A 282,813-nucleotide genomic window follows, 5' to 3' on the forward strand; every position below is an offset into this window, starting at 1 on the left:
GGTGAGCCGAGATCATACCATTGCACTCCAGACTAGGCAACAGAGTCAGACTGTGTCTCAAAAAAAAAAAAAAAAAAAAAAAAAAAAAAAAAGCAAGGTCACAACCTGGATATATATATATATATGATTTATTTTAAAGAATTGGCTCATGTGATTATGGGAGCTGGCAAGTCTAAAATCTGTAGGGCAGGCCAGCAGGCTGAAAACAAGCAGAAGTAATGCTACAGTTTTGGTTTTTTTTTTCCAACTTTCATTTTAGGCTCAGGGGGTACATGTGCAAGTTTATTACATGAGTAAACTGTGTCACTGAGGTTTAGTGTATGAATGATCCGTCACCCAGTTAGTGAGCATAGTACCTGATAGGTAGTTTTTCACCTGTTGCCCCCCTCCCTCCCTTCCCCTTCTAGCAGTCCCCAGTGTCTATTTCCATCTTTATGTCCATGTGTACTCAGTGTTTAGCTCTCACTTATAAGTGAGAACTAGTGGTATTTTGTTTTCTATTCTCGCATTAATTTCTTTTTCTTTTTTTTCTTTTGAGACGGAGTCTTGTTCTGTCACCTAGGCTGGAGTACACTGGCATGATCTCGGCTCACTGCAACCTCCACCCACTGGGTTCAAGTGATTCTCCTGCCTCAGCCTCCCGAGTAGCTGGGATTACAGGCACCTGCCACCACGTCCGGCTAATTTTTTTGTATTTTCAGTAGAGACAGGGTTTCACCATGTTGGTCAGGTTGGTCTCGAACTCCTGACCTCGTGATCCGCCTGTCTTGGCCTCCCAAAGTGCTGGGATTACAGACATGAGCCACCACACCCAGCCCAGCCATGACTTTTTAATAATAGCCATTCTGACTGGTATGAGATGGTATCTTATTGTGGTTTTGATTTGCCTTTCTCTAATGATTAGTGATATTGAACATTTTTTCATATATTTGTTGTCAACATCTATGTCTTCTTTTGAGAAGTGTCTGTTCATGTCCTTTGCCCAGATTTTTTGTTTGTTTGTTTTCTTTTTCCGGGAGACAGGGTCTTACTCTGTCAACCAGGCTGGAGTGCAGCTGCAGCCTCAACCTCCTGGGCTCAAAGGATCCTCCCACCACAGCCTCCCTAGTAGCTAGGACTACAGGCATGTACCACCATGCTGGGTTTTTGTTTTGTTTTGTTTTGTAGAGATGTGGTCTCACTCTGTTGCTCAGGTTAGTCTGGAACTCCTGGGCTCAAGCAGTCCTCCCCACTCTGCCTCCCAAAAGTGTTAGGATCACGGGGTGAGCCACTCCAACAGGCTGAGAAAATTTTAAAATATTTGTTTCTTTTTTTTTTTTTTTTGAGAAGGAGTTTTGCTTGTTGCCCAGGCTGGAGTGCAATGGCGCTATCTCAGCTCACCGCAACCTCTGCCTCCTGGGTTCAAGTGATTCTCCTGCCTCAGCCTCCCAAGTAACTAGGATTATAAGTGCACCACCAGGCTCAGCTAATTTTTTTGTGTTTTTAGTAGAGATGGGGTTTTACTATGTTGGTCAAGCTGTTCTTGAACTCCTGACATCAAGTGATCTGCTGACCTTGGCCTCCCAAAGTGCTGGGATTAGGGGTATGACCGACCACGCCTAGCCTTTTGAGATAATATATTTAAAGTGCCTGGCATGTGGTAGAGCTTAATTAATATTAGCCCGGGCCGGGTATGATGGCTGATGCCTATAATCCCAGCACTTTGGGAGGCTGAGGTAGGTGGACCACGAGGTCAGGAGTTCAAGACCAGCCTGGCCAAGATGGTGAAATCCCATCTCTACTAAAAATACAAAAATTAGCCAGGCTTGGTGGCGGGCACCTGTAATCCCAGCTACTTGGGAGGCTGAGGCAGAGAATTGCTTGAACCTGGGAGGCAGAGGTTGCAGTGAGCTGAGATTGTGCTACTGCACTCCAGCCTCGGTGACAGAGCAAGACTCTGTCTCTCTCTCTGTCACACACACACACACACACACACACACACACACACACACACACAAAACAAACAAAAAGAAACAAATATTAGCCTGGCTAGGACTATCATGTTACTGTTATGAGGCAAGAATGATTGCTGAAGACTAGATAGCTACACAAGCCTACAGAGAAGGAGGGGGGCCTTGGCTAGACCTTCAAAAGAAAGGACATAAGCACAAAGATCAGGGAGAGGTAACAAGTTTGTTTATTTTTATTTATTTATTTATTTTTTTGAGACGGAGTTTCGCTCTTGTTGCCCAGGCTGGAGTGCAATAGCACTATCTCGGCTCACTGCAACCTCTGCCTCCTGGGTTCAAGTGATTCTCCTGCATCAGCCTCCCAAGTAGCTGGGATTACAGGCACACACCACCATGCCTGGCTAATTTTTTGTATTTTTAGTAGAGATGGGGTTTCACTATGGCCAGGCTGGTCTTGAACTCCTGACCTCAGGTGATCTGCCTGCCTCGGCCTCCCAAAGTGCTGGGATTACAAGCGTGAGCCACTGCGCCCGGCCAAGGTAACAGGTTTTATACATATTTTTAAAAATATTTTACATGTAATATAAACATGCTTGTACAGAACATTTGGAAAATACATAGTTGAGGTCATTCTGTGTGTAAAATTTGTAATGTGTGTCTCTTAATGGCATGTCATAAGCCTTTCTCCATGTTACTACATCTTCTTTGATAACACTGATTTTAATGGCTGCTGAAGATTTCATTGAGGCCGAGTGTGGTGACTCACGCCTGTAATCCCAGCACTTTGGGAGGCCGAGGCAGGCGGATCATTTGAGGTCAGGAGTTCAAGACCAACCTGGCCAACATGGTGAAACCCCATCTCTACTGAAAATACAAAGTTAGCCAGGTGGTAGTGGCGTGTGCCTGTAATCCCAGCTACTTGGGAGGCTGAGGCAGGAGAATCACTTGAGCCTGAGAGGCAGAGGTGTCTCAAAAAAAAAAAAGCCACCACTCCTGGCCCCTTTCTCCGTTCTTTTTGAGGTTTCTTTGCTTTTCTTGTCTGATTTTTATTGCAGACGAACAGTAGAATTATTTTATCAAGTAACAAAAGATTCCATTAGAATTGTGCTTGAATGGGCTGGGCGCAGTGGCTCACGTCTGTAGTCCCAGCAATTTGGCAGGCGGAGGCGGGCAGATCATGAGGTCAGGAGATCCAGACCATTGTGGCTAACACGGTGAAACCCCGTTTCTAATAAAAATACAAAAAGCCGGGCGTGGTGGCAGGCGCCTGTAGTCCCAGCTACTCGGGAGGCTGAGGCAGGAGAATGGCGTGAACCCGGGAGGCGGAGCTTGCAGTGAGCCAAGATCGTGCCACTGCACTCCAGCCTGGGTGGCAGAGCGAGGCTCTGTCTAAAAAAAAAAAAAAAAAAGAATTGTGATTGAACGTTGTGAAAGTGAGAAATTAATTTGGTAAGAATTTACATCTTTGTAAGATTCGTTATTTTCTAAGATTATGGCTTGTTTCTCCATTTTTTTTAGTCTTCTATTATATCTTTCAGCAAAATTTTTTTTTCTTTTTGATAGACAGGGTCTTGCTCTGTCACTCAGGCTAGAATGCAGTGGTTTGATCACAGCTCACTGCTGACTCAACCTCCTAGGCTCAAGCAATCCTCCCACCTCAGCCTCTTGGGTAGCTGGGACTACAGGTGTGTGGCACCACGCCCAGCTCTTTTTTTTTTTTGAGACGGAGTTTTGCTCTTGTTGCCCAGGCTGGAGAGCAATGGCCCGATCTTGGCGCACTGCAACCACTGCCTGCTGGGTTCAAGCAATTATCCTGCCTCAGCCTCCTGAGTGGCTGGGATTATAGTGCCTGCCACCACACCCAGCTAATTTTTTTATTTTCAGTAGAGACGGGCTTTCACCATGTTGGCCAGGCTGGTGTCAAACTCCTCACCTCAGGTGATCCACCCGCCTTGGCCTCCCAAAGTGCTGGGATTACAAGCATGAGCCACCGTGCCTGGCTGCTAATTTTTTTTTTTTGAGACAGGGTCTCACTCTATCGCCCAGACTGGAGTGCAGTGGCACGATCTCGGCTCAACGGTAATCTCTACCTAAAAGGCTCAAGGGATTCTCCCACCTTAGCCTCCTGAGTAGCTGGGATTATAGGCATGTGCCATCACACTCGGCTAATTTTTGTATTTTTAGTAGAGACGGGGTTTCACCATGTTGGCCAGGCTAACGCCCAGCTAATTTTTAAAAATTTTTTTGTAGAGATGGGGTATTGCTATGTTGCCTAGGCTGGCCTTGAACTCCTAGGCTCAAGCAATCCTCCTGCCTCGGCCTCCCAAAGTGTTGGGATTATAAGCATGAGCCACTGTAACCAGCCTATAATTTTCTTTATGTCAGTTTCTCACATTTTTCAGTAAAGATAAATATTTTATAGTAGTGTTACTGTTACCACTGTGAATGGAGAAAATAATAATCAAAATAGCTAATATGTATTGAAGGTTTACTATGTGCAGGGTAGCTTCTAAATGCTTTACTCTGTTAACTAATTTAATACTCATAATAACTTTATAGGAGCTATTATTTACATTCCCATTTTGTGGATGAGAAAACTGAGGCTAGAAGGGCTAGGTTCACAGTCCTAGTAAATGAATGAACAGGGCTTTAACCTCTTGCTATCTGGCTTAGCAGGCCATACTCTTAACTATCATATTATTGGGATTTTTTGAAATCAATTATGTCTTTTAACTGGTTATTCTTAGTACATGAGAAGCTACAGCTTTATTTTATACTTATCTTGCATCAAGTGACTTCTCTGCATTCTACTATTCTCATCATTTTAAAATGGATTCTTATGAATTTTCTATGTGTACAATCATATCATCTACAAATAATGATAAATTTACCTCTCCCTTCCTAAAAATTGTAACCCCCTTTTTTCTATTTCCAATCTTATTATATTGGATTTTTCAGAATAATATTAAATAACTCAGTGATGAGACTAGATATTCTTGTATCTTTTTTTTTTTTTTAAAGAAAAGGTCTCACTATGTTACCCAGGCTGACCTCGAGCTCCTGGACTCAAGGGATCCTCCCGTCTCAGCCTCCTGAGTAGCTGGGACTATGGGCACTTACAACCATGCAGGGTAGCTCATTTCATCTTTGTTGATCTTATATATACACATATATGATTAATATAAAAACTATTAATATTTATGGCCAAGTGCGGTGGCTCATGCCTCTAATCTCAGCATTTTGGGACGCCAAGGTGGGCAGATCATAAGGTCAGGATTTTGAGAGCAGTCTGGCCAAAATGATGAAACCCTGTCTGTAATAAAAATACAAAAAAAATTAGCCGGGCATGGTGGCACATGCCTGTAGTCCCAGCTACTCGGGAGGCTAAGGCAGGAGAATTGCTTGAACCCAGGAGGTGGAGGTTGCAGTAAGCCGAGATCGCGCCACCGCACTTCAGCCTGGGCGACAGAGCGAGACTCCGTCTCAAAAAAAAAAAGAATACTTATAGAAAATGCAGTTAACGTACTGTGTTCTCTTATTTGACAATTAACAACCGTCAAATATTTTTTGTTTGGTTTATTTTTGACCTATTCTATAAAGAAATTTCCTAATACCTTTGTGTTAATTATTGGTATAAACCCTAATTGGTTGTGTTATATAATTACTATATTAACATACTGTTAAGTTTTATTTATTAATTCTAAATATTTTAGGAATCTTACATTTATATCCATAAGTGAGGGTCTATAGCTTTTTGGGAGTGTTATTTCTGACAGGTTTTGATATTAGATGTGTTCTGTCTTCATAAATAAATTGGGTAGTTTTCCATCTTTTTCTATGTTCAGAAGTTACTGCTTTCTATTCATTTTGACAGATAAACACTGTATAATAGAGATGACAAAAAAGAGAATGCAAATCTGCACAGATTATTTTGCCTCAGTAACTCTGCCACTTTTATAGCTGGAAGACAGCCTTGATTGTGAAAAAGCAATTTGGAGCAGTAGGAGGGTCAAACAGGCCATTATTTTGGTGTTGAAGAGTGTGGCTGGCTGGGCAGGCACAGAGGTGACTGAAGGTGGGCCTGGGGAGGGAGGCAAGCACCGAGGGAGTAGGGGAGCACAACAGAAGATGAAAAGAGGTTTCCAATGGGCTAGAGGTGTTTAAACAAGGACAAAATAACAAGATAAGGTGGAAGAATTGGGCCTGAAAGTGAAGAAAGCCGGGAGATAAGTGGGAGCATTATCTGGGAATGGGGACCCCTTTCCTCCAGAAAGTCTCCAGTGCTCCGGCCTGTTGGTCATTGGCTCCTGTTGGAGACAGTAACATTATTTCTCACCCAAGGTATTTGCCCTTCTGTCCCACCATTTCCCTATCTTCATCTCAGCCAAGGCAAAAGTCCCATAGTATAACAGTGATTCACATGCTTCTGGGCCCAAAAGCTCAGCATGCAGGGCAGAGCAAAGCAGAGCATAATGTAGACTTCACCAACTTTGACTTAACACCTAGGGACAGGACTTGTTCAAGGTGCTCTATTTCTTTTCATTCCTTTCCTTCTTGTTCCTCTACAACTCATGTAGACAGACCCACGGTTACATGCTGTTTTTTATGGCATAGGAAAGTGCTATAGGAAAGGCTGAGAGCAACGTGGTATGGAGTTACTGAGAACTGTTCAGCATGATGCTAGCCACAATGCTAAGGCCGTTTGGAATGAAAAGACAAAGACAACACAGACCAAAGAAATTCAGCCCATGTAAACTTACTTTAGGGTCAGTCAGAAATTCTAGGCTCTTTTTACATGAATCCTTTAGAAAATTATTTTAACTGATGGCAAAACTGACATTATTGTTTTATAGATTATCCTCTCTCCCTCTCACCCATGATGGGTTAGTTAACAACCAACAGAGCAGCTACCAGTTTGACATCAGGAGCGAGGTGCCAGGAGCACAGATGGTCCACAATCTAGACAATTAGCTTCTAAAGAAGAAAAAACGTCTAACGAGTCTTCCGTGAATGTAGAGTTTGGTTGGGCACAGCTAGGGCAGAGAACAAGCAGACCTCCTCAACAACTCTTTCTTTTACCTCTTAAAATGCTGGTGAAGGCTGGGCGTCATGACTCACACCTGTAATCTCAGCACTTTGGGAGGCTGAGGTGGGTGAATCACCTGAGGTCAGGAGTTTGAAACCAGCCTGGCCAACATGGTGAAACCCCATCTCTACTAAAAATACAAAAATTAGTCAGGCGTGGTGGTACACACCTGTGGTCCCAACTACTTGGGAGATTGAGGCAGGAGAATTGCTTGAACCCGGAAGGTGGAGGTTGCAGTGAACTGAGATCATCGGCCTCCCGGGTAGCTGGGATTACAGGGGCCTGCTACCACGCCTTTGGTATTTTTAGTAGAGACGGGGGTTTTGCCATGTTGCCTAGGCTGGTCTCGAACTACTGACCTCAGGAGATGCACCTGCCTCCACCTCCCAAAGTGCTGGGATTACAGGCGTGAGCCACCGCGCCCGGCGGGTTTTCCAGCTTTCATTCTTCTGGGGCACTTGCATTGCACCCAGGGTTCCCCAGAATTTATCCTACCCCACACCCTTTTCGTATTTCCTATGGCTCTGTCCCCAACGAGCTATGGTGATCTCAGTCTCATGACCTCAGTTCTTTCTTCTGGCGACCTCCATCTCATCTGGTTCAGATCACTCTTCATCCAACTTTCTATTACACAGCGCCCCCTAGACGTTCAATTCAGCATGACTAAACCCAAACCCTGATTTCCCAAACCCTCTTCGCATTTCTGGCTCACTGCAGGGACAGAATCCTAGGCATCACCCCGACTGCTTTCTCAGGACTCCCTGCCAGTCGGTCCCTAAGTTCTGCCAGCAGCGCCTGCGTGGGGCCTCTTGTACCGTGTTCTCCTCTCCATCCTTGTTGCCGAGCTGCCTCAACACCAGTGGGCCCCCTGCCTTCAGAAGTTCCCATTTCCCTCCCCTATGTCTTTCCTTGCTTCCTTCCTTTCCATCTCTCTAGCAGCTATTGACATGGGAAAATGTAGATTCTCTCTGGCCTCCACGCCAGCCAGTTTCATGACTGCTGCCCACTGTAATTCATGAATTCCTTTTCTCTATCTTGAAGTGTGTGTGTGTGTGTGTGTGTGTGTGTTTAGGCGTTTATTCAAACCTTTTGTGTTTGAAACACAAAACACTACTTCCTAGAATCACTAGGAAGTAGCTGAGTTAGCAGTTTATTTTAATATGTAACATAATAAGGTGACAAAGCCCATTTTAATAGCACCAGCCATTAACCCAGTTTTCTCAATGTTCATATGGACGTAAATAATGACACAAGGAAAACACTTTTGAAGGTAGTTACGGGAAAAGCTGACATTAGATGGCTGCAGAACCCAACCAACTTAGGACCTGAAAATGAAAGCGTTAAGATAATAAAGAAGCTTCAAACGACGAAAGGTAAGGAAAATCAGAAAATGCTCATAAAGTAAAATTGCAAACAGCCCCACCGAGCCAGCCAGGAGTCGAACCTGGAATCTTCTGATCCGTAGTCAGACGCGTTATCCATTGCGCCACTGGCCCTGAGACGAAAGTGATTTTCTCCGTGATCCTCCTTCAAGGTTGTACTGCAGGGTTTCATGGGAGGTGTAGTCTCATAGCGGAGTTCTGCAGCTACACTAAGCATTCTGGGAGATTGAAGTTCGTCTGAAACCAGACTCTGAGATTGGTGGATCTTCAGGAGCCTCGCCGTACGCCACTGCGCAGCCCGCGGATTGGCGGGAAAAGCCACTCCCCATCCCTCCCGTTCGGGAGCTGTGGCAGACGCTCTGGTTGTTAAGGCGACTCGTCCCGCCTCCTGGGTCTCTAGTTTGGCTTTGTGATTGGCTACTAGTATCAAGGAATCCCGGCATGGACAGCGCGAGGAAAAAGATGGCGGCGATGGCGGTCGGGGGTGCTGGTGGGAGCCGCGTGTCCAGCGGGAGGGACCTGAATTGCGTCCCCGAAATAGCTGACACACTAGGGGCTGTGGCCAAGCAGGGGTGAGGGCCGGACCTCCACGAGCGGAATGCGGGATCTGAACTCGGGGACGGAGAAGGGCAGACTAGTCATCCCGGAGAAACTGGGGTGAGGGGGTCGGCTAAGATGAGAAGGGGAGAGACTATTACTCTTTGGAGGGGAGAAGCCTCGGACCCAGTAACGTGAGGAAGAGAACTTGTGGGGGGCCTGTGGTCACTGAGTCCCAAAGTTGGGAGAGTTGTTGAGTAAACTCTAAAGGGCTCTGGAGGTCGCGATTATTGTCTGGGAGTGGGAGGAGGTGTTAGGGGGCAAGGGAGAGAAGAGGCTAATCTTGACGGGGGAGGCACGGGCAGAACTGGGGCAAATCTGGATGTGATGGTCTTCGAAACATAGTGACACCTGAGGAGAAAAAAATTCTACTTGTGGATTTCCATCGTTTTCTCCTTACTCATATTTCCCATGGCTGTGTTTTGGGGAGAAACTGAGGCACAGTACAGCAGAGATATCCCCCAAGGTGGTCTGAACTCAGCAGCCTAGTAGGGTGAACTGATGGCAGCTGAAAGGGCTGTGCAAAATCAAAATAGCCTAAATCCAGTTGCTTGGCTTTCTGGCACTGCTGCTCTCTTTACATGATTCTGGGTCTGTCGCGGTTGTAGGTTTGATTTCCTCTGCATGCCTGTCTTCCATCCGCGTTTCAAGAGGGAGTTCATTCAGGAACCTGCTAAGAATCGGCCCGGCCCCCAGACACGATCAGACCTACTGCTGTCAGGAAGGGGTAGGGACCATCCCATATGCCCCTTAATTATTAGAGGCAATAACAACTTCTGCTTTATCGGGGCCCCGATTCTTCTCCTTTTCTGACTTGGATATATTTGTTAGTCCCTGGGATATAGATAACTTGTTTTCTCCTTGCTTCTCTATTCTGCATCAGGCTATCCCATGTCTATGTAGAAAAAACCTTTGTCTCTCATTTCTACTCTTGATTCCCAAAACTAAAAATTGAACAAGTAAAGTGCTGAACCTTATTCAGTATTTGTCTCTCTTGGGTGGGGGAGTGCAGACTGGAATACGCTAATTGTGGGAAAGCTTTCTCCATGGATTCGTCCAGACTCAAAAGTGGAGAAGATTCGCAGGAACTCCGAGGCGGTAAGACTCTTTGACTTCTATGCTGGATCTTTCTAACCAAGCTGGGTAGGGAGAGTGGTCCCCTCCCACCCCCAATAACTTGGTAAATCAACTGATACAATGAAATTAAAGCTATTAGGCTGGACCCCATGGTGCACACCTATGATCCTATCACTTTGGGAGGCTGAGGTTGTAGGATCACTGGAGCTCAGGAGTTTGAGACCAGCCTGGGCAGCATAGTGAAACCCCATCTCTATAAAATATACAAAAATTAGCCAGGCATGGTGGCACATTCCTGTGGTCCCAGCTACTCAGGAGGCTGAGGTGGGAGGATCAGTTGAGCTTGGGAAGGTTGAGGCTGCAGATGAGTGGAAATTGTGCCACTGTACTCCAGCCTGGGTGACAGAGTGAGACTTGGTCTCAAAAAAAAAAAAAAAAGAAAAGAAAAGAAAAGAAAGCTATTTGCTTGTTAGCTCAACCTTTTCCTCTTCATCTCCATTCCAGGCCATGTTACAGGAGCTGAATTTTGGTGCATATTTGGGTCTTCCAGCTTTCCTGCTGCCCCTTAATCAGGAAGATAACACCAACCTGGCCAGAGTTTTGACCAACCACATCCACACTGGCCATCACTCTTCTATGGTATAGCTGAGGGGCTCCTTTCCTGCTGCATATCATAGTAGTCAGATTGTGCTAAGTACCTTCTTGTGCCTAGCCATTCAGTGAAGGGTGTGTTTGGCAGAATTGAAGTATCAGTATTGCCGGGCACAGTGGCTCATGCCTGTAATCCCAGCACTTTGGAAGGCTGAGGTGGGCAGATCGCTGAGCTCAGAAGTTCGAGACCAGCTTGGGAAGCCTGGTGAAACCCTGTCTCTACAAAAACCAAAACCAAAACAAAAAAACACAGATTAGCTAGGTGTGGTGTCACACGCCTGTAGTCCCAGCTACTTGGGAAGCTGAGGTGGGAGAATGACTTGAACCTGTGAGACGGAGGTTGCAGTTAGCTGAGATTGCACCACTGCACTCCAGCCTGGGTGACAGAGCCAGACCTTGTCTCAAAAAAAAGGTCAATATTGTGCACCTCTCCATCTAAAAGTGGTATGAAGAGAGTTTCAAAACATGCAAATGTAATTATTTCGGAAACTTACGTAAGATAAGGCAGATATTTACATAAGGATCTATACATAAGGTACATGTTCACTTACAAAATCACAAATTGGGAAAAGCATATAAAGGGATTAGCGAGGTCTGGATGAAGTTTTTGATTGAGGGAAACTTTCTGGACCGAGTGAGTTCAAAAGGGTGTTCTAAAAGGGTGACTGTTCATGTGCAGTTCTGGATGCGGGTACCCTTGGTGGCACCAGAGGACCTGAGAGATGATATAATTGAGAATGCACCAACTACACACACAGAGGAGTACAGTGGGGAGGAGAAAACATGGATGTGGTATGTCTCCCTTTGCTGCTGTGATAGGGTGAGGGGAAGTACAGGGTGAAACCTATAGGGAGGTCTCCTTGAGCTATGGTGATTGGTCGGCCGTATCTAGTTGACTGTACTTTTCTGTATTTGACTCTGAACAGGTGGCACAACTTCCGGACTTTGTGTGACTATAGTAAGAGGATTGCAGTGGGTGAGTCCATGAGAATCCTGGGTTGGGTGTTGCTTCTCTGACCTCCTGTGAATAAGATTCAGGAATTTTGTATATAGTATACAATTTTACTACTTACCCTCTGTCTCAGACTGCCTTTCTCTTAAAGAGGTAAACAGATTTTTCACAAAGGAGCAAGGAAGGGTTTCTTGCCTGGCAGTGGTTGACAGTTTTTCTTTGTCTCATGTAGCTCTTGAAATTGGGGCTGACCTCCCATCTAATCATGTCATTGATCGCTGGCTTGGGGAGCCCATCAAAGCAGCCATTCTCCCCACTAGCATCTTCCTGACCAATAAGAAGGGATTTCCTGTTCTTTCTAAGATGCACCAGAGGCTCATCTTCCGGCTCCTCAAGGTGAGTGGTAGGAGGGTTCTAAAGGTGGTCCAGCTATACATCTTGCCTTATTTACCTGTGTATGATCATTTTTTCCTGTGAGGCTGACTCTTTTTCTTTGGTTTCTGGGGAGCAATTTCAGTGAAGTTGGGAGTCTTGAGAACAAAAAGATAAATGCCAGTAATAGCCCTAGAAACCTTTCAAAACAAACCAAACCTCATGAGAACTTTGCAGAAGGTTTCATTTAGGAAGTTACAGCAAGGATCCATGAGGCTCTTTGGGTGTTGATGATACTTTTATGGCATAAGAGGGCTTTTCTTTTCTTTTTTTTTTTTTTTGAGACAGAGTCTCACTCTGTCACCCATACTGGAGTGCAGCGGTGCAAACTCAGCTCACCAGAACCTCTGCCTCCCAGGCTTAAGCGATTCTCCTGAGTAGCTGGGATTATAGGTGTGCACCACTACTGCCCGACTAATTTTTGTATTTTTAGTAGAGACGGGTTTTACCATGTTGGCCAGGCTGGTCTTGAACTCCTGACCTCAAATGATCCACCTGCCTCAGTCTCCCAAAGTATTGGGATTACAGGCGTGGGCCACCACACCCGGCCAAGAGGGCTTTTTACAAGTTTACTGAGGCCTCATGCTGCCTTTGTTGGTATTGGAACAGATACTAGAGAACTGTTGGTCTGGGCCAGGCACAGTGGCTCACGCCTGGAATCCTAGGACTTCGGGAGGCTGAGGCGGATGGATCATCTGAGGTCAGGAGTTTGAGACCAGCCTGGCCAACATGGTGAAACCCCGTCTCTACTAAACATACAAAAATTAGCCAAGCCTGGTGGCACGCACCTGTAGTCCCAGCTACTTGGGAGGCTGAGGCAGAAGAATTGACCCTGGGAGGTGGAGGTTGCAAGTAAGCCAAGATCACGCCATTGCACTCCAGCCTGGGCAACAGAGCGAGACTCCATCTTTAAAAAAAAAAAAAGGAGAGCTGTTGATCTGGGCCATATTTTACACTGGGCCCAGAATCTTGGTTTGCGGGCTGTATCTGATAGTCTGACTTTTCTTACAGTTGGAGGTGCAGTTCATCATCACAGGCACCAACCACCACTCAGAGAAGGAGTTCTGCTCCTACCTTCAGTACTTGGAATACTTAAGCCAGAACCGTCCTCCACCTAATGCCTATGAACTCTTTGCCAAGGGCTATGAAGACTATCTGCAGTCCCCGCTTCAGGTGGGTCTGGAGTGCACTGAGAGTAGGAAGGTGGGGTGAAAATGTATCTTGAGAATATATGCCTCCAAATGTTACTAAAACTCAGAAAGCAGTGGAAAGTTTTTGATATTTTAGTGCATTGTCCTTTGCCAGAAACTGGCTAACTTTATCCTTTTCCTCATTCATCAGCCACTGATGGACAATCTGGAATCTCAGACATACGAAGTGTTTGAAAAGGACCCTATCAAATACTCTCAGTATCAGCAGGTACTGTGTGGTATGCAGGGTGAGGAAAGCACAGGGCTAGCATGACCTAGGGAGATTGGGATTACAACCATAGGATATTCTCTCCTCCAGGCCATCTATAAATGTCTGCTAGACCGAGTACCAGAAGAGGAGAAGGATACCAATGTCCAGTGAGTGCTTTCCCCTCAATCCCAGGGACTTGCATATCTACATCTGTATATGCCAAGTCTGCTTGACTCTTCCCTTTCTTTCTTAGGGTACTGATGGTGCTGGGAGCAGGACGGGGACCCCTGGTGAACGCTTCCCTGCGGGCAGCCAAGCAGGCTGACCGGCGGATAAAGCTGTATGCTGTGGAGAAAAACCCAAATGCCGTGGTGACGTGAGTAGCAGCCTGCTTGCTGGGAAGTTAGTCCCCATTGCCAAATTTCCTTAACATGTCTCCTCACCTTATTGTCTCTGTTTCAGGCTAGAGAACTGGCAGTTTGAAGAATGGGGAAGCCAAGTGACCGTAGTCTCATCAGACATGAGGGAATGGGTGGCTCCAGAGAAAGCAGACATCATTGTCAGCGAGCTTCTGGGCTCATTTGCTGACAATGAATTGTCGCCTGAGTGCCTGGATGGAGCCCAGCACTTCCTAAAAGGTGCCCCCAGGTTGGGGTGTAGGTGGAGGGTGATGATGGATGAGACATCTACCTGGGAGGAGGGTACAGGGTTTAGGGGAAAGTGAGTTGGACCTGGGTCACATCATATGAGTTTGAGAGCTATTGCTCCACTGCCTCTGTGCCCTTAGCAAATGAAGTCGTCTCTTCAAACCTCAGTGTTCATATTTGTAAAATGAAGGGAGTGGGCCAGGTGCTGTGGGAGGCCAAGGTGGGAGGTCAGGAGTTCGTGACCAACCTAGGCAACATGGCAAAACCCTGTCTCTACTAAAAATACAAAAATTAGCCAGGCGTGGTGGTGCACGCCTGTAATCCCAGCTACTCGGGAGGCCGAGGCACGAGAATCGTTTGAACCCGGGAGGAGAAGGTTACAGTGAGCCAAGATTGTGCCACTGCACTCCAGCCTGGGCAATAGAGCGAGACTCCGTCTCAAAAAAATAATAATAATGAAATAAAAAATAATGAGGGGAATGGACTCCTTGAACTGACGTATGTACCCTGAGCTTAGCTTTCATCAGGAACTTTTGTGGGACTTTGTGACCCCACAAAAGTTAAGAACTACCAGATTAGACTATCTTGGGTTCTTTCAGTTTTTATCTGTGTGACTCTGTAAATTAACCTAGAAGTGGAATCATCCGTGACAGTAGTTGGAAGGCTGGCTTAATAATGTGACAACATGCATTTGTCTCTTTCTTCCATGCCCATGCCAACGTTGGTTGGTTTTGACATGGGAGGTTTGATCCTTCTGATCCTTCAGTTAGTACAGACACACCATTTCCCTCCCTCTGGAACTAATTTGACTCTCCTGCTGTGCAGATGACGGTGTGAGCATCCCCGGAGAATATACTTCCTTCCTGGCTCCCATCTCCTCCTCCAAGCTGTACAATGAAGTCCGGGCCTGTAGGGAGAAGGACCGTGACCCTGAGGTAAAAAAACACTCTCTGGAAAGAAGTGGTACTCTTCAGTCCTCTTCTTTTTCTGTATTTGCATCAGCTATTTTCTTCTGCTGGGGATGAAGAGGCGAAGAAGTTAGGGATTGGGGAAGCACTAAAGTAAAACTTTTTTTAATCCTTGGGGAAGTAGGTATCTCCTGTCTGTCTTCCCCAACACTCTCTCTCTCTCCTTGTCTCTGACAGGCCCAGTTCGAGATGCCTTATGTGGTACGGCTGCACAACTTCCACCAGCTCTCTGCGCCCCAGCCCTGTTTCACCTTCAGCCATCCCAACAGAGGTAGATTCTTTTATGACTGTCCTCTGACTAGAGGGGTGTGGGCTTCTTCCTTCCTCCTGCTTTCTTCCCTTGCTGTCCCTAGTCTGCCTTATCTACTCTTCCCTTCCTGGGTCTTGCTCATGGTTTACCAGGTTGTCTAGAGCTTCTGGCCCCTTGTCATCCACATGATTATTTCCTGACAGATCCTATGATTGACAACAACCGCTATTGCACCTTGGAGTTTCCCGTGGAGGTGAACACAGTACTGCATGGCTTTGCAGGCTACTTTGAGACTGTGCTTTATCAGGACATCACTCTGAGTGAGTGTCTATGGCAGTGGATGGCAGAGTATGAGGGTGTGCTGCCTGGGCAGCTTATATGTACATGTGTCATTTAGATTTATGGGGGGCCCAGTACTCAATGAATGGAGATCTTTGTGTGATTAGAGACGAGACCCTCTTCAACATAGGCTAAAGGCACAGCCATGGAGACTTCTGTTTTTTCATTATTTTGTCCATACAGGTATCCGTCCAGAGACTCACTCTCCTGGGATGTTCTCATGGTTTCCCATCCTCTTCCCTATTAAGGTAGGAACTGCTTTTAAGACTCTGTAGGTTAAGGAGTAACTTTTGCCTTTGGTGTTGTGCCTCTTTCCTTCTCCCAGGAAGATAGTTGACTATATGACTCATATTCTCCTGATTTCATATGCTCTTGGATCCCAGTGGTAGGTGTTGGGAGTATTTGGAGTGGCCTTCTGCCTGGCTTTCCCGCATCTATTCTGGCTACCCTTCTGTCCTCTACTTTGAGCAAGAGCCATCTTTTAAACACTCAAATTTGATCTTATCTCTTTCTCTCTTTTTTTTTTTTAAAGAGACAGAGTCTCGCTCTGTCACCCAGGCTGGAGTGCAGTGGTGCAATTTCGGCTCACTGCAAGCTCCGCCTCTCCAGTTCATGCCATTCTCCTGCCTCAGGCTCCCTAGTACTTGGGACTACAGGTGCCAGCCACCATGCCTGGCTAATGTTTGTGTTTTTAGTAGAGATGGGGTTTTACCGTGTTAGCCAGGATGGTCTGGATCTCCCGACCTCATGATCCACCCGCCTCAGCCTCCCAAAGTGCTGGGATTACAGGCGTGAGCCACCGCGCCTGGCCTGATCTTACCTCTTTTTTGCTTAAAACCTTTCAATGCCTTCCCATTGTCTTTAGGATAAAAGTCAAAATCTGGAACATTGCTTGTAAGACTTGATGTGATCTAGTGTTTGCTTGCCTTTGCAGCTCCTGTCCCCTTGCTTACACTGCTTCAGCCTTATGGACCTTCTTTTGGTTCTAATTGTCGATCTTCTTTCCTACCTCAGGCTTTCATGCCTCTCTTTTGCCTGCAGAGCTCTTTGCTTGTCTCTTCACACCGTTAACCTATCTTCTAGGTCTCCTTTAAACATTTCTATTGTGAGATAAACTTTCTCTGACCTCCTAGACTAGGTTAGTGTTCCCTTTCATAGTTGTTTTTCTAGCAGTCTGTACATGTTCACAGCACTTACCACACTTTTGATTATTTGTTCAGTGTCTTATTGTTCAGCGTTCTGATAGGCTTCAAATAACTTTCATGACGGTTGGGACAGTCTTGTCATGTTTATCATTTTATCTCCACACCTACCTTAATACACTGCCATTTATAATTCATTAGCTCCACCCTGAACCTCCCTGTCTTTCTTCTTACAGCAGCCCATAACGGTACGTGAAGGCCAAACCATCTGTGTGCGTTTCTGGCGATGCAGCAATTCCAAGAAGGTGTGGTATGAGTGGGCTGTGACAGCACCAGTCTGTTCTGCTATTCACAACCCCACAGGCCGCTCATATACCATTGGCCTCTAGCCCTGCGTGCAAGTGTCCAGAGCCTTGGAAGCAGCTTCATGTTCTGCTCCTGTAGTACAGAAGGTGCAGTACATCTATGGGCTGTGATTCCCCTTGCCCATCAGAGAGGAGCATTTCAATCTGCTTTCCTGCCTTACATCAAGGTGGGCAAGGGATTATAATTAATTGCAGGGCTCAAGCCACCAATCTGTGAAGACCTCAGGCCAGGGGGTGAGGAATTAGTGCTGGATTCGAAGCTACGCACTCAGCCTCAAGAGCTCCCTGGAATATCCCTGAGAACATGGGGTTTGGACAGATGTTCAGCCCTTCTCTGTTCTTGTTTTGATGGTTTCGTGTAAGAGGAAATACAAATAAAGTTATAGCCCTTTCCTGCACTACCCTGCCGCCCCTGCCGCTGTTTTCCCACACCTCACTTAGACCCAGGCATGTTCAGATCTGTCCTCATACCTTATCCAAGACCTAAAGGGGCCTAGTTGTATTCCCTACTTAGGAAGCTGAGCAATGACTGTTGTACTCCTGGATATAGGCCTTTCTGACCAGTTACAGTGAGCTCTTGTCCATTAGAACCTGTAGTTAGGCTTTTCTCTGGGGAGGAGGCATAGAGTTTGCCACCTTGGGAAAAGATGGAATAGTGAGTGAAGCCAGTTTCTCTTCCTGTATTCTTGAGCTACTGCACTGGCAACTGGTTACCTCTCCTTTTTTACCTCTTGGGAAGGCTGGAATCCATCCAGGAATCTCCAGCAAGAAGCTACCTATTTTTTTGAATAAAACCACAGGTGTACAGTTTGAAGTCCCTAAGAGGTCATCTAGTCCAATTTTCCATTTTACAGAGGGGGAATTTGAAATGGGTGCAATGATGTGATATTAGTATCCAAGTCAGAATTGGAAGTCAGCCTCCGACTCTGGCTCTCCCCATGTTATAACCAGCTACATTTTTGGTAGCTACAGTAGACCACAGAAGTGTCTAGGGGCTCCTGGAGGCCCTTGGAAAGTGAGGGTGGACATCAGTTCCTTCTTTCCCGTTAGAGGACTCAGTACTGCTACATCCAAGGAGTCACCTGAGAAACTTTCAAATTTACCCTTGCAGTGGGAAATGTGGGGGCACTGATTTGAACGGAAGTTATGATCTGTGGGAGCAGGCCATGACGATAGGGCAGAGTGTGGACCAAGACAAGTCTGTGGCAAGATCTGCTTTTCCCAGGTCCCAAGCAGCGAGGTCAGGAGAGGTGGTGGGGGGGGGGGTTGTTTAAGTAGCCGGCTCAGAACGGGGATTTGGAGTTCAGCATCTCCGGACTTGAAACAAACGCCGCTGTTCTCTACAAAGCTTAACCGTAACGACTGACGTGACTCCTTCGGCAAATCCGAGTAGGGACGGCCAAGGATGTAAATTGTGCCTCGTTGGCTCCGCCCATCGCACTGGTCTAGTCAACTCGAGCACCGGGAGTGGGGTCGGTGGCTCCTTCACTCCCGTTCTCCGTCCCGTTTTCCCCGCCCTCCGCAAGTCATTTAACCAATGAGAGAATGATGGGCGGATACCAAAGGACGCTTCCATTTTCTGGAGTCTCTGAGGTTAGCCAATCAATGGGAACTCGTTGGTTGCTAAGACGCAGTTGAGTTTGCTCCACCCATACTTAGGACGTTAGCCAATGAGAACCTGTACTTTGGACGGTTGCCGCGAAACCAGCGAGGTTACTGCCAACGCTGGGGTGTCTTAGCGCATGCGCAGATTGGGGAAGGTTCTGGAAGACGGCGGAGGTGTCGCCATTTTGCGGGAAGAGGAGCAGCCGTACCTGCATTGCTGCTTTTCTTGCCTAGACTCTAGGAAATATCCGAGCTTCACTCCCCACAACATACCCAAAGGAACGGAGAGAACCGGGACCCCCCTGCGGGGAACCGGAACTGGTGAGAAACCCCAAAACCTGGTCCCCACCAGACGTCACCATGCGTGACGTTGCTGCACGGCGCCTCCCCCTGACGTCACGGGCAGAAAATAGCGTCACGAAGAGATTCAGGGGAACTTTTAACGTTAAAAAAACCTTTGTTTTGACCTGGAAGTGTTAGCTACTTACATGTAGCCCACTGGCACGACTTTAGAGGTGGGCACCCTCGTGGCTGTATCCTGCACCGATAAAGATGCGGTTTCTAGAATTCTGTGATTTTTTTTTCTGGGTCCCTGCAGCCGTGACACTTAGGGTCGCCCACACTGGAAAGGGAGCATCGACCCTCTGCGGCCTGAGAGGACACACATCATCAGTTTCAGCCACTCGCACCACTATTCAGAGAGAGAGAAGGGAATTGAGCTTTATTCCTCAATCTCTAGTCTGTCGAAGATTCATGTTCACTATGTTGAGCTTTATGGGCTTTTCCCTTTTAACTTTTTCAAGCACTCATTCCAGTAGGCGTATGATGAGGCCACATATGAAGATTGAGCTCTGGGACACTGGCTCCCGCAGAGATTGTGCCAGTTGGTTGCCTATAGGAGCTTTTTTTTTTTTTTTTTGAGGCGGAGTCTCGCTCTGTCACCCAGGCTGGAGTGTGGAATGGGGCGATCTCGGCTCACTGCAGCCTCTGTCTCCCGGGTTCAAGCGATTCCCCTGCCTCAGCCTCCCGAGTAGATGGGATTACAGGCGCCCGCCACAATGCCCGGCTAATTTTTGTATTTTTAATAGAGATGGGGTTTCGCCATGTTAGCCAGGCTGACCTCGAACTCCTGACCTCAGGTGATCCGCCCGCCTCGGCCTTCCAAAGTGCTGAAATTACAGGCGTGAGCCACCGCGCCCGTTTTATAGGACCATTTTTTAAAGCTACACAACATGGGGTGGGCAGTCCTTCAAGTAGTTTTTGTCTCATTGTTCCTCTTTTTTATTAAACTGCCTTCAGTTTGTAGGTGTTTGTGCTCAGCTCAGTGATCAGACCCAAGAGATGGCGCTGCTGTCACCCTTGGGGCTCCAGCTTTTCGTGAATTCTTCCCGAATTGGTCTGACAGTGGTTCTCTCTGCTCCTTTAGCAGTGGGGTCTACCTGCTGGCTTGTGCTGTGACGAGGTCTAGGAACTGATGTGATTGTGAGTCTCTAATGCTGTTTTTGGAGCAGGATGGAAGAAAACACGATACTCTGTATGTGGATGAGATTGAGTGGACCTTGACCCATAAGTTGGGACATGAAGAGGGAGTTTGAAAACTACCAGCCTGGGCCGGGCGCGGTGGCTCATGCCTGTAATCCCAGCACTTTGGGAGGCCGAGACGGGCGGATCACGAGGTCAGGAGATTGAGACCATCCTGGCTAACACGGTGAAACCCCATCTCTACTAAAAATACAAAAAAAAAAAAAAAAAAAGGAAAAAACTGCCAGCCTGAAAATGCATAGTGTTTGCTACCTTATTGCTTTTAGGACTTCTAGAAAGACACTAAACCCAGTAAGATTGCAAGTTTCAAAATATTGTGTTGTATATGTCTGCTTAAATAGATGTATTTGTTTCTGAGTGAAAACTTTTTACATAGAGGTTTATTTGTAGAGGCTTGTAAACTTAAGTGAAAGTTTTAGTGTGTGTGTTAAGTTGTTCCTTAGGCTGCATTAGCACTCAACAATGAGCAGTTCTTGAAATCAAGCATTTCATTTGGCGGGGAAAAGGCAGATTGTAAAAAATAGTTTATAACAGAAAATTTGTGTAGACTTGGCAACCAAAATGACTGAAACAGCTTGAGTATCAAAAACTTTTCTTTTTAAGTCGGGCTCGGTGGCTCATGCCTGTAATCCCAGCACTCTGGGAGGCCGAGGCAGGTGGATAACCTGAGGTCAGGAGTTCGAGACTAGCCTGACCAACATGGAGAAACCCCGTCTCTACTAAAAATACATTAGCGGGGTGTGGTGGTGCATGCTTGTAATCCCAGCTACTCAGGAGGCTGGGACAGGAGAATTGCTTGAACCTGGGAGGTAGAGGTTGCAGTGAGCCGAGATTGCGCCATTGCACTCCAGCCTGGGCAACAAGAGTGAAACTCTGTTTAAAAAAAAAAAAAAAACTTTTCTTTTTAGAACCATTTTCCCATAGTGAACAAGGTAGTGTATATTAGCCTAATACTTTTAAGCATACACTGTACATGCCTCAGATATAGGAGACTCACAATGAGGTTTAGCTAATGGGACTGATTATTTTGAAAAACCTATCAGAAGAACATTCATGTTCAGTGAGTATATATTTAAAAGTAGATACCTTGGTATACTCCATGGTGTCTTTTTTTTTTTCCTTTAAAGTTAATTACAAACCATATGAGAAGTAACATGATATAATATAACGTTAGATTTGAAGTCAGAAAACCTTTGTGATCAGGAATTAGCTCCTCTGGCCGGATGTAATCCCAGCATTTTGGGAGGCTAAGGTGGGTGGATCTCTTGAGTCCAGGAGTTTGAGACCAGCCTGGGCAACATAGTGAGACCATGTCTCTACCCAAAAAATCCCCCAAAATATGAAAAGTTAGCCTGGTATGGTAGTGCCCACCTGTGGTCCCAGCAACTTGGGAGGCTGAGGTTAGAGGACTGCTTGAGCTAGAGAGGCAGAGGTTACGGTGAGCTGAGATGGCAACACTACACTCCAGCTTGGGCAACAGAGTGAAACCCTGTCTCAAAAAAAAAAAATTAGTTCCTCCATTTGAGCTGTGTGACCTTTTCTGTTTTGGAGATTGAGACAGAATCTCAATCTGCTGCATAGGTTGGATTGCAGTGGCATGATCACAGTTCACTGCAGCCTCAACTTCCTGGGTTCAAGCAATCCTTCCATTTCAGGCTCTCGAGTAGTTGGGACTACAGGCACGCACCACCGTGCCGAGCTAATTTTTATATTTTTTGTAAAAATGGGACCTCAGTGTGTTGCCGAGGCTGATTTTGACCTGGCCTCAAGCCATTCTCCATCCTTAGCCTCCCAAAGTGCAGAGATTGCGTGAGCCACCCCCTCTGCCCAGCCCTTGAGCTATGTATGACTTTTAGCAGTTCAAAAAACTTTAGTCTTAAAAAATTTGGGTATGAATCATATATTACCTGTCTGCAGCATTTGTTACCTTTGATTGCTAAATAAATATAAAGTGTTATTACAAAAAATAGAAGGCTGGGCACAGTGGCTCACGCCTGTAATCCCAGCACTGGGAGGCTGAGACAGGCAGATCACCTGAGGTCTGGAGTTTGAGACCAGCCTGGCCAACATGGTGAAACTCCGTCTCTACTAAAAATAAAAAAATTAGTGGGTGCATAGTGGCGGGCACCTGTAATCCCAGCTACTCAGGAGCCTGAGGCAGGAGAATCGCTTGAACCTGGGAGGCAGAGGTTGGCGTGAGCCGAGATCGTGCCATTGCACTCCAGTATGGGCAACAGAGTGAGACTCCCTCTCAAAAAAAAAAAAGCCCGGACGCGTTGACTCACGCCCGCCCGTAATTGGGACGCTTGAGGTGGGCGGATCACCTGAGCTCTGGAGTTCCAGACCAGCCCGGCCAACATGGAGAATCTGGACTCTACTAAAAATACAAAATTAGCCGGACGTGGTGGCACATACCTGTAATCCCAGCTACTTGGGAGGCTGAGACAGGAGAATCGCTTGAACCTGGGAGGCAGAGGTTGCAGTGAGCTGAGATCATGCCACTGCACTCCAGCCTGGGCAACAGAGTGAGACTCCCTCTCAAAAAAAAAAAAAAAAAAGGCCGAGCATGGGGCTCATGCCTGTAATTCCAGCACTTTGGGAGGGCAAGGTGGTCGGATCACCTGAGGTCGAGAGTTCGAGACCAGCCTGACCAACACGGAGAAACCTGGTCTGTACTAAAAATACAAAATTAGCTGGACATGGTGGCACATGCCTGTAATCCCAGCTACTCGGGAGGCTGAGGCAAGAGAGTTGCTTGAACCTGGGAGGCAGAGGTTGCAGTGAGCCGAGATTGTGCCATTGTACTCCAGCCTGGGCAAGAAGAGCAAAACTCCATCTCAAAAAAAAAAGAAGTTGAGTTCACTGGTTTTTATGTATACTGATTTGATTTGGGTTTGATTTCCATATTAAGCCTTAAATTTGACTCCAAGTAATTTTTTTCTTAAGTATCTTATCTCTCCATAACATGCTTAACACAGTGTCTAGCAGTTGTAGGTACTGTAAATCATAGAATCATAGTTGTAATGATTATACTTACTAAGTTGTCAAAATAGGATTTGGACTCTTAGGGCAGCCAGGGCAGCAGTGTTGCATAGTGCATTAGCTGCTTTAAAAAGGACGAAGTTCTTTTTTTTTTCTTTGAGATGGAGTCTTACTCTGTCAGCCCAGGCTGGAGTGCAGTGGTGTGATCTCAGCTCACTGCAACCTCCGCCTCCCAGGTTCAAGCGATTCTCCTGTTTTAGCCTCTTGAGTAGCTGGGACTACAGGTGCCTGCCACCATGCCTGGCTAATTTTTGTATCTTTAATAGGGATGGGGTTTCACCATATCGGTCAGGCTGGTATTGAACTCCTGACCTCAGGTGATCCACCCGCCTCCCAAAGTACTGGGATTACAGGGTGAGCCACCATGCCTGGCCAACAAAGTTCTTACAGTTATGAAAAGGTCTGATTATGTCTCCTTGCATACAAATTCCTCAGGTTTTGGTTTTTTTTTTTAAAGCATGATGTACATTTAATGGGCACACAATTAAACTGTATACATTAAAGTGTACACTTTCATACGTTTTGATATGTTAAACACCCATGAAACCGTCACTCCCAAAGATTTATTTGTTTTTTTGAGACAGTCTCGCTTGTCATCCAGGCTGGAGTACAATGGCATGATCTTGGCTCACTGCAACCTGTGCTCTCTGGGTTCAAGCAGTTCTTATGCTTCAGCCTCCTGAGTAGCTGGGATTACAGGCGCTTGCCACCACACCTGGCTAATTTGTTTTTGTTTTTGGTTTTGTTTTTGAGATGGAGTCTCGCTCTGTCGCCAGGCTGGAGCGCAGTGGCACCATCTTGGCTCACTGCAACCTCTGTCTCCTGGGTTCAAGCGATTCCCCTGCCTCAGCCTCCCCAGTAGCTGGGACTACAGGTGCGTGCCACCACACCCAGCTAATTTTTGTATTTTTAGTAGAGACAGGGTTTTACCACGTTGGCCAGGGTGGTGTTGATCTCTTGACCTCATGATGCGCCTGCCTTGGCCTCCCAGAGTGCTGGGATTGTAAGTGTGAGCATCCATGCCTGGCAATTTTTTTTTTTTTTTTTTTAGAGACAGAGTCATGGTCTGTCACGCAGCCTGAATTGCAATGGTGCGATCTTGGCTGCAACTTCCGCTTCCTGGGTTCAAGCAATTCTCCTTTCTTAGCCTCCCAGGTAGCTGGGATTACAGGCATGTGCTACCACGCTTGGCTAAGTTTTGTATTTTTGTGTTTTTTTTTTTTTTTTTTTTTTTTTGAGATAGAATCTCGTTCTGTCACCCAGGCTGGAGCACAGTGGTGCATTCTTGGCTCATTGCAACCTCCACCTTCGGAGTTCAAGCAGTTCTTATGCTTCAGCCTCCCAAGTGGCTGGGACTACAGGTGTGTGCCACCACGCCTGGCTAATTTTTTGTATTTTTAGTAGAGATGGGGTTTAACCATATTGGCCAGCTGCTCTCAAACTCATGACCGCACCCAGCCTTAATTTTTGTATTTTTAGTAAAGATGAGGTTTCACCATATTGGTCAGGTTGGTCTTGGACTCCTGAACTCAGATGATCCACGTGTCTTGGCCTCCCACAGTAGCTGGGATTACAGGTGTGAGCCACAACTCCTGGCCCCAAAGTTTTTCTTGTGCCCTTTTAAAATCCTTTTCTCCTAGTCCTTCCCCTCACTCCTATCCCTAGGCAACCCTTGTTCTGCTTTCTGCTTTTTTTGATATAGTTGATACAGTGATTAGTTTGCTTTTTATTTTGGAGACTGAGTCTTGCTTTGTCTCCAGGCTGGAGTGCAGTGGCATGATCTCGGCTAACTACAACCTCTGCCTCCTGGGTTCAAGCGATACTCCTGCCTCAGCCTCCTGAGTAGCTGGGTCTACAGGTGCACGCCACCATGCCCAGCTAATTTTTGTATTTTTAGTAGAGACGGGGTTTCACCATGTTGGCCAGGATGGTCTCGATCTCTTGACCTCGTGATCCGCCAGCCTCGGTCTCCCAAAGTGCTGGGATTACAGGTGTGAGCCACCGCGCCTGACCTAGTTTGCATTTTTTAGAATTTTATATAAATGGAATTGTTCATTGTGCACTTTTGGGGGGGGCTTGTGGGGGGTTGGTTTCTGTCACTCCGTGTAATTATTTTGAGATTCATCCATGTGTGGGTTGATAATTCCAGACCAATAACATTTGAATAATTTATCCTATTGGTTTTCTTTGGTATTTTCTGTTCTTCTTATTTGACAAACTGATGGTAGACAGCCTGGGGAAAGGCAGTTTCTAGATGTGAGAGCTTCGGGGAGGCACATTTTACCTTGCCTACCAGAGAAAGGTTTCAAAATGGGATTGGTCGAGCCTGTCTTTTTTTTTTTTTTTCCGAGACGGAGTCTCGCTCTGTCGCCCAGGCTGGAGTGCAGTGGCCGGATCTCAGCTCATTGCAAGCTCCGCCTCCTGGGTTTATGCCATTCTCCTGCCTCAGCCTCCCGAGTAGCTGGGACTACAGGCGCCCGCCACCTCGCCCGGCTAGTTTTTTGTATTTTTTTAGTAGAGACGGGGTTTCACCGTGTTAGCCAGGATGGTCTCGATCTCCTGACCTCGTGATCCGCCCGTCTCGGCCTCCCAAAGTGCTGGGATTACAGGCTTGAGCCACCGCGCCCGGCCGGTCGAGCCTGTCTTAATCATATTTCTGAGTTACCTAAGCTATAGTTGATATTAGATAGAAAATGCTTAGGGATAAGGCCCTAATTATTGGTGTTCGGGGTATGCAGAGAGGAAGACCTTAGGGCAAATCTGCATTTTGATGTTGCTTTGACTTGCTTCTAATTTTTAGTCTTGCCTCTTTACCTTTTTATTGGAAATAATGTGCCTATATTTTTTTATTATTTTTTCTTTTTGTATTTTTCTCACATCTGTAGCAGCCAGGCCTATTTTTATTATTTAAGTTTAAACCAGGTATTTGTTCAGAATTGTGAACAGTAGAGTGGAGACCAAATGTCCATTTTGTAAACAGTAGTTTTGACTACCATCATTTTCTCTTCATAGAACAGGATCGGTATTTTGTTTCTTCCTAGGTGTTGTTTCCCTCTATATCCTTGACTTTTTTTTTTTTTTTGTATTATTTTTGTGTTTTTGTTTGTTTTGTTTTTGAGACATGGTCATACACTGCTGCCCAGGCTGGAGTACAGTGGCACGATCTTGGCTCACTGCAACCTCCACCTTTTGGGTTCAAGTGATTCTCCTGCGTCAGCCTCCTGAGTAGCTGGGATTATAGGCATGTGCCACCACACCCAGCTAATTTTTATATTTTTGATAGAGACAGGTTTTCGCCATGTTGGCCAGGCTGGTCTCAAACTCCTGACCTCAGGTGATTTGCCCGCCTTGGCCTCCCAAAGTGCTGGGATTACAGGTGTGAGCCACCGCACCTGGCCTATCTTTGACTATTCCAAGCCACAAAGCAGAACTAGTTCAGATCTATAGGATGTAAAAATAAATCTAAGAGTAAGTGACAGCTGGTAAGGTTTCTCTGCAGTTCAAGAAACAGAACTGAAATCTGTATATCCTGAAGTCTTCTTCTTGGAGGGGGAAAGAAATGTGTGGTGCTGGAAAGGGAGGAAAAATATAAAACAGGTTCTTACATATTAATATCCTCTCCCCAGATCTGACAGGATGGCATCTGATGACTTTGATATAGTGATTGAGGCCATGCTGGAAGCTCCCTATAAAAAAGAAGAGGTAATATTTTCCACCTCACTCCTGGAATTGGGTTAATAAGAAAGAGTAGTTGTCGATCATGACTTTCAACTTTCTTTTTTTTTTTGTTGAGACGGAGTCTCGCTCTGTTGCCCAGGCTGGAGTGCAGTGGCCAGATCTCAGCTCACTGCAAGCTCCGCCTCCCGGGTTCCTGCCATTCTCCTGCCTCAGCCTCCCGAGTAGCTGGGACTACAGGCACCCGCCACCTCGCCCGGCTAGTTTTTTGTATTTTTTAGTGGAGACGGGGTTTCACCATATTAGCCAGGATGGTCTCGATCTCCTGACCTCGTGATCCGCCCGTCTCGGCCTCCCAAAGTGCTGGGATTACAGGCTTGAGCCACCGCGCCCGGCAACTTTCAACTTTCAGCATTTTATAAATCCTCTTTCCCTGCTTATTTATTATGTACAATAACTAATCATAAAAGGCATAGTCTTAGTAAGCTTTGCTGGAGACTCTGGTTAAGAGCCATACTTTTAGAGAGGACCAGAAACCGGGGTGGGCACATAATGTGGTGCTGGTATCTGTGCTTTGCTCAAAACTCGAAGTGACACAGTAGAAAGTCACTGTACCTCAGACCTAGCACCAATTTCTTTTTTTCTTATTTTTTCTTTTGAGACAGAGTCTTGCTCTGTCGCCAGGCTGGAGTGCAGTGGTGTGATCTTGGCTCACTGCAACCTCCACCTTCTGGGTTCAAGCGATTCTCATGCCTCAACCTCCCAAGTAGCTAGGATTATAGGCAAAAGCCACCATGCCCCGCTAATTTTTGTATTTTTAGTAGAGTTGGGGTTTCACCATGTTGGCCAGAATGGTCTCGATCTCCTGACCTCATGATCCACCCACCTTGGTCTTCCAAAGTGCTGGGATTACAGGTGTGAGCCACTGCGCCTGTCCCAGTTTCTTTTTTAATATACTTTTTATAGAGACAGTCTTGCTGTGTTGCCTGGGCTGGTCTCGAACTCCTGGGCTCAAGGGATCTGCCTGCCGTGGCCTCCCAAAGTGCTGGGATTACAGGAGTGAGCCACTGCACCTGGCCCACTTAACACCAATTTTCTTGCTTGCTTGCTTGCTTGCTTTTCCCTCCCTCTGCCCTCTCCTGCCATCCCTCCCTCCTTCTCCCTCCCCCACCTTTCTTTTTTTCTTTCCTTTTCTTTTTTTTTTTTTTTTCTTTTTTTTTTTTTTGGAGACGGAGTTTCACTCGTTGCCCAGGCTGGAGTGCAGTGGCGCGTTCTCAGCTTACCACAACATCGGCCTCCCGGGTTCAAGCGATTCTCCTGCCTCAGCCTCCCAAGTAGCTGGGATTACAGGCATTGCCATCACGCCTGACTAATTTTGTTTTTGTTTTTGTTTTTTTTTTTTTTGAGACGGAGTCTTGCTCTGTCACCCAGGCTGGAGTAAGTGGCGCGATCTCGGCTCACTGCAAGCTCCGCCTCCCGGGTTCACGCCATACTCCTGCCTCAGCCTCCTGAGTAGCTGGGACTACAGGCGCCCGCCACCACGTCTGGCTAATTTTTTGTATTTCTAGTAGAGATGGGGTTTCACTGTGTTAGCCAGGATGGTCTTGATCTCCTGACCTCGTGATCCACCCACCTCAGCCTCCCAAAGTGCTGGGATTACAGGCGTGAGCCACTGCACCTGGCCTAATTTTGTATTTTTAATAGAGATGGGGTTTCTCCATGTTGGTCAGGCTGGTCTGGAACTCCTGACCTCAGGTGATCCGCCTGCCTTGGCCTCCCAAAGTGCTGGGATTACAGATAGGTGCCACCGTGCCCAGCCTAGCACCAATTTGTAACTCTCTGGGAAATGTCAGTGGAGCAGATGTTGGGTAACCAAAGTTTGACATCAAAATCTGTCATGCTGATCTCTTCCTTTTAGGTAGTTTCTTGATTCCTCTCTTACTCCCTTTGTTAGGAAATAAGGGTGCTCAAAATCTGGCTAATCAAGTGCTTCGATTTCTTCCTTGTCCACCTTTGTTCCCTTTGCCCATTGGAATCCGTGTGTCTGCCACCTTATACCTTGTGACATTTTCCTGGTGAATGCCTCAGGATGAGCAACAAAGGAAAGAAGTTAAAAAGGATTATCCTAGCAATACCACCAGCAGCACCAGCAACAGTGGCAACAGTGGGACCAGTGGAAGCAGCACCATCGGGGAGACAAGCAAGTGAGTGTGGGAGGAAGAAATGGGTTGGCACCTTGGGGAAGGGAAACAGTTTTGTCCATTGGAAAAATAACCAGAATAGGGAGATCGTTTCTGTTAAGAGTGCTGATTTTTAGTAATGGCTCCACTTAGGTCATGAGAATAATGGTGACTTGGTTTATTTACCTAGTCTTCACTTTCCAGTGTAGATTTGTGGATTAGTCCTAGCATCAATATACTTCATTTGAATAAAATAACAAGAGGGGCCAGGCGTGGTGGCTCACACCTGTAATCCCAGCACTTTGGGAGGCCAAGGTGGGTGGATCACCTGAGGTCAGGAGTTCGAGACCAGATTGACCGACATGGTGAAACCCCGTCTCTACTAAAAATACAAAAATTAGCTGGGCGTGGTGGCAGGCGCCTGTAATCCCGGCTACTCAGGAGGCTGAGGTAGGAGAATTGTTTGAACCTAGGAGGCAGAGGTTGTAGAGAGCCGAGATTGCACCACTGCACTCCAGCCTGAGAAACAGAGTGAGACTCTGTCTCAAACAAACAAAAAATTCAAGAGGACCCCTGATTTGGAAACACCAGGTTTTGCTTGGCATTAGGGGGAAAATGGCCTCTTTAGATGCCTGACAGCTTTCAGGGCTGTAAGTTGGTATTGTGCAGTTGCTGTGAACTACTGCTGGATCATCTTTGGGGCTTTGGCCTTTCCATGCTTTCTGTTTCATTCTGGCCTTACTGTAATTCCTTTTCTTTGGCAGCAATAACGAAACCTTCTCTTTAAGAATTTACACTCCTGACCTGGCGTGGTGCTTACGCATGTAATCCCAGCACTTTGGGAGGCTGAGGCAGTGGATCACTTGAGGCCAGGAGTTCAAGATGAGCCTGGCCAACATAGCGAAACCTTGTCTCTACTAAAAATATAAAAAATTAGCTGGGCGTGATGGTACATGCCTGTAATCCCAGCTACTCAGGAGGCTAAGGCAGGAGGATCGCTCGAACCTGGAAGGCAGAGGTTGCAGTGAGCCGAGATTGCACCACTGCACGACAGAGCGAGACTCTTTCTCAAAATTAAAAAAAAAAAAAAGAATGTACTCTCTTTCACAGGAAGAAGAGGAGTCGGAGCCATAGTAAAAGCAGGGATAGAAAGCGCAGGTCAGTAATTCTGGGCCAGGCACAGTGGCTCATATCTTTAATCCTAGCACTTTGGAAGCCAAGGCGGGGAGGACCACTTGAGGCCAGGAGTTCCAAACCAGCCTGGGCAACATAGCAAAATCCTATCTCTACAAACAATTAAAAAATTACCCAGCTGTGGTGGTACATATTTGTACTCCCAGCTACTTGGCAGGCTAAGGCTGGAGGATTGCTTGAGCCCAGGAGTTTGAGGTTGCAGTGAGCCGAGATTGTAACACTAAACTCTAGCCTGGGCAACAGATTGAGGACCTGTCTCAAAAAAAAAAAAAAAAAAAAAAAAAATTAATAAAACATTTGGCTTAAAACACAAACACATTGTACAACTCGGCAAATTTTCTTTATGTCCTTATTCTATAAGCTTTTTTCTACTTTTAACTTTTTTTTGTCTTTTACTTTTTAAACATTATTGTTATTGTTGAAAACTACGACACAAAGACACATGAACCTAGGCCTGCAGAGGGTGTTTCACCTCTGCATCTTGTCCCACTGGAAGGTCTTCAAGGGCATTAATACACATAGAGTTGTACTCTGCTATAACAATGCTTTCTTTAGGAACACCTCCTGAAGGACCCGCCTCTGTTCTATAGTTAACATTTTTTTATAAGTAGAAGTAATATATTCTAGAATGATGATGATAAGTGTAGTAAATACACGAATCAGTAACATCTTTATTTTTTATCATGAAGTATATACTGTACATAATTGTTTTATTTTTAAACAATTTTAATGCATAATAGATGTGTGTAGTTTCTGATATGTGTGAAATTTAATACATATAATTTGTAAAGATCAAATCAGTGTACTTGAGATATCCTTGACTTAAATATTTATCTTTTCATTATGCTAGGAAACGTTCAAATTATTCTCTACTAGCTATTTTGAAATGTATAATAGATTGTTGTACATTGTAGTAATAACCCTACTGATCTGTTGAACACTGGGTCTTGTTTTTTCTTTTTCCTTTTTTTTTTTTTTTTTAAGACGGAGTTTTGCTCTTGTTGCTCAGGCTGGAGTGCAGTGGTGCGATCTTGGCTCACCGTAGCCTCCGCCTCCCGGGTTTAAGTGATTCTCCTGCCGTAGCCTGATGAGTAGCTGGGATTACAGGCATGTGCCACCATGCCTGGCTAATGTTTAATGTCTTTTTTTTTTTTTTTTAAGAGACAGAGTCTTACTCTGTTGCCCAGGATGGAGTGCAGTGGCACGATGTCGGCTCACTGCAACCTCCATCTCGCAGGTTTAAGCAGTTCTCCTGCTTCAGCCTCCCAAGTAGCTGGGATTACAGTCACGTGCCACCATGCCTGGCTAATTTTGTATTTCTGGTAGAGATGGAGTTTCACCATGTTGGCCAGACTGGTCTGGAACTCCTGACCTCAAGTGATCCACCCGCCTCGTTTTCCCATAGTGCTGGGATTACAGGCGTGAGCCACCACACCCGGCCTAATTTTGTATTTTTAGTAGAGACGGGGTTTCTCCATGTCGGTCAAGCTGGTCTTGAACTCTCGACCTCAGGTGATCTGCCCACCTTGGCCTCGCAAAGTTCTAGGATTACAGGCATGAGCCACCGCGCCCAGCCCTGGGTCTTATTTTTTCTAATTAATGATATATGTGTACCCATTAATCTACTTCTGTTCATTCCACCCACACCCCCTATCCCTCCATCCTTCCAGGCCTCTAGTAAACACTAGTCTACTTTCTGTTTTCATGAGATCCACTTTGTACGTAATCGGATGTGCTGTACTTTTATACAACTGGGAGTGCAATAGATAGTAGTTTGGTTTACACCAGCATCACCGCAAACATAAGTAATACGTTACGACATGACAGCGGCTGTAACATCTCTAGGTTATAGGAACTTTTCAGCACCATTATAATCGTATGGGACCACTGTTGTATATGCACTTGGTTGTTGGCCTAAACATGATGTGGGCCTGACTATAGTTGTTTCCATCTGTAGTCGTAGTCGAGATCGGGATCGGTATAGACGGAGAAACAGTCGGAGCCGAAGTCGAGATCGGCAGCGTCGTCACCGTAGCCGTAGCTGGGATCGTCGACATAGTAGTGAGTTGCGAAGTCGGGACCGTCGACATGAGGATCGTGTGAGCTACAGGAGTCCTCCACTTGCCGCTGGGTATCACTTTTTGCTAATAAGATTCACCTTGGTATAATAATATGGATAAAACAACAAATGCACTATGAACCCTGCTTGAGGGTGCTTATTATAACACATTGTGATTGGCAGGATACTTAGGTACATAAAGGGTCGGTATTCAAAATTCACTGTTGGGCATGGTGGCTCATGCCTGTAATCCCAGCACTTTGGGAGGCTGAGGCCAGAAGATCACTTGGCCCCAGGAGTTCGAGACCAGCCAGGGCAACATGGCGAAACCCTGCCTCTACGAAAAATGCAAAAATTAGCTAGATGTGGTCATGTGTGTCTGTAATCCTAGCTACACAAGGAGGCTGAGGTGGGAGGATAGCTTGAGCCTGGGAGGCAGAGGTTGCAGTGACCCAAGATGGCGCTACTGCACTCCAGCCTGGGTGACAGTGGAAACACTGTCTTAAAAAAAATAAAAATATGGCCAGGCGCGGTGGCTCAAGCCTGTAATCCCAGCACTTTGGGAGGCCGAGACGGGCAAATCACGAGGTCAGCAGATTGAGACCATCCTGGCTAACACGGTGAAACCCCGTCTCTACTAAAAAATTCAAAAAATTAGCCGGGCAAGGTGGCGGGCGCCTGTAGTCCCAGCTACTCGGGAGGCTGAGGCAGGAGAATGGCGTAAACCCGGGAGGTGGAGCTTGCAGTGAGCTGAGATCCGGCCACTGCACTCCAGCCTGGGCGACAAAGCGAGACTCCGTCTCAAAAATAAATAAATAGGCCGGGTGCGGTGGCTCAAGCCTGTAATCCCAGCACTTTGGGAGGCCGAGACGGGCGGATCACAAGGTCAGGAGATCGAGACCATCCTGGTTAACACGGTGAAACCCCGTCTCTACTAAAAAATACAAAAAACTAGCCGGGCGAGGTGGCAGGCGCCTGTAGTCCCAGCTACTCGGGAGGCTGAGCCAGGAGAATGGCGTAAACCCGGGAGGCGGAGCTTGCAGTGAGCTGAGATCTGGCCACTGCACTCCAGCCTGGGCAACATAGCTAGACACCGACTCAGAAAAAAAAAAAAATTAAAAATAAATAAATAAATAAATAAATAAATAAAAAATAAAAATAAAATGAGATGAAATACTGGAATCTGGTTTTCTCACCATGGAAGACCCAGCATTGGACCAATGAGAATAAGGTTTCACCTTTTGTTTTTCTCTATTCTTCAGTTATAGATACGGACACAGTAAGAGTCCTCATTTCAGAGAGAAGAGCCCAGTCAGGTGAGTTGATAACACTTTTTTAGGGATTGTGAGGTATGAGTAAAAGGTTATTTGAGCCAAATAACAGGAATGCGTGGTACTTGAGGGTTAGCTGGAGAACAATGACCAGGTATTCAAAGGGCTGGTCTCAATACATTTCACTCTTTAGGGAGCCAGTTGATAATCTGAGTCCTGAGGAGCGTGATGCCCGCACGGTTTTCTGTATGCAGTTAGCTGCCCGCATTCGGCCTCGAGATCTGGAGGACTTTTTCTCTGCTGTAGGCAAGGTAACCCTCCCACCTTAGTTTTCTTCTGAGTAGCTTAGCTTCTATCTCCCTTTATGCCCAATTCAGGATTTCTTTTGTGTCCTGGATAGGTTCGCGATGTACGTATCATCTCAGATCGGAACTCACGTCGTTCTAAGGGCATTGCCTATGTGGAATTCTGTGAAATCCAGTCTGTGCCACTGGCCATTGGGCTGACTGGGCAGCGGTTGCTGGGAGTGCCTATCATTGTACAGGCTTCACAGGTGAGCAGACTGAGAAACAGACATAAGATTTTAAGGGGAGAGGGAGTGTGGGACATGACGCATCATTTCCTCCTTCCCCAGGCAGAGAAAAACCGACTGGCAGCCATGGCCAACAACCTGCAAAAGGGCAGTGGTGGACCAATGCGCCTCTATGTGGGTTCCCTGCACTTCAATATCACTGAAGACATGCTCCGGGGCATCTTTGAGCCCTTTGGTAAAGTGAGTAGAAGTGAGAGAAACCTCTGAAGGGAACTGGAAGAAGTGGGGAGGGTGAGTGTTTGAGTGTACTTCTGTGTTCTGCCTGGCCATGATTAACCTGCTGCATACATCATAACGGGCGTATGAGTCTCGCTGTGAAAGTTTGGCTCCATCTGTATTCATGTGCTTGGTAGACAAATAAGTTAGACACAATGAAATCAAATCATAGGCCAGATTAGGGAAGATTAATAGGTAAGATTAAGATTACTAATTAAGAAACGGGGTGCAGTGGCTCATACCTGTAATTGCAACACTTTGGAAGGCCAAGGCAGGTGGATTGCTTGAACCCAGGAGCTTGAGAGCAGCCTGGGCAACATGGCAAAACCCTCTCTCTACAAGAAATACAAAAATTAGCTGGGCATGTTGGCACGTGCCTGTAGTCTCAGCTAGTTGGGAGGCTGAGGAGGGAGGATCACCTGAGCCCAGGGAGGTTGAGGCTGCAGTGAACTAAGACCATGCCACTGCACTCCAGCCTGGGTGACAGAGATCTTGTCTTGGGGAAAAAAAAACAAAAGTAGAAATATTTTGGTAAAAGGTGGCCTTTTTTTTTTTTTTTCAAGGCTCACTACAGCCTCGACCTCACAGGCTCAAGTGACCCACCCACCTCAGCCTCCTGTAGGTGTGCACCACCACACCCTGCTAATTTTTGTATTTTTTGTGGAGACGGGGTTTTGCCATGTTGCCTGCCCAGCTCAGCTTTCCAAAGTGCTAGGATTACAGGAGTGAGCCACTGCACCCTACTGTTTCTTTTTAAAAGAAGATTTGGGCCAGGCACTGTTGCTCAGTCTATAATCCCAACACTTTGGGAGGCTGAGGCAGGAGGATCACTTGAGCCTGAGAATTTGAGAGCAGCCTGGGCAACCTAGCAAAACCTCGTCTTTACAAAAAATAAAAAATTAGCTGGTTGTGGTGGCCTATGCCTGTAGTCCCAGCTACTTGGGAGGCTAAGGCGGGAAGATTGCTTGAACCTAGGAGATCAAGGCTACGGTAAGTCATGATTGTGCCACTGCCCTCCATTTTGGGCAGCAGAGTGAGACCCTATCGCCGAAAAAAAAATAATAAAAAGATATGAAATTTGTTGGGTAGAAAGCTAGAAGTATTGGCGGATCATCGTGGCTCACTCCTGTAATCCCAGAACTTTGGGAGGCTGAGGCTGGTGGATCATTTGAGCCCAGGAGTTCAAGACCAGCCTGGCCAACGTGGTGAGACCCCATCTCTGCTAAAAATACAAAAATTAGTGATTGCACCACTGCATTCCAGCCTGGGCAACAGAGTAAGACTCTGTCTTTAAAAAAAAAAAAAAAAATCTGTGTAGGAAAGATTGAAGATAGGGACTAGTCAAAAATTTACTAATAATTTCCACTATTCTACTACAGATTGATAATATTGTCCTGATGAAGGACTCAGATACAGGCCACTCTAAAGGTTATGGTTTCATCACGGTGAGTCTCTAGTCTTTTAATTTTTTTATTTTACTTTGTGTTTGTCCACTTGTCTGATTTTGCAGCTTAGCTTCATCCTCCTCCTTTAGGACCTGTCTAAATGACCCGTAAACCCTGGTGCCCGAAGCTTGGACTAGCCTTCTACCCCTTGAGATGAGTGCATTGCTTGAGATCTTGGCTTTGCTCCTACATTCTGTCAGTGGCCCTGGTATGGGGGTGTCCAGGAGTTCAGCCAGCTTCCCTGGTGCTGCAGCTTGGCTCTTTGGGTAATAGTAACCAGGCTGCAGCTAAAAGGTTGAGGGTATGAGGGAAGTTAGGTATGGGCTTTTAAAGACATGCTTTATAGAGCTGGTGTTTCTCATAATTATGCTTCCCTCTGGTGCTACCCCATTTGAAGCAATTTCTGCACTGAGAAGGATCAGTTATTAACGTAGCACTATGGAGAGAATAGTGAGGCCACCTAATTATGGGCAAGTTTCACCTTTTCCTAACGTTCCAACAAAATTGTTGCCAATTCCTGTAACTGGTTCTTCCAGCCCCATGTGACTCCAGGCTGAGAACTGGCTGCCAGCCACAAAGTCTGATAGAAGCTTGTATTTTCTGGGCTTAAACCAGGCAGCATACACCCCCACAGTTACCCACAGGGCACAGGGCAATAGGTTGTATTCTATCATTGGAATTACTCACCTCAAAAATACCCAGTAAAGGCAAGCCCTGTGTAAAACCTGCCTAGGAACTGTCAGTACCACATGCCAGGCCCTAAGGCAGGTAATACTGCTAGCTAGCTAAACAAAGCTAGCTGTGGTGTTGACAATTCTGTGGTGGCAAGTAACTTTTGTAACCTTTTCTAGCGCTCTATGTGACTGAGATATGGAAAGGCTTCTGTGGAGCATTTTTGCCCTTGTGTTGTTGCCTTTTAGGTCAACAACCTTGACACTTACACAAACAGCAGACTGGGAATCCTCTTTGTACCAGGGTGTTGCTGGGTGCTGCTGATAAAAGGGACTAGAGAGTAAAGGCCTTCTGGTCAGCAGGTCACTTAGTCAACAGCTCTGGTGTGTATGTTGGGGTGTGCTTGCTGCCTTCCTGTCAGCACTAGGGTGTGTTCCCTCCTAAGCCTGGAATTAGGAGTTCCAGATTCCTAGTACTTGACTAAGAACTAAAACTTGGCCGGGCACGGTGGCTCATGCCTGTAATCCCAGCAGTTTGGGAGGCCAAGGTGGGTAAATTGCCTGAGGTCAGGAGTTCAAGACCAGCCTGGCCAACATGGTGAAACCCCATCTCTACTAAAAAAACAAAAATAAAAAAACTAGCTGGGTGTGATGGTGCGAGCCTGTAATTCCAGCTACTCGGGAGGCTGAGGCAGGAGAATTGCTTGAACCCAGGAGACAGAAGTTGCAGTGAACTGACATGGTACCACTGCACTCTAGCCTCAGTGACAGAGTGGGACTCCATCTCAAAAAAAAAAAAAGAACTAGGCCGGGCGCGGTGGCTCAAGCCTGTAATCCCAGCACTTTGGGAGGCCAAGATGGGCAGATCACAAGGTCAGGAGATCGAGACCATCCTGGCGAACACAGTGAAACCCTGTCTCTACTAAAAAAATACAAAAAACTAGCCGGGCGAGGTGGCGGGCGCCTGTAGTCCCAGCTACTTGGGAGGCTGAGGCAGGAGAATGGCGTAAACCCGGGAGGCGGAGCTTGCAGTGAGCTGAGATCCAGCCACAGCACTCCAGCCTGGGTGACAGAGCAAGACTCCGTCTCAACAAAAAAAAAAAAAAAAAAAAAAAGAACTAAAACTTACTAGTACAGAGAACTGAATTAAAAGCTCAGGAGCCTTGGCTCTTAGCCTGTCTTCCATTTGATATACCCATTTGTGAAATAACTTGTCAGACTAGATTTCCTACAATAATAAACTTTTGCATTATTAGATTCTTAATGGAGCTGGAAGATTGAAAAGTGACTGCCATTGAGTTCGTTGGAAAAGGTCCTTTTCAGAGAACCATTTTGAGGTGATGGGCATAGGTCATATTTTCTGGGAAAGAAAAGTTTGTACCTCAGTGAGCATATAATTTTCCTGGGATAGTAGGACTAGGGAGTGTTACTGGGGCTTTGAGAGCATGTCTTTGGCAAGGAGGTGGCTAACATGGCCTGGGTTTCTTATAGTTCTCTGATTCTGAGTGTGCCCGGCGGGCCCTGGAACAGTTGAATGGCTTTGAGCTTGCTGGTCGACCTATGAGGGTTGGCCATGTGACTGAGCGACTGGATGGTGGCACAGACATCACTTTTCCTGATGGGGACCAGGAGCTGGATCCAGGATCAGCAGGTGGACGTTTGCAGCTCATGGCAAAACTGGCAGAAGGTAAAATATCTCCACAAGGTGAAGAATAGGGGGTTGAATTTTAGATCAAGGATTGGGGCTTAATCCCGCCTTTTCCTTTTAGGCTCTGGAATCCAACTGCCAACCACTGCTGCTGCTGCTGCCGCTGCTGCCCATGCTGCTGCCTTGCAACTGAATGGAGCAGTTCCCTTGGGGGCCCTGAATCCAGCAGCTCTGACTGGTAGTCTTGGACATGGGAAAGGAAGGGAAGGTTTGGGGGTCTGGAAAGAAGGAGTGCGCTGTGCTTGCTCACTCACTCAGCCTCTCTTTGTTCTAGCTCTGAGTCCAGCCCTGAACCTTGCCTCCCAGTGCTTCCAGCTGTCCAGCCTCTTTACCCCCCAGACCATGTGAGTCTCAGGGCCTCGCTCATTCTAGTCTTTGATTACTCTTTTTCCTTTGAATTCCCATTTACTTCTTTCCACAGGTAAATCAGTGGCACAGCATACTGCCTCCTTGTGCCTCTGGATCCTGCCACTTCACATCTACTCTTCCATGGCCCCATTTCTCCATTTTGTGGACCAAGCCATCCTGAGGGCATGGACATTGTCTCTGAGGAAATTGGGGCCACCCTTAAGATACCAAGAAGAGCTCCTGCCCATGGCCCCACTGGAAATGGACTCTGCTGAGCAAAGCCCCCAGTTGAAGAGAACAGAATCCACACCTGCATTGAATACCTGTTTCTCCATGTGTATCGTCTCTGAGATTACCTTCTTGCCCTTTCCAACACCTTAGTGATTCCTCAATTCCTCCCCTATTGGGAAGGCCATAGGGCATTAACTGAAGGAACTGGCCTCTCTCCTTTTCCTGTACCTTTACCCTTTAGTCTGTCAAGGAAAACCTTAGGACCTCTGAATCAAGAGGACTGAGTTTGTGGGTGAACCTTGAAGGTGCTCTTTCTGCTACAGGGGCCCTGGGAGATAGCATGGACATGTGCATTGAGAAGCCAGCCTCAGACCTTAGCTTGAAGCAGCTTGAGGTGAGACCTACTGTAGGCTCAGCATCTTGCTAGGAGGCATGGGAGTGATCCATTCTGCCAGGCATTTAGGGGCTTTCAGAAATTTAGTAAAAGGTGGAGTGTATCTTTCCAGTATCTTCCATCTTCATATGTATACTTGTCCTTCCTCCCATTTCCTCCCTTTGGCCCAGGGTGGGAGGGTGGAGGGAGGCTGCTACTCTCTACCACTTCCTGTGTGCCTCTACTGTGGCCTCAACCCTGCCAATTAAAGCTGCTCCCATCCCCTACCTGGGCATGTGTGAGCCCTTCTCACTGGATTTTATACCCTTGTGTCTGTGTACATAAATATATATACATATATATATATATATAAACTTTGTACAAAAGGCAAGCCGCCGCCTTGTGGCGGCTGTTGCCCATGTGTGTGTGGTCTTTGTTATGTATCTCTCTGACAACTTCTCATGAGCCCAACTCATGATGTTTCTAGGGATATAAAACATTAGTAACACCATTGTGTTTCTTTTATTTATTTAACCACCTTTAGAAAGAAAAGTGAGCCGGGCGCGGTGGCTCAAGCCTGTAATCCCAGCACTTTGGGAGGCCGAGACGGGCGGATCACGAGGTCAGGAGATCGAGACCATCCTGGTTAACACGGTGAAACCCCGTCTCTACTAAAAAATAACAAAAAACTAGCCGGGCGAGGCAGCGGGCGCCTGTAGTCCTAGCTACTCGGGAGGCTGAGGCAGGAGAATGGCGTAAACCCGGGGGGCGGAGCTTGCAGTGAGCTGAGATCCGGCCACTGCACTCTAGCCCGGGCGACAGAGCCAGACTCCGTCTCAAAAAAAAAAAAAAAAAAAAGAAAAGTGAAAACTCACACCTGGGTGGGGTTCCCATTCTGTATCTGCATTACACTCTTGATCCTATGGTTGTCTTCTCCATCTATTTTCATCTTAACTATCTCCATCCCAACTACCCACTGGACAGAATTACCCAAACAGCCAAGTTGCAGCACCGGGACAGACTTAAGACTTAACAGGCTCGGCCGGGCGCGGTGGCTCAAGCCTGTAATCCCAGCACTTTGGGAGGCCGAGACGGGCGGATCACGAGGTCAGGAGATCGAGACCATCCTGGCTAACACAGTGAAACCCCGTCTCTACTAAAAATACAAAAACTTAGCCGGGCGAGGTGGCAGGCGCTTGTAGTCCCAGCTACTTGGGAGGCTGAGGCAGGAGAATGGCGTGAACCCGGGAGGCGGAGCTTGCAGTGAGCTGAGATCCGGCCACTGCACTCCAGCCTGGGTGACAGAGCGAGACTCCGTCTCAAAAAAAAAAAAGACTTAACAGGCTCCTTTTCTGTGCCTAATGACAGATCTGATCTTTCCAGCAGATGGCACTATGACAGTACTACATTCTACACTTTTTTTTTTCTAGTGGGGGGGTTGTGATCTTGAAGAGTTAAGTACCAGAGCTAAGCTGAGCATTCTTAACTCTATTGGCCTTTCTACCTACCTTTGACCCTCTTTGTAGTAGCAGTCCCAGTCCAGTATCCAAAGGGGTTTGGGTCTTGTTTAACAGCAGGTTCCCCTGACCTGATGTCTACTATTGTTCCTCTGTCAGTCACTGCAACCCTTGCTTTCCATATGGCTCTGCCTGGGATAACACAGGCCTGGGACCAGTGAATTCTAGGGTCCCGAGTATTCCAGAAATACCTCTGTGAAAGGGGAGGTGCACCTACCACTGCCTTAATAATAAGGAGGTGGGAGGGGCTGTCTCACCCAGCTTAGGGACCAAATGAAAGGAGAAGGCCTGAATTCAGGGGCAGGGCTCTGTGGGGCTCCTTTTTTGATCTCTATGGCAACAAAATGCTAAGACTTTCTTATGCTAAAAATATGGATAATTGCTGTTAGGTTTTAATTTGTCAGCTCTCAGACTTCTAAGCCAGTGATGTTAGCCTCTGGGGTTGCTTTTAACACAAAATCACTTAAGTACTTGAAGCTTACTTGAGTCATAAACGGCCAGTGGGACTCTAGCTCCCAAGTCTGTTCACTGCTTCTATAACAATACCACAGACTGAGTAACTTACAAAGAAAAGAAGTGTAGGCTGGGTGCAGTGGCTCACGCCTGTAATCCCAACACTTTGGGAGGCCGAGGTGGGCGGATCACGAGGTCAGGAGTTCGAGACCAGCCTGGCCAACATGGTGAAACTCTGTCTCTACTAAAAATACAAAAATTAGCCGGGCCTGGTGGTGGGCGCCTGTAATCCCAGCTACTCGGAAGGGTGAGACAGGAGAATCACTTGAACCTAGGAGGCGGAGGTTGTAGTGAGCTGAGATTGCGCCACTGAACTCCAGCCTGGGCGAAAGAGCGAGATTCCATCTCAAAAAAAAAAAAAGGGGGGGGTATTTCTCACAGTTCTGGAGGCTGGGAATTTCAAGAGCATGGTTCCTGCATCTGGTGAGGGTCATCCCGTGGCAGAAGGGCACAAGGTAGAAACGAGTACATGAGACAAAGGGACCATGGGCCAAACTTGCTTTGTAACAGCCCTGTCTCGTGATAACCTGCTCTGTGATAGTAACATGAATCCATTCATGAGGGCTCTGTCCTTGTGACTCAGTCACCTCGTATTAAGCCCCATCTTCAACACTGTTGCATTGGGAGTCAAATTTCCAATGTGAACTTTTGGGGCACACATTCAAATCACAGCATTTCTGATTCTTCCAGGCCTAGATCTCAGCTGATGTTGCTGTTCTCCTGGTTACCATCCCCATCCCTTCCCCCATCTGATCCTAGTTTGCTTTCTGGACCTGGGGAAGGGAAGGAGGGTGCACTATTTTTAGATAAAAGCTGCTGGCTATGACCCAGCACCCCTACAGTTATTGATTTGGCTTCTAATGCATCTTGAGAAGTGCAGTGGGTACCATTTTTGTTAGTCATCCTGAGGCCATGAACTGGATCTTCTCAGGGCTGGCTTGGCTCCTTCAGACTATTATAAATATCCACAGGCCTTGCCTCCCTGCCTTCCTCTGCTTGGTTTCCTTATGTTTCCATCCCTAGCTACTTTGACCTTCCTACACCCGGATCCTTCCACCTCAGTTCTTTCTTATTCTTAGTTCCTCATGTAGCCTCTTGCTGGGAGAGAGACAATGTTGGAAATAAGGAAATATCTAAGACAATTTCCAGTCTTACTCCATATAAGGTGATGGCATCTAGTGAGTGATAGTTGGTGTCAGTATGTAACTCAGTGCCTTCTTGTTACTCATCCCTCCATACGTAGTGGTTAGAGTGGAGAGAAGTGGGCAGTGAACAGACTCTGGACCCAGCTTAAGGTAAAAGAAACTTCCCTCAACATCTACCTGCACATGATGGCTGGCAGGGTAGGGGTGACATTGTGACCCAGATCCTTTGCCCAGCATAGTTAGAATTTCCCTACCAGTCCTCAGTTCTACAAAAGATTCTCACCTGATTTTTGGCTTCCAGTCTATGCTTCTATATTCTCTAAGGTGGTGACATTTCTTCCCTGTTCTTTAAACTGCTGTGCTCTTGACACAGGAATTCTGCCTGCTTCCTCAGACTCCCAACAACCCCCCAGATAGGAGTTACCAGTAGAAGCAGAGGCTTGACCTGTGAACCTTTAGTCCTGGAGCATATGATGAAGGGAATTGAGTAAAAACTTGGAAGGATGGGGCCGGGCGCGGTGGCTCAAGCCTGTAATCCCAGCACTTTGGGAGGCCGAGACGGGCAGATCACGAGGTCAGGAGATCGAGACCATCCTGGCTAACATGGTGAAACACCGTCTCTACTAAAAAATACAAAAAAATAGCCAGGCGAGGTGGCGGGCACCTGTAGTCCCAGCTACTCGGGAGGCTAAGGCAGGAGAATGGCATAAACCTGGGAGGCAGAACTTGCAGTGAGCAGAGATCTGGCCACTGCACTCCAGCCTGAGTGACAGAGCGAGACTCCGTCTCAAAAAAAAAAAAAAAAAAAAAAAACCTGGAAGGATGGAATTATATCACAGTCCCTCTTTTCCCTGTAATGGAAAGGCTTTAGTGAAAATCAGGCAGCAACACTTGGACAGTGAAAAGAGACTCTGAAAGGTGAGGTGACAGGAGGTGGCATAATGGTCATTGTTAACATTTATGCAAGGTTGGTTGTAGGTTAGGTGTTCTAATCATTTTATGTGTATTAAGTCACCAAATCCTCACAACAATCCTCTAAAGTAGTTTATTATCTTTACTTTGTAAACAAGGAAGCATATCCAAATAGGTTAAATAATTTTCCCCATAAGCACAAAGTTAGCAAGTTAGGGATTCCAATCCAAGTACTCTGGCTTCAGATCCCTTGATCTTAACCTTACCTGCCTCTCAGCACCACCACAGAAGACAAGGCCTTAGAGTCAGTGAGGAAGTGTCACATTTCCTATCCCTGCACCCATAGCTCTCAGTAGACTCAGAATTTTTCCACTGCCATGTCTTTGCTTATCTTGAGTGACAGTGTTTGTGGGTGAACCTTGAAGGTGCTCTTTTTCTGCTACAAGGGCCCTGGGAGAGAGCATGGACATGTGCATTGTGAAGCCAGCCTCAGACCTTATCTTGAAGCAGCTTAAGGCCAGACCTACTGTAGGCTCAGTATCTTGCTAGAGGCATGGAAGTGATCCATCCTGCCAGGCATTTCTCTTCCTTTCCTCCTTCTGCTGATAAAAGTCCTGTCCTTGAAGACCTTGAAGCTTTCCTAGGTGGAGTTATCTCTCTTTTCAGTATTCTTTGTCCTCTTGTGGGTCATCTTACTCTACTCTTATTTAGTAAATAAAATAATTTCAGTAAAAATTATTTTATTGAAAATTGTATTACTCGATGGTTACAGCCTGGTGAGACCAGACTTAGATGTCTTTCTCATGCTTGCTTTGCCTTGCACATATTAAATGTCTGTAGAATTGAATGAATGTTCTCTGTGTTAAAGTCAGCACCAAGCTTTCCAAAGGCTGCCCCTTCTAGGCCGCTTTTCCCAGCAGCCTCATCCATTCCTTCCTCACTCCACAAGGAGAGAAGATGCAGCTTTACTCTTTTTGATGTTACCATGGTAGCCTGTGATACTTTCTTTCTAAAGTGCTGCTTGCCATCCACCAGAGACTGATGTTTCCATGGCAGCCAGGTGAAGGCAATAGTCACGAGCTGGATGCAGGAAAGGAATTCCGGTCTGAGAAGCTGCATATCTGAATCTTCTAGCTTCAGACATCCTTTCCCCTCTCTCCTAACTTTTGGGCTTTATATCCAGGACTGGTTTGCTCTCCGGTATGCCCTTGGTTGAGACAGGTCTGTGAAAGTGAGGTAAAGCAGACCAACCAACTTAGATTATGTGGGAAGGTGGGGGCAAGGAAAGAGCTGATCAAAGATCACTTCAAAAAGTTGGATGAAGTCTATTAGTTGTTCAGATGATCTGCTCTCAAGAGCCCGTAAGGAGTTGGCTGGAGTTGCTGGAGAGCCATTAAGCAGTTATTTTTGAGAGCAATGGGTAGATGGATGAGGTGCCTGAACACTGGAAAGGAGCCAGTCACTGCCAGATTGTAGAAAGGGGGAACAATGACCTTGACAATCGGAGACCTGTCAAACTTGCCAATGTTCCAGAAAGGATGAGAGTTTCAGTCGGCTTTCAGGCATCAGGAAGCCTATTTGCTTAGAATTAGTGGTGCTAAGAATTTGCCTCCTCTCAACTCCAGAGCATAAGCAAGCTAGGGGACCTCCACCCTGTAGCTGAGTGTCACACTCTGGAACCACACAGCATGGTTCAGATCCCTCTTCCCTTACAAACTAGCTGAATAAGCTTGGGTAAGTTACTTCACTTCTCTCACACTTCATCTGTAAAAAGGAAATGGTAACAACTATCTCATAGGGATGTTGTGAGAATTCATTGAGAAGGGTTTGGAACTTGGCTTATTACTGTCCTCAGTATTTTCATTCCTTTGGATGCTTACTCACTCGATTTTCTAGCTGACTTTCATTCTCCCCAACTTCAGAGCTCAAGGTTTATGGGGAAAAGCAAGGGCGGTGCAATGGTGAAAATAAATCTTCATTTTTAAATAAATAAATTGTTCCTGGGCTAAAGCCCCAAGCTCACAAGGTCTTGGGTCACCTATAACCTGCCTAGTTTTCAGGAAAACAAATCCCACTAGCCCAATCTCTTTATGCTGGAGACTCTGTCCATGTAGTTAGATTTTAACCAGATGGTTTTGAAAAATCAAAATGAGGCCGGGCGCAGTGGCTCAAGCCTGTAATCCCAGCACTTTGGGAGGCCAAGACGGGCGGATCACGAGGTCAGGAGATTGAGACCATCCTGGCTAACATGGTGAAACCCCGTCTCTACTAAAAAATACAGAAAACTAGTTGGGCGAGGTGGCGGGTGCCTGTAGTCCCAGCTACTTGGGAGGCTGGGGCAGGAGAATGGCGTAGACCCGGGAGGCAGAGCTTGCAGTGAGTGAGCTGAGATCCAGCCACTGCACTCCAGCCTGGGTGACAGAGCGAGACTCCGTCTCAAAAAAAAAAAAAAAAAAAAAAAAAAAAAATTCAAAACGAGCCCTCCTCACAGGTACCTTCAAGGTACCTAACACCATTAGCTTTGTCTGGCAGGAGAAAAATGCCAGGGCACTCTGTTTTGTTTTGTTTTGAGACCGGGTCTGGCTCTGTTGCCCATGCTGGAGTATAGTGGTGCCATCACAGCTCACTGCAGCCTCAACCTCCTGAGCTCAAATGATCCTCTTGATTAGCTGAGACTACAGGTATGTGCCACTATGCCCAGCTAAGTTTTGTATTTTTTGTAGAGATGGGGTCTTGCTATGTTGTCCAGCTGGTCTTGAACTACTGGGCTCAAGTGATCCTCCCTCCTTGGCCTCCCAAAGTGCTAGGATTATAGGTGTGAGCCACCACAACTGGCTGAGAGCACCCTCTGTTACCACCCTTTCCTTAGCATCTCTCCTAGCCTCCCCCAAGCACCCATCTTTGTTGGTCTCCAGAGCCTAGCCCTACACTGGCACTTTCCTTTCTGAATAAGTATTATATTTATTTATTTATTTTTTTGGAGACAGTGTTTCGCTCTTGTTGCTCAGACCGGGGTGCAATGGTGTGATCTCGGCTCACTGCAACCTCTGCTTCCTGGGTTCAAGTGATTCTCCTGCCTCAGCCTCCTGAGTAGCTCGGATTATAGGCATGTGCCACCACGCCCAGCTAATTTTGTATTTTTAGTAGAGACGGGTTTCTCCATGTTGGTCAGGCTGGTCTTGAACTCCTGACCTCAGGTGATCTGCCCGCCTTGGCCTCCCAAAGTGCTGGGATTACAGCTGTGAGCCACTGTGAGCCACTAAATAAGGCACTGGGCCTTATTTATTTATTTATTTATTTAATTTTTTTTGAGACGGAGTCTCGCTCTGTCGCCCAGGCTGGAGTGCAGTGGCCGGATCTCGGCTCACTGCAAGCTCTGCCTCCCGGGTTCACGCCATTCTCCTGCCTCAGCCTCTCGAGTAGCTGAGACTACAGGCGCCCACCACCTCGCCCGGCTAGTTTTTTTGTATTTTTTTGTAGTAGAGACGGGGTTTCACCGTGTTAGCCAGGATGGCCTCGATCTCCTGACCTCGTGATCCGCCTGTCTCGGCCTCCCAAAGTGCTGGGATTACAGGCTTGCGCCACCACGCCCGGCCTATTTATTTATTTTTTTGAGACAGAGTCTCATGCTATCACCCAGGCTGGAGTGCAGTGGCATGATCTCTGCTCACTGCAACCTCTGCCTCCCGGGTTCAAGTGATTCTCCCGCCTCAGCCTCCCAAGTAGCTGGAATTACAGGCGCCCACCACCATGCCTGGCTAATTTTTGTAATTTTTTTTTTTAGTAGAAACAGGGTTTCACCATGTTGGCCAGGCTGGTCTCAAACTCCTGACCTCGTGATCCACCCACCTCGGCCTCCCAAAGTGCTGGGATTACAGGTGTGAGCCATTTGCCTGACCTGAATAAATATTTTAAATCAGCACAGGTCCTCTGCTTAAAGTCAAGTTATAATTTGAACACAAAAATGGAAAATCATGCAGTAAAATACCATCACGGAGCTTCAGTTGCCAATCTTTCCCCCAACCTTCCACCAAACAACAAAACCCTATAAAGGGTTACCTGTGAGTCCTATGGGAGGCATGTTGGACTTTGTAGACTATAACTTAAATTTTTATCTCCAGATGGTGCTGTGCTTTGAGAGTTTAGCAAGTTGCTTTGATGCCTAAATAAGGGACATAGGTTGCAAAAGGCATTCCTACTTCCACTGCTCCTCTATATAATGCTTGAGAAATTACAAAGATCTTTGCTCTTTTATTTAGTCCTCATGACTTTGCTACAAGGTAGGTATTCTTCGTTTTAGAGTTGGGATAGCGTAGCTGAGTTCAGCAAACCAGACAGGTTAAGAGTGACTTCATCCACAGACCCCCATCCAGGAAACATCCTGAGCACTAACTGAAAAGCATTCAAGGGCTTACTGAATTTGCATTCACATCTGGAGTTTTCAAGGCCACTAAGCTATGGAAACTTGACATCAATATTCAAATAGATGAAAAGGGACCTTGAGCATATCCATCAGAGAGTCACCAAGATGATAAAGGCCTGAGAAGCAGTATGCTCTTGTCTGGTGTTTGTGTCCTTTGACGACTGCACCATCCACCCAAATTTTGCTGCCTTCTTTATAGGAAGGCCTTTTTCTCATGTGGTAGGCTGCCCACTGTTTCTCCTCTGTGCATTTGCTCATGTAGTTTGACCACAAGGAATGCTTTTCCTTCTTTCTCTCATCTATCTATAGCCTACGTATCCTTTAAGGCCCAGTTTCTAAAATATGTCTTCCAAATTTACTGTTTCTTCCATTCAGAATTCCTGGAGCACATGAGGTAGCCCCAAGTTAGATAGAATGTGGTATTGTTTGCTGCTGTTTTGCCTGTTTTGTGCTGTACCACCTCATCCATCTCCCCAGCTTAATTGTAAGCGATTTGAGGGGCAGAGATTGTGTCTTACTTGTATTTGTTTTCCCCATTGGGCCCAGCACAGTGATTGGCATATTGCAGATGTTTAGTACTTGAGAGAAACAAAATGTCTTCTAGCATTTGTGGATGAAAGATTAAAATGTCCAGGAAAAATGTACTCAGATTGATGTGGATTTAAACTATGTTAGATTAATAAAAAGATGTATGTGTGTGGACTTCCTGGGAGTGAGGGTTTAACCCAGAGGACTTCCACACATGACCCTGACTGTCCTTCAGAAGAGAGGAGCCCCTGTTCCATTTTCTCTAGAGGGGATCAGATGCAGCAGGGCCTAAAAGCTCATCTGTAGGCAGAGGCCCAGAGTGGAGAGATTTCCAGATGCAGGACTCCCCACTCCTCTGGCCCTCAGGGGAGAGCACACAAAGTCTATGCTCTGGGCCAATGAGGGGGTCTTGTGGGCAAAGGGGAGTGAGAGTAGTAAGGGCTGGGCAGGGGCTGGTAAGGGAACACGGACTCCAAGACAAAATTGCAGTGGTTAAGAGATGCATGAGGACAGAAGGGACCTTACCTGGCCTGGCAGCTCAGGCCCCAATGCCCTCTGCTGACCTCTCACCCCAGCCAAGATCAATGGCTCTACTGTGCCTTGATCAGAGAAAGAGAGAATGGCGTGGCTGTTGGAGAAGGCCTCACCTCTCCCAAGTCTGGCGGGAGCCTGGCTTCAGCTTCTGTCTGTTCTGAGCTATTCCCTGTAGGCGTCTGGAGGGAACACACAGATGGGTTGGGCTGATGGGACTAGCTGAGTTGGGGGAGGGAGGCTCGTGGTGCATGGCTCCCCTCATGGGGGAGGTCTTGCCGTCATCATCTTCCATACATGAAAGACGTTTTAAGCTTCTGCCACATAAAAGGCACTGGGCCTTTCTTGTTCCTCATCCTCCTCTCTGGCCATATCTGACCACTGGTGATACTCTCCTAGAAACCCCTCCTCTGGCAGTAGTCACAGCAGGCTCAATCCTAGTTCTCCCACTACCTCTTTGGTAGCTGCTTCTCCACCTTCTCCATCTATATATCCCCAGGAGCTCCTTTTTCCCTCTTTTTTCTCTGGACCCCTGAGGCTTTGTTTTAAATTATTCTGTTTCCTTCCTTCCTTCCTTCCTTCCTTCCTTCCTTCCTTCCTTCCTTCCTTCCTTCCTTCCTTCCTTCCCTCCCTCCCTCCCTCCCTCCCTCCCTTCCTTCCTCCTTACTTCCTCCCTTCCTTTTTTCTTTGACGACTCTCACTGTCACCAGGCTGGAGTGCAGTGGCATGATCTCGGCTCACTGCAACCCCTGCCGCCCAGGTTCAAGTGATTCTCCTGCCTCAGCCTCCCGAGTAGCTGGGATTACAGGTGCCTACCCCTGCACCTGACTAATTTTTGTAGTTTTTGGTAGTGACAGGGTTTCACTATCTTGGCCAGGCTGGTCTTGAACTCCTGAGCTCATGATCCACCCGCCTTGGCCTCCCAAAGTGCTGGGATTACAGGTGTGAACCACCGTGCCCAGCCTATTTTGTTTCATTTTTGAAGAGGTACTAAACGACATAGTTAAAAGTTCCAAAGGTAGGCCAGGCGCAGTGGCTCACATCTGTAATCCCAGCACCTTGGGAGGCCGAGGTTGGTGGATCACGAGGTCAGGAGTTCGAGACCGGCCTGGCTAAGATGGTGAAATCCCCATCTCTACTAAATACAAAAATTAGCTGGGCATGGTGACGGGCACCTGTAATCCCAGCTACTTGGAAGACTTAGGCAGGAGAATCGCTTGAACCCAGGAGGTGGAGGTTGCAGTGAGCTGAGATTGTGCCACTGCATTCCAGCCTTGGCGACAGAGCAAGACTCTGTCTCAAAAAAAAAAAAAAAAGTTCCAAAGGTAGAAAAAGGGCATACAGACTCGGCGCGGTGGCTCAGGCCTGTAATCTCAGCACTTTGAGAGGCTGAGGCAGGTGAATCACCTGAGGTCAGGAGTTTGAGACCAGACTGACCAACATGGAGAAACCCCATCTCTACCAAAAATACAAAATTAGCCAGGCATGGTGGCACACGCCTGTAATCCCAGCTACTCGGGAGGCTGAGACAGGAGAATCGCTGGAACCCAGGAGGCGGAGGTTGTGGTGAGATCGCGCCATTGCACTCCAGCCTGGGCAACAAGAGTGAAACTCTGTCTCAAAAAAAAAAAAAAAAAAAAAAAGAAAAGAAAAAGTAAAAAAGAAAAAGGGCATACAATGAAGAGTCAGCTCCCCATCCCATCCCGGTCTTCTACTCACCCAGTCCCCTTCCCAGAGGCAGCCAGTACCACCCTTTTTTTTTTTTAAAAAAAAAGACAATCTCACTCTGTTGCCCAGGCTGGAGTACAGTGGCAGGATCTCAGCTCACTGCAACCTCCACCTCCTGCGTTCAAACAATTCTGCCTCAGCCTCTTGAGTAGCTGGGATTACAGGCATGTGCCACCATGCCCAGCTAATTTTTGTATTTTTAGTAGAGACGAGATTTTGTCATGTTGGCCAGGCTGGTCTCGAACTCCTGACCTCAGGTGATCTATCCGCCTTGGCCTCTCAAAGTGCTGGGATTACAGGCATGAGCCACCCTGAGCCTGGCCTGTCACAAACCCTTTTGTGAATCTGATGAAATTCATGAACGCTATTCTCAGACACATGCATGACTACACAAATACATCAGATTGTATGTGCCATTTCACAAGACACAGACTCCATCAGTAGTCTGGGGTAAGGATCTCAGCCAGTACTGTACCTTCTCCCTTAGTATAATTATGGATCCCCTTGCAAAAAGAAAATCAGGGCTCCTTGTTCGAAGAATTTTAAGAACACAACAGCAGAACATTAAACTAAGCTTAGGGTCCTGTGTGACTGCACTGGTCACCTTTTCCCCTTGCTCTTCTATTACTATCTTTATGGTAATTATTCTCAAATCTGTTTCTCTTGTCCCAACTTGTTCTGAATTTCGGATTCAGCTCCAGAGAGCTGCTGAAACCCCATACAGATGTTCTTCTAGCATCTCAAATTCAGTTTCTCCAAAATGGAGCTCCTTACTCTCACTACCTCCTTTGCCCCCTAACTCCAAGTTCCTCACCATCCTCTCACCACTTACAACTTTTTCCTCTCTTTACACCATCCACTAAGTTGCCAAGTCCCATTAATTCTGACCCTCAAACCCATGCCTCCTTCCTTTCCCACTGCCGCCCTCCTCAGGGTGGCCTTTCATTATCCTCCATATGTATCACTCTTACTGGTCCCTAAACTCAGCTCCTCAGGACTTCCTCTGCAGCTCCAATCCATACACACCTCTCCCAGCCTCCTCTTCCCAAAGGACCATCCTAATCATGACTTCCACATTCAGAGACCTGCAGTGACTCTCCCTGCCTACAGAGTTGGGCACAAACTCTTTTTCCTGGCATTTAAGATCCTTTACAGTGGGACTCCAAACCTTCTTTTCCATGCTCATCTCTTACCCCTCCTCTTCATGTCCCTGAGGTTTCAACCCAACTGTACAGCCATCTGGTCCCTTAATGGGCCCAGTGTGTTTTCCTGCATTTTAAAATTTGAGCTGCCTCTGTTCATGGTCCTCAGAATTTAGAACTTGCTTACTCCACTACAGGCATGTAATTTCTCTGGACCTTTCACCACAGCCGCTGCACATGGCCCTGCCCATGGTGTCCCTGCATCTTGACTGCTGTCCCCTCTTTCTCTTCCTCCCATCCTTATTGGAAAGGGAGCCTCAGATGCAAAACTGGATAAAATCACCATTAAGTATCAAGCAGAGCCAGGTGCGGTGGCTCACACCTATAATCCCAGCACTTTGGAAGGCTGAGGCAGGTGGATCACCTGAAGTCAGCAGTTCAAGACCAGCCTTGTTAACACGGTGAAACTCCATCTCTACTAAAAATACAAAAAATTAGCCAACTGTGGTGGCAGGTGCCTGTAATCCCAGCTACTCAGGAGACTGAGGCAGAAGAATCACTTGAACCCAGGAGGTGGAGGTTGCAGTGAGTGGAGATCGCGCCATTGCACTCCAGCCTGGGCGATAAGAGCAAGACTCCATCACACACAAAAAAAAAAAAAAAGGTATCAAGCAGACATAGAATCCCAACTCTGCTGCTTACTGGGTAACCTCAGGCAAGTTACTTACACTCCGTTTCTTCTACTGTTAAACAGGTAGTAACACCTTATATAGTTTTTTTGTTTTGTTTTGTTTGTTTGTTTGAGATAGAGTCTCGCTCTGTTGCTCAGGTTGGAGTGCAATGGCACGATGTTGGCTCACTGCAACCTCCACCTCCTGGGTTCAAGCAATTCTCCTGCCTCAGCCTCCCGAGTGGCTGGGATTACAGGCACACACCATCATGCCCAGCTAATTTTCTTGTATTTTTAGTAGGGATGGGGTTTTGCCAGGTTGGGTGGGCTGGTCTTGAATTTCTGACCTCAGGCGATACTCCCGCCTCAGCCTCCCAAAATGCTGGGATTATAGGCGTGAGCCACCGCACCTGGGATTATCTTTTTGTTTGTTTGTTTAAAGAGACAAGTTCTGGCTCTATCACACAGGCTGGAATGCAGTGATTACAGCTCACGTCAGCCTCGAACTCCTAGGCTCAAGTAATCCTCCTGCTTCCCGACTAGTTAGGACTACAGGTGCACTGATTTTTTTTTTTTTTTTTTTTTTTTTTTTTTTGAGACGGAGTCTCGCTCTGTCACCCAGGCTGGAGTGCGGTGACCTGATCTCAGCTCACTGCAAGCTCCGCCTCCCGGGTTCACGCCATTCTCCCGCCTCAGCCTCCCGAGTAGCTGGGACTACAGGCACCCGCCACCTCGCCCGGCTAGTTTGTTTTTGTATTTTTTTAGTAGAGACGGGGTTTCACCGTGTTAGCCAGGATGGTCTCGATCTCCTGACCTCGTGATCCACCCGTCTCGGCCTCCCAAAGTGCTGGGATTACAGGCTTGAGCCACCGCGCCCGGCGGGTGCACTGATTTTTTAAATTTTTTTAAATTTTTGTTTGAGACAGGGTCTTGCTCTGTTGCCCACGCTGCCGTGCAGTGGTACAATCACAGCTCACTGCAGCCTTAATCTCCTGGCTCAAGCAATCCTCCCAGCTCAGCCTCCCAAGTAGCTAGGACTATCCGAATGACACCACGCCCAGCTAATTTTTTGTAAAGACAGAGTTTCGCCATGTTGCCCAGGTTGGTTTCAAACTCCTGAACTTGAATGATCCTCCTGCCTCAGCCTACCAAAGTGCTGGGATTACAGGTGTGAGCCACCATGCCTGTATATTTTTTATATTTTTTGTAGAAACTGGCTCTCACTATGTTTCCCAGGCTGGACCTTATATAGTCTTTAAGGAATTAACATATAAAGTGTATAAAGTCCTAAGGATAGTGCCATTATTCATCTTATTATAACTACCCATGCTGGGCTGGTCCCCTTGGCTCCTCCCCAGGTGCAGGGACTCAGGAAGCATTGCAACCCTCTTTCCATCAAGTTCTGGGAGGCTGTGTGGGGTGGAATGGAGGCTGGCCCTCAGGTGCTCAGGTAGCTGTATTGTGTCTAGGGGTGGTGAGGGGAGCTGCTGCCTCTGCTCCCTTTGTTCAAACTCATGGCTCAGGCAGCAGCAGGCGTGGGCGTCCCCAGGGGAGGCAGTGACAGTTTCAGTACTCACACGGGCTTTGCAGGTGACAGCTGGGGCTGTGGAGCCCTGCCAGAGGAGGCACAGAGAGACCCCATCACGCACGCGATATGGGCCCCACTTTGAACCAGCCCAAGTCAAAGCTGAGTACCTCTGGGAGCTAAATGTAGCCTCTAGCCTGTTCCCTGCAGGATAGAGTGGGGTAAGGAGATGAGGCTCAGAGTCTAGAGATTTGGTCCCACTGTGTCACTAATTTACAAATGACTTCTAGGAGGTCCTTGTTCCTCTCCAGGCCTGTTTCTCATCGGCAAAAGTGGGCCCGATTATCTGTAAGGGCCTGTGGCCCTTTGACACGGACTATCCCAGGTCAAGTCAGTTCCAGAGCCTCCTTAGAGAGTTAGGTTCCTTGCTCCTCTAGGCCTGAGTTTTCTGGTGGGTAATAGCAGTTTCCATCAACACCCATTTCCTCCCCCACAGACTCCAAGAACAAGTCAAACGTGAACAGATGCAGTACAAAAATTCTTTATTGAAAAGGGAAAGGGTGGCCTCTTGCTGGTGCCCCCTGGGCCCTGGCCCAAAGGGGTTGCCACTGCTCAGCTTCTGAATGCAGAAAGTCTGTCCACCCCTTACCTTTAATAATCTTAAAGGGGAAGTGCCGTGGTGGACTAGTAAGTCAAGTGAATCAAGCTCTTCCAGGCCCTTGCCTTTAAGAACTCCTTAAAGGCAAAGTGGACACATGCGGCAGCAGATGAGAGCCAGAACGTTTTCAGGAAGGTCCCTGGAGGAAGGGTCTCCGTGTCTTCACCTTTAAGACTCTCTTAAAGGTGAGGCATGTTCACGCAGCGTACAAAGGAGGCAAACTCCGTCAAGGAGTCTACAAAGCACTTTTCCAGATCTCGCTTTTAGAATCTCTTTACAGATGAGGTGGCCAAGCGCGAATTAATAAAAAACAAACTACCTTGCAGAATTATTTTTCTTCCCGACCCAGCAGAACCCGCCCCGCTCACCGGCCGCCTTCAGGTCTGCGTCCTTGCCTTCTAGGCGCCCTGAGGCCTGAAGGTCCGGAGAACGCGTGGGGGCGGGTGTGGAGGTACCGCCCAGCGGCCCCGGGCCGCCCCCCGCGGTCACACCGGGGCATCCTGGGAGTTTTTGGTTTCCTAGACGGCCTCCACCAGGGAAGCCGGACGGGGGCGGGGAGGGGCGGGGCGAGGGGGGGCGAGCGGAGGGCGCGGTGACCATGGCGACCGCAGTGGTCATGGCGACCGCGGCTCAGAGCACCGAGAGGTCGTGACACGACCTGGAGCGCTGCTTGAAGAACTTGGCGTTGCGCGGCACCAGGTTGGCGAGGAACCGCTTGGCCTTCTTGGTGAGGCTCTCGCGGCGTGCGGGCGGCGCAGGACCCTCGGGGCTGCCCGGCTCGGGCCTCTGGCCCCCGGCGCGGCTTCGGCCCCGCCGCAGCCGGATCTGGCGCACCGCGCCCTCGAAGAGCTCCCGCGTGTTGTGGTGCAGTGCGGCCGATGTCTCGATGTGCTTGCAGCTCAGCGTCCCGGCCAGGTGGCGGCCCTCTGCAGGAAGGGACCCGCTCAGGCGCCCGCTAGGCCGTACGGGACCTGGGGCGAGGGTGGGTCTAGGGAGGGCCTGGGCGTGCGGTGGCAAGGGATTGGTACTAGTGACTCTTGCAACCGAGAGAACTTGGCTGAGCTCATATGGTGGGGAGGTGGAGGTGCGAAGGAGAGGGAGAAGGAGGCCTAGGGGAGAGGTGAGGGGAAGTGACAAGAAGGGATTCTCAGGGTCCTCGAGTAGGGCATTGGGAGTGTGCCCTTAGCCTGGGTCTGATTGCAAGTGAGAGCGTCCGTAATGGTAAAAAGGCCTTAGGGAGAAGAGGTGACCTGGAAGGGACAGCGTTCCCCTGAGATCCCAAGTATGGAATCTGTTCAGGATACACACCCTCCAGTGATACCTCCCGGGAGCGGGCCAAGTCGCTCTTGTTTCCAACAAGGATAACGGGTAGGTCGTGGTGCGGCCTCCCAGCCCGGAGCCGAAGTAGGGTCTCTGGAACTTTGGAGAAGCTCCGTCGGTCAGTGACTGAGAAGACGATGAGAAAGGCGTCCCCGGTCTGAAGGCAGTGGTCCCGCAGCCACCCTCCTGCATCCCCCTGCAGACAGGCAGAGGAACGTTAGGGCTGGAGGCACAGGAGATCCTGTCCAGCACCTACACCTCAAAGAGGAGGAACAGGGCTGTGAGGGAGAAAGAAGCCACCTGCTTAGGATAGTAGAGCTAGTTAATGGCAGAATCTCCATACCCAGAGTGTTTGTGGAGGAGGAAGAAGTTAGTACTATGAGGATCCTAGACTAGGGTAGCCATCCTAATTTCTTAAGCTTAAGCTCTTGATTCAAAAATGAATATTATTCACACGTCTGTAATTTGGCCTCTTATTTCTACATAGTAACCTTTATGTCCAAATATTCAGAAGTCCTCACTTTTTTCCCCCTTCCCTGATATTCCAGATCCCTGAGCTCTTGTCCTGTCACATCAGATTCCTTCAGACTGAAACATTTATGGATGGAGTCAATTTCAGGGTGTCCAGCCTAGCTTGGAGCTGCAGGGTTTGTCAAATTCCCATTCTGAGTTTGCTCTGAGTCAGAAGATCCTGGAAAGACTGTGACTCTTAATGGCTATGGACTGTGGTGTGGGCCTTTGCTTTCTGAAGTGATATGAATGAAAGGTCAGGTTCCAGTACATGTTGAAACCAGGACCAGCAGTCCCACCTTCAGCCACTTTGCCCTTCCCCAGTTCTCCCAGCTTCATTACCTGCTGGCAGCCACATCTTAGTTCTCACCTGTTCCCAGATATCATAAACGACTAGAGTCACTTCCTCCTTATCCACCATGATGCGTCTTTCATAGGTATCCTCTGTTGGGAAATAGGGAGAGGGAATAAAGTCCATTAGGAGATTTCCCAACATTTGTGAGACCTGGTAACCAGGGACACCTCAGATATCAGCACCAGGGAACCCCACCCCTCTTCAGGGAGGCTGCCACATAAAGCATTGGAAAAGCTTCTGTTAAGCTTTGTCCTTCAGGGGCTGCTCAGGTCATGAGCACTTCCTTCCCTGACCAGGGCCCCAGAGCCCCCTCAGCCCCTGGAGGGCTTCCTCAAATACCTGGGTTCTCTGGTTCATGAGCACTGTCTCCCTGGAGACCACCAAAAGTGCCTGCTAGGGTGCTCTTGCCCACGCCACTCTCCCCCACTAGCATGACCTTGAAGATGCCATCCTTTTGAGCAGGGGCTGCCTCTCCTGAGCCCAAGGAGTCAGAGGAACCAGATGATGAGGCCTGAGGTGGCCAGTCAAGTTCATCTACAGCCTGGGCCCGCCGGAGCTGATGCTTGTAGGGGACAGGCATACTGCCTCTTCGTCTGGGGGCCCCAGGGACAGAGGGTAGCCCGCTGCGGTCCAACTCTGCCAACAGTTTCTCTGGCTTCTTTAGTAGTGTGGTATCTGCTTCTAAAATAAAATGGGAGGGCAAAGAAAAGGACACTGTGAGTGGGATATGCCCAACCATATGCAGAAGGGTCAATCCAGGCCGTTCCAGTACCAGAGGCCCAGCTACACCCACTTGACCATTACCCAGAAGGAACTGAGAATGTCTGGCCTGACCTCTTACACTAAAGTCTCCAGAAGCCTGAACTGGAATTGACATGATAGCTTCTCCAATGTGGTCCCAACCCCAACCTATTCAAAACGTGCCCCATGCAGGGAAGGGACCTGAATGCACACTCACACACCCACTCACACTTTACACTGATATACAGGCACATCCCCAGACTAGGCCTCTGGCCCTGTGGGGTGGAGTGGGAGGGGGGTTTGGGGAAGCTGCCTCTTTTTCCATCAAGAGGCCTTCCTCCTCCTGTTTCCGGCACTGGTCATCCCCAAACTGAGGAGCAGAGAGGATGAGAAGCTGAAGCTGCTGCCTAGTGTCTGGGGAGTAGGTACAGCAGAGTAAAAAACTTTGTAGTGAGCCTCTTCCTAGGAAAGGGCCTTTGCTTTTTGAGATGATGTGCGTGCTGGGGCTCTGTGGGCTCTCTCTGTGTGTGTGCGTGAGAGAGAGAGGGGCTGCCGCTGCTTCCCGTGGCCCTGTAGGTGAGCATCCCTCATTGCGTGGTTGGGTGTGAGAATCCTGCATCCCTGTCTGTCCCTGTGAGTGGGAGAGAATATTGTGTTCATAGAGCAGTAGAAGTAGAGAGAGAGAGAGAGTGTGTGTGTGTGTGTGTGAACGAAAGGGAGAGTGACAATGCGCGGGTCAGGGTAACTGGAGGAGGAACAACAGACACAACAAAGGGGGCTGGAGGGAGGCTGGAAATAGCCCAGGATCAATACTTGGCCAGCAGCCAGGACCTCCAGGAGCCAGAAGAACCCTTACAACAGTTCCCCAGGGTAGCCCCTGCCTGTGATTCCCAGGCTTGTGGGCTGCCCCTTTCCTCTCCCCTTCCTTCTTGCCCATCCTAGCCTCGGGAATGAGGCTGAGCTAGGGGCCATGTACCAGTTTCTCAAGCAAAGCCCTGGGAGTGATGGGGGAGGGGGCATTTAGGCAGCTCTTCCCCTCCACCCTAGCCCAACCCCAATCCCTTGTGTGAGCAGGGGTTTTCTCCACTTTCTCAATTGCTCTTCCCCTCTTGCTGACTGGGCTCGAGCTCCCTCAACCCCTAGTTCTGACCTCCCCATCAAAGCTTCAGCTCCCACCCCCATGGTTTCAGCTGGAACCTGCCCAGGTTAGCCCTCACCTGGCGTGGGCGTCCCTGGAGGGGAGGCCCGGCGGCTGCCAGAGGGGCAGAGTGCTGTGGTTTCTGTGTCCGTGTCCATGTCTGTGTCCGGGTCCGTGTGCATCAGTGTGCGTGTGCGTGTGCAGCCCAGCAGCTCGCAGCACCCTCTCCCTCACTCAGCAGCACTGTCAGCTTTTCCCTTTAAATACCACCCCCCCCCACACACACATGCCCTCCCCCCTAGACACCTGGGGAAATTGTCCCGCCCCCTGATGAGGTCACACATGCTAATGAGCAGTGATGTCAGCGGGATTCCCTCCTTTCTGCCCCCCCCTTTTCTTTGTGTCGCTTCCCTCTGGGAGCACACACACTGCAGAGCTTGGTTGAGTTACAACAGAACAGTCAAGGGGCAGAACAGACAAGGGTTGCAGGAGGTGTCAGTGGGTAAGGGAGCTGAGGGTGACAGAAGGCAGGGACCTGGGGAGGTGAAGGTCTTTCTCCAGCAGCCAGGACTATGCATCATTTGTCTCTGTATTTCCAGACACTGTCTAGCCCAGAGAGCGTGCTCAGTGGTTGCACAGGGGCAAGAGGCAGAAAGACTAAAAGCTGGTCTGAAAGACAAAGAGATACAGGCCAAAAGAGGTGTGGGGACTGAGGGTCAGCCACCTGCCACCTTTTCCTTCTCCACCCTGCCTCTTCTGGGCTAAGAGCCACAAAAGTACCCATTTCCTAGCCACTAGTCAGATGCGGGCTCTGAGGAAGGAAATTCAGCTGCTTCATTTGGGCAGCTTTATTTTGCCACTAAGTTCAGGTAGGGGCAAACCACCGTGGAGACTCCTCCACCTTCTCTCCCTGCCAGGCCCACCAAGCCAACGATAATCAGAGCAGGAAAAAAGGGTGAGACAAAGCTAGCTATCTCAAACACGAAGTTCCCAATCTTAAGTGGGTGGGGGAGGGGGGAGTGCCCACTACCCCCCAACTCCCCTATCCACTGTTAATGTTTTTTGGTGTAGCTGCCAGGCCTTCTGGGCTATGCAAGGCAGATACACAATGGGTGATGTGTGCCTGTTTGTAGGAAGCCCAGATAGCACATCTCTTTTACTGTTCTTTTTCTGCCCAGTTCCCTTTCCCTTCAGGTTCCTTCTCCTGCCCCTTTCCTCCTCGTCCTCTTTCCTGACACCCTGAAGCTCCCAGACACACATTTTGATTTCCTTTCCTTGCCCTGTTTTTGCCAGATGCTGTGCTAAGTACTTTCTTGCATTATCTCCTTTCTTTTTTTTTTTTTTGAGACGGAGTCTCGCTCTGTCACCCAGGCTGGAGTGCAGTGGCCGGATCTCAGCTCACTGCAAGCTCCGCCTCCCGGGTTTATGCCATTCTCCTGCCTCAGCCTCCCGAGTAGCTGGGACTACAGGCGCCTGCCACCTCGCCTGGCTAAGTTTTTGTATTTTTAGTAGAGACGGGGTTTCACTGTGTTAGCCAGGATGGTCTCGATCTCCTGACCTCGTGATCTGCCCGTGTCGGCCTCCCAAAGTGCTGGGATTACAGGCTTGAGCCACCGCGCCGGGCCGCATTATCTCCTTTCATCTTCTTCACCCCAAGGCCCACAATGGTAGGTGGGTGCCCTGTCCCTAAAGCGATCTTGTAGCTGGAAAATGGGAACACCAAGAATCCCACCCACATATTTCCAGTGCCAAGGATTTTTCATTTCTACACTGTGCTGCTTTCCTTCTCTTAAATATTCCAACTGTCTCCTATTATTGGGAAAAGTCTATATTGCAATCATCAGTGGACTTTTCGGGGAAGAGGCAAATAATCATCTTGGGAACAATGTGCAGTGACACTTCACTTATTTGGAGGTCAGCTATAGGGCAACAGTGCAGGGTTTGAGGGAGCAGAAAGGACCCCTCAGCAGCTAGAATACTCATGTGCTTTACTCACTGGGTAGATTCTCCAGTCCTCAGTCATGGCCTACTTACTTTTCACTTACTTTTATTCACAATTTTAATGTGTCCATGTGTGTTCCTGTACTAGCAGATTAGAAACACATTTAGAGTAGCAAGTGACCCCTTGTAGTCAGGGAGGCACCACCACACACACACACACACACACACACACACACACACACACACATTTAAAGCATTCATATGCATTTTATAAGTGGTCTAAGGTCGTTTAGCATAAAAGCAAATAGCTCCCCGTGCCCCTACTGTTACAACTTCAGAAGACACTGCTGGAGAAAAGCCATTGCTTTCTGTGAATGATCCTCAGTTATGCAGAAAATTTTTATTATATTGCAGATACGCTGAAGACAAGTGTAACATTTTAGAATGACTTCCTTCCAAAATGAGTATTTTTTTTTTTTTTCAGAGACAGGGTCTCGCCCTATTGCCCAGGCTGGACTGCAGTGGTGTGATCATGGCTCACTCTAACCTCAACCTCCTGGGCTGTGCACTTGCCCGTGTCCAGGCTCCGTCAGGAATGGGAGGTCCCGTGGAACAGTGGGATAAGGGTGAGATTTGGAACAGAGCCATACCGGGTCTAAATCCACCACTTGGTAGAGACTGGGCCAGTCTTCTGATTTCCCTGAAACTCCTCCTGAGCCTGAAAAATGGGGTTTATGATGCCCATGGCCCAGCTCTGTTGTGTGGGTTCACTTCAGGTGATGAAAAATCTGGCATCATCAGGCACTCACTTTTTTTTTTTGAGACAGGGTCTGGCTCTGTTGCCAGGCTGGAGTGCAGTGGCGCGAGCTCGGCTCACCGCAACCTTCGCCTCCCGGGTTCAAGTGATTCTCCTGCCTCAGCCTCCTGAGTAGATGGGAATACAGGCGCGCACCACCATGCCCAGCTTATTTTTGTATTTTTAGTAGAGACGGTGTCACCATGTTGGCCAGGATGGTCTTGATCTTTTGACCTCGTGATCTGCCTGCCTCGGCCTCTCAAAGTGCTGGGATTACAGGCATAAGCCACCGCGCCACATCCAGGTACTCACTCTCTAACCAAGGTGCTTCTGCAGCCTTGGGCTGTGTGGCTGGGGGGTCCTTCTCCCCTCTCAGTGAGGCCTGGAGCTTGGTTCAGGCCCAGGATTTTTTTTTTTTTTTAAATCTATTTATTTATTTTGAGACCAGGTTATGAGACTGGCTAGTTTTTAGTATTTTTGGTAGAGACAGGGTTTTGTCATGTTGTCCAGGCTGTTCTTGAACTCCTGGCCTCAAGCGATCCACCTGCCTTGGCCCCTCTAAAGTGCTGGGGTTACAGGCCTGAGCTACTGTGCCTGGCAGAATTTTGTTTCTTAAGGACTGAGTTCTGGTATCTTCTTTTTTTTTTTTTGGAGATGCAGTCTCTGTCACCCAGGCTGGAGTGCAGTGGTGCGATCTTGGCTTACTGCAACCTCGGCCTCCCGGGTTCAAGCAATTCTCCTGCCTCAGCCTCCCAAGTAGCTGGGACCACAGGTGCATGTCGCCACACCCAGCTAATTTTTTGTATTTTAGTAGAGACGGGGTTTCACCGTGTTGCCCAGGTTAGTCTCGAATTCCTGAGCTCAGGAAATCTGCCCGCCTTGGCCTCCCGAAGTGCTAGGATTACAGGCATGAGCCACCACACCCGGCCCTGGTATCTTCTTTTATCTTAGATTCTAGATTGTGATTCACAGCCTGAGCCTTATCTCATGCTGAAAACACCTCCCACCTTCCCACCAAGAACCTCGATGTGGATCCCACACCCCTCAGACCAAGCATCTTGGATATTGGTATCTATCTTGATGGAATTTTAAGTTGCTTCATTTCTTTTCTTGGGCCCTGGTGGAAATAAACCTGAGTGACTACTCCCCAGTGCCATCACTTGGGCAGGACCCTCTGTCTTAGTTTCTCCATGCTGCCTGTACAAGGTCAGTCCCCTATCCTGGCTAGCCTGGGGCTTCACTATGGCTGACAAGAGTAGTATTACTGCCTATGCCTCATACAGCACACAACCAGAACCTGGAGAAACTTCTTTCAGGCCCACTGATCTATAATCACAGGCCTCCTTGGTGAACTCTTTCCTAAAGTCCTTCCAGCATTTGGAAGCATTCCACCACGAGGAGCAGTTTTACCTTAAGTCTTTGTCCACTGTCTTTTTTTTTTTTTTTTTTTGAGACGGAGTCTCGCTCTGTGGCCAAGGCTGGAGTGCAGTGGCGCGATCTTGGCTCACTGCAAGCTCCGCCTCCCGGGTTCACGCCATTCTCCTGCCTCAGCCTCCCGAGTAGCTGGGACTACAGGCGCCCGCCACCTCACCCAGCTAGTTTTTTGTATTTTTTAGTAGAGACAGGGTTTCACCGGGTTAGCCAGGATGGTCTCGATCTCCTGACCGCGTGATCCGCCCACCTCGGCCTCCCAAAGTGCTAGGATTACAGGCTTGAGCCACCGCGCCTGGCGTCTTTGTCCACTTTCAATTTGCAATACCACTAGGAGAGAAAAGGTCTGGATGAAGGGGAATGAAGATATCAGGCTGCAAGTATTTGAGGTGGCTATGGGGGAAGAGAAGAGCAATGAAGAGGGCAAAGACCAGGCTATGGAGAGGCAGGGGAGGGATAATCACTGCTTCACTATTTCCATTGGGCCTGATGCTGAATGGACCAGGATTGTTTGCACTTGGGAAGGAGGGCCCAAAGGGAGAACAGTAAGCAAGAACCAGGTTCTCCGGAGCCCTCTCCCCAGTCCCTGGAGAGGGTCAGCAGTGAAAGGAGCTCAGGTCTTCCCTGAGCCAAGGTGCCAGGGTCCCAGAACTGCACATGGGCCCACATCCCTTTCTGCTACTTCCTCAGGCTCTTGCTCACTAGGAGAGAGGAAAATTGTGCAATTAGTGCTGGGTTTGAGGATGCTGACAGCGTGTAATCAACAGGGCCTCTCCACCAGGTGTGGGGCGAGGCTGGGTACTGGGCTCCACCAGGTGTGGGGCTAGACAAGAAGAGCCTTAGGGGAGCCTCTTTTCCCAGGGACTGGCTCCGTTAGGGAATTCCTCAGTTTTGCTCCTGAGGCATCACTCCCACCCCTACAGCTTCCTTCTACATCTTTTGCCTCTATCTTCCTCCCAAACTCTGGGGCAGCTTCTGTCACTTTGCTCACTAGGGGCTGGGTTCCAACACTGCTTACGAATCATTACCTCCATCACCCACCCCAGCTCTGCAACTCTGGCTGCTGCTTATGCTCTCAGGCCCAGGGGCTTGCCTATAATCCTTGCCCTCATCTCCTCAGTTTGCTTGTTCTGTGGACACTCCTCCTGTCTAGAATTCACAGCTCTATTCCAACTGCTGACAGCACTCTTTAGATTCCAGTTTGGGCTCTCTTCCAGGAAGACCTCTTGGATTTGGCCATGGTGATGCCAGCACCACACATCCTGAATGTTTGTGAGCTTTCCCTCCACTCACCTTTGCCTGCCTTGAGGTATCCTGGCTGAGAATCCATCTGTCTTGCATAGGACAGACTGCTAAATGCCTGGTAGGTGTGGAGGGTGGAGGGTAGGAGTCATGACTCCTGTGTCCCACCAGGGACAGTTGCTCCTATGTTCTGGGCTCGGGGAATGCTCCATAAATGAGAACCTTCCTGACCGCAAGGCCCAGCTGGCTCCCCTGACTTCTATCTTGGCAGTGAGGAAACAAGGCTTGGTGCACACCCCTGGAGTCAGTCACTGCAGAGCTGGGCGCCAGGCATTTGAGTGGAAATGGAGAGGGCTGATCCTTAGAGTTCCTAGAATGTTCTTACCTTCTGTGTGGTATAAAAATCAAGAGAATAGTGGTTGGGAGATGACCAGGAAGAGGGCAGGAGGTAGAGGGCCAAGCAAAGGGTTCCACAGGGAGGAGTGGGATGAGATGAGCATAGACTGAGATGGGCAGCGGCAGGGCTCAGGCTCGCAGCTAATTTGCAAAATTTTGAGATATATCATTCCTTTATTTTTTACCTCAACTTACTGAGCAACGCATAGCTATGGAACAGAAGCATTTGTTGCACTCTTTTTGTGAGCCAGGCCTTGTAGGAGAGATTGTGGATGGCAAAATCTCAGGTTCTGCCGAAATCCTCCCCTTGGGGGCTGGAGGATCTCTAGTTAATTGGCATTCAGGTGCTTAAGGCCACTTTTGGGTGGAGGTTTGGCAAAGATGGAGTGTCCAGACCTATGATCCTCTAATAACTTTACTTTTTAAAAACAGCCACCCAAATGATGGTGGCGTGGGGAGCAGGTGGTGGTGAAGGGACTGGGGTCTCTGGCCATGGCCATGTACAGAGGAGACTCTGTGAGCGCTCTCCCTGCCTGAGGGACACCTAACTTTATAGCATAGACTGAGGGTCAACAGGAGGCCCACCAAGTCTCTCAGATCCAGGGACAGGGAAGGAAGTGGTGGAGGGGAGGCTGACCCACCTCTAAAGGGTTGTGCCACTATGAGTAGAGCCCCCAGGGGAGAGGCCCCAGTAGAGCCCCCAGGTCCCCTCAGGTAAGCAGTGGCTCATCCTCTGCCTCAGCTACCCACACCCCCGGCTCAGCCAGTGGCACCAGTAGCACATCGTCCTCATCTTCTGGGGCCAGGACTGCTGTGTGGGGTCCAGCGGGGCTCCGGGTTGGTCCTGGGGGCCCCAGGCTGGGCAGGAGACGGCCTCGCAGGGCCTGCACCACTCCAGACAATAGTGATGGCTCTAGAGGCAGTGAGGGCAGTGGCCCTGGGGCTTCGGGGACAGTAGTGGGGGCTAGAGACGTGCTAGCAGATGGGAGGGGAGCTTTGATGGGCAGTGGAGGTGCCTGCTCCCCATCTTGCCCACCCACTGCCCCGCCCTCACAGGCTGGACCTGTGCCACCATCTAGGGCCTCAAGGGGAGCAGCAGAATGTGTGACCTGGGATCTGGCCTCAGAGGCCCGAGCTGGGGTGTTGGTTCGAGGGAGCAAGCCCCAGCGGCGGAGACGGCGTACCAGGCGGCGCATCAAGCGGCCCCGCTGACGACGGCGGGCACCTGAGCCACCTCCTGGAGTCATATCCTGGCGTAAGATCTGTAGCAGAGAACGCAGGTTGCCCAGCACTGAGTTCTGCAAGGAGATGAGAAGACCTCAGAGTCAGAGGGCCAAAGGTTGGATGAAGGAGAGTACAGGGGTGGGGCCACAGCAGAACTGGGACCAGGAGGTGCTAGGGTTGTGGGGAGTGACTTACATCATTAGGATTCTCTGTAGGAAAGTCTTCTACAGGCGGGATGGCACCCTGGGCAATGAGCTGCCCGTAGGAAGGGGGTGCCTGCTGCTGCACAATCTCAGCCTCCATCCGGGAGAGGGGGGCAAAGATGCTAGAAGGAATGATGCCTGCTCAGTTGCTGGTAGTTCTTGGCCAGCTTCCACACCTGGGCCAGGCCAGCTGGAGCTGTGCCATGGCTTTCCCAAAGGTCATCTGAGGTCCCTCCTCCCTTGAAACTGCTTTCAGGATCTGGACCTGTCCCTTACAGGACACAACTGATAAGCTGATCATGGGAGCCTCTCCCCCAAGGTGGGCGCTTTCATGGTCTCCTGTAGCTGCACGGCCCAGCCTCACCCTCAGGGTCTACTCCTCTACTGCCAGTCCCACTCCCACTGACCTGTACTCCTGGGTGCGAATGGCATAGAGCTTGCAGGTGCAGCCCAGGGCGATGACCAGGAGCAGACCACACACTAGGCTGCCAATGACTGCAGCGGTAATGACCTTGCGGGGCAGAACATAGGAGCAGTCCCACTCATCACTGCCGTCCGCACAGTCAGGCTGCCCGTCGCACACCCATGTCTCATACACGCACTTCTCATCCCGGCATCGGAAATTGCCAGGCTGGCAATGCCGACAGCGTCTCTCGTCTGCTCCATCAGCACAGAAAGTCTGGTAGTTGCAGCGGTCAGCAGGCAGGTAGCAGGCTGTGGCACCAGAGGTGCCAGCAGCCCCACAGGGGAAGTGTCCAGGTGGGCAGCCTGGGCAGTCCTCCTCATCTGTGCCGTCAGCACAGTCCCACGAGCCATCACAGCGCTGTGCCTCACTGTAGCAGCGCTCACCTAGGCCTTCGCCAGCCCCCAGGCCAGAGCCTAAGCCACAGGGTCTATCCCAAGGCAAGCAGTAGCCCCGCACATGGTAAGTGGCATTGAAGCCACGACCATTGCTCCAAGCAACTGTGTGGTAGGACACAACAGCCTGGCCAGATAGTGTCTCCACAGTGACAGCCTTGCCATTGCTGAAGTGGGTGAGACTACGCAGTAGTCGGGAGCTCTCAGGGGGCCCAGGGCCATCAAACACATGCACTGCATCTCCAAAGCCCAAGTCCAGGGCTGTGAAGCGCACGGCCAGCCGCCGGCCATCATGGGGGTCCAGCAGCCAATGGCAGGACTGGGGGTGGGAGACTGAGGCAAGGTGTGCATATCCAGGGGAGGAGAAGACCCCATAGAAGTCCTCCAAGGTGAGATTGCAAGGCAGGGAGGGGATGGGCCTTGGGGTCAGGCCAGGGAAGGGGTCTGAGCTGCAACCTGCTTCATCAGAGCCATCGCCACAGGCGTCAATCCCATCACAGCGCTGGACAGCAGATACACAGCGGTGGTTGAGGCACTGGAACTCTTCCTGCAGGCACATCAGCCAATCTGCAGAGGCACCATGGAGAGGGGCTGTGAAGCACCAGAGCCCTCAGGATCCTCCCCTCCTGCCTGGGGCTTTCACTGCCTACTCCTCAAACATCCCTGTCCAGCCTACCTTGGCTGTAGGAGAGCAGGAAGCCCTGGCCCATGGGTGCTCTGGCCCCAGCATAGCTGTAAGTGATGGTGACGTTGCCTCCGGGCAGCTGCAGAGGGCTGGGAGGTGCCTCACACAGGGAGATCGGTGGCTGGAGAGGGGAGCGTAGGGTTAAGTGCTCTGAGCCACAGGCCAGGTGTAGTTTCTGGAACCTATGGGAGTAGAGGAGAGCAGGACATGAGATGCTCTTGACTGCTGCTGGCTTTCTCCTCCCCCGGTGCCACCAGGCCCCTAGTATCCCAGGAAGCACAAACATCTGCTTCTCCGTGATCTAAATGGTCAAATAAAAACTCAGCCTATTTATTTATTTAGAGACAGAGTTTCGCTCTTGTCACCCAGGCCAGAGTGCAATGGCGTGATCTCGGGTCACTGCAACCTCCACCTCTTGGGTTCAAGCAAGTCTCTTGCCTCAACCTCCCAAGTAGCTGGGATTACAGGTGCCCGCCACCACACCTGGCTAATTTTGTATTTTTAATAGAGACGGGGTTTCACCGTGTTGGTCAGGCTGGTCTCGAACTCCTGGCTTCAGGTGATCTGCCTGCCTCAGTCTCCCAAAGTGCTGGGATTACTGGTGTGAGCCACTGCGCCTGGCAGCCAAATTATTTTTAAGTCAATGTAATCAATGGGGATCTTCCTAACATGGGCTGGTATCACCATAAGACCATAAGATATATCCTAGAGCCCTTTGGAAAAACTGACTTGTGTTCCGGGACTGAGTTAAGAAGAGGTGCACTGCATTCCAGTTGTTGTAGCACTGTCACCCAAGTATGGTACCAGCAGTAGCTGGTGATTACCATACAGTTCAATTAACCAGAACTCACCATCTTACCCTACCCCATTGTGCCAGATGTGAGACCTGGGTTGGTTTTCCACGGCATTCTGATCCCTTTGCCCTGCCAGCCTCTCCACAGTTTGCCTCTCTCTTTGTCTACCTCTTTCTGGGTGAATTTATGGAAAATGAACTATGTGAGGCAAATAGCCAGGTACTCAATATGATCCCCAAACAATGATCCAAGGTCAGGGGAGCCTGGGGAAACTTGGAATGTTTAAAAGATCCAGAGAGGCTGAGGAATGTTCTAGGCTGATTAAGGAGTAGTTCGGAATCTCACACAGGACATGCAATGAATGGAAGGACTCCTCAGAACAGTTCTATCTGAGCTGAGGACCATTTGTAGAGTGGCCTCTGTCCTTTGGAGATGCCCAGGACCCAAGCTAGATGTCCACTCCAGCCCAGCTCCACTTCAGTTCATTAAGTCTGGCCCAGAAAAAGTCAGGCTTTTAGGGCACACTAGGCCAAATCAAATTCTACTCTTTCCCTGTTGACAAGGATGGAAATTCCATAGAGAAGTGATCCCTGAATGGGCCAGGCCCAGTGGCTCACGCCTTTAATCCCAGCACTTTGGGAGGTCGAGGCAGGTGGATCACTTGAGGTCAGGAGTTCAAGACCAGCCTGGCCAATGTGGTGAAACCCTGTCTCTACTAAAAATACAAAAAAAATTAGCTGGGCGTGGTGGCAGGCACCTGCAATCCCAGCTGCTCAGGAGGCCAAGGCAGGAGAATCACTTGAACCCAGGAGGTGGAGGTTGCAGTGAGCTGAGATTGTGCCCTTGTACTCCAGCCTGGGTGACAAGAGTGAAACTCTGTCTCAAAAAAAAAAAAAAAAAAAAAAGGGAAAGAAATGTACCTGAAGACTTCCAATGGAGGGGAAGGGGCAAGGGAGAAGAATGGGTTCTTGTTCTTGCTCCGCTTCTCACCTGACGGTGACAGTCTGTTCCTTGCTGCCCAGGATGAGCCAGGTGCAGTTGGCAGGGGAGCTGCGGCTGTCCCGGACCAGGGGCCTCTGTAAGGTGCCTTGCACTTCTAAGAGCACTGCTGGGGGGTCCTCACAAGCTGGAGAGAGGAAGGTAGGACACTGGTAGTAGACAGCCCTTAGCATCTCACCCTTCCGCTTCCGCTTGGAGGCTTGAGGTTTCCAAAAGTCTGGGCTCTGCAAGGAGGAGCAAAGTATCTGCCCCTGCCCACACACATCCTAGAGTTACAGCCCTCTGGCTTCGCTCTTTCTCTCCACATTCTTCATAGCTTCACCAGTTAATACTAATACCACGAACAATTCTGAAGTCTGCCTTGTGCCAGTCACTGAACCAGGAGAAGCAGGAAATACTACCTCTACCCTCAGGGAGACTACATCCTGGTTAGGACGATCAAGCATAGATATTCCCAGAAAAAATAAAATAGTACATAGCAACTACCAGATGAAGGTCCACACCGAGCCTTATTTTCATCTATAAAATAAAGGCTAAATGATCTCCCCTCTAAAACTGTGGTAGGTCCCATGGAATTGAGGGAACAGAGCGTCCTTCTCGAGTGCCCCCACATTCCCAAGCCCACGGAGCCCCAGAGGTTCCCTCAACTCACCAAGATTTGGGAAAATAATCCGGTCTGGATGGGCCAGAGCGCCTCCTAGAGGAGGAACGAGAAAGGGCAGGAGAGTGAGACACCCCTTAGGAGTTTTCTTCACCTGAGCAACTCAAGGAAGCCATCCGGGACTTCCGGGCAGTTAATAGGAAGAGGGAGTCGGGGGTGGGAGAAGGCTGCGGCGTGGGACTTCCATGGAAGGAAGGTCCGACAGCAGGGCCTGTGGGGTTGGTGGGGTGATCTGGCGAAAGCCGGAGAGAGGACGAGGGCCCAGCGGAGCGGCTGAAGACTTCCTGGGGGTTGGGGCCGGCAGTGCTGGGGGTGGTGGCAGGGGCTGGAGGGAATGGGCAGGCAGGATGGAGTGCGGGGCCGCACTGGAGGGAGTTAGAGCTGCTGGCCCGGTGACAGAAGGTTGGGGGGTGGTCTCGTTTCGGCTCTTACCAAGGAGGAGGAGGAGGAGGAGGGTGACCAACAGCATCCTGGGCTGTCCAGAGGTGCCGGAAGGGTGCCGGAGCTTCTGTAGTCTACCCGATGGGGTCGCGGCGGAGCCCCGGCCGCCCAGGCTCCCCGGTGCCGCCTCCCCAAGGGGGCTCCATGGCCCGGGCTCGACTGGTGCTCTGGATGCCAGGGCTGGGGGCGGGGAAGCGGCGGCAGCCGGGGAGTAGGGGCGGTGCCTTTCGCCAACTTTGGAGTTGTTTTCTCCGGCGGCCGCCGCCGCACTCTTTCTCCCACGGCTGGCTCCCGAAGTCCCGGATCTCGGCACTGGGTCGCGCCCTCACCTACAGCCCGCCCGCAGGCCGCGAGCGCCCCTGGCCTGGCCTGGCCGCCACCTGCCGGGGTTTGAGACCACTTCCTCTTCGGGCCAAACTTTGCCGACTTTCAGCCCCTAGGGCCGTCCGGGTGCTGCTCCACTCCTCTAGCGCTTGCAGCCCGCGGAACGCGACAGGGAAGCGGGGGAGGGGGAGAGGTGGCTCGGCCCGGCGCTCCGGCCCTTGCCCAGGAGGTACCCCCGCCCGCCCAGGGGTTGGAGTAGCCTGGGCGGGTGACGAGCCCGGTCCCACCCCTGCCAATCAACGAGCGGGCCACACCCACTTGCTCGCCTTAACCCCTTTCCGGCTCTGCCGGACTTGTCAGACGGGCCCTTGACTGGCAGCTTCAGCTTCCGCATTTAACCCTGCTTTGTTTAATCCTTGGGGTGTAACACGTTTGTCAGACGTTTGTCAAAGGACGTCTGCTTATTCCATAACTGTGATGTCTTTCCTTTGGGCCCTAAGCTCTCAGTACTTTCCTTGTCCCGGGGTCTAAGATCCGGCAGCACTTTTTGGAGTGAGACTTTATCACAGCTATTACCACACGGTATGGTAACTATTTGTTCGTCATTCCCGCCCCCGTCCCGCCCCTTCTCTGCAAACAAACTTCCCGTAGGCTGGGGCCTAGACTGTTTACCTTTGCACCTACAGGGCTTCTCTCCTGCTGAGACACAGGAAGAACTCAATAAATGGTAAATAAACGAATAAGTACTCCTTCTCCATTTGCTGGCTGTGACCTCCAGAAACTTACTTAACCTCTCCGTTCTTCTCAGGTATAAAATGAGGTTTATGATAGTGCAACTTCCTCTTAGGGTTGTTGCTAACATTTAAGGAGAGCAAGTTGCCTGACATACGGGAAGTGCTCCATATCGGGTAGCAACTATTATTATCAGTCACAGAAGGTATTTCTAATTTGTGTGAGCTGGGGGTTACCGATTTCCTGTGGCACTGATAGATAACATTAATAAACAATATTGAAGCTCAGAATTTTCAGTGAAAAATAAACACAACAAATAGCAAACAATTTTAGATTTTTCCACTTTTCAGGCACAGATCTAAGTAAGCACTCTACTAAATACTTAGGAACTACTTTAGTATATACTAAATACGTTAAAACTTTACAAGTATTTGCGGGTTTAATTCTCTCAACAACAGTGTGAGGTAGATACTATTGTTACTTCCAACTTCCAAGGTATTCCAAGAAATGCAGGCACAGAAAAATTAAGTATTTTGCCCAAGATGTAATACAGTGGGCTCTCCATATCTTGGGTTCTGCATTCGCAGATTTAACTGATCGTAGACAGAAAATATTGTCAGGGGTGGGGTTGGGGGAATTGAGTGGAATTGTATCTGTTTTTTTGTTTGTTTGTTTGTTTGTTTGTTAGTTTTTTGAGACGGAGTCTTGCTCTGTCGCCCAGGCTGGAGCGCAGTGGCGCAATCTCCTCTCACTGCAACCACCACCTCCCGCCTCCCGCATTCAATCAGTTCTTCTGCCTCAGCCTCCCCAGTAGCTGGGATTACAGGTGCCCGCCGCCGCCATGCCCGGCTAATTTCTGTATTTTGAGTAGAGCCGGGTTTCACCATGTTGGCCAAGCTGGTCTCCAACACCTGACCTCAGGTGATCCATCCGCCTTGGCCTGCCAAAGTGCTGGGATTACAAGCATGAGCCACTGCGCCTGGCCATGAAGCTAGGGTTTGAACCCGGGCAGTCTGACTCTGGATAGAGTCCACATTCTGATCTTAACCACTTTCTCTCTTCTACAAATGATATAAAATAGTTTTGTTTTGTTTTGTTTGTTTGTTTGTTTGTTTTTGAGACAGAGTTTCACTCTTGTTGCCAGGCTGGAGTTTAGTGACTACCATCTAGGCTCACTGCAACCTTCACCTCCTGGGTTCAGGCGATTCTTATGCCTCAGCCTCCTGAGTAGCTGGGATTACAGGCATGGGCCACCATGCCCAGCTAATTTTTATATTTTTAATAGAGATGGGGTTTCACCATGTTGGCCAGGCTGGTCACAAACTCCTGACTTCAGGTGATCTACTCGCTTACAGGCGTTAGCCACTGCACCCAGCAATTTTAATTTTTAATTTTAATTATTTTTTGAGACAGGGTCTCACTCTACAAAATTGTGTAGTGGCACAATTTTGGCTTACTGCAACCTTAACTTCCTGGGCTCAGGTGATCCTCCCACCTCAGCCTCATGAGTATACACACCTGTGTCACCATGCCGGGCTAATTTTCATTTTTTTTTTTTTTTTTGAGATGGAGTCTTGCTCTGTTGCCCAGGCTAGAGTGCGGTGGCACGATCTCGGCTCACTACAACCTCAGTCTCCTGGGTTCAAGTGATTCTCCTGCCTCAGTCTCCCAAGTATCTGGGACTACAGGCATGTGCCACCATGCCGGCTAATTTTTTGTATTTTTAGTAGAGATGGGGTTTCACTGTGTTAGACAGGATGGTCTCAATCTCCTGACTTTGTGATCTGCCTGCCCCGGCCTCCCAAAGTGCTGGGATTCAGGCGTGAGCCACTGTCCCCAGCCTAATTTTTGTATCTTTTGTGGAGATGGGGTTTCACTATGTTACCCAGGCTGGTCTTCAACACCTGGGCCAAGTGATCCTCCTGCTTCGGCCTCCCAAAGTGCTGGGATTATAGGCATGAGACACTTCACTCAGCCTATTTATTTATTTATTTATATTTAATTTGATTTTTTTGAGACAGAGTCTCACTTCATTGCCCAGGCTAGAGTGCAGTGGCACAATGTTAGCTCACTGTAACCTCCACCTCCCCAGCTCAAGTGATTCTCATGCCTCAGCTTCCCAAGTAGCTGGGATTACAGGCGCCTGCCACCATGCCTGGAAAATTTTTGTATTTTTAGTAGAGACGGGGTTTTGCCATGTTGACCAGGCTGGTCTTGAACTCCTTACCTCAAGTGATCCACCTGCCTCGGCCTCCCAAAGTGCTGGGATTACAGGCATGAACCACTGCACTCAGCCCTATTATTTTTATTTTATTTTATTTGAGATGGAGTTTCGCTCTTGTTGCCCAGGCTAGAGTGCAATGGTGCGACCTCAGCTCACCACAGCCTCCCCCTCCTGGGTTCACGCAATTCTCCTGCCTCAGCCTCCCGAGTAGCTGGGATTACAGGCATGCGCCACCACGCCCAGCTAAATTTTTTTTTTGAGACAAGAGTCTGGCTCTGTCATCCAGGCTGGAGTGCAGTGGCGCGATCTCAGTTCACTGCAAGCTCCGCCTCCTGGGTTCATACCATTCGCCTGCCTCAGCCTCCCGAGTAGCTGGGACTACAGGCATCCGCCACCATGACCGGCTAATTTTTTGTATGTTTTTTAGTAGAGGCAGGGTTTCACCGCGTTGGCCAGGATGGTCTCGATCACCTGACCTCGTGATTCACTCGCCTTGGCCTCCCAAAAGTGCTGGGATTACAGGCGTGAGTCACCGTGCCTGGCCTAATTTTTATATTTTTAGTAGAGACAGGGTTTCTTCATGTTGGTCAGCCTGGTCTCGAACTCCTGACTTTAGGTGATCCGCGTCTCAGCCTCCCAAATTGCTGGGATTATAGCCGTGAGGCACTGTGCCCGGCCGGCCCTATTATATTTAAAGGCTAATCAAATAAGCAGTGGGAGTGGAAAAGGGATAAAGAAATCTGTAACTGATTGTGATCAACTAGTTGTAAACACCACTGTAACAGACCAGTCAGAACAGTTTTCTTTTTTGTTTGATTGTTTTTTGCTGTTTTTTGAGACAGGGTCTCACTCTGTCGCCCAGGCTGGGGTGCAGTGGCACGATCTCGGCTCACTGCAACCTCCACCTCCTGGGTTAAAGCGATTCTCCCACCTCAGCCTCCCAAGTAACTCGGATTACAGGCGCGTGCCACCATGCCCAGCTAATATTTGTATTTTTTGGTAGAGACGGAGTTTCACCATGTTGGCCAGGCTGGTCTCGAACTCCTGACCTCTGGTGATCCACCTGCATCGGCCTCCCAAAGTGCTGGAGTTACAGGTGTGAGCCACCGCACCCAGCCTCAGAAGGGTTTTCTAGTAATAACATTTATTGTTGTAGGGCTTCAGTGGGCCTGATACCATAGAGTTGACCATAAAAAGGCTCTTCTTCCACTTGGACCTTGGTCCCACGTCCTAACTCTCTCTGTGCTCCCAGGATTAATGAGAAGATTGAATAGAACCGTGAAGGTGGAAGCCAGGGATTTTTAATACCTTCAGGGATCCTTGATATCTTCAGGGATCCTGAAACTAATCTCTTGAATCTCCTGCAGATTCGGATTGGGATAACTATAAATGACAAGCCCAGGAGTTTGAGACAAGCCTGGAAAACACAGTAGGACCCCGTCTCTACAAAAAGTACAAAAATTAACTGGGTGTGATGGTGTGTACCTGTAGTCTCAGCTACTTGGGAAGCTGAGGTGGGAGGGTTGCTTGAACCCATGAGGTTGAGGCTGTGGTAAGCCGAGACTGCACCACTGCACTCCAGCCTGGTAAATAGAGCGAGACCCCATTAAAAAAAAAAAAACAAGAAGAAGAAGAAGAAAAGAAAAGAAAAAGAAAAAGAACCCTGAAGGTGAGAGGCAGATGCAAAAGGAAGCAGGACAAGGAGGTTGGGGAGTTTGAAAATATTTAGGTCCTAAAAGTGGACGGAAGTTTCACCTGAGCGCTGGCTGTATTCTTGTTGGATGCCTGGAATTCCTAAGACTTCACTTTAGCTTCAAGGAGCTTACAGTCTAGTTGGAAAGAGAGGTCAGATACATAAATTGATAATGCCAGACAGCCATGGGGAGTGTCCATGGGAATGAGCATCGCAGGGAGTAGGAGTCTGGAAAGGAAGCAGGAAAGGTGGTAGTGAGATGGGAAGAGTTATGGGGGTGAAGAAAGGGGGAAGAGAACCCATGGTCTGGAATGTTGAATAAACTAAAATTTGCAGAAAATAGTCAAGACCTATGCTGTTGGGGATAATCATCATCAGGAAGAAATGGCACCAGGGTAGAACAAACTTTCATTCTGTAAATATTTAAGTGCCTTCCAAGTACAAGACACTGTGGCAGACACTGGGAGTTAATATTCAAGAGTGAATGCAAACCAAAAAAAAAAAAAAAAAAGATGAGGGAAAAATTCAAGATGACCTAGGCCTTTATAATGAGTTTAAGCTTTTTTTTTTTTTTTTTTTTTTTTTTGAGACGGAGTCTCGCTCTGTCGCCCAGGCTGGAGTGCAGTGGCGCGATCTCAGCTCACTGCAAGCTCCGCCTCTAGGGTTCACGCCATTCTCTTGCCTCAGCCTCCCAAGTAGCTGGGACTACAGGTGCCCACCACCGCACCCGGCTAATTTTTTGCATTTTTAGTAGAGATGGGGTTTCACTGTGTTAGCCAGGATGGTCTCGATCTCCTGACCTCGTGATCCACCTGCCTCAGCCTCCCAAAGTGCTGGGATTACAGGCGTGAGCCACTGCGCCCGGCCCGAGTGTAAGCTTTAATTAGCTTAGTGAGTTTCAGTGTTCAGTCCCATAAAAATCATGTCCTAAATGATCAAGTACCTTTGGGAATGGGACTGTGGAAATATTCTTGGAAATCTTTGAGGAACTATGAAAAATAGTGAAAGTGATGGGAAATGGACAGATGTTAATTTTTTTTTTTTTTTTTTTTTTTGGAGACGGAGTCTCACTCTGTCGCCTGGGCTGGATGGAGTGCAGTGGCCGGATCTCAGCTCACTGCAAGCTCTGCCTCCCGGGTTTATGCCATTCTCCTGCCTCAGCCTCCCGAGTAGCTGGGACTACAGGCGCCCGCCACCTCGCCTGGCTAGCTTTTTTTTTGTATTTTTTAGTAGAGACGGGGTTTCATCGTGTTAGCCAGGATGGTCTCGATCTCCTGACCTCGTGATCCGTGCGTCTCAGCCTCCCAAAGTGCTGGGATTACAGGCTTGAGCCACCGCGCCCGGCCCAGATGTTTATTTTTAAATTTTTATTTATTTATTTGTAGATATGGGCTCTTGATATGTTACCCAAGCTGGTCTCAAACTGCTGGCCTCTAGCCATCCTCCTGCCTTGGCCTCCCAAAGGGCTGGGATTATAGGCGTGAGCCACCATGCCTGGCTGATGTTTAGTTTTTAAGATGATAATATCTAACTTTTATAGAGGACTCACCACATCAGGCACGGTTCTAAGCACTTCACATTACATCATCTCATTTAATCCTGACCACACTAGGAAGTAGGTGTTTTTTTTTTTTTTTTTTTTTGAGACGGAGTCTCGCTGTGTCTCCCAGGCTGGAGTGCAGTGGCGCGATCTCGGCTCACTGCAAGCTCCGCCCCCTGGGTTCACGCCATTCTCCCGACTCAGCCTCCCAAGTAGCTGGGACTACAGGCGCCCGCTACCACGCCCGGCTAATTTTTTTGTATTTTTAGTAGAGATGGGGTTTCACCGTGTTAGCCAGGATAGTCTCGATCTCCTGACCTCGTGATCCACCCGCCTCGGCCTCCCAAAGTGCTGGGATTACAGGCTTGAGCCACCGCGCCCGGCCGTAGGTGTTATTTTTTGTCCTCATTTTTTAATTGAGGAAATTGAGTCACAGACAGTTTGACACTTTGCTCAAGATCAAACTACTAGCATGTGCAAGAGCCAAGACCTAAGTCAAGTTGTCTGAATCAGAATCCTAGGTGTTAAACATGGTAGATTCTAGAATCTTCAGAGCAAGGAATTTAACACCTGACTAATTTCTAGAATGGATGCTAGTCATTTACTTGTCTGTGTTCAGATTAATCCTGCTGCCTCTTCCTGCAAACTACACTTTCCAGGCTCTCTGGCCAAGTGACTTTGGGCTAGGTTCAGCCAGCAGGAGGCACTAGTGGGAGACTGGAGGGGAGGCAGGGAAGGAGGACCCAGGGCGGGCCCCATCCCCTCTGCCTCAGCTTTGTCTTTAGCAGCAGCTGCGCTTCTTCCATGGTTCTAGTTCCCACTGGGTAGCCTGGCTTGTTAGGTGCTGGTGACACCACCTTCTCCCTTTGTTCCTCCAGCTTCCTGCTGTTGCTTATCTCTGGGCTACCTCACCATCTCCTTTCAGACTTTTAGCAATTTCATCATATTTTTCTAGTTCTTTGTTAAATTTCCTCTACTGAATTAACTGTTATGGACTGTTTACCTGACCAGATTCTGACCCATGGAGGTAATCATCAGTAGTACCTGGCATAGTTCACCGACTAGACACATCATTCTAAAATCATTCTTAGCTGAGGGTGGTGGCCCACGCCGGTAATCCCAATACTATAGGAGGCCAAGGTGGGAGGATTGTTTGAGCCCAGGAGTTTGAGACCAGCCTGGCAACATAAGGAGACCCCATCTTTACAAAAAACAAAAATAAATTAGCTGGGCATGGTGGCATATGCCTGTGATCTCAGCTACTTGGGAAGCTGAGGTGGGAGGATCACTTGAACCCAGGAGGTCGAGGTTACAGTGAGCTGTGATCCCAACACCTCACTCTAACCTGGGTGCATACCCTGTCTCAAAAAGAAAAAATTAATTAATTAAAAATAAAAATCGACTGGGTGCGGTGGCTCATGCCTGTAATCCCAACACTTTGGGAGGGCAAGGCAGGCAGATCATGAGGTCAGGAGTTCAAGACCAGCCTGGCCAAAATGGTGAAACCCTATCTCTACTAAAAATATAAAAATTAGCTGGCCAGGTGCGGTGGATCATGCCTGTAATCCCAGCACTTTGGGAGGCTGAGGTGGTCGGATCACTTGAGGTCAGGAGTTGGAGACCTGCTTGGCCAGCATGGTAAAACCCTGTCTCTACTAAAAATACAAAAAAATTAGCCAGGCATGGTGGCAGGTGCCTGTAATTCCAGCTACTCGGGAGACTGAGGCAGGAGAATTGCTTAAACCCAGGAGGCAGAATTTGCGGTGAGCCAAGATCGTGCCCTTGCACTCTAGCCTGGGCGACAAGAGTGAAACTCGTCTCAAAAAAAAAAACAACAGGCTGGGCATGGTGGCTCACAGCGGTAATCCCAGCACTTTGGGAGGCTGAGGTGGGTGGATCACCTGGGGTCAGGAGTTTGAGACCAGCCTGGCCAATATGGTGAAACCCCGTCTCTACTAAAACTACAAAAATTAGCTGGGTGTGGTGGTGGGCGCCTGTAATCCCAGCTACTCGGGAATCAGGCATGAGAATCGCTTGAACCTGGGAGGCGGAGGTTGCAGTGAGCCAAGATCGTGCCACTGCACTCCAGCCTGGCGACAGAGTGAGACTCTGTTTCAAAACAAACAAGCAGGCCGGGCGCGGTGGCTCAAGCCTGTAATCCCAGCACTTTGGGAGGCCGAGACGGGCGAATCACAAGGTCAGGAGATCGAGACCATCCTGGCTAACACGGCGAAACCCCGTCTCTACTAAAAACACAAAAAATTAGCCGGGCGAGGTGGCGGCGCCTGTGGTCCCAGCTACTTGGGAGGCTGAGGCAGGAGAATGGCGTGAACCCGGGAGGCGGAGCTTGCAGTGAGCTGAGATCTGGCCACTGCACTCCAGCCTGGGCGACAAAGCGAGACTCCGTCTCAAACAACAACAACAACAACAAAACAAAACAAACAAGCAAACAAACAACACCAAAAATCAGCTGGGCGTGGTGGCGGGCACCTGTAGTCCCACCTACTCGGGAGGCTGAGGCAGGAGAATTGCTTGAACCTGGGAGGCGGAGATTGCAGTGAGCCAAGATCGCGCCATTGCACGCCAACCTGGGCAACACAGCAAGACTCCATCTTAAAAAAATAAATAAATAAAAACTAAAAAAAAAAAATACAAATACAAATCAATCTCTTTTTTGGGAGTATTACTTAGTACCATAAACAGACTATCTAGGCCGGGCGCGGTGGCTCAAGCCTGTAATCCCAGCACTTTGGGAGGCCGAGGCGGGCGGATCACAAGGTCAGGAGATCGAGACCACAGTGAAACCCCGTCTCTACTAAAAATACAAAAAATTAGCCGGGCGTGGTGGCGGGCGCCTGTAGTCCCAGCTACTCAGGAGGCTGAGGCAGGAGAATGGCGGGAACCCGGGAGGCGGAGCTTGCAGTGAGCCGAGATCGCGCCACTGCACTCCAGCCTGGGCAACAGCGTGAGACTCCGTCTCAAAAAAAAAAAAAAAAAAAAAAACAGACTATCTAGATTTAAGCCAATAGGAAAATATGGACTGAATGATAATACGACTAGTACCCTCAAGTTGAAATAGGTATTCATAATGCACACATCAAAACTGATGTCAGCCTGGAGAGTCCCAGTCAACATATACGAAAATTAATTAAGGCCAGGCACAGTGGCTCACGCCTATAATCCCAACACTTTGGGAGGCTGAGGTGGGCAGATTGCTCGAGCTCAGGAATTTGAGACCAGCTTGTACAAAATGGTGAAACCCAATCTCTACAAAACATATAAAAATTTGCCACTGCTCTCCAGACTGGGTGACAGAGTGAGACCTTGTCTTAAAAAAAAAAAAAAATTATTTATATGAAGATGTAGAATAAGAGTTAATTAGATTCTAAGATGACATGAATTGGAATTGGGAGCTAGAAGACAAAATAAGGAATCTAAAGATTTTGACAACCTAGGATGATGAATCTGAGAGATCTACAATGACAGAGGAGATAAAAATGCAAAATCCTACAACTTAGGTAAAAAACATCAACTTACAGAAAGGACAGGTGGCTTAATTATTGTTTATGTAAAGTGGAATTAAGCCCAGATACTTGGGAGGCTGAGGTGGGAGAATTTCTTGAGCCCAGAAGTTTGAGTCCAGCCAGGGCAACATAACAAGACCCCTTCTTTAAAAATAAAAACTAGGAGCTGGGCGTGGTGGCTCACACTTGTAATCCCAACGCTTTGGGAGGCTGAGGCAGGCGGATCACTTAAGGTCAGGAGTTCAAGACCAGCCTGTCCAACATGGTGAAACCCCATTTCTACTAAAAATGCAAAAATGAACTGGGTGTGGTGGTGTGTGCCTGTAATCCCAGCTACTTGGGAGGCTGAGGCAGGAGAATTGCTTGAACCTGGGAGGTGGAGGTTGCAGTGAGCTGAGATTGCGCCATTGCGCTCTAGCCTGGGCAATAAGAGTGAAACTCCATCTCAAAAATAAATAAATAAAATAAAATAACAAAATAAAAAATAAAAATTAGGGACCAGGCACAGTGGTTCATGCCTGTAATCCCAGCACTTTGGGAGGCCAAGGTCAGAGCACTGCTTGAAGCCAGGAGTTTGAGACCAGCTTAGGCAATATAGCAAGACCCTGTCTTTACAAAAAATAAAAATACAAATAAATTTAATTGACGAATTAGAGATTTCTGCTGATGTTGAATGAATAGCATGGCATGGTTGCATAAAAGCTAACATACTAGAGAAGCAGAACTGGCCAGTACTGCCATTTATCAGCTGAATGAACTTGGCAAGTTTTCAGTTTTCTATGCCCAATTTTCTCCATGTATAAAATAAGGATGATGCTAATGTTAGTGTTTTAATTATCTATGGCTGCATAGCAAATTGCCCCAAAATTTAGGGCTTAAAACAGTGACCATTTATTTTCTCACAGGTTTTGTGTGTCAGTAATTGAGAAGTAACTTAGCTGGGTGATTCCAGCTTGGTGTTTCTCATGAAGGTGCAGTCATCTGAAGACTCAACTGGGGCTGAAGGATCCATTTCCAAGATGGCTGACTTACATGTCTGGCAAGTAGGTAGTGGCTGTTGGCAAGAGGCCTCAGTTCCTCCCCATATGGGCATCTCCATAAGCTGTTTGAGTGTCCTCATACCATGGCAGCTGGCTTCCCCCAGAATGGGCAGTGTAAGAGAGAGCAAGGCAGAAGTCACAATGCTTTTAACACTCAGTCTCAGAAAGCACACCCCATCATTTCTGCAATATCCCTTAGTAACACAGGTCCACCCTATGCATTGTAGGAGGAGATTACACAAGAGCACAGATATTGGCAGGTAAAGATCATTGACGTCCATCCTGAATGCTGGCTATGCTAGTCTACGCTAGTCTACACTGTGGCTCCCAAAGGTTCATGTCCTTCACAAATGCAAATCTGTTTAACCCTCCCAAGGGACTCAAAAGTCTCATCCCATTACAAAACCAGCTTGAAGTCCAGAATCTTGTCATCTAAAACAGGCCTCCAGGTGAAGTTCTTCTGGACTAATTCCTATGAACAGCTTGAGTAGCTCTTCTTGATCTGATGACCTATGAACTAAAAAGAGAACTTATATTTTCCGTCCTACTCCTCCATCACCAACATACAATGATGAGATGTGGGAAAAGCATAGGATTACCTCGACAGATATTTCTATTCACAAAAAGAGAGTGGTCCGCTGGGCATGGTGGCTTACACCTGTAATCCTAGAACTTTGGGAGGCTGAGGTGGGCAGATCACCTGAGGTCAGGAGATCGAAACCATCCTGGCTAACGTGGTGAAAACCCATCTCTACTAAAAACACACAAAAAATTAGCTGGGTGTGGAGGCAGGTGCCTATAGTCCCAGCTCCTTGGGAGGCTGAGGGAGGTGAATGGTGTGAACCTGGAAGGCAGAGCTTTCAGTAATCTGAGACTGCACCATTGCACTCCAGCCTGGGCAACAGAGCGAGACTCCGTCTCAAAAAAAAAAAAAAAAAAAAAAAAAAGAGGTCCCTGGTGGCAGGGGGAAAAAGGGATAAATAAATATAGGAAGTAGTCACTATTCTATAGAAATTCTAAAATACTGGAGGATACAGGTTGGCTGTTCCTTGAGTAGAGCTCAGAGCCTGAGCATAATTTCTCATAGCTCTTGGCTCCAGCTTTGGGCTCTTTGTGCTCTGCCCTCTGAGCCACCTTTCCTTTTCATAGAAAGGCTCATGCTTGCAGCTGTGTTGTTTTCTCAGCCTGCTTTTGCCGTAGAAGTGTGGGGGTCAAGACTGGGCATGGTGGCTCGTGCCTGTAATCCCAGCACTATGGGAGGCTGAGTCAGGTGGATTTCTTGAGGTCAGGAGTTTGAGACCAGCCTGAGCAACATGGTGAAACCCCGTCTCTACTAAAAATACAAAAATGAGCCAGGTGTGGTGGCACACGCCTGTAATCACAGCTACTGGGGAGTCTGAGGTGGCAGAGTCACTTGAACCCAGGAGGTGGAGGCTGCTGTGAGCTGAGATCATGCCACTGCACTCCAGCCTGGGTGACAAGGTGAGACTCCACCTCAAAAAAAAAAAAAAAGTTTGGGGGTCCAAAAACTTCTTCTTATATATTGCCTCTATCTGTTTCAATACAAGCTGGTAGCGTTTCTGCCAATACAATTTTCTTAAAACTTTTGTGACTCTCCAGTGAATCTTATTGGGGTTCACTCAATTAGATAAAAGTCATACTTACAAATCTCTTTGAGATAAACTCTTTTCTACCTCAGGCTTCAGTTTAGACTGGTGAGGGGCAACACTCATAAGCTTCTTTTTTTTTTTTTTTTTTTTTATGGAGTCTCGCTCTGTCACCCAGGCTGGAGTGCAGTGGTGTGATCTTGGCTCACTTCAACCTCTGCCTCCTGGGTTCAAGTGATTCTCCTGCCTCAGCCTCCTGAGTAGCTGGGACTACCAGCACATGCCACTACGCCTGGCTAATTTTTGTATTTTTAGTAGAGATGGGGTTTCATCATATTGGCCAGGCTGGTCTCGAACTCCTGACCTTGTGATCCACCTGCCTCGGCCTCCCGAAGTGCTGGGATTACAGGCATGACCCACTGCGCTCAGGCATAGCTTCTTTTTAAAATTTTTTAGAGACAGGATCTTGGTCTGTCACATAGGTTAGAGTACAATAATACAATCATACTCACTGCAGTGTAGAACTCCTGGGTTCAAGTTATTCTCCTGCCTCATCCTCCTGAGTAGCTATGACTACAGGTGCATACTTTCATGCCCACTATTTTATTTTATTTTATTTTTTTGAGATGGAGTCTCACTCTCTTACTCAGGCTGGAGTGCAGTGGTGTGATTTTGTCTCACTGCAACCTCTACCACCTGGGTTCAAGCAATTCTCCTGCCTCAGCCTTCCAAGTAGTTGGGATTACAGGCATGCGCCACCATGCCCAGCTAATTTTTTTGTATTTTTAGTAGAGACAGGGTTCGACTATATTGGCCAGGCTGGTCACAAATTCCTCACCTTGTGATCTGCCTGCCTTGGACTCCCAAAGTGCTGGGAACCACCGCACCCGGCCCACGCCCACTAATTTAAAAATTTTTTTTGTAGGATGGGACCATGCTATGTTGTCCAGGCTGGTCTTGAATTCCTGGCCTTAAGTAATCCTCTAACCTCGACCTTCTAGCGTTCTGGGATTACAGGTGTGACCCACCATGCCTGGCTCTTAAGTTTCTTAAAAACTATATTGTTAGGCTGGGTGCTGTGGCTCACACCTGTAATCCCAGCACTTTGGGAGGCTGAGGTGGGTAGATCACATGAGGTCAGGAGTTTGAAACCAGTCTGGCCACCAGCCTGGCCAACATGGTGAAATCCCATCTCTACTAAAAATACAAAAATTAGCCAGGCATAGTGATGCGTTCCTGTAGTCCCAGCTACTTGGGAGGCTGAGGCAGAAGAATCGTTTGGACCCAGGAGGCAGAGGTTGCAGTGAGCCGAGATCACGCCACTGCACTCCCGCCTGAGTGACAGAGTGAGACTCTGTCTCAAAAAAAAAACCAAAACCAAAACCAAAAACCAAAAACCCCAAAAACCATATTGTCAGACTAAATGGTTTCCTGAGTACCACCTTAGATCCTTCTGATATTAGCAAAGCATGTTACACTCAATCTTGGCTTTGTCTTTATACCATGTTTTCCTGAGAGTGCCCAGGATTTGATATTTGCCCAGAAGCTATTTTAAAAATTTAACATCATTTACTGTCTGCAAAGGCTGAGAATTTTAAAATCCAACAATTCCTAGCTCTTTTTTTTTTTTTTCCCCTTTTGAGACGGAGTCTCACTCTGTCGCCAGGCTGGAATGCAATAGCAAGATCTTGGCTCACGGCAACATCTGCCTCCTGGGTTCAAGCAATTCTCTTGCCTCAGCCTCCCAAGTAGTTGGGACTACAGGTGAGCGCCACCATGCCAGCTAATTTTTGTATTTTTAGTAGGACGGGGTTTTACCATGTTGGCCAGGATGGTCTTGATCTCTTGACCTTGTGATCTGCTCGCCTTGGCCTCCCAAAGTGCTGGGATTACAGGTGTGAGCCACTGTGCCTGGCCTCCTGGCTCTTTTTAAGTGTTTTTTTTTTTTTTTTTTTCCCTAGCTATCTCTCTCATACTTTACTATAAGCAGCAAAGAAGAAACCAGGTGTTAACTTCAACACTCTCCCTGAAAATCTCTTAGCTAGATTTCCCATTCATTAATTACATTTTTTACTTTCCTTGTTACTACACACTAACTACAGTTGCTAAACTTGCTGAATAACTAGAATCCTCTTTCTTACAGTTTCAAAACACATTTTCCTCAGTTTCCTTTAAGTCTTCATTGGCCACCACTTCAAAGGCCATCATGGCTGGGTATGGTGGCTTGTGCCTATAATCTCAGTGACTTAGGATCAGTTGAGGCCAGGAATTTGAATTCAGCCTGGGCAACATAGTGAGACCCTGTCTTAAAAAAAAAAAAAAAAGGCCACTATGGTTCTACTAACTGTCACTTCCAGGCATTTTAGACTTTCACTAACACTCATCTCAAAGTCTTTCCGGTTTCTGCCCTTTGCCTAATTTCAAAGTCATTCTTACATTTTAGGGGTTTGTCACAGCAGCACTCCACTTTTAGTGCCCAAACCTATTAGTTATCTATTGCTGAATGAGAAATCATCCCAAAATTTCACAGCTTAAAATATAAAATAAACATTTATTGTAATCATTTTATATTGGTCAGGAATTTGAAAGTGACTTACCTAGATGACCCTGGCTCAGGGACTCTCATTAGGTTGCAGTCAAGATGTTGGCCAGGGGCCGGGCACGGTGGCTCAATCCTGTAATCCTAGCACTTTGGGAGGCCGAGACGGGCGGATAACGAGGTCAGGAGATCGAGACTATCCTGGCTAACACGGTGAAACCCCGTCTCTACTAAAAAGTACAAAAAACTAGGCAGGCGAGGTGGCGAGCGCCTGTAGTCCCAGCTACTCGGGAGGCTGAGCCAGGAGAATGGCGTAAACCTGGGAGGCGGAGCTTGCAGTGAGCAGAGATCCGGCCACCGCACTCCAGCCTGGGTGACAGAGCGAGACTCCGTCTCAAAAAAAAAAAAAAAAAAAAAAAAAAAAAAATGTTGGCCAGGACAGCAATCATCTGAAGGTTTGACCATGGCTGGAGGATCTGCCTCCAAGATGGCTCACTCATATGCCTGGCAAGTTCATGCTGGCTGTTGGCAAGGAGGCCTCAGTTCCTTACCTGTGGACCTCTCTATAGGACTTCTTGAGTGTCCTGCAACATGGCAGCTAGCTTTCTTCAAAACGAGTGATCCAAAAGACAGCAAAATATATTTTTTATTTTAGAGTTCAGATTTTTATATAATGTCTTTTATTGCTTATTACTCTTGGAAGTCACACACTGTCACTGCTGCCAGACTGTATTAGATAAATAAGTCACTGGCCAGGCAGGGTGGCTCACGCCTGTTATCCCAGCACGTTGGGAGGCCGAGGCAGGTAGATCACCTGAGGTCAGGAGTTCAAGACCAGCCTGGTCAACATGGTCAAAAATTAGCCTGGTGTGGTGGCATGTGTCTATAGTTCCAGCTACTCTGGAGGCTGAGGCAGAACTGCTTGAACCTGGGGGTCAGAGATTGTAGTGAGTGGGGATCGCGCCACTGCACTCCAGCATGGGTGACAGAGCAAGACTCCATCTCAAAAGAAAAATAGGCTGGGCGCGGTGGCTCAAGCCTGTAATCCCAGCACTATGGGAGGCCGAGACGGGCGGATCACGAGGTCAGGAGATCGAGACCATCCTGGCTAACACGGTGAAACCCCGTCTCTATTAAGAAATACAAAAAACTAGCCGGGCGAGGTGGCGGGCGCCTATAGTCCCAGCTACTCGGGAGGCTGAGGCCGGAGAATGGCGTGAACCCGGGAGGCGGAGCTTGCAGTGAGCTGAGATCCGGCCACTGCACTCCAGCCTGGGCGACAGAGCGAGACCCCGTCTCAAAAAAAAAAAAAAAAAAAGAAAGAAAAATAAATAAATAACATATATTTATTTAATATATGCTAATAATGAGTATTTATAATAATATATAATAATAATGAGTATTTACACTGTACTAAAATATCACGTCCTTCCTCTACGCCGCTGCAGTCTTCCTTCCTTTCAGTTAGAGTAGGAGCCAAAGTCTTTACAATGACTTACATGGTTTTATGGGATGTCACCCCATGACCCGTCTGATCTCCTCTTCCATTGCTGTCTTCCTTGCTCATTCTGTTCCAGTCACACTACCTTGTTCAGTAAGGTGTGAATATGGGAGCCGTGTACTCACCTCAAAGTCTTGGCATTTGCTTTTGCTTTCGCTCGGAGTGCTCTTCTTCTTGAGAACCACTTGGTTTGTTTCCTCATATCCTCAGGTTCTTGGTGGGGCCTTCTCTGACCCCAGTGCCCAAAATTACACTCCCAACAATGTCTGTCTCCCTTCCTCAATTAATTTTTCTCCTTAGCACTTAGCACTATCTAATAAACTGTTTTATTAATTTATCACATGTATCCCTGCTCTTCTCACAAGAATGTACGTTCCATGAAGGTGGGGTCTGTTTGTTTACTGCCGTGTCCTCAGTGCCAAAAACAATGTCTAGCACATAGTAGGTATTCAATAAATGCTTTTTGAGTGAATGAATCAGTGACCACTAGTGACAGGCATCACATAGATGATGTCTTTTAATCTACTCAACTACCCTTTGTATTATTAGCTCCATGTTAAAGGTGAGGAAACTGAAGCTCCAGCAGGATATATAACTTGCTGAAGGTCCCAAACAATAAGTAGTAAAGACTAGATTCACACACGAATTGCACAAGTCCAGAGCCCTTGTTCCTAGCCACTCCATGTTACTGCCTCCCCATGTACTGGAAGCCACATTGTAAAAGATTAGTAAAGTGAAATAATGCAGAGGAAAGTGACAGGAATGTTGAGATGTCTCTAAGTCATGTCATATGATAAGCTGTTTATGAAACTAGAAAGGCTCTTCAACTAAAGGAAAGGAAAGCTTAACCTTTTTTTTTTTTTTTGAGACAGGTTCGTACTCTGTCTCCCAGGCTTAAGTGCAGTGGCACGATCATGGCTCACTGCAACATTTACCTCCTAGGCTTATGCAATCCTCCCACCCCAGCCTGCCAAATAGGTGGGACTACAGCCCCGCACTACTATGCCTGACTAATTCTTGTATTTTTTGGTAGAGATAGGTTTTCACCATGTTGCCCAGGTTTGAGCCTTAAGCTCGAACTCCTGAGCTTAAGCAGTCCTCCTACCTTGGCTTCCCAACGTGCTGGGATTACAGGAGTGAGCCACTGTGCCTGGCTGGAATGCTTAACTTTAGTGAGGGATAGAATACATGAAAACCAGATTCAAATATTTGACAAGCTGTAGTGTAGAACAAGAATTTGTTTATTCTGTGTACTCTGAAGGCCAGAAACTGGAATTAATGGACCAAATAAAGTCAGCCTACTTCCTGCTTGAGGTACAGAAGCTGAGGGGGAGTGTTGATATAGAGGGATACCTGTCTGGGGCCATCAGTACTCCTTGACAACTCTGTGACTCATGAGTTTCAGGATGGTTCACTTCACAGAAGACAAGGGCAAAGGGAGCTTATTGAAGTAAGTTGTCTTGCTTTGTCGCCAGGCTGGAGTGCAGTGGTACAATCTGGGCTCACTGCAACCTCGGCCTCCCAGGTTCAAGCGATTCTCCTGCCTCAGCCTCCCGAGTAGCTGGGACTAGAGGTGCACGCCCAGATAATTTTTGCATTTTTAGTAGAGATGGGGTTTCACCATGTTGGCCAGGATGGTCTCGATCTCTTGACCTCATGATAGGCCTCCCAAAGTGCTGGGATTACAGGTGTGAGCCACCGTGCCCAGCCAGGCTTTTTTTTTTTTTTTTCTTTTTTGGTGAGATGGAGTTTTGCTCTTGTTGCCCAGGCTGGAGTGCAATGGCGTGATCTCGGCTCACTGCAACCTCCGCCTCTTGGGTTCAAGAGATTCTCCTGTCTCAGCCTCCTGAGTAGCTGGTATTACAGGCACGCGCCATCATGCCCAGTTAATTTTTGTATTTTTAGTAGAGACAAGATGGGGTTTCACCGTGTTGACCAGGCTGGTCTCAAACTCCTGACCTCAGGTGATCCACCCACCTTGGCTTCCCAAAGTGCTGGGATTACAGGTGTGAGTCACCACGCCTGGTCCACAAAGTGCTTTTATGGAACAATTTTGGCAAATGTCTGGGTTGGAATACAGATGTAGAGGTTAGGTTAAAAAGAAATGATTGGCCAGTCGCGGTGGCTCATGCCTGTAATCCCAGCACTTTGGGAGGCCGAGGTGGGTGGATCACAGGTCAGGAGTTTGAGACCAGCCTGACCAACATGATGAAATCCCATCTCCACTAAAGATACGAAAAAATAGGCTGGGTGTGGTGGTGCGCGCCTGTAATCCCAGCTACTCAGAAGGCTAAGGCAGGAGAATCGCTTGAACCCAGGAAGTGGAGGTTGCAGTGAGCTGAGATCGCGCCACTGCACTCCAGCATATGTGACAGAGCAAGACTCCATCTCAAAAAAAAAAAAAAAAAAGAAATGACCAGTGAAGGAATATAGACAGCTAGATAGCTTTTAAAAACTTGCTTGCAGCCAGGCATAGTGGCTCATTCCTGTAATCTCAGCACTTTGGGAGACTGAGGTGGAAGGATCGGTTGAGTCCAGAAGTTCGAGACTAGCCTGGGAAACATAGTAAGACCCCCTTCTCTACAAATAATCAAAAATTGACCAGGCATGGTGGTAGATGTTTGTAGTTACAGCTACTCAGGAGGCTGAGGCAGCAGAATTGCTTGAGTTTAGGAAGTTCAGGCTGCAATGAGCCATGATTGTGCCACAGCACTCAGCTTGAGTAACAGAGTGAGACCCTGTCTTAAAAACAAAACAAAAACACCACCAACAAAATTTCTATGTTCGAAGGGAGAGAGGGAACTGAAGGCCTACATATGGTTTTGGGAGCTGGCTTCCTTGTGCTTTGAAAGAGAATAAGATGCAGTTCAATTTTTTTTTGTGCAGTGGTGCAATCGTGGCTTACTGCAACCTCCGCCTCCTGGGTTCAAGTGATTCTCCTGGCACAGCCTCCCAAGTAGCTGGCACTACAGGCATGCGCCACCACGCCCAGTCAATTTTTGTATTTTTAGTAGAGATGGGGTTTCACCATGTTGGCCAGGATGGTTTCAATCTCTTGACCTCAGGTGATCCATCCACCTTGGCCTCCCAAAGTGCTGGGATTACAGGTGGGAGCCACCATACCCAGCCGCAGTTCAATTTTTTATGTGGGGTGGGGACACCCCTCAGAAATTGGAGTGTAACCTCAAATCATGTCCATTTTTTAAGCCTCTGATATATTAAAAAATTAAGGCTGGGCCCAGTGGCTTATGCCTGTAATCCCAACACTTTGGGAGGCCGAGTCAGGCAGTCACTTGAGGTCAGGAGTTTGAGACCAGCCTAGCCAACATGGTGAAACCCCATCTTTACTAAAAATACAAAAATTAGCCAGGCATGGTGGCGGGTGCCTGTAATCCCAGCTACTCAGGAGGCTGAGGCGGGAGAATCGCTTGAACCCAGGAGGTGGAGGTTGCAAATGAGCTGACATTGTGCCACTGCACTCCAGCCTGCGTGATGGAGCCAGACTCGGTCTAAATAATAATAACAACAACAACAACAACAACAACTATGAAATGCTAAGATGGTTTTGAGAATACTTGGTATATTTAAACATTTAACAAATAAAAACTTGGTACAAACAACACAGCCATAAAGTACTATTTACAAGAACGGACAGCAATTTTTTTAACTACAAAATTAGAAATTTGAGGGCCTTTATAAATGTCAGGCTGAGACCAAAGGATTCTCATGGCCCCAGGGTGGCCCACAGGGGCATGGGTCCAGGTTAGAGTTCCCTCAAGAGGCGTGGGTGTTATATCCAAAGCCTCAGGGAATTGGCACAGAAATGTCCCACTCTTAGATAAAGGGGACACAGAGCCCTGCTTGTCTTGGTCAGAGGGAGTTCTGTGATAGCATTCTACAGTCCGGGAGTGCAGTCTCACCTGGACTCTTACCCTGGGACCCCGGAGACAGGCATCCTGGAGTGATTCGTGTCTGAGGCGACCACAGGGGGGCAGTGTGACAACTCGGAGGCGCTCCAAGGAGAGGGCACAGAAGTGCCAACCTTCCTCCCCCCGCGGATCATCTGTCCTGTACCACCCACCACCCCCCGACTCCCTCTCCTTTCCTGGAGTTGGTGAGGGCTGCCCACCAACCTCCACACAGGGACGGCAGACGGAAACTCTGACGTTTCCCTCCGCAGCTGGAAAGCTAAGAGCGGCTTGTCTGCCCGTCTCGCCCAGAGTCCCACCCCTTTAAGTACAGGTGTCCAGGATGGAGACATAGAAAGTGGAACAGGGGAAGGGACAGGCTAGTAGTACCCGCGGCCCTGGTGGGACTAGCTTTGCCTCCCCGTCTCAATTCCCTGGGTTCTGTTTGCAGTCCAAACACCCAGCACAAGGGGGCGCTACCACCCTGCAAACCCTGCCCCGCAGGTCTTGTACATGGAGTGGGCACAGCCATAAAGAGCGGGATGTGTTCCTCTAAGTCCCTTACCCAGCTTTCCTCCACTCAGATCCTACATGCAATCTTGTAGGGATGAGGTGGGGAGACCTCTGGAGCACAGGCCAGCAAAGCGGAGGAGAGTCTGGGGAATCTGACATAGAGCTTAGAGGGATATAGGGAAGAGAGGCCTCCTGGCTGGGCCCTCCAGGTCAGAGTCTAGGTGTGGGCTGGGCTGAGAGTGCAGCCCGAAGGCTGGGTATTTCCAGAAGAGTTGGGTCAACACAATCTGATACCAGCCACTCCCAGATTAAGGGCAGGCAGGAAGTGGAGAGTTGACACCTAAGCGGGAGGGAATGGGGCCGACAAGGACAAAGTAGGGAGTTCTGGGGGTATAAACCTCTTTACCTCAATGTATTTTTCTTTTTTAAAACCTTTTAAAGATTGAGGTAATGGTTGGTCTGAAGATAATGTGTTATCTCAACAGATTGCTCACAGTCAGTTACAGATCAAACTCCCTGTTCTGTTCTTATCCCCCTTCTCACTACTGCACTTGACTAATCTAAAAAAAATAAATAAGTAAGGTAAAATACACCATGAAAGGCCAGGCGTGGTGGCCCACGCCTGTAATCCCAGCACTTTGGGAGACTGAGGCAGGTGGATCACGAGATCAGGAGTTTGAGACCTGCCTGGCCAACGTGGTGAAAGCCCGTTTCTACTAAAAATACAAAAAAAAAAAAAAAAAAAAAAAAAAAAAATTAGCTGGGCGTGGTGGCAGGCGCCTGTAATCCCAGCTACATGGGAGGCTGAGACAGGAGAATCGTTTGAACCCGGGAGGCGGAGATTGCAGTGAGCTGAGATTGCACCATTGCACTCCAGCGTGGGCGACAGGGGGAGACTCTGTCTCACACACACACAAATATATGTGTGTGTGTGTGTGTATATATATATACCATGAAGTTCACAAAGTGCACTAAGTTTAAGTGTTCAGCTCAATGATTTGAGTTACATATTCACTACTTATGTGTTCATAATATGTACATATGTATACAATACTTATGTAATCACAACTACCACTGGTAATTCAACAAACTTTTATTGAGTGCCTCCTGTGTGTCTAGCACTATTTTACCCTTTTGAAAGAAAATTGAGGCTAGAACCTGTTTTCCAGTGGCTGTGATAGGGTTGGTATTATAAATTATAGTAATTCCTTGACAGAACTATACCATCACCTGGTATGAGAGATCAACATGGTGTGATCTACTCACAGTGGCCATCACCTTGGACTCCAGAATGGGAAGAGTTGTCTACCATGTCTGAATATACTAACTCACAGAACTCCAGGGGACATAACTGGATCCAGTAAATACAGTCAGGGCAGCCATACTCCTAGCACAGAGTGAGGTGCTGAGCAGGTGAGAGAGCGTTTTGGGGAATTGATCCTGCTCTCTGGCCTGGTGCTACATGTCTGGAAGCTGGGCAATGAGTGATGTCTTTGACAAACCAAAGTGAAATGGAGCCTGTTGCATGTGTATGAATTCACTAGGCTTTCTGACACGCCAGTGTTTTTTCTCAGCTTTGTGGTCAGCCTGGCCTTGCCTCACCCAGACCCCATCCTGCTCCAAGTCAGAGAAGTGGCCCTAGCAGGAAATTGAGTGAGTGAGCAGGATGTAACCCGTGATGAGGCAGCTCCCAGACCTGGCTGGTCCCTGAGTCAATGAGCTACTTCGGGCACTCAAAGGAAGCCCTTCCGCCCATTCACTACTTCCACTGCCTCTTCTGTCACCTCTAACATCCCTCCCTACCCAGGTGTGGGTCTTTGGAGGCAGGGAGCTGGTCTCCTTCTTCTCTAAGTCACAAAGGAATACGGGACTCTGGGGGCAAATGGCCTCAGCATGGAGGCAGAGGAAGCTGCTCCTTGGGGATGCCAGTGACTGCCCTGGCCAGAGGGCTACCAGTGATCTTGCTTTGGAGCCCCTAGGGCCAGGACTGGTGGCAGGGTAGGACAGAGGGGGCTGGGCCTGGCTGGGGAAGGCTGGCCTGGAAGAAGCTGAGCCATCGGCCCTGGGCCAGGGTGGAAAATATGTGTGTGAGCTCATTTGGAAGGTGGCTTCTGGCCAGTCAGGCCTGCCTCGCTTCCAGGCCCTGGCTGCCCAGCCCCTTGCAGGCGGCCTCTGGTCTCCCTACTTTCACAAGACTGAGCGAAGAGGGCAGAAACCCCCAAGGCTGGGGCTAGGTGTGCAGACTTGAGCTTTTAAAAGAAGTGTGTTCAGATTTGGGATGGTAGGTAGGAAACGGGTACAGGAACCGCAGGACGATGGAGCAGTCTTGGCTGGGGTTTCCTTGGGGCCTTTGGGAATGGGTACCACCGCTGAAGCCCTCCGCCCTCCCCCGATGCCCTCGAACACAAACATTCACCAATCCCACCCTTCCCTTAGCTGCTGCCATTGTCTCATTCCACCCCTTTGGCTTCTGAGTCTTGGTGCCACCTTCCTTCTCTCAAGAAGGGAGGCAATGGGCTGGCAAAGTGGGGTCCTTTTCCCTCTGCACTCCTACCCCCCATAATATTGCTGCACAATAAGCAAATACAGCTGGGCATGGTGGCTCACGCCTGTAATCCCAACACTTTGGGAGGCCGAGGTGGGCGGCCTGAGGTTGGGAGTTTGAGACCAGCCTGACCAACATGGAGAAACCCCGTCTCTACTAAAAATACAAAATTAGCTGGGTGTGGTGGCGCATGCCTGTAATCCCAGCTACTTGGGAGGCTGAGGCAGGAGAATCACTTGAACCTGGGAGGCAGAGGTTGCAGTGAGCCGAGATTGCGCCATTGCACTCCAACCTGGGCAACAAGAGTGAAACTCCATCTCAAAACAACAACAACAACAACAACAACAAACACAATAAGCAAATATATATGTGTTGACAGATCCCCAGAACACACACTGCCGTGAAGACGCCCAGCTACCCAGGGTCCATGCTGGGAGAGACACCAAGAGATTGCCAGGATCTGCCAGTATAGAAACATAAATAAGTAAATTGGAAAGATCTGGGTTTTAAATTTGGACTAACAACCTGTGACCTTGATCAAGTCATTCATCTTTCTGGGTCTCAGTTCCCTTATTTGTAAAACGGGGACAATATTAGTGCCTGTGTCATTGTGTGTTGTAAGGAGCTCAGCAAATGTTAGTTTCACCATTGCTGGACGGGAAGGAGGGATACAGAGGGGAAAGAGACCACTGGAAAATCTGTCAGATAGTGGGGAGAAGGGGCCCTGGGGGAGGGACAGTGAAGGACCAACAGAGCTAGCCAGATTGTGCTTTGGGGTCTGGAGGGGTGTGGGGGTGTCTCTCTGCCCAGTCCTCCCTCCTCTAGAGGACCCAGCTCCTCTTAGATCTTCCCTTCCCTTCCCGCTGACCCAGAGCCTGGCTGGCAGCCCTGCAGTCATGGGCCCAGCTGGTGCCAGGAGCCCTGGAGAAAGGGAGGTGATGACAAGGGAGTCTGTGGCCCCCCTCCAAATGTGTGGGGTGCAGTCGTGGGCAGAGTGCTGCTCCTCTTCAGCCCTTGCCCCGAGTCCAGCGTCTCCTTAGCACCAACTTTCCTGGGTTCTGCCCAAACCTCCTTGAAGATTCCCCTTGGCTCCCTCCTGGCTGCTCCAACTCACATGTGCTGCTTTCGAATAAAGGAACTTGGAACCATAGAAACTGGGTCAGGCCCAACGGACAAATCGGGGTAGGGCCAGTGAAAGCAGAGTTTGCAGGTCTTTTGGAAGCCACAGGGCCCTCTGCTCTCCCCTCACCCCAGCCTGACCTGGAGGTTCACTCAGTGGGACCTTGTGATCACTAAGGCACCTCCCAGGGTCCCTGGGCAGCCTCACTGGGGTGGATCAGGCAGGCCCAGGCACGTCAGAAGCACGGGACCCTGCGTCTCCACCCTGAAATTCTCTCTGCTTGTTTTAATTTTTGTTTTTTGTTTTTTTTAAACCAGTCAAATTTAGCAGTGGGGGGTTTTATAAGCCCATCTTCTACCTCTTCCCCCTTTGTCTCTGGTCCTCCATTCCCATCTCTCCCCCTTGGCTCCAGAGAGCATCTTGTGATTCCAGAATCAGGGCCAAACAATTTCCTCGTGATGGGGAAACCGCACTCCAGCGCGGGAGCCCTAGGCTCCCCCTCCTCTTCTCTCTGGCAGTCCCCCCTCCCCAGGCTCCTCCACTGGCTCCAGCTGTGTTTTGCAAAACTCCCACTGGATAACATCTGTAATTGCCTCCAGATGTGGACCACAAAAACACAAAGGGGCCATGAGCTCATCTTTGAGTTCCTTGCCACCCGCACAGACCCTACCACCCTCAGATGCCCCTGACTTCCCCTGCCACCTTGTCAAGGTCCCCATCCCCTCTGGTAAGGGTGGTTCGGAGGTGGTGTCCAATTCCACCGAGACACACAGACTCTGCCAAACAGTTGTTGGCAGGGGAGGTGCAGGAGGCCAGGCGTAGGGTCAGGGTTCCTGGCAGACAGGAAGGTGGGGTACCCCTTCTGCCAAAGCAATCACACTAACCAGCCCTGAATAGCAGCTGGATAGACTGACTGGCATGATGGGGCCAGGACTCTGCAAGGCAGGCGGTGGAGGGAGTCTGGGCTGGAGCCCAGGGTGGGCTGGGTGGAGGCAGGAAGGGAAGGGGGGTGAAAAAAAGGGGCTGCTCTCCTCCAGCTGAGCTGACTCAGCACTGGGCTGATTCCTCCCTCCAGGCTGGTTTCAGAGGAAGGGTGGGTGGATAGCCTGGGAACCCTGTCTGGGGCAGGAGTTTCTAAGGAAAGAGGAAGCAAAGCCTTGTTATTCTGCCCTTCCAACCTGACCATCCTGGTTCTTCCGGACAATTAGGATGAGATCTCTGTTTGGCCAGAGACAGGCTGCTCCTAATAGGCCCAGCAGCAACACCTATCTCTCTTTCTCCCTTGTTTCCTTCTGTCTCAGCAGCAGAGCCCCAGGCCTGGAAGAGACTTCTTAGGTCCTGAGGGCTGGGAAGGACATGCCAGTGAGCCCAAGGCTGAATATGATCATGGGACTCCCCCTGCCTCTGGAAGAGACGCATGAGGAAACGGAGGGTCTGCGGGTGGGTCACAGGACAGGGTAATGCAATTTAGGAAGATTTTCCAAGTGGCCTCAGCTTGACCACTTCCTCTTGTCTCTGAGCCTTGGGGCTCAAGGCAGCCTTTTAAGCCAGGTGGTGGGAGAGCAGCTGAGCTCTGTCAGTCACCCCACTGCCCCCTATGGGTATGCCCTGCTCCCCAACTCTGGCCCCTGAATCCCTTTAGTCCACTAAGAATAAACATACTACTTTATGAAAAATGCCAAAGCCCCACCTCATGGAAAACGCTGCTCATGACTCGTGCCCTTGCCTCATCCAGCTCCTTTCACCCACAGCCCATCACCCTCTACAGAGCTCAGCCACACAAGGAATGTGAAACACAATTTATTCTTTGTGGAAGGTTGAACAAGGTCAAAATTGTCCTTAGAGGGCACCGACCCAGCCCCGCCCTGCAGGTTCCTGGGGTCAGACGCCTCTGCCCCCCCACCCCCACCCCTCCCCATGCCCCTTGTTAACAAAAAGAAACGATTTGAATGGAATTCATATATAATAATTATAATAAAAATATACATTAAACAAAACAAAAAAACGAACAAGACAGAAATCTAGCCGAACTGCCAGCACCGTTCACCCCATTTCCCCCACCCTGTGCCCCACCCCCCCTGACATCCCTCTCCTCTTGCTCCCTCCACTGGGTCTCACTCTCCCAAGTCCCCGGTACCATGGCCACCACCTTTGGTGGCCCAAGGAGACTTCAATGGGTGGGCTGGGTGGGTGGGGCTGTGAGAGGGCAGGCCACTGGTGAGACAGGCTTGAGGGGTGCTGGCACCAGGGAAGCGTGGGCCCAGCCTAAGCGAGCCCCAGCTCCTGCCCCTCACTGAGGTGGTGAGCAGGCCGGGACAGCGCGGCCAGCCAGGCCCTGTGGCCTCTCATGAAGCCCCTCATTCCTCATTTGTGTGCCTTCTCTGCTCCTTTCTCTGGGCTGCCCCACCCTTCCCCTCCATGCTGCCTGGGCAGCAAGGACAGGGACCAGAAGGAGCAAGTGTGCCTTCCTCAGGGCCCTTCCTGAGAGCTCCACAGCCCACCCTGTGGCCCCTGCTTGGCCTGGCCTGCCCGGCCCCAGCCTTCCAATGCTGCTGCACGTCCTCATTTTCCTTTTTGGGCCCATCCTGCCCTCTCTGGCTGCTCTGCCTTCGGGCCTCAGCCCCAGCTGCCTGAGTTTGGGCAAGGTTCTTTCTCTGTGGCCTTCAGGCTCACCCCCAGGGCTCTGACCCGGGCCTCTCCCGCTGGCCCCACTCTACCTGACAGCTGCACCCCTGGTTTCAGCTTTTCTGTGAAAGCCCCATCCAAGGCTAACATTCGAGAGGCATAGGGCTGCTAAGGGTTTCTTCTGTCCCTTTAGTCCCCAACGGCTCAGGCTCCTTCCTTGGAAGTTCCCTGGGGTAGGTGAGGCAGAGGCAGATCTCCGAGGAACTTGACTGACTAAGCAAGGAAGACCCTCTCTGAGTTTTCCTCCCAAGGTCTTAGGGTGGCTGGGCAGTCCCCACCCCCGCACACTGTCTCAGGGTCTCTACCCCCAACAAGATTAGATTCCTTTTAGCCAGAAAGAGTAGTGAGAGGCTGCCAATTGGGTACACCTGGGGCTTTCAGGGCTGGAGTGCCCAGAGCCTCCTGAGGTCAGAGTTCAGAGGTTAAGGTATGTCAGGGGATGGAAAAGGAGCAGATGACCCCATTTGACCTTTACCAGCGAGGTCTGAGGGTCCTGCCTTCAAGTGCAGAGCCCCCAACACATTCAGATGGGGCTGGACAGACACAAAACTACAGGGTTCCGCTGAGGGGCAGAGGCTGGAAAGGGCCACCCTCCCAGTCAGCCCTCATGGGAGCCATCTAGGGAAGATGCAATGCCGGGGCAGCAGGGAGGGAGGTGGTCAGGGTGAGGGAGGCCAGCCAGGGGACAAAGAGAAGCAAGGAGGCTGTGGGGAGGGGGCTCGGGACGGTGGGAGCAGCCCACCCACCACCACCTGCTGCCACTGGCCTTCAGAGGCCAAGTCCTTGTGGTAGGAGTGGGCGGGCCGGCGGTGGGCGTCAGACCTTGTCCAGCAGGGAACGCTGGCAGTAGAGCAGTCGCCTGGGGGTCCCATGGCGTCTGAAGAAGAAGACTGCAAGGCCCACCGCCAGCACCAGGAGCAGCAGCAGCACGGGCAGTACCACGGCAGCCGCGCTCACCGCCCCGCCGCCCTCCTCGTCCACCTCAATGATGATCACCTCCGTCTCCTCCTCAGTCCCCTCATCCGGCCGGCCTCCCGATGGGCAGCCCATCCAGTCCCGCAGGGCTGACTTGGGGTAGCCCGGTTCTACCTTCAGCTTCTGGTTGTTGAATTTCCAGTATTTGTTCCCCTTGTAGAAGTAAGTGAAGACTGCAGGGGGTGAATCAGAAGGTGGTAAGGAAGGGAAGACCCAAAGAGAGGAGAGGAGCGAGGGAAGCTCTGTTAATGTGAGGGCAGCTGAGTTCCCCTCCACCTTCCTGAGCATCAGCTTCCTCAGCTGTAAAATGGGGGTGCCGATAGGACCGGGTTGGAAGGTGGTGGGGATGAATGGGTACCACATGTGGAAGCACCTAGCCCAGCGCCTGGTGTGTGGTATTATCATCGCCATTGTTTCCCACACAGCACTCCCTCAGGCTTCCCTCCCACTCTTCCTCAACTCCCTATTCCCATCCTTCTCTCAGCGACACCTTCCCTTGCCCCTCTCACCTTCATCGCTGCCCATGAATGACCCTCTGGGAGACTCAGGGATCCCTTCCCAGACTTTGATGTTCTTGGGGTACTCGCTATCCACTGCCCTGAGCTCCTCATTGAAACGGTAGTACCTGGGGAAGGGGAAAGGAAGGGCAGTGGCAGACACTGGGCATGTCCTCAGAGGGCAGCAAGACCCAGATCGAATCCACCAGTGGGCAAAGGATAGCTGCGGACAGGGTGGGGACAGGGGTTTTGAGTAATGAGGGCCTGCTGCTGAAAGCAGCGGAAGGTGGGGGTGGAAGGGAGGGTCCAGGCTGCAAGGAGCCACTAGCAGCCCTAATGACAGTGCCTGGCTGCTGGGGCGGAGGCACAGTGCTGGAGGCAGGAGGTGCCAAATGACCAGGTCTGAAATGACCCGGTCACATCCCACTCACACGGTGCCCAAAGGAGGCTGCCCATTTCTAGGCAACAGCAGAGGCTCAGCCAGCTCCTTCTCCAAGGAAGCATCTTGGGGGTAAAGTGCGTCTTTCTCCAGAACTGAGGGAATTTGGGGTGGTGGTGGTTTCTGAGGAAGGCCTGGGGCTAAGGGGTTGAGGTCTTACTTGTTTCCACGGAAGAAGTAGGTCTTTCCATTGGGCATCCAGAAGAGAGCAGCATCAATCTTGTCGGTAGGCAGCCCTCGGCCCAGCTCCTTAATGTGCTTGGGGTAGCCAGGTTCCAGGGACGCCTCATCAAACACCCAATGCTTGTCTCCTGGGGAGGACAGGAGGGCAGCATCTGGGTTCAACGTAGGCTCTAGGGACTTTAGAGGAAATCAGCTCCTCTAGGGAGACCTTCCTCACTCCCAAAGACTAAAGTCGAGTGCCTGGTTACCTTTGAAGAATACAAATTTGCCATCCTTCCTCTCATAGGCAGTGTTGATGGACGCAGGCAGGCCCCGCCAGAACTGGCCAATGGGCATTGGGTATCCATCCATCACTTGGTTGTTCCTCACCCGCCAGAACCAGCGCTCCTGGAAGTCAGTCAATGCAGGAAGAGTCCATTACGTCTTGCAGCCTAGATCTCTGGCTCAGTCCCCAAAGCTCCCCTACTGCTTTTTGTTCCTCAATTTTAGTTTTCAGGCCAGCTGTTGTCACTTCCACCCAGCTGCCCTACCACAGAGCCCCCCTCCTTTTCTTTTGAGATGGAGTCTCACACTGTTGTCCAGGCTGGAGTGCAATGGCCCTATCTCGGCTCTCTGCAACCTCTGCCTCCCAGGTTCGCACGATTCTCCTGCCTTAGCCTCCCAAGTAGCTGGGATTACAGGCACCCACCACCACACTCAGCAAATTTTTTGTAGTTTTAGTAGAGATGGGGTTTCACTATGTTGACCAGCCTGGTCTCGAACTCTCGACCTCAGGAGATCCGCCTGCCTTGGCCTCTCAAAGTTCTAGGATTACAGGCATGAGCCACCACGCCCGGCCCATAGAACCCTTTTGTCTTCCAAACCAGCCCACCTCTTCTCACCTTGAAGACAAACATCTCCCCTCGGAGCATGGCCACGGTGTCAAAGTTCCCATCACAGATGTTGGGTCCGTAGGTGGGGTTTTTGGGCTTATCAGGAACAGAAGGCCGGGAGGTAGTCCTGGGTTGAGGGGGCATCTTGGTGGGGAACCCTGACTCACTCCCTGGGGCAGAAAACACGAGGGGCATTTCAGACTTAGGAGGAGAGAGGGGAGGGAAGGACAGACAGATGGGCAGACAGTACCCTTGGAAAGGTGTGGATGGGCTTCTAGGGGAGGCTGAAGCAACCAATTGGGAGGCGACAGAAAAGGTGGGCTCCAAAGTGGAGCTGATAGAGGCAACGTCGGGTTGGCAGGAGGCGGTGCAGACACTGCACGGCATGAAACAGGGGAAATGCGTAGACCAGGAGGGGACAAGGAGCAGAGGAAGGAGCAGAGGAGGGAGCAGGCGTGGGTGTAGATTACTCACCATAAAGTTGCTGGATGCCCCGGCGGTCATCATCAGGCAGCACAAAGTTCTCTGTGTCCATCCACTGGTAAAATGGTGCCATGATGGCCGAGGGGTCACTGGAATGCTCGAGCCCCAGGGCATGGCCCAGCTCGTGCACAGCCACCAGGAAGATGTCATTTCCTGGAAGGATGGGGACAGTGATGATAGCAGCCTGAGTCCCTTCCCTCAGCCTCCCTGCTTCCCCACCAGCAGCTTTGGTTTCACCCCCAAGCCTGCTGCCCATGTTTTCAATCCAAAGTGACCAAATTCTGAGGTCCAGCTTTTTAATCTGGCATTTAAGCAAAGCTCCTCTGGGTGGAGGTGAGACAGTGCTTGGAAGCAGGACCCCCATCCCAGAAAGACCTGTGTTAAGGGAAGCCAAGGCCCTCTCTAGTCCCATTTCTCCCAGGAGCTAGACATGACATCAATTTGGAAAAGTGGGTGATAAGGATGCTTTAAAGTCTTTGACTGGAAAGCCGGTCAGTGGGTGAGAGGAGAGACCAGATGTAAATAGCTCAAACAGGACTCCTGCTTTTGTCAGCAGTTAGACCAGAAGGTCTTTGTGGTCCCTTCTAGCCCCGAGATTTTGGAAGGAGGGAGGGGAATCACCCCTACAAATGACTGTTGGCTTTTTCCAGAGTAAGTCCCAGGGATACTTGGCTCACCATTCAGATCCTCATTCCCGACAGTCCAAGGCTCGGCAGAGTCAAAGTGGGTGTCCCCTCCAATGTTGGGGCCTGGGAAGTAGGCATGGGCCAGGAAGCCGCCCTCACCATCGAAGGGCGTGCTGTCACCATGGAAGCCCTCGGCAAAGAAGATCATGATGTCGGCCTGCTTCTCATGGCCCTCACGGATGTAGGCATAAGGCACCTCGCGGAAGCGCAGTGGTGTGGCACTCTCCCACACGCGGAATGCCTTGCGAATGGCCTCGTATGTGGCATACTCGCCCACCTTGGGGGTGTAATTCTGGATGCTGAGGTCCAGCCACGTGGGGAGAGGATGGGGTGTGTTAGGATAACGAGGGGCAACAATCTCCTTCCCTGCACTCTCCCAGCTCTGACTGTGCTGCCCAGCCACCTCTGCCTGACTCAGCTCTTCCTGCTACCTCATGCACGATGCCTCTGTCTCAAGAACAAGGGATCCTCAGGCTTTGGCTCTCTGGCACTGGGGTACACCCTTGATGGCTACACCTCTTTCCAGGATGAGAGCCATTTTCCTCCCCACTCCCAGGGATGCTTCCCAGGAACTGAGGGGAGTAGGGCAGGAGGTCTCTGAGTCTCTGCATAAGCACAGTGGGTAGGGAATAATTACAAGATGTGAGAAAGGTTGCTTGCCTGCTGGACTCACCAGAAAGTGATTTCATTATATTGCCATTTGAGACCCTGGATGGCATAGCGCTTCCTTCGAACATTGGCCTTGATCTCAGCCCCAAACTTGTCTGGAACACCACATCGGGGGCGCCTCATGGCCCTGGAGTGGGTTTGGGTGTGAGGATTGGGGTCAGTGCAATGTATGAAAGAGAAAGGTCTCCAGCGTCAGTGTTAGGTGAGACTTGCTGTGTGTCAATGTGGGGAAAGGCCAAGGTTATGAGGTCAGGGTGAAAATGAGAGGGTCAGGATCAGCATGTGGGGATGAGGTACGGGGGGGCACAAGCCAGGCATTCAGGTAGGAACATCTCTGGCGCTGGCATTGTCAGTGGGTGCTAGGCAGAACTCCTGCCAGGGTCTAGCACTTACTTCATGGTGTCTGCATCAGCTTTGCCTGTTACTTGCAAGCCGTAAAACTTCTGCATGGCAGCGATGGCCGCTGAGAGTGACTGGGGTGAGCGCTGCGTGTGGGTACGTAGGTCTCCGGGAGGCAGGTAGCCATACTGCTGTAGCCAGGCCTGTAGGGAAAGGGGTATGGCTTAGAGCATCCCCACCTGGTCGATGGGTGCCTCTACCTCCCCCACAATGCCCAGCATACAGCCTTGGCTTGGTGAGGAAAGGGCAGTGGATTCCCAGCTTGGCTCCGCCAGCAGGTCTGGAGGAACTCCCAGGCTAGACCTGATCTCTGGTCCAGGCCCCAGTAGGGCTTGTCCCCTCGGGGCTATGGGCCCAAACAGGCTTTTGGCTGTAGCTCTCTTGAAAATGAGAGAGAGCCTTGGTAGTTTAATGGAGTTCTGAGATGTCTTCTCAGAGCTGTGATTCCTTCTAGCACTTTTCTCCTTCATGTCAGTGTTCTTGCAGATATAGCATGTTCCACCTGGGAATGGGCTATGCCCATGATGGGTGGGGAGGGGTCTTGACAGGCTGAGTGAGCTCTACTATTGGGTTTGACATGAGGCCCTCCTGGGATGGGAGTGCCATGTCCCCGGGACCTTCACAGCTGAGATCTTTTTAGAAAGGAGGGCAGAAAAAGAGCTAGAGCTAAGGCTGGCCACTACAAGGGGAAACTAGGAACTTGGGATGTGGTAAGAGGTGTGATTCAGCTGGAGCCAGGATCCTGTCACTGTCCTTATCCAAGCAGCATCTGACCTGTGGCTTAGAACCTAAAGGCCTATTTAAGATTCTTAGCAGAGGCCGGGCACAGTGGCTCACACCTGTAATCCCAGCACTTTGGGAAGCCAAGGCAGGTGGATCATGAGGTCAGGAGATGGAGACCATCCTGGCTTACACAATGAAATCCCATCTCTATTAAAAATACAAAAAAAAAAATTAGCCGGGCGTGGTGGCAGGCGCCTGTACTCCCAGCTACTCGGGAAGCTGAGGCAGGAGAATGGCATGAACCCAGGAGGTGGAGCTTGCAGTGAGCCGAGATTGCGCCACTGCACTCCAGCCTGGGTGACAGAGCGAGACTCCGTCTCAAAAAAAAAAAAAAAAGAAAAAAAAAGGATTCTCAGCAGAGGAAGTGGGAGATAGGGGTGGAGGACACTTGGTGACTGTATTTTATTTCAGGTATGTTGTGAATTGGTCATAATATAAAGGCGGCATATCGCCTTAAATTAATGTTAGGTTTTTGGTGTTTGATTAAAAGGTTCACACACTGCAAAGCCCTGTTGAGGAGAAAGTCAGCCTTTATTGTAACGACGATGGAGTATTTTCTTAAAGCCTCAAAGTAAAACAAGCCAGGCTGGGTGTGGTGGCTGATGCCTGTAATCCTAACAGTTTGGGAGGCCGAGGCGGTCAGATCACCTGAGGTCAGGAGTTTGAGACCAGCCTAGCCAACATGGCGAAACTCTGTCTCTACTAAAAATACAAAAATCAGCCATGCATGGTGGTGGGCACCTGTAATCCCAGTTACTCAGGAAGCTGAGGTAGGAGAATCGCTGAACCTGGGAGGCCAAGGTTGCAGTGAGCCAAGATTGCGCCGCTGCACTCAGCCTGGTTGACAGAGCAAGACTCTCTCTCAAAACAAAACAAAACAAAAAAGTAAAACAAGCCAAGTTATATATGAAATATGAAGATGCTTGGATTCTTTTATGGGGAGAAGACACCACCCAGATCGCTCTAGTCCCTGCTCCAGTTTTGCTTTCTTAGGGAGTTCGGGAAGGGGCTGTAGGTTGCCCAGGACGGGACCTTGGAGGGGAGATGGGGGAGGCTGCTGTTGGGTGCTGCATCTCCTATCCAAGGTCATCAGTATGGACTGCCACATGGCCCTTCACCTCTGGCTCAGGCCCTGGTGATGGGGCAGTAGTCTTGCATGGGGACTGGGGGTGACTCAAGAGCAGCTGACTGGGGACCTGAGCCCACAGGGGCAAGAATTGCAACATGGTTCTGGGAAGTGATCCCCCAAGGCTGATGGGAGCTAGAACCCGAGACGTAAACAACCCAGCCTTTTCCCAGCCAACAGTCTTGGCTAGAACAACCCTAGCACCACCTAGCTCTGAGGCTCTGAGAGCCCCTCTTCAGGGGTAGAGGAAGGAGTGACATTTAACCTCTGGTATACCAGAGGGGAGCCAAGCAGGGCACGCCAGTCCCAGGCTGCTCTCAGGGAGCTGCAGGCTTGCCTTGACCTGTTCTGGCTGATGCTACAGCCAGTGCCTGGGGAGGCCTGCTGTGGCCTGTGCCTAAATATGCAGGAAACGTCTTTTGCCCCTAGCCTCACCTGCAGGATAAATACACCCCAGGCTTATGACCCTTGGTTGGGGAGCAGCTGCTTCAGGACTTGGGGAAGGACAGGACTGGTCTACTTCTGATGCTGGAAGGCAGGAGGACTGAGGCCAGGCCCCCTCAACCCTCAGAGAGCAAAGCTGAGAGAATTCACCTAAAGCAGAACGACAGAAGGGAGGGCAGCACAGAGATGGGGAGAATCCACATCCAGGAGCTCTAGGGGAAATCCCCTCTGGAGTCTTTCAAGAAGCTAGGCGGGTCTAAATATTCATACCCACAACCTCCACCCCATACCCTAGGGAGAAAAATGAAGGCTCAGTCAAGTGAAAGACTTCCCTGGAGTCAAGAGAGCTGCAAGGCCTGGAAAGGAAGTGCCCCCATCCCTCTTCTCCCACCAGGCCTAGGCAAGTTTCTCTCCTCACAGAGACTATGAGGTCGAAACCACAGAAGAGAGGACTCTTGTGTCTGCGGCTGGGTGGGAGGAAGGGCTCAGCGCCAGACGGGCCATAGGGAGGAGAGGGCTGTCCTGGAGCTGGTGCAGGACTCTGGAGGCCTGGTGGGAGGGACCCAGCTGCATGAGGCCTGCACCACCCCAGCTTTCCCTCCACGTTGGTCTGGAGTAAAAAGCAACTATGTTGGGTCAAAGAACTCAGCTGGTTGGCTTTGTCTTTGTGAATGAGAGAGATGCAAGGTATCCCCTAGGAGAAAGTCAACGGAACACCTCCCACCTTGGCTTAGGAGTCCAGTGGAGGGTGGGGGGACCTCCAGCTCTGCAGTAGGCCCTGGATCCTAGCCTCTGGGGCTGCTCCTCCCTCCCTTCCAGGGCCCAGAAGCAAATGGTGGTTCTGGCACTGGGACCGCCCATGACCCACTTAAAACGGAGCCAGGGCTGCCGCCCCTCCCCTGGGGGACCCAGCAGAGCAGGGGAGGGAAAAAAGGCAAGGCAGTGAAGTTGGCTGTGGGCAGCTCCCCAGATGCCCAGGCTCGTTTTCTTAGGGGCGCTCCCTTTCAGGTCTCAGAGGAGGACTCTAGGCCTGGGAAGAGGACGACTCCTCCCCGAGAGTCAGGCTCAGCCTCCAGCACTAGGGCAGGTTTTTACTCTCCCTGGTGTCTGAGCACTCCACGTTTCGTCTTCCACCCCCATTCCTGGGGCCATACTTTTCCAGTCGGCCCCAGACCCCTTCAGGGACAGAGAGAGAAGAGAGTATTCTTTCCAAAGAGTTTCCTCCGGGGTGGGACCAGGGCGGAGAAGCCAAACCCAGATCCCATCCCCCTTCTGGGGCCCTTCCTGGCCCCTCCCGACCGCACCCAGGCCCTTGCCAGGCTGAGTGGGTTGAGATGGCCCAAAATAAGAAGCTCATTAAATCCGTCTCCCACCTTCACCCCAAAATAAGAGAGAGAGAGGAAAAACCTCCTCAGACAACTCCCACGCAGCTTCCTCTGGGGCCCGGTGGGCCACCGTCTGGGCCGGGGTGGGGGTGGGGGGCGCCCGAGCCAGCCGAGACGTGTGAGGGCACCCCGGGCCAGACCCTCTCCCCACTCCCCGAGCGACGCCCCCTGGCTCCCTGCAATTAACACAGAAAAACAATTAACAACAAAAAGGGCCTGAAGGCGCCGACGCGGGTGGGGACAGGGGAAGGCAGCGCGACCCGGCCGATCACCCGGCTCACAAGGAGAGCTTTGTGTGGACGGAAACGCGGCCAGCGCGCCGGCGCTGCGACCCTCGACGCCAGGGATGCGGGTAGGGGGACAGCGGGGTCCTCTCGGGGAGACGGGGGCTGTGGCCCTGGACGCTCGGCCGTCCACCCTCGACCCCCATCTGGCCGCAGACGCGTCTGCTGAGGGCCTGGGCCGCCCGGGGAGGCCGGAGCGCCCATCGGAGGGCGCGCCGGCGGGAGAGCGCTGGAGAGCTGGAAAGTCGAAGAAACAACAAACTCTCGCGCATGACGAGGAGCCGGGACAGCGCGGGGTTTGAGCGGAGTCCAAATGTTTACCAGGCGGTTCCAGAGCTGAACGCAGAGCCCAAGGGAATTGGGGAAGGGGGAGTCTGCCCCATTTGTAAAGTTCTTCCAAGGACTGGGAAAAAAGAAGGAATGGGAAAGACAGTCGGCGGCGCAGGGGGTGGGGGCAGCTGGTTGGAAGCGGGCAAAAGTTGGATCGATCTGGAAGTTTGGAGACGAAGAGGAAAAAGAAAAGGAGGGGGAGTCCTGCAGGCCCGAACAGCCGAGATCCCAAGAGCCCTCCTCTCCGAATAGAGGCTGTCCCCTTGGAGACCCCCGGGCTCGCCTCCCGGCGGGCGAGACTCCAGGAATGGCCGGGGAGCTCACTTACTTCGGGACTGAAGGTGCTGCTTTGGGTCGAGCCGAGGGAGGCGAGCGCGGTGCCGAGCGTAAGCAGGGGGAGCAGGAGACAACGGGAGGGTCTTGGGGCGGGAGACATGGTCCGAGACCACCGGGTCAGCCGGGCAGTGTGGGCTCCGCGGCGGGGCCCACGCCCTGGGGTCGCACCGCCACTCCCTCGGGGCGCCTTTGTCTTCGGTAGCACTGAACTTTAATTCCTAGAGCGCTGTCGGCTTGGAATTAAGGGGATTGTTCCTGAAAGTGCCTGTTTGCTCTTCTCCTCTTTTCCGGTTTTTGATCTTTCTTCTGCTTAGTCGGCGAACTGGGGTCTGGATCCCTCTCGCTCTCTCCTCTGGTCCCTCCCTTTTCCCGCAGCCTCTCCTCCGTCCCCGCCCCAGTGCCCTCCTTTCCTGGTTGGGGACGTGGTTGTTTTAGCCTGAATCCAATTACAACCAAGAACTGGAAAAAAAAAAAAAAAAAAAAAAAAAAAAACCAACCCGCTAGGTTGCCTTTTTGTGGTGCAGGCTGCCATCTGCAGGGGTTGAGGCCACGGTGGACAGCAGGGGGCTGTAGGGGACCCAGGGGACGGGATGTGGGAGACTTTCTCCCCATAAGCATATTCTGAGTGGCTTGATTCCTCTGGTATTCAGCATTTGTCTCACCTCAGGGTGGAAATTATTGGGGGCTGCGTGGCTATGGGCAACAAGGAGCTCAAAGTGTGGGATGGTGAGGTCTTCCTCTATGCTCATGAGACCTGCATAGGGAGAAGGGGCCAGTTTACTAATAGTTGGGGGGTTATCTTCTGGCCCCTATAGACAACTGTCTATGTTCCTCCCTCCGCTGCCAAAAATTCCAAACTATAACCCAACTACCAACAAAAAACCCCACAACCATACTGGATCTGTGGCTCCAACCTTGTAGAAAGATTCCTTTATTGTCATTTGTAATGTGGCTGCACCTTTAATTGGAACTCGCTGACAGGAAAAGGGTACAAGGCCATGGGATCTGGGGAAAGCAAATCAAGCTGGGTGAAATTATTGTAAAAGAAGGGATTGGGAGTTGGGACGCTGGGGTTTAGTTCCACCTCTACACTGAAAAAGGAGGCAATTCTTAAAGAGTAAAATCTCCTTTAGGGACTTACTGGACTCAACAAAAGATGGAGGTATGTAGGAAAGGGAGAGGGCAGGATAAAGCTGACTGTGAGAAAGGGAGACAGATAAAGAGTCCGGAACTAGACAGATGTGGAAAAGCAGCACAACAGAAGCAGGAAAAGTGTGGGAGACAGAAAACTCGACTATCAGCGAAATCTAAGATCCAAGAATTGCATTTGGTCAGTGAGAGAGGACGGAGGTAGTGCGAGGAGGGAGAAGAAAGCAAAGGAAGGAATAAAGGAGGGTGGACAGAAATTAGGTCAGGTAGGAAGCTTCAGAAATCCAAGGGATTCAGGAACTATCGCACTTCTGTGGCAGAAGAATGGAAGTCTAGTGCTCAGTACTGTAATGAAAACAAAGGTCTTTTGCTCTCAGATTCACGATCAATAAAATGAAAAGCTTTTCAGGTCCTGTGGAGCCTCCAGGTTTGTGGGAGGTATATGGTGTGCATTTATTTATTTATTTATTTATTTATTTATTTATTTATTTATTTATTTTGAGATGGAGTCTTGCTCTGTCACCCAGGCTGGAGTGCAGTGGTGCAATCTCGGCTCACTGCAAGCTCCGCCTCCTGGGTTCATGCCATTCTCCTGCCTCAGCCTCCCGAGTAGCTGGGACTACAGGCACCCGCTACCACGCCCGGCTAATTTTTTGTATTTTTGGTAGAGACGGGGTTTCACCTTGTTAGCCAGGATGGTCTCGATCTCCTGACCTTGTGATCCGCCCGTCTTGGCCTCCCATGGTTGTGTTATTAAACAGTTACCTACCCCACAGTGACTGAGGGCTAAGCCCTTACGTAGGGCTTTCCTACACAAACTGGGGTTGGAAGGTACAAGCCCCTCTTCAACCAATCTCTGGAATACAGTCAGAAACATGGAGACCTCAGAACCCCACTCTTGGCAGAACATGTAACACCCAGGTATGGTTCTTCCCACATCAGCCTTCCCAGTGGGGGTAACCACCTGGACCACGTATTTGAATCTTAGGAAGACTGACACCAGATGCTTGTCAAAAAAGGGACCTAGACTAGAAAATTTTTTTTTCTTTTTTTTGAGATGGAGTCTCACTCTGTCGCCCAGGCTGGAGTGTAGTGGTATAATCTTGGCTCACCACAACCTCCACCTCCTGGATTCAAGTCATTCTCCTGCCTTAGCCTCCCAAGTAGCTGGGATTACAGGTGTGTGCCACCACCCCTGGCTAATTTTTGTATTTTGAGTAGAGAAGGGGGGGGGGTTCACCATGTTGGCTGGGCTGGTCTTGAACTCCTGACCTCGTGATCCACCTGCCTCAGCCTCCCAAAGTGCTGGGATTACAGGCGTGAGCCACCGTGCCCGGCTGAAAATCCTTTTCATGAAAACATTTATTAGATGCCAGCTGTACATGGCCTAAACTCTGTATGGGCTCTTAAAGGCTTTAGTGCCTGGCTAGAACCAGGAAAACTGCTGTCCCCTTTTCATGTGCACAGAACAGCTATTTCTCATAGTTGGGCCAGTCCTATGGCCTGCAAAGGAGGTAAACATTTTAAAGCAAGACTTAGCCGAACTGGAATGGAGCCAGAGATGAGGGCACTAAGCCAAGCCTCCCAGGCAGTGATTTAACAGCTTGTTCTTGGTGTCCCAGCTCTTTTGCTTTGGAGACAGATGGGGAATGTGAAGGCTCTCTTCTGGGTGGGATGAAGCATCTAGGTGACAGAAAAGAAATCCAGAGAGAGGCTGAGGGAGGCAGGAGCTGCTTTTTATTGACTTGGAAGTGGGCTCTTTAGTGAAGCCCCTTTGGATTTAAGAGCATTTTCCTTCTTCCTTTGTTCTTCCTGCAACTTCTGCTGCCTGAGCTGCCATGCTTGTAATCCAGTGTCCATTTCCTGTGACAGCAGTACAACTCGTCTCTGAAACAGACAGGAAAACAGTGTGGATAACATCTGGGACTTAAGCGCTACACTATATATCCTTCCACTTACAAATTCAAAGGTTTCATCTGGAAAATGACACTGCTGACTCCCCAGTGGGAGCAAGTCCTGGCTTGGGAAGCAGAGGGAGACAGCAAAATGCGCAGCAGGATGTCTACTACTGGTTCCTGTCCTGGCAGTGCCCCACTCTCTTCCTCCCTTCTCACAGTGCTATTAAAACCTTTGGCTGGGGCCAGGCACGGTGGCTCACGCCTGTAATCCCAGCACTTTGGGAGGCTGAGGCAGGCATTTCACCTGAGGTCGGGAGTTTGAGACCAGTCTGATCAAAATGGAGAAACTCCGTCTCTACTAAAAATACAAAATTAGCCAGGCGTGGTGGCACATGCCTGTAATCCCAGCTACTCGGGAGACTGAGGCTGCAGAATCGCTTGAACCCGGGAGTAGGAAGTTGAGGTGAGCTGAGATGGCACCATTGCACTCCAGCCTGGGCAACGAGCGAAACTCCATCTCACAAAAAACAAAAACAAAAACATAAACAACCTTTGGCTGTTATTAATAAAACCTCTGCATGAGGGGTACATGTTTGCTTAGGTGCAACACAGCTCAAGACAAATTATGATTTAAATGTTCTCCTTCCAGGTAGCCCTGGCTGTTGCTCTAGCCACTCACTGCAAACTTCTCCCTTTCAGCTTTTCTTCGAAGTTGGCCTTTCATTGGGGGAGCAGGGCGGCCATCTACAAGTAGAAGTGAGAGAAAAGGCAAGTGTTAGAGACGGTCTGCAGCACCTTGTGCAAATACTGTGATAGGAATAAGGGAAGAACCAATCTCTAGCTCCTCTCTTCCATTTCATATACACTGTAGCTTAATTAAGCTAAATTACGTCCCTCATCTTCAAGGGTAAGGTACGATAACCCAGAATGAGCTCTTAGGCATACTACTACTCTCTTTCATTTTATTTCATTTATCTATTTAGTTTTTCAGAGAGTCTCGCTCTGTTGCCACGTTGGAGTGCAGTGGCGCAATCTCAGCTCACTGCAACCTCTGCCTCCCGGGTTCAAGAGATTCTCCTGCCTCAGACTCCTGAGTACCTGGGACTACAGGCATGTGCCACCATTCCTAATTTTTGTATTTTTAGTAGAGACGGGGTTTCACCATGTTGGCCAGTATAGTCTTGATCACTTGACCTTGTGATCCACCTGGCTCAGCCTCCCAAAGTGCTGGGATTCCAAGCGTGAGCCACTGTGCCTGGCCTTTTTAATTTTATTTTTTATTTTGAGACAGACTTTTGCTCTTTTGCCCAGGCTGGAGTGCAATAGCATGATCTCGGCTCACCTCAACTTCTGCCTCCCCGGTTCAAGTGATTCTCCTGCCTCAGCCTCCTGAGTAGCTGGGATTACAGGTGCGTGCCACCATACCCAGCTATTTACTACTCTATTTCACTTAACTCTCATTAGCCTTGTATTTGAGGTCCTCTGCAATGCTGAATCTGTTTTGTCTTCAGAAATTCTTAAGCAATGTGATCACTGTTGTACTATGTATCTTTGCTAAATTCCATCCCACTCCACAATGAAATGCCCTCTTTTCTTTTTCTTCCAGCCAAATTTTCATCCTTAGGTCCACTCAAACCCTAACTTTCCCAGAAACTCTAATCTCTTCAAATCCATCAGCCTTTTCTTCTGAAAGAAGTGCTGACTATTTAATATTCACCTATTTGCCTTGGGACATTTACTGTACTTTTTTTCTTTAAGTGTTATTTAGCTACCTCAGGTCCTTTTGGAAAGGGGCAGAGTATTGAAATACTATTATTTATTATTATTATTTTTGAGACAAGGTCTTGCTCCGTCACCCAGGCTGGAGTGCAATGGCACAATCTCAGATCATTACAACCTCCACCTGCTGGGCTCAGGCGATTCTCCTGCCTCAGCCTCCCGAGTAGCTGGGACTATAGGCACATGCCACGGCGCCTGGCCCTGAATACTATTACTTAATTTTTAAAACGTCCACGCTTTGTCCCAGTTAGACTTTAAGTTCCCTGGGTCAAGAACTGTATCGCTAGCTTTTGCTATTCATAGTATAGTGTAGGCACATAAGCATGTTAATAAACATCCACAAATATCTGCTGACTTGCTGAAAAGATGCAGTATCTGACCCAAGTAGTTTACTTTCTACAAAGAAAGAAACAGAGTGAAAACTCTGCCCAAAAGTTTGAAGGCAAGACAGAGAAGAGGTGATATTTATCAGGAAGGGGAACCAATATTGTGTATGCCACGTGCTTTACATTGGTTGTTTCATTTTATCCTTATAAGAACCGTATGAGATAGGTATTCTTTTACAGATATGGAAACTGAGACTAAGATAAAATTAAGTAACTTGTCCAAGACCACAAAGTTAGCGAGAAGGGAAGCCTAGATTAAGAATAAGGTCCACAGGCTGGGCGTGGTGGCTCATGCCTGTAATCCCAGCACTTTGGGAGGCTAAGGGGATCACTTGAACTAAAGAGGAGTTCAAGACCAGCTTGGGCAACATAGCAAGACCTTATCTCTACTAGGTGTTAAAAAAAAAAAAAATTAGCCAGGAATGGTGGTGTGTGCCCGTGGTCCCACCTACTTGGGGGGCTGAGGTGGGAGGACTGCTTGAGCCCAGGAGATCAAGGCTGCAGTGAGCGATGATCATGCCACTGCACTTCAGCCTGGGTGACAGGGAAAGACCCTATTTCAAAAAAAAAAAAAAAAAAAAAAGAAGCAGTCATATATAATTCCAGAGTCTTTCCAACAGTCCATACTCCTACAAGGAGATGCCAAGCTTCTTACAGTAAATAACAAGTGGAAAAAATCTTCACCATCTTCCTCAGTCACCAATTATCCAATTAAGCAGGATCATACTCCTAGAGAGCAACAATAGGGGATTAAATATTCAGATCTCTGTGTTGTCAAGGAGGACTGGCCTATGTTTAGTCCTGGCTTTGCTACTACCTAGCTGTATGATCATGAGCAATTCACTTCTGTAGGCCTCAAATTTCCTACTTGTACACTGGAGTCTCATAAGAAGAATGGGGAGTAGCTTCAACTTCTCTAAGGTCCCTCCCTTCTAGGGCTAATATCTACTCTCCCCCACCCCTCTCTTTTGTAAGTAAAGGGAAAATAATTTTCTGAAGGGAGCCTGCCATCCGTAGTCTTCATCCTTCTACCCCTCTGAGATGTTTATTTCTGTAGCTTTTCAAAGAGCTCCCCCTGCATTTGGTACCAAATACTGAAAATTCACTAACCACACAGAAAAGTGGTTCTTGGTTAAAAAAAATAATGTCCCCCTTTAAAAAACGCAGAAGTCTTGTCACCCGCTTCCACCCTGGCGGCCCCAAGTCAGAATTATCTTCTGCTTATCTCCACAAGTCAAGATCCTGTTTAGCTTTACCTTCCTTAGTTGAAGTGTAATCTACAAAATAAACACGAGGGATTCCCCAAATTCCGTTTTCCAAATAGAAAGTTCAACACTTTTACACGCCCCCACCTTGATACCCCCAGCTCCCCGTCCAGGGGCGTTCCCTCTGGGTGAAAATCTCCCCAGTGGAGTTAACTGTCAGATCAGCGCTCACCCGCATATGACCAGTCTGGGAGGTCTGTAAGGGGCCCGTAGCCGGAGGGGTTGGCAGCCAGTCCCTGCCTGTGTGGAGAAAAACAGATCTGTGAGGACCCAGCCCGGCTTCTGGTCCCCCAGGATCCCTCATCCCAGCACTCACTGTAGTCGCCACTGGCTGCCCGCCCAAGCGGCTGCGCCGCAGTGCAGCCTCCGGACACCTGCTGGGAAAACAGAACAGAGCTGGGGGAGAGGCCGCGCAGCCGGATCAGGGGTCCTGTGCCCCTCCCCAACGCGCCTCCGAGTCCACGGTCACTATCTATACCCACTCACTGAAGAGAACAGTCGCTAAAGCAGCCATGCTGAGCCGGAGTCGCCGGAAGTAGGCGTGGCCTCGGTGGCCACGCGCGACGCTATGGGGGAAGCTGGAAGTCGCCATCTTGAATCTGGGTTTTCAATCCCGGGCTCCGCCATCTTGGGTCATCGTACGGAAGGAGAGACAAAACTGCGATCCAGGTTTTTGAGGTGAAAACGAATTGTCGTTCAGGGCATGCATTCTCAGTAGAAGTCGTGTCCTCCCAGATTAAACCGTTCTGAACAGTTCCCACAATCTCCCTACAGCGGTCTCTAGTTCATCGAAATTGATATTAATAGTAACTTTGATCTCAGAGGAGTAACATCAACGTCATTCTACAGATCCTCGCATCACTGTAACACAGTTTTCCTAGACTAAGAAAAGTAATCAAATCTAGAGTTAATCGGAAATTGGGCCAGCCTGGGCAACATGGCGAAACTCCCTCTCTACAAAAAAATGAAAAATTAGCTGGGTGTGGTGGTGCATGCATGTGGTCCCAGCTACTTGGGAGGCTGAGGTGGGAGGATCGCTTGAGCCTGGGAGGCCCAAGGCTGCAGTAGGCAGAGATCACGCCACTGCACTCCAGTCTGGGTGACAGAGCCAGACCTTGCCTCAAAAAAAATTCCATATGACAAGTGCTGTATTAGGTGTAGGAGATTTTATGGAGAATAAAACCAGACATTAATATCCTGATAGAGCTTTCGGAATAAAAGAAAAAAGACAGGCCGGGTGCAGTGGCTCACATTTGTAATCCCAGCACTTTGGGAGGCTGAGGTGGGCGGATCACCTGAGGTTGGGAGTTCGAGACCAGCCTGACCAACATGGAGAAACCCTCTCTCTACTAAAAATACAAAATTAGCCAGACATGGTGGCACATGCCTGTAATCCCAGCTACTCTGGAGACTGAGGCAGGAGAATTACTTGAACCCGGGAGGCGGAGGTTGCTGTGATCTGAGATTGCGGTGATCTGAGATTGTGCCATTGTACTGCCTGCCCTGTAGAGCATCCCTGGCGGGGACTCTGGCCAGATTAAGCAATGCGGATCCTGAGAACGCTCCTGGACACTGGATTAAAGAAGGAAGAGGTTTATTCGGCTGGGAGCTTGGCTTTTAAGACACAAATCTGCTGACGTTCCCGGCCGAATAAACCTCTTCTTTCTTTAAACCGGTGCTGAGTAGTTTTGACTGTGGCTCGTTCTGCTACAGTACTCCAGCCTGGGCAACAAGAGTGAAACTCCATCTCAAAAAAAAAAAAAAAAAAGACAATCAAATGATGACATACATTAATACTGTCATTCATATGTTAATACTGTCATTCATATGTTAATACTGTCATTGAGTGCTGGGAAAGGAAGTACATGTTGTTTATGAGTTTATAGTGTGAACTTGATCTACAGTACACCATCAAAGATGACTTTCCTGAGAAAGGGGTATTGTATTGGAGCTAAGATGTGACATTCCATTTTTATAAGTGCTACTGCCACACATTGGTTAATATTATCCTTGCAACAACCCTGTGAGGTAGGTACTAGAAAGTGGCAAACCCTCATTGGTGACTCCCCTCCTTTTATCACTTGCTATTCAGTGATGTCTTGGAGAAGTTATTTATCCTTCATTTTTTAATTTTAAAAATGCTTAATATGTTACATTTGTGAAAACAGTCTAAAAGTGATAATGTGAGTGAAAGTGCTTTATAAATCCTGAAACCCCTACAAAAGAGCCCATTAACTGTATGCCAGGTGTGAAGGGAAAATATCTTGGGCCTCTTCAAGCTGAGAACCTGGGAACCACAGAATTGGAGGCAGATTTGTGCCTCCAATTCTATTCAAAGTCATCTCTCTGCTCACAGAGATAGATGCATATTCTGATTACCTCTTCTGGAAAGACTCATCAGAAACTCAAAATAATGCAACCATCTGTCTCTCACCTACATGTGACCTGGAGGCCCCCAGTGAGGGGGGGCCTCGCTTTGAGCTGTCTCTGCCTCTCTGGACAGAACAGATACTAATGTACTTCTTACATTTTGATGTCTTCCTAAAATGTATAAAACCAAGCTGTGCCCAGACCACATTGGGCACATCTCTTCAGGACTTCCTGAGACTGTGTTACAGGCGTGTCCTCAACCTTGGCAAAATAAACTTTCTAAATTAACTGAGACCTGTCTCAAATTTTGGGAGTTCACATTTTGGTAACCACAGGAGAATTCTGAGTGGAGATGCCCTTAACCTTTAAAAAAAAATCTCCTATTGTCTAGGCACGGTGACCCATGCCTGTAATCACAGCACTTTGGGAGGCCAAGGCAAGTGCATCACTTGAGGTCAGGAGTTGGAGACCAGCCTGGCCAACATGGTGAAACCCCGTCTCTACTAAAAATGCAAAATTAGCTGGGCACGGTGGCTCACGCCTGCAATCCCAGCACTTTGGGAGGCCAAGGCGGGCGGATCATGAGGTCAGGAGATCGAGACCATCCTGGCTAACACGGTGAAACCGCATCTCTACTAAAAATACAAACAATTAGCCTGGTGTGGTGGCGGACGCCTGTAGTCCCAGCTACTCGGGAGGCTGAGGCAGGAGAATGGCGTGAACCCAGGAGGCGCAGCTTGCAGTGAGCCGAGATTGTGCCACTGCACTCCAGCTCTGGGCGACAGAGCGAGATTCTGTCTCAAAAAAAAAAAATTAGGTGTGGTGGCGTGTGCTTGTAATCCCAACTACTCGGGTGGCTGAGGCAGGAGAATAACTTAAACCCGGGAGGCAGAGGTTGCAGTGAGCCAAGATGGCGCCACTGCACTCCAGCCTGGGCAACAGAGCGAGACTCCATCTCAAAAAAATAAAAGAAATCTCCTATTGGTGCTTGGTACCAGCATGAGCTAACTTTATGGCTCAAACCAATAGGGCAATTTGCTGAAGTCTGAGAGCACCCCCTCCAGAGAATCCCTGATCTCCCAAAATTTGGTTGAGATCTAAAGTAGTTTATTTTGCTGTACAACTCCTTTTTTCTTTCTTTCTTTCTTTCTTTTTTTTTTTTTTTGAGTTTTACTTGCTTCCTACAGGAAGGTAAGTTTTCCTCTTTCCATGAGTTCGAACTCACTTCCAACAGAGAAGACGAGTTGTTTTTTTTTCCTGCTTCTAGGCTGGTAGAGAGCAGTCTACAGCCTGTGACCCATCACTAGGTAAGAAACTGGTTTGGCATTTTTGTCTTGCAAATTCCTTTTAAACGAATAAAGTTATTATTTAACAGCCAGCTGGTGTTAATTTCTGCTTACACTTAGAGCGCTCAGAAATCATATAATTTGTGTGATCACTGTTAGTTTAGTAGCATTTTGTCATAGCTGAAATATGGTAATGAGATTTAAAAATTTTTTTTTCTTTTGTTAAGGAGCTCAATAGTTAAAAGTCAGCTTAATTAAAAGGCTAACATCCAAGATGTGTGTCTGTATGCATGCATGTGTGCATATTTGTATTTAAAAGGCTTTCATTAGGCCGGGCTTGGTGACTCACGCTTGTAATCCTAGCACTTTGGGAGGCCCAGGCGTGTGGATCACAAGGTCAGGAGTTTGAGACCAGCCTGGCCAACATCGTCAAACCCCGTCTCTACTAAAGATTCAAAAATTAGCCAGGCTTGGTATCGCGCACCTATAGTCCCAGCAACTGGGGAGGCTGAGGCAGGAGAATCGCTTGAACCTGGGAGGCGGAGATTGCAGTGAGCCAAGATGGAGCCATTGCACTCCAGCCTGGGCAACAAGAGTGAAACTCTGTCTCAAAAAAACACAAACAAACAAACAAAAAAAAACTGAGATAAGATTTTTTTTTTCTTTTTCTTTCTTTTTCTTTTTTTCTTTTTTCTTTTTTTTGGGATGGAGCCTTGCTCTGTCACCAGGCTGTAGTGCAGTGGCGGGATCTCAGCTCACTGCAACCTCTGCCTCCCAGGTTCAAGTGATTCTCTTGCCTCAGCCTCCCTAGTAGCTGGGACTACAGGCATGCGACACCATGCCTGGCTAATATATATATATATATTTTTTTTTTTTGAGACAGAGTTTCACTCTTGCCACCCAGGCTGGAGTGCAATGGCGCAATCTTGGCTCACTGCAACCTCCGCCTCCCAGGTTCAAGTGGTTCTCCTGCCTCAGCCTCCCAAGTAGCTGGGATTACTGGCACCCGCCACCATGCCTGGCTAATTTTTGTATTTTTAGTAGAGATGGCGTTTTATCATTTTGGCCAGGCTGTTCTTGAACTCCTGACCTTAGGTGATCCACCCACCTTGGCCTCTCAAAGTGCTGGGATTATAGGTGTGAGCCACCGTGTCCAGCCTAATTTTTGTATTTTCAGTAGAGATGGGGTTTCACCATGTTGGCCAGGCTGGTCTTGAACTCCTGACCTCAGGTGATCTGCCCACCTTGGCCTTCCAAAGTCCTGGGATTACAGATTATAGGTGTGAGCCACCACACCCAGCCTGTATGTGCTTTTTTTTTTTTTTTTTTGAGATAGAGTCTTGCTCTGTGGCCCAGGCTGCAGTGTAGTAGCGCTATCTTGGCTCACTGCAGCCTCTGCCTCCTTGGTTCAAGTGATTCTCCTGCCTCAGCCTCCTGAGTAGCTGAGACTACAGGTGCGCGCTGCCATGCCCGGCTAATTTTTGTATTTTTAGTAGAGACGGGGTTTCACAATGTTGGTCAGGATAGTCTTGATCTCCTGACCTTGTGATCCGCCCACCTCGGCCTCCCAAAGTGCTGGGATTACAGGTGCAAGCCGCGGTGCCTGGCCTGTATGTGCTTTTAAAGTCCTTGTGACATTGAGTTTCAGGGGTCTGACTCTTGGGTCTAAAAAGGACATCAAGTCCTGCTAAATCTTAAACACTGACAACAATTAAAGCCTCATCTTCAAGCCCCATAGAACACGCAAATCAAAATAAACTGCTTTCCTGAGACACAGGGCCTGAAATTAAAGTTATTCAATTCCTCAAGGCCCAGGGACTATTGTGGAAGAGGTAGGCATGTAAGATTGTAAGAGCCAATTTTGAAATGTGAAATAAGTTCAGCTTCTCTATAAATATCATTAGTGTCAAAGACACACTGATGCAAAACCAGTATATGGACCCTGTGTCAGATTAACAAGGTTTTCTTGCAGCTTTAACCAACTCGTTAATAAAGGTTATAAAGGTTGTAAAAGGCTTACGGAAGTTACATTTTATAATCAAGATTAAATTTTATAGATTGTTTACAAAATTTTGAAATCAAATATAATTGACTTCATGCTGTTTTCATTAGGCCTTCTTGTTTAGAAAATTAAATCTCCTCTCTCGAAGAATTAAGGTTTTTGCTTTTTTTTTTTTTGAAATTCTTGAATTATCACTTTGGTTAAATAAATGACTTTACAATGACCTGTAATCCTACTTTATAATATCAAGTGTTTTAAACCTTTTATGGTTGACAAACTTTCCAAAATCACATTATAAATTTTGTCTTTTTCTAACCTAATTCTTTAAGAAATTAGATCCCCCAAAAGTTCTCCCCCGCAAAAAATGACATAATTTGGCTTGTTTGGTATACAAATTATACAGGAAGCATTGTCACATATGAAATGGTGTTTGGTTTTCTTTGGGCTGTATTTGTGTAAATATGTTATTGGTATGTGTTCCAAAATTATGGGAAACTCCAGTAACTTTGATATAACTTAGTGTTAGTGTACATTATCATTAATAATCATAATCGTTATATAAAAATTATTCTGTGTCACAGTGGTAACAAATTTCCTTGTCAACTGTGTCTTTTAAGTATGGCTGCCTTAAAACTTTTTTTCATCCATTGACAATTGTCTTCTGGTCCTCTTTAGAAGCTGGTTTTGTAATCAGCTATAAAACTCCAGCAGGTGCTCTTGAATGCAGGTTTCTGATAACTTTGGAGATTGTGACATCAGAATAGAGGAAAAACTTTCAGGACTCATGGAGAGCTAAAATGTTCATGAGTATTAAGCAGAACAGAAATTAACTGCATGGACTGAACCAATCTTTCTGACTTTTTGCTTAAAACGTTTGTTGATTCTGGCCAGGTGTGGTGGCTCATGTCTGTAATCTCAGCACTTTGGGAGGCTGAGGCGGATGGATCACCTGAGGTCAGGAGTTTGAGACCAGCCTGGCCAACATGGGAAAATCCCATCTGTACTAAAAATGCAAAATTTAGCGAGGTGTGGTGGTGCACGTCTGTAATCCTAGCTATTTGGGGGGCTGAGGAAGGATAATTGCTTGAACCCAGGAGACAGAGGCTGTAGTAAGCCGAGATTGTGGCACTGCACTCCAGCCTGGGAAACAGAACAACCCTCCATCTCAAAAAAAAAAAAAAAAGTTTACTGATACTTTGTTTTGTTTTTCAGAGTCTTAAAACTTTTCTTTTGAGCTATTGATAGCTTTTAACAATTTAGTATAGTCCTATGAACAAATTTGGAGCATATTTATGTCTCTCTACCTGATTTCTCCAGAATTTGGAAACATTTGTGAGTATTCTTAACTTATGGCAATACAGTTATTTGTGTAAATGCAATAAGAATATATTTTTCAGGGCTGGGCGTGCAACCATCTGTCTCTCATCTACATGTGACCTGGAAGTCCCCAGTGTGGGGGACCTTGTTTGAGCTGTCTCCACCTTTCTGGATGGAACTAATATACTTCTTACATATTGACTGATGTCTCGTCTCCCTAATATGTATAAAACCAAGCTGTGCCCCGGCCACCTTGGGCACATGGCATCAGGACTTCCTGAGACTGTGTCACAGGAGCATCCGTAATCTTGGCAAAATAATCTTTAAAAATTAACTGAGACCTGTCTTAAATTTTTGGGGTTCACACAGGCAAGACACAAACATGTGCTGATGGGAGAAACCCACGGGAGTGGTATAATGATCTATCTGGAAGTTTATCATTTTCTTCTGCAAGAGTGGGAAGTTTTTCCACAGGAGGTGGCTGTAGGTTGTGCTCTGAAAGAAGGGAAGGGTGGATCCTGGTTGAAGTAGTAAAAGCAGCTATTTTTGATAACAATAAGAATGATACAGGCTAGGGCTGAACAAGAAGAGGGGATAGGAACAAAAGAAACGTGGCTAGAAGCCAACAGATTGACTTAAATAAGCAAGGGAAATAAGACATACAGTATCATTGTCATCTTGCATTAATACTCTTCATTTTTACTTATCAAAACACTTCCACATAAACGATTTCCTATGATTTTCACAATAAACTTGTAAAGTAGATAGACAGTCCAGGAAGCAATCATTGTACAGATTGCTTTGTCATTTTTAGAAATCAAAAAATTGAACCAAAATGTGGCCCTGAATTTATTGTTTTACAGTTAAAGGAAGAATGAAGACTGAGTGACACTTTTCCCAAGCTTGGTTCCTTGAGCCTTTGGCTGGCCTTGAGATAGACAGGTGAGGTGTACAGCACTGGAGTCTCACAGTTTACATTTGGGGAATCAAGTAGCAGAAGCCAAAGGCTCGAAGAACTACCCAAGTGTCAACATACAGGATTGACAGAAAAGACAAGTGGCGGGGCACAGTGGCTCACGCCTGTAATCCCAGCACTTTGGGAGGCCGAGGTGGGAGGATCAGGTCGGGAGTTTGAGACCAGCCTGGCCAACATGGAGAAACCCCATCTCTAGTAAAAAGACAAAAATAGTTGGGTGTGGTGGTGCATGCCTGTAATCCCAGCTACTCGGGAGGCTAAGGCAGGAGATTCGCTTGAACCCGGGAGGCAGAGGTTGTGGTGAGCCGAGATTGCGCCATTGCACACAAGAGTGAAACTCCATCTCTCTCTCACACACACACACAAACAAGAAAAGATGACAAACTGGCCAGGTACTGTGGCTCATGGCCTGTAATCCCAGCACTTTGGGAGGCTGAGCCTGGAGGATCACCTGAGCCCAGGAGTTTGAGACTAGCCTGGGCAACATAGTGAGACTTTACCTCTACTAAAATTTAATTTGTGTGTATGTGTGTGTTTTGCAGGGCATAGTGGCATGCACCTGTGGTCCCAGCTACTTGAGATATTGAGGTCAGGGAGGTGAGAGGACTGCTTGAGCCCAGGAGTTCGAGGTCATCCTGGACAGTATGGTGAGACCCTGTCTCTACAAAAAATACAAAAGATTGGTTGGGCGGGGTGGCTCATGCCTGTAGTCCCAGCACTTTGGGAGGCCGAGGCAGGCGGATAACCTAGGTCAGGATTCGATACCAGCCTGGCCAACATGGCGAAAACCTGTCTCTACTAAAAATACAAAAATTAGTTAGGTGTGGTGGCACATGCCTGTAATCCCAGCTACTTAGGAGGCTGAGGCAGGAGAATCACTTGAATGTGGGAGGCGGAAGTTGCAGTGAGCCAAGATCACGCTATTGCACTCCAGCCTGGACAACAAGAGTGAAACTCCATCTTGGAAAAACAAAAAACAAAAAGCAAAACAAAAAATTAGCCAGGTACGGTGGCGTGTGCCTATAGTCCCAGCTATGTGGGAAGCTGAGGTGGGAGGATCACCTGAGCTTGGGGAGGTCAAGGCTGCAGTGAGTTGTAATCACACCACTGTCCTCTAGCCTAGGTGACAGAGCAAGATACTGTCTCAAACAAACAAACAAACACCTGGGGTGGAGTGGGGCATATGCATTTAGGTGAACAAATAATGTGTATAATATGAACACAGCATGCAAAAGTAGACAAGTACAATTATTTAGCAGATGTGGGAGTCAAGGAGCCAGAGCTGGAGGACTTTGGGAGCAGGGTGGGAAGTTTCAGCGGAACTAGGAAATCTGGGAAAAGAAGGGTCTTTCGAAGCGCCATGGCTCATGCTTGTAATCCCAGCACTTTTGGAGGCCGAGGAAGGCAGATCACAAGGTCAGGACTTTGAGACCAGCCTGGCCAATATGGTGAAACCTCATCTCTACTAAAAGTACAAAAACTAGTCAGGCGTGGTGCTGGGCACCTGTAGTCCCAGCTACTCGGGAGACTGAGGCAGGAGCATCACTTGAACCCAGGATGCAGAGGTTGCAGTGAGCCAAGATTGTGCCACTGCACTCCATCCTGGGCCACAGAGTGAGACTCCGTCTCAAAAAAAAAAAAAAAGAAAAAAAAAAAGGAAGACAAGTTCAGCCTATATATATATATATTTATTTTTTTTTTAGAGATGGGGTCTTGCTATGTTTCCTAGGCTGGTCTTGAATTCTTAGGCTCAAGCAATCTTCCTGTCTGGGCCTCCCTAAATTTAACCTTTGATGTGGTTAGTGTGATACAGAAGGGGGACAATCTATGGGTTGTAAATACCAGAAAGGGCTCCTCACCGAAACAGCTACCTCTCATGTCAGCCTCCCTGGACACACACACACACACACACACACACACACACACACACACAGAGAGAGAGAAAGAGAGAGAGAGAGAGAGAGAGAGAACCCCAGAGCGCTGACAACATCATCAGCATTCTCAGGGACCTCATGGAACTCTGTTGGAGGGAGGGGTCTGGCACCTGGACAGCACTCCTCTATGACTTCATCAGCCTCAGAAGCCACAGGAAAGCAGCTTCGTCATCCTAAACTGAATGTCTTTTAACCTCTGGACTTCAACTGGCAAAGACTGGAGTTAAGAATAATGTGAAGCATCAGGCATCTGTGCTTCATGTGTTTCCTCTCTTAAGCTGCTTTGTTTTTCAAGGGCGTCATGCCCTGTATTTGGCTTTAACATTTTGCTTTCTCAGCCTAGGCAACACAGAAAGACTTTGGCTCTCTCTCTCTCTCTCTCTCTGTTTTTTTTCTTTTGAGACAGTCTCGCTCGGTCACCCAGGTTAGAGTGCAGCGACTTGATGGCGGCTCACTGCAACCCTCGCTTCCTGGGTTGAAAAGATTTTCATGCCTCAGCCTCCCGAGTAACTGGGATTACAGGTGCACGCCACCATGCCCAGCAAATTTTTGTAGTTTTTAGAGACAGCCAAGACTCTGTTTCTTAAAAAAAAAAAAAAAAAAAAAAGTCGGGTGCAGTGGCTCACGCCTGTAATCTCCACACTTTGAGAGGCGGAGGCGGGCAGATCACGAGGTCAAGAGACTGGGAACATCCTGACCAACATGGTGAAACCGCGTCTCTACTAAAAATGCGAAAATTAGCTGACGTGGTGGTGCGTGCATGTAATCCCAGTTACTGGGGAGACTGAGGCAGGAGAATCCCTTGAACCAGGGCGTCAGAGGTTGCAGTGAGCCGAGATGGTGCCATTGCACTCCAGCCTGGCGACAGAGCGAGAATCAATTAACATAATAATAATAATAATAATAATAACCTGGGCACCCACCTGTAGGCACCCACCAGCAAGTCCCAGTTACTTGGGAGGCTGAGGCTGGAGGATTACTTTAGCCCAGAAGTTCAAGGGTGCAATGAGCTCATGCTTTGTCTAATATATTTATCCAAACAGCCTCTTTCTGTTCTGTACGTTTGTATTTATACGGTTAGTTTTTTTTTTTTTTTTTTTTTTTTTTTTTTTTTTTTTTTGAGACGGAGTCCCGCTCTGTCACCCAGGCTGGAGTGCAGTGGCGCTATCTCGGCTCACTGCAAGCTCCGCCTCCCGGGTTCTTGCCATTCTCCTGCCTCAGCCTCCCAAGTAGCTGGGACTACAGGCGCTCGCCACTACGCCTGGCTAATTTTTTTTTGTATTTTTAATAGAGACGGGGTTTCACCGTGTTAGCAGGATGATTTCGATCTCCTGACCTCATGATCCGCCCGCTTCGGCCTCCCAAAGTACTGGGATTACAGGCATGAGCCACCGCGCCCGGCCCCTACAGTTACTTTTGTACAAGTGCTTTGCTCTGGGAAATTAGGTGCCTTGTAATTGTTGTGATTGATAATGATGACATTGCAGAAGGAACCTAAGATGAAGGAAGCTGACTCTGGGTAGGCAATTCTACTTCATTTTGCAATCTCTTTTCCTTTTTGCTTGCCTGTGCGAATATTCTAAGATTGAAGAAGTTGTGGAGGTAAGAGTGAACTGTTTGGGAATTCTTTCATTATCTCCCTTTTTAGGACAGCACAAAGATCAAATCACTGTCACCTCATGCAAGAAATGTGAGAACTGTGGCTACAAATCACTCAATACAGTACTTTGCATATTATTTCCTTACTGCTTACATAATTTATTGCAACATATTCTGCTTCTTTTCCCAGAACTGTCAAATCTCTGCTATATCAGTACTGGCTAAATTAGGTGTTAAATGATTGAGCTTCAAGATGGGCAAATCATGACTTCGGACTACATTCCTCTTTGCCTGGGGGCTGGGAAATTCCGTAAGCTCTCTGTGTTTCTATCAGACTGGTCTTGAAGGCGGTGGCTGTTTGTGGATCTCCGCAGAGCGCCAACGTTGGCTTAAAAAAACCCCAAAGCTAGATTGTCCAAAAGGTATCCAAAAGGTAGTTGTATTATTTACCAGCCATCTTTTAGCTTTAAAACGTGATGAAGCATTTCCAGTTCCCTTTTCTTGAACTAATTCAGCAACTCCCTTTTTTGTTAGGTCCGCGCTGCTGCTAAGACTTCAGATGAAAGATGCTCCGGGCACTCCGTTATCCTGGGCCCCTCTGCCCGACATTTTTGATTAAGCGCTGCCTCCTGGCGGCGGCTCTAATGCCCGACGCCTTCCCAGCCTAGTGGAGTTCACTTTCTCTGGTTTGGAATCTGGAAGCTGATGCAACAGTTCCCCCGAGGGGGCGGGGAGTCGGGAACCCGGAGTGGAAGAGACGGCCTTCGGGAGACCCCTCCTCCGGCTCCGAGCAGGCACCTTTCCTCGCCCCGCCTCCCGCCCCCGCCCCCGCTCCCCCCCACAAGGGGCTTCCTGTCTGGGGGTCCTACCCAGATTCCGCTAAGCATCTCGGGGCAGGAGGCACTTGTGGCCAGGGGTTGGGGCTCCTGCCCCGACCCCTGTCTGGCAGCCAGATTATGCGGGGTTGAGAGGGAGGGAAGAGGAAGCTGAGCGTTCATGGGGTGGACGACCAGTCTCTAAGGGTGTCCGCGGTCATTTTCATTTCCCGGCAGCAATCCAGCTGTGCGGGAGCGAGGAGCGGACAGGGGAGCGGGTTGCGAGGCCTCAGTGCTTGGACCTTTGCGCCCTTCGCCTACACCCACGACAATCCCCTCTTCTAGCGCTTCCTAGAGTCGGTGGAAGGGCGGGGGCCGCTTGGCCAGGTGGAGGGAGCGGAAGGGACTCCTATTGGGGTGAGGTCCTGGTCCCCCAAGGCAGAGCTCGAGTGGGCCCCCACAGCCAGACCTGGGCCTCGGGGGCGACCCTGTTCTTCAGAGGGGTAATGAAGGCGGACGGTGGCTGGGTCCGAGCTTGGGAAGGCGTTGTCCTAGGACCGCAGACTGGGGACCCAAAAGAAGGAGGGAAATAAAAGCGAAACAAATGGCAGGGGACCGGAGAAAGCGAGGGTGGATTGCGGGGTGGGGATGGGAGAAAGGGACAAAGGTGAGTGAGGCCAGCAGGTTGGGCGGGGGCGGAGAGGGGGATGGGAACGGCCAAGGGCTAGGCCAGTGAGGATCGCGGGCTAGGGGAGAGCTTTTCCGGGGAAGAGCAGCGGGCGGGGCGCATGGTGGGGAGTTGAGTGTATGCTTCGAAGTTCAGCTGTAGAACCCACTTGCATATGCATGAACCTGAGCGTTCGCCTCCCTCGGTCTTTCCTCCTTTGCCCTTCACCCTTTCGCAGCTGTAGCACTTAGCTCTCGTCATCTCCACGCCGCACCCAGACCGGTCACCTGAGCCTGGGTGTGAGGTAGAGCAGACAAGAATTTCCTGGATCCAGGGAAAGAGTGTTAGATGATAGGCTTTTTGTTTTGCTTTGCTTTTCCCATTAATGAAACAAAAGTCCGTTTCAAATCATTCTAGGCCTCCCAGTAAAACCGTGAAAGCCATACTTTCTTCTTTGCCTTTAACACATTACTGTCAAAAAGAGTACCTCCGGGTACTCCTTGCTTAGGAGCCAGAGCGGCAGCCAAACAGGAGGGCCTGGAGAGCAAATTCAAGGACATGCCCAGGAGCCTAGCTACCTGGGAAATCAAATAAATAACATAGTTCATTCATTCATTTATTAACCCAGCAAACATTTATTAACTGTCTATGTGAGCCCAGCTCTGCGGGGATACAGTGGTGAACAAAGCTTTTGTGATGCTTACATTCTAGTGGGGGTGGTGACAGCAAACAAATGACACCGGGAATGGACAATATCACTGGGAAGCATGTTCCAGGCAGGGAGAACAGAAATTGCAAAAGCTGTGAGGCGGGAGCGTGCTTGCTGTGTGGCCACAGCAGGGAAGCCAGTGAAGCTGTAGTGGAATGAGGAAGACAGCAGGGGGGCCCATGCAGGCAAAGACAGCTTCCTCTTCCTAGGTCTTCCCTCACAACTTGGACCCGACCCCAGAGTGCAGGTAAGGGGCCAGCAAGTTGGGTAGCAGACTGAGAGTGTCTAAAAGACACTAAATTATCTTTGCAATAATCCAGGTATTTGGTGCCAGTGTACTATGATTTCTGTGTCTTGGTGAAATATGAGTTGGCTTTCATCCAGTGACATAGACTTACTGACAACTCCTTACCTGGACTACTTGTGTCTGGAGTAATTTTGCAAGACAGGTGCAAATTGCAGGGTGTAGCCCAGGGGCCAGCCAGCTGGCAGTTGCTTAAAGGCATTAGTCACAGTTGTAATTCCAAAAATGCATGATGCACTGTGAAGTGCTGCTCCCTGAGGGCAAGAGATTTATACTATTATCTGATTTTAAGTGGTTTACTGTGCTTACCAAGAAGCTGTTTGCTTCGGAATATTGCATGTGATGAAGATGTGTAATAATTTCTTCTTTTTTTTTTTTGACTGGAGTGCTCACTGCAACCTCTGCCTCCCGGGTTCAAGCGATTTTCCTGCCTCAGCCTCCCAAGTAGCTGGGATTACAGGTGCCCGCCACCATACCTGGCTAATTTTTGTATTTTTAGTAGAGACGGGGTTCCACTATGTTGGCCAGACTGGTCTCAAACTCCTGACCTTGTGATCTGCCCGCCTTGGCCTCCCAAAGTGCTGGGATTACAGGCGTGAGCCACCACACCCGGCTGATACGTAATAATTTCTAATTTTGAATATAAAGAGGCTTACACAATTTGTATTCCAGGAAAATTGGTATTTCCCTCACCTCTGCTAAGTAAACGTTCGACAGATGTTTAAATAAAACTGGTTTGAAGGGATGCCAACTCATTAGTCTGCCCAGGGTGCCACGGGCCAGTTGGCTCTTACCTGGTGACACACATCGGTATCACCTGAACCAATTAGAGATCTCAGCTGTGAGTGAGCTTGCTTGGTGTCTAAATGTGCTTGGCTGTCCTCCTATAAGTGGTCTTCCTTGGCCTGCATTACCTCCCTTGGCTTGCTTTAGGGGCTGAAATGGCGCTTGACACTCTTGAGATGGGACTGCAAAGTTTCCTTCTGACCATGGGATCGTATCCCCTCTGCAGGACTAAGGATAGTACATGAGTGGGAGTGAGTGGGAGATGATTAGGAAATGGAATGAGGGGAGTTGCAAGAGGTATCAGAGGTCACTATCAATGGAGGGGAAAGCTTAAATGCTCAGTAAATATAGGGCAACAAGGAAGAGGGGGGTGGGGCTGAGGGAGGGAGAAGGAACTGAGACTCAGGTATTTGGTGCCAGTGTAGTGGAGAAGGTGCCTGGAGGCTGGCAGGCATTGAGGTCCTCTGGGTCTGACCAGGCAGTCCCAGCTCCAGCCCGTCCCCTGGCCCCTCCCCGCTGCCGGCCAGAGTCACACATGTGTTTTCCTGTTTTCCATTTCAGTCCCCGTTACCCTCTGCTTTTTCTGCTCCTCAGAGTCAACAGCTGCTGCAGCGTGAGCCATACCCTTGGTTCTCCTAACTAGCACCTTCCCCTCTCCCTTGACTGAGCTGGTAGCCCCTCCTCCCTGCACCTGCCCAAAGGTCACTGGACAGGTAAGAGGTGGGAGAGGAGGGACAATGGGCGAGAGGGGAAGTGTAGGAGGAGGATGGAGTGAGTCCTAAAAATCGGCTGAATGGAGACCCAAGAGCCTCCTGTTTCTTGATCCCAGCCGTGTCCCTCCCTGGCCTGAAACTTCTGCCCAGAGACTTCAGCCCTTCCTTAATGGAAGCCCTGGCCACAGGAGTAAACAATTTCTTTTTTGTTTCACCTTTTTTTTTTTTTTTTTTTTTAAGAGACTGACTTAGCCACAGTAGAATATAGAAAAACAAACAGAGAACTGGGGAGGGAGGAGCTGAGCTTCTAGCTTGGAGTGATGGGGAAATCTAGTCATACCAGAGTGTATCTGTTTTCTGTTTCTGTTGTTAGGGGAGGCAGCACAGACTGGTTGGAGCCAGGAAGGCAGGACATGGGGTCTCTGGGAGAGAAAGTGTGTTCTTACAGTAGTTCCCTGAGCTCGGCTGAGAAGCCAAGACCCCGAGTTATGTGCTAGTTCCTGGAGGAAGTGTGTTTTGGTGTTGCCATTCGAGGGTGAGGTTAGGGTGAGGGGCTCCACTGACTGTTCTGCCCAGCACTGCATACTGGAGGCCCTGCTGCCAGTTTCTGAATCAAATTTCTTCCACAGGCTGTAGGATGAGTGTGTTGTCCTGTAATCTTCACTGGGTGTTCAGAGATGAATGCATCTCAGACAGGGAAAGACGACAAGGGCTGCTGTTATCTTACGGGGTTGCTCATGTAAAACCTGGGGTGGGCCAGGTGCAGTGGCTCACACCTGTAATCCCAGCACTTTGGGAGGTTGAGGTGGGAGGATCACAAGGCCAGGAGTTCGAGACCAGCCTGGTCAACATGGTGAAACCCCGTCTCTACTAAAAATAAAAAAAATAAAAATTAAAAATTAGCTGGGCATAGTGGTGGGTGCCTGTAATCCCAGCTACTAGGGAGGCTGAAGCAGGAGAACCCGGGAGGTGGAGGCTGCAGCGAGCAGAGATTGCGCCACTGCACTCCAGCCTGGGGGACAAAGCAAAACTCTGTCTCGGAGGAAAAAAAAACCCCAAAACCCAAACCCCCCCCAAAAAAAAGAAAAAAAAAGAAAACCTGGGGCAGAAGAGCTCCTTTGGGAGAGCCTAGGGGTATTGTTGGTCGCAGGCTGCCTGAATGGCGGAAGCATTACCCTAAGACCCGGGGTCTTAGGGAGAAATGTGAGCTGCCAAAGATGGTGCCTTCTTGTCCAGGGTGCTAGGTAGTGGTTGAGAAAAGACAGGGGCTTCATGTTCTCTATGAATGGCAGCCTCCCTTGCCTAGTTTGCATGGGCAGACTGAAGTAGGTTAGAGTCCACTAGCACTTCTTGGTGCTACCACCAGGGCATGCTGTTTGCTGGAGTGCGGGTTTTCCCCCAGCAGATTTCTGTCTCAAAATTCCACGGATAGGACTTCACTTTTCAGATGCCACCAGTCAGGAATGAAACCCTGTACACTTCTCTCTCCATTCCCCCTCACAGTTTTCCCTTCCTTTGTCCCTCCTTCCTTCCTTTCTTTTACATCATATTAGGACACATGCCCACCTCTTGGTGCCAGTGAATTTGGTCTTAAAAGGGCAGGCGTGATGATATGTTTGTGTTTTCTTTTGTTTGCTTTAGAAGTGGGCACCCTAGCAATAGCAGCACTGCCAAGAGGACTTGTAATCACCTCTTATCCCTGCAAAGAATGAGAAAGGGGAGGGGCAGCCAGGAAGGAGATTAACAAACTTTGTTGGAGCCTTTAGTCTAGGCTATAGACTGAAGGATGACAGAGGCTTTCTTTCTTTTTAGTCTAGTCTGATTACATCTTCCTCCAGGTAATCCATGTAGGTCATTCCTGTCCAAAAGCAAGGTCTAAGGTGGTGCTGGTGGCTCATGCCTGTAATCCCGCCACTTTGGGAGGCAGAAGCAGGTGGATCAGTTGAGGCCAGGAGTTCAAGACCAGCCTGGCCAACAGAGCGAAACCTCATCTCTACTAAAAATACAAAAATTAGGCTGGGCACGATGGCTTATGCCTGTAATTCTAGCACTTTGGGAGGCTGAGGTGGGCGGATTGCCTGAGTTTAGGAGTTTAAGACCATCCTGGTCAATATGGTGAAACCCCGACTCTACTAAAAACACAAAAGATTAGCTGGGCGTGCTGGTGTGTACCTGTAATCCCACCTACTCAGGAGGCTGAGGCAGGAGAATTGCTTGAACCTGGGAGGCGGAGGTTGCAGTGAGCCGAGATCGCGCCACTGCACTCCAGCCTGGGCAACAGAGCAAGACTCTGTCTCAAAATAAAATAAAATAAAACAAAATAAATAAAAATACCAAAATGAAAACACAAATATTAGCCAGGCGTAATCCTAGTTACTCAGGAGGCTGACGCGTGAGAATTGCTTGATCCAGGAGGTGGTGGAGGTTGCAGTGAATCAAGATCGTGCCACTGCACTCCAGCCTGGGTGACAGAGTGAGACCTTCTCTCAAACAAACAAACAAAAAATAAATAAAATAAATAAATAAATAAATAAAATAAAATAAAATAAAAAGAAGGCCTAGAGACTAGGGCAGGCCAGGGGGATGGGGAGATGGATAGTATACTTGTGTGATTAAGAGTATATGAGCTCTGGTGGTTCCATTAGATGATGTGCTTAAAGTCCTTAGCAGTGTGTCTGACCCAGGTAAGTGCTCAATAAGTGATAGCAATTATTATTACAGGAGCATTTTGGAGAAAAGGATAGTCTCCTGCAGAAGGATTTCAGATCACTGTGAAGCCTGTCTTGGGAGAAGCATGATCTCTGGAAATGCTCACACCAGAATCCTCCTCCTAGATTAAATTAAAAGTTTAAAGAGCTAGAATGGGAGGATGTATGGTGGAGATGTCTCCCAGAAATATTTAGATCTCTATTCTCTGGTTGTAGAATAACCAAAGAGGGTTAGAAGAGATATGAGAAGAAACAGACAGTTGGATTTCAGAATGGATAGGGTCTATTTCTGTTGGTAAAATAGAATACCAGATTTAAAGTAAATAATAAAGACAGCATAAACTATGTGATTTCCAAAAAATGCTCAGCTTTCTCTGCCTGTTCTGGGCCTGTCTGTCCAACAGAATTCAGTGAAATCTGATTTCCTCATTTTATTTTAAATTTTTTTTTTTTTGAGACGGAATCTCGCTCTGTCACCCAGGCTGGAGTGCAGTGGCCCAGTCTCGGCTCACTGCAAGCTCTGCCTCCCGGGTTCCTGCCATTCTCCTGGCTCAGCCTCCTGAGTAGCTGGGACTACAGGCACCCGCCACCCCACCCAGCTAATTTTTATTTTTATTTTTATTTGTTTGTATTTTTAGTAGAGACAGGGTTTCACTGTGTTAGCCAGGATGGTCTTGATCTCCTGACCTTATGATCCAGCTGCCTTGACCTCCCAAAGTGCTGGGATTACAGGCGTGAGCCACCGCGCCTGGCCTGATTTCCTCATATTTTTTAGGAAAGTGGAGTAAACTTATATATGAGGAAGTCGTTCATAGGAATTTATGCTTACCCAAAAATCTTGGTATGTTTTGTCAAGAATGAAAAGGCACATGGGTCTGGTGGGGATGCAGTCAGATATTTGATCTCTTGACTGTGTTTCTTTTGAAGTAGTCTGAGGCTCAGACTTTGGGGCAGTGGCCCAGGTTTGGAGGCAACCTCCCAGTCTCTCTTTGCATGGGGAAGTGTGCAGAGTTCTCTTAGAACGCCCAGTCACAGGGTGTAGAGACTGCTCTTACACTTCCTGTAATCTCAGCATGGGAACAAGCCTTTGTGTCACACTGTGCAACCTTCCTCCCTTTCTTAAATGCTTGGGGTGAGAGAGAAGAGAGGCTAGGGTGGGGCATGGAGGACACAGAGAGAGAGAGAGTGCTGTGTATTCCTTCCCGGCTACTGTCCTGTCCTCAGCTAACTTGGTCTGGAACAGTTTCCCCAGGGCTACAGATACTGCACCCAGCTGACTGTCCTTTCGTCTGGGCCCCCGGTCCCAGAGCAGAGCTGACAAAGGAGATTCCTGAGAGAGTGACTTCTTATCACAGAAAGTGCTGAGCCAAGAGCTCCTAGCCACCGCTTTTGCAGATGCGAAGGGCCAGTGAACCTTGGACACAGATGGTTGCTTAACAGTCCTTTCCCCCTCCCTCACTCCTTCCTTTGCAGGCTGCCTCACCTCCTCCACCCTTCTTGCTTAAATCCATAGGCATTTTTCTGGCCTTCCCTTTTACTGCTGGCTGGGAAGGAGGAGCATCAGACCACAGATCCTGGAAGGCACTTTTCCTGACTGCTGCTGGCACTGCCGTGAGAACCTGCTTATATCCAGGACCAAGGAGTAAGTGTGCGTTCCACCCTCTTCTCATCTCCACTCGCCTTGCTTACCCTCGTCTTTGCTGCTGTGCAGTGTCTAATTGCTTCTTCTCCCGAGTGCCTCTCGCCCTAATATCTCTCCATTGCTTGACTAGCCTCTTCTGTTTTCCTCTCAGCTGTCTCCTGCTCGGTGTTTTCCAGCATGTGCTGCCTGGCTGCAGCTGTCTTCCTGCCTTGGCTTGCAGTGGTATCTCTCCAGCAGCAACTCTGGGGTAGGGAGTGGCCATCAGCTGCCTCCAATCATCTCTAGGTTTCGTTGTACATTGGATCACCCTTCTCTCATTCATACTTTTTTGGGTGATTCAACGATGCTGATGTGAGGGATCTGAGAGCAGGAGGCTTGGAATACCAGAGACCGGGAAAAAGGTATCTGGGAAAGGAAAAGCGAGGAAAAGAGAATAGCCTGTTTTCTTTCAGGGTGAGGTGGGTCTACTTGGGCTTTGCCAGGGCTGAAGACTCCAGCTAAGGGTTAAGGGATGCTCCTTGGGCAGGAGGATGGTTGTGGGTTTCCAGCAGATTTCTGAAGCCTTTAGGTTTGGCAGACATAGAGTCCTTGGGGAAAAGAGCAGCGTCATGAGGTGCTCCCACAGATTAGTTGCTTGTAAGATCGGTTCCTAATGTTGTATCTCAGCGCAGGTGATCGCTGAAGCTGAAATTGGAGGGAAGACGGGTTTTGGATAAGGCTGAAAACTCAGGGTCAAGCCATTATGGTTATTTTCTGGGAACTGCCACACTGCCCCCATGCCTATCTTGTATTATAGCAGGCTCAGAGAGAACCAACATTTAGTGTTTTTTTTGTTATGTTTTGTTTTTTTTTTTTTTTTTTTTTTGAGACGGAGTTTTGCTCTTGTTGCCCAGGCTGGAGTGCAATGGCCTGATCTTGGCTTACTGCAACCTCCACCTGCCGGGCTCAAGTGATTCTCCTGCCTCAGCCTCCCAAGCAGCTGGGATTACAGGCATGTGCCATCACACATGGCTAATTTTTGTATAGACCAAGTAGAGACCAAGTTTCTCAATGTTGGGCAGGCTGGTCTTGAACTCCCTTCTTTAGGTGATCTGCCCACCTTGGCCTCCCAAAGTGCTGGGATTACAGACATGAGCCACTGTGCCCAGCCCAAGATTTCGTTCTCTATTTGGTGAGTTGGGTGAGCAGCAATATCCTAATGATGAGAGACAGATGCTTTCTCTCTGGCGAATGAGTGCCTTCTCTTAAAAATTCAAGTTGGAGGCCGGGCAAGGTGGCTCATGCCTGTAATCCCAGCACTTGGGGAGGCTGAGGCAGGCGAATCACCTGAGGTCAGGAGTTTGAGACCAGCCTGACCAACATGGAGAAACCCCGTCTCTACTAAAAATACAAAATTGGCCGGGTGTGGTGGTGCATACCTGTAATCCCAGCTACTCGGGAGGCTGAGGCAGGAGAATCACTTGAACCTAGGAGGTGGAGGTTGCGGTGAGCTGAGATTGCACTCCAGCCTAGGCAACAAGAGCGAAACTCCGTCTCAAAAACAAAAAACAACAAACAAACAAAATTAGCCAGGCGTGGTGGCAGGTGCCTGTAATCCCAGCTACTTGGGAGGCTGAGGCAAGAGAAGTGCTTGAGCCTGGAAGGCTGAGGTTGCAGTGAGCCGAGCCAAGATTGCACCACTGCACTCCAGCCTGGGCTACAGAGCGAGACTCTGTCTATAAATAAATAAATACATACATATTCAAGTTGGGGTTGTTTTGATGAGTGAGCTAGAGAAAAGGTTATTTGGAGGTCTCTGCAGTGGTTGGTGGGCTGCCCATATTAGCCTGCGTTGGAGGCAGGTAGAGGTTCTATGTAATTGCCAACCACCTAATATATAGCATCATCTTTCTTCCTTAAAGGGCAATGCCAGGAAGCTGGTGAAGGGTTTCCTCTCCTCCACCATGGTTGACAGCACTGAGTATGAAGGGGCCTCCCAACCTGAGGTGGAAACCTCCCCTTTGGGTGATGGGGCCAGCCCAGGGCCGGAGCAGGTAAAGCTGAAGAAGGAGATCTCACTGCTTAACGGCGTGTGCCTGATTGTGGGGAACATGATCGGCTCGGGCATCTTTGTTTCCCCCAAGGGTGTGCTCATATACAGTGCCTCCTTTGGTCTCTCTCTGGTCATCTGGGCTGTCGGGGGCCTCTTCTCCGTCTTTGGGGCCCTTTGTTATGCGGAACTGGGCACCACCATTAAGAAATCTGGGGCCAGCTATGCCTATATCCTGGAGGCCTTTGGAGGATTCCTTGCTTTCATCAGACTCTGGACCTCCCTGCTCATCAGTGAGCCCACCAGCCAGGCCATCATTGCCATCACCTTTGCCAACTACATGGTACAGCCTCTCTTCCCAAGCTGCTTGGCCCCTTATGCTGCCAGCCGCCTGCTGGCTGCTGCCTGCATCTGTAAGTAGGGCTGGGGCAGGAGGTGGTGGATGGAGGGCTGGGCAGAGGCTGGGATGTGAGTGCAGTCTGGGAGTAAGAAGGAGATAGAAAGGAATGCCTCTGACAACATATATATATATATAAACACACACACAACTATATATATACACACACACACAACTATATATATACACAACTATATATACACACAACTATGTATATACAATTATATATATACACAACTCTCTCTCTCTCTCTATATATATATATATAGTTAAATTAATGTATGCTTAGTGTGAAATTTCAAACAGTACCACAGTGTAACATAAAAACACTCACCTTTTCCCCAACTTCTCATGGTAAGGACTATTAGCAGTTTGCATATTCTTCCTGATTTTTTTTTTTTTTTTTAAGAGACAGGTGTTTTGCTCTGTCACCCAAAACACAGTTTTGGTGATTATACAGTGGTGCAGTGGTGTGATTATACCTCACTTCAGCCTGGAACTTCTAGGCTCAAGCTATCCTCCTGCCTCAGCCTCCTGAGTAGCAGAGACTACAGGCACACTGATTTTTTTTTTTTCTTGTTCCTTCAAGAGATGTAGTTTTGGCAGGGTGTGGTGGCTTATGCCTGTAATTCCAGCACTTTGGGAGGCTGAGGTGGGCAGATCACCTGGGGTCAGGAGTTTGAGACTAGCCTGGCCAACATGGTGAAACCTCATCTCTACTAAAAATACAAAAATTAGCTGGGCATGGTGGCAGGCACCTGTAATCCCAGCTACTCAGGAGGCTGAGACAAGAGAATCACTTGAACCCAGGAGGCAGAGGTTGCGGTAAGCCAAGATTGCACCACTGCACTCCAGCCTGGGTGACAGAGTGCGACTCCATCTCAAAAAAAAAAAAAAAAAAAAAAAAAAAATTAAAAAAAGAGGTATGTTTTGTTCTTTTACAAAAATGAGATCATATTAGTCTACATGTAATTCTACAACGTGCTTTTCCTCTAGCATTATCAGTGACATTCTTTTCTACTTACAGATCTACTTTTTAAAAAATGCTTCGTATTATTCCATGTTAATTTTAAGGATGTATTTTAAAATTATGTTTTAATTCCATGTTAATTATAAGGATTTAAGTAGTTTATTTATCTAGCTAGTCCTCTGTTAATGGCCATGTACCTTGGTTTCAGTTTCTCAGTCTTACAGATAATGCTCCAGTGGATGTCCTTTTGCAGTTGCGTGAGTATTTCTGTAGGCTAGATTCTTCCTTTTTTTTTTTTTTGAGATAGTCATTCTGTCACCCAGGCTTGAGTGGCGCAATCTCAGCTCACTGCAACCTCCATCTTCTGGGTTCAAGTGATTCTCCTGCCTCAGCCTCCCTAGTAGCTGGGATTACAGGCATGTGCCACCATGCCCAGCTAATTTTTTTGTATTTTTAGTGGAGATGGGGTTTCACTGTGTTGGCCAGGCTGGTCTTGAACTCCTGACCTCAAGTGATCTACCTGCCTCGGCTTCACAAAGTGTTGGGATCACAGGCATGAGCCACTGCACCCAGCCTCTGTGGGCAAGATTTTTAATACTGTCATTTCAGTCCACCTTGGCTTTTTCTCCATCTCATAAATAAAATATTATTTAAATCTGTACATTCAGCAAAGCCATTGGAGGTGCTGAGATGATGATTCCCCACAGCCCCATCCCTCAGATGCCTCTATTCTTGAAAAATGCCCTTCCAACCTGAGAGAGCCTAGGACCTTAGAGATGCCTTCCACCCCACAACTGTGAAGAAGCTCAGACATTCTGTCAGTTTGAGGGGCAGCTGCTGTAGCAGTTGGGGCACAGGAATCTTGCACCAGGTGCAATTGCTCATTGGCTCCCTGCTCTCCCATCAGCTTGTGTCCTTTTTTCTTTCAATTTCTGTATTGCCCCATTCCTTTCCAGCTTCCCTGATTTTACTGTTGTGTAGAGAACTGGCTGTCTTCGGTGGGGTCCTTCTGTGTTTTGTGTGTCCTTGTGTCTGGCCTGGGCTCATCTCTGTGTATGTTTGTCATACATGGCAACAGTCAGGGAGGGGTGGAAGGCACCACTTTGTGTTGCAAGAAGGGGGTTTTCACTGAGGTTTTTTTTTTTTTTTTTTTTTTTTTTTGAGACAGAGTTTCACTCTTGTTGCCCAGGCTGGAGTGCAATGGCGCAATCTCGGCTCACCACAACCTCCGTCTCCCGGGTTCAAGTGATTCTCCTGCCTCAGCCTCTCAAGTAGCTGGGATTACAGGCATGTGCCACCATGCCTGGCTAATTTTTGTATTTTTATTAGAGACAGGGTTTCTCCATGTTGGTCAGGCTGGTCTCGAACTCCTGACCTCAGGTGATCCGCTCACCTCAGCCTCCCAAAGTGCTGGGATTACAGGCATGGGCCACATTCCCAGGCTTAGAATTCTATTATTTTAACTATCTTTGTCTGTGTCATTTCTGACAGCTCTTATTCCTTGATTCTGGCATTGTGCCTACCTCTGCCAGTCACCCCTTTTTAATTTTCTGCTGCTGCTGCTTTTTTTTTTTTTTTTTTTGAGACAGAGTTTCGCTCTTGCTGCCCAGGCTGGAGTGCAATGGCGCGATCTCGGCTCACTGCAACCTCCGCCTCCTGGGTTCCAGTGATTCTCTTGTCTCAGCCTCCCAAGTAGCTGGGATTATAGGTGCCTACCACCACGCCAAGCTAATGTTTTTGTATCTTTAGTAGAGACAGGATTTCACTATGTTGTCCAGGCTGGTCTTGAACTCCTGACCTCAGGCGATCCACCTGCCTTGACCTCCCAAAGTGCTGGGATTACAGGCGTGAGCCACTGCACCTGGCCAATTTTCTGCTTCTAATTTAGGAATAGAGACATACATGTTCAAACCCTCATTCACCCATGTACACATTCATGTGCCTGTATATCCTTGTAAGAATACATGCAAAGGCCGGGTGCAGTGGCTTACGCCTGTAATCCCAGCACTTTGGGAGGCCGAGGCGGGTGGATCACAAGGTCAAGAGATCAGGACCATCCTGGCCAACATGGTGAAACCCCGTCTCTACTAAAAACACAAAAATTAGCTGGGTGTGGTGGTGCATGCCTGTAGTCACGGCTACTCGGGAGGCTGAGGCAGGAGAATCGCTTGAACCCAGGAAGCAGAGGTTATAGGGAGCAGAGATTGTGCCATTGCACTCCAGCCTGGGTGACAGAGCAAGACTCTGTCTCAAAGAAAAAAAAAAAAAAAAAAAGCTGGGTGTGGTGGTGGGTGCCTGTAATCCCAGATACTGTGGAGGCTGAGGCAGGAGAAATGCTTGAACCCAGGAAGCAGAGGTTGCAGCGAGCCGAGATTATGCTACTGCACTTCAGCCTGGGCCACAGAGCGAGACTCTCTCAAAAGACAAAACAATACAAAACAAAACAAAAATAACACATGCAAAGTAGCCACAGTTATGGTTCATATGCAGAGCTCTTTAGTGAGTAAAAGGCATGGAGTTTTGTGCACAGATTTGTGACACACATTTGAGATTACTCTGATAGAGTGAAATGTGCACACCACTTCTGCACACACTTGTGTTTGAGGTTGGGCTCAATAGCTATGTGACCTTGAGCCAAGTGCACTGACTGTTTAATTCCAGGCTGTTGTGAGAATGGAATGAGATTCAGTGAAAATCATAAATTATGACTCAAGTATAAGGTATTATGTTTAAAATTACTATCTTTCTTGGTCACTTATAGTCCTGTTCCTTTTCCTGTTTCTTGGCTTCATCTGAGTAGTTATGGTTAAGATAAATGAGATATTACCGCATAGGTAATATCTGGACTTTGTTCTATCTTTAATAACTTCAGAGGAACATAGAGATCTAAAGAAGGTTCAGAAGGGCAATCAAGACTAAGAATTTAGTGACATATGATTCATGGGTTTATTCCTTCAGCCACTGTTTTAGTTTTGTTTTTAAATTTTTTTTATAGAGATGGGGTCTCGCTATGTTGCCTGGGCTGGTCTCAAACTCCTGGGCTCTAGCAATCTGCCTGCCATGGTCTCCCAAAGTGCTAGGAGCCACTGCACGTGGCCTTCCGGCACTGTTTAATAAGCACCTGACACAAGTCAGATGCTAGGACCTATAAAGACATTCTGATTAGCTTAAGTGAGAACTTAGGCAGAATCTTCAGATTTAGCAACAGAAGGGCTTTAATTTAGAGCTTTCATACATTCCCTCCCTTAGAAAAAATTTAATTAGGGCATGCTATGTGTGTGCTAGATATTTTACTTAGTGCTGCAAAACGAAGAAGAATGATATCTGGCCCTTGCCATTCCATAATTTATAGTCCAGAAAGGAGACAGACATGTTAACAAATAATTGTCATGCAATATAATTCGTGCACTGATAGAGGCACCATAAGAGCAAATGGGGCAATATTTTTTTTTTTTGAGACGAAGTTTCACTCTTGTCGCCCAGGCTGGAGTGATCTCGCCTCATTCATGCAACCTCCATGTCCCAAGTTAAGCGATTCTCCTGCCTCAGCCTCCCGAGCAGCTGGGATTACAGGCATGCACCACCACACCTGGCTAATTTTTGTGTTTTTAGTAGAGACGGGGTTTCACCATGTTGGCCAGGCTGGTCTCGAACTCCTAACCTCAGGTGAACCGCCTGCCTCAGCCTGCCAAAGTGCTGGGACTACAGGCATGAGCTACCACGCCTGACCTAAATGGGGCAACTTTATTTTTGTAGGGGAGGAGAGCTTAGGAAAGTATCACAGAGAACATGGTGTCTGAGCTGAATTTTGAAAACAAATATAGCTGTCTCCTGCGACCTTTCACACAGGAGACTGCATGTACAAAGGTGTGGAGGTGCAAGGCACAGAATGTTCAGAGAATTCCAGGTCATTGGTATGGTTGGAATATGGGGTGGGAGAGGGGCTAGGAGACAGCGCTGGGTGAGATGGGTTTTATAATCAGGTTGGACTTTATCTAAAAGATAAGGGGAAGCTATTGTTTATTTTTTTATTTTTAGAGATGGGGGTTCTTGCTCCGTCGCCCAGGCAGGAGTGCAGTGGTGCAGTCATAGCTCACTGCGGCCTCCAACTCCTGGCCTCAAGTGATCCTCCTACCTCCTGAGTAGCTAGGATTACAGGTGGGAGCTACAAAGCTACACAGCTACTGATTTTAAGCAGGGGTATGAGGACTACTGAAATAATCAGATTTGGTTAAAAGGAGAACTCTGGTGGCGACATGGAGAATGTTTTTAGAAAGAGCAAGAGACAGAAAGGTGGGGAGACTAGTTTAGGGAGCTGAAAACTGAATCCATGTGAAGGGTGATGAAGATCTGCACTGTGGAGTGGCCTTAGGAACAGAGATGAGGGTATGAATAAAGAAATAGTTGACTGGGCGCAGTGGCTCACGCTGGTAATCCCAGCACTTTGGGAGGCCGAGGCGGGTGGATCACGAAGTCAGGAGATCGAGACCATCATGGCTAACATGGTGAAACCCCGTCTCTACTAAAAATACAAAAAAAGGCCGGGCGCGGTGGCTCAAGCCTGTAATCCCAGCACTTTGGGAGGCCGAGACGGACGGATCACGAGGTCAGGAGATCGAGACCATCCTGGCTAACCCGGTGAAACTCCGTCTCTACTAAAAAAAAAATACAAAAAACTAGCCGGGCGAGGTGGTGGGTGCCTGTAGTCCCAGCTACTCGCGAGGCTGAGGCAGGAGAATGGCGTGAACCCAGGAGGCGGAGCTTGCAGTGAGCTGAGATCTGGCCACTGCACTCCAGCCTGGGCGACAGAGCGAGACTCCGTCTCAAAAACAAACAAACAAACAAAAAAAAAACCAACAAAAATTAGCTGGGCGTGGTGGCGGGTGCCTGTAGTCCCAGCTACTCGGGAGGCTGAGGCAGGAGAATGGCAAGAACCCAGGAGGCGGAGCTTGCAGTGAGCTGAGATCCGGCCACTGCACTCTAGCCTGGGCAACACAGAGAGGCTCCGTCAAAAAAAAAAAAAAAAAAAAAAAAAAAAGTTAACAGTGGACTTTCAAGGACTTTTTGCTGTGGGTCGGGGAGCTCTCATAGGTAAAGCCCTCCTCCAGCCTTGCCCACAGGTTTCCACCCCAGTATGTTGCTCCCTGTTTAAAATCCTCCAATGACTCCTCATATGCTTTAGGAGAAAATCTAAACCCCTTGAAGGTGTGCCTTGTGCTTTCACTGCTTTGGCCTTCTCATATCCCATAATCCTTCAGGCACACTCCATTACGCATATATTCTAGGTATGGGGGATGTGGAAGCTCTCAGAGTTCGTGAAGCTAGGGGTTTGAGCTTGGACAGGTGTGGGTGATGGGGCTGCCATCTAAAATAGGGAAGATGGGCTGAATGTGAGGTAGACAGGGCATCCGAGTCTTCTGCTGGGCACTCATGTGGCCCTTCCATGAGCAGTGCCTTCTTTGGCTGTCATGACATAGAAGTGGGTCATTTTCCCAGCAAGTGAGTGATGCTTACCTGAAAAAAGAGGTTGACATGGTGAAACCACGTCTCTATTAAAACACAAAAAAATTAGCTGGGTGTGGTGGCGGGCACCTGTAATCCCAGCTACTTGGGAGGCTGAGGCAGGAGAATCGCTTGAACTTGGGAGGCAGAGGTTGCAGTGAGCCCAGATTGCACCACTGCACTCCAGCCTGGGTGACGGAGCAAGACTCTGTCTCAAAAAGAAAAAAGAGGTTGATGTGTGAATGATAATGCCAGTTTACTGATGTATGTACAGTTTTTTTTTTTTTTTTTTTTTTTTTTTTTTTTTTGAGACAGAGTCTCACTATGTCAGGAGGCGGAGGTTGCAGTGAGTCGAGATCCCAGGTTCAAGTGATTCTCCTGCCTCAGCCTCCCGAGTAGCTGGGATTACAGGCTCCTGCCACCACACCCAGCTAATTTTTGTATTTTTAGTAGAGACGGGGTTTCACCATGTTGGCCAGGATGGTCTCAATCTCCTGACCTCATGATCTGCCTGCCTTGGCCTCCCCAAGTGCTGGGATTACAGGCGTGAGCCACCGCAGTTGGCCTTTGATGTATGTACAGTTTGTTGATGAGCATACATGGGTAATTTCTTTTTAAAAAATTTTTATTTGTTTAATTTTTCTTCCACTTTTAAGTTCCAAGGCACATGTGCAGGATGTGCAGCTTTGTTACACAGGTAAACATGTGCCATGATTGTTTGCTGCACAGATCAACCCATCACGTGGGTATTAAGCCTAGCATCCATTAGCTATAATTCCTGATCCTCTCCCTCCACCAACCTCCACCGACAGGCCCCAGTGTGTGTTGTTCTTTCCCCACGTTTGTCCATGTATTCTCATCATTCAGCTCCCAATTATAAGTGAGAACATTTGGTGTTTGGTTTTCTGTTCTTACATTAGTTTGCTGAGGATAATGGCTTCCAGTTTCATCCATGTCCCTGCAAAGAACATGATCTCATTCCCTTTTATGGCTGCATAGTATTCCATGGCATAAATGTACCACATTTTCTTACTTGCCATATCTTCCTTTCTTTCTTTTTCTTTTCTTTTTTTTTTTTTTGAGACTGAATCTTGCTCTGTTGCCTAGGCTGGAGTGCAGTGGCATGATCTTGGCTAACTGCAACCTCTGCCTCCTGGGTTCAAGTGATTCTCTGGCCTCAGCCTTCCATGTAGCTGGGATTACAGTTGCTCGCCACCACACCCAACTAATTTTTGTAATTTTAGTAGAGATGGGGTTTCACCATCTTGGCCAGGCTGGTCTTGAACTCCTGACCTCGTGGTCCACCCGCCTCGGCCTCCGAAAGTGCTGGGATTACAGTCATGAGCCATTGCGCCTCACCAGGCGTTCCTTTTTCTCTGCAAACTTGCCAGCATCTGTTGTTTCTTGACTTTTTTTTTTTTTTTGAGACAAAGTTTCGCTCTTGTTGCCCAGGCTGGAGTGCAATAGCACAATCTCGGCTCAACGCAACCTCTGCTTCCCAGGTTCAAGGGATTCTCCTGTCTTAGCCTCCTGAGTAGCTGGGATAACAGGTGTGTACCCTCACGCCTGGCTAATTTTGTATTTGGCTAATTTTGTATTATTAGAGACAGGGTTTCTCCATGTTGGTCAGGCTGGTCTTGAACTCCCGACCTCAGGTGATTCACCTGCCTCGGCCTCCCAAAGTGCTGGGGTTACAGCTGTTAGCCACCACGCCTGGCCGTTTCTTGACTTTTTAATAATTGCCATTCTGACTGACGTGAGATGATTTCTCGTTGTGGTTTTGATTTGCATTTCTCTAATGATCAGTGATGTTGAGCTTTTTTTCATGCTTGTTGGCCACATGAATGTCCTCTTTTGAGAAGTGTTTGCTCATGTCCTTTGCTCACTTTTTAATGGGATTGTTTGTTTCTCTCTTGTAAATTTGTTTAAATTCCTTGTAGACTCTGGTTATTAGACCTTTATCAGATGGATAGATTGCAAAAAATTTTCGCCCATTCTGTAGAGGTTGTCTGTTCCCTCTGATGATAATTTATTTTGCTGTGCAGAAGCTCTTTAGTTTAATAAGATTCCATTTGTCAATTTTTGCTTTTATTGCAATTGCTTTTGGTATTTTTGCCATGAAATCTTTGCCCGTGCTATGTCCTGAATGGTATTGCTATGAAATCCTAGATTTTTTCTAGGGTTTTTATAGTTTTGGGTTTTACGTTTAAGTCTTGAATCCATCTTGAGTTAATTTTTGTATAAGATATAAGGAAGGGGTCCAGTTTCAATTTTCTGCATATGGCTAGGCAGTTCTCCCAGCACCATTTATTAAATAGGGAATCCTTTCTCACGCGAGTAATTTCTAATGACCAGAAGGTGTGTGTTCACTATCAAGGCATCCCCTTCCTGGTACCCTGGTAACTGGGAAACCAATCTAGTAATCAGGAAGTTGCTTGCAGGGTATGGAATTGAAACAAAAGAAGAAAATTTGAATAATTTGAGAATTTTTTTCTGAACATGTTGGGCTCTATAAAGCATGGAACTGAAAGGTGGAGCCCCTGCCTGCAGGGAACGCAAGTGTGGTGGTGAAGCGAGGCAAACATAGTCTTAAACATGTATATGTGGCAAGTGCTTGCAGGGGTGGAGAGCGGCTTGTTCAGGGGATGATGTCTGCATCAACACTGAAGGATGAAAGGAGTCAGGCTGGGCTGAAGCACCCACATCTCTATTGTGGCCTATGTGGCCATACTCCACCTGACTTCTCTGATTCACCTTGGACTTCTTGCCCTCACTTTGTCTGCTCCAGCCACACTGGCCTTTTCTCTCCTGCATTTTCCTGGCACATGCATGTCTCAGGGATTTTGTATTTGTTTCTTCTGCAAGGAAGGCATGTCTCCAGATGCCTGCAGAGCTTATTCCCTTACTCCATTCACCTCTTTGCAAAAATAGTACCTTACTAGAGACCTATCCTATCTAAAATGGTCACTCTCAGTTCCCCATCCTGTTTTCTTTTTCTTTTTTTTTTTTTTTTGATACGGTGTCTTGCTCTGTCGCCCAGGCTGGAGTGCAATGGCACAATCTCGGCTCACTGCAACCTCCGCCTCCCGGGTTCAAGTGATTCTCCTTCCTCAGCCTCCCAAGTAGATGGGATTACAGGCACCTGCCACTATGCCTGGCTAATTTTGGTATTTTTAGCAGAGACAGGGTTTCACCATGTTAGTCAAGCTGGTCTCAAACTCCTGACCTCAGGTAATCCACCCGTCTTCGTCTCCCAAAGTGCTGGGATTACAGGTGTGAGCCACTGCGCCTGGCCTCTTTTTCTTTATAGCACTGTTCAACACATTGTTTACTTGTCTCTCTTTCCCTCTAGAATATAAACATCATGCGAATAAGGACTTTGTTTTACTCACTGCTGAATCACCAGCACATAGAACAGTGCCTGGCATCTGCTAGGTGCTCAATAATTATATGTTGAATGAAGAAGGGTGCAGGATGTTCTAGGCACAGGGAAAGCCAATGTAAAGGCACAAGGTGAAAAAAATATATGGGGTGTGGGGGTGCATGGGGGATTGTGGGATATGAGGCGGTCAAGATGGGCAAGGGGCTAGAACACAAGGTATTTCTTTGCAGGGGTTTAGAATTTATCCAAAGCATATGAGGAGCCATTAAAGGATTTTAAACAGGGGAGTGATATAGCTGGGGTGGAACTTAGGAGACAAGGCTGGAGGCAGAGACACTATTAGGAAGCTCTTGTAGCAATCCAGGCAGGAAATGACAAAAACCTGAACTAGGGTGGTGGCAGTTGGGGTAGACAGGGAAGGATAGATCTGAGAGCAATTTAGAAGGTATAATCAATACAACCAATGAGACCTATTAAGATGTCAAGTATAAGAGAGAGGTAAGTGTCAAGGAAAACATCCACCATCTTGTAAGTTTTGTGCCAGAAGAGCTGTGCCTATCTATGATCCACTGTATCCCCAGCAAGGAAACAGAGAAGCTTGATAAATATATATATATATTTTGATTATTGTTGTTATTGTTTTGAGACAGAGTCTTGCTCTGTCACCCAGGCTGGAGTACAGTGGCAAGATCTCGGCTTACTGCAACCTCTGCCTCCCAGATTCAAGGGATTCTCCTGCCTCAGCATGCTGAGTAGCTGGGACTGCAGGTGTGCGGCACCAGGCCTGGCTAATTTTTGTATTTTTAGTACAGATGGGGTTTCACCATGTTGGCCAGGCTGGTCTCGAACTCCTGAACTCAAGTGATCTGCCTGCCTTGGCCTCCCAAAGTGCTGGGATCACAGGCGTGAGCCACTTACCATGCCCGGCCCTCGATAAATATTCTTTGAAGAGATGAAGTTTCTGGTTTAGACAACTTGTAGGCAGTGATATCAGTTATTCTAAGGAGGAGGATGGGGGCATGTTGAATTTGGAATTTATTTGTAACGTAGTAGGCAGATATGCCCTTTGGAATTTAGGGAAGAGATAGGGTTGGAGATTAAGCGTTCAACAAGTATTTGCAAAGAGCTTGCCATGTTCCCTGCACTGTCACTGTCTTTTTGGAGCACTTGATGTGTGTGCATGTGTGTGTGTGACTACATGCATGGGTGCATGCCGGGGTCAGGATGGGCAACCTGATACAGGGATTTTTGTTTTGTTTTGTTTTTTTGAGACGGAATCTTGCTGTGTCACCCAGCTGGAGTGCAGTGGCATGATCTCAGCTCACTGCAACCTCTGCCTCCCTGGTTCAAGAGATTCTCCTGCCTCCTCCTGAGTAGCTGGGACTACAGGCTCCTGTCACCATGCTCAGCTAATTTTTGTAGTTTTTAGACGGGCTTTCACCATGTTGGCCAGGATGGTCTCGATCTCTTGACCTCGTGATCCGCCTGCCTCGGCCTCCCAAAGTGCTGGGAACACAGGTGTGAGCCACCGTGCCTGGCCTCCGATACAGGGTTTTAGTGGATTGTGATGGTGGTGTAATTTGCAAGGTTGAACAAGGCACAGGAGGAGACCAGTCCTAACCTAGGCATTTAGAAACCATTCCTGTAGATGTTTGAGCTGATATCTGAATGGCGAAGAAGAATTAATCAAGAGTAGGAGTGTTCCAGGCAGCAAGAACAGAATGTATGAAAACTTAAATGCAAGAAAGAAGTGGTCCTTTCAGGCCCTGAAAGGAGTTCAGGGTGGGCTGCAGTGTTGAATTTCAGGCAGGAAAGGTTGAGAGTTGGCTTGCAGAGGAAATAGAGGTCAAGGCATAGGTTGTTCAAAGCTTTATAAACGGTGCTAGTTATTATTGTGCTACAACAAATAGTCTAAAACTTAATGTCTTAAAACGGTAGTCATTTTATTTATGATTTCTGTGGCTTGGGAATTTGGGAAGGGCTTAGTGGGACAGTTCTAGGTCAGGATCTCTCATGTGGTTGCAGTCAGATGGTGTCAGGAGCTGGAAAAAGGGTTGCTGAGGAAGTTGCAGACTATCTGGGCTTCTTTTGCTTTTTTCTTTCTTTTTTTTTTTTTTTGAGATTGAGTCTTGCTCCTGTTGCGCAGCCTGGAGTGCAATGGCACAATCTTGGCTCACTGCAACCTCCACCTCGCAGGTTCAAGCAATTCTCCTTCCTTAGCCTCCTGAGTAGCTGGGATTACAGGTGTGCCCCACCATGCCTGGCTAATTTTTGTATTTTTTTTTTTTTTTTTTGATTGCTCTGTCGCCCAGGCTGGAGTGCAGTGGCGCGATCTCAGCTCACTGCAAGCTCTGCCTCCTGGGTTTACGCCATTCTCCTGCCTCAGCCTCCCGAGTAGCTGGGACTACAGGCGCCCGCCACCTTGCCCAGCTAGTTTTTTGTATTTTTTAGTGGAGATGGGGTTTCACCGTGTTAGCCAGGATGGTCTCGATCTTCTGACCTCGTGATCCGCCTGTCTCGGCCTCCCAAAGTGCTGGGATTACAGGCTTGAGCCACCGCGCCCGGCCAATTTTTGTATTTTTAGTAGAGACGGGTTTTGCCATGTTGGCCAGGTTAGTCTTGAACTCCTGACGTCAGGCGATCCACCCGCCTCGGCCTCCCAAAGTGTCAGGATTACAGGCGTGAGCCACCGCACCCGGCCTTCTTTCTCTTATCAAATTGTGTCAGAGCCTTTCCATGTGGTCTTTCCGTATGGACTGTGTTGAGCTTTCTCACAGCATGGTGACATGTGGGCAGTCAGACTGCTTATGCAGGCAGCTGAAAGCTTCCAGAATGAGTGTTTTAGCAACCAAAGTGGAAGCTGCATTACTTTTTATGACCTAGTCTCCAAAGTTGCATGGTGTCAATTCTGTCATACTCAATAGGTAGAGTCATTCACAGAAGACCATCTGGTTTTGAGAAGAGGGGTACAGACCCTGCCTCTTGATGGGTAGAGTGTCAAAGTTACATTGTAAGAAAGGAATATGGGACGGGAGATGTTGAGACATCTTTGAAAAGTGCAATCTATTGCACCAACTATATTAAAGAGTTTGGTGGGCTTTCTTCTAAGGCAATGAAAAAACTCTTAAGGCCTTTAAAAGCAGAAGAGTGGCATTTGTGATTTAGATTTTAGAATTTGTGAGTTTAAGAAAGATTACTCTAGTTTTTCTATGTAGGATTGAAAGCCGGGAGACAGGTGGGTAGCTGCTGCTATGATCCTAGTGAGAAATGATGGTGGTATGGACTGAAGTCATGTTTTGGGGATGGGGAGACTTAAGACTTGGACGATGAGTAGATATGAGTGGAAGTTGATGATGATAATAACATGCCCAGGTCTTTGGCTTGCATAAATGGGTGGATGGTGATGCCAGTTACTTGTATGGGGAACACTGAATGTGCAGTAGGTTTGAAAGAAATTGAGGGAGTCAGTTTTGGACATGTTGAATTTGATGTGCCGGGTGATGTCCAGTAGGTGGTTGAATATTCATATGTATCTGGAATCATGACAGTTGGGCTGGTAATATACTTTTGGGAGTCATCATTATATACATGGTTATTGAAACCATAGGGAACAGGCTGGGGCAGTGGCTCACACCTGTAATCCCAACACGTTGGGAGGCCGAGGTGGGCTGATCACTTGAGGCCAGGAGTTCGAGACCAGCTTGGCCAACATAGTGAAACCCTGTCTCTACTAAAAATACAAAAACAAGCCAGGCATGGTGGTGCGCGCCTGTAGTCCCAGCTACTCTGGAGGCTGAGCAGGAGAATTGCTTGAGCCGGGGAGGCAGAAGTTGCAGTGAGCCAAGATAGCGCCACTGCACTCCATCCTGGGTGACAGAGCAAGATTCTGTTTCAAAAAAGAAAAAAGAAAAAAGAAACCACAGGAACAGATGAGATGACCTTGGGACAAGATGTAGAAAGGGAGGACAAAAGGGCTTTGAACAGCATTCTGAGGAATACCCACATTTGAGGGATAGGTATTTTGCGAAAAGATGGAGAAGGAGCATCTAGAGAGATAGGAGGAAAACTGGAAGATGGTGAGTGGAAGGGAGTGAATTGAGAAGGAATGAATGATCACCTGTGTCCAATCTGCTAAGAGGTCAAGCTAGGTAAAGATTGAGTATAGTTGATTGGATTTATTGATATGAAGGTCACCGGTGGCTTTTCATGTGGGCTTTCTCCTAAGGCAATGAAATTTCAGGGCAGTGAGGGTGAAATCAGGTTTCAGAAATATCATTTATTCACCCAGTAAAATGTATTAAGTGCTACTATGTGTCTAGTTCAGGACTATGCCCATGGGTACAAGGATAACTGTTATCCACTCTCTGCCCTCACACAGCTCTCATGGGTGGGAGAGACATATGTACACTGTTCTAATGTAGTGTAGTTAATGTGGGGAGGTGAGAGCACAGAGCAAGGGCAGCATACCAGAGGTGGTGGGTTTACACTCAGAAATAGCCTTTCTGGAGGAGCTGTTAAGTTTAAAATAAGGAATAAAATGTCATTTAGAATTGGCAACTCAGAGGGTCAAAGGAAAACTTTTGCAGGGTGGAAGAGGAAGGAGTTGCAACATCTCAGATTGCATTGTAGAGACATGGGAAGGGGAAGGAATGTAGACATGCTCTTTAGATGAATGATTCTGAAAGCACGGAGGGTGGCTGTTAGAGGAAAGGACCAAGGTTGAGGGACAATTTTATGAAAAAGAGTTAAGTCTGCCTTAGGTTGGTTGAGGTATGTTTCTGGGAAAGTTGGATGAAATATCTTTACCCTACAGTGATGCCTTCTCCATGGCTGTAATGATTGGGTGCCCTGAGTCAGACTTCTTTTTCTTGAACAGTGTAGGGGATACCCTTATCCCTTTGGGAGGCACTGGTGCATGGTGGTGAAGAGCATGGAATCAGGCAGGATTCATTCAATCCTAGGTCAAATTTGTTAGCCTCAGTTTCCTCCTCCTCCTCCTCCTCCTCCTCCTCCTCCTCCTCCTTCTCCTTTTCCTTCTCCTTCTCCTTCTCCTTCTCTTTCTCTTTCTCCTCCTCCTCCTCCTCCTTCTTCTTTTTTTTTCTGATGGAGTTTCACTCTTGTTGCCCAGTCTGGAGTGCAACGGCGTAATCTCAGTTTACTGCAACCTCCGCCTCCTTGGTTCAAGTTATTCTCCTGCCTCAGCCTCCCAAGTAGCTGGGATTACAGGCACCCACCACCATGCCCAGCTAATTTTTTGGTATTTTTAGTAGAGATGGGGTTTCACCATGTTTGCCAGGCTGATCTGAAACTCCTGACCTCAGGTGATCTACCTGCCTTGGCCTCTCAAATTGCTGGGATTACAGGCGTGAACCACCGCGCCTGGTCCTCAGTTTTCTCTTCTATAGAATGGGGTCCCTACCTCATAGAAATGTGATGTATATTTCTACCATATTTTCATCTTTTTCTATTCAACCATGACAGTTTCCAGAGAGCAAACACAGAGTCTCTGCTCCTGCCAGTTGTTTGCAGTCTTTTGGCAGGCATAGTCTACCTTTAGAGCTGTTGAACTACATAGTCTGGTATTACTAATAGACCTTGAAATCATTTACTGGTTATTGCTTAAGTGGGTTTTTTTATACGGGTGGGTGACTTCATTCATTGCTGATTTCATTGTCAGGGTAATAACGTGTTGCTCTCTCTGTCAGGAAATTTGCTTTTCCTCCCCCACCCCAGCACCAGCCTCCATGCACTCAGTCCAGATAACAGTGATCCTGGTGCTTGCCTGCACCCCAGTTACTCCTCCAGTGATGTGTGGGTGGATAGGTTGCCTCTCAGTGACTTTCGTAGCACCTGATTCTTGTAATTGTCAATGTCCACTTCTGAGTGAAGGCTGGGGACTGGGTCTTAATCTCAGAGCCTGCACAGGGCCTGGAACCCAGTGGGTACTCAATATAAGCTTAAAGAATGAATGAATGAATGAGTGAAGGAATTCTGAGTTTTGAAGGAGCCTCGCTGTCCTGTCTAGGGTAGTAGAAGTGGTTGCTTTTCCCAAACAGAGAGGCGCGCAGATGGCACCTCCCGAAGCTGCTTATTCTGACTTCTTGGAGCAATTCGTGGACTGCCCCAGCGCTCTGCAGTTCTAGGTATCTCCATTACCACAGGGGAAGATAATCCCACTCCCAGCCTCACATTCTTGCATACAGTTAGGGAGGTATGTGATGTGGTGGAATGGATATAGGCTTTGGAGCTAGTCACTGACTGACCTCAGTTTTCTCAAGTGTAAAATAAAGATAAGAAAACTTACCGTCTGTCAGATTAAATTAGAAGATAGTATCTATTACTGCAAGTATCTAATAGTATCTATTACTGCAAGTTATATTCATATCATGTGCATCTTATTAATTTCTAAAAGCTTTACCTTCCATATGCTGTCTTTGGATGACTTAAAAGCAGTTTAAATTTTACTTCACAGTAGCTCAGTGATCAGAAAGGAGGGCTGAGACTTTTCTTCCTGTTTTGCGAGAGAGGTGGAACTATCCTCTCGGCAAGAGGACAGGTGTCCAGAAGTCCAGCTCCACCCAATCGGCCTTTCCTCAGAGCCAAGGTGTTTTGGCCCACTGTTCACAGGTAGACATTACTCTTCCTGCCTTACCTACACTTGTCCACACTGAGACCTAGTTGTTTTGCCATTCAGGACACCACCAGGACGTTTTTACCATCTATGTCTTCAGTATGCCTCCTGTATCAGTGAGTCAGCAATACCTGGCAGTTCAGGGCTGTTTTTTTACGGAGTACTGTTCTTTAGGGATCAGGCAAAGATTCTTCGTGTCATGCACATGTGGCTACAGTGAATTGCATGTAGTAGGTTCTTCAATAAATGTTGGCTTGGTGAATGAACAGAAGATATGATTCCAGGTTCAACTTGGCTGAGAAGGGTATTTTGTGTTTTTGCCTTTCAGGGTGCTGGTGGGGGCTGAGGGTTGCTGTGGGAAGGGGGCAGACAGCTTACCCTGAGTCTGCCAGAGACGCTGTGGGCTGTGAAGGACTTCGGATCTTTGTGTGTCTGAGAGCTTTGGCCAGGTGTTCTTGTGCAGCTTCTCCTGGTACCAGAATGACCAATCTCATGTACTTGTGGCTAATGAGGTGGAACAGTCAGACGCTGGGCCCCCAACTGACTTTTGCCCTTTGAACCTTCTACTTGGAAGCTAGTTGCCTTTTTCAGAGGGTTTTTCCCAAGAGCCATCTGAAGGTGGAGGTGAAGAAACTTACCTTTTCTGGCCCATATTCACCTCAAGAAACAGGCTTTCATCAGAGCCTTGGGTTCTTTCTAGTGTGGGTTTGTTGTGAACTTTGGAACAAACTCTTGACCAGCAGTGAAGGGGTAGACCTTTATGTTGCTTTGATCATCAAGGCCCTTTGGGGGCTCATCCTTGCTCTCTTCCTTTCTCTGTTCCCTTTCTCTCTGCCGCAGGAGAAGCTGGACAGGTAGCCTACAGGAGGTTGCAGAAGATGCTGGGCAGGAGTGGGTCCTAACTCTGGCTGTGGATTAGAATCATCTGGGGAATTAAGAAAATGATACTCAGATTGGGCACTGTGGCTCACACCTGTAATCCTAGCACTTTGGGAGACTGAGGTAGGAGGATGGCTTCAGCTCAGGAGACCAGTCTGGGGAACTTGGTCTCTATAAAAAAAAAAAAAAAAAAAAAATTAGTTGGGCATGGTGGTGCGTGCCTGTAGCCCCACCTACTCAGGTGGCTGAGGTGGGAGGATTGCTTAAGCCCATTAGGTCCAGGCTGCAGTGAGCCAAGATCGTGCCACTGCATTCCAGCATGGGCAACAGAGTAAGACCCTGTCTCAATAAAAAAAAAAAAAAAAGAAAAGTAAAGAAAAGAAAATAAAGAAAACAATACTCCTCATTCCCACTCCCTGACTGCATACATCTGAACCACTGGGGAGAAGAATGAGATGAGAATTGGTTTGGAGAACGAGAACTGAGGAAGCAGAAAAATTGCTTTTGAGGAGAATTGATGAGGGTCTTGTGTCACTGGAGGTGGGAAGAGCCATTCTCAATTGTCACCATGCTTCAGAGTCACCTGGGGAGTTTTAAAAACATGCCAATGCCTGGGTTCCACCCCAGAATTTCTGACTTAATTGGTCTGGGTGGGGCCTGAGCACTGGCCTTTGTTAAAGCTCGTCAGTGATGCCAGTTTGCAGCCAGGATAGAGGAGCCTTGAGTTAGCAAAGGGTTGCGGCTGTTCTGATACAGTTGTTCTGTGTGTGGTTATTTCCTAAGGAAACACACCCAGAAAAGCAGGTCCTCAGACTGGCCTGTGAAACTGTCTCAGGTCTCCTGCATCAGAACCTGTGGGGGTGGGGCCCTGAAGTTGTGGGTCGACAAATTCCTCAGGTGATACTGATGCTCACTCAGACTTGAGATCTGTACCTGAGGACTTGAACTGACCCCTAGCTAAGCAAACCAATAAGGATTGGATTTACATGGCTTGGAGAAGGGACTCATGGGGTTGTTACTATAAGACCCTCCTGGTACAAACTGCCTGCTTGCTCCCTCAGAGTGGTCAGAGTCCCAGGGACCAAAGTGCTGACTGAGTTCCAGGAAGGAGAGCGGGAGGACTCTGATCCAGTGACCCACAGGGATTGTATTTGGTGTGTCTTCTTGCCAGAGGTGTAACTGCCTAAGGGGTTCACCTTGCCCGCTGCCTAGACAGAGCCGATTCTTCAAGACAGGGAATTGCAATAATGAGTAATTCACACAGAGCCGGTTGTGCGGGAGACTGGAGTTTTATTATTACTCAAATCAGTCTCCCCGAGCATTCTGGGAGCAGAGTTTTTAAGGATAACTTGGTGGGTCAGGAGAAGCCAGTAAGCCAGGAGTGCTGATTGGTTAGAGATGAAATCATAGGGAGTCAGAGTTGTCTTCTTGCTCTCAGTCAGTTCCTAGGTGGGGACCACAAGATCAGATAAGCCAGTTTATTGATCTGGGTGGGGCCAGCTGATCCACCAAGGGCAGGGTCTGGAAAATACCTCAAGCACTGATCTTAGGAGCAGTTTAGGGAGGGTCAGAATCTTGTAACTTCCAGCTGCATGACTCCTAAACCATAATTTCTTTCTTTCTTTTTTTTTTGAGATGGAGTCTTGCTCTTTCACCCAGGCTGTAGTGCAGTGGTGTGATATCGGCTCACCTCAACCTCTGCCTCCCGGGTTCAAGCAATTCTCCTGCCTCAGCCTCCCGAGTAGCTAGGGTTACAAGTGCATGCCACCACACCAGGCTAATTTTATTTTTTATTTTTAGTAGAGACAGGTTTTTGCCATGTTGGCCAGGCTGGTCTTGAACTCCTACCTCAGGTGATCCGCCCTCCTCGGGCTCCCAAAGTGCTGGGATTACAGGCATGAGCTGCTGCGCCCAGCCCTAAACCATCATTTCTAAATCTTGTGGCTAGTGTTAGTCCTACAAAGGCAATCTAGTCCCAGGCAAGAAGGAGGTCTGCTTTGGCAAAGGGCTGTTATCCTATTTGTCTAAACTATAAACTAAGTTTCTCCTAAAGTTAGTTCAGCCTGTGCCATGGAATGAATAAATACAGCTTGGAGGTTAGAAGCAAGATGGAGTCGGGTAAGATAGATCTCTTTCACTGTCTCAGTCATAATTTGGCAAAGGCAATTTCAGAGGCTGTCACCCATGACACCTGAGTAAGCGAATTGGTTGTTTCTTTAAAATTTTTATTTTAATTGGCCGGGCATGGTGGCTCACGCCTGTAATCCCAGCACTTTGGGAAGCCGAGGTGGGTGGATTACGAGATCAGGAAATCGAGACTATCCTGGCTAACACAGTGAAACCCCGTCTCTACTAAAGAATACAAAAAATTAGCTGGGCATGGTAGTGAGCGCCTGTAGTCCCAGCTAGTCGGGAGGCTAAGGCAGGAGAATGGCATGAACCCGGGAGGCGGAGGTTGCAGTGAACCGAGATCACACCACTGCACTCCAGCCTGGGCAACAGTGTGAGACTCTGTCTCCAAAAAAAAAAAAAAAATTATTTTATTTTCTCCTTTTTTCTTTTCTTTCTTTCTTTCCTTTTCTTTTCTTTCTTTTTTTTTTTTTTTCTGAGACGGAGCCTCGCTTTATCATCCAGGCTGGAGTGCAGTGGCATGATCTTGGCTCACTGCAACCTCTTCCTCCCTGGTTCAAATGATTCTCCTGTCTCAGCCTCCCAGGTAGCTTGGATTACGGGCGTGTGCCACCAAGCCCGGCTAATTTTTGTATTTTTAGTAGAGATGGGGTTTTGCCATGTTGGTCAGGCTGGTCATGAACTCCTGACCTCAGGTGATCTGCCCACCTCGGCCTCCCAAAGTGCTGGGATTTCAGGCGTGAGCCACCACCACACATGGCCAAAAACGTTATTTTACTTTCTGAGACGAAGTCTTGCTTTATTGCCCAGGCTGGAGTGCAGTAGCATGGTTGTGGGCTCAATTCTGGACTCAAGTGACCCTCCTACCTCAGCCTTCCAAGTAGCTAGGACCATCAGTGTGCACCCACCAAGTCCAGCTAATTTGTAATTTTTTTTTGTAGAGAAAGGGTCTCGGCCGGGCGCGGTGGCTCAAGCCTGTAATCCCAGCACTTTGGGAGGCCGAGACGGACGGATCACGAGGTCAGGAGATCGAGACCATCCTGGCTAACATGGTGAAACCCCGTCTCTACTAAAAAATACAAAAAAAAAAAAAAAAAACTAGCCGGGCGAGGTGGCGGGCGCCTGTAGTCCCAGCTACTCAGGAGGCTGAGGCAGGAGAATGGCGTAAACCCGGGAGGCGGAGCTTGCAGTGAGCTGAGATCCGGCCACTGCACTCCAGCCTGGGAGACAGAGCGAAACTCCGCCTCAAAAAAAAAAAAAAAAAAAAAAAGACAAAGGGTCTTCTTGCTATGTTGCCCAGGCTGGTCTCCAACTCCTGGCCTCAAGTGATCCCCACGTCTTGGCCTTCCAAAGTGCTGGGATTATAGACATGAGCCACCACACCTGGAGTAAAATGTTTCTGTAGACTGAAAGGTAAAGGAATTTGAAGGCCATCTGCTATCTGAGAGAAATAACAGCACCTAGGGAGAGTGGAAGAAATAATGTATCAAAGAAGCCAGAGTGAAAATGTGATTTTAAGGTGTAGAGAGTTTCCCGAACCAACATTAGACAAAACAAATGGGGATGCAGCAAAGAAAAGGAAGAAGAAGAGACTCGAAATCTCTGGGTTTAGGTCACAGATATGAGGCATTTCCAGAGAGCTTAAATCTGGACCCTCTGAGGAAACAGCAGTGGTAGAGTATTTTGGAGACACCAGGGTATTAGCAGGCCTGAGTATGCCAGTTGTGATTTTTTTCACAACTGGTTTGGCCTCTCCCCATGAATAGTGTGCATCTGACTATACACAGACCCAGCCTAACCTAGAAATGTGCAGTTTTTCTGAGCAACATGTGACCAAGAGCTTGCTCACCCAATTAAGCCTAGGGACTGCTATCCTTCTGCTGATTGCTGTGGGATGAATGATGTCACCAGTCAGGAGATAGCTGAGATGTCTCACTGGTGGAGTGAAGCTTAAAGTAGCAAACTGAGTGGCAGGTGGAATTTTCGTCTCTTTGTGAACTGAAGGCTGTATATGTGAAAGCAAAAAGAACACAGAACAGAGTTCCTGACCGTAAATTCTAAGATAGCAGAAAGATAAACTCCTGGTAAGGGATAGAGGAGGTTTGTAGGGATTGGGAGAGATGTGTATAATAAGGCTTTAAAATAGAAATTTTAGAGGAAAGGAGAAATATGCCTAGATAAAAGTATAAATCTGGGTATTTTGGAGACTATCAGGTACTACATAGCAAGAGAATAAAGGCAGAGGAGTTGCTCAGTAATGCATTTGGAGAAAATAGGATGGGAGATCAGAAATGATGCTTTTGAACTCTTATCTACAAATATTACCAGTAAGGCTAATAAACATATTTGACCTTTTTTTTTTTTTTTTTTTTTTTTGTGAGACAGCATCTCGCTCTGTCACCAGGTTGGAGTGCAGTGGTGCAATTGTGGCTCACTACAACCTCCACCTCCTGGGTTCAAGTGATTCTCCTGCCTCAGTCTCCCGAGTAGCTGGGACTACAGGCGCGCACCACCACAGCCCTCTCATTTTTGTATTTTTAGTAGAGACGGGGTTTCACCATGTTGGCCAGGGTGGTCTCGATCTCTTGACCTTGTGATCCGTCTGCCTCGGCCTCCCAAAGTGCTGGGATTACAGGCATGAGCCACTGCACCCGGCCCGTATTTGACCTTTTACTGAAAGGAGGAAACAATTTCATAGCCATCAGCGATATTTGATTAGAATATGATAATGAAAGAGTATACGTTGTTCAAAAGTGATGATTTGCTAGAAGAGCTGGGATTGATGTAGTACGTTAAAGAGAGATGTACAGACTTGTTTGAGGATCTTCTATCATAAGGGATGCCTGCCTCCTTTGCATAAGGTCACATTTAGATTCTTTTGATTGCAGCGAGAGGGAAATTTCAGTACACCAAGATCCAGTGAGCTGTCAAGGGTTTCACTTCCCCTTTCGCCATTTTTCAACAAATGTAATGAATAGTAACCCAGTGCTGCTTCCAGTTTGCTGCCTGCAGTTAGGTGGTTTTTTTGTTTTTTTTTTCAGACAGTCTTGCTGTGTCACCCAGGCTGGAATGCAGTGGTGCAATCACGGATCACTGCAGCCTTGACCTCCCCAGGCTCAAGCAATTCTCCCACCTTAGCCTCCTGAGTAGTTGAGACTATAGGTGCATGCTACCAGGCCCAGCTAATTTTTGTTTTTTTTTGGGTAGAATCAGGGTTTCTCTATGTTGCCTAGGTTGGTTTCAAACTCCTGAGCTCAAGGGATCAGCCTGCCTTGGCCTCCCAAAGTGCTGGAATTACAGGAGCGAGCCACTGTGCCCAGCCAATATATTAGTTTTCTATTGCTTTTCTAACAAGTTACCACCAATTGAGTGGCTGAAAATGACACAAATTTATCATCTCATAGTTGTGGAGGTCAGAAGTCTGAAATGGGTCTCACTGGGCTAATATGAAGTAGTACTGTGTTTCTTTCTGGAGGCTTAAGGAGAGAATCCATCTTCTTGCCTTTCCCAGCTTCTAGAGGCTCATGGCCCCTTCCATTTTCAAAGTCAGCAGTAACTCACATTGTACAACTCTGACATTGACCTTTCTGCCTCCCTCTTTCATCTTTAAGAACTTTTGTGATTACATTGGGCCCACCCAGATAATACAGAATGATTTCCCCGTTTCATCACTTGATTAGCAATCTTCATTCTGTCTGCAACTTTTTTTTTTTTTTTTGAGTCAGAGTCTTGCTCTGTCGCCCAGGCTGGAGTGCAGTGGTGGGATCTTGGCTCACTGCAACCTCTGCCTCCTGGGTTCAAGCAATTCTCCTGCCTCAGCCTCCCGAGTAGCTGGGATTACAGGCACACACCACCACACCCAGCTATTTTTTGTATTTTTAGTAGAGACTGGGTTTCACCATGTTGGTCAGGCTGGTCTGGAATTCCTGACCTCAGGTGATCTGCCTGCTTTGGCCTCCCAAAGTGCTGGGATTACAGGCATGAGCCACCACGCCTGGCCTCTGTCTGCAACTTTAATTCTCCCTTGCCATGCAATATGACATGGTTCACAGGCTCCAGGGATTAGGGGGTGGACATCTTTGGGGGGCCATTAGTCTACCTACCACAAGTGATAACCCAGCTTTCCAACAGAGGCGGATGAGCAGGAGCAGCACTATGAAGTGATAACTTAAGGTGGATTATTGCCCAAATTCTAGGCTTGTAAGTTAAACCTGGTTAGTGAAGTATGAGGAGAAGAGTGGGAAATCATTAGTAACCTGTATGAACTCATTAAGAACAAGCCATACTCTGCTAACCTCACTTTTTGGTTCAATTTTTTTTTAAATTCAAATATAATATACCGAAGGACCAGTGCAATCTCATAAGTTTATGGCTTAATGGTCACTAGTTGAGCGCATGTGTAACTAGCACCCTTGAACCCTTCCTATGCTCTTCCCAGTCCCTGCCTCTCCACCCCACACAAAGGGAAATCACTATTCTGACTTCTAGTTGCATTGATTAGTTTTCCCTGATTTTATGTAAATGGATATAATTTATATGTACACTTTTGCATCTGGCTTGCTTATTATGTTTGAGATTCTTCTGTATTTTTGTCTGTAGTTGTAGATTGTTCATTTTTTTTTTTTTTTTGAGACAGAGTCTCACTCTGTCGCCGGGGCTGGAGTGCAGTGGCAGGATCTTGGCTCACTGCAACCTCCACCTCCCAGGTTCAAGCAATTCCTCTGCCTCAGCCTCCTGAGTAGCTGGGATTACAGGTGCCCACCACTACGCCCAGCTAATTTTTTGTATTTTTAGTAGAGACGGAGTTTCACCATGTTGGCCAGGCTGGTCTCGAACTCCTGACTTTGTGATCTGCCCACCTTGGCCGCCCAACATGCTGGGATGACAGATTGTTTATTCTTTTTTTTTTTTTTTTTTTTTTTTTTTGAGATGGAGTCTCACTCTGTCGCCCAGGCTGGAGTGCAGTGGCCGGATATCAGCTCACTGCAAGCTCCGCCTCCCGGGTTTACGCCATTCTCCTGCCTCAGCCTCCCGAGTAGCTGGGACTACAGGCACCCACCACCTCGCCCGGCTAGTTTTTTGTATTTTTTTAGTAGAGACGGGGTTTCAGCATGTTAGCCAGGATGGTCTCGATCTCCTGACCTTGTGATCTGCCCGTCTCGGCCTCCCAAAGTGCTGGGATTACAGGCTTGAGCCACTGCGCCCGTCCCAGATTGTTTATTCTTAGTGCTGTTTAGTATTTATTCAATCTACTGTTGCTGGGCATTTGGGTTGTTTCTAGTTTTTGGCCACTGCAAGGGTGTGGCTACAAATATTCTACATATATACTAATTTCATTTGAATTGTTTGATAGCATCATTAGATTGTTAGAGCAGAAGCATGTGTATGCAGATTTTGGAGAGGTTCGTGGCAAATTCTCATGATATTCTCGTTGACAAGGTAGACTAGATAAAAATATAGTTCGGTAGATTCTTAGTCGGCTGAATAACGTTGTGGAATAATGACAAATACAGAAAGGTCTATAGTGATAGACTATATGGCTCTGCTGATCCTAGTCAACATTTTAATTTTTTTATTTAAAAAATTTGTTTGAAACTGAGTCTTGCTCTGTTGCCTAGGCTGGATGCCCTCTAGGGGAGGGCATCTCTGCCCTCGAGGTTAACTTGCAGTTGCCTCCATATTATCCTAACCCCATGGTCCCCTCCTGTCCCCGGCCCTGAAGCAGGAGGTTGGGCTCCACTTCAAGAGCAGTGCACTTGGCTGGGCTCTGGGGCCACTGGTCAGCTGTATCCGCTGAGGTGGGAACAAAAAGCCCTGTCAGCACTGCTGCCTGCCATACTCATTTCCTGCTCCCACAGCCAAGAGGCCCTGGAGGAAGCTGGGCTTTGAGGAAGAGGAGGACTAGCTCTCTTCAGTCAGTTCCCTCTGCTCCCTGGTTTCTTTCTGTAGGATTCCCTTCCTCATTCAAACTGAGCCTTCTTTGCTCAGTACAGAGAGAAGATCAGGGCTAGAAAGTGTGTCAGTGGCTGAGGAATCAGGCTCAGGAATGGGGGAGGTGGGATACTGGTGGACAAAGAGAGGGATACATATGGATGGAGAGAGAAGTAGAGAAGAGTCTGGGCACAGTGAGTCACACCTGTAATCCCAGCACTTTGGGAGGCTGAGGCGGGAGAGTCACCTGAGGTCAGGAGTTCGAGACTAGTCTGGCTAACATGGCGAAACCCCGTCTCTACTAAAAATACAAAAATCAGCCAGGCGTGGTGGTGCATGCCTGTAATTCTAGTTACTCGGGAGGCTGAGGCAGGAGAACCGCTTGAACCCAGGAGGCGGAGGTTGCAGTGAGCTGAGATTGTACTGCTGTACTCCAGCCTGGGGAACAGAGCAAGATTGTCTCAAAAAAAGAAAAAAAAAAAAAAAAAAAAAAAAAAAAAAAAAAAAAAAGAGAGCAGTAGAGAAGCAATAGGGATTAAAAGGTAAACAAGCCACCCAGGTGCCATGACTCCTCCCTATAATCCCAGTCACTCCTCAGAAGGCTGAGGTGGAAGGATTGCTTGAGGCCAGGAGTTCAAGACCAGCCTGGGCCACATAGCAAGACCCTGTCTCTAAAAAAAGTAAAACAGCCAGGCGCGGTGGCTCACGCCTGTAATCCCAGCACTTTGGGAGGCTGAGGAGGGCAGATCATTAGGTCAGGAGTTTGAGACCAGCCTGACCAACATGGTGAAACCCCGTCTCTACTAAAAATATAAAAATTAGCCAGGTATGGTGGTGGGCACCTGTAGTCCCAGCTACTCAGGAGGCTGAGGCAGGAGAACTGCTTGAACCCTGGAGGCGGAGGTTGCAGTGAGCTGAGATCGCACCACTGCACTCCAGCTTGGGTGACAGAGGAAGACTCCGTCTCAAAAAAGAAAAATAAAAAATAAAACAAATTAGCCGGGCATGGTGGTGCACACCTTTGATCCCAGCTACTAGGGTACCTGAGATGGGAGGATCCTTTGAGCTCAGAAGTTTGATGCTGCAGTGAGCTATGATTTCTCTACTGCACTCTGGCTTATTTGACAGAGTGAGACCCCCATCTCCAAAAAAAAAAAAAAAAAAAAAAAATTAGGGCCAGGTGTGATGGCTCATGCCTGTAATCCCAACACTTTGGGAGGCCGAGGAGGGTGGATCACCTGAGCTCAGGAGTCTGAGATCAGCCTGGCCAATATGGTGAAACCCTGTCTCTGCTAAAAATACAAAAAAATTAGCTGGGCGTGGTGGCGTATGCCTGTAGTCCCAGCTACTTGAGAGGCTGAAGCAGGAGAATTGCTTGAACCTGGGAAGCAGAGGTTGCAGTGAGCTGAAATCATGCCATTGTACTTCAGCCTGGGTGACAGAGCAAGACTCCATCTCAAAAATAAATAAATAAAAATAAATAAATAATAAAAAAATATAGGCTGGGCACCGTGGCCCACGCTGTAATCCCAGCACTTAGGGAGGCCGAGGTGGGTGGATCACCTCAGGTCAGGAGTTTGTGACAAGCCTGGCCAACATGGTAAAACCTCGTCTCTACTAAAAATACAAAAATTAGCTGGGTGTGGTGGCGCACACTTGTAATCCTAGCTACTTGGGAGGTTGAGGCAGGAGAATTGCTTGAACCCAGGAGGCAGATGTTGCCGTGAGCTGAGACCGCACCATTGCACTCCAGCCTGGGCAACAAGGGTGAAACTCTGTCTCAAAAAGAAAAATAAAATAAATAAAATAAAATAAAATATAAACAAGCCATGTATTTCCATTTCAGAATCTGCTATGGTAGTGGGTGGTGAATTGGTTGCTCGTCCCTCCTTTTCCCTACCTACATCCCTGGACAGAGCTGAGAAGAGAACCTTGTGGCACACGGCTCAGATTCTGAGTCTGAACTAGAACTAGTCCTGTAAGCTTATTCCAGTTTGGTGTTGTGACCTATGGTTACCTGGCAGGGAATCATAACTTTGTATTTGGAGATCCCATTCCCCTGACAATGTGGCACCATCCTTTGTGCCTGGTGTTTCTACTTGGAAACCTGGCTATGTTGTGGTTATGAGCCAGCCACAGAGCCTAGGATAAGGGCAGAGGTTACAGGCTGGGTAGAAGGGGCACTAGGTTGTTGAGTGGCTGGAGGCTGGAGTCCAGTGGGGAGTAAAGGATGGGTGACTGAGGAGGAGCAACAGATTTGAAAGATTTGTGGAGGGCAAGATACAGGCACTTTGGTCATTTTGTGGGGTGCTGCACACTAGTGTCTTTAATTATTAACTTAGCACTGGGGTGGCCTGGAGCTGTGGGTACATTTTTGCCCAGCCCTGTGATAAGGTTTGTTGTTTATTAGGCAGAAAGGCAAGCATCTGTATAGGACAGGAATGCCCCTTCTCAGGAAGAGCAGAAAGGAACTTGGGCAGTGAGTAGAATGAGGGTGGTGGTGGAAGGGAGGGTGAGAGAGAGCAGATGGTGCAGCTGTTCTGAGAGGCCAGTCTTCCCTGCTTCTCAGGATGAAGTAGCCAGAATGCGATGAGGCCAGGACACGACAAAATAGGAGGACTAGGGACACCAAGGCCACACCACTGCCAGGATAACTCAGAGTGTTTCTGACTGCTTCGGTGGCCTGAAGTAGGCAAGACCTGTACTAGGCCTCATTCTCTTGACTGGTAAGGCAGGGTGATGTTGACCTTGCCCTTAGAGCCCTTGGGAGAAGGGCTGTAAAATTAAGCCCTCCTTATAGTGTTCTAGTTGCTGAGCTGAGAAGGAGGGATAAATGAAGCGATTTGCTATGCTACCAGTGGGAAGATCTATGTTGTTTTTTCCAGCTTTCTTCTCTGCTACATCCTGGGGCTACTGGTCAACCTCACAGCATCTGTGGGCCTCCCTTTTTGAATTTCTTCAAGTAATTCAAATTCAAGTCGTAGACTGTAATTTTTTCGTTGGGGGAGGGATAATGGACTTCTTTGAGATTCTGATAAAAGCTATGATCCTTTTCTAAGAAAAGGTATGAACCTTTTTCTTAGGTATATCTGTATTAATATGGACATAACACTTTGGGAAAAAGAATTTTGAGCCTTATGGAGAACTTAGTTAAGAACCCTGGTAAAAGGACTACCTGTACTTCTGAGTAGAAGGACTGGGGGAATGTGTGTGGCTTTTATTTCTCTATTGTCCCATCAGGAAAAATGCCCTGTCCCTATTCTACAGGAGCCACTCTTAGCTGCAAGAATCTTTCCAAGCACAAAAGCAGGCAGCTGAGCTGCCAGGCAGTGGGCAGGAAATCTGGCCTTCATCCTAATCCTTGGCCACACGGCCTGACCTGCTGGCTCAGCATTGGTTAAGTCACAGCAGGACTCCTCAAGGTTAACAGTAATACCACAGAGTCAGAGTGCTATGTCCTGGAGCCCATGGGGAATGGGAGGTAGGAGGGAGAGACCGTGACTTTTCAGAGCCAAGAGCCGGAACAATCACTAATCCCGTATAGTTCCCAGTTGCCTCCCACTGCTGTGATTGGAAATCTGGATGTATTTTTTATGTAAGCAGATCTGCAGTCACTTTGTTTTGTGTCTCCCATATAAGGTGCTGGGGGGTAGGGAGTATGGAGGCCTTTGCATGATAATGGTGAGGACATTCTGGGGTCTGAGGCTTCCAGTGCAGAGCAGGTCAGAGGGTCTGTCTTTGGCTGAAGGGTTTATCTTGGTGACTGGTACTGGAAAAATTGCTTGGGAGTCTAAGGTCCTACAGTGGTGAGGGTAAGTCACCAATCAGTATTATTTTTCTTTCAGGTCTCTTAACCTTCATTAACTGTGCCTATGTCAAGTGGGGAACCCTGGTACAAGATATTTTCACCTATGCTAAAGTATTGGCGCTGATCGCGATCATCATTGCAGGCATTGTTAGACTTGGCCAGGGTAAGAAATAATATTAGCAGCAACTAATCTTTGTTAAGCATTTTCTGTGAGCCACACTCCTCTAAGTGCTCTTCGTGCATTATCTCATTTCTTATAATAACCTTATTTGGTAGGCACTATTATTATCCACGTTTTATAGATGAGGAAACAGGCTGCAGAATTAAGTATCTTGGGCTGGGCGGGGTGGCTCATGCCTATAATCCCAGCACTTTGGGAGGCCGTGGCAGGTGGATCCATGAGGTCAGGAGTTCAAGACCAGCCTGGCTAAGATGGTGAAACCCCATCTTGACTAAAAATACAAAAATTAGCCGGGCGTGGTGGTAGGTGCCTGTAATCCCAGCTACTTGGGAGGTTGAGGCAGGAGAATCGCTTGAACCCAGGAGGCGGTGGTTGCAGTGAGCCAAGATCGCACCACTGCACTTCAGCCTGGGCGACAGAGTGAGACTCCGTCTCAACAAAAAAAAAAAAAAAAAAAAGATTTAATTATCTTGCCCAAGTCGCTACTGGCAAGTAGAGGAGCTGAAATTTGTATCCAGGACAACTGACCCAAAGTCTGTCCTTTAACTTTCATTCACACTGCCTCAGAGGAGGCTGATGTTGGCAAAAGGGTTGACAGCCATGCCCTGGAAGCTGACTTTGGCAGATTGCGATAGGAGGCAGGAATCAGGCAGCCTGCAGAGCAGAGCAGAACTGCATTGTTTCTATTCTCCAGCCTTTCTGCTCTATGGTGGTTTCTTATCCTAGAAAGCTACCCTGGACCCTTCCTGTCAAGATCCCCATCTATGTCATTAGGATGCAGGGCATTCTGGTCTATCTCTGTAGACGTCTCTCTACTGTTTCCTGTTCCCTTACTGTTACTCTTGCTGCCAAAGGTGTTGTAGGCCACTTACCTGCTATTATATTACCATATTCTCTCAGTCCTTTACTTGATCATCATGAAGTGGGAGAATAAGCCACTAATCCCCTGCCTTCCAATGTTCTTGGGTTCCAGGAGCCTCCACTCATTTTGAGAATTCCTTTGAGGGTTCATCATATGCAGTGGGTGACATTGCCCTGGCACTGTACTCAGCTCTGTTCTCATACTCAGGCTGGGACACTCTCAACTATGTCACTGAAGAGATCAAGAATCCTGAGAGGTAGGTACTGCACCACCAATTTTCCATAGCAGTGATAGCCATCATTTAATGTACTCTGTGACAGACAGCATATCACAACCACCTATGAGGTTAATTTTATCAGCCTCATTTTAATAGATGAGAGGCCTGAGGCTCAGAGAAGTAACTTGTCTATGATCATAGTAACAGGGCTAAAATATGAACTTTCTCATGTATGCTTTGTAAATTTTTTTAAATGCATTTTTACATTTGTTCATTAATTTCTGCATTAATTAAAGCAGGTTGTATTATATGCTTATGTATGTTTTTAAAACAGATTTTCCTTGATAGATATTTCATCCACCCTTATCCCCACATACATAGCTTTGGGATATAGACGTCCAGAAACCTTCCTATGTTTCCCTCTGATCCCTTCCTTGTTTCCTAAATTCATATTGACATTGTGGTATAGTTTCAGTCATTCAATTAAGTCACCCCACCATTACTGCTCTGTAGTCTATATATAGAGTGAAAAGAGCACTGGATAGGAAGACAAGGACCTAGAGTTTGTCTTTCCACTGACTTGTGGGCTGACCTTGAGGGAGTTGCCCGGCCATCTCTTTGTCTGCTTCCTTATCTGTAATTGAGGGGGTTAAATTCTGTGATCTCCATGGCCTTTCTTGGCTCTAAAATTCTATGATTCTGGGAACTAAGATTTGCCAGGGAATGGAGTTTTTTTAAGAGAGAGTCTTGCTCTATTTCCTAGGCTGGAGTATAATGGCGCAATCTTGGCTCATTGCAACCTCTGCCTCCCAGGTTCAAGTGATTCTCCTGCCTCAGCCTCCCAAATAGCTGGAATTACAGGCGCCTGCTACTGCGCCTGGCTAATTTTTGTATTTTTAGTCAAGATGGGGTTTCACCATGTTGGCCACGCTGGTCTTGAACTCCTGACTTCAGGTGATCCGCCTGCCTTAGCCTCCCAAAGTGCTGGGATTACAGGCATGAGCCACCGTGCCCAGCTCTCTGTAAATGTTTAAGTCAAAAGAATCACAATTCTTATACCAATAAACTCCTTTTGGCTTGAGAAACAGAAGAGCACTCTTGGTACACAACTAGTGGTAACGCTATGGGAGCAGAGATAACAGAAGCAGGATGAAGGCCTGGGTGGTGCTTCCACCTACCGGACAGAAGCTGCATGACTCTGTATTTGCAGAGTATTTGCCCCACTTTGTGCTTCTTTTGGGCAGCCTTACTGTTAAGGATGTTTATAAAGTTCATGGCTTTATTGGGCTACAGGGACCTTGAGAGCTCTTTGCATCATTCTTTTGCCCACCAGTTAGGATGGCTCCTGAGGTTCTCAAACTGAGGAAGGGGTGGGCAGACATATCTTCCAGGTTGCTTGTCAGATACACACACTTCTCTTCCTACTGAAGGCCTATCTCTGAAGATGTTAAATTTCACAATTTGCCTTCATAATTTCCTTTTATATTTCTCAACCTTGAGACAAAATTGCCAATGTTGATAATCTTAGAGATGGAATCCTGACACCAAAAGATCTTTGGAGTATAAAACAAAATAACCTCCCATTTTCCTGTGCATTATTATGCTGGGACACTCTTTGTTAATCCTTTTTTTTTTTTTTCAGACAGGGTCTGACTGCCTTGCCCAGGCTGGAGTGCAGTGGCCCAGTCATGGTTCACTGCAGCCTTGACCTCCTCGGGCTCAAGTGATCCTTCCACCTCAGCCTCCCAAGTAGCTGGGATTACAGGCATGTGCCACCATGCTTGGCTAATTTTTTGTTTTGTTTTTTGAGACAGAGTCTCACTGTTACCCAGGCTGGAGTGCAATGACACAATTTTGGCTTACCACAACCTCCACCTCCTGAGTTCAAGTGATTCTCGTACCTCAGCCTCCCAAGTAGCTGGGACTACAGGTGCGTGCCACCATGCCCAGCTAATTATTTATATTTTTAGTAGAGACAGGGTTTTGCCATGTTGGCCAGGCTGGTCTTAAACTCCTGACCTCAGGTGATCCACTTGCCTCGGCCTCCCAAACTGCTGGGATTACAGGCGTGAGCCACCACGCCCGGCTGCTTGGCTAGTTTTTTGTACAGACAGGGTTTTGCCATGTTGTCCAGGCTGGTCTCCAACTCCTGGACTCAAGCCATCTGCCCACCTTAGCCTCCCAAAGTGTTGGTACTACGGGCATGAGCCACTGATCCCAGCTGCACAGTCCTATCTCCTAATATGATATTCCTTTCCCCTAATGTTCTTTAGCTCTTAAGTGTTTAGTTCAGAGCTTCAGCCACTATCCAGGGCACCGTCAAAGACAAATGCATTGAGGAAATGTAGCAAGAGTCTCCATCCCTGGAAAGACTGGTGTGGCAGGGAGAGTCTAAGGATTAAAGGAGAGATAGGGATATGACTGTGGGACTAATGTGTATTTTATTCTATTTGGCTGTAGGAACCTGCCCCTCTCCATTGGCATCTCCATGCCCATTGTCACCATCATCTATATCTTGACCAATGTGGCCTATTATACTGTGCTAGACATGAGAGACATCTTGGCCAGTGATGCTGTTGCTGTGGTAAAGGATTTTCACTAGCAGGTTGAGGGTGACTTGTGGGGTACTGGGTATATTCTGGCTCTTGAAAGTCCTGGAAAGGGGGTAGATGGCCTTGAAAGGAGTTCATTTCGAATATGGGGCTTGCAAGAAGGTCCTGTTACCCCCACTGTGGAAGAAGAGTTGGAGTCCTAATAAGGGGAATCTGGGGCATGCCCATCCATGTCTTTCATCCCTTTTAGATCCTGCTAATGACTCTTCCATTCTTTTCCCTTAGACTTTTGCAGATCAGACATTTGGAATATTTAACTGGATAATTCCACTGTCAGTTGCATTATCCTGTTTTGGTGGCCTCAATGCCTCCATTGTGGCTGCTTCTAGGTAAGAGTGGCATCTTTTGAAGGGCTATGGCAGTGGACGGTAGAACTTACAGGACCTGGACTTTGATTACCTGTGTTTTCCAACTGATACCATAACCTCTTTCTTCTTGTTTCTAGCAGAAGCCTGCAGTTGTCATTAATCTTAATACTGAGCTCCAGTCTATATTATCCAAACACTTTTGAAGGAAGGGATGGCAGAGAGGGAGGGCCATGTGGCAGGTGAACCAGGCTGCATCATGTCCACCAATTTTCTCAGCTTCTCCTATCTTACCTGACATAGGCTTTTCTTTGTGGGCTCAAGAGAAGGCCATCTCCCTGATGCCATCTGCATGATCCATGTTGAGCGGTTCACACCAGTGCCTTCTCTGCTGTTCAACGTAAGTCAGCTCAAGGATGAGACTGAAAATGATTGGGGGGGTGGGGGGAAACCTTAGTAACAGCAGAAGCGACTGTTCTAGCTTCCTGAAAGCTCTAAAAGAAATTCCAATAGAAAAACTATTGGTAGATCAGAATGTTCACCATGGGCAAGGCACTATGCCAACTGCTACAGGCACTACAGGGAAAATCCAAATGCTCTAAGGAATGGTACACCTCTGCTCTAAGAGAAGCCATAAAGTACATGGAATACATTGTAATGATTGATTGCCATGACAGATAGTGAGTGATACAGTATTTAAGAAATGATCACTTCCATGGGAGGAGAGGGTGAATGAAGAATTACTTCTAGAAGTGTATGTGTGTCTTAAAATCCACCAAAATGTTCTCAGAAAAAAAAAAAAAAAAAGGTGCATCTTGATGGCTAGGGTTGCAAATGGTAGAGATGGGCTTTAGGTAGGAGAAATAATATCAGAAAATCCTGTGGCAAAGCAGTATGGGTTTTAATACAGGTTGAATATCCAAAATCTGCAATGCTCTAAAAATCTGAAACTTTTTGAGTGTTGACTTGACAGTGGAGCATTTTGGATTTTCAGAATCGGGATATTCAACATGCAGGAGGAGATAAGAGCTGGATAATGTAGGTTGGAGCCATTATGGAAATGGTCCTATGCAAGACTTTTGAGGGATTGTTTCAAGACTTGCTTTATACAGGGTTAGCTTGAAGAATGGGTTGAAAAACCAGTTGAGACTACTGACTTGTAACAGAGGGGATAAGGTATTGAAACTAGAGTGTTAAAGGGATTAAAGGCCGGGCGCGGTGGCTCAAGCCTGTAATCCCAGCACTTTGGGAGGCCGAGACGGGTGGATCACGAGGTCAGGAGATCGAGACCATCCTGGCTAACACGGTGAAACCCCGTCTCTACTAAAAAATACAAAAAACTAGCCAGGCGAGGTGGCGGGCGCCTGTAGTCCCAGCTACTCAGGAGGCTGAGGCAGGAGAATGGCGGGAACCCGGGAGGCGGAGCTTGCAGTGAGCCGAGATCTGGTCACTGCGCTCCAGCCTGGGCGACAGAGCAAGACTCCGTCTCAAAAAAAAAAAAAAAAAAAAAAAAAAAAGGGATTAAAAACAGAAGAGGACCAGGAGACTCTGAGGATCGACGGGGGATGGATTTGGGAGGTATAAAGGGAGTGAAAAGCCTTTGGAGTAACAAAGGCCCTGAGAAGAGCTGACTTGGGCTCACGCTTACAGGGTATCATGGCATTGATCTACTTGTGCGTGGAAGACATCTTCCAGCTCATTAACTACTACAGCTTCAGCTACTGGTTCTTTGTGGGGCTTTCTATTGTGGGTCAGCTTTATCTGCGCTGGAAGGAGCCTGATCGACCTCGTCCCCTCAAGGTATGGCAACTCCATCCTACCTCTGCTCCATCTGAAACAGCTAGAGTTGCTGCTACAGGGGACTATTACAAGACACTTTATTTAGAAACCTTTGCCTGGGACTTGGTGGTTAGTACTGTGTTGAAATTAAAGGTATGGAAAGAAGGCTCAGTGCGCTAATCCTTATGGGAGGTGTTATTTTAGCTGTTAAGAATCCTGAGTGGTCCACCCCAGTTGTGTTTCCTGTGCCCTCAGCTCAGCGTTTTCTTCCCGATTGTCTTCTGCCTCTGCACCATCTTCCTGGTGGCTGTTCCACTGTACAGTGATACCATCAACTCCCTCATCGGCATTGCCATTGCCCTCTCAGGCCTGCCCTTTTACTTCCTCATCATCAGAGTGCCAGAACATAAGCGACCTCTTTACCTCCGAAGGATCGTGGGTAAGCATTGCATCCTTAAATCAGCTCAGCTATTGTAGAGCTTGGTTTTTGCCTTTTTCTGTAAATCTTGCCTCCAAAGACATTTTTGCCATAGCCCCTTCTTATGAACCCTTCGGCTTAATGGAATCACTCCCCTCAGGCCCAGTTCCATTCAATGACACTTGAACTCAGCCCAGTTGACCTCTTCTCAATTCCAACTCAAAGTTTTCTTTGTAGGGTCTGCCACAAGGTACCTCCAGGTCCTGTGTATGTCAGTTGCTGCAGAAATGGATTTGGAAGATGGAGGAGAGATGCCCAAACAACGGGATCCCAAGTCTAACTAAACACCATCTGGAATCCTGATGTGGAAAGCAGGGGTTTCTGGTCTACTGGCTAGAGCTGAGGAAGTTGAAAAGGAAAGCTCACTTCTTTGGAGGCACCTGTCCAGAAGCCTGGCCTAGGCAGCTTCAACCTTTGAACTTACTTTTTGAAATGAAAAGTAATTTATTTGTTTTGCTACATACAGTTCCAGACTTTTAAAGCGGACAATAGAGGAGACTGGGGAGAGGAGCATGTCAGGTGTGGGCTTGGTGGTTTTAGAAGCACCTGAGTGCGCCTACCTACTCCTCTTTTCTTTTAAAAGGGCCCACAATCCTCCAATTGTCTCCTTTAGAGAGACATCAAACTATCACAGGTGCTGGATGACAATAAAAAGTTATGTTCCTAAAGTCTGAGTGACTTCACTTTATATAGTATCTCTAGGACAGCTCCCATTAGCCTAGAAACACAAAGACTAAAAACAATCTTATGCTTGAAAGTAGATCCATCTTTTCTCTCTCAAGCTAGCTGCTGAAGGCTGATAAACCAGGCTCTACACAAAGGCAGACAACAGAACACTTCAACTACTCTAGTGAAATGTTGGATTGTTACATAAAAATGACATGAACTTCCTTTTTGAGACAGGATCTTGCTCTGTGGCCAAGGCTGGAGTATAGCAGCATGATCTTGGCTCACTGCAGCCTCAACCTCCTGGGCTTAAGCTATCCTCCCACCTCACCCTCCCAGGTAGCTGGGACTATGGGCAAGCACCACCATGCTCAGCTAACTTTTTAGCAGAGACAAGGTCTCGCCATGTTGCCCAGGCTGGTCTCGATTCCTGGACTCAAGTGATTCACCCACCTCAGCCTCCCAAAGTGCTGAGATTATAGGTGTGAGCCACTTTGCCCAGCCTGGAACTTTCATTCTTAATTATCACTAAGAATTTCCACACATCTACTTCTTGAAATTTTTAAAGTAATCTTGGAATCAAGAAATGCAGTTATTATATTTAGATACAATCTCAACATTCAACTTATCAGCCACACCTCTAGACTGCAATCCAAATGTGGATAGAACAACACATGTATGGGTTGGAAGTTTAAACTTTTTTTTTTTTTTGAAACAGTCTTACTCTGTTGCCCAGGATGGAGTGCAATGGCTTGATCTTGGTTCACTGCAACCTCTGCCTCCGAGGTTCAAGTAATTCTCCTGCCTCAACTGCCCAAGTAGCTGGAACTACAGACGTGTACCACCACGACTGGCTTAATTTTTGTATTTTTAGTAGAGACAGGGTTTCACTATGTTGGCCAGGCTGGTCTCAAACTCCTGACCTCAGGCCATCTGCCCGTCTCAGCCTCCCAAAGTGCTGGGATTACAGGCGTGAGCCACTGTGCCTGGGTGGAAGTTTAAACCCTTAATGCCAGGTTAAAACATTAATTTTCCAATGCCATGGGCCAGCAAAAGCAATCATGACCCACTCTATTCTTCGGTTTTCTTTTTTTTGAGACAGAGTCTCCTCCCTCTGTTGCCCAGGCTGGAGTGCAGTGGCGCAATCTTGGCTCACTGCAACCTCCACCTCCCAGGTTCAAGCAATTCTCCTGCCTCAGCCTCCCGAGTAGCTGGGACAATAGGTGTGCGCCACCATGTGTGGCTATTTTTGTGTTTTTAGTAGAGATGAGGTTTCCCCATGTTGGACAGGCCGGTCTCAAACTCCTGACCTCAGGTGATCCGCCCGCCTCGGCCTCCCAAAGTCCTGGGTATTCTTCAGTTTTCTGAAGCACACACTCATTTCCCTGTTCAATAAGTATCAGGAAGCAGCATGTAGTACAGAGGTTTACTAACTCTGTGAATGGGAAGATCACTTGGCTACCCAGTGCTCTCTTATAAACATGAGTATAAGAGTGTTTCGTGAAATTGTTTTTAAAATGAACATCTCTGTGTGCCACAGTTCCTAGGACTGGGGCAAGGACACAGTGTCAAGTCTTGTTTTGAGGATGAGTCTTTGAAGAGACAGAGTTCCTGCCAGAATGCGCACGGAACGTAAGTCAGCCAAGCGTGTCGCGCCAGGGATACTTTGACTTTGGTTTGCTGCTGCTGCTGCTGCTGCTGCTGCTAGGGATATTGGGAGGGTTATTATTTCCAGGTTGTAGGAGAGGGTTGTGGGTAAAGGTCTGTCGTAAGGGACCTGAGGGGAGAAGAGAAAACAAATCTCAATGAAGAACAGAAAGAAGAAACAAAAGACAGAATTTTGGCCTGAAAGGACTATTTACCCCTGGCTGCTAGCTCCAAGTGATTCTGCATGCGTTGTTCACGCTCTCGCAGCTGACGCGCCATTTCAGCATTTTTCCAGCCTGTGTAAAGAGGAGCAAGAGAGTCACTTGCATTTCTATTTGTAGACCCCTCTCCCTAGTCCTGTTTCACAGAGGACGAGCCCTTACCTTTTTTGAAGCTCTCTAGGAAGCCTTCCCGTGGAGGTAATTTGTCAGGGTCATGTACAACACGCTGGGGGATTTTAAGTACAGTGCGTACTGCTGGAATCCGGAGACAGGATACTTGGCCCAGGGAAAACAAATTGGAGGAGAGCCAGTACATAAACACCGCCTGGGTGAGAACACAGAGAGGGGACTCAGAAGCTGTATCCCTGGTCAGCTTGCTAGGTGGCTAGGCTAGGCAGAAGGCCTTGGAGCCAGCCCATAAGGCATTACATACCGTGGGGAAATGCATGGTTACGGGCAAGGCTATCAGGGGCATCACTCTGATCACATTTCTCATCCACTGAAGGTCAGAACTTTGCACACCTGTCTCAGCACCTAGCTGCCAAAAGAAGCGGGGTAGAAAAGTCGGGAAAGCTGTCAGTTTCAGTGAACCTGTCTCTAATCTCTTACCCATCAACTCTTTCTCCAGCAAGTGAAGGATGACCATTCTGTACAATTACTTTACCCTCCAATCCCAGTTCACTTTGCAGGCCTGGCACTTGGCCAATCTGGGCTTACCTCAAGGACAGCCCACATTGTAGCAGTGACTACCAGTGGTAACACGTAGGTGGGATCGGATACCGTGAGATCCTGGAACCACCAGAGGCCACCTGTCTGAAGGCTGGCCACAGGAAGGTTGGCCATCTCTCTCAAAGCAATGAAGAAGGAGAGGAAGATTGGGGCCTATTACACAAGATAAACAGTGTCAGCATGCTTTACCAGAGGAAACATTTTCATCACCCCACTACTGAAAGCCATGTATAATCCACCACCACCTGTTTTTTTGGGGGGCCTGGGGCACATCAAACACAGAGAGGAAATTTGATGGGTATAGGATGAAATAAGGAAGGAAATGTTTTTGCTCACCTGAGTCAGAGGAAGAATGAGAGGTTTAAAGAGTTTAATACCATGTTTTTTCTGGTAAAATGCCATCTCCGAGGAAGCCTTGTAAACTGTGAGGTGAGAGGAAATTAATGGTTGGGGTAACAGTTACATCAGTGGAGGTGAACATCCTCATCATCTACCTGGCCTGTGAAATTTCTAACCAACCCTGGCCAGTCCTTGGGAGCATTAGGCCCAAGAAACAGATAAATCTTTAGAACTTTCCCGACTGTGGCAACTTCTGATTCACATTGTTCCTTTCCCCCAGCAGAATGTAAGGAAAAGCGCAAATGTGGTCCTCTCCCATGGTCATTCTGCAGCTGACTCACACTCAGTATCGTCTCCCGCCAACTTGGCCTCTCTGACTCGACTGGAAAACTTCTGGATCTCTGGCAAGTGATTGTGGATCTTGGCTGCCTCTCGCTGGCCCATCACGATGAGAGGAAAAATGAGGCAGCGGGCAAAGACTGTACCTGGAAAATACAAACTAGGATTGGAGTGAAATTAAAGCAGTTCTGCAGCTAGAAGGTTGAAGGTTTTTAGGTCCTTATTGAAAGGGTCTTATTCTTGCCTTGTCCATTCTGTGACTTATGGCTAAGAGGCCCAGAATTAGGGTCAGGGGTATGAATTAGTTGCTTTAAGGCTCAGTTCTCTGATTTGGCATCACAAAAGTATGGCATTAACTTCTCTAAGCAGATGATTAGGAATCCTGTTTGTTTCCTCAAACAAAAAGGTGACAGGAGCACTTTTCTAGATCAATAGCTTCCAAACTTTTCTGTGATCAAAAGAGCCTCCCTGCTCCATCAAACTGTATACGTAGCCCCAGTGTACCCAAAAAAAAAAAAAAAAAAAAAAAAAAAAAAAAAATGCTGCCCTGAGCAAACGAAAAGCCTGGCCACAGGATTGTTTATGTGGCAGCCTTCACCTTGCTCAGAGATCCCTTTACAAAACTCTGGGGCTTCCAGGAAGGAAGTTTGAAAGCCATTGTTCTAGAAATCCCTGGAGTAGGAAATAATCTGATGGCCTACTCCTTTAGCTCCTTCATATTTCTTTTCTCACACTTCATTTTTCTTGGTCATTCATTTGTTTTGATTTTTAGATCCCACAAATAAGTGAGAACATGGTGATGTCAAATACGAGACTAGGTTATAGGTTTAGGCTTTATCAACATTATGATGAATGATGTGGAGTAGAAAGAGAAGGGAGCTAAGGATAGAACCCAGACTACTGGCACTGAACGGGTAGGTAGGATAATTTGGAGATGCAAAAGTATGGTCAGAAAGACAGGGAGAAAAATCAGGAAACGTTATCATAAAAGCCAAAGGATTGACTTTATTTTTTATTTTTTTTGAACAGAGTCTCGTTCTATTGCTCTGTCGCTCAGGCTGGAGTGCAGTGGCGCAATCTTGGCTCACTTCGACCTCTGCTTCCCAGGTTCAAGCGATTCTCCTGCCTCAGCCTCCCGAATAGCTGGGACTACAGGCGCCTGCCACCACACCTCGCTAATTTTTGTATTTCTAGTAGAGATGGGGTTTCACAATATTGGCCAGGCTGGTCTCAAACTCCTGACCTTGTAATCTTCCTGCCTTGGCCTCCCAAAGTGCTGGGATTACAGGCATGAGCCATCACGCCTGGGAAAGGATTGATTTTAAGGTCTAAAGTGTCTAATGCAGAAAGACCAAGTATAATAAAAGTGGATTTAGCAATTAGGTTACTGGCAGTTCAAATGAGGTGATATGAGTAAAAGCCAGATGGCTGAGAGAGTAAATGGAAAGAAGTAGGCTCATTGGATGCAGAGCAATCTTTTAAGTAATAGCTATCAAAAGAACGAAACCCAGTCATTTGTGACAACGTGGATGGAACTGGAGATCACTATGCTAAGTGAAATAAGGCAGGCACAGAAAGACGAACATCACCATGTTCTCACTTATTTGTGGGATCTAAAAATCAAAACAAATGAAATCATGGGCAGAGAGTAGAAGGAAGGTTACCAGAGGCTGGGAAGGGTAGTCAGGGTTGGGAATAATTAATGGGTAAAAAAAAATTAGTTAGAAAGAATAAGATCTACTATTTGATAGCACAACAGGGTGACTATAATCAGTAATAATTGTATATTTTAAAATAAAGAATGTAAAAATTAGCCAGGTGTGGTGGTACACCTGTAGTCCCAGCTACTTGGGAGGCTGAAACATGAGAATCACTTGAACCTGGGAGGTGGAGGTTGCAGTGAGCCGAGATTGGGCCACTGCACTCCAGCCTGGGTGACAGAGCAAAACTCTGTTTAAAAAAATAAAATAAAATAAAATATAAAGTGTAACTGGATTCTTTGTAACTTAAAGGATAAGTGCTTGAGGGGATGGATATCTCCTTCTCCATAATGTGATTATTACACCTTGCAGGCCTGTATCAAAACATCTCATGTAGCCCATAAATATATACACCTACTAGGTATCCACAAACAACAACAAAACAAATAAATAACAGCCATGAAAGGAAGAAAAAAGATAGGGTAGTAGGTGAAGGGGAACTAAGAATGAAGGGAAGAAATTTTCCCCCAAGTAACACATGGGCATGCTTGAGCATGCTTACATGTGCAGGGCAGGGCAATAAGGAGGGAAACGTCGAAGACACAGGGGAGAGGAGATCATTGATGGAGCAAAGTGGCAGAGAGACACATAATTCAAAGCAGAGTTTCAGCCTTTACAAAAGCAATGCGAGTGGCCTCCCAATTTGGGGGTTTAAGTGCCTGACTTGAACCTCTGCTCTTCTAAACCAGGACAGCCTCATGACTGTTAATAAGGTCCCCTGACTCTAACCCCATGTTTGTATTCGAATATCTGTACTTCTTGAATCCCAGATGATCTGGTGGTTTTATAATGCTCTTTAAGAAATATAGGTAGACTGCATCTAGGTATCATGTGCCTCTATCACTCATTTGAAATCATCTGCTCTTCTGATCCCAGAGCTTCTGCAACTACTTCCTGAATCCATTCAAATAATTGCCATCTATGAGGTTCTATCCCTAACCCATGTATAGGGTATATTCCCCTTACATGCAGCAATGGCCCCCCACCAAGGTAGGCCCAGGTCAACATGCATAAATTCCAGTAAATTCTGGATTAGTCCCACTGGGGTGTGTGACCCCAGCCCCAGTTCAGCGAAGCTCTGCTCTGCAGCAGCTTGGACTACATCTGCAGTCTCTCCAGAAGCCACCTCAGGTACCGCTGCGGGTGAGGGAGTTGCAGGAACAACAGGAGGGGCCTGAACCTGTGTGAAAGGAAGCCTTGTATATTTATTCAGTAGTGAACACATAGAAAGTGAGACCTTCTTAAAATAACCAGTACTGGGTTCTGTTCTCTCTACTTCTTGTTCTTCCAGGTTACCCTAGTGTACATAGAATTCAAGCTTAAAAAGGACATCTCATTTTTATCAATAGGTAGGAAGAGAAGTTACTTTGAGTAAGATTCCATGACTTCCCTTCATGCTGGGAAGTTATTTTTTTTATCACTGTTTCCCAAACTTCAGCCATTTGAATATCACTATTATGATTTTTACCATATATTAACATGAAACAATTACTTTTCTTTAAAACAGCTCAGAAAACCAAATATAACATCTCTCCTGTTGTACTTCCAATCATTTCCCCACTGAATTGAAAATTCATCCCAAGCAGAGATGCTACCATTTTGGAGAGCTGTGTGGAGCGTGGACAAGAACTCTGCTTCATATTCCCCCTGCTCCCAAACAAAACAGAATATGAAACCAAACGGGAAACACCACTCCTAATATTGCGGGAACGAAAGGCCTCTTACCTGGACTTCTGCAAACGAGATGGCAGAGGTACTGAGGCTGCGGGGGCCGGAAGCCGCAAGGAAGAGGTAGTGTGGGCGACAGCAGCACCGGGCTGCTGGGAATAGGAGCCGTGGGGTCAGCGGTTTCCCGAGCCATTGCGAGAGCCCTGCGACGCTGTGGACCTAAGCGTGTAAAAGGATGATGGAGCCCCTTTACCGGGAGCAGAAGTCCTCGCGTGGGGGCAAAGGGGATTCATTATGCTAACTTCCCAAAAAGCAAGCAGCCCGGCCACTACAGGTGCAGACATTGCTATTACCGCGCGCAGACCGCTAGCCCGAAGGCATGCAGCTGGTGATGCCTGCAGAGCAAAGCTTGAATCCGGGTTCGCCGCATCTCAGTTATCATAGACCCGCATCGGGGGGCCCTGAGAACTAGGCCGAGATGCTCTCGCCAGGGGCGAAGCCAATTCCAGAAGCTGACACCGGGCTGCTGGGCCCACAGTGTTGGGGACTAACCCTAGCGCGTCCTCACAAGACCCGAGGTCATGACATTCAGGTCCCGGTGAGCGGGTCAGCGTCTGCTCATATCCCTAGCACGAGCTGTCCTGGGGCTTGGTTCACTGGGTCAGGGCAGCATCCCGGTGCTCAGCCCCGGGGCATCCTTACCCGACGCCCGGACTGTAGCAGGCGCAGAACCTCCCGGCGTCCGCACATCAGTCCCATCGCCATTTTGTCCGGAAGAGGACTTACTTTTGCGCCTGCGCACTAAGAACCACAATCCCGCGAGAGGAAGCACTTTTGGAAGCGGGCATGAAGCCAGAGTAGTTGCCGTAGATCAGGTGGTAAAAGAGAACAGAGCTTGGCGGCCATATTTGAAGTGGGTAAAAATCTGAAAAGCCGCGTTACCATGAGCACGCAGAGAGCTTTTTCTGGAGATTGAAAGGAAGTGGAAGAGCCAGGTTGGCTATCATCGTAAGCTATCATCGTTTGTGATGGCGTAAACCTGGGTAATTTTCCTCTAATGTCGCGATTGTCCTCTGATTCGTCAGTTTAAAAATAGCCTCAGAAAAGTCTTGGCTGTACTTGCAGAGGATTTTTCCCACTCAATGATGTTCGATTCTTTTGATTCTTATTGCTAGGTAAATTGTAATCGCAGGTCCAATGAAATTTGAGGGTAGTCTAGAGTCTGACAGAAATGAAGAGAAGGCAGCCGCTGGGAAATATTTTCCTCCCAGATAAAAAGACAAAGCTTCCAGAGACTTCACCTTTCCATTTTTTCTTCTGTAAGTGGGGTGGTGTGAGGACTGACCATGAGGGGACAAGTTTCTAGATGAAAAGCTCACGTGCAGGCCGGGCGCGGTGGCTCAGGCCTGTAATCCCAGCACTTTGGGAGGCCGAGGCGGGTGGATCACGAGGTCAAGAGATCGAGACTATCCTGGCCAACATGGTGAAACCCCATCTCTACTAAAAATACAAAAATTAGCCGAGCATTGTGGTGGGCGCCTATAATCCCAGCTACTTGGGAGGCTGAGGCAGGAGAATCACTTGAACCCGGGAGGCAGAGGTTGCAGTGAGCCGGGATTGTGCCACTGCACTCCAGCCTGGCGATAGAGTGAGACTCCATCTCAAAAAAAAAAAGAAAGAAAAAAAAAGAAAAACTCACGTGCTGAAGATGGTTGAGGGCAAAGATAGAAAACACCCAAATACTTGATATCATTGAGCTGATGTACCATGCTTGGAACCGTCTATCTCCAGACTTTGTTGTGTAAGGTAATTAAAGGTCTTGGCAGGGTGCAGTGGCTCACGCCTGTAATCTCATCACTTTGGGAGGCCAAGGCTGGTGGATTACTAGGTCAAGAGATGGAGACCAGCCTGGCCAACATGGTGAAATCCCGTCTCTACTGAAAATACAAAAAACAAAAAAACTAGCCGGGCGTGGTGGTGCGTACCTGTAGTCCCAGCTACTAGGGAGGCTGAGGCAGGAGAATTGCTTGAATCCGGGAGGTGGAGGTTGCAGTGAGCTGAGGTGGAGCCACTGCACTCCAGCCTGGGCGACAGAGTGAGACTCCATCTCAAAAAAAAAAAAAAAAAAAAAGGAAAAAAAAAGATAATTAAAGGTCTTTACTGTTTAGACTCTAAATCTGTTGCTTGGGTGTTCAGTTTCTTGAAGTTAAAAGCATTCATCTCCAGGGAAAAAACTTACTGCTCAGAAAAGTGGAGTTGATTATATTTGAACCCTTATAAAGTCTCTCAATATGCAGATTACTTTCTAAACAACAAACTATAGTTTCAGAAAGATACAATAACCCGAAATTATTTCAGTGACTGCTAATTTGGGACGATTATGAATGTACCTGACAGATACGGCAAAAATAGGAGGCAAAGAAATATAATACTGATTTAGTAATAATTAGTGGTATGAGCTAACACTTGCATATGTTGGATGCTATTGTAAACATCAATAGATTTTTGATATGGAAACACTGATTTTTTTTTAGAGATTACTTTTAAAACTCAATACAATTAGAAGTAATTGCAAATATACAGCTACAGAACACTTGGCAGGGTGACTATCTTATGGTACACTGCTACTTTGGTGACCCCAAATGAACCAGGCTTCACAATATTTGCACCTTTAGGAGTTCTATTCTCTTGAGTCTGGTTGGCCCTGTAACTTGCTTTAATCAATAGTAGAATGCATTGGAAGCGATGTTATGCCAGTTTGGGACTATGCCTTAAGAAGGCCTGATAGCTTCTGCTTTTGCATTCAGGGGAAAGCCAGCTGCTGTGTTAGAATTTTGACTTCTCAGACTTACTGCCTGTGAAAAGCCCAACCAACCACTTGAAGAAGAACGGAGGTTTGGGCTAACAGCCTCAGTTGAACCCTCAGCCAGCAGTCAACACCAGCTTTTGCCAGCCACGTGAAGAAGGCCATTTAAAACGTGGATTCTCCAGCCCATTGGAGCCACCTCAGGTGACTCCGTGTGGAGCAAAGAAAGGCTATTTGAGCCCACATTGCAAAATTACAAGCAAATAAATAAAATTATTGTGGTTTTAAGCCACTAAGTTTTGGAGTACTTTGTTGTTCAATAATAGCTGAAATGTACAGGCAAACTTGGAAGATACTATGGGTTGGGTTCCAGACCACTACAATAAAGCCAATATCATAACAAAGTGAGTCACAGGGAGTTTTTTGTTTTGCAGTGCATATAAAAGTTATGTTGGGCTGGGCATGGTGGCTCAGGCCTGTAATCTCAGCACTTTGGGAGGCTGAGGCAGGTGGATCGCTTGAGCTCAGGAGTTTGAGACCAACCTGGGTAACATGGTAAGACCCCATGTCTTTAAAAAAAAAAAAAATACTAGGCCAGGTGCAGTGGCTCATGCCTGTAATCCCACCACTTTGGGAGGCTGAGGCAGGTGGATCACCTGAGGTTGGGAGTTTGAGACCAGCCTGACCAACATGGAGAAACTCCGTCTCTACTAAAAATACAAAATTAGCCAGGCTTGGTGGTGCATGCCTGTAATCTCAGCTATTTGGGAGGCTGAGGCAGGAGAATTGCTTGTATCTGGGAGGCAGAGGTTGCAGAGAGCTGAGAGTGTGCCATTGTACTCTGGCCTGGGCAACAAGAGCGAAACTCCATCTGAAAAAAAAAAAAAAAGTGGCCGGGTGCGGTGGCTCATGCCTGTAATCCCAGCACTTTGGGAGGCCAAGGCCAGTGGATCACTTGAGATCAGGACTTTGAGACCAGCCTGGCCAACGTGGTGAAACCCATCTCTATTAAAAATATAAAAGTTAGCCAAGGGTGGTGGTGGGCATCTGTAATCCCAGCTACTTGGGAGGTTGAGACAGGAGAATTGCTTGAACCTGGGAGGTGGAGGTTGCAGTGAGCCAAGATCGTGCCATTGCACTCCAGCCTGGGCAACAAGAGCGAAACTCCGTCTCAAAAAAAAAAAAGAAAAAGTTATGTTTACCCTATACTGCAGTCTCTTAAGTGTGCAATAACATGTTTAAAAAACAATGTACATACCTTAATTTGAAAATATTTTATTACTTAAAAATGTTGATGATCATTTGAGCCTTCAGCAAGTCATATTTTTCCTTGATGTTGGTTGACTGATCAGGGTGGTGGTTACTGAAGGTAGGGGTGGCCTAAAATAAGACAGTGAAATTTGCTCCATCAATTGACTGCACCTTTCATGAAAGATTTCTCTATAGCATGTGATGCTGTTTGATAGGATTTGATTTTACCCACAGTAGAATTTCTTTCAAAATTGTAGTTAGTCCTCTCAAACCCTGCTGCTGCTTTGTCAATTAAGTTTATGTGATATTTTAAATCTTTTGTTGTCATTTCAACAATGTTCATAGCATCTTCACCAGGAGTAGATTTCTTCTCAAGAAACCACTTTCTTTGTCTAGAAGAAGCAACTCCTCATCTGTTAAAGTTTTATCAGGAGATTGTAGCAATTCAGTCACATCTTCAGGTTCCACCTCCAATTCTAGTTCTCTTGCTGTTTCTACCACATCTGCAGTTACATCCCTCCATGAAGTCTTAGACCCCTCAACATCAACCATGAGGGCTGGAATCAACTTCTTCTAAACTCCTGTTAATGTTGATATTTTCACCTCCTCCCATGAATCACAAATGCTCTTAATGGCATCTAGGATGGTGAATCCTTTCCAAAATGTTTTCAATTTACTTTGCCCAGATCCATCATAGGAATTGCTATCTATGGCCGCCATAGCTTTACAAAATATATTTCTTAAATAATAGACTTGAAAGTCAAAAGTAGTTCTTGATCCACTGGCTATGGAAAATATTTTGTGTCAGCAGGCATGAAAACAACATTAATCTCCTTGTACATCTCGATCAGAGCTATCGGGTGACTAGGTGCACTATCAATGATCAGTAATTTTTTTTTTTTTTTTTTAAATGGAGACTGAGTCTTGCTGTGTTGCCTAGGCTGGTCTCGAACTCCTGGCCTCAAGTGATTTTCCTGCCTTGGTCTCCTTAAATGTTGCCTGTAATCTAGTGATTACAGGCATGAGCCACTGTGCCCAGCCTGCAATAATCTTTTGATAGGAATCTTTTTTTCTGAGGGGTAGGTGTCAAGAGTGAGCTTAAAATATTCAGCGAACTGTAGGGTAAACAGATATGCTGTCATCCAGGCTTTGTCGTTCCCTTTATGGAAAACAGGCAGAGTAGATTTAGCATATATATATCAATATATATTTTTAAAGAGACAAGATCTCTCTCTGTTGCCCACACTGGAGTGCAGTGGCATGATCATGGCTCACCATAGCCTTGACCTCCCAGGTTCAAGTGATCTTCCTGCCTCAGGCTCCTGAGTAACTGAGACTACATGTGCAACTAATTTTTGTGTTTTTTTGTAGAGATAGGGCTTTACCATGTTGCCCAGGCTGGTCTCAAACTCCTGAGCTCTAGTGATCTACGCAGCTACCTTGGTGTGTCCCAAAGTGTTGGGGGTTACAGGTGTGAGCCAGCATGCCTGTCTAGACAGTTTTTTTTTTTTTTTTTTTTTAAGCACTTTAAATGTATTATCCCACTGCCTTCTGGCATCCAAGGTTTCTGCTGAGAAAATGGCCAATAGTTTATTTATTTATTTATTTATTTATTTTTTTCCAGAGTGATTGGACTTCAGCTGATAGTGTTATTGAGGGTCACTTGCACATTATGAGTTGCTTCTCTCTTGCTGCTGTCAAGATTCTCTGTCTTTCAACAGTTTGATTATAATGTGTCTCAGTGTGAGTCTCTTTGGATTTATTTTACTTGGAGTTTATTGAGATTCTTGGATTTGTAGATTAGTGTCTTTCATCAAATTTGGGAAGTTTTCAGTCATTTCTTCAAATAATCCTTTTGCCCCTTTCTCTATCTCCTCTTTGGGAATTGTAATGCATATGTTGGTCTACTTAATGGTATTCCACAAGTTCCTTTGTCTCTGTCAACTTTTCTTTCTTTTTTTTTTTTTTTGGGATAGAGCCTCACTGTGTTGCCCAGGCTAGAATGCAGTGACACAATCTTGGCTCACTGCAACCTCTGCCTCCCAGGTTCAAGCAATTTTCCTGCCTAAGCCTTCTGAGTAGTTGGGATTACAGGCACTCATCACCATGCCCAGCTAATTTTTGTATTTTTAGCAGAGATGAGATTTTGCCATGTTGGCCAGGCTGTTTTTGAACTCCTGACCTCAAGTGATCCACCCACCTCGACCTCCCAAAGTGCTGGGATTACAGGCATGAGTCACCTCACTTGGCCTATCCACTTTTCTTTATTTTTCTTTATGCTCCTCAGATTTGAAAATTTCAACTGTCCTATTTTCAAGTTCACTGGTTCTTCTGTGTTTGAGCTCCTCTAGTGAATTTTCATTTCAGTTATTGTGTCTTTCAGCTGTAGAATTTCTGTTTAGCTCCTTTTTACAATTTTTGTCCCTTTCTTGGTATTCTAATTTTGTTAATATACCATTTTCCTGATTTCCTTTAGTTTTTTGTCCATGTTTTCTTTTAGCTGTTTGAGCAAATTTAAGATAATTGTTTTAAAGTCTTTGTTTAGTGAGTCTAATGTCTGGGTGTCCTCAGAAATGGTTTCTGCCAATTAATTTTACTCCTTTGAATGTGCCATGTTTTCCTGTTTCTTTGTATGCCTTGTAATTTTTGTAGTTTTGGTTGGAAATTAGACATTTGAAAAAACAGCTAACTCCCCTAGTCTTTGCAGATTGGCTCTATACTGGTACAGTTCTTCAACAATGAGCGAGGCTTGCTTTGAGCCTAGGGATCAGCTGAGGTGAAGGCTTAAGGTCTTTTCAGGGCTTTTCTGACCAAGTGTCTTACCTGGGCATGTGTAACTTCCCAATTTCCCCATATACATGGCTGCTTTTGAATGTCTTATTTCCTAAAGAGTCTCAGTCCAGTTTCTCCTGGGGCCTTAGATGGTCTACTGTATGTATCCACCCATAGTCTTTTACTCCATATGTCAGTGGGTCTGTAGTCTCCTTGCAGCTTTCATGAGCAATGACTACCACTTTTCTGAGACCTGAGGCCAGTCCTTTAGGTAACCCCCATATGTACACAATAATTTGTGAAAAACTTTGCTCTTCTTTCCATTTAAGGGAGGGAACTTGGAATTAGGCTGCTGCCTCTTCCAGACTAAGAGCACTGCCACATCAGGGAGGAGGAGGGGGCAAGGGCAAATAAAAGCACCACAAAACTTTCTCAACATTTTGAAGGTGGGCATTCACTTGGTTACTGTAAACTTTTAACTGTTTTTTTGAGCTCTTACACGTTAGTTCAGCTAATTTCTGGTTGTTTTATGAAGTTTCTGTGGGATAATGAAAGCTTGGATTATCCCACCAAATGGTTGGATTATCCCACCCGACAAATGGTGGCTTTGTCGTCCACCATTTTGCTGACATCACATGAGCATCCATCTTGATAGAAGAAAAGAGCAAATTGGACCTTAAGTAAGTATAAGAAAAGAAATAGAAAGATAAGAGAAGAGGCTGGGCATGGTGGCTCACACCTGTAATCCCAGCACTTTGGGAGGCTGAGGTGGGCAGATCACCGGAGGTCGGGAGTTTGAGACCAGCCTGACCAACATGGAGAAACCCCGTCTCTACTAAAAATACAAAATTAGCTGGGCATGGTGGCGCATGCATGTAATCCCAGCTACTCGGGAGGCTGAGGCAGGAGAATTGCTTGAACCCGGGAGATGGAGGTTGCAATGAGCCAAGATCACGCCATTGCACTCCAGCCTGGGCAACAGGAGTGAAACTCCATCTCAAAAAAAAAAAAAAAAAAAAGACCAGGACTTCAAGACTAGCCTGGGCAACATAGTGAGATCTCATCTCTAAAAAAAATTTAGGGCTGGGCACAGTGGCTCGCACCTGTAATCCAGCACTTTGAGAGGCTGAGGCAGGCAGATCACAAGGTCAGGAGTTTGAGACCAGCCCGACCAACATGGCGAAACCCTATCTCTACTAAAAATACAAAAATTAGCTGGGCATGGTGGCCAGCACCTGTAATCCCAGCTACTTGGGAGGCTGAGGCAGGAGAATTTCTTGAACCCAGGAGGCAGAGGTTGCAGTGAGCTGAGATCGTGCCTTGCATTCCAGCTGGGGCGACAAGAGCAAGACTCTGTCTCAAAAAAAAAAAAAGAAATAATCTATATTTTGATTATTGTGGTGGTTACGTAGGTGAATACATTTATCAAAACTCAGCAAACTATTCATTTAAATGGGCATATTTTATGTAAGTTATACATGAATAAATTTTATTCATAAGTAAAAAAACAGTTTACAGAGGCCACTGCCCTGTCAAAATAGTACATTTGTCTCTATTAATATATTTTGAGTGAAAAAATTTAAAAAGCTTATTCTGTGGATAATTACTTTGTTTTTTCACCTGGTGTGGACATTTAATCTTTGGTGCTTTATGAGAGAAATGAATAAAGTTCTTAGGTAGTTCTGATGAGAGAGATCATGTCTAAGAATACTTCAGGGATGGTTTCATAGAGGAAACCATTTTTAATCTTGGCCTTAATTAATAGATACAGAGAAAGAAAGATAAAAATAAAGAAAATAGCATGGCATTCCAAGCAGAATGAACAATAAAGGAAAACAATACTGCCTTTTGCAAAAATACACTGTTTTTTTTTTTTTTGAGGGACTCTGAGTTTTCATTGTAATATCACATCTCCATATTAAAGACCTAAGTGTAATTTTCGGTCATTAATTATGCACAGATGATTTCTCCCTATGCAGAATGCTGTTTGTGCTTAATCAGGCAATCCTTTAAAAGATACGATCTCTAGGGATTTGCTATTTAAGAAGTGGAATTAGCTACATTACAATTAAATAATTCCTGTTACAGTACCATGTAAAAGTTCATTCATCCATTCAACATTTATTTATTCTGTAAAATATTTATTGAGTGCCCATTATATATTTGGTACTATTCTAGGCAGTAGAGATACACATAAGTCAATATTTATCCCTCATGGGGCCTAATATTATTTTTTTCTTTATTATTACACTTTAAGTTCTAGGGTACATGTGCACAATGTGCAGGTTTGTTACATATGTATACATGTGCCCTGTTGGTTTGCTGCACCCATTAACCCATCACGTCATTTACATTAGGTATTTCTCCTAATGCTATTCCTCCCCCATCCTCCCACTCCAAGACAGGCCCCAGTGTGTGATGTTCCCCGCCCTGTGTCCAAGTGTTCTCATGTTCTATTTCCACCTATGAGTGAGTGAGAACATGCAGTATTTGGTTTTCTGTCCTTGTGATAGTTTGCTGAGAATGATGGTTTACATCTTCATCCATGTTGCTACAGAGGACATGAAGTCATCCTTTTTTATGGCTGTATAGTATTCCATGGTGTATATGTGCCACATTTTCTTAATCCAGTCTGTCATTGATGGACATATGGGTTGGTTCCAAGTCTTTGCTATTGTGAATAGTGCCACAATAAACATTTGTGTGCATGTGTCTTTATAGCAGCATGATTTATAATCCTTTGGGTATATACCCAGTAATGGGATCACTGGGTCAAATGGTATTTCTAGTTCTAGATCCTTGAGGAATCGCCACACTGTCTTCTAAAATGGTTGAACTAGTTTACACTCACACCAACAGTGTAAAAGCATTCCTATTTCTCCACATCCTCTCCAGCACCTGTTGTTTCCTGACTTTTTAATAACTGCCATTCTAACTGGTGTGAGATGGTATCTCACTGTGGTTTTGATTTGTATTTTTCTGATGACCAGTGATGATGAGCATTTTTTCATGTGTCTGTTGGGTGCATAAATGTCTTCTTTTGAAAAGTGTCTGTTCATATCCTTTGCCCACTTTTTGATGGGGTTGATTTTTTCTTGTAAATTTGTTAAAGTTCTTTGTGGATTCTGGATATTAGCCCTTTGTCAGATGGGTAGATTGCAAAATTTTCTATCATTCTGTAGGTTGCCTGTTCACTCTGATGGTGGTTTCTTTTGCTGTGCAGAAGCTCTTTAGTTTAATTAGATCCCATTTGTCTATTTTGGCTTTTGTTGCCATTGCTAATATTCCTAAATTATATTTAATTTCAAACATTCTAAGACATCACTCTGTAATGAATGTAAAACCACTTTTGTTAGAGAGTATGATACCAGTAGTTCTATTTAATCTTCCTTTTAAACAAATATATATTTATTTTAAAACGTGGGTTTTTAATTATTTGGTTAAATTTTCAGCACTGTGTTTAATAATCCGGGATACCAAAAAAAAAAGCCTGAGGAATTTATAGTCTAGATATGGAGAAAATACCTATACATGACATGATTAAAGTACTTTTAAGTAGAGTGTGCAATGAAATTTGAGGTAACAAAATACAGGGTAACTGTGAGGGTGAAATTGTCATGGAGTCACAACAGTCAGGGGACATTTATGACGGAAGAGTGTTGGTGAGATTTTGATTGGTGCTTCCAGGCAGAGGGAGCAAGACAGCAGGCCTGGAAGCAGTGATGAGTGGGGTATGTGGAGGACACTGTGAAGACTGGTCTGCAATAAATTTTAACCTGTAATTCCTTTATAAAGATTTCCACGTAGGAAATTAATCACAGTTATATTCACAGAGGTTAATTACAGTGTTATTTAAAATGATGAAAATTGGCCAGACGTGGTGGCTCATGCCTGCAATCCCAGCACTTTGAGAGGCCCAGGCAGGTGGATCACCTGAGGTCAGGAGTTCGATACCAGCCTGACCAATATGGTGAAACCCCGTCTCTACTGAAAATACAAAAATTAGCTGGGTGTGGTGGCATGTGCCTGTAGTCCCAGCTACTCAGGAGGCAGAGACAGGATAATTGCTTAAACCCAGGAGGTGGAGGTTGCAGTGAGCCTAGATCACACCACTGCACTCCAGCCTGGGCAATAGAGGGAGACTCTGTCTCAAAAAAACAAACAAACAAAAAACCCCCCAAAAAACACCAAAAAAGATGAAAATTGGAGGGAAGTGATGACACCTTTGACTGTTGTGTGACACTGATTTCTCTCGTATTCGTACTGGCTGATCCTGAGGTGAGTCAAAAAAAGACAAAAATGTATAAAAATAAAGAAAAATAAATAAAATGATTAAAAATGGAAACAACCTACATTTTAATCAATAGGGGAATAGAAATGACTTAGGCTGTATTCATTCAATAGAACAATATGTAGCCATTCCAAAAAATGTTTTTGATAACAAGGTGGTAAAATGTCCATGATGAAATATAAATGTTCATAATTATGTAAAAGAAGCAGAATATAAAATTGTAAGTACATTATGATGCTAATTTTGTGAAAATGAAAAAAGTTCATATCTTAGAAAAAATCCTGGCTGGGCGCGGTGGCTCAAGCCTGTAATCCCAGCACTTTGGGAGGCCGAGACGGGCGGATCACGAGGTCAGGAGATCGAGACCATCCTGCTAACACAGTGAAACCCCATCTCTACTAAAAAATACAAAAAACTAGCTGGGCGAGGTGGCAGGCGCCTGTAGTCCCAGCTACACGGGAGGCTGAGGCAGGAGAATGGCGTAAACCTGGGAGGCAGAGCTTGCAGTAAGCTGAGATCCGGCCACTGCACTCCAGCCGGGGCGACAGAGCAAGACTCCGTCTCAAAAAAAAAAAAAAAAAAAGAAAGAAAGAAAAAATCCTGGAAGAAAATACTCCAAGCATTTTGTTTACTTTAATATAATTTATTTATTTATTTTACAGAGACAGGGTTTCCCTATGTTGCCCAGGCTGGTCTTGAACTCCTAGGCTCAAGTGATCCTTCTGCCTCAGCCTCCCAAATTTCTGGGATTACAGGCATGAGCCACCATGCCTGGCCTCCAAATATTTTATGATGGTTGTCACTTGTTGATGGAATTATAGTTGATTTTTATTTCCATCTTTATATTTTTCTGTAATTTTAACATTTATTGTAACGATTACATATTTTGTTTATACTCTTAGATAATATTTGTATTGGTTTGCTAGAGCTGCCATACCAAAATACCATGCACTTGGTTGCTTACACAACAGAAATTTATTTTCTCATAGTTCTGGAGGCTAGAAGTCCATGATCAAGGTACCAGTAGGCTTGGTTTCTTCTGAGGCCTGATTCCTTAGTTTGCAGGCGGCTACTTTCCCACTCTGTCTTCACATGGTTTTCCCTCTGTCTGCACATATTTCTGGTGTCTCCTGGCATGCCTAAATTTCTCTTTCTTACAAGGACACCAGTCACATTGGATTAGGGCCCACCCTGAAAAAAAAAAAAGAGGGCACCTCATTTTAACCAAAGCAATGCTTTAAAGACCTTATCTCCAAATATAGTCACATTCTCAAGTACTGGGGCTTAGGATTTACACAAATTTTGGGAAGACATGATTCAACGTATATACTAGCTTAAAAAGTAATTGGTATATTATTGGTAATACAGACACAAAAACTGGGGCAAGCCTGACTAGAGTAGAAAGATATGTGGCAAATAGCAATAGTAGGGTAGGTAAAATAACTTCAATGATAGCTTAATTATTGATTGTTCACTGTGTGCTGGGCATTGTATTAAGATATATTGACAGTCTCATGAAGTCATTGATTTAAATATTGATTTAATATGGCATCAAGTTTGGGAAAACATTGAATCATGACAAGCTTGGACTTTGGATAGTCATAAGAAATGATTTGAAGGTAGGAAAATGACATGAGGAAGGGTATTTTATTTATTTTTATTTTATTATTATTATTATTATTTTGAGACAGAGTCTCGCTCTGTCGCCCAGGCTGGAGTGCAGTGGCGCAATCTCGGCTCACTGCAATATCCGCCTCCTGGGTTCAAATGATTCTCGTGCCTCAGACTCCTGAGTAGCTGGAATTACAGGCGTGCGCCACCATGCCCGGCTAATTTTGTATTTTTAGTGGAGATGGGTTTCTTCATGTTGGCCAGGCTGGTCTCAAACTCTTGAACTCAGCTAATCTGCTCGCCTCGGCCTCCCAAAGTGCTGGGATTAGACGCATGAGCCACCGTGCCCGGCCACAGGAAGGGTATTTTAGGAAGATTAGTTTGGTAACATAATGGATTAGTGGGCCAGGCGCAGTGGCTCATGCCTGTAATCCCAGAACTTTGGGAGGCTGAGGCAGGCAGATCACTGGAGGTCAGGAGTTCGAGATCAGCCTGGCCAACATGGTGAAACCCTGTCTCTACTAAAAATACAAAAATTAGCTGGGCATGAGAGCGGGTGCTTGTAATCCCAGCTACTCAGGAGGCTGAGGCAGGAGAATCGCTTGAACCTGGGAGGCGGAGGTTGCAGTGAGCCTCACCATTGCACTCCAGCCTGGGAGCCTGGGAGATAACAGTGAAACTCTGTCTTGAAAAAAAAAAAAAAAGAAGAATGGATTAGTGACAGTTTAATTTCAGGGATCAGCAAACCCTTCTGTAAAGGACCAGAAAGTAAATATTTTGGGGCATACGTATGGTCTCTGTTGCAAATACTGAAGTCTATCATTGTAATATGAAAGCAGTGACAGACAATAAGTAAATGAATGAGCATGGCAGCTGCTAAATCTCAGGTTTAACCTAAAGCTACCTTCTTACATATTTTAAGTTCAGCCTAAAGGTTTCTTTGTGCATTGTGAACTACAACCTAAATGGAATTGTAAACAGACTGTAGCCTACTTTTGTGCCAATAACTGTTTCGGCCAATCAAACATGGCCAACTGTTCAAACTGTGCTCAAATAGGGCAAATGCTGAGCTACAACCAATCCAGCTGTTTCTGTACCTCACTTCCATTTTCTGTATGTCACTTTCCTTTTTCTGCCCGTAAACCTTCCACTGCGTGGCTGCTCTGGAGTCTCTGAGCCTACTCTAGCTTGGAAGGCTGTCTGATTCATGAATTATTTTTTGCTCAAGTAATTCTTTTTTTTTTTTTTTTTTTTTTTTTTTGAGACGGAGTCTCGCTCTGTCACCCAGGCTGGAGTGCAGTGGCGCGATCTCGGCTCACTGCAAGCTCCGCCTCCCGGGTTCACGCCATTCTCCTGCCTCAGCCTCCCGAGTAGCTGGGACTACAGGCGCCCACAACCGCGCCCGGCTAATTTTTTGTATTTTTAGTAGAGACGGGGTTTCACCGTGGTCTCGATCTCCTGACCTTGTGATCTGCCCGCCTCGGCCTCCCAAAGTGCTGGGATTACAGGCGTGAGCCACCGCGCCCGGCTCAAGTAATTCTTAAATTTAATTTGGCTGAAGTTTTTCTTTTAACTCAGTGTTCCGATAAAACTTATGTACAAGGAAAATTGCAATGTTCCCAACACAAAGAAAAGATAAATGTTTGAGGTGAAGGATATCCAAATTATACTGATTTGATTATTACATGTTGTATACAGGTATTAAAATATCACACATACCCCCCAAATATGAACAACTATTATGTATCAATTAAAAAACCCTGGATGTATAAGAACAGGTTGTGGGCTAGATTTGGTTGATTGGCCATAGTTTGGTGACTCCTGGAATAGACCTTGTAGAAGGGACAGTTGCAGATAAAAACTGGAGGTTCAAGCACAGTTAGGAAGAGAATATGGCAATAAATATCTGCAGTGAAGAGGGGCAGAATTAAACTGGGCCAATGTGATGGAAATGGAGATATATTGGAGCCCTTTTAGGGGAAAAGGACTGCAGACCAGGTGATGACTGGAATGCAGAACTTGAAGTGGAGAAAACGAAAGATTTTGGGGATTCTGAGCAGGAAAGCTGGGAAAGGGCAGGGCAGTGTCACTGACATAAATGGATACATCCATGAACTGGCCATTTGCCTGGTTGCTCCCAGATCCTTTTCTGCTTTTACTCTCTCTGACTCGTATCACATGAAACTACATTTCCCAGGTTATCTTGCCCACTGGCTTCTGGGTGGGTTCTGGCAATGGAAGTGTAAACCAAAAATAAAATTCTAAGACCCCCCCAACCATCTGAATGGACCCCTTCTCTTGGCCAAGGGCATTCCAGAATTAACCTGAAAAACTAGCTCAGGCCATGACGGAATAGAGGGTTGGAAATGCCTCATTATACTCTCTTCCCTTTTGGAATTCAGGAAAAACCTGACCAGCATTGACATCAACACATATCTTAAGTCTGATCAGAAACATTTAGAATGTACCCTTCTCAGAAGCCCGCTACCTGGATGCTTCAACTGCAGGATAAAACCTTGGTTTACACAACCCCTCACTGTAACCCAGACATTCCTTTCTATTGATAATAAGTCTTGCAACCTGATGACAATCAGATAATGGTTTCTTTTTTCTTTTCTTTTCTTTTTCCTTTTTTTTTTTGAGGCAGAGTTTTGCTCTTATTGCCCAAGCTGGTGTGCAATGGCGCGATCTTGGCTCACTGCAACCTCCGCTTCCCAGGTTCAAGGAATTCTCCCGCCTCAGCCTCCTGAGTAGCTGGGATTACCAGCATGTACCATGACGCCTAGCTAATTTTGTATTTTTAGTAGAGACAGGCTGGGCACGGTGGCCCACACCTGTAATTCCAGCACTTTGGAAGACTGAGGCGGGTGGATCAGGAGGTTAGGAGTTTGAGACCAGCCTGACCAACATGGTGAAACTCCACCTCTACTAAAAATACAAAAATTAGCCGGGCATGGTGGTACATGCCTGTAGTCCCAGATACTCAGGAGGCTGAGGCAGAACTGCTTGAACCTGGGAGGCGGAGGTTGCAGTGAGCCAAGATCGCACCACTGCACTCCAGCCTGGGTGACAGAGTGAGACCCCCATCTCAAAACAAACAAACAAACAAAAAATTGGGCTGGGCGTGGTGGCTCACACCTGTAATCCCAGCACTTTGGGAGGCCGAGGCGGGTGGATCACCTGAGCTCAGGAGTTCGAGATCAGCCTGGTCAATATGGTGAAACCCCGTCTCTACTAAAAATACAAAAATTAGCCAGGTATGGTGGCACAAGCCTGTAGTCCCAGCTACTTGGGAGGTTGAGGCAGAAGAAGAGCTTGAAGCTGGGAGGCGGAGGTTGCGGTGAGCCGAGATCGAGCCACTGCAATCCAGCCTGGACGACAGAATGAGACTCCGTTTCAAAAAATAAAAAAGTAAATAAATAAGTAGAGACGGGGTTTCTCCATGTTGCTCAGGCTGGTCTCAAACTCCCAACCTCAGGTGATCTGCCCGCCTTGACCTTCCAAAGTGCTGCGATTACAGGCATGAGCCATGGTGCCCGGCAGAGAATTGTTAAATCTATCTATGACCTGGAAGACCCACCCCCCACCTCCCTCCTTTGAGTTGTTCTGCCCTTGTAGATCAAACCAATGTAAATTTTACATGTATTGATTGATGCCTTATGTCTCTCTAAAATGTATAAAAGCAAGCTGTACCCCAACCACCTTGGTCGCATGTTGTCAGGGCCTCCTGAGGCTGTGTGACAGGCACGTCTTTAGCCTTGGCAAAATAAACTTTCTAAATTGATTGAGAGTTGTCTCAGATACTTTTAAGTTCACAAAAGTCACTAGCCCAAGAGTGTAGACAGCGGGGAAGAGAACCCAGGGTACCCAGGGTAGTTGTCTCCTGTTCTCTCTGCTTCCTGTATTATTCCTAGCAGCAACATCTCTTCCTCCTTGGCCAGACAGCCTTTCTCTCCACAATCCTAGTTCCCTCCATGCAGACCTTGCCATGATTCTTGCCACCTCTGGACACCCTTAGATTCTGGGCTGCATTAACTCCACTAACTCCCATTGTCCCTCCAGCCTAGAGGGTGGTGGCAGATGCCTGCTGTTGCACTTCCAGATTGCCTCGTTGTGCCCCTTTTGGCTTTTTAGCTCTTCTCTTACCCATGCACCAATTCCTTGTGGTAAAATCCTTCTGATATACTTAGAGTGGTTTCTGGTTTCTGGCTGGACCCTAACTAATATAGTTCAGAAGCTGTGTCAGTTATTAATTTATTATCTCTTAGCTCCAAACCCACTGCTTTGTGATTCTGGGGCTGATAGTCCATAAACTGCTTTTCTGCTTCTCCAACTGGCTCCCCGTTCCACTCTGCCAATGAGGGATGCTAGATCGGGGCTAGAAGGCTGGAGGTGGGAGAATGAATTGTTACCTCTAGTTTGTTCCTATCTAATTGCATCCTGTGAACACCATCAAGTGGCACTTCTTCATTCCGGCAGTTCTTCTCATCCAGGAACTGTATCCAGTTTCCTATCTTTCTAACACTTGCAGAGCCAGTCTTATCATGCCCACTCAGAGACATCAGTGGTGCTCTCTCCTCAGATATATGAATTTCAGTTCTGGGGGAGCCTTTTATTTTTTTAGATGGAGTCTCGCTCTGTCGCCAGGCTGGAGTGCAGTGGCGCAATCTCGGCTCACTGCAACCTCTGCCTCGTGAGTTCAAGCAATTCTCCTGCCTCAGCCTCCCAAGTAGTTGGGACTACAGGCGTGTGCCACCACACCCAGCTAATTTTTGTATTTTTAGTAGAGGCGGGGTTTCACAGTGTTGGCCAGGATGGTCTTGATCTCCTAACTTTTTGATCTACCCCCCTCAGCCTCCCAAAGTGCTGGGATTACAGGCGTGCGCCACTGTGCCCGGCCTGAGCTTCAAAGTTTTAATCACCCTGGCCTCTTCCCTTCGTTCCCTCAGCTGTAGGGGTGGCAACTGCATTCTTCAATTGCTATCTCTGTGGTCCTTTAGAGTTCTCTTTTTGCTCTTTCAGTTACCTAATTAACAACTTTATAATTACTTAACAATCCTTTACATTTAATTCTTTCCATATACTGGAATGGTTTCTGTCTCCTGACTGGGTCTTGCCAGTTACAGAAGTGCAGCTGGGGTGGTTTTTGAAAGGTGTCAGGTTTGGTTTTGAATATATTGAACTTGCAGTGACAGCAGGCTATTCAAGTGGAGATACCTTGTATGTAGATCAACTATGGCCCTGGAGTTTGTGGGAGAGACAGGATCTGAAAATGTTTTGTTCTTGGCAGCACTGATGTGGTCACAGTAACTATGATTGCTTGAGCTCTTTGGGTGAGTGGTGTGAAGTGCCAAGAGCAGATGACTGAGAACAGCCTCACAAAGAAAAGGTGTCGGCCGGGCGTGGTGGCTCAAGCCTGTAATCCCAGCACTTTGGGAGGCCGAGACGGGCGGATCACGAGGTCAGGAGATCGAGACCATCCTGTCTAACACGGTGAAACCCCGTCTCTACTAAAAATACAAAAAACTAGCTGGGCGTAGTGGCGGGCGCCTGTAGTCCCAGCTACTCGGGAGGCTGAGGCAGGAGAATGGCGAGAACCCGGGAGGCAGAGCTTGCAGTGAGCCGAGATGGCGCCACCGCACTCCAAGCTGGGCGACTGAGCAAGACTCTGTCTCAAAAAAAAAAAAAAACAAAAAAAAAAACCACAAAAAACAAAGGAAAGGTGTCAACATTTTAAAAAAATCACAAATTTCAAGATACAATGATGAATTTATGATAAAGTATTGATAAATGAAGTTCATACCAAGATTTTTTTTCTGGCTACCCTTAAATTCTTACCCAGCCCGTGTTTCAAAGTATGTACCAATACTGAGGCTATCCTTACAAAGCAAAACCTAGGTACCCTGGAGCTCTTACTTTTCCTCTAGCACCACTAGGGAAAGCCACCAGGTCACAGTGAAGACAGTAATTTATCCTTCCTTCTTTTGATTCTGTGAGTCTACTGTCAACACTATAGTGGTACTGCAGAAAGACATAAAAGTTATGAGAAAATTTTATCATCTGATCAATGGGGCTCTCCCCATTACTAACCAGCTATTTTTTAAAATATCTTTTTACACACTGTTATTTTACTTTTTTGTAAAGATGGGGTCTCACTATGTTGCCCAGGCTGGTCTTGAACTCCTGGCCCAAAGTTATCATCCCTCCTCAGCCTTCCAAAGTGCTAAGATTACAGGCATGAGCCACTGAGCCTGGCCTTTTAAAATGTCTTATCAATTTATTCAGACATCTACTGAGTAGGTACTGACACCTGGTGTCAGGTGTCCATTTCTTTGCAGTTTCCTGCCCACCATTGTTCTAAGCCTTTTCTCTTCTGCACTCTCCTCTTGGTGCCCCTCCGTGCCCCCTTCTCCTTTGACAGGGGCTATGTGTTACTTTGCTGGCAGAATAAAGACCATGTGAGACAAGCCTTTTAATCCATTCCAAAACAACTCTGTGGCTATTTCTTTCTCTTCCCCATCTTAGGTGAGGAACTGAACTTCCTCTTTCTAAGTTTAAACTAATCTTATGTTTTCAGTCCTCTCTGTTCTCTCCCTTTTCTCCCTGGTGGGTGCTATAACATCTGCAATCAAAGATTTTCTCTCTTAATTATCTCCTTTTTGTCTAGCTTAAGCACCTTTAATTTCTTCTTCTCTCCTCTGCCTGCAGACATAATCCTTTTTCCTCCTTGCTGAAAAAAAACCCAAAAACCCCAAACCCCAAAGCCTTCATTTGACCTTGCTGCATTTTTTATCCTATTTTCCTCATCCTTTTGTTGTTACATGTTTGAGGACAGAACTCCATTTTCTCAATGCAGAGTCATTTCTTGTTCTGCCCTCTTGACGTCTGCTGCTCCCTCAGCCCTCATCTCTGCCACTCAAACTGATTGCTGAAGGCAACCCTGGGTTCCTCATCCTGAGGCGTGGTGGATTTTTCTCATCCCTCATTGTCCTAGATTTCTCAGTGGTATTTGACACTGTTGATTATCTTTCTTTCTAACACTCTCCTTTCATAGTCTTCATAGAGCAACATATAATTTTCTTCCTATCTTTTTTAACCTTTCGAGATAGTTTGGATGACTATATATGCTGAGCTTAAATTCCAACATATCTACTGCAGTTTGATGGGGCATGAAGAAATAGTGGTGTCACCAAAAACTGATTGCTGCTAAGATAGCCTTTGTATAATTTTGCCCAGTGATGTTAAAATCAACTAGGGGTCTGTCTTCAGCTTGAGAGGTCTTACTATTTGATTGTGTCAGAAGCTGGTTAAAGTAACCAGTCTCATCAGAGAATAGTGCTTGTTGTATAGTCTCTCCCTTGAACCATGCTAGCTAGCTAATCACTGACACATTTTGCCCTTCCAATCCCTTTCATTTCTCCTTGTTTTAACCTTCCAGTTTCTGATCTAGATATATTAATTCATTGTTTAGGATATGATCAAGTTCTATCTTCTGACTGTTTACATTTATGTCCCAGTGGCATGTATTGGTTCTATTCACTAAACTTAGAGTTCTGGAGGTTTTTCTGCCATCCTAAGAGTAACTCACAGTGCTCTATAAGAAAAACAACAACAACAACAACAACAACAGAACCTACTTCATTTGATAGGCTTTTCTTTCTTCTTTCTTTTTTTAATTTTTAATTTTTTTCTTTTTCTTTTTTTTTTTGAGATGAGGCCTTGCTCTGTTGCCCCGTCTGGAGTGCAGTGGTGCGATTATGGCCTGCCACAGCCTCGACCTCCTAGGCTCAAACCATCCTCCCTCCTTAGCCTCCCAAGTAGCTGGGACTACGGGGGTGCACCACCACACACAGCTAATTAAAAATTTAGAAAAATATATAGAAATGGGGTCTCACTGAGACAGCCAGGTGGGAGGTGGTCCCTGGAGAAACTCCAACCAGCCTGCCAACTGAGGTGGAGCCTTGGGAAGTTCATGACTTTCGCAGCGGAGAGGAGCCTGGCCCCTCCTCTTCCTGTGTGGAACCTGAGATTCAAAGGGTGAGCGGATGCGCTCCAGCAGGGGGCTCTGGCCTTGCTGAGGATCCTTGTTTCCCCCACTTTTTTCCCCTTTTCACTCAGTAAAACCCTACTTCATTCACCCTTTAAACTGTCTGTGAGCCTACATTTTCATGGCGGTGGGATGGACAAGAACCCTGTCTTTAGCTCGACTAAGGAAAGTCCTGCAACATCACTATGTTGCCTAGGCTGGGCTTTTCTCTCTCCTTAAATGTAGAAGTTATTTAACATGATCCTGATTTTGAAAAGTAGAATGCTTCTTGGAGATTTTATGTTTGTTATTCAAGATGAAGAAAATAGGGTTTATTATTGTATAAGAATAATTCTATCCATAAATAGAAAATGCTAATTTGAAAAATGCCATCATTCTATGAGACTGGATAAAAATAAGAAAGGATAACCTGGTCTTATAAACAATTTTTTGGGTGTTGTGCAAAGTTATAGAGGAACTTCTCGTTCTTAGTGTTGTTAGTTGATATCTATCATGGCGCTTTAGACCAAATAGAAAGAGAACTGAGCATTGTGAGTCGTTGGAAAAAGAGGCCTCTACAACAAAGAAAAAAGAAGACTACAGTTTTTTGAACTTTAACTGTTACTTATTCCTGATTTGAAACATGGCAGATTCTTTTTTTCTTTTTCTTTTTGAGACAGAGTTTTGCTCTTGTTGTGCAGGCCAGAGTGCAATGGCAGTATCTTGGCTCACTGCAACCTCTGCCTTCTGGGTTCAAGCGATTCTCCGGCTTCAGCCTCCTGAGTAGCTGGGATTACAGGTATGAACCACTTGCCTCGCTAATTTTGTATTTTTAGTAGAGATGGGGTTTCTCTGTGTTGGTCAGGCTGGTCCCAAACTCCTGACCTCAGGTGATCTGCCCACCTTGGCCTCCCAAAGTGCTGGGACTACAGGCGTGAACCACTGCACCCGGCCTTCAAACATGGCAGATTTTAGTAGAGCCTTAACACTTATCCCTGCTGCTGTCATTTAGCATGAGTTAACTTATATTGCTGAAAGTAGGGAGATTTTACTACTTATAGATCATAGAATTTCCCTACTTCCCCCTTTTTATTCTTTTATGTTGTATTGCCTTTTCTCCTACACATATGTTGTAGTTGGGTACATTGTGCAGCTCAAATGTACAATCTAATTTTACTTTGGTGTGAAGAAGTTGAGAGTACAAGGTGACTTGGCTAGTAATGAGGAAGTCAGGACAAAAATGCATCTTGGATTCCCCACTAGCCAATTCTGGGACAATTTGAGCCTCAAAGTTACAATGATAGTTAACACATAATAACTTACTGACCAAAATAGGAATCCAAGAGTCCAAACTGATGTACGTGAAGGAATGAATAACCTATAAAAGGAAGACAACAGAACACCTTTTTCTTACAGCAGAATGCCAACTAATAAGTGTGATAAATGTAGATGGAATGAGAAAATCACCATTTGACAACTACCATATTAATAATTGCTTCAGACAAGAATCATCAATGGTAGCTAAAGTTAGCCAGCAAGTTTGATGAGGAACATGGTATTTACTAGTCTTGAATAATCTCCCTTAAGGTTACCTAGTCATTACAAAGGGAAAAATAGTAACTTTACAGTGGCGCTGTCTGGTAAACACTGCTTTAACCAAGTAATCAAAGTTATATCACTAATGATGGGACCAAGTAACATCATGCATTTCTCATGTGATGTATTTTTTTTTTTGAGACAGAGTCTCGATCTGTCACCCAGGCTGGAGTGCAGTGGCAAGGTATTGGCTCACTGCAACCTCCGCCTCCTGGGTTCAAGTGATTCTCCCACTTCAGCCTCCCAAGTAGCTGGGATTAGAGGCACCTGCCACCACGCCCTGCTAATTTTTGCATTTTGAGTAGATACCGGGTTTCACCATGTTGGCCAGGTTGGTCTTGAACTCCTGGCCTCAGGTGATCCACCCGCTTCGGCCTCCCAAAGTGCTGAGATTGCAGGCGTGAGCCACAGTACCTGGCCTTCTGATGTGATGTATTAACAAGGACACAACATCGTTTTAGTGGTATTCCTGCCAAAAATACATATGCTGAATCTAATCATGAGGAAATATCAGACAAACCCCAATTGAGGGATATTCTACAAACTGCCCTACAGTCTTCAAACAAGTCAAATCATGAAAGACTGATGATCTGTTTCAGATTAAAGGAGACTAAAGAGACATGACAACTGGATGTAACATAATCCTGGAATTGGAGACTGGACTTAAAAAAAAGACATGTTGGCATAACTGATGACAGATGACTATGTACTGGATTAGAAAATGGATTGTAGGTCGGGAGCGGTGGCTCATGCCTGTAATCCCAGTACTTTGGGAGGCTGAGGCAGATGGGTTACCTGAAGTCAGGAATTCAAGACCAGCCTGGCGAATATGGTGAAATCCCATCTCTACGAAAAATACCAAAAATAACTGGGCGTGGTGGCTCATGCCTGTAATCCCAGCTACTCGGGAGGCTGAGACAGAAGAATCGCTTGAACCCTGGAGGCAGAGGTTGCAGTGAGCTGAGATCGCACCATTACACTCCAGTCTGGGCAACAGAGCAAGACTCTGTCTCCAAAAAAAAAAAAAAAAGAAAAAGAAAATGGTATTGTACCAACGTTAAATTTCCTGATTTTGATAATTGTACTATGGTTATGTAAGGGAACGTCCTCGTTTACAGGAAATGCACATTAAAGAATTTAGGGGCAAATAGGCATGATGTTTGCCACTTAATCTCAAAGCGTTCAGGAAAAATGTATACACATATATTTGCAGAGAGAGAATGATAAAATATGGGACAAATGTAAGCAATTAATGAATCTAGAGAAAGCGTATACAGGAATGCTTTGTATGATTCTTCAACTTCTCTGTAAATTTGAAATTATATCAAAATAAAAAGTTACCAAATAAGCCCAATTCTTAATATTTTGGTGAGGGTTAATTTTTTTAAGTAAAATATTTTTAAAAAGTATAATATGTATACAGAGGAGTGCACACACCAAAAGTGTACAACTTAATACAGTTTATGAAACAAATCCCCCATGTAATTGCAATTCAGGATTTCAAACATGAAACTTCCATACTCTCTACTCAGATTTCGAAGTTGTTAACATTTTGCCATATTTCTCTCTCTCTCTAACGTATGTGATGATTCTTTTTCCAAACCATTGAAGAACAAGTTGCAAACATGAAGATCCAACCCTTAAATACTACTGTGAATTTCCCCTGAACAAGGACATTTTTCCGTATAATACAACTATCCCAATTCAGGAAGTCAACATTGATACAACGCTACTATGCAATTAACATAACAGAGCCTGTTCAAATTTTGCCAGCTGTTCCGTTCTCTCTTTGTAGTCCAGAATGTGATCCAGTATCACATTGCATTAGTTGTTATGTCTTTTTAGTCTTCTTCCATCTAGAATTGTTCCTTAATGTTTCCTTGTCTTTCATGACCTTTACAGTTTTAAACAGTATATTCCATTTCATTCTCTAAGTACTCTCAATTGGGGGTTGTTTAATGCTTTCTCCTGTCCAGACTCAGCTCATGAATTTTTGGCAGGAGTGGCCCCAAAATAATACTAAGCTGGCTGGGTGCGGTGGCTCACTCCGGTAATCCTAGCACTTTGGGAGGCCAAGGCGGGTGGATCACCTGAGATTGGGAGTTCGAGACCAGCCTGACCAACCTGGAGAAACCCCATCTCTACTAAAAACACAAAATTAGCTGGGCATGGTGGCGCATGCCTGTAATCCCAGCTACTTGGGAGGCTGAGGCAGGAGAATCACTTGAACCTGGGAGGCAAAAGTTGCTGTGAGCCGAGATCATGCCATTGCACTCTAGCCTGGGCAACAAGAGCGAAACTCCGTCTCAAAAAAAAAAAAAAAAAAGCTATGCTGTTCTCAGTGCATTCCAGCAGGAGACATCTGTTGTCAACCTGTCCCATTGCTGGTGATGTTAACCTTGATTACGTAGCCAAGCTGATATCTGCCAAGTATCTCACTGTAAAGACATTTCTCAATTTGTAATTGAATAGTATTTTGTGAGGAGATAGTCAAAGACCATACTAATATCTTGTTCTTCGTCAAATCTTTACCCACCAGCCATGGTATTCATTGATGAGTCCTACCTGAATCAGCCGCCACTGTGACACTTGCCATATGGTGAATTTTGTTTTTTTTTTTTGCCATATGGTGAATTTTTTTTTTTTTTTTGAGACAGAGTCTCACTCTTTTGCCCAGGCTGGAGTGCAGTGGCACGATCTTAGCTGCAACCCCTACCTGCCAGGTTCAAGCACTTCTTGTGCCTCAGCCTTCCAAGTAGCTGGGATTACAGGTGTGCACCACCAAGCCTGGCTAATTTTTTGTATTTTTATTTATTTATTTTTGTTATTTATTTATTTATTTATTTATTTATTTATTTATTTATTTTGAGACGGAGTCTCGCTCTGTCACCAGGCTGGAGTGCAGTGGCACAATCTCGGCTCACTGCAACCTCTGCCTCCTGGGATCAAGCGATTCTTCTGCCTCAGCCCCCTGAGTAGCTGGGACTACAGGCGCCCGCCACCACACCCAGCTAATTTTTTGTATTTTTAGGAGAGATGGGGTTTCACCATGTTGGCCAGGATGGTCTCGATCTCTCGACCTTGTGATCCGCCTGCCTCGGCCTCCCAAAGTGCTGCAATTACAGACGTGAGCCACCGCATTCAGCCAATTTCTTGTATTTTTAGTAGAGACGGGATTCGCCATGTTGTCCAGGCTAGTCTCGAACTCCTGAGCTCAGGCAATCTGCCCACCTCAGCCTCCCAAAATGCTAGGATTACAGGTGTGAACCACCATGCCCTGATCATATGCTGATTTTTAAAGTCCATCATTTCTTTTATATTATTAGATGATACTCTTCTGTAAAGAAAAACCCTGGCAGGGCATGGTGGCTCACACCTATAATCCCAGCACTTTGGGAGGCCGAGGCAGGCAGATCACCTGAGGTTGGGAGTTGGAGACCAGCCTGACCAACATGAAGAAACCCTGTCTCTACTAAAAATACAAAATTAGCCAGGCGTGGCGGCATGCGCCTGTAATCCCAGCTACTCGAGAGGCTGAGGCAGGAGGATCACTTGAACCTGGGAGGCAGAGGTTCCGGTGAGCCGAGATTGCACCATTGCACTCCAGCCTGGGCAACAAGAGTGAAACTCCGTCTCAAAAAAAAAAAAAAAAGAAAAGAAAAGAAAAAGAAAAACTTTCCCTTCTTCCTTAATCATTCATTCATTCATTTATTCATGTCAGTGTGAACTCATGGACTCTTATGTTAGTCAATAGATTAGGATCTGTTATCATCATTTATTACGATGCTCAGATTGTCCCAGTTTTGGTCAGTGAAAACCCTCTCAAAGCCGAGTCCCACTTCCTTTGGATATATCTCCATCATTCTTTGAGTACTTCCTTATTTTCTGCTATTATAGAATATTCCAAACTCAACTTCTACCTCAGCCCTGGAATCTGTCATTTCTGCAAGGATTCCTGGTTCCTTTTAGTGGAGGATGGTATTTAGCAACCAAGATCTGGGTGCTTAGTAGGCTCATTGGAACTAGTGTTCACATGCACACATTGATTATCTATATCTATCTAATCTTATCTATCTAATCATCAACTAGCGAATATAAATTCACACCAGTATCCCCAATTCCAATCAAATATCTCAGTTTTTTTCTAGCTTTCTTCCATTCCATGTGGGAGAAGGTCACTCCATTTTTCTTGACCCTGTCAACTTCTCAGCCCCAGCTCTGGTGCCACCTCTTTGGCCAACATCTTCCTTGGTTGTCTGCCTCCCTGTGGCTGCCTCTTTTGTGGCCATTCTGCCTCCTTCATGGGATAGACAGGAAGGGCAGGGAAGAAGGAAGAGGAAGAGCCATTCTGATATTCCCCTAGCTCTTTTTTTTTCTTTCAAATGGAGACGGGGTTTCACCATGTTGTCCAGGCTGGTCTTGAACATCCGAGCTCAAGCCATCTGCCAGCCTCTGCCTCCCAAAGTGTTAGCATTACAGGTGTGAGCCACTGCGCCAGGCCTTCCCTGGCTTTTTAGTTAGAACCCAACACTCTTCAGGAATTGATACACACTGAGAGTTTGACACCTCAAGATATTCTAGTGTGATGGGTTATTTTATGACTTAAAGTGACTAATATTTGCAAGATGAGTTAGTGTTGAGTGAGAATAGGGGAAAGAGAACCAGCAGGAGCAGACAGAGGGGAGAAAATAATGGAAAGGATAAATAATCACCCTTCTAGTTGGGGATGGACAGAACTCAACTCCAGTCTTAGTTTTATAGGGGCAATGATTCTCACCAGTGCTCATGCCCCAGAGCACGCGCTTGCCGTAGAAAGGCTGGGTTGGTTGGAGTGGCGATGGAAAGTAGGTTTTCAGATCCATCAAGGAGAGAATGCACATTTTAGAATGGCTTTGGAATCAACTTGGCCTTCTCAGATGACCAGTGATCAGGCTAGACTTAGGACCCTTATTTTCTTTTTCTCTTTTTCTTTCTTTTTCTTTTCTTTTTTTTTTTTCAGATGGAGTCTCACTCTGTAGCCCAGGCTGGAGTGCAGTGGCGTGATCTCTGCTTACTGCAACCTCCGCCTCCCGGATTCAAGTGATTCTCCTGTCTCTGCTCCCTGAGTAGCTGCAATTACAGGCGCTCGCCACCATGCCTGGCTAATTTTTGTATTTTTAGTAGAGATGAGGTTTCACCATGTTGGAAACTCCTGACCTCAAGTGATTTGTCCCCCTCAGCCTCCCAAAGGGCTGGGATTACAGGCATCAGTCACCACCCCCAGTGTTTAGGTTCTTTAAAGTCATATCCAGGATTCTGTCCCCAGGTTAGAAGTCAAAATGGTCTTTGCAGGGCAGGGGAACACCTTGCCATCATTCCTCAGCTCTAATCTAATCTAACAATTTCTGTTGCCCTATTAATGTGTTAATAAACTTCCAGAACTCCTTGACAGACCAACTGTTCTTTACATTTTGTCTAATAAACTAGAAGAAAGAGGAGATTTATAACCTGGGATGGAACTCAGAAGAATTAGGTGACATTTGTCTGTTATAAAGTTATACTTGGGCTCATATCTGTAAATAGGGAACAGCAATGAGCCAATTCGAGAATTAATGTTCAATGTATTGATTTGTTTGATGTAGTCATTACTAGCAGTCTCTAAAACATAGTTATTTGAATTTCTAACAGTGGGTACAATTGCCCAGGCCTTGTATATCTGGCTGTGTAAGACAGTGGTTAACAGTGAGGATTGTCTTAGACTGTTGAGGTTTGCATCCTGATGACTAAGGATATACTTACTAGATGTGTGTCATTAGGCACAACATTTTCCTCACCTGTGAAATCTGTAAAAGTATCATATCGGGCTGTTTTGAGGTAAGTGAGATAACACAATTTTTTTTTTAAATGTAGATCATAGTCTTATTATTACTAATAATATTGGCATTATTTTTCTGAAACTAATATACATCAGATAAAATGAGTAACTTTGTCAATGTCACTAGGACCAATATGTTCATCATAAGTGATTATAGTCTTAGGATAATTGCCTAAAAGTGGAATGGCTGGGTCAGGAGATCTGCACGTTTTAAGGCTTTTTTTTCACATTCCTAGACTGTGCTCCTGAGGATCACACTAGCTGTTGGAGAGCATCAATTTTCTGAATTCTCTACAACATAGTTATTATTGTTTTGCCAATTTTATGTGTTGAGATGAACATTGTTCTCATTTTAAAAAACAGGAACTGAGGCTGAAGGAAGCTATGGATAATAGAGTGGACAGCAGTGCATGAGTACAGCTGGGCCAACTCTTCAATATCACACCTTCATTACTCATTCTCACTAGAAGGCCATATTCCTCCCAAGTGAAATGGGTGTCAGTTTACCTATATTATATGTTAATTTGTTCCTTTTTATGTCTGAGGAGCATTCCATAGTATGGGTCTTCCACAATACACTTATCTATTCACTAGTTGATGGACATGTGGGCTCTTTCTAATTTTTGGCTATCATTAATAAAGCTGCATATAAGTCTTTGAGTAGACATCTATTTTCATTTTCTTTGGGTACACATCTAAAAAGGGGATTGGTAGTTTGTATGGTAAGTGTATGTTTAACTTTATAACAGAAGGTCAGACTATTTTCTAAAGTGATTATAACATTTTGCACTCCCACTAGCAATGTATGAGAGTTCCAGTCATACATAGACTCTGAGATGGAGCAGGGACCCCTCTTAGGGGCCTGCCAGGGATGACCTTCCCCACAAAGCATGGAAATAAAGAAAAATCTCGAATTTCTTCAAGGGAAATTCCAGGCACCTAGTTAGCCTTGAGAAGTAAATGAACAACTTGATAAGCAAGAAGGGAATGGTAGCCTAAAACAATAGCCAAGGAAGTTGAAGTCACAGGATGTTTGGTTTCCTTTAGAAACTGAAGATAACATCTTAACATATATCCCTGAGTTGTTTTTCAGAAACCCAGACCTCCATCAAATGGCTCCTCTGGCATGCAGACCTCAGATAAGGGGGAAACTGAGGACTGAACGCTGGCCACCATTCTTTGTCATACATTTCTTCCTGAAGGGCGTGGAGGCAGCATGCCCATAAACCAGAGCTAACATTCTTTTCTGCTGATCCTAAATTTTTCCCTTCTTAACCAACTGCAAATCATTTTTGATTTGAATTCACCTGTGGCCTGTGGGCACTGCTTCGTAATGTCCTGTATAGCCTCCATGTATTGATTTATGATTTTTTTTGAGACAGAGTCTCACTCTGTCACCCAGGCTGGAGTGCAGTGGCGCAATCTTGGCTCACTGCAACCTCCACCTCCCTGGTTCAAGTGACTGTCCTACTTCATCCTCCTGAGCAGCTGGGGATTACAGGCGCTTGCCACCACACCTGGCTAATTTTTGTACTTTTAGTAGAAATGGGGTTTTTCCATGTTGGCCAGAGTGGTCTTGAACTCCTGACCTCAGGTGATCTACCTGCCTTGGCATTCCAAAGTGCTGGGATTACAAACGTGAGCCAAAGCGCCTGGCCCGATTTATGATTTTTGCCCATAACCGCTGTTTCCTTGCCTTAAGAAACCCTTAACTGTAAGCCACTGGGGAGGTTGGGTCTTAAGTGTGAGTTGCCTGATTCTCTTTGTTTGGTGCCCTGCCCTGCAAACAAATGCCCTCCTTTCTCCCACTGCAAAAAACTTGGGGATGTTTGACTTTACTGTGCTGGGTGAGCGAACCCAAGTTCAGTGTGATAACAACTCTTTATAGGATCCTTCACATACATATAATCTAATTTTCCTACCATTAATGGATTTTGAAAGGGCTTCTTCTTCTTCTTCTTCTTCTTTTTTTTTTTTTACTGTGAAACTCCAGAAAAAGTTTTGTAATTGCCCAGCAGGTTTCTCCTGCCTGCTATACAGACAAAACCAATTCATGGAGACCATGGCATTGCCTTAAAGAAAGAGTTTAATCAACACTTGGCTAGCCATCTGGAAAACAGAATTATTACTGAAATCAGCCTCCCTGAGAACTCAGAGCCTGGGGTTTTTATAGATGATAATTTGGTGGGCAGGGGCGAGGGAGAACTCAGAGCCTGGGGTTTTTGTAGATAATTTGGTTGGGGATAAAATCATAGGACTGTAGAAAACAACCCTTGTGTGCTGAATCTACCTCTGGGTGGGGGCTGCAGGACCAGTTGAGTCATGAGATAGAATACAAAAGTCTGGAAAACATCTTAAAAGACCAATCTTAGGTCCTAGAATCACTATTATACTGTATTTTTTTTTTTTTGAGGCAGAGTTTCACTCTTGTTGCCCAGACTGGAGTGCAATCATGCGATCTCGGCTCACTGCAACCTCCGCCTCCCAGGTTCAAGCGATTCCCCTGCCTGAGCCTCCCAAGTAGCTGGGATTACAGGCACGCACCACCACACCCAGCTAATTTTGTGTTTTTAGTAGAGTTGGGGTTTCTCCATGTTGGTCAGGCTGGTGTGGAACTCCCGACCTCAGGTGATCTGCCTACCTTGGCCTCCCAAAGTGCTGGGATTACAGGTGTGAACCATCGTGCCTGGCCTTTTTATTTTTTATTTTTTGTGACAGAATCTCACTCTATTGCCAGGCTGGAGTGTGGTGGCGAGATCTCAGCTCACTGCAACCTCTGCCTCTTGGGGTGAAGCGATTCCCTTGCCTCAGCCTCCAGAGTAGTTGGGACTATAGGCGCATACCATCATGCCCAGCTAATTTTTGTATTTTTAGTAGAGATGGGGTTCCACCATGTTGGCCAGGATGTCTTGATCTCTTGACCTCATGATCTGCCCACCTCGGCCTCCCAAAGTGTTGGGATTGCAGTCGTGAGCCACCACCTATATTGTCTGGCCTATATTGTATTGTTATGGGGCAGGTGGGGAGATCACAAATATTGTGACCTCTGGCAACATGACTCCTGAGCAGTAAGGGGTTATAGAAACTCTGTTTACATCCTTAGCAGAATTCAGGCTCCTCCCATAATCCTAATCTCATGGCCTGTCATTCATTTTTAGTCCCTGAGCAAGGAAGGCAGGGGTTAGTGTTAGGGAAGGACTATTATCATTCTTGCCTGCAAGTTAAACTATAAACTAAATTCTTCCCATGGTTAGTTTGGCCTCACAGGCTTAGAAGCAAGATGGAGTCAGTCATGTCATGGAGGCAGTCATGACAGCCATTTCTCCCACTGTCATAATCCTTGCAGAGGCAGTTTCAGTTTCAGAATCTGTTTTGGTTACTCATTCAAAGAGTTAGTATGACAGATTCCACTGCTAGAAAACTGCCGAGTGTGGTGTCAGAGCCCTGGCATCAGCATTGGGAAGTGATGGACTTGCAGGTTGGTAAGAAGAATCTACCGACTATAGTACAGGTTTGAAAAAAGAAAGTTTTGGGCCGGGCATGGTGGTTCATGCCTGTAATCCCAGCACTTTGGGAGGCTGAGGTGGGTGGATCACCTGAGGTCAGGAGTTTAAGACTGGTCTGGCCAACATAGTGAAACCCCATCTCTACAAAAATACAAAAATTAGCTGGGCGTGTTGGCACGCACCTGTAATCCCAGCTACTTGGGAGCCTGAGGCAGGAGAATCACTTGAACCCGGTAGGCGGAGGTTGCAGTGAGCCAAGACCATGCCATTGCACTGCAGGCTGGGAAAGTGAGACTCGGTTTCACAAAAAAAAAAAAAAGAAAAAGGAAAGTTTTATTAAAAAGAAAGAATGCTACAGAAGAGGGCAGTGGGGCTCTAGAGGAGTGAGAATGCCAGTGGATTTTTCCTTAGGGGTATTTATGGACCTTAATGCAGGAACTGAACGGAAATTTGCGCAATAAATGACTACATTTATAGACATTTTGGTGCCTTAATGTCAGCAAGGGTTGCACAATGAGTTTCAACATGCATGCATTCTGGAAATGTATAGAAATTCTAGTTACTTACACATTTTAAGTTGAGAAAAGGCCTGGAACCAGATGCCTTTAGATAACAGAGAAGTCTAATTATCTCTAAATCCCTCAGATAATGAGTTTTTGTCTCCAGGGCCTGCTAGATTGTCACTGGGTGATTTTGCTCTTTTCATTTTTCGCCTGACAGATATTTTGGTCAAATCTTTGAACCTTTATGTTCTCTCATGATCATGGCTACCTGCTGCCTATTGGGGTCTCAAGAAAGGGAAAATGGCACAGTGAAGAGGGGCGACAAGTGTGTCTGGCTATTTCCTGCTGAAAGGGGGTGTTAAGGGATTAGGTTGCGTTTTTCCCTTTCTTGCTCTCTGTCATGAAGGGAATGAAGGGTCATGAAAGACTTGTGGGGAAGACTGAATTCCATCAAGAGACCCCGTGTGAATGGAAGTTGCTATTGCAGGCTGGTATTGGGATTGCATAGCCATCTGTAGGTGGAACTGTAATATTGAAGATGTAAACTTAATGAGAGCATTAAAAAGGCAGGGATCAAATATTAAAAGAATGACAAGGAATAAAGGTCCAGAATGGGAGAAGCCAAGTGATTTTTGGAGAGCAATCAGTAAAGGTTTTGGCCCAGTCTTGGCTACTTTGGGAAAGTGTGTGTAGCCGTTTGACTTGTTTAAAAATGTTATGGACATTAGAAATTCCACTTCTCCATTCACATTAATGTAGGTGCAACAGGTTTTGTTGATGACAGCACATAGTCCTCCTTGTTCAGCTAGGAGAAAATCCAGAGGTCATCTGTTATCAAACACCATTCCTTCTAGTGAGTCTAAAGACTTTTCTATTGCTGATAGACTTGCACCAGTTTTTGCTAAAGCTATTTCAAGGGAGACAGTATGTCCTTGTAGTGTGATTTCATGGTAAGTAAAACCCCTCAAGGGGTGAGAGTTGCAATAAAGTTTCCACAACTCCAGCCATAATAAGTCCTAGGGCCCCCTTTCTTCTAGAATGGAATTCTGAATTGGAAATTATATTCAAGACAGTGATTTGGGTGGGAACTATTGTTCTCAGAGTATAATCACCATAATGAAGAGAATTATCAAGGTGGGGTAGGGCCAAAGTATGAAAAGGGTTTAAATAATTATTGGCAGTGCCACAAAGCCGTAAGAGCCCAGGAGGAGCAGGTAATATAGTTTGAGGCTTTTTGGACTAAGAGGGCCACTGCAGCGGTTTTTTTTTTTTTCCCCTCCCCATATGGAGTTTTTGTCTATTGCCCAGGTTGGAGTGCAATGGCACAATCTTGGCTCACTGCAACCTCTGCCCCCCAGGTTCAAGCAATTCTCCTGCCTCAGCCCCCCGAGTAGCTGGGATTACAGGCGCACACCACGCCCAGCTAATTTATATATATATATATTTTAGTAGAGACGGGGTTTCACCATGTTGGCCAGGCTGGTCCTGAACTCCTGACCTTGTGATCCTCCTGCCTCAGTTTCCCAAAGTGCTGGGATTATAGGTGAGAGCCACCATGCCTGGCCCACTGCTATTTTTAAGTAGGGGTGCCTTCCCTGGGGTACCAAGTCTAAAGTTTTTGAAAAATATGCTATAGGGCACTTAGAAGGCTCTAGATCTTGGGCTAAGACTTCCAAAGTGATTCCCTTTTGTTTGTGTATGTACAAAAAGAAAGGCTTAGTCAGATCTGGCAAGGCTAGGGCTGGGGCTGAGATTAAAGCCTGTTTTATAGTGTTTAGAGCATGTTTCATATCATTAGTCCATGTTAGAGGCTGTTCCTCAGTTCCCTTGAAAGCTTCATATAAAGATTTTGCTATTAATCTGAAGGAAGGAATCCATATTAAACCTGACCCTACCCAAAAAGGACCAAAGCTGTTGTTTATTTACTGGAGTTAACATGTTTAAGATAAGATCTTTACGAGCACTAGAGAGGCCCTTTGTACCAAGAGTTAAGATAAGACCCCAAAATTGAACCCTTTGTGTGGGCGTTAGGGCCCTAGAAGAAGATAATTTGTATTCACAGTCAGCAAGTTTGTTTAATACTAATACTGTATTTTGGTCTGAAACAGCCTTGTTAGGACTACAGATTAGTAGATCATCCACATACTGGAGCAGATTGCTATGTGGGAGAAACTGCAGGGTGGATGAGTCCCTAGTTAGAGCCTGTCCAAAAAGGTGGAGGCTATCTCTGAATCCCTGGGGCAGAACTGCATGAGTTAATGGTTGAGTTATTTGTGTATCTGGATATTGCTATTCAAAAGTGAACAAAACTTGGCTATCTGGGTGTACAGGAATGCAAAAAAGTCATCCTTAAGATCAAGTATGATAAACCAAGCTGTGGTGGTGGGAATTTGTCCAAAAAGTGTATAAGAATTTAGGACAATAGGATGAATAGAAATTACAGCTTCATCAATAATTCTAGGGGCCGGGCATGGTGGCCCATGCCTGTAATCCCAGCACTTTTGGAGGCCGAGGCAGGTGGATCACCTGAGGTCAGGAGTTTGAGACCAGCCTGACCAACATGGAGAAACCTCATCTCTTCTAAAAATACAAAATTAGCCAGGCGTGGTGGCACATGCCTGTAATCCCAGCTACTCAGGAAGCTGAGGTAGAAGAATCGCTTGAACCCAGGAGGCGGAGGTTGCGGTGAGCCGAGATCAAGCCATTGCCCTCCAGCCTGGGCAACAACAGTGAAACTCCGTCTCAAAAAAAAAGAATAATAATAATACTTCTAGGCCGGAGTGGTGACTAACACCTGTAATACCAGCACTTTGGGAGGCCAAGGTGGGTGGATCAAGATCATCCTGGCTAATATGGTGAAACCCCATCTGTACTAAAAATACAAAAATTAGCTGGGTGTCGGTGGCACACACCTGTACTCCCAGCTACTCGGGAGGCTGAGGCAGGAGAATCGCTCAAACTCTGCAGGCGGAGGTTGCAGTGAGCTGAGATCACGTCACTGCACTCCAGCCTGGGTGACAGAGCAACACTCTGTCTCAAAAAAAAAAAAAAAAAAAAGAAAAGAAAAGAAAAGAAACAGAACAGGTTGGTAGGACTAAAAAGGAGTGGGTAAAGAAATAGCCTTCCATTTTTCAAGGGACTGGCTGTGTGAAACAGCCTCGTTGGGGTTTTTCATCAATGCCCGTGAGGAATATGGAGGACATTTGGTCAACATTTGAAGCTGAACCTTGTATCTATGAGGAACATTATCTCTTGTTCAGTCACAGTTGGATTTACTGAGGCTCCTCCAAAGAGTTGGAAAAGATAGGGGCCTGGAAGGCCTCAAGGCCCCATCAGTCATCTAGGGGATGACTTTCAGAGGCTCGATCATAATCCAGGAATAGAGTTAGAGGTGCTTGTCCTTGCCCTTGCCCTTGTCCTTGCCCTTGTCCTTGCCCTTGCCCTTGTCCTCATTCTGCAGGACCCCCTTGTTGGGTAGGTTGATAAGGTTGTGCCTGTGACAGCCCAGAAGGAGGAGGTGGCCCCTGCTTATGAGGGAGAGAAGGACACTCGCTGTTCCAATGACCCTCTTGTTTACAATGAGGACAGGATCCTGGGGGCAGCTTTGTAACCTGGAGGCTTGGAATGTTCTTTACGCCAATATCCTAGATTTCTGCAGTGATGACAGACCCCCATTCTGTATTATAGGGACATGCCTTGGGGTTATTAACTAATGAAAAAGAATGTGCCAATGCTGTGTCACCACGGAATTTGCTTGGTGATGGCATTGTTCTTCCTTCAATTGAGCCATTTTTATTTTTGAGGTTTCCTCCCAGTTATTGAAAAACTTAAAGACTGTATTTAATAAAGTAAGAAAGGGAATCTGTGGGCCTTGCTCTAATTTTTGGAGTTTTTGTTTGATGTCTGGGGAAGCCTGACTTACAAAATGTATGGCCAGAGTGAACTGGCCCTCAGGGGTTTCAGGGTCTAAATTTGTATATTTATGTCTGGCCTCCACCAGTCTAATTTGGAAAAGGGTGGGGTTCTCAGATGGCTGCTGGGTAATTTCTGGTAATTTAGAGAAATTGGCTTGGTGCGGTGGCTCACGCCTGTAATTCCAGCACTTTAGGAGGCCGAGATGGGTGGATCATGAGGTCAGGAGTTCAAGACCAGCCTGGCCAAGATGGTGAAACCCCATCTCTACTAAAAATACAAAAAAATTAGCTGGGTGTGGTGGCAGGCACCTGTAATGCCATCTACTCTGGAGGCTGAGGCAGAGAATTGCTTAAACCCAGGAGGTGGAAGTTGCAGTGAGCCGAGGTCGCACCACTGCACTCCAGCCCTGGGCGACAGAGGGAGACTCCATCTCAAAAAAAAAAAAAAAGAAAAAAGAAAGAAAAATTAACAGGTTTTATTACAGCCTTTTTCATTCCTTCCAACAAGCAAGTTATCATGCAATCTTGTCTGCCCCTGCCTCTGTTTGGGCCGGCATCAGCAGCCTGATATTGCCAATTGGTTTCTGTGTCAGGTTCACCTACTGCCCTGGCTCTATTACCATTAAGATTATGAGCATGAACTTCATCTGCCCAAAAACTCAAGCTAAAGACCATATGCATGATTTTTCTTTATGGGAACAATAAGTAATTAATACCACAAACATGTCTTGCCAGGTTGAATCAAAGGCTATAGTCAAAAGCCCCCAATTCTTGAATGAGCTTAAAGGGATCTTGGCTAAATGAACTCAACTTGGATTAAATTTGTGAAAGGGACATGAACTTGAATTGTTCCCAAATTTCCATTTGTCACCTCGTGGAGAGGCAAAACATTTGTGGGATCTTCTGAGGACTCTGTACTAGTGGCATATGTGACTCCCATAAGAGTATGTGAGGGTGGTGAAGTGTCTGGATATGGAGGGGCGTTGACTCCCCGGGGATGAAGCAAATGGAGTGGGTGTAGGTGAAGCAGGTGCAGGCTGAGGAGAGTGTGACAGGCAAAAGGAAGGATCATCTAAGACATCAGAATTGGGGAGAGAGCAGGAGGCAGAGGTTGCAGTGGGCTGGGATTGTGCCACTGCATTCCAGATTCGGTCTCAAAACAAACAAACAAAGAATTGGGGAGAGAGGAAGTTCCTTGGAAGCATGTGTGACAATTTTTATGTAATTTTGGGCTTTGGGATAAAGCCAAAAAGACCTGGACATATGGGACCTCTAAATACAAAAGAAAATCGCACGCTTCTTTTTGAGAGTTTGTGGGTTAAAATGGGACCGGTTTTTAAGAATGCAACCCAAGGGTGAATTGGAATGAATTGAAGAATGAATTGAACCGATGTTGGGTTTGGATAAGGGACTACAAGATCCCTGAGGCGTCCCTGAAGGATTTGGACCCTCCTTTTCCCTGTGGCTCACTCTACGTGGGGCATCCCACCACCGATAGAGGGCCTGCCCTTGCCTGGATGACCAGTCCAGGCGTGCTTTTGTTTGAGTGGTCAGCTCCAACCTAATGTGAAGGAGAACTCATCCATAACTTGGGATGCAGTGCTTGTGATGAAGTTGAATCCAAAATTAGGTCTGCAACTAGTAGCATGTGTCTGCGCAGAGTTGAGATCGCTGCTGCTTGTTTCCAAGGCACAATTTACAGACTGTTAAAGTAAAAGTGGACTTGCCACCCTGATGGGTGGCACTCTTTTGTCTTGGCTTTGGGTAACACCAGGGAGTGCCCTTGGTCAGACACCCTCAATTGCCAAAGAGTACTCAAGCTGGTTCACTGGCAGTCTGAAAACAGAAAAGAACCCTGGCTAGTCCCTCACCCCTCAGTGCAATGACGGACAGGTATCCCTTCTCTAGGGCTTCAGGATCCCACCAAAGAGTGGCCTCGGCCTATTAGGGGCGGCGAATATCTGAGTTACCGACAGTTACTGACTGCAGCAACCTCAATTCTTGTCTCCTCAGAAGAAAGAATTCAACTGAAGGGCATAAGCAGAAAAAAGAGACCACGGCAAGTTTCAGAGCAGGAGTGGAAGTTTCTTAAAAAGCTTTAGACCAGGAAAGAAAAGACAGCACACTTGGAAGAGACCCAAGAGGGGACTGTGGAGGTCAAGTGTGCTGTTTGACCTTTTGACTTGGGATTTTATACGTTGGCATACTTCTGGGGTCTTGTGGCCCTTTTCTCCTGATTATTCTCTTGGGGTGACCTGCCCATATGCATGGTGCTCGCCTTGTGCTTGGGAAGTAAACATGCCCAGTGTATTTAAGAAGTAGGCCAGGTGCAGTGGCTCACGCCTATAATCCCAGCACTTTGGGAGACCAAGGTGGGTGGATCACCTGAGGTTAGGAGTTCGAGACCAACCTGGCCAACAGGGTGAAACCCCATCTCTACTAAAAATACAAAATTAGGTGGGCGTGGAGGTGGGCGCCTGTAATCCCAGCTACCAGGGGGACTGAGGCAGGAGAATTGCTTGAACCCAGGAGGTGGAGGTTGCAGTGAGCAGAGATCGCACCATTGCATTCCAGCCTGGGCAAAAAGAGTGAAACTCCGTTAAAAAAAAAAAAAAAAAAAAAAAAAAAAAGGAAGTTCTAGGCCAGGCGCGGTGGCTCATGCCTGTAATCCCAGGACTCTGGGAGGCCAAGGTGGGTGGATCACGAGGTCAGGAGTTTGAGACCAGCCTGGCCAACATAGTGAAACCCTGTCTCTACTGAAAATACAAAAGTTAGCCGGGCATGGTGGCGCGTGCCTGTAGTCCCAGCTACTGGGGAGGCTGAGGCAGGAGAATTGCTTGAACCTGGGAGGTGGAGGTTGCAGTGAGCCGAGATTGCACCACTGCACTCCAGCCTGGACAACAGGGTAAGACTCCATCTCAAAACAAACAAACAAAAAAACAACAAAAAAAACATAACAAAAAGAAGTTGTAGGTATGCTCACCTGAGACTTTCTTCCCTCTTCTGGTGGAATGCCCCTGGAAGGTCATACTCTGCCATTTTGTCTCTTAACCCATTTATGCCCGAGGTTGCAATGTTTTGAATTTTTGCAATCAGACCTTGGCAATGACATTGAGCAGTAGGATATAAATAATTCCCACAAGCTTAGCGTCCCAATAATGGAACACTAGGCATTAATGGGTTTTAATGTGCATGCTCAAGCCCACTCACTCACTACCTGAGATTTTATTGGAAGCTGCTGATTTCAAGTGTTTTTTGGTTTGTTTTGTTTTTTTTTTCAGATAGAGCCTCACTCCGTCGCCCAGGCTGGAGTGCAGTGGTGTGATCTTGGCTCACTGCAAACTCCACCTCCTGGGTTCAAACCATTGTCCTGCCTCAGCCTCCGGAGTGGCTGGGATTACAGGTGTCTGCCACCACGCCCAGCTAATTTTTGAATTTTTTTTTCTTTTTTTTTGATATGGAGTCTCGCTCTGTTGCCCAGGCTGGAGTGCAATGGCATGATCTTGGCTCACTGCAAACTCCGCCTCCGGGGTTCAAGCGATTCTCCTGCCTCAGCCTCCTGAGTAGCTTGGATCACAGGCACATGCCACCATGCCCAGCTAATTTTTCTATTTGTAGTAGAGACAGGGTTTCACCATGTTGGCCAGGCTGGTCTCGAACTTCTGACCTCAAGTGATCTGCCCGTCTCAGCTTCCCAAAGTCCTGGGATTACAGGTGTAAGCCACCATGCCTGGCTAATTTTTGGATTTTTGGTGGAGACAAGGTTTCACCATGTTGGCCAGGTTGGTCACGAACTCCTAACCTCAGGCAATCCACCCGCCTTGGCTTCCTAAAGTGCTGGGATTACAGGCATGAGCCACCGAGCCCAACCGCATTTTTATCTATTAGGAAATTGCCTCTCCCTGGTGCTGTGACCAATTATCATTTTAGTGTGACAGCTGTCAGACCATCATCTGATGATTGCCTGACATTCCTGGCGGGTGGGGGAAACCCTCTATTGCCCCACTTGTGCCTGACTAGCCACCTACTGTAGAAACCTGCCATTGCAAAATTGTAACTGAGATAATGAAAGAGATTTGACCTAGCCAACTCCATCTTGCTTTTAACCTCCGAGCTGTCCTTGTTCATTCCTGGGCGTACGCTGAACTAACTTTGGGAGGAACTTAGTTTATAGTTTTGTTTTTATTGTTGTTTGTTTGTTTTGAGACAGAGTCTCACTTTGTTGCCCAGGCTGCAGTGCGGTGGTGTGATCTCGGCTCACTGCAACCTCTGCCTCCTGGGTTCAAGCAATTCTGCCTCAGCCTCCTAAGTAGCTGGAACTACAGGCACCCACCACCATGCCTGGTTAATTTTTGTATTTTTAGTACAGACAGGGTTTCACCATATTGGCCAGGCTGGTCTCGAACTCCTGACCTTGTGATGCACCTGCCTCCTTACCCCAAAGTCCTGGGATTACGGGTGTGAGCCACCAGACCTGGCCATAGTTTATTGTTTAAAACAAAGACAATAACAGCCCTTTCCAAAACAAACATCCTTCTTGCCTGGGGACTAGACTGCCTTTGTAAGACTAACAAATTGGCCACAAGATTAGAAATTATGGTTTGGGAGTCATGCAGCTAGAGGCTACAAGATTCTGACTTCCCAAAGTGCTCCTAAGATCAGTGCTTGAGATATTTTGCAGACTGTATACTTGACAGATCGGCTGGCACCATCCAGATCGATTAACTGGCTCATTTGGCAGTCTCATGTGGCTCCCACCCAGGAACCGACTGGGTGAAAGAGGATGGCTTCAATTCACTATGATTGCATCTCCTACCTGACCACTTAGCACTCCTGGCTCACCGGCTTCCCTCCACCCACGAAGTTGTCCTTAACAAATCTGCTCCCAGAGAGACTGATTTGAGCAATAATAGAACTCCAGTCTCCCACACAGCTGGCTCTGCATAAATTACTCTGTATTGCGGTTCCTCTCTTGATAAATTGGCTCTGTCTAGGCAGCTGGCAAGGTGAACCCATTGGATGGTTACACTGTAACAGACAGGGACCTTCAGTTCCCAAGAATAAAGAACCAAACAGGCCGGGAGTGGTGGCTCACTCCTGCAATCCCAGCACTTTGGGAGGCCGAGGCGGGCAGATTACGAGGTCAGGGGTCTGAGACCAGCTTGATCAACATGGTGAAACCCCATCTCTACTAAAAATACAAAAATTAGCCGGGCGTAGTGGCACACGCCTGTAATCCCAGCTGCCGGGGAGCCTTGTATCCAGCAAATATTTATTTACCACCTGCTGTGTGCCAGACATTATGCAGAGTTTACTATTAAGTTTAGCTAGAGAGATAAGTGTGTAAATCTATAATGATAATACCATGAAACAACCAGTGATGAGCACAAGGACATGAATTATCGGTGATTAGAGTCAGGGTGATTAACTCCGCCTGAGGAAGTCAGGAAAGTAAGTGCCATATCTAGAAGAATAAGCAGGAGGTGGCCATGCAGAGAGGGAGAAGACATTAATGAAAACGCAGAGACAAGCAACAACTACAAGTGGGAATAGGGAGTGGAGTGGGATGTCGCTGGGAGGGGCCCAGGACCAGAGAGGTCATTGTAGGTCAAAAGGAACTTGGCCTTCTTCCTCAAGGTGGTGAGCAGTCAGCCAAGGTTTCAGACAAGGGGAATGGACCAGCTGTGCATGCATGTATAATTGTCAAGGACTCTGCATTCCTTAACCAGTGACCCCCAACCCCATCTCACAAGCATGTGGGGCTTTGAGTACTGAGATGCTGGGCTGACAGCACAGAGTGGCTCTGACTGGCTGAAGCCTCTCATCCCCTCCAGGCCAGGCAAACCCAGTCCCCAGCTAACCCCGGCACCCCTCTCTGGGCTTAGCACCAGATGGGCCAGACCTTGAGCCAGGTCAACAATTGGAGCAGGGCCTGGACGATTCAGGTAAGGTTTGAATGGGGAGCTGGTTTCTCTGACACCAAGGAGGCCCTGGGGAGGTGAAGTCCAGAGTACTGCCCATGCCCCTGCTGTCTTCCTCCATTAGGAAACCTGCTCCCCCCAGCCCCCATGGACTGGGAGATGCTGATGGAACCACCCCTCTTATTCACGGCTGTGACTCCCAATGGGGAGTCGGCCCCTCCAGCAGTGCCACTGCCTCCCCAGGCTCCACACTGCCATGTGGTGAGGTGGGCCCTGTGTAGGGAGCAGCCTATTTGCTAGAAGGACGATGTTGGGCTGCAGACACCGTGGGGGAGTGGAGATGGCTCACAGCCTGCCTCACCTCCTGTAAGAGAAGCTGCTTGGGACCAACTACTCTACCAGCTGACAACAGCCTCCGTGGACTGGGATAATGGGCAGCTAACTCTCTGAGGAAGGGCAGAGACCACAGCTGACCAGGGTGAATTGTTTGTGGGTCCAGTCAGGGCCCAAGGGCATGAGCAAAAAGTGGCAGAAGTATAGATCTGTGTGTTTGATCACTCTCTATACCTTGTCTTGATCACAAAGGATTTATTTTTTATCTGCCTCAACTATCAATAACTGAAATAATTGTGTGAAATAGTCTACTACGATGATGGTTTTGTAAATATTTCCTTTTCATCACGTTAATCCTTGCTTTATATTTTTTGCAGCTATGTTATTCAGTGCTTGAACTTTGTCATTAAGCAATGATCCTCCTCATCTTCATAATGCTATCTTTGGCTTTAAAGTCTTTTTTACCTAATATTAATAAACACATGCCGATTTTTTTAGCTAATATTTTTCTAGTATATATTTTTTCATCCTTTTACCTCCTATAAATAGCTTATAGCTTAGTTTTGAGTTAAAAATTTCATTCTAGGGCCAGGCGTGGTGTCTCACACCTGAATTCCCAGCACTAAGGACTCAAGGCTGACCACATTGACAAGATAAAAAATTAAGCAGGGCAATGGGAAAAAGTAAAAATAAAAGGACGCTGAGAATGAGGTTATATTAAAGGTGCATGCCATGAGGTTATATACTCTTGCAACCATAGGACCCAAAACTGACAAGCTTCCTAGCAGCCAGCACAGGGAGAAATGTGATCTTGTAATGATTCACAGCACCCATAACATAAAAACAACTCTTTGTCATTTACGAAAAGACTTATTACAATTAAATAAAGTTAAAATTTCATTTCCTCAGTTGCACTAGCCACACTTGAAGTACCAGTAGTCACATCTGACTCATAGCTACCACATTGGATCATGCAGACATAGAACATTTCCATCCTCACAGAAATTTCTGTTAGTGCAAAAATGGGTGGAGGAAAAGGTGCCAGTAAATGCTTCCTCTTTGGGGTGTCCAAAGTGCTGAATTTCTGGTTGGCCAGGGGACCTTGCTCTGCTATGGGTTGAAGATTCAGCCTGACCGCTTCTTGTCAAAGTTGGTTCTGGGCCTAGCAAGACAATCTACTCTGTTCAAAAGTGGATAGAGGGAGAAGCTGGGAGGAACATTACATTTTTTTCTATGAGCCCTCTGTAGAGGGTGGATGATGGGGATTCCACAGGCTGCTCCTTGGTTTCACAGGCCATGCCTGGGGTGCTGGCTTCAAGCCCTTCAGACAAGCAAGGTCAGCTCTGCTCCTCTTGCTTCACTTGCCCTGTATGTAGCTATGCAAAGCTACCACTAGGGAGGTCCTGCCTGGGGCCCTACAGGTGTGGAGCTCAAGTAGGAGCCCTATTCTGGTAACCTCTCAGGTGCAGCTCTTACCTTACTGGCCACCCTCTTGGACAAACCTGACTCCTGTCCCCTGTTCCCCTGCAGAGCCAACCGAGCCCCCAGGAACCCCTCCTGCCTCTCACAGCTGTCTAGATGCAGCCCCTCTGTCCACAGTTGTCCCCTCTAAAGGTAGCACCCAAAGTTAGGGAAAGGTTAGGGGGAAACTGGGCTTAGAGACCACCTGCTGTCACTGATTGTCCCCACTGCTGGCTAATTTTTAAAAATTGTTTTAGAGACAGGGTTCTGCTGTGTTGCTCAGGCTGGTATCAAACTCCTGGCCCTAAATGATCTTCATTCCTCATCCTCTTTTTTTTTTTGAGAGGGAGTCTCAATCTGTCACCCAGGCTGGAGTGCAATGGCACAATCTTGGCTCACTGCAACCTCTACCTCTCAGGTTCAAGCAATTCTCCTGCCTCAGCCTCAGCCTCCTGAGTAGCTGGGATTACAGGTGTGTGCCACCACACCTGGCTAATTTTTTAATATTTTTCGTAGAGACAGGGTTTCACCATGTTGGTCAGGATGGTCTTGATCTCTTGACCTTGCAATCCACCCGCCTTGGCTTCCCAAAGTGCTGGGATTACAGGCGTGAGCCACTGTGCCCAGCTTTCCTCATCCTCTTGAGTAGCTGGAATTATAGGTGTGAGCCATTGCACCTAGCTCCTAAACTGACATAGTTTGGATATGTCCCTGCCCAAAGTTCATGTTCAATTGTAGTCTCCAGTGTTGGAGGTGGGGTCTGATAGAAGGTGATTGGATCATGGAGGCAGTTTCTCACAGTTTAGCACCATTTCCCGTGGTGCTGTCATCACAATAGTGAGTTTTCATGAGATCTGATTGTTTAAAAGTGTGTGGCACCTCCCCCTGCCCTCAGTCCTACTCCTGCCATGTAAGATGCCTACTCCTCCTTTGCCTTCCACCATGATTAAAAGCTCCCCGAGGCCTCCCTAGAAGCAGATTCTGCCATGCTTCCTGTACAGCCTGTGTAACGGTGAGCCAATTAAATCTGTTTTCTTTATAAATCACCCAGTCTCAGGTATTTGTTTACAGCAGTGCAAGAATGGACTAATAAATAAACATTTTAATTTTCTAACTATTTATTGCTGGTATATAAAACAAAGCTTTTTTTGTGGACTGAACTTGTATCAATTGAAATTATTAATTCCAAGAGCATAACAGTGGTGATAATAATAGCATTATTTCTTCCATTCTCAGTATTTAGTCCTTTAATTTCTTTTTCTTGCTATAATGCATTGACTAGCAACTCTAATACAGTAGAAGTGGGTGATAGCATGGTGATTTATTCCTGATCTCAGAAGGTAATCTTTCAACATTTTACCATAAAGCATGATGTTCGCTATAGGTTTCTATAGTTGCTCTTTAATAGATTACAGATATTTCTTTAACTTAAGAGTGTGCCAAATAGTTATTTCTTTTTTCTTTATTTTTTATTTTTAGAGATGGGGTCTTGCTCTATTGCCCAGGCTGGAGAGAAGTGGCTATTCATAAGCCAGATCTTAGTGAAATATAGCCTTGAACTCCTGGACTCAAGTGATTATGCTGCCTCAGCCTCCCTAGTAGCTAGGACTGCAGGTGCAAGCCACTGCACCAGCAAAGATCTATCTATATCTATATCTATCTATATCTATCTATATCTATATCTATATCTATATCTATATCTATATATTTTTTTGAGATGGAGTCTCACTCTGTCACCAGGCTGGAGTGCAGTGGTGCAATCTTGGCTCACTGCAACCTCCAACTCCCGGGTTCAAGCGATTCTCCTGCCTCAGCCTCCCGAGTAGCTGGGACTACAGGTGCATGTCACCATGCCCAGCTAATTTTTGTATTTTTAGTACAGACAGGGTTTCACCATGTTCGCCAGGATGGTCTTGATCTCCTGACCTCATGATCCACCTGCCTCAGCCTCCCAAAGTGCTGGGATTACAGGCGTGAGCCACCATGCCCACCAGATGCATTATTTTTCTTAGGTATCATTTCATTCAGTATGCTGATGTTTGGGATTTTTGTAGCTATGTTTGTGAGAAAGATTTGTTTGTAATTTTTCTTTACTGTCATGTCCTTTTCAATTTTGATATCAAGGTTTTGTTAGCCTCTTAAAATGATTTGGAAAGTGGTTTATACTTTTTTAGATCTACATTCTCCCATTTTCAAGTTCAGAGAGAGAGAGAGAGAGAGAGAGAGAGCCTCTTTTCCATCAGTTCTCGTAAGTGTCTCTGAATTGACTCATTTGGTCTCATTGGCCTGACTGGATGGTTGTGAGGCCATCCCTGAGCCAATAACCATGGCCATGCTCTGATTCATTGAGAATGAAGTCAGTGCCACCTGGGCTACATAGACTGAGAATGGAAAGGGGCTTTCTTGAGAAAAATCAGGATCCTATTATGATAAGAATGGGTAATGGATGCTAGGCAGGAAGAAACTGCATATGGCCATTACATTGTTTATTTTTCTCTGACTTAAAGAACTTAAAAAACTTTACATAGCCAAATTTACATTTACTTTTTCATGTTTTTTCCATTAAAACAACTCTACATACCTTAAATAAGATAGACTTTTCTATCTTTTCTATCTTAAATAATAAACTTTTCTTCTTTTTCATGTTTTCAGATTTTATATTTATCTATTGAATTCATTTTGAATTAATTTCAGTTTAAAATATGAAATATCTAACTTATTTTTCCCCAAGAGAGATCTCTCTCTCTTTTTTTCTTTTTTTTTTTGAGATGGAGTCTCGCTTTGCAACCCAGGCTGGAGTGCAGTGGCGCAATCTCGGCTCACTGCAACCTCTGCCTCCTGTGTTCAAGCAATTCTCCTGCCTCAGCCTCCCCAGTAGCTGGGACTACAGGTGCATGTCACCATGCCCAGCTAATTTTTGTATTTTTAGTAGAGACAGGGTTTCACCATGTTGGCCAGGATGGTCTCAATCTCTTGAGCTTTTGCTCCGTCTGCCTCGACCTCCCAAAGTGTTGGGATTACAGGCATGAGACACTGTGCCTGGCTGAGATCTCTTAATTTAGCTTTACTTATTCAACTGATTCCTTCTCTAAAAGATGATACCTTCACTTAACATGGTACTTATTCTGTACCAAACCCTGTGTTCAGCATTCTAACAAAATATTTACTTATTTAATGTTGATAAGGATTTTATAAGGTAGATACTATTGTTATTGCCAAGTGTATAACTGAAATACAGAGAAATCTTTCTTGCTCAAGATTAAATGGCTAATAGGTAGCTGAGCTTGGTGATGAATGCAAATAGTATGCTTCCAGTAGCTCTGTTCTCCATCTGTGTGCTCCCAACTGATTGATGTCCACAGCATGCTGAGCCTTTGCGGCTAGTAGGCTTCTGTATATACACACTTTTGTTCCACCAGTTGACTTATACCAAGAATCAGTTGTTTGTTTCCAAACTCCTCCTTTCATAAACGGACTTGTTATTGTAATGACATATTTTAACTAATTAAAGATAAACCAATGAAATACAAGTGTAAAAACCAAGTTGATTTCTTTAAATAGGTTCCATAAAAACAGGCAGCAAAAAAAAAAAATTGTTTAATTAGGTGTGACAGGGACTATGAAGGCTGGCAAACAGACTGAGTAAAAATCTCAGAATTTTGCTCAGTTACTCAGCGCCTTTAAAATTTTTGTACTACTGGCCAGTGTGGTGGCTCACACCTGTAATCCCAACACTTTGGGAGGCGAAGGTCTTGAAAAAAAAAAATCGAGACCAAACTGTAACTCTATACCCATTAAACAATAAATCCTCCAATCCCAGCTACTCGGGAGGCTGAGGCATGAGAATCACTTGAACCCAGAGGCGGAGGTTGCAGTGAGCTGAGACTGTGTCACTGCACTCCAGCCTGGGCGACAGAGCAAGACTCCATCACCAAACAAACAAACAAAAATAAAAACAAAACAAAAAATTATTTTTGATGTACTTTGTTTTTTTTGAGAGTGTCACTCTGTCACCCAGGCTGGAGTGCAGTGGTGTAATCCTAGCTCATTGCAGTCTCAACCTCCTGGGCACAATTGATCCTCCCACCTCTGCCTCTCAAGTAGCTGGGACTATAGGCATGCACCACCACTCCTGGCTAATTATTATTATTATTATTATTATTATTATTATTATTATTATTATTTTTGTAGAGACAGGGTTTTACCATGTTGCCCAGACTGGTCTCAAACTCCTGGGCTCAAGCTACCCTCCAGCTTCAGCCTCCCAAAGTACTAGGATTACAAGTGCTAGGATTACAAGTGAGCCACTGCTCCAGGCCTGATTTTGATGTACTTCTATTCTATTTTTAAATTTTTATTTATTGTTTGTTAGTTTACATAGCTATGCTCATAGATTATGTACTTTATACCCCTTTCCTTCCTGCTTATCACTGTAACAATTTTTTGTCATGTTATTATGAACGCAAAGTTTGTGTCCCCACCCCCAAATTTATATGTTAAAGTTTTAACTCCTAGTGGTATGCCATTTGGAGCCAGGGGCATTTGGAAGGTAATTTGGTTTGGGTCATGAGGTGGGGCCCCATGATGGGATTAGTGTCCTGACTAGAAGTGGAAGACAAACTAGAACTCTCTCTCCATCACTGAAGACACAGAGAGGAAAGAGAAGGAAGAGGACCCTCACCAGGATCCAAATTGGATGGCACCTCTAACTTGGACTTCTCTACCTCCAGAAGTAGAAGAAATAAGTGTCTGTTGTTACACCCAGTTCATGGTATTTTGTTATAGCAGCCTGAACAGACTAAGACCTAGCACTTTCTTATTTTCTGATGCAAAAAGTTATTTCAGGTCCATCTTCTGCTTACTCTCACTTTCAACTCTGAAATCAGCAATTTCTTTAAGGAATTCTTGTTCTTATTAATGAAACGTGGCATTTAATAAGCAAATAGTAGATAAGTTTAGTGGTACTTGCGTGTTATTATTTCTATACCTTTTCTGCAGAGAGCTACGATATAGACACATAGTTTACATATATTGAAACTGTGATTGCATATTGATACATCATCTCTGATGTCAAAGAACAAAACAAAACACCACAGGGTACATTCTAGTCTTCTGCCTTTCCATTGGTAACATTGTGTTCGAACTGTGAGAAATCTGGTTCCTGTAATTCTCAAAAGCTTATTTATTTGCTTAAGTTGATAAAAAATAGTTTCAGAATTTTTAAAGATACCAAAGATACCACTTGATATGGTTTGGCTGTGTCTACACCCAAATCTCATCTTGACTTGTAGTTTCCATAATTCCCACGTGTTTTGGGAGATAATCAAATTATGGGGATAATTATCCCTATGCTGTTCTCATGATAGTGAGTGAGTTCTCATGAAATCTGATGGTTTTATAAGGGGCTTCCCCCACCGCTTGGCCTGGCATTTCTCTCTCCCGCCACCCTGTGAAGAGGTGCCTTCCACCATCATGATTGTAAGTTTCCTGAGGCTTCCCCAGCCACCCAAAACTGTGAGTCAATTAAACCTCTTTTTCTTCATAAATTACCCAGTCTCGGGTATTTCTCCATAGCAGCGTGAGAATGGACTAATACACCACTATAAAAGGAAATCTACTCAATGGAGTTTAGTGTTTATTTCAAAACATCAAACTTATCACTTATTTGCTTTTTTTAAAACTTACAGTTACATACAGTGAAATGGACCAATGTTAGGTTTACAACTTAATACATTTTACAAATGCATACACAAGTATAAGCCCCACCCTTTTCAAGATAAAAACATGTTTATTACACCCGAAAGTTTCTTACTGCCTCTTACTGCACAGAACAACCTCTGATCTGTTCTAGAACTTCATATATATGGGATTATACAGTATGTATTTTTTTTGTGCCCAGCTTTTTCTTTTCCTTAGAATGTTTTTGAAATTCATCCATGTTGTGTGTTTCTTTCTTTTTATCATTAAGTGGTATGCTATTAAACAAATATACTAAAATGTGTGTATGTATTGCTTATTGAACTCTGTGTTATTTTCAGTTTTTCTGTTGTAAATGAAGTTGCTATGAACATATTTTTATAAGTCTTTTGTAGGCATACATCTTAATTTCCCTTGGAGAAGTAACTAGGAATAGAATTGTGTGGTTGTAGAATAGATGCGTGTTTAATTTTATAAGAAATTGCAAAAAATTTTTCAAATTTCATTATACCATGTTACGTTTTCATTATCAATACAAGAGGTCATTCCACATCCTCACTAACATTTGTTGTAGCCAGTCTTGGTTTATCCATTCTTCAATGCATGCCAAAATTAGGCAAGCACAACCTACCTTATGCAAGGAGTTGTTAAACGTGAAAAATCATTACTTTCATGGGAAAATATGGTAGCTCACAGAAAGTGAAATTTCTAAATAAAAACCATATTTCTGAAATATAATTATTGCTAAAAAACATTTTATAAAATGACCCATACATATTATTATTTTCTGTTAAAAATAAAAATGTGAGCTTATATACTTAAAATCCATGTAAATGATCAAATAAATTCAATAGGAAAAATGATCTATTTCAGCAGAAGGCAGAGACTATCATCTAAATATTGACATTTCAAGAAACCGGATATAAATGAAACCAAAGTGAGATATGAAATAATCCTGTGAGGAGAATAAGAAACCTGCCTAAAAATGAATTTTGAAAGTAAGGATAAAATGCAAGGGCATAACTAATGATTGTTCATAGTGTACCTTAGATAAAATGCCAACTCAAGCTAAGGGTGTGTATGTGGCAGGGCGGGAGTGGGGGCGGGGGTGTGTGCTGCTAAAATTTAGGTTTTTGAAATCCAAGTTTTACTCCAGAACACTAATTCCTTAGAAGGAGGGCCTTTCCGTCTCAGAGTAATGTTACCCAAAGTATCTTTTCTTAACATTGATAAAGTTGTTTTTCTGCTGTTTGTTAAGATAATGACAGAAGCTCATGTCTTGCAGAACAGGGCTTGAGAAGTTGGATATTAAGGTATATCTATTTAAATCTGTTGCATCTGGATTTATAACAATTGTTCCAAACATTCATTTGGATAGACTGAATTCTACTATATGTAGCACTTAGAGTTTGCACTTTATAGACTATAAACAACCTTCTGAGTAAATCTTCAGCCTTACCAAGGATGCTTCCTTTAAAGACAATTAGAGATAGATTTTTGCATTATTTAGTTTGACTTCTATAGTACTTGAAAGACAAAATATTTTTCAAGTATTCGCCCTGCCTATGTATATCCTGTCTTACTCAGTGCAGACTACAAAATCCATAGACAGATGAAAAATCATTCAATATTTTCTGTTGCTTGTGCAAGATTAAGATTGTCTGACAAAAACCACATCACTTCCAAATTCTTTGCAATTGTAGACCCTTTTCTAACAAAGAAAGTGGGCTTATTTGGGAGTTTAAAGAGAGAGCCTAACGTGAAATCTTCACAAATATCTTTCTCTGAAAAGAACTAACCCAAAGCTGTGAAAAATCTTTCCTAATGTTTACATTTTAAAAATGTGATTTGAAAGATAATTGCACTTATATAAATTATATAAAATTAATTTGGAAATTATAGAAAAATACTGAGAAAAGTGAGAAAAATCATAGCATAAAAACATAATTGCTGAGCAGAAAAACTCAATGGAATTATGCAAACAAAACTTTACAGAGGCAGTGAAGACCTACATGATAAATTATTGCATAACATAAACAAGAATGATAAGATGATAGAAACCATGAGTATGAGTATGAAAATTCTATGTACTTTGTATTCTCCAAAGAGAAAACTATTCTAAAAAAGTTATATACTCTCAAAAAGGCAACTACAAAATTTAAAAATTTTCCATTAAATTTTTATTAATTTAGTAAAATAAAATAATTTAATTTAATAATGTTTATTAATTTAATTTTATAATTTTAATTAAAAAGTTGTTTTGGAAAAATAGAAGTGATAAGTGAAATAATATAAAGCTAGATCTGTTGAGTCATTGCTTTAATATGTTTATTAGTCTTAATAATATTATAAAAATGAATTAATAATGATAATGTCCACCTCCTGCCATATGGAAAGTAATATCACCCCGCCTCCCCATCTGGAGATTATGAGCCACATGGCAAGGAGGTGTCCACCCCCACCATATGGGGAGTAATATCACCCCTTCTCCCATATTACACAGTCTGTTTACTTTATTGGGAGTAATATCATCTCCTTCTTTGGAAATTACGAGCAATATCACAGGGGGTGTATAGCACCTGCAAAATTGGGAGTAATATCACCCTCTCCCCTTCTGGATATTAGAAAAAAAAAATCAATGGGGGGTGTACACCCCCTACAATATTGGGAGTAATATCATACTCTTTCCCCCTGGATATTAGGAACAGTATCACAGGGAAGGTGTATGCCTCCCGCCATATTGGGAGTAATATTATCCTCTCTTACTCTGGATATTAGGAACAATATTACAGTGAGGTGTACAGCCCCTGCGATATTGGGAGTAATATAATTTTCTCCCCCCGTCCTGGGTATTAGGAACAATATCGCAGTGGTGTTTACATTCCCTGTGATGTAGAGATATTGAGAGTAATATCGTCTTCTCTCTTCCTGGATATTAGGAATGATATCACAGCAGGGGAAGGGTGTACACCGTCTGTAAATTTGAAAGTAATATAATCTTCTTCTTCCCTGGATATTAGAACGATGTCACAGAAGGAACGTACACTTTCTCTGATATTGGGAGTAATATTATCTTCTCCCCGCCCCCCGCTAGATATTAGGAACAATATCACTGGGGGGGGGGGGGCGTACACCTCCAGTGATATTGAGAGTAATATCATTCTTTTCCCTGGATATTAGGAAAAACATGAGAGGGTGGATGTACACTCCCTGCAATATTGGGAGCAATATCATCCTCCATCCTCAAATATTAAAAACAATATCCCAGAGAACATGTACATTCCCTGTGATATTTGGAGTAATATTACCCTCTCCCCCAGCTAGATATTAGGAGCAATATCACACAGGGGTGTACACCCCCCTGCAATATTGGAAGTAATATAATTCTCTTTCCTCTTGGATATTAAAACCAGTATCACAGAGGGGGTTTACGCCCCCTTCGAAATTGGTAGTAATAATATACTCTCCCTCCCAGGATATTAGGAACAATATTACAGGGTGGGTGTACACCCACTGCAATTTTGGGAGTAATATTATCCGCTCCCTTAATGGATATTAAGAACAATATCACAGGCGTGGTGTTTTCCCCACCTGCGATATTGGGAGTAATATCATCCACCTACCCACCTGAATGTTAGGAATAAATCACAGGGAGGGTGTGTACACCCCCTTTGATATTGGGATTAATATCATCCTCTCCCCTCCTGGATATTATAAACGATATCACAACGGGGGGTGTACACTCCCACGATTTTGAAAGCAATATCATCTTCTCCTCCACTGATACTAAAAACATTGTCACACGGATGTGTATGCGTCCTGCGATTTTGAAAAGTAATTTCATCCTCTCCCCTCCTGGATATTAGGAAGAATATCAACGGTTGGCGGGCGGGGCGGCGGTTGGTGGGGGGGGCGTTGTACACCCTCTGCAATATTGGGAGTAATATCGTCTTCTCCCCCCTGGATATTAAAAACAATATCACGGGGGGCGGCGGTGTACAACCCCTGCGATAGTGGGAGTAATATCATCCTCTCTCGCCCTGGATATTAGGAACAATATCACGGTGGGAAAGGTGTACACAACATGCGATATTGGGAGTAATATCCACTTCCGCTCTGGATTTAGAAACAGTATCACAGGGGAAGTGCACACCCCCTGCGATGTTGAGTAGTATCACTGCCGGGCGCGGTGGCTCACGCGTGTAATCCCAGCACTTTGGGAGGCCGAAGCGAGGGGATCACGAGGTCAGGAGATCGAGACCATCCTGGCTAACACGGTGGAACCCCCTCTCTACTAAAAAATATACAAAAATTAGCCGGGCGTGGTGGCGGCGCCTGTAGTCCCAGCTACGCGGGAGGCTGAGGCAGGAGAATGGCGTGAACCTGGGAGGTGGAGCTTGCAGTGAGCCGAGATCGCGCCACCGCACTCCAGCCTGGGTGACAGAGCGAGATTCTGTCTCAAAAAAAAAAAAAAAAAAAAAAAAAAAAAAAGGGTTATATCACTGTCTCCTTCCTTCCCTGGATACTAGAAACAATATTACAGGGAGGTGTATACCAACTGCGATCTTAGGAGTAATATTATCCTCTACCCCCTGGATATTGGAACAATATCACAGAAAAGGTGTACAACACCTGTGATATTGGGAGTAATATAATCCTCTCCACTTCTGCATATTAGAAACACTACCACAGGTGGGGGTGTACATCCCCTACGTTATTGGAAGTAATATCATTTTCTTCCTTTCTGGATATTGAGAACAACATCACAGGAGGGCTGTAAACCCCCTGTGATATTGCGAGTAATATTATCCTCTTCGCCCATTGAAATTAGGAACAATATCACAGGCAAGGTGTACACTCCTTGAGATATTGAAAGTAATATCATCCTTTGCGAACCTGGATATTAGGAATAATTATCGTGGGGAGTTGTACACTCTCCGTGATACTGATAGTAATATCATTTTCTCCCTGCTATATATTAGGAACAATATCACAAAGGGGGTGTACAACTGCTGCAATATTGGGAGTAATGTCATCTTTTTTTCTTCTGGATATTAGGAACAATACTACAAGGGATGTGTACACCCCTGCAATATTGAAAGTAGTATCAACCTCTCCCTCCCTGGATATTAGGAAAAATATCACAGGAGGGGGGTACGCCCCTTGCGATACTGGGAGTAATATTATCCTCTCCTCACCTGGATATTAATATCACAGGAGGGGTGTACACCCCCTAAGATATTGAGAGTAATATCCTCTCCCTCTCTGGATATGAGAAACCATATCACAGGGTGAATGTACATTCCCTGTGATATTGGGAGTAATATCTTTCTCTTTACCCCTGGATATTAGGAACAATATCACAGGGGGTTTTTACACCCCCTCTGATATTTATACGAATAGTATCCTCTTCTTTCCTGGATATTAAAAACAATATCACAAGGTGGGTGTACACCCCCGTGATATTGGGAGAAATACTATGCTCTCTTCCCCTGGATATTAGAAACAATATAACAGAAGGGGCATAATCCCCTGTGACATTGGGAATAATATCATCCTCTGCGCCCCTGAATATTAGGAACAGTGGTTCATCCCCTGTAATATTGGGCATAATATCATCCTCTCTCTCTCTCTCTGAATATTGGGAACAATATCATAAGGGAGGTGTACATCCCCGGTGATATTGGGTGTAATATTATCTTCTCTTATTTTGGATATTAGAAACAATATGACAGAAGGTGCGTACACCCCCTGCGATATTGGGAGTAATATCATCCTCACTCCACCTGGATATTAGAAATGTTGTCACCTGGGGGTTGTACACCCCCTGTGAAATTGGGCATAATATCGTTATTTTCAACCCTGGATATTACGAACAGTATCACAGAAGAGGCGTACACCCCCTGCAATATTGAGAGTAATATCATCCCTTCCCTTTTTGGATATTAGCAACAGTGTTAGAGTGGGTGTACCCCCTCCATAATATTTGGAGTAATATCATCTCCTCCCCCTTTGGATATTCGGGAAATAGAACGTGGGGCTGTACACCCCTAGCGATATTGGAAGTAATATCATCCTCTCACCCCATGAATATTAGGAACAATAACACAGTGGGAGTGTACAACCCCTGCAGTATTGGGACTAATGTCCTTTTCTCCCTCTTGTGATATTAGGAACAATATCACAGGAAAAGTGTACACCCCCTCTGATATTGGGAGTAATATCATTTTGTTTCCTTCTGGATATTAGGATCAATATCACGGGGTGGATGTACACCCCCTGCGACATTGGAAATAATATTCTTCTCTTCTTCCCTGGATATTAGAAAATATATCACAGTGGTGGTGTACACCCCCTGCGATATTGGGAGTAATGTCATCCTCTCCCCCCCTGAATATTAAGAACAATATTACAGGACGCGTATACACTTTCTGCGATATTGGGAGTAACATCATTCTCTTTTCCCCATAATATTAGGAACAATATCACAAAGGGGGTGTACACTCCTTACAACATTGGGAGTGATATAATCTTCTCCCCCATTGAATATTAGGAACAATATCACAAAGGGGATATACACCTCCTGTGGTATTGGGAATAACATTATCCTGTCTCCTTTGGATATTAGGAACAATATCACAGAGGGATGTACACCCTCTGTGACACTGGACATAATATCATCCTCTCTGCCTCTAAATATTAGAAACAATATCATGGAAGGGTGTACAACCCCTGCGATATTGGGAGAAATGTCATCCCCTCTATAACTGGATACTAGGAACAATATCACAGGGAAGGTGTACACCTGCTGTGATATTGGGAGTAATGTCATCCTTCCCCATCCTGGATATTAGGAACAATATCACAAGGGGAATGTACACCCGCTGTGATACTGGGAGTAATAACATCCTCTCTCTTCCTTGATATTAGGTACAATATCACAGGGGGATTGTACTCCCCCTGAGATACTGGGAGTAATATTTTCCTCTTCACCCATGGATATTGGGGGTGTACACTCCCTTGTTATATTGTTTGTAATATTTAGGGGGGAGTTGATATTACTCCCAATATCGTAAACACCCTGTGTGTATATTCTCTGTGATATAGTTTGTAATATCCAGGGTGGCAGAGAATGATATTTCTCCCAACATCACAAGGTGCGTACACCATCCTATGACATTGTTTATAACATCCAGGGGAGGAGAGGGTGCTATTTCTCCCAGAGTGTACACCTTCCTGTGATATTGTTCATAATAATCAGAGGGGGAGAGGATGGTATTACTTCCAATATTGCATGGGGTGTTTATAATTTTTCAGGGGGGAGCATAAAATTATTCCAAATATTGCAGAGGGTGTACATCCCCCTGTGATACTGTTTGTAATATCCACTAGGGAAGAAAATGATATTACTCTCAATGTCGCAAAGATTGTATACCCCTCCTGATATTGTTCATAATAACCAGGGGGAAAGAGAATAATATTACTCTTAATATTACTACGTGTGTACACTCCTTTGTAATATTGTTTATGATATCCAGCAGTGGGAGTATGTTCTTACTCTTAATATCGCAGGGGGTGTACACTCCCTTGTGATATTGTTCGTAATATCAAGGCAGGGAGAGCATGATATTACCCCTAATATCGCAGGGGGTGTACACTTTTCTGTTACATTGTTTGTAGTAATCAAGTGGAAAGAAAATATTAACCTCAATATCACAGTGGGTGTACATCCTCCTATGATACTGTTCATAATAGCCAGGGAGGGAGAGGATGATATTACTTTCTATATCGCAGCAGGTGTAGAACCCCCTGTGATGTTATTTGTAATATCTAGGAGGGGAGAGGATGATATTACTTCCCATATCTCAAGGGGTTAACACCCTTCTGTGATATTATTCGTAATATCCAGGTGGGGAGAGGATGATATTACTACCAATATCACAGGAGGTACATAACACCTGTGATATTGTTCCTAATATTCATGCTGTCTCCCCCCGAATATCACAGGAGAGGTGTACACCCCCTGCGACATTGAAAATAATATCATCCTCTGCGCCCCTGAATATTAGGAACAATATCACAGGAAGGGTGTACAATCCCTGTGACATTGGGAGGAATATCATCCTCTCTTACCCTGAATATTAGAAGCAATATCACAGGGGGTGGTTCATCCCCTGTAATATTGGGCGCAATATCATCCTCTCTTTCCCTTTCTCTGAATATTGGAAGTAACATTATTATCTTTTTCCTAGGATATTAGGAACAATATAACCCAGGGGGTGTTCGCTCCCTGAAATATTTGGAGTGATATCATCTTCTCCCCTTTTGAATATTAGGAACAATATCACAGAAGGGATATACACCTCCTGCAATACTGGGAATAATATCCTGTCTCCTTTTGAATATTAGGAACTATATCACAGAAGGGATGTACACCCCAAGCGACACTGCAAGTAATATCATCCTCTCCGCCTCTGGATATTAGAAACAATATGAGGGTGTCCACGCCCTGTGATGTGGGGATAAGTATCATCCTCTCCATAACTGGACATTAGGAACAATATCACAGGGAAGGTGTACACCTGCTATGATATTGCGAGTAATATCATCCTTCCCCACCCTGGATATTAGGAACAATATCACAAGGGGAATGTACACCCGCTGCTGTATTCGGAGTAATACCATCCTCTCCCTTCCTGGATATTAGGTACAATATCATGGGGGGGGGGGGCGGGGGGTTGTACGCCCTCTGCGATATTGGGAGTAATATTATTCTCTTCCCAGATGGATTTTGGGGGTGTGCACCCCCCTGTGATATTGTTTGTAATATTTAGGGGGGAGTTGATATTACTCGCAATATCGTAAACACCCTGTGTACAATGTGTGTACATTCTCGGTGATAACGTTCGTAATATCCAGGGTGGCAGAGGATGATATTTCTCCCAGTATCACAGGGTGTGTACACCATCCTATGATATTATTCATAATATCCAGGGGAGGAGAGGGTGGTATTACTCCCAGTATCGCAGAGTGTACAGCTTCCTGTGATATTGTTTGTAATATTCAGAGGGGGAGAGGACTATATTACTTCCAATATCGCATGGAGTGTAAACTCACCTGTAATATTGTTTCTAATTTTCAGGAGAAGGGGGGAGCATAAAAGTATTCCCAATATCGCAGAGGGTGTACATCCTTCTGTGATATTGTTTGTAATATCCACTGGGGGAGAAAATGATATTACTCTGAATGTCGCAAAGATTGTATACCCCTCGTGATATTGTTCATAATATCCAGAGGGAAAGAGGATGATATTACTTTTAACATTGCAGGGTGTGTACACCCCTTTGTAATACTGTTCATGATATCCAGGGGTGAGAGTATGTTCTTAATCTTAACATCGCAGGGGGTGTACAGCCCCTTAGGATATTGTTCATAACATCAAGACGGGGAAAGGATGATATTCCTAGTTTCGCAGGGAGTGGACACCCACCTGTGATATTTTTGCTGTTATCCAGGTGGGAAGAGCATGATATTACCCCCAGTATCTCAGGGGGTGCACACTTTTCTGTTATATTGTTCGTAGTAACCAGGTTGAAAGAAAATATTAACCTCATTATTGCAGGGGGTGTACACCCTCCTGTGATATCGCTCACAATATCCAGGGAGGGAGAGGATAATATTACTTTCTATATCGCAGCAGCTGTAGAACTTCCTGTGATGTTATTTGTAATATTCAGGCGGGGAGAGGATGATATAACTTCCCATATTGCAAGGGGTTAACACTCTTCTGTGATATTGTTCATAATATTCAGGTGGGGAGAGGATGATATTACTGTCAATATTGCAGAGGGTGTACACCCTTCTGTGACATTGTTCATAACATTTGGGGGGTTGAGGATGACATTACTCCCTATATCGCAGGGGTGTACACCTTCCTGTGATATTGTTTGTAATATCCAGAGAGGGAGAGGATGATATTACTCCCAATATCGCAGGAGGTGTACACCTCTCTGTAATATTGTTTGTAATATCCAGGTGGGGAGAAAATGATATTACAGGAAGTATGGAACCCCCTGTGATATTATTGGTAACATCCAAAAGAAAAGCGGATTGTATGTCTTCCAATATAGCAAGGGGTATTGTTCTGTGATATTATTCTGTGATATTGTTCGTAAAATCCAGGGAATGAGAAGATAATATTACTCCCCATATTGCAGGGCATGTACACCCCCGTGTGATATTTTTTATAATATCCAGTGGGAAAGAGGATGATATTACTCCCCATATCGCAGGAGGTGTACACTTCCTTGTAATATTGTTCATAATATTTGGGTGGGGGGCGGATAATATTATACCCCGTATCGCAAAGGGTGTACACCCGCCTGTGGTTTGTTCGTAATATCCAGGGAAGGAAAGGATGATATTACTCCCAATATCGGAAAACGTGTACACCCACCTGTGATATTCTCCAAAACATTCAATGGGGGAAAGGATAATATTACTCCTCATATCGCAGAGGGTGTACACTTTTCCTGTGATAATGTTGGTAATATCCATGGGGGGAGAGGATAATATTACTCCCCATATCACAGATGTATACACTCCCCTGCGATGTTGTTTGTAATATTTAGGGATTGAGAGAATGATATTATTCCCCATATCACAAGGGTGCATGCCCCCCTGTGATATTGTTCATAGTATCCAGGGAGGGACAGGATGATATTATTTCTTATATCGCAGGAGGTGTACATTCGCCTGTGATATATTCGCAAACATTGTACACCTTCCTGTAATATTGCTCATAATATCTATGGGGGGAGGGGATGATATTACTCCCCGTATCACAGGGAGTGTATACCCCCATGTGACATTGTAATATCCAAGAGGGAAGTGGATATTACTTTCCTGTGATATTGTTTGTAATATCCAAAAAGGGAGAGGGTGATGTTACTCCCAATATCACAGAGGGCGTACACTTTTCTGTGATATTGTTCATAATATTCAGGGAAGGAAAGGATAATATTACTCCCAATATCTCGGGGAATGTACATCACCCGCCAAATGGTTTGTAATATCCAAAAAGAAGAACATGTACTCCCAATATCGCAGGGGGTGTACATCCCCATGTGATACATTGTTTCTAATATCCAGGAGAAAGAGGATAATATTACTCTCAATATCGCAGGGAGTGTAAACCACCCTGTGATATAGTGTGTAATATCTAGGGGGCAAGAGGATGACACTACTCCTCATATTGCAGTGGGTGTACACCCCCCTGTGATATTGTTCGTAATATTTCAGGGAGGGTGAAATAATATTTCTCCTTATATCTCAGAGGGTGTAGACCTTGTAGTATTATTATAGATGTTATTCGTAATATCCAGGAGGGGAGAGGATGATATTACTCCGCATGTCGCAGAAGGTGTACACCCATCTGTGATATTATCGTAATATCCAGGGAGGGAGAAGATAATATTACTCCCCATATCGCAAAGGGTGTACACCCTCCTGTGATATTGTTCGTAATATCTGGGTTTGGGATAGGATGATATTACTTCATATATCACAGAAAGTGTACACCCCGCTGTGATACTGTTCATAATATCCAGGGCAGGGAAAGGGTAATATTACTTTCCATATCGCAGGGAGTGTGCTCCCCCTTGTGATGTTGCTCATAATATCCAGGGGTGAAGAAAAAGATATTACTCCCCATATCGCAGGAGGTGTACACCCCCCTGTAATATTGTTTATGATATCCAGTGGGGGAGAAGATGATATTACTCCCCATTGCGCAGGAGGTATACACACATTTGTGACATTGTTCCTAATTTCCTGGGGGCGAGAGAATAATATTACTTCTCACATTGCAGGGTGTGTACATCCCCTGTGATATTGTTTGCAATATTTAGGGGAGGAGAGGATGACATTACTCCCTATATCGCAGGGGGTGGACACTTCCCAGTGATATTGTTCATAATATACCGGGAGGGAGAGGATGATATTAATCCCCATATCATTTGGGGTGTACACCTTCCTATGATATTGTTTATAATATCTACTGGGGGAGAGGATGATATTACTCTCCATATGGCATGGGGTGTACACCCCTTTGTGATATTGTTCATAATGTCCAGGGAAAGAGAGGATGATATTTCTCCCTGTATCGCAGGGGGTGTGCACCCCCTTGTGATATTGTTTGTAATATCCAGAAGGGGAAAGAATGATATTACTCTCCATGTCGCTGGGAGTGTACAATCCCTTGTGATATTGTTCCTAGTATCCATCGGGGGAGAGGATGATATTACTCCCCATATCGCAGGGGGCGTACACTTTCCTGTGATATTGTTTGTAATATCCGAAAGGGGAGAGGATGATATTACTCCAAATATTTCAGGAGGTGGACACCCTCCTGTGATATTGTTCGCAATATACAGGGGAAGAAAGGATGATATCAATCCCAATGTCATAAACACCCTATGTGTACACCCCCCTGTAATATTGTTCGTAACATCCAGGAAGGGAGAGAGTGATATTAGTTTCAATATCGCAGGGGGTGTTCACAATCTTGTGATATTGTTGGCAATGTCGAGGGTGGAAGAGTATGATTCAACTTCCAATGTAGCAGGGGTTGTACACCTTCCTGTGATATTGTTCGTAATATCCTGGGGTGGGGAGAGTATAATATTATTCCCAATATTGCAGAATGTGTACACTGTCCTGTGATATTGTTCATAATATAAAGGTGGGGAACGATATTACTCCCAATATCGCAGGGGGGTGCACACACTCCCTGTGATATAGTTTTTAACATCCAGAAGGGAAAGGATAATAATACTACCAATATCACAGACGGTGTACATACCCGCCCCCCCGTGATATTCTTCCTAATATCCAGGGGAAGAAAGGATAATATAACTTTCAATATCGCAGGGGGTGTACACATCTATGTGATTTTTTTCATAATATCCAGGAAAAGAGTGGGTGATATTACTCCCAATATTGAATGGGATGTACACCCACCCTGTGGTATTCTTTCTCATACCCAGGGGGGACAAGATGATATTACTCCCAATATTGCAAGAAGTGTACATTCCCCTGTGATATTCTTCCTAATATCCAGGGGGTGAAAGGATGGTATTAGTTTCAATATCACAGGGGATATATACCTCTCCTGTGATACTGTTTTTAATATACAGGTTGGTAGAGGATATTACTTCCAATATGGCAGAAGGTGTACGCCACCCCCGTAATATAGTTCCTAATATTCAGAAAGTGAGAAGATGGCATTACTCCCAATATCGCAGAAGGTGTAAACCCCCCTTTTAATATCGTTCACAATATCCAGGGGAGTAAGAGGATGATATTACTCTCAATATAGCAGGAGTGTACAAACCCCCTGTTATATTGTCCCTAATATTAAAGAGGGAAAGGAGATGATATTTCTCCAAATATCACAGGGGGTGTACACCTTTCCTGTGATATTGTTCCTAATATCCAGGTGGGAACAGGATAATATTACTCCCAGTATCGCAGGAGGTGTACGTAACACCTGTGATATTGTTCCTAATATTCATTTGGTAGAGGATGACATTACTCCCAATAGCGCAGAAGGTGTACACCCCCTTTGTGATATTGTTCCTAATACTTAGGGCTGAGAAGATGATACTACTACCAATATTGCAAAGGGTGTACACTCTTCTGTGATATTGTTCTTAATATCCAAAGGGGGGAGGATGATATTACTCCCAATATCGCAGGAAGCATACACGCTTCTTGTGGTGTTGTTTTGAATATGTCAGGTGAAAGACAATGTTATTACTGTCAATATCGCAGAGGGTGTACATTGGCCCTGTGATATAGTTCTTAATATCCCAGGAGGGAGAGGATGATATTACTCCCAATATTGAAAGGGGAGTACATTCCCCTGGGATATTGTTCCTAATATTTAAGAAGGGAGAGAATAATATTACTCTTAATGCCGCAGGGGGTGTACACCTTCCTTGTGATATTGTTGTTAATATCCAGGGAAGGAGAGGACAATCCTAATATTGCAGGTGGTGTACACTCCCCCGTGATACTGTTTTTAATATGGAGAGTGGGTAAAGATGATATTACTTCCAATATCGCAAGGGGTGTACACCCCCTCTGTGATATTTTTTCTAATATCTATGGAGGGAGATAATGATATTACTCTTAATATCGAAGGGCGTGTATAACCTCCTGGTGATATTGTTACTAATATCCAGGGAGGGAGACGACAATATTACTCCCAATATCGCAGGGGGCATACACACCCCCTGTGATATTGTTTCTAATATCCAGAGAGAGAGGATGATATTACTTGCAATATTGCAGGGGGTGTACATTCTGCTGTGATATTTTTCCTCATATCCGGGAGGGCGGATTGGATAATATTACACCCAATATAGCAGAAAGTGTACAACTCCCTGCCATATTTTTCCTTATATCCGGGGGGAGACTATAATATTACTCCCTATATCGCAGGGGGTGTACACTTCCCTTGTGATGTTGTTAATATTATTCAAGGGATGGGAAGACGATGATATCACATCCCCTCCCCATGATATTGTTTCCAATACCCAGGGGGAATTAGGATAACATTACTCTCGAAGTGTTCACCCCCTTTGTGATATTATTTTTAATATTCAGGTGGGGAGAGGATGATATTACTACCAATATCTCAGGGTAAGGGAACAACTCCTTGTGATATTGTTTCTAATATCCACAAGGGGAGAGGATGATATTACTCCAAATATTGCAGGGGGTGTACATCCCCCCTGTGATATTTTCCTAATACCCAGCGGAGGAGAGGATAATATTACATTCAAGAGCGCAAGGGGTGTACACGCACCCTGTGATATTGTCCTTAATATCCAGGGGGGTAGCGGATAATATTACTTTCAATATCGCAGAAATTGTACAGATCCCCTTGTGGTACTGTTTTTAATATCCAGAGGTTAGAGGATGATATTACTTCCAATATATCAGGGAAGAAGAGAATGATATTACACTTAATATCACAGGGGGTGTACACCACCTGTGTACAACCCCCTGTGACATTGTTTTTAATATCCAGGGAAGAGAGGATAATAGATGATATTAATTTCAATATCACAGTGGGTGTACATCCACGCTGTGACATTCTTTTTAATATCCAGAAGGTGAGTTGTTGATATTACTTTCAATGTCGCAGGAGGTGTACACATCTCTTTGATACTGTTTTTAATATCCAGGTTGGGAGAGGATGATATTTCTTCCAGTATCGCAGGAGGTTTACTTCCTTCCTCTGATATCGTTTCTAATAACCAGGTAGAAATAGGATGATAGTATTCCCAGTATTGCAGGGGTTGGACACCCCCCTGTAATGTTGTTTCTAATATCTAGGGGAGAGAGGATGATATTACTCCCAGTATTTCAGGAGGCATACATCCCCCATGTGATATTGCTCTTAATATGAGAGGGGGATGATATTACTTCCAATATCGCAGGGGGTGTACACCCCTTCTGTGATACTGTTCTTACTGCCCAGGAGGGGAGAAAATGATATTACTCTCAATATCGCAGGGTGTGTACACCCCTGTGATATTATTCATAATATCCAGGTTGGGGGAAGGTAATATTAAGCCCAGTATTGCAAGGGCTGTACACTTTCCCTGGGATATTGTTCTTAGTATTTAGGAGGGGAGAGAATGATATTATGCCCCATATTGCAGGAGTTGTAAACCCTTCTAAGATATTGTTTTTAATATCCAGGGGGTGAGAGGGTAATATTACTTTCAATAGTGGAGGGGGTGTACACTCCCCTGTGATATTACTCCTAATATTCAGGTGTGTACTCTCATTGTAATATTGTTTTTAATATTCAGAGTGGTAGACTAAAATATTACTCCCAACAGCGCAGGGGGGTGTACACTCCCCCATGTGATGTTTTTCCCAATGTCCAGTGGGGCAGAGGATGACATTACTTTCAATATTGCAGGGGGTGTACAACTCCTGTGATATGGTTCCAAAAACCCAGGGAAGAAGATGATGGTGTTACTCCCAATATCACAGGGAGTGTACACCCCCCCTTTGATATTCTTTCTAATATCCACAGAAAAGAGGATGATCTTACTTCCTATATCGCAGGGGTTGTCCACCCTCCTTGTGATAGTGTTAATAATATTTAGAGGGAGGGACGATGATTTTACTGTCAATATCAGAAGGGGTGTATACCAACTATGTAATAGTGTTCCTAACATAGAGTGGAAGAGAGGATGATATTAATCCCAATATTGAAGAAGGTGTACACCCCTTCTGTGATATTGTTTTTAATACTCAGGGTGGGAGAGGATGATATTACTCTCAATATAGCGAAGGGTGTACACTCCCGCTGTGATATTGTTTTTAATATCCAGAAATGGAGAGGTTGATATTATTCCCAATATTGTGGAAGGTGTATACACTCTCTGTGGTATTGTTCCTAATATCCAGGGAGAGAGACAATTATATTACTCCCAATTTCATAAGGGGTGTACACCCTCTTTGTGATATTGTTCCTAATATTTAGTGGAAAGAGAATTACTCCCAATATGGCAGTGGGTGTACACACTTTTTGTGATATTGTCCCTAATATCCAGGGGAAGAGAGGTTGATATTACTCCCCAAATTGCAGGTGTGTACACACCCCATGTGATATTGTTCCTAATATCCTGGAGGGGAGAGGATGATATTACTCCCAATATCGCAATGAGTGCACCCTTTGTGTGATATTGTTCCTAATATTTAGGGGAAAGAGATTGAGGTTACTGCCAGTATCACAGAAGGTGTAACCCCCTCCCCGTGATATTGTTCCTAATATCCAAAAAGAAAGAAGATGATATTACTCTCAATATCGCAGGAGGTGTACTCTTCCATTGTGATATTGTTCCTAATATCTAAGGGAAGAGACGAAGATACTTCTGTCAATATTGCAGGGCATGTACACCCCCACCCCCCATGATATTGTTCCTAATATCCAGGTGGGGAGAGAATGATATTACTCCTAATATCACAGGGGATGTACACCCTTCCTGTGATATTACTTTTACTATCCAGGGAAGGAAAGGATAATATTCCTCTAAATATCATAGGGGGTGTATATCCCCTCTGTTATATGGCCCCCAATATCCAGGATAGGAGAGGGTGATATTACACCCAATATTGCAGAAGGTGTACACAACTCTGTGATATTGTTCCTAAATAAATAGAGCGAAAGAGGATGATTATATTCCCAATATCACAGGGTGTGTAAACCCTTCCTTGAGATACTGTTTTTAATATCCAGGGGGAGGAGAGGATGATATTACTCCTAATAGTGCAGGGCGTGCACACCCCCCCATGATATTGTTCCTGATATCTAGCAGGGGAAAGGACAATATTACTTCCAATATGGCAGAGGGTGTACACTCCCCGAGTGATATTGATTTTAATACCCAAAATGAAAAAGATGATATTATTCCCAATATTGCAGAGGGAGTACACTTCCCCCGGTAATATTATTCCCCATATCCAGAAGGGGAGAGGATTGTGTTACCTTCAATATCGCAGAGGGTATACATGTCCCTGTGATATTGTTCCTAATATCAAGACAGAAAAGAGATGATGTAACTTCCTAAATCGCAGGGGGTGTATACCCTTCCTGTAATATTGTTCTTAACATCTAGAGGGGGAAAGGATGATATTACTCAAAATATTGCAGGCGTGTACACTCCCGCCCCATTATATAATTCTCAGTATCCACGGAAGGAAGAGGATGATACTACTCTCAATATCGCAGGGGTGTACACCTTCGCTGCCATATTGTCCCTAATATTCAGGGAGGACGAGGATGATATTACCCCCAATATCACAGAAGGTGTACACCCCCCTGTGATATTGTTTGTAATATCCAGAATAAAAGAGGATAATATTACTTCCATTATTTCAGGGAAGTGTCCACCCCCACCATATGGGGAGTAAATCACTCCCCTCTCCCCACCTGAATATTACGAGCCACATGGCAGGGGGGTGTCCACCTCCAACCATATGGGGAGTAATATCTCCTTCCTTCCCCCCCGCCCCGAATATTAGGAGCCACATGGCAGGGGGTTGTCCCTCCCCCTCCCCCGCCATATGGGGAGTAATATCACCCCCCTCTCCTCTCCTGGATATTATGAGTCACATGGCAGGGGGATGTTTACCACCTGCCATATGGGGAGTAATATCACCCCCCTCTGCCTTTGTTGATATTATGAGCCACATGGCAGGGTGTTACCCACTCCCCAACATATGGGGAATAATATCATTCCCCTCTCTCCCCTTGGATATTAGAAGCCACATGGCAGGGGAGTGTCCACCCCCTGCAGTATGGGGAGTAATATGACCTCCCTCTCTCCCTCTGGGTATTATGAGCCACATGGCAGGGGGTGTCTACCCTCCGATATATGGGTAGTAATATCATTTTCTTCTCTCCCCTTGGTTATTACGAGCCACATGGCAGGGGGATTAACCAAACATCGCTTATTCTCACTCGTAAGTGGGAGTTGAACAACGAGAACACATGGACACAGGGAGGGGAAGGTCACACACCGAGGCCTGTCAGCGCATGGTGGGCTAAAGAAGGGAGAGCCTTAAGAGAAATACCTAATGTGGATGACAGCTTGATGGGTGCAGCAAACCACCATGGCGCGTGTGTATCTATGTAATAAACCTGTTTATTCTGCACATGTATCCCAGAACTTTAAGTATGTATACTCATATACATATATATATATAAAAATATATATATTTATTTCATAAATAATGCATACCCAACACTTAGCACAGGGCTGGCCATAGAGTGAGCAGTCTCATAATGTTAGCTGTTTTCATTTTTTCCTTTGTGTCTGAAACTCTAGTAGGTTAATAAGAAGTAAGGGTAGATTTGGAGGCTGGGTGTGGTGGCTCACGCCTGTAGTCCCAGTACTTTGAAGGCAGGCAGATCACTAGGTCAAGAGATTGAGACTGTCCTGGCCAACATGGTGAAACCCCGTCTCTACTAAAAATACAAAAATCAGCTGGGCATTGTGGCGAGCACCTGTAATCGCAGCTACTCAGGAGGCTGAGGCAGGAAAATCACTTGAACCTGGGAGGCGGAGGTTGCAGTGAGCTGAGATGGCAACATTGCATGCCAGCCTGGTAACAGAGCGAGACTCCTTCCAAAAAAAAAAAATTGGAGAAAAGAGAATGAGTTTTAAGGCAATATGAAATAAAAAGTTTTAAAATTATAATAATATTATCAGCTTATTATGGAAAGTTCAGGAAATACAGGGAAATAGAATTTAAAAAATTATTCATATCCTCACAAAGACTACTTCTATTAAGATTTTGATGGCCAGGTGTGGTGGCTTATGCCTACAATCCCAGCATTTTGGGAGACTGAAGCGGGCAGATCACCTGAGGTAAGGAGTTCAAGACCAGCCTGACCAACATGGTGAAACCCTGTATCTACTAAAATACAAAGCTAGCCCATTGTGGTGGAGCATGTCTGTAGTCCCTGCTCTCCAGAGGTAGGAGAATTGCTTGTATCTGGAAGGTGTAGGTTTCAGTGAGCCCAGATCCTGTCACTACACTATAGCCTGGGCAACAAGAGTGAAACTCCAACTCAGAAACAAACAAACAAACAAACAAACAAACAAACAAACAAAAAACTTGTCTGGACAAATCCCAGGATGTGGTGGCTCACACCTGTGATCCCAGCACTTTGGGAGGCTGAAGCAGGCAGATCACTTGAAGCCAGTAGTTTGAGACAAGCCTGGACAACATGATGAAACCCTGTCTCAAAAACAAACAAACAAAAATACAGGCATAGTGGCTTTTGCCTGTAATCCCAGCAGTTCTGAACTGTTCATGTTATTACAAACTTTCTGTTATTATTTGGCTGATATTTTTTGAGAATTACATGTACTATGAAACTGACATATAGAGGGAAGAGAGAGCATACATTTGTAAACCAGGTATTATGCTTAATACTGTTGGATAATTTCCTCAGTAATAATAAATAATAATAATAATAAATGCTTAGTTTCAGAGTTGCTCCTCGGTTCAATTTTAATTTTAGGGAATGTATCTTTCCCTTTTTTTTTTTTTGAGACAGAGTTTTGCTTTTGTTGCGCAGGCTGGAGTGCAATGGCATGATCTTGGCTCACTGCAACCTCCTCCTCCCAGGTTTAAGCAATTCTCCTGCCTCAGCCCCCTGAATAGCTGGAATTACAGGTGCATGCCACCAGTACAGCTAATTTTGTATTTTTAGTAGAGACAGGGTTTACCATATTGGTCAGGCTGGTCTTGAACTCTTGACCTCAGGTGATCCACCCGCCTTGGCCTCCCAAAGTGCTGGGATTACAGGCATGAGCCACCATGTTCGACCTGTAACTCTGAAAGTTTCCTCTTCAAAGTTTCTCTTTTTGTTAAAGAACAAATCATCTGTAAGGAGCACCCTTTCCGCAGAAAGTAAAATTGCCTTGCTGAGAAAACTTTTTATCTAAATACTGATTTTTCTTTGTGGTAGCGAGGAACAAGCATTCTGTTTCTGAATAAACATTTTACTTATAACAAAAAGCTTAGGAAAAGCCTCATGGATTCTGTGACTCACCAGCTGAACTTGAGTCAGGATATTGAGAATGAAGAAAAAGTCAAAGAAGTCAGTTGTGCCATAGCCTGCCAGTGGACATCTGAAAACAGACCACAGGCTTCTAGGCAGAGTGTCAGGAAGAACCAGATTCCCTTCTCCCATTCCAAAAATTGCACCAAGCAGTTTACCTCACTAGCTACCAGGCAAGGTGCTTGATTGTCTTTCCAGATGGTTCAGATGATGGAAAATCCTGGTTTTCACTAGAAGCTCCTGTGTCTGCAGTTTTGCCTGAGGACTACACTTCTTGGGGGGCTCACAGGGTGTTCAAAGTGAAAGAAGCTCCAGAGCTGTAACATGGTCATCACACGTCGTGGACATAGGCAAGTCTTGTCATCTTTGTCTTGCACGTATTGCCAAACTTCCATGTTTTTCAACAACCAGTCTTCCTTAACAATTTCCCCTGACTCTGTTGCCACCAACACATGCCCAGGTCTCTTCAGAAATGAGCTATGTATTCCCGAGACCTTCTGGGTTCATCAATTTCTTAGGAAGCTGCTCCTGCTCCTGTCCCAAAGTACCAATGCTGGACCACTTTTCCAGGAAAAAGGATGTAGAAATCTAATTATTCCTCCTCTCCCATATTAAGAGAGAGACAGACCTCAATTGATGCAGATTCCTCTGACTCACATTCAATTGGTCTTAAGAGGCTTCTGGCTAATGGTTCATGCCCTTCCAGGGCTGTGGGACCCCTAGAGGATTGTGAGGGTAAATTATTCAGGGCAGACTCCATGTCTCTGCAGACCTGGCATCAGACCTGGACTGTTTGGGGTTCTATTTGATCCCCATGGAAACTCAAAGATACACAAAGCTACACAGTTCACACTGATCTCATCTGGAGAGTCTCCCTTTTCTCTTGCTGGATGGAGCTGTGGTTCCCTGGAGATTCATTACCTTTAGAGTAACAGGGAGCCAGGGTGGTCCCTCACCTCTTACTTTCCTCAACTTTGGGATTGAAAGTTTACATTGTTCTGATCAAAAAACACAGAAACTTCCAATGAAGTTTAATTGTAACAAAGAAACACAATTGTTAAAGCATTCAAATACTTTTGTTGAGTGCTTATTGTGTGGCAGGTACTGCTGTAGATGCTGGAGACATGAAGGCAGAATACTGTGGGGAAGACAGACACTAAAACAATCACACAAATAATTATCACTGTGACTAGAGTTCTGAGGAAGAGCCCATAAGAGATCCTGACCCGGACTGGAGGATGAGTGTCTTAGTCTGCTTGGGCTGTTATAACAAAATATTAAATACTACAACTGGGTGGCTTAAACAACAGAGGCTTGTTTCTCACAGCTCTCGAGGCTGGAAACTCCCAAGGTCAAGGTGCCAGCTGGTTTGGTGTCTGGTGAGGGTCCGCTTCCTGGTTCGCAGATGATCACCTTCTTTTTCTTCTTTTTTTTTTTAGACAGAGTCTCACTCTCACTCAGGCTGGCGTGCAATGGTTCGATCTTGGCTCACTGCAACCTCTGTCTCCTGGGTTCAATCCTGCCTCAGCCTCCTGAGTGGCTGGGATTACAGGTGCACACCACCATGCCTGGCCAATTTTTTGTATTTTTTAATAGAGACGGGGTTTCATCGTGTTGCCCAGGCTGGTCTTGAACTCCTGAGCTCAGGCAATCCACCTGCCTTGGCCTCCCAAAGTGCTAGGATTACAGGCATGAGCCAGATGACTACCTTCTTGCTGTATCTTCACATGGTGAAGAGAGCATGGGCTCTGTTTCCTTTGTCTTCCTATGAGGGCACCAATCTCATCATGGGGCCTCTGCCTTCATGACCTCATTTACACCTAATTACCTTCTAAAGGCCCCATCTCCAAATACCACGGCATTAAGGATTAGAGCTTCAACATATGAATTTTGGTGTCACAAACGTTCAGTCCATAACAATAAGGGAAGATGTTTCTGATGATGTTGTATTAAGCTGAGACTTGAAGAATGAGTTGGAGTATGGGGACTAATTAATCATTTATTGAACACACATTTCTTGAGCACCTACTATGTGCTAGGCATTGTACTATATATATATGCACTGAGGATGACTATGAGTGGCAAATGAAACAGACATGTTGCCCTATCCCTATGGAGCTTACTCTCCATTGGTGGAATCAGGTAAGGAGACCTCGGGACAGTTCCCATATTGGTCCTTGGTCCATTTAAGCTAAAACTACTTTGTAATCCCACTGTCTTTCTTTGGTCACCAAAGTGTTTTTAGACCAGATAAAACCTGTAGACCTTCAATAGAAAACTGGCTGATAGAAGTTGATGGCAATAAGAGGTATGATTTCAGGGGCCAATGCTGTGTTTAAAAAGGCATATTAGTGACTGGGTTTCAGATATCTGTTTTTAAAAAATTAGTGTGTTAATTTGGCTAGGGTGCCCCTCCCTGGGTGCCTGGCTATCCTTGATGTGGCAGGGTGGTTAGGGTTGGCAGCCTGCCTCCTAAACAGCTTGTCACCTTGTGTCAATGGCTTGTGTAGTCACTGTACTCCTGGTGAGAGTCACAACTACACAGTGACCTATTGGAAAGAGGCCCAGAGAGCTGAACAGATGTGAGTAGGGAGTGCATGTGGCACACACAGATTGCACCTACTGGGACCTGCTTTTAGAAGTTGTATTTCTTCTACTCTGTGCCCTGGCTAGAAAAAAACCAAAATGAATGAATGAATGAATGACTAAATAAGTAAATAGTATTTCTCCTCTGTCCAGAGTAGTAAAGGCCTGGCTTTCTGAGCCCTGTGGCTCTCAGGTCATGATCACCCCTCTGTGGACACCTGCTGCGGGATAGTGAAAAATGGAAACTCCCCTGTGTGACTAAGAATCCTTGCTTGTCTTGCTTGTCTTCCCCACTGGTTCTTGAGGCGGCCAGTTTTATGACAATACACTTCTTGAACACCCCTCTTTGCTATAAATTAAACAATGAGAACGAGGGTTGGACAGTGGGACAACAATCCTAATGCCACTGGAAACTGTTGTGAAGAGTTCCTTACCCCAGTCAACATGCATATCCCAAGTTTTGTGTGCCCACAATGTAGATATCTAAAAAGAACTGACCCTGCCACTTCCTAAGTCAGCTTCTCCTACTGACTGCTCCATTTCTGTGATATCAACATCTTCCTAATTACCTAGACTCAATACCTGGGGATCTCTTTCAAGTATGTTTTTTCTTCCAATCATTTTCTTTCATTACCCAAGCCCTATCAGGTCTGACTGCAATATCTCTTCATACTTTTTCTTGTTAGATTGCCATGGGTACTAAAGTATTTCCTTTACATTTTTGTTTTACTTTTTTATTACAGAAATTTTAAACATGTACAAAAGTAGACAGATTGGCAGGGTGCAGTGCCTCATGCCTGTAATCCCAGTACTTTGGGAGGATCACCTGAGGTCGTGAGTTCGAGACTAGCCTGGCCAACATGGTGAAACCCTGTCTCTACTAAAAATACAAAAATTAGCCGGGCATGACGGCACGTGCCTGTAATCCCAGCTACTCAGGAGGCTGAGGCAAGAGTATCGCTTGAACCTGGGAGGTGGAGGTTGCAGTGAGCCGTGATTGTGCCACTGCAGGGCAGCCTGGGTGACAGACCAATACTCCATCTCAAAAAAAAAAAAAAAATGTAGACATATTTTGTAATAAACCTCCATATATCAATGTAGTCATCACCTAGCTTTAACAATGACCAAGTCATACCTGTTTCACCTAGACCACCACCAACTCCCCTCCTCCTTTCACTATTCTGAAGCAAATCCCAGATATCATATCATTTTCTCTGTAAATATTTTAGTATGTATTAAAGCAAGAGTAATTTTTAAAGTATAAATTTACTTTTAAAAACTGAAAATGCTTCATTAATTATTAAGAGCTGTTATTTTTATTTTTATTGTTTTAACTATTAACATGATTGGACATCTTTTAATTTATTTATTGGCCCTTTAAATTTGCTTTTTTCTGAAGTGTCTATGCATATCTTTATCTCATTTGTTCATCAGATTGTTTGTCTTTGTAAATTATGGATAATAAACCTTTATTTGTAATATGTATTCTCTACTCCACCCTCTTCCTACATACCCATTCAAACCCGTTCATATAGTTATATTTCCTTGACCCCTGATGAAATCTAGGACAAGTCTAGTGATTTTTCTGGTCACTCCTATATAATTTTAAAAGTCCTCTATTAACTATCAGTCCATAGAATAGTGTTATTAAACTGTCCAATTCTATGTAATTATTAAAATTCTGAACTTCATTTAAAGTTAAAACTTACTCTTTCCTCCACCTAGAGCTTGTTTCAGGCAAGACGTCTTCAGAGAGAAGTGGTGTGTGTTGTTGGCCTTATCTGTCTTGACTGCAAGCACATCTGCCCCTTACCTGTGACTTCTCCCTCCCTCAGGGCTATGTAGATGGGGGAGAGGTGGCAGGTAGGAGATGGAGAACCAAGAGGAAATGGAAGGTTGCATGGACAAAGGTGGTACTGGTGGTAGTGGTAAGAAATAGTAGGGTTCTGTATATACTTTGAAGGTATAACCCACATAATTTGCTAATGGATTGGTTGTAGGATATTGGAGAAAGAGGCGAGTCAAAAATTACATAGTTTTGGGTTTTTATTGATCTGAGATCTGTATTTTTATTGTGGTAAAAAATACATGACATAAAATGTATTATTTTAAGCATTTTTAACTATTCAGTTAAATGGCACTAAGTAAATTCACATTGTTGGGCAATCATCACCAGTATCTATCTCAAGAACTTTTTTTATCATCCCAAACTGAAACTCTGGACATGGGCAAATCATTTGAAGACCAGCCTGGCCATCATGGTGAAACCACATCTCTACTAAAAATACAAAAATTAGTCTGGCATAGTGGTGTGTGCCTGTAATTTCAGCTACTCAGGAGGCTGAGGCACAAGAATCACTTGATCCTGGGAAGCAGAGGTTGCAGTGAGCTGAGACCACACCATGCATTCCAGCCTGGGAGATAGAGTGAGACTCTATCTTTAAACAACAACAACAACAAAAAAAATCGAGACCAAACTGAAACTCTATACCCATTAAACAATAAATCCTCCATTCCTCCTTGACCTGGGTCCTGGTAACCACCATTCTACTTTCTATCTCTGAAATTGACTATTCTAGGTAACTCATATAAGTATAGTTATACAATATTTCTGTGATTGGTTTATTTCACATTGTATAATGTTTTCTAGGCTCATCTATGATTTAATATTTGTTTATTACAGATAGTATGCATCAGAATTTCATTCCTTTTAAGGCTAAGTAATATTCCACTGTACGTATATGTCACATTTTATTTTTCCATTCATCTGTTGTTGGACATTTTTTTAAACCACCTTTTGGCTATTGTGAATAATGATGCTGTGAACACAGGTGTACAAAGATCTATTCAAGCCCCTGCTTTCAATTCTTTTGGGTACTAACACAGAAATAAAATGGCTGGATTTTATGGCACATCTATGTTTAATTGTTTTAGGAACCACCATCCTGTTTTCCACAGTGACTGTATCACTTTACATTTCCACCAGCAATGTGCATATGAAAGAGTTCTAATTTCTTTACATTTTTTTCCAGTCTTATAAGAAAGTCTAGATGATTTCTGTACCTTCTTTTCTCCTTTCTTTCTTTTTCTTTCTCTCTCTCTCTCTTTTTGTTTTTGAGACAGGGTCTTGCTCTGTCACCCAGGCTGGAGTGCAGTGGTGCAATCATGGCTCACCGTAGCCTTAAACTCCTGGGCATAAGCAATTCTCTCACCTCAGCTTCCTGAGTAGCTGGGACCACAGGGACACACCACCATGGCCAGCTAATTTTTGTAGTTTTTTTTTTTTAGAGATGGGGTCTCACTGTGTTGCCCAGTTGCCCAGGCTGGTCTTGAATGCCTGGCCTCAAATGATCCTCCTGTCTTTGCCTTCCAAGGAGTTAGGATTACAGGGATGAACCACTGCAATTCTAACTCCTTGGAAGTGGCCACTCCACATTCTTGATAACATTTTTTATTTTCTGTTTTTTTTTTAAATTAAAAAAATAGCCATCCTAATTGGTGTGAAGTGGTATCTCATTGTGGTTCTGATTTGCATTGCCCTAATGATTAAGTGATGTTGCACTTTTCGTATACTTATGGACCATTTGTAGAATCAGGTTGTTTGCTTTTTGTTTTTGAGTTATAGTAGATATGTAATCTGATCTTGAGGTTTTTCTATAGTAGTTTGTCTAATCAAGTTTTCCATTTCTCGTTAGGTCAGTTGAAAAAAATTTTTTTTCTGGGAAAATTTCCTCTTGGTTTTCAAATTGGTTGTTGAAGAGTTACATGTGATATTTTCTTACACATTATCATTTTCTACCCTGAATTATATTATTTGCATACTTCATATTGTCTTTTTTAGATTTCATATTCTTCAAAGGTATAGATTATTATCTACCAGACCACACATTTACTTGAACATGACTTTTGTGTAATAATTACTTTGGAAGAATTAATGTTAATTGATTTGGTTACTTATTTACTATTTGTTCATTTATGGATATGACTTATCTTTGTTTTCAGCAATAGTGAATATCTTAGTAATAAATTGCAATAAGTTAAACACTGTGTTTAACTTTAAAATTTAAAATACCATTTTGAATATAAAATCTTCAAAAATACTTTTGTTGTTAACTGGTATAAAATAAAATAAAAAAGGGAACAGGAAAGTAGGATTATAATTAGAGGAAAGGAAGGAACATTTATTGAGGACCAGACACTATTTAAGGAATTTTACATAGAATATCTCATTAGACTTTTATTATAATTATTTGAAATGGCCATTGTCATCCTCATTTCATAGATGAGAAAACTGGGGCTAAGAGAGGTAATATAACTAGTATATGAAAGAGCCTTTATCAGTAAAAATGAGGAATTTCTAGGAATTTAAATACTAAAAGAGCATAAATAGCTTATATGCAAAGATATTAGCTTTAGCATTTTTGATGTCTCGCTAATATATTTCTGTAACAGGATTGTCAGTGTTAAATGAGGACAGTACTAATAGATAACTGTTCTTTCCCCTGAGGATGTTGGACAAACAGACACAAAACAATCAATCATCACACAAGTAATTTTTAAGAATCTATATGGTCTATGACAATGGATTGACACTTGAGACTTATAGTAAGTTACAGAGCTAGTTTCTGCTTTCAAAGAACTTCTATTTTGTTGGAAGCCACGTAGATACAGATGGAATGAACAGAAATATTCAAATCCACTCCAGAGAGTCCAAAGAGTTTATGCTGAATGGCATAGTGACTGATCCCATAGAAACATATCATGTACAAACATATCATCGGGGCTTTTTCTGAATGGGAAAGGCTCAGTTGTTTCAAGGGGCCTATATTCTCTTAGCTTGTCTGGGGATACTGAGCTTCAGTTTTTTTTGTTACACAGCTTTATAAAAGGAGCTTGCTCACCTGCTCCCTAAACACCTGCTTCACCTGCTTGTTCTTCAGGGTGTAGATGAAGGGATTGAGCATTGGGGTCACCACGGTGTTAAGCAATGCCACCACCTTGTTCCTGTCTTCCTTCTGGTCACTTTTGCCTGACCGGATATACATGACGATGCAGCTGCCATAGAAGAGAGACATGACGATGTGGGAGGAGCAGGTGGAGAAGGCTTTCTGCTTCTCTTTGTTTAAGGGGATGTGCAGAACGGATGTGGCCATAGCAAGTGGCCGTCACGGACAGAGTGCCCAGTAAGCTGATGTTGGCTATAACAAAACCCAGGAGCTCTATCAGAGTTGTGTCTGCACGAATGAGTTCCAGGAGGGGAAAGTTGTCACAGAAGAAATGGTTAATGATGTTGGGGCCACAGAATGGCTGCTGAAGGACGAGGAAACTTGGAACAATGATGAGAAGGAATCCTGTCATCCACGAGCAGAGGACTAGCTGGACACAGACCCTTTGGCACATGGTGGTGGCATAACGCAAAGCGTTACATATGGCCACGTACCTGTCAAAGGACATCACCGCCAGGAGGAAGAACTCTGTGGTACCCAAGAAAAAATAGAAGAAACTTTGCAGGAAGCAGCCTGGGAGGGAGATGGTCTTGTATCCTGTGAGGATGTTGGTTAGCACCTTGGGGAAGATGAGGTGAACCAGATCTCCAGGACAGCAACGTTGCGGAGGAAGTAGTACATGGGCATGTGGAGGCGCCTGTTCATGAGGGTGATGACCACGATAAGCAGGTTCCCCAGCAGTGTGAGGGGGTAGGTCAGGAGGAGCCCCAGGAAGATGAGCATCTGCAGCTCACAGGCCTCTGAGAGCCCCGGCAGGACAAACTCAGTGACGGTGGTGCGGTTCCTGATGGCTCCTCTGACCTCTGCTGGGGAGGGCCGATCAAAGGTGTTCAGCAACAGGAATCGTTATGTTGGGGACCTGAGGACAACCTGGAACTGAAAGGAGAGGGGGCTGAAAGTGCTTTATTTCTGTGAAGGACGTATCTTCCCACTACTGACTACTCAGGCTTATCTGCAGAGCCTCTGGGGTTACCTGTTTCATGTATGCTTTCTGGTGCATCTGTGTGTTAGACGAGAGAGTGGTGATGTGCAAGGTGGTCCAATTAAGGTTCAGAACCAAAATGTATCCTTTCTTACTTCTTGTAACCAAAACTTTTATCCTGATTTCTCAATGAATCCCTTTGCCTATACTAATATTACCTGCTTTCAATAACTTTTGTTCTTGTGTTTACACCAATATTGGGTCTTCATCCATAAAGAGTTCATATTCGAGGGTGTTGCTGTTTAAACATTGCCAGGATCTTTGATACCTTTCACTAGTTTTTGGATTAATAAAAAAGAGTAGAGGAAATCTGTGAGAGAAAAGCACAACTCTCACAAATCAAATAAGGAAAAATCCAAGTAGCATCTGCATAAATCAACACTCCTTAATGGGAGTTTGGTATTCAACATTCTTTTTTTTTTTTTTTGAGATGGGGTTTCGCTCTTTTTGCCCAGGCTGGAGTGCAATGGCACAATCTCAGCTCACCGCAACCTCTGCCTCCTGGGTTCAAGGAATTCTCCTGCCTCAGCCTCTCGAGTAGCTGGGATTACAGGCATGCGCCACCATGCCTGGCTAATTTTTGTATTTTCAGTAGAGACGGGGTTTCTCCATGTTGATCAGGCTGGTCTTGAACTCCCGACCTCAGGTGATCCACCCGCCTCGGCCTCTCAAAGTGCTGGGATTACAGGCGTGAGCCACCATACCTGGCCGATATTCAACATTCTTAATGACCTGTTCCCAAGGTTCTTCTTTCATTATATCCTTCCACAAACTCTGAGCTTTGGATATAATAGATTCTTTGCAATATTTTGATTTTTTATCCATTTTCACACAACTGTGTGTTTGCTCATGGCACTCTTTCAGTTTGGAATCATCAGCCTTTCAAGTCCTATTTATCCTTTAAGTCTTTCCTCAATAAATGCTTTCTTTTCTATAAAGCCTTCTCTTCCAAATAAATGTCTTTCCTCTGTACCTCTCGTAATTTTATTATATATCACCTTGTTTTTATTGTATTGTTATAGCTGTTTTTGACTTCTTGCTCACTGAGTCAATAATTTATTAACCTTTGTATTTTCTACAGTAATTAAAACAAATTTCTTGAAGTAATCAGCTTTAACAGACGTTTATTGAATGAGTGAGCTATACCTCAAATGTCTTGACAGGTGGATTGGGTGGGTGTTTGACACACAAGTGGTTGAGGACATGTCATTTATGTAGCATTTCCTAAGGGTCAGCAACCTTGCTGGCAGCATGCCAACCCGTCTGAAATTGGTTATCTGGAGAGAGTTTGCTTTTCCTCACAACAAGGTGGAAGCATTGCCCCACAATCATTCTCTGGAGGGAGAGTCTACATCTTTAAGACGGTCTGGAGTTTGAGTGAATGAGACAGAGGTCTGGTTGGGTTTACTAGAGAGCTTCCAGCAGCAGAAAACCCAAAAAACAAAAACCTTAAAAAGGTTATGCCTTCTTTTGAGCACAGGCTACATTACTCTAAGTAATTCCATAAACTACCCTTATCTCTAACATTTGCTGACAGTTATTAAAGAACACAAAATAGTTGACTAGCCTTTGAGGATATAACTAGGGCTATTTCTCGTGGGCTAATTCTAGGCTTCACATTGTCTAGATCCATAAACAATTGGAAAAAGAGGTTTCTGTAGCCTCATCATTTTGTTCAAAGATGAGCCCAGGTGGCCCATGACAAAAGCAGAATCCAACATAAACATGATGCCCAGAAACATCATCAGGAACTAACAGGATGAGTATTAGAGTATTATTTAGGCAAGTCCTGGGTGGTGCACATTGGGAGAAACATAGGAACAGAGATTAAGGTGATAAAGAGCCAGATGTGAATGGGACTAGAAGAAAAAGCTCCAAGTTCATGCTGAGTCATGAGCTTAGCACAGATAAAGGCATTGTGACCAGCCAAGGAATAGCATCTAGCCAGGGACGCTGATGAACTCTTTTTTTCTTCCCGTTTCAAAGCAGAGGTCACTAGTTCTTGGCTTTCCAGATACAAAGTAAATTAGGCCACTTCCTGAATCCCAGGCATTTCCTCCTTTATCCTACATGCTTCATGAGTGAAGGGGAGACTTGCTCGGCAGCCTGAGAGCCTGGACGTGGCTGCACCATCTACTTCAGACCATTCATTGTTTTTAGGGTCAGTTGTGTAGTGCCCCATGGAAAAGTATGCATGACCTGGAGGTGTGACCTGCCACGGTAGAGACTCAGGCTCTTTTTTTTTTTTTTTTTTTGCCCAGGCTGGAGTGCAGTGGCATAATCTCGGCCTACTTAAACATCTGCCTCCTGGGTTCAAGCGATTCTCCTGCCTCAGCCTCCCGAGTAGCTGGGACTATGGATGTGTGCTACCATACACGGCTAATTTTTGTATTTTTAGTAGAGACAGGGTTTCACTAGGTTGGCCAGGCTAGTCTCGAACTCCTGGCCTCAGGTGACCCACCGTTCTCAGCCTCCCAAAGTGCTGGGATTACAGGTGTGAGCCACTGTGCCTGGCCTTCATGCTCTTCTACTACACTTAGAAGGAGGATGAGATCTTCTCCTTCAAAACAAAAGCATTTGGAGTTTCACCCAGACTCCATGTTGTCCAGAGCTTTGTGTCTTCCAAGGGCACAGTTACATAGAGCACAGAGTGGCACAACATTGGGCAGATCAGGCCAGGCAAAGTCCCTCAGTGCAAGTCAGTAATATAATGGCTCTGACTGAATAAACATTGGCTTACCCACTGCTGTGTTCCAGCATTGACTTGGGTGGTGGGGCTCAAGTTACAAATGACACCCAGTGCCTGCCCTTGATGTGCCAGACCTTCTGACAAAATATAAAAACAACTGCCAGTAAGAGGAGGGTTTGAGGAAGCAACTGCTGCTCTGCCAGCCCCTGAAGTGCTAAGGTGGAGATTACCTGGCAGGTCCAGGGTCAGGTGTCTACCAGTCCTCCGCGGGAGTCCCAATCAGGCCATTCCAAACACACTGCTCACAAGACTGCAGGAGATAACTGGTTCTCACCGTTATTTCCTGAGGTTGCAATGTTGTCTGTTGGCTCTAAATGCTGGTCCTATGCTGTTGGTGTGAGATCTGTATCTCTCATGAATTTGATGGCATTTTCTAAGAACACCTGTTCTCTTACAAAGCTTCCTGAGTGGGCAGATGCATTCCCTGGTCACTCAGAGTAGAATAGCTTCTTTGGAGCCATCATTCAATGCAAAGGGTCTGAAGAGTCTAGAGTGTTTCAAAATCTTCATTTTTCAGTAAGCTCCTTCTGAAGTAAACATCTTTTTGTGAAGGTGATATCAGGGCTGGAAGATTTGGGTTGCAGTTTTGTTTTCTTAAGGGATCTATTCATCTCCCTAGTTTAATGGGACTTGGGATCCCCAGAGAGTTAGTCTAATGAACCCCACTCAGCCTCTTTCCAAGTCTCTTGGCTGTTATTTACTACAACTTTGCAAACAAAACTTTCTGTTGTTTGTTCAGATCGAGAATAACAACTACTTTTAGTTAAAGTAATAAATCCAGGCTAGGCATGGTGGCTCATGCCTGTAAGCCAGCACTTTGGGAGGCTGAGGCAGGGGGAAGCACTGGAGGCCAGGAGTTTGAGACCACACTGGCAACATAGCGAGACTCTGTCTCTACAAAAATTTAAAAAAAAATCAAATTATGCATCCAAAATAGGGGAGTCCTGCGTAACACTAGGCAGTCTTATTGTTCTAGGGATATAAGGAACCATCACAAGTAATGTAGAACTCCGGCCAGGCCTGTCCTGCAGGACCCCTTCCCTCCCAGGGCTGTGACATGGTTGAAGATGCAGCACAAGAGAGAGGGATAAAATGCAAGAAAATGAAAAAGCTGCAATTAAATGTCTTTTTCCTTTGGTTAAAAATATAAAAGCATTTGGTAAAAAGGATCAGAAACCCACGTTCAAGACATCGTTAAGAAAGTGGGAAAAAAGAATGAAACATACGTAGGCTTGAATCTCAAGCAGGCTGTACAATTGGGCTCATCGACAATAACCAAGATTTCTCGGTTATTCAATTTTTTTTTTTTTTTTTTTTTTTTTTTTTTTTTTGAGACGGAGTCTCGCTCTGTCGCCGGGGCTGGAGCGCAGTGGCCGGATCTCAGCTCACTGCAAGCTCCGCCTCCCGGGTTTACGCCATTCTCCTGCCTCAGCCTCCTGTGTAGCTGGGACTACAGGCGCCCGCCACCTCGCCCGGCTAGTTTTTTGTATTTTTTTAGTAGAGACGGGGTTTCACCGTGTTCGCCAGGATGGTCTCGATCTCCTGACCTCGTGATCCGCCTGTCTCGGCCTCCCAAAGTGCTGGGATTACAGGCTTGAGCCACCGCGCCTGGCCTATACAATTTTTAATGCTGTTTATGAGAAAATTAAAGCAGGTTTTTAAAAATAGATTTATGTTTTAGATCAGTTTTAGGGTCACAGAGTAATTGAACGGAAGTTATAGAGATTTCCCATATATTCCCTGCACCTACACATGCATAAGCATAAATACATATTTTTATTTTAGAAATTATATTTACGTATTTCTTTATTTTAGAGACAGGGTCTCACTCTGTCACCTAGGCTGGAGTGCAGTGGTGCAATCATAGGTCATTGCAGCTTGGAACTCCTAGGCTCCAGTGATCCTCCTGGCTCAGCCTCCCAAGTAGTTGGGATTACAGGCATGAGCCACCACACTTGGCTAAGCAGATTATTATTATTATTTTTTGAGATGGAGTCTCACTCTGTCACCCAGGCTGGAGTGCAGTGGCACAATCTCTGTTCACTGCAAACTCTGCCTCCTGGGTTCAAGCAATTCTCCTGCCCCAGCCTCCCGAGTACAGGTGTGCGCCACCACACCTGGCTGATTTTTGTATTTTTAGTAGAGACAGGGTTTCACCACGTTAGTCAGGCTGGTCTTGAACTCCTGACTTCAAGAAACCTGCCCACCTTGGCCTCCCAAAGTGCTGGGATTACAGGTGTGAGCCACCACACCCAGCCCTCCTAAGCAGATTATTTTTAATGTCATTTTACCACACTATAGAAGCAAGTAATCCTGTAAGATAGAAAGTTTGGAAACTCTAGTAAAATATATACATTTTTAAATCCCTTATTCATGACCCCAACTCAATACCTTTAACACTTTAATTTTCCATCAGATTATTTTTCTGATGCATTTTTTTTTACATGAGCGTGATTGTATTCTACATGCCTTTACTACTCAAAAAGTGGTATGTAGACCAGCAGCACTGGCATTATTTCTGTTAAAAAAGCAGAATCCCAGGCATCACTTTAGTCCTCCTGAATCAGAAGCTGTATTTTAACAAGATCCCTGGGTGACTGATTAGTATCACACTATATTTACATATATATTTTTATCCTGCTTTTTAAAATTTAAACCAGCAATAGAAGTGTTTTTCATGTAATTAAAGATTTCACATAAATATAATTTTAAATGCTGGATTTATCATTAGTTTACATAACCACTCCCTTTTCACACTTAGGTCGTTTCCAATTTGTCATTATTAAAGTAGGACTGGGATAAATATCTTTGTATATAAAACATTTTCCATATTTGAGATATTTCCTTAAAACAAATTCTTAGAACTGGAATTACTAGTCCAGATGAAACTAGTTTTTAAGGCGTTTGATATCTTGCCATATTGACACAAACTGCAGTATTCGAATGGCAGCTTAGTATAGAACAATGGTTTTCAGCTGGGGCTTGTTGCATTAGCCACACCTGTCAAAAGTTTTCAAGTCATCTATATCACTGCACCACCTTCTTTTTGACACTGAGAATCGCTGGTAAAGAAGAAAGAATGTGACTTTGGGGCAGTGATTTACTGGCAAATGTTTACCAACAGGCCCTCAGGAAAACAAAAGGTGCCTTGATTTGTAGCATTTGAGATTTCTATGGTGTAAATACTTTCATTCTGGCTAATTTTATTTACTTACTGTTTTCCTGAGACGGAGTTTCACTCTTGTTGCCCAGGCTAGAGTGCAATGGTACGATCTTAGCTCACTGCAACATCTGCCTCCCGGGTTCAAGTGATTCTGCTGCCTCAGTTTCCCAAGTAGCTGGGATTACAGGTGCCCGCCACCACGCCCAGCTAACTTTTGCATTTTTAGTAGAGATGGGGTTTCGCCATGTTGGCCAGGATGGTCTTGAACTCCTGACCTCAGGTGACCTGCCTGCCTCGGCCTCCCAAAATGCTGGGATCACAGGCGTGAGCCACTGCGCCCCACTCTGGCTGATTTTTAGTTACCAATGTGATGTTACTAAATGCAGACCTGGCAAGAAATGTGCACAATTAGCTCTCAAAAGCTGGTAGAAGCTGACTCCAGCACACAATCAACACACCCTCAATGCATGGCATGGCATGCCATTATGTCTCTTACATGTATGTTTGTATGTATGTATTTATTCATTGCCTTCCACCCACATTCCAAGCTCTCATTCTTTTGCCCTATAAGAGGTCACTGTAATTGAATTTGTATGTGTCTATGTAAAACATATAAAGTATATTTTTATTGTATGTAAATGTTATTATATAGTTCCTGTTCTTTTTCTTACTCTTTTTACTCTGTAGTGTACTATGAAGACTTACTGATATGCATACTTTTAGTTTGATGTTTCTAATTGCAGCATATTATTCCATAGTGTGCATCACCACCTTTTATTGATCCGTTCTCCCGGTGATGGTCGTCTGGATTGCCAACAATGTCCGGCAACAAGCGTCTTTATACAAGTACCTTATGGATGTGTGGCAGTTTCCTGGGATATGTACATGTGAGTAGGATAGCTGGGCTATACAGTGTATGCATTGACTTGACTAAGCACTGCTAGGATGTATTTGTGTCTCTTAGGTGAGCCTACATTATCCATTGCCTTGTTGGTGTAGACAACACTAGAACAGAATTATAGCTATAGCTGCATTCCAACTTATAGCCATCTTTAATATTCAGCAGTCAATTGATGACATTAGTGGTATTAGGAAATGCATTTATATAAAGCAATACATAGGTTTTTATTTATTTATTTATTTATTTATTTATTTATTTATTATTATTATACTTTAAGTTCTAGGGTACATGTGCATAACGTGCAGGTTTGTTACATATGTATACTTGTGCCATGTTGCTGTGCTGCACCCATCAACTCGTCAGCACCCATCAACTCGTCATTTACATCAGGTATAACTCCCAATGCAATCCCTCCCCCCTCCCCCCTCCCCATGATAGGCCCCGGTGTGTGATGTCCCCCTTCCCGAGTCCAAGTGATCTCATTGTTCAGTTCCCACCTATGAGTGAGAACATGCGGTGTTTGGTTTTCTGTTCTTGTGATAGTTTGCTAAGAATGATGGTTTCCAGCTGCATCCATGTCCCTACAAAGGACACAAACTCATCCTTTTTTATGGCTGCATAGTAATACATAGGTTTTTAAACCTATATTTTATATTTTACCAATATAGGTCTTCAAATTTAGCAGAAAAGCCTAGCAATATCTATATGAGTAGTGAAAACATTTTGGTACAAGCAAGTGGAGCAAATTCACAGGGTGTGTCTGAGACTGTCAGGCTTTCAAGGAATGCCCTCATATGGACTCTTCTACCCAATTCAAATCAAATAGGCCAGGTGCAATGGCTCACACCTGTAATCCCAGCACTTTGGGAGGCTGAGGCAGGCGGATCACCTGAGTTCAGAAGTTCGAGAGCAGTCTGACCAACTTAGCGAAAGCCTGTCTCTACTAAAAATACAAAACTTAGCCAGACGTGGTGGCAGGTGCCTGTAATCCCAGTTACCCGGGAGACTGAGGCAGGAGAATCACTTGAACCCGGGAAATGAAAGCTCCAGTGAGCTGAGATCATACCACTGCACTCCAGCCTGGGCAACAGAGCAAGACTCAAAAAGTCTCAAGTCTCAAAAAAACAAAAACAAAAACAAATATATTTGGAGTAATGAGTCCTGTGACATTAGGCAACTTCATTATTAATGATAGACCACCCTTTCCATTTGCAGGGAAGCAAAGAGAAGCTATAAGGAAGGGGCATCACAAGGACTGAGTTCATTCACTTCCTGCCTTCTTTAGTGGTCTTAGATGCTGAACCTTCAAATACTTTCTTCTTCTTGCTGCTTTTCACATGCACATAAATATGGAAAAGTAGTTTCCCATTTTAAGCAATCCTCCTCTTATCCTGAATCTTCTGAAGTTTACTTTCTCTCTCTTCTTTGAGAGCTGGACTTTATTAAATGGTTATTTCGTACTTACTAGGTTTCAGGCACTGGGCTAGGCACCACGAAAACAGTAGTGACTGAACATAGGCTTCTCTATGGAGCATATAGTTTACTTCTTGGAAAGAGACTTTTAAATTTATTGTCTTCACCCTTTTACCTTGTATTCGTGATTCATCCCTGGTGTCCTACAGTTTTGTCCTTAAGTTTCCCATTCTCTCTTGGTGATCTCATCTGTGCTTACATCTTCAACTATTACTTACTCCTGCGTTGGTGATTCAGTGTGTATAATGAACACATCTCTTGAGCCCCAGAAACATCTATCCAACTACTTACTAAAGGTATCCACCTGTATGCATTAAAGCCAATATGTTGAAAGTGCTCTTCCCTTTTGCGACCATCACTGAAGTGGGAACAGCCAAAATGAAATTCAATCCCTTTGTGACTTCTGACCAAAGTAAGAACCACAAAAGGCATTTCAATGAACCTTCCCACGTTTGCAGGAAGATAATGTCTTCCTCTCTTTCCACAGAGCTGAGACAGAAGTACAATGTTTGATCCATGCCCATCTGAAAGGATGATGAAGTTCAGGTTGTACGAGGACACTATAAAGGTCAGCAAATTGGCAAAGTAGTCCAGGTTTACGGTAAGAAATATGTCATCTACATTGAATGGGTGCAGCAGGAAAAGGCTAATGGCACAACCATCCATGTAAGTATTCACCCCAGCAAAGTGGTTATCAATAGGCTAAAACTGGACAAAGACCTCAAAACGGTCCTTGAATGGAAAGGAAAATCTCACCAAGTAGGAAAGGAAAAGGGCAAATACAAGGAAGAAACAATACAGAAGATGCAGATATGAGGTAATCTTATATACAAGCTTTCATTAAAACTTGAAATGAAAAAAAGAAGGCAATATGTTGAAAGTAATTGAAGAATGTACCAGAAACCAATAAAAGTAATACTTGTTGCAGATGGTAGTTTGGGGTGGATAGAGTCAGGGTAGAAAGCATGATTCCTTAATATGTATCTTTTTATATATTTAAAAAATCTGGGAGTGGGTGTGGTGAGTCACGTCTGTAATCCCAGCACTTTGGGAAGCTGAGGCAGGTGGATCTCAAGGTCAGGAGTTTGAAACCAGCCTGGCTAACATGGTGAAACCCCGTCTCCACTAAAAATACAAAAATTAGCTGGGTGTGGTGGCAGGCATCTGTAATCCCAGCTACTTGGGAGGCTGAGGCAGAAGAATTTCTTGAACCTGGGAGGCAGAGGTTACAGTGAGCTGAGATCATGCCACTGCACTCCAGCCTGGGCGACAGAGCATGACTCCATCTCGGAGGAGGAAAAAAAAAAAAAAAAAAAAATCTGGGAAATCCTAGACAGAACAATTAGGCAAGAGAAAGAAACAGACATCCAAACAGGAAAAGAAGTCAAACTATCTTTCCTCAGATGATATTATTCTCTACCTAGAAAACCCTACAGACTCTGCCAAAAGGCTAATGGAACTGATAAATGACTTCAGTAATGTTTCAGGACACAAAATCAATGTACAAAAATCGTTTGCATTTCTATATACCAATAATGTTCAAGCTGAGAACCAAATCAGAACACAATCCCATTTACAATAGCCACACAAAAAATAAAATACCCAGGAATACATCTAACCAAGGAAGCGAAAGGTCTCAAGGAGAACTACAAAACACTGCTCTAAAAAATCATAGATGACACAAACAAATGGCAAAACATTCCACACTCATGGACTAGAAGGATAAATATCATTAAAATGACCACAGTACTCAAAGCAATCTATAGGTTCAATGCTATTCTGATCAATGTCCTTTCTCACGGAACTAGAAAAAGCTATTCTAAAATTCATATGGAAGCAAAAAAGGGCCCAAATAGCCAAAACAATCCTAAGCAAAAGGAACAAAGCTGTCAGCACCACATTACCTGACTTCAAAATATACTGTAAGGCTACAGTAAGCAAAACATGGTACAGTACAAAAACAGACACATAGACCAATGGAGCAGAATAGAAAACCATAAATAAAGCCACACCCCTACATCCATTTGATCTTCAACAAAGTTGACAAAAATAAACAATGGGGAAAAGACTCCCTATTCAATAAAGGGTGCTGGGATAGCTGGCTAGCTATATACAGAAGAATGAAACTGGACTCCTACCTTTTACCATGTACAAAAATTAACTCAAGATGGATTAAATATTTAAATATAAAAGCTTAAACTATAACAATTCTAGAAGAAAACCTAGGAAACATCATTCTGGACATCAGCCTTAGGAATGAATTTATTGCTAAGTCCTCAAAAGCAATTGCAACAAAAACAAAAATTGACAAGTAGGACCTAATTAAACTAAAGAGCTTCCGCACAGCAAAAGAAACTATCAACAGACTAAACAGACAGCCTACAGAATGGGACAAAATATTCACAAACTATGCAGCCGACAAAGATCTAATATCCAGAATCTGTAAGAAGCTCAATTCAACAAGCAAAAAACAAATAACCCAATTAAAAACTGGGCAAAAGACATGAACAGACACTTCTCAAAAGAAGACTTACAAGCAGCCAACAAACATGGAAAAAATGCTCAACATCACTAATTATCAGAGAAATTCAGATCAAAACCACAAAGAGATACTATCTCATACCAGTCAGAAAGGCTATATTAAAAAGCCAAAAAAACAACAGATGCTGGTGAGGCTGCAGAGAAAATAGAACACTTATACAGTGTTGGTAAGAATGTAAATTAGTTCAGTCACTGTGGAAAGTTTTTTGAAGATTTCTCAAAGAACTTAGAACTGACATTCAATCCAGCAATCCCATTACTGGGTATATATCCAAGAGAAAATAAATTCTTTTACCAAAAAGACATGCACTTGCATGTTCATTGCAGCACTACTCACAATAGCAAGGACATGGAGTCAACCTAGGTGCCCACTGACAGTGGATTGGATAAAGAAAATATGGTGCCTATACACCAAAGAATGCTATGCAGCCATTAAAAAGAATGAAATCATGTTTTTCTTCAGCAACATGGATGCAGCTGGAGGGCATTATCCTAAGTGAATTAAAGCAGAAACAGAAAACCAGGACGGGTGTGGTGGCTTGCGCCTGTAATCCCAGCACTTTGGGAGGCCAAGGTGGGTGGATCACGAGGTCAGGAGATCAAGACCATCCTGCCACGGTGAAACCCCATCTCTACTAAAAATACAAAAAATTAGCCGGGTGTGGCGGTGGGCGCCTGTAGGAGCTGGGGAGGCTGAGGCAGGAGAATGGAGTGAACCCGGGAGGCAGAGCTTGCAGTCAGCCGAGATGGCGCCACTGCACTCCAGCCTGGGCAACAGAGCGAGATTCTGTCTCAAAAAAAAAAAAAAAAAAAAGAAAAAAAAGAAAACCAAATATCACATGATCTCACTTATAAGTAGGAGCTAAACACTGGACACACATGGACACAAAGATGGAAAAAATAGACACTGGGGACTACAAGATAGGGGAGGTAGGAAGTGGGGGAGAGGGTGGAAAAACTACCTATCAGGTACTATGCTCGCTACCTAGGTGCTGGGTTCAGTCACACCCCAAACCTTAGCACCATACAATTCACCCACGTAACAAATCTGCATGTGTTATCTCCTGAATCTAAAATAAAAGTTGAAATTATTTTAAAAATAATAAATAATAAAAATTCAAAATCTGAACCAAGTGAACCATTAAAATGAAATGATTGATGAATGAAAAAAATGTGAATGTATCAATCTCCTGCCCACCCCAGCCCTGACCACTTCTGCCCAAACCTGCCCTTCCTCATGTGTTCTTTTGTATGTGAATGGTATCATCATTTCCTTGGTCACTCAACCCAGGATTTTGGGAGTTATCCTAAATTCCTTTTTCTCTTTCACTCTCTTACCCCAAGTTCTATAATTTTGCCTCAAAAATATCTTGTAAATGAACTTCCTCCTTTTTTCCCATCCCCACTGTCATTGCCTTAACTTGGGCTCTTTTATTTCTTATCTGGATTTTAATATTCTTCTCACTTTAGTTCTTCACATTCTGCTAGAGTGATCTTTAAAAACACAAAACAGATTATACTATTTTCCAGCCTAAAATTATATGATGCCTGTAAATAATCTTCGGACTGCAATGTAGCTTTCTAGTATGGTATCCTTTTGATCCTGGCTCACCTACTGCTCCTCTCTGTTCTTCCATCCTCTTCCTTACACAACCTAGTCTCCAACCACACCACTCGAAAGTTTCTCTTGAAAGTTATCACATTCTCTTGGGCTTCCATGCCTTTGCATATGTTGTTCTTCCCACTTGAAATGCCTTCCTGACCTTGGCCAAAAGCAGGTTGAGTTTTTCACTGGAAAACTTTTCTAAGTACTTCCCCCTTCCGTCCACCCAATCATATTTCTCTTGTCTATAAATAGTTCTAATATTGCACTGAATACTGTATCGTCACTGCTGTTTTTTTTTCTTCGTATCTATCTACTAACAATGTGACCCTGGACACATCTTGACAGCAGGAATTTAACCACATTTTTCTTTGTATTTCCAGCATGTGGCACAAGTACCTATATGGTAGCATCATATAGGTTGAAACGTTAACCATGATTTTTTTTTTTTGATAAGCCACTGTGTGGAAAACCATGATTTTTTATGAGTATTTCTTATTCCTCCCAGTTTGGGTAGGTAGACTGGGAAAGAAATGCTGCAGAAGGAAGAGTAAAGCCTTTTTGAAGTTTAAGACTCATGGTGTGGAAAAAACCTGATGGGTCAGAACATGTCTTTTTACTTCCTCAGATTGTGCACACTAGGGAGAAAGAGGAGACTTGAAAGAGAAGAAAGGACAGTTCAGAGCTAGTGGGGCCCCAGAAAGGGGCATAGTACTCTGCCTTTCCCAATTCCCGGCTGAGTCTGAAAGGGGAAGTGATAGAACCACACATAGAGTTGTGGTTCTGAGAACAGAAAATAAACTTGTGATCTGCTTTCTGGAAAGGGCCTTCAGGCAACGGTAATGCCACAGAGGAGAAGAGGACACACAAGGTTTCTAGGCAGGTGGGATTTTCAAGAGCATCAAGGAGTCTTCTGCAGCTCAGAGGTGCAGAAATAGAGTAATGAAGTCTAGAGTGCCTGAGACAGGTAAAGAAGTAGCAGGGAGAGCTGCCCAAGCTTCAAGGACCTCACTGAGAAGAATGAGGAGTGATGCACCAGCCACCTGTGTGGTCTGACAACCTGGGGCAGGATGGGAGAATGCCAGAGGATAGATGGGCAAAGGACTGGCCATTTTCCTAGCCTCTTTCCATCCTCCTTAGAACTTCAGCACAACTCTGAAGGAAAGTGTACTTGTGGGAGAACCCAGAATTGCCTGAGATTTAATTTCTGTCATCAGGCTAATGGAGCACCTAGGGACATTAAGCTGAGTTTAAAAAATATCCAGAAAGTTAAATTTGTTGTACATGTGAGTTTCTGAACCCAGATTTGTATTTGCTTTACCTGGCATCAGGCAGTGTTACAACTCAATAAATTTATATAAAATGTAAAAAGGGGTATCAAATTTCCATAAATAAACTTTGCAATATAAACATAATTTATGTTATTAATTATTCATCAGTAAAAATGTGGAAAACATTCTGCTGCTCTGAGAGCTGGTGTGTCTTGGTCAATTACTTGATACAGTGGAAAAGACTTTGACCTTAGAGTCAGATAAATATGGATGTGTATACTGGCTCTGCAATCTGCTGGCTGGGTCACCCTTTCTCTCAGAACCTCATTTTACTCAAAAAATAGGTGCTTAATATAGTTAGTTTCCTTCCTTTACCTTCTATTTTGTCCCATGATATCTCTGATAGTCTCACCTGTAGATCTGCCATTACTATTAACATCAAATAGAATTTTTATTGATTATATCAATTACATAAATTATTGTTAAATTATTATTATTTTCACCATTTTATTTTAAATTCATTGTTAATTATACGTACTATTCTTTTTTTCTTTTTTTTTGAGACAGGGTCTTGCTCTGTCATGCAGGCTGGAGTGCAATGGTGTGATCTCAGCTCATTGCAGCCTCGACCTCGTGGGCTCAAGTGATCCTCCCACCTCAGCCTCCCAAGTAGCTGGGATTACAGGTGCATGCACCTACACCCATCTAATTTTTTTTTTTTTTTGGTAGAGACAGGGTTTTGTCATGTTGCCCAGGCCAGTCTCAAACTCCTGACCTCAAGCAATCTGCTCACTGCGACTTCTCAGAGTACTGGGATTACAGGTGGTTATATCTACTATTCCGAAATAATATGTTTATACTACTCTTTCTTGATTTATCTACTTTAAGCAATTTGATTTATCTACTTTCAATAACAGGTGAGGAATTTTGCTCACTTACAGTAATCCTCTCCATAGGGCTACTTACATATCTCAGGACATGGCAGCTGGCTTCCTTCAGAGCGAGTGATCTGAGAGACAGCAAGTTGAAAGGTGCAATGCCTTTTACGACCTAACTTTGAAACACCATCATATCCTCAATATCCTGTTGGTTGTATGAGTCAGCCCCATTCAGTGTGAAAGGGATTACTCAAGGGCGTGAATACCAGGCAAGATTGTACCAGAGAACTATAAAGCTGTTGGGATGGTCTGAATACATGGTCTGGCTGTGGTCTATTTGCTGATCTCTTCAAAAAAGCCAGCTCCTGGATTCATTGATTTTTTGAAGGGTTTTTCATGTCTCTAGCTCCTTCAGTTTTGCTGTGATCTTAGTTATTTCTTGTCTTCTGCTAGATTTTGAATTTGTTTGCTGTTGCTTCTCTAGTTCTTTTAACTTTGATGTTAGGGTGTCAATTTTAGATCTTTTCTGCTTTCTCTTGTGGTCATTTAGTGCTATAAATTTCCCTCTACACACTGCTTTAAATGTGTCCCAGAGATTCTGGTACATTGTGTCTTTGTTCTCATTGGTTTCAAAGAACATCGTTCTTTCTGCCTTCATTTCGTTATTTACCCAGTAATCATTCAGGAGCAGGTTGTTCAGTTTCCATGTAGTTGTGCGGTTTTGAGTGGAGTGAGGTTCTTAATCCTGAGTTCTGATTTGATTGCCCTGTGGTCTGAGAGACAGTTTGTTGTGATTCCTGTTCTTTTACATTTGCTGAGGAGTGTTTTACTTCCAATTATGTGGTCAATTTTAGAATAAGTGCAATGAGGTGCTGAGCAGAATGTATATTCTGTTGATTTGGGGTGGAGAGTTCTACAGATGTCTAATAGGTCCGCTTGGTCCAGAGTTGAGTTCAAGTCCTGAATATCCTTGTTAATTTCTGTCTCGTTAACCTGTCTAATATTGACAGTAGGGTGTTAAAGTCTCCTGCTATTATTGTGTGGGAGTCTAAGTCTCTTTTTAGGTCTCTAAGGACTTGCTTTATGAATCTGGGTGCTTCTGTGTTGGGTGCATATATATTTAGGATAGTTAGCTCTTCTTGCTGCATTGATCCCTTTACCATTATGTAATGCCGTTCTTTGTTTCTTTTGATCTTTGTTGGTTTAAAGTCTGTTTTATCAGAGATTAGGATTGCAACTCCTGCTTTTTTTTTGCTTTCCATTTGCTTGGTAAATATTTCTCCATCCCTTTATTTTGAGCCTATGTGTATCTTTGCACATGAGATGGGTCTCCTGAATACAGCACACTGATGGGTCTTGGCTGTTTATCCAATTTGCCAGTCTGTGTCTTTTAACTGGGGCATTTAGCCTATTTACATTTAAGGTTAATATTGTTGTGTGTGAATTTGATCCTGTCATTATGAGGCTAACTGGTTGTTTTGCCCATTAGTTGATGCAGTTTCTTCATCGTGCCAATGTTCTTTACAATTTAGTATATTTTTGCAGTGGCTGGTACCAGTTGTTCCTTTCCATGTTGGGTGCTTCCTTCAGGAGCTCTTGTAAGGCAGGCCTGGTGGTGACAAAATCTCTCAGCATTTGCTTGTCTGTAAAGGATTTTGTTTCTCCTTCGTTTTTGAAGCTTAGTTTGGCTGGATATGAAATTCTGGGTTGAAAATTCTTTTCTTTAAGTATGTTGAATATTGGCCCCCACTCTCTTCTGACTTGTAGGGTTTCTGCAGAGAGATCTGCTGTTAGTCTGATGGGCTTCCCTTTGTGGGTAAACCGACCTTTCTCTCTGGCTGCCCTTAACATTTTTTCCTTCATTTCAACCTTGGCAAATGTGAGAATTATGTGTCTTGGAGTTGCTCTTCTTCAACCTTGGCAAATGTGAGAATTATGTGTCTTGGAGTTGCTCTTGGAGTTGCCCCTCTTCGACCCAGAGGGGCAACTGCTAGATGCCAGCCAGAACTCTCCAGTATGAGGTGTCTCTTGGTCCCTACTGGGAGATGTCTCCCAGTCAGGATGCACGGGGGTCAGAGACCCACTTGAGGAGGCAGTCTAACCCTTAGCAGAGCTTGAATGCTATGCTTGGAGGTCCACTGCTTTCTTCAGAGCTGTCAGGCAGGGACGTTTAAGTCTGCTGAAGCTGTGCCCACAGCTGCCCCTTTTCCCAAGTGCTCTGACCCAGGGAGATGGGGGTTTTATCTATAAGTCCCTGACTGGGGCTGCTACCTTCTTTTTCAGAGCTGCCCTACCCAGAGAAAGGAAATCTACCAGTCTGGCCACAGCGGCCTTGCTGAGCTGCAGTGGGCTCCGCCCAATTCGAACTTCCCAGTGGCTTTCTTTACACTGTGAATGTAAAACCACCTACTCAAGCCTCAGCAATGGTGGACGCCCCTCCCCCGACCAACCTCGAGTGTCCCGGGTCATCTCAGACTGCTTCTGTGTTGGCAGTGAGAATTTCAAGCCAGTGGATCTTAGTTTGCTGAGCTCCATGGTGGTGGGACTCACCGAGCTATACCACTTGACTCCCTGGCTTCAGCACCCCTTTCCAGGGGAGTGAATGGTTCTGTCTCGCTGGCGTTCCAGGCACCACTGGGGTATGGAAAAAAAGATCTCCTGCAGCTAGTTTGGTGTCTGCCCAAATGGCTGCCCAGTTTTGTGCTTGAAACCCAGGGCCCTGGTGGGGTAGGCACCTGAGGGAATCTCCTGGTTTGTGGGTTACAAAAACCACAGGACAAACGCAGTATTCTTCTTTTTTCTTTTGTCTCCTCTGACTGTGTATTTTCAAATATTATAATAGCTTGTCTTCAAGCTCAGTCATTCTGTCTTCTGCTTGATAATTCTGCTATTAAAAGACTCAGAAGCATTCTTCAGTATGCCAATTACATTTTTCAACTCCAGAATTTCTGCTTGATTCTTTTTTTTTTATTATTATACTTTAAGTTCTAGGGTACATGTGCACAATGTGCAGGTTTGTTACATATGTATACATGTGCCATGTTGGTGTGCTGCACCAATTAATTCGTCATTTACATTAGGTATATCTCCTAATGCTATCCCTTCCCCCTACCCTCTCACCACAATAGGACCCCGTGTGTGATGCTCCCCTTCCTGTGTCCAAGTGATCTCATTGTTCAATTTCCACCTATGAGTGAGAACATGCGGTATTTGGTTTTCTGTTCTTGCGATAGTTTGCTGAGAATGATGGTTTCCAGCTGCATCCATGTCCCTACAAAGGACACAAACTCATCCTTTTTTATGGCTGCATAGTATTCCATGGTGTATATGTGCCACATTTTCTTAATCCAGTCTGTCATTGATGGACATTTGGGTTGATTCCAAGTCTTTGCTATTGTGAATAGTGCCGCAATAAACATATGTGTGCATGTGTCTTTATAGCAGCATGACTCATAATCCTTTGAGTATATCCCCAATAATGCGATGGCTGGGTCAAATGGTATTTCTAGTTCTAGATCCTTGAGGAATCGCCACACTGTTTTCCACAATGGATGAACTAGTTTACAGTCCCACCAACAGTGTAAAAGTGTTCCTATTCTCCACATCCTCTCCAGCACCTGTTGTTTCCTGATTTTTTAATGATTGCCATTCTAACTGGTGTGAGATGGTATCTCATTGTGGTTTTGATTTGCATTTCTCTGATGGCTAGTGGTGATGAGCATTTTTTCATGTGTCTGTTGGCTGTATGAATGTCTTCTTTTGAGAAGTGTCTGTTCATATCCTTCACCCACTTTTTGATGGGATTGTTTGCTTTTTTCTTGTAAATTTGATTGAGTTCTTTATAGGTTCTGGATATTAGCCCTTTGTCAGATGAGTAGATTGCAAAAATTTTCTCCCATTCTGTAGGTTGCCTGTTCACTCTGATGGAACTGTGAGTCAATTAAATCTTGTTTTTTTTCTTATAAATTACTTAGTTTCAGGTAGTTCTTTATAGCAGTGTGAAAATAAGCTATTAATAATACAGAAAATTGGTACTAGGAGTCTGGGGGCACTGCTATAAACAGACCTGAAAATGTCAAGTGACTTTGGAACTGGGTAACGAGCAGAGGTTGGAACAGTTTGGAGGGCTCTGAAGAACACAGGAAGATATGGAAATGTTTGAAATTTCCTGGAGACTTGTTGAATGGTTGTGACTTAAATGCTGATACTGTTGTGAACAATGAAGTCCAGGCTGAGGTGGTCTCAGGTGGAGATGAGGAACTTACTGGGAACTGGAGAGAAAGTCACTCTTGCTATGCTTTATCAAAGAAACTAGAAGCATTTTTCCCCTGCCTTAGAGATCTGTGGATCTTTGAATTTGAGAGAGATGATTTAGGGTATCTATCAGAATAAGTTTCTAAACAGCAAAGCATTCAAGATGTGATCTGGTTTTTTCTGAAAGCATACAATCATAGGCATTCACAAAGAGATGGTCTGAAACTGGAACTTATGTTTAAAAGGGAAGCAGAGCATAAAAGTTTGGAAAATTTGCAGCCTGACCATGTGGTAGAAAAGAAGAGCTGATTTTCTGGGGAGAAATTCATGCTGGCTGCAGAAATTTGCATAAGTAAAGAGAAGCAGAATGTTAATAGCCAAGACAATGAGGGAAAATGTCTCCAGGGTACTAGGTACAGTGAGTTCCTCTTCAAAGAGTCAGGTTGTTCAGCTTCCTGGTTCTTTGATCTTGATTTTCCAAGCCTAACTTTCTCATTCTTTGTGCCTCCTTGCTGCTAGTTATGGTAAACAACTTTCCCCACCAGTCCTAATCTGTAACTCACATCTATTCCTTGATTACCAGCTCTGTAACTGACCTTCCCACTGAAACTATCCTTCTTACCTTTACTGCACCCTAACAGACATCCTCTCCCTTCCTGCATAACTAGCCCTATTCAATTTTAAACAGTAGCCAACTGGGTCAGCTTAGACTGTGCTGTCTGACTCCAGCCAATGGGGAAATGACACAGCTACAGGAGCCGCTGCATTAGGGATAAAATGACCCCTGCCCCACCCCGCTCGGTGTTCTCTTGCAACCACATCTGGCATGAGTGGCACCTTTTTGCAGAAGTAAATTGCCTTGCTGAGAAAGTTTTTTTTTTTTTTTTTTTTTTTTTTGCCAGAGTGCTGAATCTTCTTTGCAGCACTGAGCATTTGTTTCTAACAACGGCATTTCAGACATCCTCATAGCAGCCCCTCCCATCATAGGCCTGGATGCCTAGGAGAGAAAAATGGTTTCATGGGCCAGGCCCAGGGCTCCACTGCTCTATGCAGCCTTGGGACATGGTGCTTTGTGTCCCAGCTGCTCCAGCTCCAGCCATGGCTAAAAGGGGCCAAGGTACAGCTCAGGCTGTTACTTCAGACGGTGCAAGCCCCAAGCCTTGGTGACTTTCATGTGCCTTTAGGCTGGTGGGTGTGCAGAAGACTAGAGTTGAGCTTTGGAAGCCTCCACCTAGATTTTGGAGGATGTATGGAAATGCCTGGTTGTCTAGGCAGAAGTCTATTGCAGGGGTAGAGCCCTCATGAAGAACTTTTATTAGGGCAATGCAGATGGGAAATGTGGGGTTGGAGCCCCCATGCCGAGTCCCTACTGGGGCACTGCCTAGTGAAGCTGTGAGCTCTTCTCTGTCCTCCAAACCCCAGAATGGTAGATCCACCACAGCTTGCACTGTGCACTTGGAAAAGCCACAGACACTCAATGCCAGCCGATAAAAGCATCTGCAGGGGCTGTACCCTGCAGAGCCACAGGGGCTGATCTGTCCAAGGCCTTGGGAGCCCACTTCTTGCATCACCATGTCCTGGATGTGAGATATGGAGTCAAAGGAGATTATTTTGGATCTTTAAGATTTAGTGGCTGTCCTGCTGGGATTCAGACTTGCATGGGTCCTGTGGGTCTTTTGTTTTGGCCAATTTTTTCCATTTAGAATGGGAACACTTACACAATACCTTTACCCTCACTGGATCTTGGAAGTAACTAACTTGTTTTTGATTTTACAGGCTTATAGGTGGAAGGAACTTGCCTTGTCTCAGATGAGACTTTGGACTTAGACATTTGAGTTAATGCTGAAATGAATTAAGACTTTAAGGGATTGGCCGGGCGCGGTGGCTCAAGCCTGTAATCCCAGCACTTTGGAAGGCCGAGACGGGCGGATCATGAGGTCAGGAGATTGAGACCATCCTGGCTAATACGGTGAAACCCCGTCTCTACTAAAAAAATACAAAAAACTAGCCAGGCGAAGTGGCGGGTGCCTGTAGTCCCAGCTACTCGGGAGGCTGAGGCAGGAGAATGGCATGAACCCGAGAGGAGGAGCTTGCAGTGAGCTGAGATCCGGCCACTGCACTCCAGCCTGGGTGACAGAGCAAGACTCCGTCTCAAAAAAAAAAAAAAAAAAAAAAAAGACTTTAAGGGATTGTTGGGAAGGCATGGTTGGTTTTAAAATGTGAGAAGAATATAAAATTTGGGAGGGGCCGGGACTTAATGATATGGTTTGACTCTGTGTCCCCACCCAAATCTCGTCTTAAATTGTAATCCCCCTAAAGATACTTCAGGTCTTAAGGGAATATTGGCAGTAGTCTGGCAATATTCGAGAGAGGTACCTGGTGGAAGGTGATTGGATCATGGGTTGTGATTTCCCCCATGCTGTTCTCATGATAGTGAGTTCTCATGAGATCTGATGGTTTAAATGTGTTTGTCATTACTCCAGCCCCCACTGCCATGTAAGATGTATTTTGCTTCTCTTTCACCTTCTGCCATGATTTTAAGTTTCCTGAGGCCTCCCTAGCCATGCAAAAGTGGGTCAATTAAGCCTCTGTCCTTTATAAATTATCCAGTCTCTGGTAGTTCTTTATAGCAGTGTGGAAATGAACTGATACAGTCACATATCTCTGTTTCTCCAGGATTATCCCTGGTGCATTATTTAGTTCATTTTGTAAGGTCATGTTTTCCTGGATCATCTTGATACTTGTAGATGTTTGTCTATGTATGGGCATTGAAAAGTTAGGTATTTATTGTAGTTGGCACTGTCTGGCCTTATTTGTGCCTGTCCTTCTTGGGAAGGTTTTCCAGATATTCAAAAGAACTTGTGTGTTGTGATCTAGGCTGTATCTGTTTTAGGGGGGACACCAAGCCCAGTAATGCTGTGGTTGTTGCAGACTTACAGAGGTACCACTTTGATCATCTTAGACAAGATCCAGAAGAATTTTCTAGATTACCAACAGAGACTCTTGTTGTCTTCCCTTAGTTTCTCCCAAACAAACAGAGACTCTCTCTGTTCTGAGCCACTGGGAGCTGGGGGTGGAATGACACAGTCACTCCTGTGGCCACCACCATTAGAACTGTGCTGGGTCAGACCTGAAGCCAGCACAGCTGGGTCTCACCCAAGGCCTACTATAACTACTCCCTGGCTACCACCTATTTCGCTAAAAACTGTGGGGCTCTACAGTCCACAGGTGGCAAAGCCAGCCAGGCCTATGTCTTTCCCTTCAGGACAGTGATTTCCTCTAGCCCCAGGGTAGGTTCAGAGATGCTGCCTAGGAGACAGTGGCTAGAGTCAAAAACTTTAGAAGTCTACTTTGTGTTCTATTGTACTGTGGTTGAACTGGTACTCAAACCACAAGATGCAGTGCTTCCCACTCATTCCCAAAGGCAGAGGAGCCTTACCCTGTGGCCACTCCCACCTCAGGCCCATGGGGAGTACTGCCAGGCTACTGCCAATATTCCCTTAAGACCTGAAGTATCTTTAGTCAGCCTGGCCTAAGACTCACCTTTCAGGGGGAATGGGCTTCCTTCTGGCCCAGGGCAGGTCCAGAAATGCCATCCAAGAGCCAATCCGAGAATTGGGGACCCCCAGAACCCACTTGGTTCTCCACCTACCTCTGGCTGAGCTGGTACCTAAGGTGCAAGACAAAGTCATTTTTACTTTTCCCTTCAGTTTTCTCAAGCAAAAGGAGTTTTGCCCCACCCATAGCCACCACAGCTATAATGTGCTGAGTTTCACCTCAAGCCAGCAAGTCTCAGTGTCTCATTCAAAGCCCTTGACATAGTACCCGGGTATTGCTGCTGGTTATTCAGGGCCCAAGGGCTCCTCAGTGAGCAGGTCATGAATCCTACCAGGACTGGGCCCTTCCCTTTAAGGTGGTGGATTCTTTCCTGGCCCAGGGTGTATCTAGAAATGTCTGGGATCTAGGGCCTTGAAAGGGGGCCTCACAACTCTTACTGCTTTCCTATCCTGCTGTGGGTTATCTGGTATCCAAGATGCAAGACAAAGTCCTCCCCACCCTTCCCTCTCCTCTCCTCAAGCTCTTTCAGAGCTGCAAGCTATGCAGCCTGGGTTTAGAGGAGGGGCAATGCCAGCACTCCCTTGGCTGCCCTGGCTGGTGTCTCAGTAGGTCACATGTCCCCCCAGTCCACTATCTCTGGGCCCAGTTCAGCACTAAGATTCCCCTAGCTGTTGCAGTCCTTGTGGCCTAGACTGCCTTTCACATTAGTCTGGGGTGTCAGAGCACTTCAGCTGGCAGTAGTGAGGCTTGCAGAAACTCAAGTTACAACCACTGGAATCGGTGATTCTCCTTGGCAAGGGCTGGTTTAAATACTCCCTCTGTGGGTGGTGTCCATTGAGTTCGGTTCGGTTTTGCTTTCTGCTATAACAAGGGCAGCACTGAGTTCAATGCCTTTTAAAACTTCACAAAAACTTTAAGTTTCACTCATTTCTCACTTATGTTTCACATACATTTTATTCTTCAAACCAAGTTCTATAAAATTTGTTTTAAACTTATCTCTAAAATTTCACAAGGTATTAGTCATATAGCTCATGCTTTGAGAACATTCCGAAAGAATTGACCTTTGAAACTTCAACCCAGCCAGCTAGAAGCGATTTTAGAGAAAGAGAGATAACTGTTAAGTCATCTCCTGGGACTTTCTCTTATTAGGGTGCTTGCCTACAGTAGTTTGTAGGCACTTATCCTTGTAATACTGCAAGTAATATTTAAGCAGTTTTACATATTTTAGTTAATGGATCAATAGGTGGAAACATAGAAAATGGCCTCATCCAAAATGCAAGTAAAATAGATTGCTTCCACTTCAGTGAAGTCCATTTCCTTTGACAGTGTGTTCTGCTGATGGATATGCTGAAATGGACATGAACCTTGAGAAGGATTTCTTCTGCATGGCATAAAATTTGTTAGCACATTTGGAGCAGAATAAAATGATGGTTAAGCTTTGGGAAAGTCACTTATTAAGCCTCAGTTTCTTTATTTGCAAAATGGGATGTTCTTGTTACAGTTGTTGTGTAGCAAATCACCATAAACTTATTGTGTTGATATTGTTTGGATGTTTTTTCTGTTCCAAATCTCATGTTGAAATGTAGTCCCCAGTATTGGAGGTGGTGCCTGGCAGGAGGTGTTTGGGACATGGGGGCAGATCCCTAATGGATGGCTTGGTGCTGTCCTTGCAGTAATAAATGAGTTCTCACTCTAAGTTTACATGAGATCTGGTCGTTTAAAAGAGTGTGGCACCTCCTCCCTTTCTCTCTCTTGCTCCTGTTCTTGTGGGACATGTATCATGCTGGCCCCCTGTCACCTGCCACCATGACTGTAAGCTTCCTGAGGCCCTCACCAGGAGCGGATGCTGGCAGCATGCTTCCTGTACAGACTGCACAACTGTGAGCCAATTAAACCTCTTTTCTTTATAAATTATCCAGTCTCTTATATTTCCCCATAGAAGCACAAGAACGGACTAACACAGAAAATTGGTACCAAGGAGTAAAGCATTGCTACAAAGATACCTGAATACGTGGAAGTGGCTTTGGAACTGGGCAACAGGTAGAGTTTGGGTGAGTTTGAAGGGCTCAAAAGA

The 282,813-nt window shown here is 46.0% G+C and overlaps 9 protein-coding genes, 1 long non-coding RNA gene, 2 other non-coding genes and 1 pseudogene across 37 annotated transcripts; 6 read left to right on the forward strand and 7 right to left on the reverse strand.

Moving 5' to 3' along the window:
- Positions 1–8,458: 8,458 nt before the first annotated feature.
- TRNAR-ACG (transfer RNA arginine (anticodon ACG)) lies at positions 8,459–8,531 on the reverse strand. Its single transcript has one exon. It is a non-coding gene; the product is annotated as a tRNA-Arg (tRNA).
- A 308-nt stretch (positions 8,532–8,839) lies between these two features.
- On the forward strand, positions 8,840–17,636 carry LOC105499625 (protein arginine methyltransferase 5). 4 transcript variants are annotated; one of them, XR_011626016.1, is made up of 18 exons: positions 8,840–8,989; positions 9,623–9,741; positions 10,027–10,112; positions 10,596–10,730; positions 11,422–11,534; positions 11,669–11,718; positions 11,927–12,090; positions 13,138–13,299; positions 13,468–13,545; positions 13,636–13,694; positions 13,781–13,903; positions 13,990–14,165; positions 15,000–15,109; positions 15,320–15,413; positions 15,596–15,712; positions 15,915–15,979; positions 17,110–17,325; positions 17,434–17,636. XR_011626016.1 is itself a non-coding variant. In XM_011772343.3 (17 exons), the coding sequence occupies exons 1-17, from the start codon at positions 8,859–8,861 to the stop codon at positions 17,260–17,262; spliced, it is 1,935 nt and encodes a 644-aa protein (XP_011770645.1). In that variant the 5' UTR covers positions 8,840–8,858; the 3' UTR covers positions 17,263–17,636. The 4 variants fall into 4 exon arrangements, 3 of the variants coding, with proteins under 3 accessions (XP_011770645.1, XP_011770646.2, XP_011770647.1); XM_011772343.3 differs by having other exon boundaries at positions 17,110–17,636; XM_011772344.3 differs by having other exon boundaries at positions 8,865–9,074; positions 17,110–17,636.
- A 1,341-nt stretch (positions 17,637–18,977) lies between these two features.
- Positions 18,978–39,901, forward strand: LOC105499626 (RNA binding motif protein 23). Of its 6 annotated transcripts, none has more exons than XM_011772346.3 (14): positions 18,978–19,164; positions 27,054–27,129; positions 29,191–29,306; positions 30,393–30,440; positions 32,434–32,607; positions 33,798–33,851; positions 34,000–34,117; positions 34,207–34,359; positions 34,441–34,578; positions 35,994–36,059; positions 38,222–38,417; positions 38,500–38,616; positions 38,713–38,782; positions 38,860–39,901. In XM_011772346.3, exons 2-14 carry the CDS (start codon positions 27,064–27,066, stop codon positions 38,861–38,863), a joined length of 1,320 nt encoding a protein of 439 aa, XP_011770648.1. In that variant the 5' UTR covers positions 18,978–19,164; positions 27,054–27,063; the 3' UTR covers positions 38,864–39,901. The 6 variants fall into 6 exon arrangements, with proteins under 6 accessions (XP_011770648.1, XP_011770651.1, XP_011770650.1 ...); XM_011772347.3 differs by lacking the exon at positions 18,978–19,164 and adding an exon at positions 19,219–19,358; XM_071100455.1 differs by lacking the exon at positions 18,978–19,164 and adding an exon at positions 20,657–20,676.
- A 14,642-nt stretch (positions 39,902–54,543) lies between these two features.
- LOC105499627 (RRAD and GEM like GTPase 2) lies at positions 54,544–59,003 on the reverse strand. The gene is made up of 5 exons (XM_011772352.3): positions 58,826–59,003; positions 57,207–57,548; positions 56,883–56,956; positions 55,991–56,198; positions 54,544–55,608 (listed from the first exon to the last, which is right to left on the reverse strand). Exons 1-5 carry the CDS (start codon positions 58,926–58,928, stop codon positions 55,313–55,315), a joined length of 1,023 nt encoding a protein of 340 aa, XP_011770654.1. The 5' UTR covers positions 58,929–59,003; the 3' UTR covers positions 54,544–55,312.
- A 5,703-nt stretch (positions 59,004–64,706) lies between these two features.
- Positions 64,707–70,951, reverse strand: LOC105499629 (LDL receptor related protein 10). 2 transcript variants are annotated; one of them, XM_011772354.3, is made up of 7 exons: positions 70,409–70,951; positions 69,968–70,012; positions 69,307–69,442; positions 67,514–67,704; positions 66,387–67,404; positions 65,972–66,101; positions 64,707–65,850 (listed from the first exon to the last, which is right to left on the reverse strand). In XM_011772354.3, the coding sequence occupies exons 1-7, from the start codon at positions 70,443–70,445 to the stop codon at positions 65,263–65,265; spliced, it is 2,145 nt and encodes a 714-aa protein (XP_011770656.2). In that variant the 5' UTR covers positions 70,446–70,951; the 3' UTR covers positions 64,707–65,262. The 2 variants fall into 2 exon arrangements, with proteins under 2 accessions (XP_011770656.2, XP_070956557.1); XM_071100456.1 differs by having other exon boundaries at positions 69,307–69,539; positions 70,409–70,840.
- A 194-nt stretch (positions 70,952–71,145) lies between these two features.
- Positions 71,146–96,929, forward strand: LOC139364341 (uncharacterized). Its single transcript, XR_011626017.1, has 3 exons — positions 71,146–71,468; positions 81,360–81,497; positions 96,529–96,929. It is a non-coding gene; the product is annotated as an uncharacterized lncRNA (long non-coding RNA).
- An 85-nt stretch (positions 96,930–97,014) lies between these two features.
- On the reverse strand, positions 97,015–108,186 carry LOC105499628 (matrix metallopeptidase 14). Its single transcript, XM_011772353.3, has 10 exons — positions 107,796–108,186; positions 103,110–103,258; positions 102,721–102,843; positions 102,039–102,346; positions 101,353–101,514; positions 100,888–101,048; positions 100,255–100,393; positions 99,984–100,134; positions 99,397–99,512; positions 97,015–99,060 (listed from the first exon to the last, which is right to left on the reverse strand). Exons 1-10 carry the CDS (start codon positions 107,901–107,903, stop codon positions 98,729–98,731), a joined length of 1,749 nt encoding a protein of 582 aa, XP_011770655.1. The 5' UTR covers positions 107,904–108,186; the 3' UTR covers positions 97,015–98,728.
- A 2,481-nt stretch (positions 108,187–110,667) lies between these two features.
- Positions 110,668–114,905, reverse strand: LOC105499631 (mitochondrial ribosomal protein L52). Of its 6 annotated transcripts, none has more exons than XM_024787001.2 (5): positions 114,767–114,905; positions 114,597–114,654; positions 114,453–114,520; positions 111,523–111,594; positions 110,668–110,839 (listed from the first exon to the last, which is right to left on the reverse strand). In XM_024787001.2, the coding sequence occupies exons 1-5, from the start codon at positions 114,870–114,872 to the stop codon at positions 110,733–110,735; spliced, it is 411 nt and encodes a 136-aa protein (XP_024642769.1). In that variant the 5' UTR covers positions 114,873–114,905; the 3' UTR covers positions 110,668–110,732. The 6 variants fall into 6 exon arrangements, with proteins under 6 accessions (XP_024642769.1, XP_011770669.1, XP_011770674.2 ...); XM_011772367.3 differs by having other exon boundaries at positions 111,530–111,594; positions 114,597–114,657; positions 114,767–114,904; XM_011772372.3 differs by having other exon boundaries at positions 111,530–111,594; positions 114,368–114,520; positions 114,597–114,657; positions 114,759–114,896.
- Positions 114,906–114,940: 35 nt separating this feature from the next.
- LOC105499630 (solute carrier family 7 member 7) lies at positions 114,941–182,668 on the forward strand. Of its 12 annotated transcripts, none has more exons than XM_024786998.2 (14): positions 126,392–126,558; positions 129,640–129,758; positions 133,980–134,108; positions 134,260–134,355; positions 136,010–136,550; positions 165,805–165,930; positions 166,922–167,066; positions 169,488–169,611; positions 169,865–169,968; positions 170,248–170,344; positions 171,595–171,744; positions 171,979–172,162; positions 172,379–180,613; positions 182,378–182,668. In XM_024786998.2, exons 5-13 carry the CDS (start codon positions 136,052–136,054, stop codon positions 172,483–172,485), a joined length of 1,536 nt encoding a protein of 511 aa, XP_024642766.1. In that variant the 5' UTR covers positions 126,392–126,558; positions 129,640–129,758; positions 133,980–134,108; positions 134,260–134,355; positions 136,010–136,051; the 3' UTR covers positions 172,486–180,613; positions 182,378–182,668. The 12 variants fall into 12 exon arrangements, with proteins under 12 accessions (XP_011770666.1, XP_024642766.1, XP_070956563.1 ...); XM_071100462.1 differs by lacking the exon at positions 134,260–134,355 and adding an exon at positions 180,746–180,889; XM_071100457.1 differs by lacking the exon at positions 134,260–134,355 and having other exon boundaries at positions 172,379–179,251; positions 179,410–180,613.
- On the reverse strand, positions 174,280–180,386 carry LOC105499633 (OXA1L mitochondrial inner membrane insertase). The gene is made up of 10 exons (XM_011772374.3): positions 180,273–180,386; positions 179,628–179,789; positions 178,869–179,082; positions 176,145–176,288; positions 175,801–175,886; positions 175,453–175,617; positions 175,169–175,273; positions 174,898–175,060; positions 174,730–174,810; positions 174,280–174,644 (listed from the first exon to the last, which is right to left on the reverse strand). Exons 1-10 carry the CDS (start codon positions 180,333–180,335, stop codon positions 174,505–174,507), a joined length of 1,323 nt encoding a protein of 440 aa, XP_011770676.3. The 5' UTR covers positions 180,336–180,386; the 3' UTR covers positions 174,280–174,504.
- A 7,938-nt stretch (positions 182,669–190,606) lies between the features above and the next one.
- On the forward strand, positions 190,607–190,675 carry LOC112423236 (small nucleolar RNA SNORD41). Its single transcript, XR_003013715.1, has one exon. It is a non-coding gene; the product is annotated as a small nucleolar RNA SNORD41 (small nucleolar RNA).
- A 66,535-nt stretch (positions 190,676–257,210) lies between these two features.
- On the reverse strand, positions 257,211–259,173 carry LOC105499652 (olfactory receptor 6E1-like). Its single transcript, XM_011772384.2, is given in 4 exon segments — positions 257,211–257,502; positions 257,504–257,939; positions 257,942–258,172; positions 259,053–259,173. Coding segments are annotated over 4 exon segments (1,050 nt in total). The 3' UTR covers positions 257,211–257,240.
- Positions 259,174–267,012: 7,839 nt separating this feature from the next.
- LOC112423233 (large ribosomal subunit protein uL24-like) lies at positions 267,013–267,450 on the forward strand (annotated as a pseudogene).
- Positions 267,451–282,813: the final 15,363 nt, after the last annotated feature.

Source organism: Macaca nemestrina, chromosome 7 (genome assembly GCF_043159975.1).
Source record: "Macaca nemestrina isolate mMacNem1 chromosome 7, mMacNem.hap1, whole genome shotgun sequence".
In the NCBI taxonomy this organism is placed as follows: domain Eukaryota; kingdom Metazoa; phylum Chordata; class Mammalia; order Primates; family Cercopithecidae; genus Macaca; species Macaca nemestrina.

What these genes read in the sequence shown, in the direction of transcription:
- LOC105499625 (XM_011772343.3), top strand. Translation starts at nt 8,859, where the DNA reads ATGGACAGCGCGAGGAAAAAGATGGCGGCGATGGCGGTCGGGGGTGCT. An exon ending in CTGGCCATCACTCTTCTATG is followed by an intron (nt 10,731 to 11,421) that starts GTATAGCTGAGG and finishes GTTCATGTGCAG; the next exon opens with TTCTGGATGCGGGTACCCTT. An exon ending in ATCTGCAGTCCCCGCTTCAG is followed by an intron (nt 13,300 to 13,467) that starts GTGGGTCTGGAG and finishes CTCATTCATCAG; the next exon opens with CCACTGATGGACAATCTGGA.
- LOC105499633 (XM_011772374.3), bottom strand. Translation starts at nt 180,335, where the DNA reads ATGGCGATGGGACTGATGTGCGGACGCCGGGAGGTTCTGCGCCTGCTA. An exon ending in TGCTACAGTCCGGGCGTCGG is followed by an intron (nt 179,790 to 180,272) that starts GTAAGGATGCCC and finishes TTACACGCTTAG; the next exon opens with GTCCACAGCGTCGCAGGGCT. An exon ending in CAATGTGGGCTGTCCTTGAG is followed by an intron (nt 175,274 to 175,452) that starts GTAAGCCCAGAT and finishes TTCTTTTGGCAG; the next exon opens with CTAGGTGCTGAGACAGGTGT.
- LOC105499627 (XM_011772352.3), bottom strand. Translation starts at nt 58,928, where the DNA reads ATGCACACGGACCCGGACACAGACATGGACACGGACACAGAAACCACA. An exon ending in TCATGAACCAGAGAACCCAG is followed by an intron (nt 56,957 to 57,206) that starts GTATTTGAGGAA and finishes ATTTCCCAACAG; the next exon opens with AGGATACCTATGAAAGACGC. An exon ending in CCGGGAGGTATCACTGGAGG is followed by an intron (nt 55,609 to 55,990) that starts GTGTGTATCCTG and finishes CCCTTCCTGCAG; the next exon opens with AGGGCCGCCACCTGGCCGGG.
- LOC105499629 (XM_011772354.3), bottom strand. Translation starts at nt 70,445, where the DNA reads ATGCTGTTGGTCACCCTCCTCCTCCTCCTCCTCCTTG. An exon ending in CCTCCTCCTCCTCCTCCTTG is followed by an intron (nt 70,013 to 70,408) that starts GTAAGAGCCGAA and finishes TTCCTCCTCTAG; the next exon opens with GAGGCGCTCTGGCCCATCCA. An exon ending in GATTATTTTCCCAAATCTTG is followed by an intron (nt 69,443 to 69,967) that starts GTGAGTTGAGGG and finishes TCCTCTCTCCAG; the next exon opens with CTTGTGAGGACCCCCCAGCA.
- LOC105499631 (XM_011772372.3), bottom strand. Translation starts at nt 114,872, where the DNA reads ATGGCGACTTCCAGCTTCCCCCATAGCGTCGCGCGTGGCCACCGAGGC. An exon ending in CTGTTCTCTTCAGTGAGTGG is followed by an intron (nt 114,658 to 114,758) that starts GTATAGATAGTG and finishes CTGTTTTCCCAG; the next exon opens with CAGGTGTCCGGAGGCTGCAC. An exon ending in GGGGAGCTGGGGGTATCAAG is followed by an intron (nt 111,595 to 114,367) that starts GTGGGGGCGTGT and finishes TTCTACTTGTAG; the next exon opens with ATGGCCGCCCTGCTCCCCCA.
- LOC105499626 (XM_011772346.3), top strand. Translation starts at nt 27,064, where the DNA reads ATGGCATCTGATGACTTTGATATAGTGATTGAGGCCATGCTGGAAGCT. An exon ending in AGAGAGAAGAGCCCAGTCAG is followed by an intron (nt 33,852 to 33,999) that starts GTGAGTTGATAA and finishes TTCACTCTTTAG; the next exon opens with GGAGCCAGTTGATAATCTGA. An exon ending in CATGGCAAAACTGGCAGAAG is followed by an intron (nt 38,418 to 38,499) that starts GTAAAATATCTC and finishes TTTTCCTTTTAG; the next exon opens with GCTCTGGAATCCAACTGCCA.
- LOC105499630 (XM_011772364.3), top strand. Translation starts at nt 136,052, where the DNA reads ATGGTTGACAGCACTGAGTATGAAGGGGCCTCCCAACCTGAGGTGGAA. An exon ending in GCTGGCTGCTGCCTGCATCT is followed by an intron (nt 136,551 to 165,804) that starts GTAAGTAGGGCT and finishes TTTTTCTTTCAG; the next exon opens with GTCTCTTAACCTTCATTAAC. An exon ending in CCAGTGATGCTGTTGCTGTG is followed by an intron (nt 169,612 to 169,864) that starts GTAAAGGATTTT and finishes CTTTTCCCTTAG; the next exon opens with ACTTTTGCAGATCAGACATT.
- LOC105499628 (XM_011772353.3), bottom strand. Translation starts at nt 107,903, where the DNA reads ATGTCTCCCGCCCCAAGACCCTCCCGTTGTCTCCTGCTCCCCCTGCTT. An exon ending in GCTGATGCAGACACCATGAA is followed by an intron (nt 102,844 to 103,109) that starts GTAAGTGCTAGA and finishes AACCCACTCCAG; the next exon opens with GGCCATGAGGCGCCCCCGAT. An exon ending in CAAATTTGTATTCTTCAAAG is followed by an intron (nt 100,135 to 100,254) that starts GTAACCAGGCAC and finishes TGTCCTCCCCAG; the next exon opens with GAGACAAGCATTGGGTGTTT.